Source organism: Bactrocera oleae, chromosome 2 (assembly GCF_042242935.1).
Source record: "Bactrocera oleae isolate idBacOlea1 chromosome 2, idBacOlea1, whole genome shotgun sequence".
NCBI lineage: Eukaryota > Metazoa > Arthropoda > Insecta > Diptera > Tephritidae > Bactrocera > Bactrocera oleae.
The window spans coordinates 95,468,763-95,725,297 of NC_091536.1; the positions used below are offsets into that span (position 1 = coordinate 95,468,763).

Genomic DNA, 256,535 nt, shown 5'->3' on the forward strand with positions numbered 1-256,535 from the left:
GGAGTCAGTCAGTCCGTGCCGTAGAGGAGACTTAAATGTCCTTTTCTCTCCCATGAAGTAATACTTAATCCGGTGGTTCCGTGGGAGAGAAATAAGATGGGAGTTGGTTAGGTTTAGCGGATTAAAGTTCCGCACTTCGGCTTTTGATGCTTCCCCCTACTATAAAAAAAAAAAAAAAAAAAAAAAAAAGGGGGCGTACGTAAGCGGATCCTAAAATAAGGTAATTTTTAGGAATTAAAAAACAACACTGCATAAAACGTTTTACAATTTTGAGGATATGTTTATACGCTATAAATAGCGCTCTAATGAAAAACCATCCATAAAAATAGCTTCAAGTATGAATTTTGGTTATCTTTGCTCCCCAACAAACTAAAAGACCGATGCGGGATGCCTACAACTGATGTAAAGGTGCACAGCTCTATTAGACAAAAACCGAGGGCTATCCCTATTCTGAGAACCTTCGAACGTATTTAAAATTTTGTAGGTCTCAGCATTTGTCAAATGAAATTGTAATCAGCACTGTTCTTAGCTGATTACTCAACTGATAATCGAATTCTTTTTATGAGGAGTTTTTGCATATACAATTTAATTAGATATATATATATATATACATATATTTTCGGAGATAGCGCGTTAATAACAAACTTATAAATAAAATTTAACTGGCAAACACCACAAGGATTCTCATTCAAAATTTTAATCTAGATATAACTAGAGTTAAGAACATTTTTTATTTTTGAATATATTTTGCTCAGAACAAGATCTTCAAATTTCTTTGCACTGTAGAAGTTAAATTCGTATGTAGATTAGGAAGTGCTTACTTTATTTCAAACGACTGACCAAACTAATATCCCTTATCGATGTAGTATTGTACCTCATAAACATTTATTCAGAATTTTTCATATGTTTTATAATGTCTGTAAGGAGTAATTTACGACAAACAGATAGCATAAATATTGATACTAAAACAATTTTATTGTTTATTAATGAAAGGATTTCGCAAACTCTAAAAAAACGAAATATGGGGATCATACTGTAAATAAACACTTATTTAGAAAGCATTAAATAAAAACTATTTAACAACTATTTTTATTACGGCCGTAATCCCTTTGGCAAACCTTTTCAAACACACGCTTATGGGAGACCATTTATGTCCAGTTGAAAGCGTATGGAATTATATTCTAAGGTTTCTCAGTTATGTTTAATAAGAGAAGTGCTGTTTTGTTTTTACAAAATAAAGTATTTAAAACAACTCAGAGGTGTGTTTATGTATATATATTAGTATACGCCTAGGTTAATTATTATTCTTATATTTTTTTTAAACAATTACTTCGTAACTTTTATGGTGCTTTAAATATTTTATGATTTGCTTAGTTAGCAGCAACAGAAATCATTAAGTTAATAGTACCTAGCCATGTCATTTACCGGTATTTAATACGAGAAGAAGCGAACGCAACCCGAAGAAACCAAAAAGTGCGTGAGTTGGTTTTAAATTCTTACTTGGTTTACTTATTCTTACTTGTGTATACATTACATATCAAAAATGTATTAATTTTATTAAATAGGATTGCCACAGTTTGAAAAATAAATAATTTTTAGAAAAAATTATCGTGACTAAGTTTAATTATCTCGAACTATATTATATTTCTATTCAATATCTACTGATCTCCAACTGACATATCTTAATATTTCAACCTTTGAGTCGACAACTAGTAACGCTATTCTTAAAAAATGTATAGAATAAATTTTAAGGTTATGTCAAAAACTTCATAGTTAAGATACAAATATGATTTTCTATTTACAAAGTAATTTTTTCAACTTCAAGAAATAGTTTTGGAAAATTTAATAATGCGGCGGCAGAAACTGAATATAATTAAATACCTAATTCTCATAATTAATCATTTCATAGCTCTTAGATAAACCAAACCAAAAGGTCGTAACACTCACTTCCCAATTTTCATACTGTTTTTGAGCCAGTAAAATAAGTGTTTCAACAAAATGAATTATTTGAACTAAACGGTTTCGGAAAAATTTTGTTTAACTCTTAATCTGGACCTAATTTAATCTATTTAAAGCTCTCATTGAAGTAAGGAATGTGTTTAAAAATATTCAGACCTAACTTAGAACAATAGTAAAGTGGATAGCGAAGCGCAATATACACGATGCCAACCAATCACCAAATATTGGTATATTGGCGAGTAAGCTAAGAACCAAACGTAGTTTATCGAAAATTATGTTAAAATATTTACTGAAATCATTTAACTATTTTGAACTCGAATTATTTTACCACCAACTTCATCGTGGCCTTGAGTCTCACAAATAATAAATGTTACGATGTTTAAGGGAAACTGAAATAAATCTAAATTTTCACTGTATCTAATAAAAGCTGGCATCATTGTACCATATCTTGTGGTTAGTATATTTCTACCATTTTTATTTCAAGATTAAATACTTTTCGCAAGTATTCGGTAAGTGCAGCAGATTCCTCTTTCTCAAAATCTGTATTGAAATAATCAGATGAAATAACAGACATTCCCGAGTATATTTCTTAAGAAAATGTAAGCTAAGTGAAAACCTAAAAATACCTTAAATATTTAAATTTTCGCAATTATACGTATAAGTTTTCTGTTATAATGTAAAAGCTCAAAATTGAAATCCAACTTTTAATAAAATAATAAAAATAGTCTAATAAATGTATTCGACTGTAATTTCAAGTAATTTTAGGAATATTTCAAATATATTCAAGTTTACAATACAAATACTGCATTACAATAGATTGATCTCTCACTCTCAGCTTACTTGTTTCTGTGGGAAAAATCCAATTTTCGCGGATATCCTACCGTACGGCCTATAGAAGCGGACGTTAGAAGCGGCGGTAAGTGCTCATTTACAATGCGCTCTCATAAGATAGGTCGTAACAGCTGATTCGGTCCACGGTTTTGCGTCGGTGACTGTTTGAAGCATTAGTTATGCTTACGAGCTAATACGAAAGATGTATTTTAGCCCACATATGTACATACATATGCACATAAATAAGGTTAATAGCGTCGCAAAAAAAAAACGCACACAGACTTCAAAAACATTTACGACTAGAAATTACGTCCCTTGATGCTTAATTGTTTCTTTTAGCCTACAATTTAATCAACCGTAAGAGCCCTTCCACTACAAACATCGCTCTAAGGCATCAATTGACATCGACAGTAGAAGCCGTAGCACAATTACACTAGGCGCAACATCAACGGCAAAGAACAACAATGATTAAGACAAAGAAATATGAAATGAAGATTATTCAAAGCAATTCAAAAACAAATACAGCTAAACGTATGTGAGTGTCCTTGAGAAGTACGCCTGTAGACACCGGACGCGCCAGAAATTATTTGAACTTTGCATGCAGACTTTACAGCTTCTGCAGTAACAGCAGCTGCCATCTGCCCCATCACCAACATCATTAGCAACACGCTGCGTCACTGAGCTGACCTGAACTCAGTCCAGCCGAATCGAGCCGAGCCCACAGAGCGCTGAGCGCTATTCACATGCGGGAATTGGGCTGCCGTGGCATGGCACTTGTTCAATCGACAGAATAGCTTAACCATCTTCATTAGCTGGATCCATGGTATTGCCAGGCATTGAACGGTGGGGCTGTGATGCTGTGCCTCCATTAAAAGTCATACTAGATACTAACCAGCACGTACACACCCATAATGGTTTTAAAGTCACTTTTATGAGCAGCATTACAGCCGATTGTAAAGCGAGAACAAAACGACAAGAATTCAGTTTTGTCTTATAAAAATCGCATTATGGCATGCAATACATTGACTATTTCTTGGAAATGACAGCGTGCAGAGAAAACGCCAAATGCGAAATGTTGAGGAAAAAATCAGCAAATAATCTCGACATTTGCTGACTTAATACCGAAAGAGAGTTGTTAAACTGCCGCAGTCAAATTATGTGTACGCGTATGTGTGGCCTTCGTAATGAACGGAAAAACCTGCCTCAAGTCATTAACCGTTGGCAAAGCGTTTCCTGCCCGCAATTGCATAGAAACCGAAGAACTTTGTGTTGCACAATAAAATGCAATAAAATACGCAGAAATCAAATAAATCGCCAAGGCGCCCAACCTAATCTCAAGGAGTTACACATACAAACATTTGCAAGTGTTGGCTGGCCGTTCAGCATGCTTTTAAGTTTTAATTTAATGACTCTAAACTCGATAGTGCCACTGTTATGAGCGCTGGCCGGCAGCCAATAACACTGACACCGGACACCGACATTAAAGGATCACTCTGTTGCTTTTTTATGCTCGCCAGATATGCGTGTGTGTTGAGTTCAGAACATTTTTACAACCACCTTTGGAATTTCAGCAGTGCATTGTAAATCATCCAGTCATCTAAGTGGCTACACTTCTAAAAAACTTGTGAACTTATGCAGCACTTAAGTTCTTAAGTTATTAGCGTAAATTAAATTCACTCATTTGGCGTTATCACTAATAGCTAAGTCTAAAGAATGTAGAAGTTAATAGTAATATTATCAAAATGGATAAAGCATTTGAAAATAATATATTGAAATATCCATGAGACGAGAGAAGAAATGAGTAAATTGCGCTTATGAATTTTCGACAAAAAAGTTAGTTTCAATCAGCAATCTTGGTGTAGTTAAAGCTCGTCGATAGCACGTATCTACTTAAATTTTTTCATGCCACTTTGCAGTAATATTAGTTAGTATACTACTTATGACTTTTTATTATTTTTGTAACTTCTTTGTAAACGATATACTCTTTCAATTGCCAAAAAAAATCTTTCGGTAAAACATTTACCTTTTTTTACAAGATCGGCATTTAGTCAAAAATTAATGTAAAAAGAAAAACGTACGTGCTTTACTAGTATGTTATATAAAGATGAAGATTACGTTGTTCAACTAGCACGAGTGAAGCAATTCCTAGTAACCGCCATTTTGCATCAAAATATACATATACAAATTTTTTATCCACTCAAATCTATGCTAGGATCAAGCCTAAAAGAAAGTAATTCGATACGTTCTCCTTACTTCCAGCTTAAAAAAAAAAGAAAAGAATGTGAAAAATTTAAAAAGTTTAAATTATTGATCTTCCTTCTCGGACGTAGCTTTTTCGTGTTCTTCTTCAATTGGGACGATTTATATACTAAATCCAAAACGAAGATCGATGGACTGAATTTTCTTCGGATAATCGCTGCTAAATCACAACAAAATCGATCATTTTTGAAGCGGCCGGTTACTGGTTACTGTTAATGAAAAGTAGGTCACTTACGACAATGTCCAGCGAAAGCCAACTATGCCAGAGTTGACCGTCAGGAAAATTTTACTATGTATTTAGTTGGATTGCCAAGGAATCATCAACTATGAGCTGATCTCCTACGACTAAATTCTTAGTTCGATGCTGTACTTTCAACAATTAGACCAACTGAAGGAAGCAATAACCCAGGAGCGACTAGCTGTGGCCTATAGGAAGGAATTGTGTTCCATTAGGACAACGTCAGACAGCACAAATCGATAATGATGCGCCAGAAGTTCTGGAAGCTTGATTAGGAAAATCTCAATTCCAATAATATATAATCCAGATAATTCAAAATGACAAGTTATGGAGCAAAACGGTATATATTTGTCCTAAACTGGATCATTCTAACTATGCTAAATAAAACTTTTATTTTAAGGGAAAATTAATGCATTTCTTTTTACTAGACCTTATATATAATATATCTCCTCCTTTTGGGGAAATAGCATAAGTAATCTCTTACAAAGTTTTTTAACTATTTTTTATTTTCTTAAGACTTTTTTTTCTGAGAAAAAAACATTTTATATGAGATTTTGCCCTTTATGTGATATATTTTGAAATTGGTCCAAATTTTAAATAAAAAAGTTATTATTTCAACATATACATGTGTTAAAACGTCAATAAGTTTTTTGCAACGCATTTTTTGAAGCATTTTAAAGATTAATTTCTAACAAAGATTTTAATATTTTTACCATTTCCCTTTCTATTGCATTTACATTTTACACATAGCAAAAATGATATTCTGAAAGAAAACAAAAACTCAGTGTCAAGTTTGTTTCTTAAGTCTTTTGTATAACTCAAATATCTCAAAATAATATTTTCTTTTATTAATTTCTTTTTTCACCATAATTTATTCTTTGAATAAATATTTTTGTGAAAAAACTTCCACTACGTCTCATTAAAATTAAAAATCTAATTAATAATAATTGTTTCCACAAAATCGAAAATCGGCTTATCTTCTTTATCATTCATTTCCACGAATAGTAAACAATGCAATTATTAGAAGCTATATTGTCTCTGCATGCTTCCCCAATTTTATTGTGGTTTTATATCGAATTCTTTAGCAATATAATGCTTTTAATTATCACTTTTACTATTTTCTTTTTTGTTGTCTTTGGCACAACTGTTTATCAACCAATGAAACGAAAAAGTGGACATTCAAATTTGAAACGCTTATATGAAGTTGTCACGCTCATCCCCGGCTCGTGATTTATTTCGTGCGTTGCGCACTTGAACCCGGAATTAGAATCGCAAAACCTATGCGATTAGTCATATAAAAATAACAATGGAAATAAAACTAAAAGACAAACCATCGATACGAAAGGCAAATGTAACAGTAAACAGAAGAAAATTAGCCAATTACCAAAACGCACAACACACTACCCAAAGAAGTAGGTAAGTAATATGTTTACTGTTTTTTGTGAATTTACAATTGTATTCTTCTTTTCCAATTTTACATTGCGTCGAAGACTTGAACTACACCACGCAGTTTTTGATAAATTGAAGCATAAATAATCGTACAATGCTTGGCGGCCGAGGAATTGGCAAAAATAGCAATGAATGCCAAATAAGTCAAATACGTGCATACATATACAAATGGATATGCGTAATTTGTGGGAACATGCGTGTAAATATATGTAAACACATTTGTCAGTATGAAGTGTTGATGGCAGAGGGTAAAGGGCAACAGCAACAACGCCCACAAACAATAGAATTTGGCCACGCCACGCCACATATTGTCTACATAGTATGTAGTATGTATGTATGTATGTCCGTATGTATGCTCACAATTGACAAGACATAAATTAAAACAGAAAACCAGTATGTATTTTGTTATTACTACTCACATAATTTATATGTGCAGGCTTAATAAATTAATATGTGCAAAGAATAAACTTTGATGGATCTATGTTAAGTGAATTGTGATGTTAAAGATCAAAGACAATGAACTCTGCAAAAGTAATAGCAAAAACAACATGCCACATTAATTCAATGAAATTGAAAGGTAAACAAACCGTTGGGCAAATTTTTGATTTTAAAAACAATTATGACCGTTTTCAGTCTTCATATTTATTTATCTCATCAAGTATGGATTTGAACAGCTTACGTAATTGATGTGGAGATGTTCGACTGCAGATTAGTTGAGATTTACTAAACTTTAAACATTACTGACCACATACAAACAATGACGAAAAATATATTAAGTGTCCGCGATTTGTCCCAAGTTTACTTGTAAAACATTTTTTTCCCGAGAGTTTTCAATTACTCTAATCAATTTCAAATTAGCCAACAAGGGTTTATTTACTTTACAGTAGAGCTAAAATATCTGCGTTAAATGCAGGTAATATTGAAAATATTAATTTGCGACCGAAAACTTAATAAAATCCTATTGTATTTGTGTTTGTAGAGCATCTCTGACAACGCCTTTAAAAACAGGAAACTCAAATGAAACTATCATTGACACCCCGGACTAAAACTTCAGTTTGAAGTTCGATAACATACCTTTTCCTTTAATTTTTGATTAACATCTAATTTTACACAAAGCACCGAGTTTTGCAAATCGGTAAACCACGCAAAAAATAAATAATTTTCACAAAACGGAAGTTGGATCTTACAAAATAAAAGATAAGATTTAAATTGTTATTTAACTTTTTTAGCTTTTCTAAGATTTTCATTTTTGTACACGTTCAAAGCACCGCGCAACAGCTTAAAAACTATACAACCAATTGCGATAATTCTGTGCGGTGTGGTGACAATAATTACTTAGCCTACAAAAATAAGCGAAAATTTTGGAAAAATTATTAATTTTACAATTTAGTATCCTTTTAGCTCGACACATTTGACTCAACGATGCTCTAATTTCTTTAGACCGTCTTAAAAATATGTTTTCTGGAGGTCTTCAAAGTAGGTCTCCGTGGCGCTGATAATCTACTCATTGAAAACAAAAATAAGTCTCACAAGGCCAAAGGTGAAGAAAGAAGCAATCAATTTAGCAGAGACGACGGCAAAGGACCACAACACAGTTGCGCTTGTTGACCGGAGTCAGCAACGCGGCACCTATTTTAGACGGTATTCATCGAAGGAGAAGAGCTATCCGGCATTGCTCTTTTTCCATTGAATACTCAATAATGAATACTCAAACATCAAAATGTTACATTTTAGGAGACCCACCCGCAAAATTTCAAAGAAATTATTTTTTACATATTTCATTAGTCTATACTTTTAAAAATAACATACTAAAATTTTAATGAATATTCCAAAGTTTTTTAAATACAGCTTTAGCCGCTGAGTACAATCAGCTCCAATAGTTTATCTTTAAACGCGTTTATCTCAAAACTATTTTTTAAATAGCTTATAGTTGTAACTCGAAGACAAACCTTTTGCTCGCTTTGATTTTTTCTGCCTGATTTGTATATGTTTCTCTATACAATGATCTTTTAGTTTTTGGATTGTATGAAAAATTTTAATTTGTTGGGCCGACCATCTCATTTTTGAACAAAACTCAACTTTTTTTTCAAAGTTTATTTTTTTTTTTATTATTATATTTATTTTTAGCAAACCCTTGAAGTTTTCATCATTCACTTAATAACTTGCATAACTTATCAGCTGATGATCAACGCACTTGAAATCTCCTCAATCGCTAACGCATATCACAGAGTCTGCCGTTGTTGAAGAATTAGTCACAATTCCATTCAATATATGCAAATTACTAGCAGATAGGTTTTTATGTAAATATGTCTGAATATACCATATAACAATATGTCTAAGAACATAATACCATCGCTTCGACCTTTAGTTCCTTATGAATTACGGCGATGACGTTATACTCAGTTTGATTGGAATTGTTTTTTTGCGAGATTTTAATTTAAATTGAATAAAAAAAATTAAAAACAAAAATAGTAAAATAAATAAATATAATAAAAATAAATAAGTACTATACGTAAACTTGAAAAAACATAATAAAATTGCAAAACAGAAACGGCAAATCAAAGGAAATTTAAATAATTTGTATTGAGAAGAAACGTGATATCGTTGTAACAGACGGCGCAAAAGAGCAAAAAAAAAAAAACAAAAGTACAAACGTACATAAATAAAACAAATTGAAGGCAGTAATAAAGTAGCGCTGGCGCGATTTTATAAAATCAACAATAGCAACACCAGCCGACACTGGCGGCATTTCACACCTGGCGCAATTTTTTCCATTTTTTCTTAAAATACATACAGACAGATTTTTATATTTATTATACATGTATATATGTATATATATTTGTATATAATATTGGCTATGTTTTTCGTCAGCAGCTGCAGCACACCGCAACTTCAAATCCGCAACACACGACCGCAACGGTCCCAGCCATGCTTAGCAACAAAAACATCGGCGCGTCATCAGCACATCAGCAGTCAAGGACGTTGAAGGCCATTCATCGACATTTTACATTTGTTATTGCGGTAGCTATTGGCGTTGTGATGATGAGCTTGTGCGCTTCTTAGGTGTTATTATTTTTGTTGTAAAACTTTTGTGTTCCCTCTTTACAAAAAACATTTTGTTTTTTGCTGCCAACCACATTCGTTTTCATTATTTCCACATATTCGTTGGCGAACAAGCATATATGTGTGTGTGTATATATATGCGTCGGGAGGTTTGTGCGGAAGTACACATCTAATTTTTCACACCTGACTTCGAAGGAGGCGTAACGTCTATTTTATGCTGGTTCCACAGCTTCGAGTCAGCCAACGCGAAAATGCTGATCGGTGTGTCTGGCTGCGAGTAGTTAAGTCATTAATTCTAAAGGAAGACTATTTTTCTTTTCTTCGGATAATTTACCAATCAACTGAACAAAAAGTAGTAATTATTTTGCTTAGAGTATTTTTATTAATTGTAAAGTTGTTTTCACAAACAACTTGCTTACGAATCTTCACTCAAAAATTAACAGATTTTTAAACCTTTACGTCTTGTTGTGATCCAAATGGAGTAATTTCATTGTTATCAGATTCCAAAAAAAGAAGGAAATATCAGTTTGAAAAATTCTTTTTGTTACTCAATATCAATGTGTTTGATTACCAAATTAACATTGATAGTGTTGACTTAGTTGAAAAATGTTCAGTTTTTAATTTTCTTACTTTTTCTTTTTTAATAGGTAACAGTATATTGCTACAACTTCTTTCCGTTTTACCTTTATTCAAACAAAATCGATCAATCCAAATTCAATTTGAAACTACCACAGTATGTCGCGACTACCCATTTCTTGCAAAGAAATTTCATAGAAACTAATATATGAATCAAACCACGTCAAGTGGACCCTGAAAATGTCGCTAAAATGCCGGGTGTTGAATTTTAGAGCATAAAAATTTTTTTAAATTATTTTCTCATAAGCTACTGCAGTTGAATCGATAAAAATTTTGTGAACTCAATCAATTTTACTGTGCTCTAAAATTCAACTTTGAATAATATTAATAAAGTTATGCATTTTGACGAAATGTGATGATGAAGTGCTAATTTTCAAAATCGGTGACTTAGCGAAATTTTCAGGGTCCACTTGACGCGGTTTGACTCACATACAAGCATTGCAAAAGGCTTAAGGGGCACGCCTAGTGCGACACCATTAAAACTGCAATTTTTTCATAATTTTAAAAAAAGTATATATCAAATGTTTTAAAATTTTAAGGGTATATTTTTACAAGAAAAATGTTTGAAGATTTTACGAGCTACACGCGTTACTAAAAAATATTGTCCGTACAGTGATTTACGACCGAAAAAAAATTAATAAAATGGCAGATCAAATAACTAAATATAGAACATGCAAAAAAAAATTTATAGTGATAGATCTGATTGAACTGGAACTAAATTTGACACTAGGTGTATCCTTAACCGGTCGTAGGAAAATCATAGAATGTTTAAGATAAGTCTCTGGTCAGGTTATCTTGTAATTAAGGTACGATTGAACCGATCTATATTTTAGCTTTATTTCTAAAAATTCAATAAAATATTCAACGTGTTCGAAATAGCATTCTGTTAACCAATATTTTGAGACCTTAGTAATGGTTTCTGGCTTAAGAGTTTGTGAATCGTTTATGGATTATTTGCATCACATCAGTTGAGTAATATTCAACTAAACATTGCAAAGGTCTAATATGACGACTCGGTTAAGATGTAGAATTTTTGATTTTTGTTATGTGTAACTAACACCGTTTATTTTCAGATGGAGTTATTTAAAAAATGTGATTGATATCCGATAATTTTTGAATTAAATATAATATTTATATTTTTTTAGAAGCTACCGCTATAACGCTGTCGATACATAAGCCTCCGAAAGCGACATAAGACGCCGCTGAACAATTCTTACAATTTCATTCCAACGAAGATAACCCAATTAATGCTGCCTACATTCCCGCGCAAATAAATAATATAATACGATCATTGCTACAAAAATTAAAAAAATATATTAAATAATAAAGAGAAGATGTCATGCTTATAAATATTTAATGTTTCTGAGTTTTGGCAATATCTTTTGTCATATTAAAGAAACATGTTGCCTCGTATCGGAATAGATCATGAATACTAAATATATTCAAATATGTGGAAATTATAGTCGCTGCCGCACCGAAAAGCATCACCGACAGCGACAACGTCAAATCGCATTTCAGACGATGCCAATATTTTGAAATTTGTAACCAGCATTTATGGAATCTTAATCGCCAAGAAAGCGACACACCACGACGCTGTTGCTGTTCCAGCATCAATAGCTGCTCCATATCCGTATGCACGGGCTCGAAATTCAAATCGAGTGGTATACTGCCATATGCCGACTCGGTTGCAACGCGCTGATGTATGCTTTTCATTTGGCTTATGCGTCTATATAGTAACGGCGGTAGTATAAAAACCAATGGTGCAATAATCGTGCCGCCTACGATATCCATGAGTACATCAAAACTGGGTACAAATTCGGCTATGAGCACTTCAAGACCGACCACGGTGGAACGGAGTGCAATGCGTTTCCATGAGAAAGCTTTAAAAATATGAATATGAATAATATTTAGATGAAGATTTTCAATAGATCAGTATTTAATACCTTCATTGATACGCAGATAATTTTCAATTTGTAAAAACATGGCAGAACTGCCGACAATAATTGAAAAACACAACTGCAATGCCATAAGTATAAGCAGAATATATAACGCCACACTCTTCGGCAATGTCTCCAAAAGATTATCCGCAATCATTGTACCGAATTTATATACCGCAATAATGGAACCGAAGATGGCTATGCTGCATGTTACTGAAACAATAATAAATAAAAATTAAATGAATATATAATTTTACTTAGTATTTATACTTAGTCTTGCTATAAGGCCTGTTACAAGTTTAGGCCGTTATAAAAATGAAATTACAAAAACTTTTTAATAAAGTTAATTTTATTTAATAATACGTATATGTACTCGTGTATATTAAGTGAACGATATACAAAATTTTATTTGAAATGGTCTCCTTTCGCTGTCACACCAGCCCTCAAGCGATCCGGCATGCACAGTTTCTATTGGTATTGCCGACGCTGCTCGAATCAAAGACTTTTTGAGATTCACCAAAATTCATGGATTTTGTAGTTTGTTTATTAAACACTTTTTCAACAGCGAAAATGTTTTCATATGTAAAAACCGCGTGCCACTGAAGAAGCCGCTACCATCTGTTGAGCCTAATTTACTTCCAATGCCTTGTCAGAAGATAAATATTATAGTTGGCCAATGGTAGGCTTACATGTGGAGATCATCTCGAATAGGTCTCGACATTGATCTGGTCGATATATCCATTTCTCTTAACATAATTTTTTGATTTCTAAGAGAGTTTCTGCAAATGCGTTCGTGAATAGTTTTTATGGCTGAATTGGTTCGAAACAAGCGAGGAGAACCATTTCACTTGCGCTTTTTTCACACTTATGTTAAGTAATTACCGCAATACGATGTTCTTTAGCTCCCCACTCTATTGTTAATAAGCGAAAGCAAACACTGAACTAATTTTTATATAATATGTGAATAGGCACGCATACAAATTAATATAAAAAATAATTTTGTTCCCGCTTCGAATCATATCATGGACGATAATTTTGGAAAGCGGAAATTTTTTTTCAACGTAATTTCCATTTAGCTCGATTCATTTGGCCTAACGATGCTCCAACTCAACCCATCTGAAATCTCTACACTGCGAGTGACTCTTTTAAATTTGGAAATGAAAATGCGTGAGACCAAATCGGAGAATACCGCGGATTTAGGGTGACGGCTGAAATGTGTGCCGTTACGTTACCATGCCGTTTTTTCTACAATGTGGCTTCAAATCGGGTAAATGATTCGTTATAGTAAATCCCTATGATCCATCACCGACAGCTTTTGTATACTCCTCGATCTTGTAAGAGATTTCTTTCTTCAATCGGCGGTCGTGGGCGTGTATCAAGTTATGCTCAGTAAACGTTTTCGAGGCATCTTGTAACTCATTAAAATCCACGCAACCACGTTGAAAGTCCTTGAACCAATTTTTGACGAAGAAGACAAATGTATTGTCGTCAAACGCTCTTTGAGTCAACGTATAAAGAAGCCAAGCCCACTTTAATTTCACTGCGCAATTTTCCTTTCAAAACCAAGATACCGATATTTAGAGGAAAGTGGAACCTAAAATACGTAAACAACCGCGATCTAAACAGAACTACGAGCCCGATTTTACCAGTGGCCGTCTACAAGAATGTGCTACACGTTAATAAATGTCTCCTGCAATTAAATGAATGTATAGCAAACTCACTTGTGATGCCACTGAAGGCGGCCCAGTAAACTTGAGATCTCTGCTGCATATCGATTTGCAAGGTAAGTAACATGGGGTGGATGTCAAACTGGAAAGCCAAAATGCTATAACCATTCAGCAAAGCCAATAACGATGGCAAGTCTAAGAAGGAAAATAAGCAAAGAAACATAAAAGAATTATATATATAATCAAATCTAGGTGATTAGATGTGAGTATACCTAAGCTGACACCTTCGAAGGGTTTGCCCAGCGGTGCGGATGTGAAAAGGCAAAACCACAAAAGAAGCACAATTACAACGAGTACAACAAGCGAGAAAATCGTCAGTCCCCTACAAACAGAAGCAATAACAAACATAGTTCATACATGTAGATGTATGAATGTGAAGTATATAATACGAAGTTATTTATCAGAACCGAGTATGTACGCCCGATGTTATGCCATCGAATATTGTGATTTGTTCACACATTATTGCTTCTTACCGCATATGTTTGGGACTGCGTAGCCACATCAGCGGACAGCAAAATACTCCTATTACAATAACCCAGTAGCAAAAGGAGAAGGAGAACTCATTATCCGTTATGCGCTTGCCGACAAGTTCCAGATTTTGCGCTGCTAACAGTAGACTTGGTATGGCCGTCGCAAATATGCTTATATCGAGCAAGATTCGCACGAACAAGCTCAGGCAGGGTCCATAAGCTAAATCGGCAATAGCGGCATAGGGATATCTGTAAAAAAAATGTAATAATAAATGTAAAAGTCCATTTAAAATAGGTGTTACTATGAGTTTATACAATTTTCAACATTGGAAATGATCTCCGCAGTCATTCAAAACTGTAAATTATATTAGAACATAAACAAAGTTACTATATAGTGTTGTCATCAGAGAGGATCGCCTGAAGAATTTGGTTCTATCGGAAGATCATCAGTTACAAATTTAATAGAAGGTCCGCCGTCCGACCTATTCTAACCAGGTCTAAATTGGACTAAAACTCCAATAATCTCTGGGGACTTTATTAACAGCTACTCTTTTTCAACTATTGGAAAGTTTATTTAGTTGATATAACTGTATTTTCTTATCTTTCCGGTTCCTGCCTTGAGGCTGAAATTTATGTCCCCCTTTCTAACAGTGGCCCTCACACATCAGTAAATGGTAAACTTGCGAAGAAATTTCTTGTCAAATTCATTATCAGAAATAATGATCGAAGGTCGAACCTTTAGTGAATGCATAAACTTGATCAAGCATCAATTAATCACGGCCGTTTTTATGTACCAATGCCACGTTTTCTTAACTACCCCATTCACTGCCTGTTATCAACTTGAACAGAGAGATCAATACATTGCTCTGATCTCTTTGATAAGTATGTATACCTATAGTTTATTTATAAATATCAATATATATATATATATTATATATATCAATATTAATCATCAATATCAATATATACGTACATATACCATATATGTATACATATACACACTATATACCTCTCTCATTTAGTTTTAGGTGTTAGAACAAAAATGTTATCAACATTTCCGAGATTATACAAATGATTTCGAGGTTTCCGGCAATAGAACAGATATTTCAGTTTGCGCGTTTTACTTAATTAGATAACATAATTCGATTACTTCTCATTCTAAAACTTCAATTCTTAACAACTTACCTTATTCAAAACTGAAGAGCTCTACTTCTACTTCTGCTACTCTCATTGACAAATTTTTTGCATTCTTCGAGAAATGAGATCAATCAAATATGAGTACTGTGCATTATCTGTCTCCTTTACTCAACGAAACTTTTTTAAGGTTATTACTAAGTTACTAAGCCTATTCATCTATCCCAAACTTAGCGAAGTACTAATACAAAAAAATCCAATCCGTGTTTTAGACATTTGGTTAAAACCGCTTAAATTCTTCTTGTTTTCAAACTCACCTGCTCTTTTGTGATATCGATGGATCGAAGGACTCAGCCATAATCCAGCACTGACTGAGTAAAAACGAAGTGTATATTTGTAGCACTATAACGGACAAGACAATAGGTATGCCAAGGACACCTAATTGCACCAGCAGTGCCGGGAGCGTTATTAATGGGAGCACACCGAATAAATCGACGACATAAAGGATTGCAATGAAGAGTGTTAAATTCTCTTTTTCCTCGATTTTGTGTAAATGTGGCAGGGCACTGAAGCGCGCACGTGACAAAAACGGCCGCTGATCATTATGGGACTGAATGGAAGGCGGCTCATTGGAGTGGTAGTATGCTCTCGACGGTCGCAATGCAGACTTCTGACGACGCTTGAAAAACATGGTGCACGACGGTATGTGTGTGTGTGTGTATATTGTAAACAAAAATACCGTTTATTTTGGAATTTGCATCTCAGCCAATAAAATTTCTTATCGTGAATACCCGATATGTGGCGATTCGGAGCGATGCAACTGCACAGTTTCAGTTAAGGCGAGCAACTGATGTATAGTTTGCATTAGAAAATTGCTCTCAGTCTACAAACTCTATGCAACGCATTACCGTTAAACATAAATACTTATCTATGTGTCCGTATACATACCAACAATTTGTTCATTTGTGGTGAATTCGCTCAACCCAGTGACGAGTCATTACTTAGTGACGTGTGCTTAAAACTGTTGCAAGTAATTTGATCCTCCAGCAGTAGTGAGCGCAATTTAAAAGCCATGTTTTCATATACTTGTGCACATGTGCATATATGTACGATTACATACATATGTATTTATTTGTACTACCACAAGATTACAGATTGACATGGAACAGAACCAATGGAAAGGTCAATAACACTCTTAGAATTGTTATACTTTACATATATATTTGTATGTATTATATAGAGGGAATTAGTAGTTGTATTTTCGACATGCCACAGATTCTAATTGCCCGATTTTCAATAATGACCCACTATTGCAAAAAAAAATTTCTATTGCATCGTACACATATTCTCCTAGTCAATACTTCAGATGAACCGGACTCTCAATTTTGTTTTGATTGCGATTGGTAGCGAGTTCATCGTCTTGGTTAGAAAAATGGAAAATTTAACAATACCGGACACTGCTTAGACTGACCCCTCTCCTTCGATTGCGACCTTCAAGAATTGTTTCAACGTGATCACATGTCGGTTTTTGATGCCCCAGTGGCGCCGAAAAAGGCTACCACCAAGAATTATGTGACAAAAGTTCAGGATCTCTTGTTGTCAAACTGCTGTTCAAAGGTACCTTTGAACGTTAAAACAAAAGGTATTTCTAAAGACAGCGTTGGCCATAGTCTGCAGAAAATATTGGCTAAGAGAAAGTTGTCGATGAGATGAGGACCGTCAACAAAATATATATCAACTGGTACACACCAGACACCATCTAACCGTCGAAACAGTGGGCTTAACCCAGCGAAACAGCTTCGAAGAAGGAGAAGACTATACTTTCGGCCGAAAAAATGATGACCACCATTTCCTAGGCTTCACAAAGTGCGATATAAATTAACTGGGTAAAGGCAAAACGATAATAGGGCTCACTTGTCTGCCGTCGCCATAGCCAATTTCGTCGAATGAAGCTACAGCCCGATCCAACGTTTTCTTGAGATTTGGCCATGTGCTATTTCCTTATGTTTTCAAATTTAAAAGAGTCACTCAACGAGGAGAAATTTGAGTTGAATAAGAAAGCTCTCGTGGTCATGGAGGCTTTTTATTACAGAACTCCACAAAATGTATTTTTCAGACGGGTTAGAGAATTTAGAGCTTTTCTGGGTACAAGTGTATCAAGTTAAAAATACGGTTTCTGGAACTACATTACTACAACAACAACTACTAATATATTATTATAATTTGAATAATTTTCACTAATACTCGTACATACAAAAGTGTGTATATACCTCTATATTGAGATGAAGCTATGGGGAGCACCTTATTGTCGCAAATAAACATACATACTCGTACATGCTCACATCAATACCGGGAAGCCCTTGATAAACCAATTCTATTCAATGCTCTGCCATTTGCCATTCTTTCCGCTTAAAGTTTGCAATGTCATTGCACTCTCACCCGATGACAAACGAGAAACACTCATAATCACATTACAGATTATTATTTTCTATTGTAGCATTTTACTTTTGGTGACATTTCATATTGAATAAAACATTGAAATGTTCTACTTTGTTGGCGACCTTCAGAAACTTTCGCCAACTTCTTCCGAAGTAAGACACTCAGCAGAAGTTTATGCATTTCCTAAATGGCTTAAAAACTAGGTTATCGCTTTACCTTTTCATTTTTGTTTATTTGCGATATTTGTGTATATTACATACATACATCTAGTAGATATGTGTTTATATTTTGCAAATCTTTTATCGGTAAATGCGAAAAGCTCATAGCAGTATCGATTTATTGCTACCAAGTGGAACAAATCGCAAAATGCAAAGTCGTCCAACATTAAAAGGAGCAGAAAATCGATTTGTTACCACACTGACTGCTGTGCCCACACTTCACAGCCACAATAGCGTTTGAACATCGCTCAAAAGTAATGCGTTGTGCTATCATTGTTAAAAAGCAATTAAACAGCAATTGTTTAATTATTTGTTCTGGCAATTTTCACTGTGCTTAGATCTGCGCACCGAAGCAGCCATCGACGATATGCTTTGCGCTAAATACCGGAGCGTCACAAAATTTTTTTGGAATTTTGGGTTTCGATTTTTTTTCTATATATTTCGCCAATGACTTGTTTTAGCTTAGCAAAGTATTTTATTTTACAAATTTTAAGCGTGTATTTTATGTTTTAATAAATACTCGTATATAGGATTGAAAATAATGCATTACAAATAATTTGATCAACATTTAAGGGGGTATTCTGGTTTAGAAATTTAAAAAATAAATCCCTTTTTTTTATTATTGTAGAATAACCCTTTAAGTATGTCTTCAAAAAGATTTTTTTGAGTTACAGCTCATTTTGTGATGCGCCGACAAAGTCGACTGGCAGCTCTGCGTGAGCTTTAAAGCAGTGCTTCTCTTAACTACTATTTAGAAACGGTGTGCATGATACCTCAAGTTCTACTCAAGCGATTTACTTGAAATTTTATACAGCGCTTCTTTATACATTAACTATCGCACTACGAGAGGGTTTTTGGGAATTTTTTTTATATTTAACGGGAAATAACGAAACATATTTTTCAAACAGCCGCCATTTTGTTAAAAAAAAAATTTCAAAATACTCTCGTAGCGCTATAACTACATCCTTCGTCTTTAAGGATTACTCAAGAATTTCGGGTTACTGGAGTCCTGATAGCCTGCACACCAGGACACGCCATTTCATCATTTCATCAGTCGCTACTTTGCCGGCCTGGAATATTTTAAATTTGTTTTTTTTTTTAATATTTTAAATTTGTTTTTTTTTTTAATATTTTAAATTTGTTTTTTTTTTTAATATTTTAAATTTGTTTTTTTTTAATATTTTAAATTTGTTTTTTTTTTTAATATTTTAAATTTGTTTTTTTTTAAATATTTTAAATTTGTTTTTTTTTAATATTTTAAATTTGTTTTTTTTTTTTAATATTTTAAATTTGTTTTTTTTTTTAATATTTTAAATTTGTTTTTTTTTTTTAATATTTTAAATTTGTTTTTCTTTTTAATATTTAAATTTTTTTTTTTTTAATATTATAATTGATTTGTAATCTTTAAATATCAATAAAAAAATGTATGGTAAAATATTTCTTGTTTTTTTATCGGGTCCGAAAAATAGCCTAAAATTCGGGCTTCCAAACCAGAATACCCCCTTAAGTTTTAATTTTGTAATCCACAATACCGACAGATTAAAAATAAATTTTTAAATCCCAAAATCGGAAAAAAAATTAAAAATTTAAATTTTTAACCTAAACGGCGGATTGAAAAATAACAAAAAATGTTCATCGTAAGTTTACTTAAAAAAGTTTAATTAAAATATTTAAAAAAAATTATGTTTTTGAATTTACATATTCTTGCGCTTGCGTACTTTCATAACACATTCAAACGATTTATATTTCATCAATTTTTAATTCCGATTTTGCAATTGAAAATTTAGTTTTGGAAATTCATATTAAATATCTTTAACTAAATTATTTAATTATTAAGTTCACAATCCTGCTCGTATATTTATACAAACATTATTTTATTGAGTTTAGCTCGAAATAGAAATAAATTTTCGGTATTGTGATATGCTGTGCACATTAAAATATAAACTATTTTATGCCTAAGAAAATAAGCGTTTTGAAACTCACAAAATGCTAAAATATCATTTTGCTTTGCACTAATAATATTAATATTTATATGTTTTACCACACCAATCTGCATTAGTAACAACAAAAGTTTCCAGACAAACGTAACACATACACATATTAAAAGTTTCGTTTCAGTTAAGCGTAAGCAAGTATAAATTATTTGAATATTTTTCACTTTCAGCAAGCACTCTAAATTTACAACATCCTTTTTACAGCCTTGTTTGGTTGCATCAACATTCATATGTTTTTTAGGCGCTATTAGGAACTCTCCACTAATGAGTTTATACATTCACAGCATCTGTCTTTTTCTTTTTGGCATCGGACTGCAAGAAGCAGAAAGTAATAAGAAAAATATATATTTTTTTTTAATTATTATATTCACCTCATCCCAGCGACTGCCAGCGTGCTGGATCTCCGTTGCAACTTTTGTACCCTTCTCGGACGTCACCACCTGCACAACTTGTCCTGGCCCATTACGACTTGGTAACAACTTCTTGGCAGAGGCAATATTCTCATTGTCACCACAACAAAAAACATTCATGCTTGACGGCTTACGATTATCTAAATTAAAACTATTCAGAAAATTTTTTATTGAATAATCGCTCTGATCCATATGCACAGCTTTTTCCGGCTCATTGGCGTCATCTTCGTCATCAGATGGCGAATTATTGACGGATGAGCTGGGATTAGTATTAACACGGTTTAAATAAAAGTTATTATATTTTTGTGGATATGTGGTTAAACGGTTTAGTCCAATCATATACTTACTAACCACACAAAGAGTAAAGTAGCATAAGTAAAACAAAATAAATTAACAGTATTTTAGGTTATTATAAAAAGGCTTGTGATTATTTAAAAACTAGTATTCATAAAAAAATGTTATGAAAAGTGTAATTAATTTTTTATTTGGACTATGTAAATAGAAGTAGTAAAGATCTATTTGACTACCTATACTTAGGGTTGCAAATGAAGCATTAAAAAAATAACTGAATTAAAATTAAAAATTTTATGTTATTTTATAATACCAAAAATTTTGATGAAAAATAATTTTCGAATTTTTAATCGTAAATACCGTATGGAAAGATTAAAAATAAATCCGCTTCCACGACAGTCTAACTCGGCTGTGAACTCGGCATCATTCCTCGGAGCTACTTTAGGCATGTTTGCTGCCGCTAACAACAACATCAATAATAAAGATTAAAAATAAATTTTAACCCCAAATACCGGATTGGAGAATTGAAATTATTTTCGAATTTACTTCTTTTCGCGCTTGCGTACATACGTGTTCAACCATTTCGTCGGATTTCGTTCCGTTCAATCGGATTTCGTCGGAATGTGATGTACATGCTTGTCCACACTTAAAATCGGTCAGCCGCTCGAGTGTAAAGGGTTAACCATTTTCAATTTGTCAATTTTGGAAAATTGAAAATTTCAATTTTCAATACCAATTTTTGAAAATTTATAGGAATTAAAAACTGATTTTCTTATTTTTAATCCAAAATTTTTTAATTAACATATTCGCAACCCTACCTATACTATATGTAACTAATTTTATATATTTCGTCTTTATATACATACAACATCATATATGTAACCTCGAAAGTAGATACATTAAATGATGCATGGTTGTATACATTTGGATGCGCACAATGATTTTACTCATAAACTCTGATATATACATAGCATACAAGCATTTATATGTGCTGACAAGGCAAGGAAAGTAGTCAAAAATTAATTTTAAGACTTTGAGAACAGAAAAGTTTCATATAATAACGCATTCAACTTCGATGCATTGTCGGTACATAGAAGTGTACTATGTATGCATGTATGTGAACATGTATGTATATATATTTATACGAATAATATGGAAACACTCAACATTTCATTAGCATGCGGTTACATTAGTAAATTATATTATTACAAATACTAATACAAACAAATTCTCAATCATTTTAAAGGCAACTCACTCTCCATTAATAGTTTCCACTTAATTGTGACAGGTTGTCGGATTGTTTCTGCAATTTTTAATCGTATGAAACTGCTTTTTAAACTTGGATTTTTATAAGGCGGAGTTAGGTTGTTAGGAAGAGCAATATTTACGGATGAATTATGTCACCTAAAGCTCAGTTGACCCAAGAAAAGTTAAAATAGACAAAACGCAATGTAATGTATTGAGTAGCTGTTCAAAATTCAAACCTCTATTAATAAATTTTAAATTTGTTGATGTAATAATGAATTATGATAAAGCTCTGAAGAGCGAAAGGGACCAGCTAATAAAATCACCGTACGTATCCTCAGGAATCATGCAACATGTTATATTAGCCAAAAAATGTATAAGTGAGATGTTTAAGGTTATCTACGTATGTGCAGATATAGCGAAACATAATTTTGAACGACTTCACAGAAATTTTAATTAATTTTCGCCAAGGATTAGAAGTTTTTTTGCAAAAGTTTTAAACTTTTAAGATCGGAATTTCGTCAAAATGAATTCTATACTGAACAATATTCTAACGCTTTTATGTATATATCAATAAATATCATGAACCACTTGAATAATCAGGTAAATATACATGCAGAAAATAATTATAAATGAGCGTAACTTACGTTTTACAGTTAAATAGTCCTTGCATTTGAATATAGTCAATGACCCTGTCATCGAGCAAGTATTTCACAGACTGATCGCGCGAAATAAGACGTCGGATCATTGTTGAACTAACTTCATTCGGTACCCAATTCGTTATTAACGTAATATGTTTCTTTGTTAAGCAAAAAATATACATAACAATACATTTTTGTGACCATTACTGACAAATTTCTGATAATGCCTTACCTGATATTTTGTCAACATATCCGACTCGAAAATGAATTTTTCAGGATTAGCGCCGTAACGTGAAATTACCACCAAACCATGACTGCCAACAATATCTTCAATCTAAAAAAAAATATATAAACAAATAAATGAAATTGCATATCAAATCTCTGAAATATATTTGCGCTAACGCATACATCCTTATCTGCCCATAATCCAGGCACTGCAAATGATTCTAGTAAATCAGCTCCACACAGCAATTTCAATTGCACACTATCCTGCCGCTCACGCAAACCGGGAGGCAGCCAACCAGGTAGAGTGCCGTTCATGTCACTTTCTAGTGGTGAGTTAATATAGTTATTCATATAGTTTTGATGGTACTGTAGAACGGAGATAGTGCGTGACCATTCCGATTGTAGTATTTCCCAGTCTGAGGGCTTAAAAGTAAAATTAATAAAAACTCGAAGCCTGTAAAGGTAGTATAACCAAAAATATATTACTTTTATCCATGTTGAGGATTGCAGCGCTAATTTCAACATAGCAAATCGATGTGTACCAGCAACGAGTCCTTTCTTCTGATAGGAATCGTGTGTGGGTGAAACGATACCGCCAATAACGTGATGTGTTCCTTGTGTTTTGAAATAATCACGTGCAATTTCTAATTATAAAGGAAAAATTAAATAAATATATATATTCACATACGTATATAATCAGAAATCGACTTATAGTATTTCACAATCTTACCAAACATACGAAAGTGCATTGGCGTCGGTGGACTAAAGGAGCCACAGGCTATCAGAACAATCCGAGGCAACATCCGCTGATTATTCATTTGCTCATCTTCAATTATTGTCGACATTGTAATTGTTTATATAATTCTTGTCTTGAACAATAAAGAAAGAAATGCACAAGTGTATTTTGAAAATACGGCTAGTTGACCTTCGAAGCAATGAACTAATGAAACCGTAGCAAAAAATAAAAGTCGTATAATGAAGGTGTACATTGTTAAAGCCACTTTATTATATTATTATAAATAGTACTCACGTTTATTTAATTTAAAAATGTATTTTATACATACAATTAATATAAAACTGTATTAACTTGTGTAAGATTTTGCAATTTTATAAGAAAACTTAAAATCATATGTTTGTGTGTTTACTTTATTCAATATTTACGAAACATGTGTAAAGGGCAGAATAAAATAAATCTAGCGCTATCTGCTGGCCTAAGTTGTAAGAATAATAAAAAAACGAATAACTACCAAGATGCCACCCCTTAAATTGCTAATTTCTTGACACGATGATAGTTTCATTTTTAATTATGTAAGATTATAGAATATCTAAAAATAAAATCTGAGTTTTTAACAATGATTTATTTATAAACTGGAATACAAAATATTATAATAAAATGTTTGTTATTATTTAAGTAGCAATTATTTATAACTATTATTTAGATGTAGCAAAGTTATGTTCTCTTTCGGTTTCTTGTAAATCGATAACTTTAACAAGTACTACCAACCTGACAACGTTCACTTACAACTGACAGCAAACTGACAGCTTAATTTTTTTGTATATTTGTAGTCAGCCGTAATTATTGCAATTGTCGTTCGTTGTGCAAATAGTTATAGTGATCATAAGTATTTAAAAATGAATTTATGAAAAGTTCTAGTGGCGAAAAACGTAGGAAACTCCGCCAAATGAGCATGGCATTGGTGACCGTGCAGCGATCGCCGAGTGTTACTGGTTCGCCGCCACAATGTGGCTCGGTGAGTTTGTGTGTCCCACAAAGGGAGCGACTCTAAAAAGATGGAAAACATTTTTCCACTCCCTTTTATTTGTTAAAATTCAGTGAATTCCGTAAAGAGCTATTGTTTAGTGATATAATATGTATTTTATTCAATTTTTTTTATATTTTCCATAAATATGTACAATACATAAGTGATGTGCAGTAACTAAAATAATTTTCTTCTGTATATATTGAAGGGGAGGAGACGTAATATCACATCTACTCCCTATTCAGGAGAAAGATATTACGATAATACCACCTCCCTAAATCCACTAGAAATGGAATACGTAAAAATAATAATAGTAAGAGGCAATTATGTGTATGGCAGCAGAAAAAATAAATAGCCTAGTGCTTTTATGTATGTTATTCCATCGTAGGCTTGTCGTTTTTTTTTTCTTTGCATGGTGCCTATGTTAGTTGTTTGCTGATGTTTCTTTTCTTACATATTTCCTCGTTGCCATTTTATTGTCGCTACAATCATACCGAAATGTGCAAAAAAAGAAAAGTGCGTTGCACAAATGCCAAATTATTTAATTTTTTTCATATGTGGCCAATAGTGTAGTAGTTGGCGATGACTTCGACGTAGTGATCATCCGTGCAAACATTAGTGTTTCTTCTTTAGTATATGTTTATATCGGCTTTTGTTTTGCTTTTATTTCTTTACATTTGTTTTGTATTTAGTATGTTTGAAATGCTGATCTAAGCTTGATAATGTATGCGGCCTGTTGCGATTTCTTGTTTTGAACACATGATTATCAACAGAACATAAAAATTTGTAACTTTTATGTTGCTGGTACTTCCGGTCGATGTTTACTTAATTGAATGACAATTAAGGTATTAACTAAACCTTCAAAAAAATTAACTTACAATAAAAGTGTTATAATTAAGTATTTCGTAATTTCGCAAACTGTACACATATATGTACATGTACTATGTATATTCTGCCTGCATATAAACATTTGTGTATATTTAACATGATATTCGAAGAAAATATATTTTCAGCCCACAATTTTCTTGACCTTGTTCTGAACAGACGCAGACGCGCACATCAATGCTATTATGAATATATGTACATATGTATGTATGCCAGAAGTTTATATGTAAAATATGCATATACATACATATAAACATATATGCATATTTTAGATTGACAACAATTATTAGCATTGCTGTGAATATTTGGGTATATTCCATGAATGGTCTCTTTGTTTTTCCTCATATCAAATATTTTGTTTGTATGTATATTTAATTGTCAGAATGTTTACGCGCTTTTATTTTACATTGCTAAATAAGTTTCCTTGTTTGGTTGCAATTATTTGGTTGTTATGGCATCACTGATTGTTATCAATGCTGGTAGTTTTAAGTCTTGCTTATCATAGGGGTTTGTTATGACTCACACGTTTTACTGCCCAACAATTCTAAGAAGATTATCTATTGATAGTGTTTTTAATTATACAAATAGTTAGAATATTAAAGTGCTTGAATGGAAAAAGTCGCATTTGATTATTAATAAGAGTATTGTGCAGCTTTTGATCCATGATACTTTTCACTTTTTACAAAAACTGTTTACTACAAATATTTTATAAATTGCTGTTATATTTACAGGAGGGAGAAACTGAAGATGATGAAGGCAATAGATCTGAAAAGAGGTACTACAAAAATTGTCATCATATATTCTATAGTAATATCTCTTTTCACATTTGTTATAGCGAATGTTTTTTTGCTGTTAAGGATACTGTATTGGGGCTTGCCCTTAAAGATGTTCCAGCAAAAACCAATGAACGTCGCCCAAGTACAGATTCGGCAAAATCTACGAATAGCACACAAAGTAATAATTCTGATATACAACAACACTTACAATCAATGATTGACCTACTTTACCCAGAGGAAACGTTGAAGATGGTAAAGTACTCAACTAGTACATATCGCAGTATTATAAATAAAAAAATATTTTTTTTTTTCATATAGGCTGTCAAATTAGAATCCCAACGACCGAATCGCACAAGGTATCTAGTGATTGTATCACGTTGTTGTTACCGCTCCACAACCACCGATCGAAAAAATAGAATAATGCGACATAATTCGACTAAAGCGAACAATGCCATAGCATCGGCAAATATCGTTACTATGCGTCAGTCGTCAACGGATAGTATTAAACGAACGCCACAACAGCAGCAGTCACAAACAGAGTCAAGTAGTGGCGGTGAGGAGTCAACGGATGCTCAAGAGAAACATTACTCCGGCGGATCTCTATCTGCGAAAGCAACTCAACGGCAGTCCATTAAAAGTGATACAGAAAAAATCAGTGCCTCAGGCGATAGTAAAGTTTGCGAGGATGGTATCGAAGAATCCTGTCTACTGGGCATTGACTGTAATGAACGTACCACAATTGGACTTGTATTGCCTATACTTGCCGATACGACAATACATCTCGATGGCGATGGGTAAGGCTACAAAATGTATGCCTATAGTTTTTATATTAATTGAGTAATTTTTGTTTGACTAGTGGCTTTAGCGTTTCGGTTTATGGTAAAACACATATTTTTAAGCCTGTTTCTGTGCAAGCTATGTGGTAAGTTTATGCTTATAAGTATATAATGTAAAAATCAAGTTATCTTTAATTATTTAACTTTTCAAGGTCTGCATTACAAACATTACATAAAGTATCGCAAAAGGCTCGTGACAATAATTTCTATCCCCGTGGTCCATCGCACGATTGGACATCATTTTATGATAGCCATATCGAATCTGAACAGTCTTGCCTGAATGAGTGGAATGCAATGGACTCAATAGAAAGCCGACGCCCCCCTTCGCCAGATGCCATAAGAAACAAGTATACTAAGAAAAAAACTTTGCAAATTTATATAAGCGTACAGTATTAATTCTATGCTAATGTATTTATTATAGACCAACCGCAAAGGAGGAAACGGAAAGTGTTATAAAAATGAAGTTAAAAGAAATAATGATGTCAGTGGATTTAGATGAGGTTACCTCAAAATATATACGTGGTCGTCTTGAAGAACTACTTGATATGGATTTAGGCGAGTTCAAGTCCTTCATCGATGCAGAAATGCTAACCATACTGGGTCAAATGGATGCCCCAACAGAAATTTTCGATCATGTCTATCTTGGCTCGGAATGGAATGCCAGCAACTTGGAAGAGTTGCAAAAAAATGGGTATTTTATTTTGTTTTATTTTTATAGTTCATTATATTGTTTACATAAGTACACCCTGTTAAAATATATAATTTTGTTTTTTCAGTATACGCCATATACTTAATGTAACTCGCGAGATCGACAATTTCTTCCCAGGTGTATTTGATTACTTTAATGTAAGGGTATACGATGACGAAAAAACGAATTTGTTGAAACACTGGGACAATACATTTCGTTACATAACTCGTGCCAAGTCGGAAGGTTCCAAGGTACTGGTACACTGTAAAATGGGTGTCAGCCGCTCGGCATCGGTTGTAATCGCTTACGCCATGAAAGCATACAACTGGGAATTTAAGCATGCACTGCAACATGTAAAAGAACGTCGTAGCTGTATAAAGCCGAATAAGAATTTCCTTAATCAATTGGAAACTTACCGCGGCATGTTGGATGCAATGAAAAATAAAGAAAAACTACAGCGCAGTAAAAGTGAGACAAATTTGAAAAGCACAAAAGACGCACGTCTTCTGCCTGGCAGTGAGCCCACGCCACTCATACAAGCGCTAAATCAATCCAAATCGAAGTCAACCGGAGGTCATGACGATGTAAGCTGTGGTGATAACGTTGTGACATGTGCCGATGGAAACATTTTGAGTGGAAAAAGTGTTGGACGATCAAAAGTTTCAGCCGCCATTAATAGTGGCGGCACAAATGAAGCCAAACAACGTCGCCTGGTGCGCCGGTCCAGTAGCACATCACCGCAGGCGGTGCCACACGTGCCACATATGACAGTAGTAATTAAACAGCAGAGTCAATCGTTGGAAAATCTAACGCCGGAACGAAGTGTGGCAGAGGAGCCGAAGAATATGCGCTTTCCCGGAAGTAATGGCGAAAATTATAGTGTTACACAAAATCAAGTGCGCCACATACAAAAGAATGTACAACCGCCGCCACCTCCACCACCGCCGCCTCCAACAACCATTTCACAACATCAGTTACAACAAAAGAAACAGAAACAACAAATAGCATCTGTACGTACTCGTGTACAGGATCTGGAGACGCATACAAATACACGCAAGACGGCAGACGATCGTAGATCTCTTAACTTGCAATTTGGTCGGTCAGTATCGCACGATACTGGCACAATAGTAACACGTGTGGAAATGTTACCATGCTATGGCGGAGAAGGTGCAGTGCAAACTGAGCACAGTCCCGTTTGGACATCGTCTGCAAAACTCATTACACAGACGTCCAACCTGAAATCTGCCGCCGAGATTGGCGGTGGCGACGAGGCAGTTGTTCACAATAGATCGAGTATGGGTGCCGACACCACAAATGTATCGGATGATCTTACAAATAGTGCAATGGATGCATCTCCAATTGAGCCTAAAAAAGATCAGCAATTCAAAGTGGACGGCAGACGTCATAGCCGCAAAACTCAGTCCTGGACTGCGATCAGTGGTACAAGTGATTTGAGCGGTGGAGGCAGAAGCGGTGGTATAGTTTTAGATCGTCTCAATGTTCTGGGTGCGGGAACGAGTGCCAGCAGTTGTGGTACCAGCAAATTGGGCTCTAATAGCAGTATTGATTCGATCTCATCGAGCGTCGCATCTTCGACGAATACCACATTTGAAGAGCGAGTGGTAACTCGCACCCATAGGCATCGAGATTTGCCCTCACGGCATGCCTCTTGGGGTTCAGGCGATACGAGAAGCACTGTACCAGTACGAAATAGTTCCTGGTCAGCATACGACAGCAATCGCAACTCCTGCCAATATGGCGGTGGGGCAATACTCGAGGGGCAAATACATGAACTTAACATCAATAAGAGCAATAAGACTGCCACACCAATTTACCAGAGTGGATCGATGCAATATCAGCATCAACACCATGTGGGCACGGTGAAGCGCACTAAACAGAAATTGGAACAATGCGGTAGCACTGGCAACAGTCACACGCTGAAGAAATTGTGTTCAGAAAATGGTGAGCGTTCGACTGAGGAAACCACAGTAGCCAACAGTGCAAAGCGCATCGCCAAAGGTGCAATTAATTTGTTTCGAAGCGCTTCAGCTACCGGTTCAACACGTACACGTTGTCCACCAAATCGCTGCAATAGCGTCGAAATTGTACCCGGGGTTACAACTAGTTCAACTGGCGGTAGCAATGCTGGTGCAGACGTTTTGGCATGTCAGATGGTTATGCGTCGGAGCGACGGCAGCCGGCCGCTCCACAATCACTTATTTTCAGCTTCCTCTGCACCCGAATCGTACACAATATCCGATCTAGAGAATAAAAATCTGTTACCACCTGAATCTGACACAGTCACAACTGTAATATCCGGCGTAGATGATGATGAGGAGACCGTGTTAATGCGGGGCAATGTTGGCAGTGGTGCTAACATTACTGATCAACGTATCTCCGGTACAGTGCAAATACTCAAAAAAAGTTTTGAGGCCAAAGCGGGTAGTGGTAATAGTGGCTGCGGCGCCGCTAGTGGAAACGTATTACAAATACAAACTGCAGTCCTGCCCGCGAAGAAAGGTCATCACTCATTGCCTTCTTCACCAGTAGCGCAGCATGTGGATCCACATCATTCCCGCCAACACAATCCGCAAATTGCAACATTGACCACAGCAATTACGTCAACAGCTTCTACAGCTACAACACACAGTCTTGCCGCAGCACCACTCTGTGAGACTGAAATAACTGCTGAAATGATTGATACGGCCACTAACAGCTCAAGCACTATAAACACAACAACGCAGTCTATATTCACGCCCGCCTCTACTGCATTCACGACAATGTCCGTAGCATCGTCGTCTTCGTCTACATCGTCGACATCATCGAGCATGTCTGACCCATATGTTGACCGCAACGTTAAGGTGCTGGTGCATAAATACCAAACGCCAACTGCGATCGTGTCTACAAACAAGAATGACTGCCTTGTGGGCTCTAACCCAATATCTTCAAATATGTCCTCATCATCTCCTTCATCCTCCTCCTCATGTTCAGTACCAACAACACTAGCGTCCGTTGCTAGTTCCATCAGTCATTCTAAGCCCCGCCGTCATTCCTATTATGAAAGTGGTGGTCATGCGTCGCACAAAACTATGTCTATGGGTAGTAGTAGAACAGGCGGCGCTATTGGCGGTCGTTTGTCACGCCACGAATATATTGATAGTAGGCCGCCTCCTGCGCCAGCTAAAGCCCCACAATCATTGCATGGCAACAATTCTCAGACACCATTGGGGGACAATACGCAACAGCAACAACAACAACAGCAGCAACAACACCAACATCAGCGCCGTTTGCAACAACATGGCCGCACGCATCCACTCAGCAGGCTAACGTTACCAAAACAGAGCTTCAACGCAGCCGCTTACAATACAATGTAGATTATAACAGCGTTGTCGCACCGTCCCCTTTACCAAAATTCTGTGTTTGTTGTACTCATTTGTATAATGTTGTAAAAGCACTTCTTCACAACCACACCCCGAAAAGCGAAAAACTCATACACACGCACAATTTTTTTTAGTGCACTCTTGAACTTGCCCGGTATTTTTTCATTTCAAAACTACAACATTAATGAGTCTTTTAGATTTGAGCATAATTTATATGCTCATTTAAACATCAGTTATTCTTTATTAGTGTCGTTTCCCGCGCAACCGGTTCTTTGCATTTCTAAGCATTTTCTAACCAATCCCTAAACTATGTAAGTGTTTTTCTAAGGGTAAAAAAGTTTGTTGCTGCTTGCATTTCTAAAATAATTGTTTATTTTGATATAGTCCACTGCCAGCGCGACAAAAAAAATTGTCTTCTGATTAATGAAGAGTTTAACTTTAATCGGCATGCAAATAAACTCAATCACAAATATGATATTGAAGTTCAAGTGCACTTCATTCTTTATAACTTAGAAATATAAAAAATTATAATTTTAATAATTAGTAATCTAAATATTTTGCATTTCGCCGCTATCCAACTATACTTTTTTTTTAATGAACTTTTTTATTAAGTATTTTCTACGCGTGTGTGTGTGTGTCTGGGTATTTCACGCTATTTTACATTATATCTCGCGCTCACAATATCACTAAGCACGCTAATTTGTTTTCACAGTTCACAGCTTGATCATAAAACTTTATTATAACTTAAAAATGTTAGCGATGCAATGTACTGATATCGTTAAATATACATATATTCATTGCAAATTTCTATTTTTATTCATATCCAATCTATACCTAAATATCTCATGCCATTATCTTTTCCATGTACCGACTTATTTTATTTGTATTATTATTATATGCTGATTTTAACTAAATCGTAATTATTTATAAACTTAAAGATCGCATTAGAAAATGTAAGGAGCAGTTTTTATGTATGTACTACTACGTAGCGCTTTTTACCATTGCCGTACTGTATTTGTATTTTAATTATAAGCATTTGCAAAAAATTCGGCACGACTCACCAATAAAACCATACAAATAACTTTATCCTACACTTACACATACACAGGAACAACCCCAACCACTAAAATAAATTGAAGAAAGTACATTGCAAAAAAACATGCATATTTAAATTTTTAACGAAACAAAATTCAGCATAAGGCATACGAAATATTTAAAAATAAAAAACCATTGTCAAATCATAACATTAACTAATTAGCCAGCAACAAAAAAGCAAATATTTTGTAAATATTGTAAGATTTTTCTATTTTTATGTTTGTATGAACAAATGGTTTTTAAAATACCTATTAAAGCTCATATTAAATACGAAAAACCTTTGGATTTGTTATTTTTTATTGTTTAATTGAATCGAGTGTTTTGCCGCAATATTCATCCATATTGCTGAAAAAACTGCAAAACTTTCTGTAGAGTCGAATGGAACGTATTATAATAATATATATATATACTAATTGCAACCTAAGTCGTGTCAAAACCGGAAATAAATACAATAACAATCGGAAATAACCGAATTGATATCCGGTCAAGTCTCTGACCTTAGTAACATTTCTCATCATTGTTTGGGAATATTTCATCAAAGATTTCAAGAAATTTAGAATTGGTATAGTATTATTTGTTAGTTATATTTGTTATTGTGGCAACGGCCCGTGCCGCCCAAAATGTCCGCCAGGGTCGGTACCATTAAATATGTAAAATGGCATACGTATTCTCGACAGCAATATTTGCCAACGTCAAATACTATCCCGAAGTGAAGATGAACAAGGAATCGTATGATTATTGGTATTAAATCAGTTGTTTTTATTAATTTATATTTAAAACATATTATAATATTATAATAATTTTTCAAATTCTAGGTTTAGCTGTTTTTAATTCAAAAATTGTTTTTTGTTTTGGAAATGCATAAAATAAATTATTTATTTAATTAATCTTTACCTGTTATTGTTACCTGTGTAAATATAAAGCATTTGCTTATAACTTTCACACATTTTATAAGTTTTGCGTAATACTTTTGAGCCACTATTGGTAATTTCGCTGGCAACACAGATATTCGCCGATGAAAAGGCATCACTGACTCACTTCAATTCTACGTCAATATTTGTCAAATTCTAGTTTTCATCTGTTCCTTTGGTAAGGTTTTCCAATTTTTGCATAGAAAAGTTGAAAATTTGTGCACTTTTGTAGCGTATAAACGCTGATCGCGAAGTTGTAATGCAAAAAGCAAGTAAATAAATTAACATCGGAAACGGGGTAATTTAAGTTCATTGTGTAAAAACATTGAAAAAGTTCTGTAATACGTGGCGTTAAATGATGTGCTAATTACTTTTTTCTTTCTTACTGATTTTCTTAATTTTACACCGTGTGTACAATTGATTGTGCGACGAACTTTATACATTGGTTGTTTGTTGGTTGTGTTGTGTTGGTGGTGCTGGTGGTGGTGCTGTTGGTGGTGCTGGCGGCGGTGGCAACGGTATTTGTTCAATTAACAACTTGTCATATAGAAAAAAAAAAGGTCCAAGAGCAGCTGTAAAACTGGGAAAGGTTAGGAGATCATCAGCTGAAATTATGTCGGACATGCTTCTTAATAAACCGACTCCTGAACGGAGTGTCGCAGGAAGTAAAGATCCGGAAATGAAAGGTTGGCTTATGAAGTGGACCAACTACATTAAAGGTTATCAACGGCGTTGGTTTGTTTTATCAAGAGGTGTTTTGAGTTATTATCGCAGCCAAGCTGAAATGAATCACACATGTCGCGGTACTATATCGCTTCACGGTGCTCTTATACACACAGTGGATTCGTGCACTTTTGTTATCTCAAATGGTGGTACACAAACGTTTCATATAAAGGCTGCCAATGAGGTAGAACGACAATCTTGGGTTACAGCTTTGGAGTTAGCCAAGGCAAAAGCCATACGTACTATGGAAACGGAGGAAGAGGAGGAAGTTGAGACGTCACATGTGGTACCTAGCCAAGAAATCAACACAGTAATGGCAGAACTAACAGGTCGTCTGGAGAGTTTGCGCACCTGTTACGATTTAATCACTAAACATGGTATTGCTTTACAGAGAGCACTAAGTGAGTTAGAGTCGAATGACGAAGAGTCTCTTGCCAGTCGCACAAAAATTGTTAATGAGCGGGCTACGCTTTTTCGTATAACATGCAATGCAATGATTAATGCATGTAACGATTACCTACGCAGTGCTGAGTCGCAAGGCTATAAGTGGTCGAAAATGGTTGAGCACGAAAGAGAACAACGACAACGACTTGAAGAAATGGTTGAAATGTTAGCCAAACAGCAAACTCGCCTCGAACAGGCCGCTCACACAGCCGCGCAACACAACAAACCGCTAGCAATAGCAAACGAAAGTGCATCCTCACCAAATGCAGTTACATCTGACGACGAAAACGAATTTTTTGACGCAGAAGAGAACAACGGGGTATTCGGCGAAAATTCACCGAATGAAGCTAGTGGATTTGTAATGACAATGCCTTCAAAAAGTAGTACTCATAAAGGGCAGGGTGTTGAAGATAGATCTTTCGTTATGAAACTACAAAAAATACGCTCTAACTCAGAGGAGCAAACACACCATAGCAGTTCTTCCGAAAATGAAGAACTTAAACTAACAGAATCCGAGCCTCAGCAAGTTGTTGTTATAAGCAAAAAAAATAGCATCATATCTGAACAAAGTAATTCCAAACACAATTATGGAAACCAGCAAAATCAAAAGGTCGCACAACTACCTAAAACAAATCGGCAACGACGCACACGCGTACCAGATAAACCGAATCACCCACTTAATCTATGGTCAGTAATGAAAAATTGCATCGGCAAAGAACTTTCGAAAATTCCAATGCCAGTTAATTTCAATGAGCCTTTGTCGATGCTTCAACGACTTACGGAAGATTACGAATATGCCAATTTATTAGATGCAGCTGCACGTTGTACAGATGAATGTGAACAATTGGCTTATGTGGCGGCGTTCACTATTACTAGCTATGCAACAACGACAAATCGGACTGGCAAACCTTTCAATCCGCTTTTAGGTGAGACGTATGAATGTGATCGCATGGATGACCTTGGATGGCGTGTTCTCGCTGAACAGGTGTCACATCATCCACCAATGGCTGCTTTACATTGCGAGGGGCACGAATGGACCTGCTGGCAGGAATTCACAATGACTAGCAAATTTCGCGGAAAATATTTGCAGGTAAGTCAATGCTAAAAATTAGACATTGACGAAAATATTTCAATATGGTATATTTTGCTTTATTACGACCCAGCAATAATTTAGCCAATTGCTTGCCTTCTGATTTAATAAGTACACACATACATACATTTTCCTACAGTTTGCGAAATAGCTTTAATTAAATAACGATGTCATTTACAACACGCAATTTAAATAATATGTGCCCATATGTTTAAATTGCATGTTATGTACCATATACATATTTGTTTATGTATCTAGACATGTGTGTATGCTCAAAAATACCCAAAAGATAAATTATTCGTATAGGGATTTTATAATTGGCAAAGAAATAACACTTAAATTTATTTTCGCCAAAAACGTCAAAGTTAATTAAAATATAGAATTTTTCCAATATTTTAAACTTGCTTTTTTAAACTAAGAAATTTATTTTCTACATATTCCAAACATACTGGTTCCACTCCTTACGAAATAGTTCAGAAATAAAATTAATACACTTGGCTTCTTATAATAGTAAACTCAAATTGTTCATATACATACATATGTACACAAGTGTGTAAGACCATTGTGTTTAAGTTCAATTACTTCCTAATAAAAATATAGAAAATTGAAATGATCTTTCAATCGCTTTCAGGTCATACCTCTTGGGAACGCTTACGTAAATTTCCCCGCAACTGGGCATAAATACACATGGCGTAAAGTAACGACGACTATTAATAATATTATCGTTGGAAAATTGTGGGTCGATCAACATGGCGACATGGAAATCAGAGGTCTCAATACAGCATCAGGTCTCACATGTCATCTTAAGTACATTGCCTATTCATACTTTTCACGCGAGCAACAGCGTCGCGTAAAGGGCGTGATCATGGATCGAAATAAAGAAGTTAAATGGGTGTTGCGTGGTACTTGGGATTCTTCTATCGAAATTGCGCCTGTGCTTTCAACGTCCGGTTCGGCTGATAGTCCAGTTTACCAAACTGGTGGTTACAAAACAGTGTGGACACGTCGATTGCCAGCATCGGATAGTGACAAATTTTACAACTTTACAACGTTGGCAGCACAGTTAAATGAACCCGAAGAAGGCGTAGCACCTACCGACTCACGTCTTCGTCCCGATCAGCGTTTGATGGAAGATGGAAAATGGGATGAGAGTAATCGTGAAAAGCTGCGACTGGAGGAGAAACAGCGTCGAAAGCGGCGAGAACGCGAATCGGAAGCAGAAGCTGCAGCAAACGAGGGTCGTCCATATCAGCCATATGAACCGTTATGGTTTAGACGCGAAAAGGAAGAGGGTAGTGATAATTTGGTGCATGTTTTTAATGAAACCTATTGGAAGCACAAGCAAGATCAAGACTGGTCTCAATGTCCTGACATATTCTAAATGTAATAACACGTTTTTACCAAAAGCTTAACAGTGAAACACACTAATATAATACTTGAAAATTTAAAAGTTTAATTGCGAAAGTTAAATTATGTAATATTAAACTAAAAGTGAAGTAAAACTTAAAAAAATACCCCCATACATAGATACTTAGAAAATTATAGAAAGACGAAAATGCACTCAAACGAATAATTTTACATAAAAAACAACAACACAATATGGCAAAATGAAATACACTAAAAATCCTTTAGACACAGTGAAAGTATGTCATTTTACATTAAAAACAAAAACAAAAAAAAAACTTTTAAAAAGTTGAGCAAATGTAATGAATATTAAAATAAAACCAAAAACAGAAAAAGTTTCTTTATAATAAACATCAGCATTTTTGTATGAGTTAATATGAGCAAAGCGTTTAAAAATATTGGCTGAAAGAACACAAACTGCAAAGAGAATCTGAACTATTACACGCTTGTATATACATACATATACACGCAATAGAAGGCAAATAATTAAAGAATACCGTACAATAAACAATATCGCTGTTTGTTAGTTTAAGTAAATATCTGCGAATTGCTGCTGGTATTTTGCAGTTTATTGCCTCGAACAAAACGCGTTTAATCGACGGCCACGCATCATTCACCGTCATTAATACGAGCCGAAACCAGCATACCTACATACTTAAATCGTATGTAAATAGATATGGATGTACAGCAGAAAACAAAACGCATACTTGGAATATGCTTTATACTAAACATCTACGTTACACACTCTACTCTACTTAACTTCCCACTCGTATTATATTGCTTAGTTTGTAATGTAAATGTTTTCTTCCCTTTTTAATGTAAATAAATGCAAATTGCAAGCTAAGAAAAACACATATGTTACATGTTAAAATCGAAAACAATTATTATTATTATTATTATTAAAAGTTATAATATAGTATTATTGAATTTAAAAAAAAATAGAAATTCATGGTTAAATAAACACACATACACACACAAACACAGGTTTTTCTTCAAAAGCATTTGCAAAGCGGACGACAACTGCTTTTATTACCCTATTTATTACTAATGCTACTTAGTACTGCGATTCAAGTGACTACGAATGCTGATTAGTAAAATACATTTTATTTAAGAAAAAAATGTAAGAACCAAGTATTATATTCGTCTTGTGACTCATTGTCAGGTGCAGATATATGTATGTACATGCTATTGTTTTTTTTTACGGCCTGCGTATTTCGTAGAGCGATTGACCACTAATTCTGTTATTAGAGTTGTAAACCGATAAAAGTTCAAGACCAATTCATAATAAACCTTTATGTATAAATATATGTATACCCAGCAGACAAATTGATTCATTTGTGCATAATATGATCTCTACTAGTTATAGCCAGCGTCAGGCCGATGTTCGGGAGGATGCTTGATTAATTGCAATAATTGTAGTATATTGTTGGAGAAAAAGATCTGCAGAAAATTGTTTAGAGCACTGAGACGCCTGAGAACTCCGGGTCCCAGATGAATTGTTCCTGATTTCCCCCCTCTCCCCTACACTGGTTATTGCAAACATTAGCAGTAATATTACTAATAATGGTTAAGGCAAAACGGAATAGGTATACTCGGACTCAACACACAAATAATTAAGCGATTATGCAACCAATAACTCTGATTTCAGAATGCACATATGTATAATCAATTCTTGTATCGTGCTTTAAGTCCTTAAGTTTTAAGTGCGCGTCTATGGAAGTCATTTATATTATTTCAAATATTGCGATTTATTTCATATTAACTCATTGTCACGACTGCACAATGTTTGAAATTTATTTCTGTAGGTCGTGACAGAGCTTTTATTCAATTTTTAATTTTTTTATGTATTAAAAAAATTGTAATGCCTAAATAAAAAAAATATATATTACTTATAATTGTTACTTACTTTTGACTTTAGTTTAAAACAAGAAAAAAAGTGCACAAAAGGTTGCACTGAAGTTATAATACCTGTCACAAAAAATAGTTTACATACAAGTACTTGATTTTGATCGGTCAGTTTGTTTGCCAGCTATATGCTATTGTGGTCCAATCTGAAAAAAAATGCCTTAAAAAGTAATCCATGTCAAATATCATGTTAAATAAAATAGTTTTCCATACAAAAACTTGATTTTGATCCGTTGGTTTGTATGGCCATATGCTAAAGCGGTTCCGACCAAATGAGCAGCTTCTTGGGAAAAGGACGTGTGCAAAATTTCAGACCGATATCTCAAAAACTGTTCGCGTATACACTTGTACAGACAGACATAACTAAATCGACTCAGCCCATCATCATATGTTATAGCGTCTCCGACGTTAATTTCTGGGTGTTACAAACTTTGTGGCAAACTAAATATAGTACATTGTTCAGGGTATAATAATGTTCTACTCCATAAGTATAAAGCCAGCTAATTATGTGGGCATTAAACACTTTTCGGTAGCATCAATCCTCAATTCCTGACATTGCATCAGAAATACATAAATCTGAAATGTCGAACGCATTGAATTTGCTCTGTCGAAGTCTGATTTAAAACAAAAATAACAATAATGCTTCCTCGAGTTTTGTTTTTATTCGTATATATTTTCATCACAGTGAACACAAACATAATTTCACCATCATTTCTTTTCAATATTATTACTTTATATGTAATGCGGAAAGTGCAACAAATGGTTTCTACAACTATTCAGCTGTTTTCTTGCAGAACATTTTTCACCACTTGCTTTTATCTATCCAACAAATTATCATGTTATGAATTGGCGTTTTTATGTGAAGTGTGTGATTATTAATAAAAATTAACAACAATCCTATTACGCAGACAATTAAAAAAGAAGATATATACATACAGTCATACATATGTATATAAACATAGTAGAAGTGATTGTGTTACTATACTTATAACGTGTATAGTGTCACCTATAAATCGCCAGTAGTCTGTGTTTTGTTCAATATGTTTAAGGACTTGAGGAGCGCTTCCACTGACGGATCACGACCGCGAAAACGGCGAAATACTTCTGCTGTAGGCACGGTACCACCTAGTGCTAGGAAAGTCTCCTTAAAGCGTTGCCCCGTCGTCGATATTTCAGCTTGAGACTTGTCTGCAAATTCGGAACTAATGTCAGCAGCTATCACTTTCGAATACAGGTGACTGAATTGTGCAGCACCCCAGTCACCAGAGAATATTTCTGTCAAAGAACAAGGGTGCGCGTCTTTTTTGTCTAGAGGCATACACTGATAGACAGGCCACAGCTTTTTAACTACATCCAACCAAAATGCATCGGATTGATGTAATTCAATATCCAAATCTGCCATATAAAGCTCTTGACACAAATTGTATCCAGCTAGGCTAGTTTTTAGCAAATGTATTTTTTGTAGGACCTCATCCGATATGGCCTCATTAGTTGTGTAGTGTTTTGAAAGTTCTTTTAATATGGCTGGGTTATCAAGAAAATTGCACATCACATTTCCCGCCACTTGCGAAGCATCCCATTCGATGTTTGAAAGGCCGGCGAGGTCTGTGTATGGAGCTTTCGTCAGCAGGTGTTGCAAAGCTGAACCGAAGGTCTTGAATACCATATTTAAATCGTCAAAATTCAGTAAATATGGTGTGCCTTGTAAAGGTTCCGTAAAATTAAAGATTAACGCACACAAAGGAGTCAGCTGAGCAGAGGGATTTCGATTACGTATGCTCACCATCCAACCATTATTTTTACCGAACTTATTCTCCTTAGAGTAGCAGTCTATGTAAAAGCCAGCGATTGGTGATACACCGCCACCGGCGCTATTATCGAATACATCATAGTACTTTACAGCCGGCTGCCAAATCTCAACATTTTGGCGTTCAACAATGCGTATATTAAACAAGTTCTCACTTAATTTAAAAAGTCCACTGAATACGTTTGGTAGTGGGAAATATTCTCGTAGCTGTTCCTCATTCAACTTATGGTTTGCTATTAGATGTTTGCGTTGCCAGTAGGCGACATCGTATACATCCAATTTGTTCTGAAATCCGCTTTCAATTGCAAAATTTTGCAACTGCTCAATTTCTGTTGACTGAGCAGGTCCAGCAAACTTCAAAAGATTTGCAAATATCTGTTTTAAATTGTCTACACTTTTAATCATCTTGGTCTGCATCGACATTGCTGCGTAGTTAGGATAACCTAAAATTAATATATAAGGTAAATAATATCAATTGATATAAGTAGTGGTTATTTATAGGATATCGGATTTTTTTTGTTTTTAACCAACCTAACAAGTTTGCCTGTCGCTTTCTAAGAGCTCTTATACCCTGCAGATGCGTACTGTTCTCAAGACTTCGCTCTTGTTGACCAGACGCTTTACGCACATTCGCTTGCCACACGTTCCAACGTTGCATACGGTCTGGGCAGTATTTTAAAAATCCTTCCACAATTTGTGGTTGTAAAGTTATTTTCCAGGGACCTTGAGTTAGCGTGGTTGAATCCTTAGCTATAGCTTCTAATAGCGTCACGGGAAAATCACGAACAAGATTATAATCCTTTATGGTATGTCCAAACGTATGTACAGCCATGTTAACTTTATTTTTAAAGCTGGCACGTTCTTTACCTAATTGTACGAGAATATCTCTGAGGTTCTCTCTTTTATCCTCTGCGTGTGTGAGACCATTTAATTTTCCCTCCAATAAGAAACGTTGTAACAATCGCGCCTCTACGCCTTGAGCATTGCCTTCTTGTTGAGATAGTGCATCATATAATACTTTACTATTGTACTTGGAAGCTCGTGCAATACGTGCACGTTCATGGATATTCATGTAGGATTTGGTAGGTATCAGTGTACTATTGCCTAGATAAAGTGCTTTAGCAATACCCCACGTGGTGTCCAGCGGTCCAGCCACTTTATCTAATTCTTCGAAGATGCCTCGTAGATCGCTGACATTCATTTTATTCTCCTGAATATCATTTTCAAAGTTTTTAACAGTTTTCTCCACCAATCCTGCCTGTTGTCCTATGGCTCCCAAACAATTTTCAATAGTTATATCATTAAATGCTGGCAATCCATCCGTATTCAATACACCGTCAGCAGCATGCGTATCTTCTCCGATCTCAGGAACTCTATTTTAAATTAAACAATCACGTTAAAGTAATTTTTAAACAAATTATATCAATTTTTTGCTCACAAGACAATATAACCGGCATTTCGATTACTGATGTATTGACTTTGTTTCACACTATTTATTAGTCCACTTCGACGGAACACCGTATACATATTGGAAAAATTTCTCTAAATTGTTTAATTGTGAAATGCTTTCAATGAAATTCAAGAAATTGCAATTTGTTAAAATGCGTTTACACAATCAGCATTGAATAAAAGTGAAGTGTCAACGACTGCAAAACAGCTGACTAGAACATGCCAAATATGAAACTTCTACGGCTTCAAAATAGTCGCAATGGAAATTTTTAAAAAAAATTTAAATTTGACAACTCAGTTAAATGTTATGTTGTATTTTTGTCAAATAACGATAGTTACACTGTATTTGTAAGCTAATATACATTAACAAAAAAGTGAAGAAATAGTTAATGTGTTAATATTGCAAATTAGTAAAACTTTTAGAGCCACTTTACACATTTACATTTGGGAGCCCCTGTCCTGTGTTCAGCTGTTTGAAAATGAACATTTGCCGGCTATTATGGCGTAACGACAGAATACATATATTTATGATAACAGAAAAAATATATAACTAAAAAAATGACTAGAACCAGTGGTTTCGCACAAAGAATAATAAATTTACGGCTTCCTGGGGAACGTCGTTTTTACTCCACTGTAACCAATCAACCATCACGTAGACGAGTTGTGATAACCGGCACTGGCGCGGTTAGCCCTCTAGCGCATAATGTGCCGGAAGCTTGGTCACGTATCTTAGCTGGCGAATCTGCCATCTCAAAGCTAAGTGACCAATTCAAAGGTTTACCATGTCAAGTGGCAGCGCAAGTACAACGGGATCGGTTACCGACCGAAGAGTATTTTAGTAAAAGTGATTTAAAATTAATGAGCACGGCAACACAATTCGCAATAATTGCATCTGAAGAAGCGCTATCTAGTGCCAAAATGCAACCTAAAGAATTAACAGAAGAACAACGTGAACGATTTGGTGTCTGTGTTGGCATGGGTATGTTTGATCTGACAGAAGTGTATGGAGCTTGGCAACAATTGCAACGAGGTTATAATCGTGTTAGTCCATTTTTTGTACCTCGTCTTCTTCCCAATATGGCATGTGGTCATATAAGTATGCGATATGGCTTGCGTGGTCCAAATCACTCGGTATCGACGGCATGCGCAACAGGGGCGCATGCAATTGGTGATGCACTACGTTTTATACGCAACGGAGATGCTGATATGATATTGGCAGGAAGTGGTGAAGCCTGCATAGATCCTCTTGCTATAGCTGGATTTTGTCGTTTACGTGCGCTCAGTACAACACATAATGATACACCTACGACGTCATCGCGTCCATTTGATAAAAAACGTGATGGTTTTGTAATGGGTGAAGGTGCAGCTATACTCGTACTCGAAGAATTGGAACATGCACGTAAGCGTGGTGCACCAATATTAGCTGAGCTACTGGGTTATGGCTTGTCGGGTGATGCTTACCATATTACATCGCCTAGTGAAGATGGCACAGGTGCTACTTTGGCAATGCAACATGCTATAACGGATGCAAGAATCCTGCCTACGGATATAACCTATGTCAATGCACACGCCACGTCAACCCCAACAGGTGACCGTATTGAATCACATGCTATAGAAAGAGTCTTCGGTGAACATGTATCACAAGTGCGTGTGTCATCAACAAAAGGTGCCCATGGTCATTTGCTTGGTGCATCAGGAAATTTAGAGACTGTCTTTGTTGTGCAAGCATGTGTGGACAACAAACTACCGCCTTCTATTAATATTGAGAACTTGGATGAAGATATCAAAGTGTCAATAGTGCAAAATAAATCTGAGCAATGGTGCAATAACACTGAGGTGTTGCGCATAGCTTTAAAGAATTCCTTTGGTTTCGGTGGAACAAATGCGTCACTTTGCATTGGGGAATATCGTGAATAAATCGAATAATGCATTTTATATATTATTTTCTTCTGTAAAATAAAAATTTCTACTTCTACATGCAATATATATAGGAATAAATTTTTCAAAAATAAAAACTTAATAAATATTTATATTTTAAATAAGAATTTACTGTTATAGAAAATTGTTTAAATCAAGTTAATAAAGCTACAAAATTTTTTTTAGGAAAACTTTCACTTCTTACAATTTATTTGGAAAACTTCAGTAAAAATATGTACATGTATGTTTGTTTGCGGTGAAGTAAATTAATTAAAGATGTGTCTATATTTTATATATATATTATTTATTAGACATCGTTCTGCAATGCTCTTCCTTTTGCTTAAATTATAATAGTTATTACTTTAAATTTGTTTATGGGTACCTCAATTTATATGTTTACCCATTTTCTCTTACTTAATTAGTTGTAGTAATCGCTTCATGTGTGCCAATTTGAGGGAATGCTTTTATATGCATAATAGGTTTTTCTGCATATTTATGGCTCTGTATTAGAAGGTTTGAGTTTTTCAGCAAAGGAATAAAGACATACCAAAAACATACACACATATATTCCTATATTATTGTATTAAAATGTAATTATCTTGTTGTATTTTTTAATCAACAGCGAGTGTTGTAGTTCTAAGTGGGATGTTTTCTGCAGTCTATTGTAATAGTGTGTAATTACAGATGTACATATGTTTGTATACGTATGTATGTACATACATAATTATGTGTCGGCGATGTCGCACAAAACAAATCCTTCATCAAATGTATGTGCATAAATAAATATATGCAGGTGTACATATTATTTTACTATTACTGCCACTGTGATCACTATATAAGTTATATAAAAACTCAAAACTGCATAACTTTCATCTCTAATATAATATTATTTGGCTTTATATTAAGTGACCTTACTAGTTTGTATCTTAATATGAATTCACACTACAACATCACTTCGATGCGTTGGCTTTTTACACAGGCATTTTCCAAGACCCATTAGTAAAAAGATATAGTTCAAATAAGTTATTGCACTACCCATTATTGAAGTCAAAATTTTTCTATAAATATCAGCAAAAAGCATAAATAGAGAATAAACAGTAATCAATATCAAGTCAAATAATCACGTTATTGGCTTAAAGTAAAATATGTAATTTGATTGTAATATAATTTGCTACTATAAGATAAATGACTTCTTAATCTTATTTGAATGTGCAAAGCCATTCATCAAAACCCAAGCTTTAACTCAAATGTAGAAACTTTTCATGAAATCGTGGAGCTTTGTACTCAACTAATTGAACGACAATTAGAAATGATAATTGGCGATGATTGACTTTTAAATGGATGTTCCTTTTGACAATCATACTTTCATAATAAAAAAAAAGAATTTGCTAATATCGCTTTTGTTGATGTAACAGCAATTAAACATTCCGCAAGTAGTACTATTATTCCTTAACTGGATTAAACCGTTTTTAATTCCGGTTATGAAAACCCAACGGTCGCTTTTGATATTAATTTTTTTTTTTGTTTTATGGACAAAAGATAAATGAATAATGACAAAAAAAAAAAAAATTTCATTACAAATGTGAAACGCAACTACAATATATCAAATAAAGCTAAATAAAAAGATGTGCCTAGCATTAGTTTAACTGTATATTAGTCGTAATTGTTCGAAATGGAAATTAAAACAAGCATTTTTATAAACGAAGTCTCTGAGATAGGACGAAATTTCAACATATTTGTATTAACCGTTAGGTTTGTTTCGATTTTCCAGCACAATCTCAAATATATGGCTATTGCTGTCTTCACTGCCCTATGATTACAATTTATTGGGGGTTTCTCTGCATTTTTCCAATAAATCAATTAAATTTTTTACACGCTTAATGACATAATATATATATATTATTTTTATTATTATTATAATAATTAAACCGTTAATTAATTCATTAAAAAATGCTTACACTTAGAAATATATGTATATTACTTTAAGTTTCGAACTACACTAAAATTTTTTCGGTTTTTCTTGACATCATTCTCTAGCGCAACATTTGCGCTTAACTGTTCTTGTTAATTTTATTGTAAAGTAAATTTTTATAGTAAAATATATATGTATATATATATATATATTTACATATATTATGCATATATATGTAAACTACGAATTACAAATACGACTACATAAATATGTATATATGTATTTTATTTTTAGATTTTTATTTTTTTTATTTCATATTCATATTATTTTTTATTTTTGTTGTATAAAATTTTAAATGAAATTTGCAATGCCGCTCTTTGAAATGCTCTTTTCTACTTAAGCCTTTTGCAAATATGAATTTCGTGCTAAAGCCTAAGCAAACAAAAACGCCTCAACCTTGTGAGATATAGTGGAGGAAAAAAATAATTTTTTTTTCTTTACTCTGCTCGTTTTATGTGTTAAGTTTGAGTTTTTATGCGATTTGTTTTTATAATTTTCAACATCTTTAATTTAATTTTTTTTTTTTTTGTTTTCAAAAAGTGTAATTAACAATTTTGAGGCTTAAGGCATTTAACCGCCTCTGGTTTAGCAGTATATTAAATTGGTTAAATCGCCTTAAAGTACGTATTTTCGGTCAATCGCATAGTTAGGTTGTGTAGTGGAGTGTCATAAATAGGTTATTTTTAGTTATTTTTTTTGGGGTTTGGCTCTGTGTATTACTATGTTATGTTCATGTAAATTAACTTCATTCAGTTCAGCGCGTTTTACAACACAAAAAGCACATAAAAGCAAAAAGTCAAAATGTAATTACAATTTCAAATACCGAATGGCAAAACAACACAAAACAAAACATAGAAATTAAAATAATGATGTGTTTAAACATGTTTCACTGCTACGTACGAAAATGTACACAACATTTAGAGCTTGAAAGCTGTCTGTAACAAAATAGTCAAAGCAGTTAAAATTATGCAGCACTGTGTGTGGTGCGAAACGACAGGACACGATAATAGGCAAATTGTTGAGAATATTTACTTAACATACATTTGATGCGAATTGTTGGAAATATGGTAATTTTACACATATTTATGTATATGAAATAAAATAAAAAAAGTTTTATGTTTTGTTTTTATAATTGACGAATTGTACATATATATCTATGACATAAGTTTTAGCAGTGGAAAACAATTCAGCATTTCCTCTTATTTCTTTCAAAATCTTTTTAATTAAAAAACGATAAATCAATTCGTGACACTTGTAGTTTCACATTGCAGTTATACAGTAAGCCCTATGGCATAACATGAAATTAACATTGAACACTTATTGAACTAAGCAAAATGAGTGAAATTGAAAATAGTAAAAGAATCTATACTTCATGAAATATAAACTTAAACTAAAAGCAGATGTAAATCAAAGGCATACGTTTGAGAAGACAGACTATTTTACGCAGCAAAATATGAGATGGCAAATGACAACATAGGCAATTAGAATACTAACTAAAATTATTTCAAGTTGGAATCAACAAATGCGACCAAAATAATGTTTAGAGTTTGATGGAACAATTTTTTTTTTTTTCCTAAATAGTTTTATAACTGTAACTGTTGTGTAGTTACGGTTTTAATTTTATACTGAGGTTTAGCCACATTCTGTATAGACATATGTAACATATCAACACATATTCAATACATGCATGCCATGCATAAATATATATGTTGTGATGAATTAGCTTATGTGATAATTTTCTATATGTATATATATTTTTGTTTTTTGTGTTTGCATTTTCATTTTATAGTTTTAATTACACACTATTAATGTTGTAAATATGTATGTAACTGTATCGTTGTCCATAACTTTCTTGTCGCCGTTGCCAACTACTTTCTCACCAATCAGACTATTTTCGCCTGATCATTAGTCGATCATTTCCACTGCTTTCTCTTTATATACACATGCTATCACCAATACAACCTACGCAAGCGTACATTGGTGCAAAAGCTACACGTTGGCCGTTCCGCTCTACCTTTTCTCACGCGTACATAGATCTATATAGATATAGCATAGGGGGAGGGTCCATGTATGATTGGAAGCTTAAATCACACAAATATTTAATTCAGCAACGCATCCATTGTGTATGGAAAAGGAGGTGGGGTACGTTGTGGTGGTGTAGTTTTGCTTTGTTGTTGTAGTTGTAGCTGTTGCTTTTGTATTTGCTGCTGTTGCTGTTGCTGCTGCTGCTGCTGCAGAAATTTCTCATTGCGGCTTAATGACGTTGTTACTGTTGTGGCTGTTTCAGTAGCTGTTACTGCGGTTGTTGTTACTACTCCAGTTGTTGTTGTGCTTGTTTTTATTGCTGCCACTGACGACGGTCAGTCGAGTATTACAACTTGCGGTTCGATTTGTCTGCTCACCGTCACAGCTGGTGTCGCTACAACATGTGCCATCTGTGCAATTTGTTGTGCTTTGATTGGTAGTTCTCGCCAAGGTTTGCGTGCAACTCGTCGAAGATCGGCAGGTGAAAGTGTTTTGCGCCATTTTCTATCAATTCGATCATTTATATTACATATAATTATAAACAAAGGCAAATCCAGCTATGCTTACTTGCTGCCATCTGTGGCTCTAAAATAATAATCATCTGGTGCGTCTACCCAACTTATAACCTGCTTACGCCCATTACCGGTGCGTCCCATTTGTGCTAGCTTCGGTTTGCCATTTAGCTATAAAAACAAATTTAAAACCAGCTCAAAATTAAAGATATATATTATTTACATGATGCCTCGTTAAGGTATGACCCGCCGCAGCCATCATTGCAGCAAATTGCTCATTGCTTGGACGATGCGAAGGCATGGGATCTTTATTAGGGCGCTTAGTAGGCGGATATACTGGATAAAGCATGCCTATAATTATATTGAAATTCAAAAATAGATTAATAACATGCACACGTTTTTGTGTGGACCATCATGTGTTCTGTAGTGTAATTTCCCGTTACACAACACACACTCATTACCATCGGCAGCTTCCTCGTTCCGATCGCGACCACGCTTTCGCCAACAATCAGTACGTCGCGCTGCTGCAGATCCACCGCTACTATTCGATGCCGCAGCTGGGGGCAAATCTTTAACTGTTCTGGAACGCTCTGCTGTCACTTTGGGTGCTGGTGTCCCCGCATTGATTGTTGCCACCTTTGTAACTGGCACTGACGCAGGCGAAATTGCAGGTACTACCGCAGGTAATACTGCAGCAGCTATTGGAGCTGTAACTACCGGCGCTGGAGCTGGTATAATGGTTAAATCCTTGTCGAGCTCTAAAACCTTATTGGGCACGCGATCATACAATAAACTGCCATCGGCGGCCTTTGGCGGTTTGGGAAATGAGACCACATCGGGTTTTGGTATTTTGTCCTTTGGTGTCAACACTAACCATTCATGCGGTCCAATGCCAGGGCAGCCCAAACGATTTGCGATTTTAGTAACACTGCCGCGTTCTCGCTTTTTTCTTTTCATCAATAAAATTTTCTTTATATCGGCTGCAGTTTTGTCATTTATTCGATTCGTAACTATAAGGAAATAAGCAATTATTTATGATATTAGCATGTAATAACACATTCAGCGAATTTGTGGAAACTCACATTCTTGCTTCACCAGCTGCGTATTAATCGCAAACGATGTTTGACGCGCTGCCTTTTTGGGTTTTATGTAATTTCGACAGAGAACGCGTGCCAGACGCGTCATTGCGTTCGTGTGCAGATAGAAGGCGGTGCGAGTTTTCATAATGGGCCGTGGCGAACCCGACATAAGAGCGATGCCATGCGTCTGATCGAAGTGACGCGCTAAATGAGTTTTTAATTTGAATTCTTTATCACAATTAACCATAGGGCATCTGAAAGCAAACGTATAAATTAGTCATATTAGATATTGTATTTAATTATTTCAGTTTAAAGCTTACTTGTGCATTTGGCGATTAGACAAATCGCTCACTTTCTCGGTATCAATCACTTCCACAACGACTGGAGCTACTTTCTTTTTGGGTTCGTGATCGATTTCGTGTTTGCCGGCATTTTTCAAACCGCCGTACTTTTTCCAATAGTCAAAACAGTTTTGACAAAGACGACTGTTACCGTGGCCACTGCCAGTCCATGGATACCACTAATAATAAATTATGCTTATTTTACTTATACTTCAATATAAATTACAAATAGATATTTGTTACCTGTGAAGATTTAACAGTTGAGCAAGATTCACATGGTTTGCCATTGTTGGAAAGATCCGCACCACCATTTGTTGTACCGTTATATATATTGGCACCTCCTTTTATTGAGACACTGCCACTTCCGCTCTTATTCACTTGATTATATTGCGGAACGTACACTTGTTTCAGTTTAAGCTCCGCCTCCACGGCCTTCACGCGTTTCTGTTGGACATAACGGTCGGTCGTCTTCCACATGTAATAGTATTCAATTATCTGTTTCAGAGTTTTCCAAGGAAGCTGTAAATAAATGAGTATCGAGAAAATATATCAATATATGTATAATGAATTATTATTATAGAATTTTTGCTAAGCAAATACATACAAATAGATATTCATCTGCTGAATACTTACAAAGTCTTGTCGAATGTCATTAAAATCTTTGCCATATTTGTCCAAAGCCTCTTCGAATAAATTCGCCTCCGAGGCACTCCAATCTTCAATTTCGTCGCGGCAGAGTACTGGCCCAGTGGAAGGAACTAACGAACACATCGCCTCTTCAATAGAGTATTTGTGCTTATGCAGCGTATCCATGGCATGAAACTGTTATACACAAAGTATGAATCAAACAATTAAATGTGACAAAGAATCATATAAAATATGGAAAATACTTACCAGTGTTATGTCACGACTGGCTGCTGCGGCCGACATATGCAACGACGGCTGTTTCACCGAACTGCTACAGTCTAGCGCGCGTGCGAATGTCCCTATCGAACGCGACACCACCAAAAACTGATCGATTTTACGATCGTTTAGGCTATGCTGTGGCGTCCATACCAATGTTTCGAGATCCTCTAACTTACGCTCATCACTCGTAACATCTTTAAGCTTCGCAGGTATTTCGCTCTGATAGCGACTACCTACACGAATTTCGCCTTTGTCGGCGAGTAGCGTCTTCTGGTTAGGATCGAACACCAAACAATAAAAGAATGTATCCTATTTGAATGAAGAAATTAAATCGGTTAATGTAACAGTAAAATATATATTCAAAGGAAATGGTGAAGTAATAACAAGTCTAAGAAAGTACATATGTAGCTAGCGTACGATGCGAAATTTACGACTCACGTCTTTACTGAGATAGCTTTGCAGGGACTCCGTCTCGTTCAGTAATGTAACCGAACATTTGCCACGTATCTGTGTGGCGGGCAGTGCCTCGACTTGGCGTGACAAGAACAATTCACGATGTTTGATCTGATAGCGTTGTTTGGCCGTTAGTGATTCACCTTTTTCCGAGTTTGCCCCACCAACACCACCGGGGCCGTGGTGTATAGGACTATTAAGCCCCTCATCCAAAGCTGCTATAATGATAAAGTAAAAAAAGAAAAGTCAGTTCAGTGTGTTGAAATTACACGTTTATCTATACAACTCAGATACATACATACATACATACAAATGTATATTCATAACGTGTTTTCTATATACGAGTACACAGGAAAATAATATTCAAAAAAATAGTATCGAATACGTATTTGAAAATAACTTTACATTATCCAATCAGTAGAAGAAATACATTCAAGCTTACTTATGTATGTATATCAAAATCAAGACGTAACCGAAAACATAGCACTACCAGCATATCGAAAAAATGCCAATTTGAGAGACTCTAATTTAATCTAAATTACAAAGAACCACAAATTTATCTACGAAACTGAAAAATATAATCCATACATACAAACACATTGTATTTCAACATATTTAATAGTAGTTTGATAGTTTTGTTAAAAATTCTATGATACACTACAGTGATGTTGAGTGATTGAATTTAATCGGTACCTATCGAAGGGTCTAATACTGCTTGTGCGGCTTGCTCTTCGCCTACTGGAGTTCTAAGCCATGTTTTCTTCAGCTTCGTAGCCAGTGGAGAATCTTCAGCGGTCGCCACTATGTTCGATGGGGATAAGTATGTGGATTTAGTGAAAAATTCATAACAGATTTTATGTGCAAGCTAATAGATATATATACGTACTATGTGTATAAAAATTTAATTTCAAATTTCAACTACTTGTATACTGTGAAAATTAAGAAAAATATACATATAAAATATGTGAAATTATAATAATAATTGTATTAACAAAATGAAATATTATAGTTTTCCAGAGATAATTATTTATTTTAACAACTTGAAGGAATTTAATATATTTTTGTTTATTTTATATACCAACAAAAGTTTGCTTTAAATTTGGTAGTTTAATAGTGCATCTAGATAATGGCACGGACGAATTCTATAACAGCCATCAAGTTCTTGCTTCATTTGCAAAAATACTAATTGTGGCTGTTTTTCTAAAAACGTTTGTACCATCTGAAGATATTTCAACCGGACTGGGGTATTTCGGATCGATAAAAAAAATTTCCTAAATTGGTACAACGTTTTTAAAATTCGTGTGAAGTTTAATCTCCATTCTTCAAGTATTGTATTTCGGCAGCTGTTTGTTTACGACGCAAAAAGTATGTATACCAATTTTTACCATGGATTAAAAATTTAACGAGTTTGCTTGAAATTTTGTGTTTTCAAAGGAACCACGCCTACGGAGTGTTTTGAAAAGCCCACTTTATCACGAACATAAGTATTTGGGTGACACAAAGCATTCATTGAAAGCCGTGAAATCGCCGTATTGGCATCAGAACGATAGCAGATGATCTCGATATCTCTTATGGATCGACTCAACATATTTTGAGCCTGAATCTTTTGCAAAAACGACGTCGAGTAGAGGTCACAAAAGTGATTGACAACGTCTGAGGGCCTGAGGACTGTACATTCATCAAACACATCACTACTGGTGACGAGATAAGGGTTCATAAATATGATGTCGAAACTGTCCCAACAATCTAGCGATTGACGACCCAAAATTCGCTGAAGTCACTAAAGACTACCTTAACCGAGGCATATAACAACAAAAACAAATGTATTGAAAATTGGATTAAGCGTTGGCTTGCTTGTATTTTTTTTATAGCCTATTTTGAAGGCGATAATAAAGATTAATATTAATATGCGTGTAAATCCAATTTTTTTTTAGTTTTTTTTTTTGCAGTCCGGGTCAAATTTGATCAGATGGTATCATAAAATGAAGAAGAAAAAGCTTGACTAAGGTTCTAGCGAATGAGTATCGGAGAGTAAAACTTAGTTAATAATTTAAACTAAAAACGAATTTAAACCATATACTTCAATATAAGCCATAATTATTAATCATTATATATATTATATTCTTAAAGATATTCAATAAATATGTATATACTATAATGATAGACTTAAAAATATTTATATTGTATGTATATAACTTTAAAAGCTGAATAAACAAACAAACAGAAACGAATATGTAGAACGGAAATGGATTACCACCAACAGAACCTACGAGTGTACGAACGATAGCCGAAAAAAGAGGAAGCACAATATGATGCAATGGCTTTAAATTGAATGGGGTGGAAAGAAAAAGTTGTTATGGGCTGAGTTAGAGTGGTATTTCGTTCAGCAAAGATGTCTGGAATTGTCGGTTAGCACAGTGCGAATGGGTAACGTTAGGTTGGGTGGGGTGGAGGTAAACACACACACACAAGCAAACGCGATGGAGCCGCCGCGTACAGTAGAACGGTGTAGACCACTGAGTAGGCGGCCAAAACGCCTTTTGTGGTATCTGCCACCCCCTCACGCGGACGTCGTTCAAGCAGGCCTGGTGTGACGCTTTTTTGCACAGGCAAACGATTGAAAAGAAAAATATATGCACGTGTGCATGTATTGCGGTCGTAAGGTTAGGAAGACGCATGAGATATGTACATACATATTTATGTACGTCATTACTGGTTGTAGTAAACTTTGATTAGTTTGAAGTCAAAACTTCCGGCAAACTAATAAAAATACTGCATATATAACACATCCAAATATGGTAGTTGTGGTTATCAGTTTTATGAATTATTCTTTCTTGTAATTTATCTTAATAATGTATAATTTGGATATAGTACATTGGTTGGATGTGCTTATGATATGAAGTCAAATCGAAATTTTACTTTAACAAAAATTTGACATGCGGATGCGGTGTGTACCAGGTGGATACATTAGATCCCGCGATATTCTACATTTGGGACATGCACAGGCAGCCTTTGAAACATTGAAATCCTATCTGTATGTGTAGGTGTGTGGGTGTGTATATTGGTATGGTTAGCGCACACTCGTATGAACTGTGGTGGTTGGAGTGGACAACGTGTAGTCGGTGTTTTGTGTTCTCTGCTGTTATTGTTGCCAGAATTTAGTTACGCACACATACGTAATACATATAGAAATATACATTTGTATGTTTGAACATATGCTTGCAACTCTAGCGAAGAGTGAAGGTGCCGTTGCAGCCTTTAGCCTGATTTTCGTACGCTCATACACGCCCACCCACAATTGAAAACCGACCAACTGACAGTACACACCTAGCCATTGACGCACGCATTTACCATAGGTATGGGTATGGTATGTATGTATATTTATATATTTTATATATATACGTAGATATATACATTATTTCGCACAAATGTTGGTATATTGTATATTTCCATGTATCTATGTACACCCAAAAACATAGCAGCATTCAACATAGATTTTCACCCACCCACCATTTTGCCAACAAACGCAGACCACCACTTTTCCCTACCGATATCCGAAAATTATTCTATTTAGTGCCTAACGGTATCTAGGTACCAGGAGCGGGTAGTTTAGACAAAGTTACGCGAAGCAACGACTGAGCAAATATATGCATACATTTTTGAAGTTATGTATGTATGTATGTATGGGCATAAGTATATAACGTATAAATGCAAGTGGTGAAGTCCTCTCAACCCTTGTCTTTAGCATCAGTTTCGGTCTCAGTCACAGCCTCTGCAGCTGTTATTGCTACTACTTGCTGCCGTTGTGGTTATTGCACTTGTTTTTGTATGTTACTCGTTGCTCTGCTGTACACTGTAGTTTCGGATGGTTGACTGGCTGACTGAGTGACTGTTTGGCTGGGCTGGTTAGCTGAGAAATCATGTCTTGTGTATTAGGCATCGATACAGATGCGAATATTTAAAACACTGTTGCTGGCCCTATATATTCGGCTTGTTGTGTTTAAAACTGTTGCCGATTATTTGCTCTTGGTAATACGCTGGATATCGTAGACGATACCACTTGTTTCTGGTTGAAAAATATAAATGCACATATTTGTGTGATAACGAATGGCCGAACATATATGGATAGGCATTTGTGCGTAATGATCTACATTACCAGTTCATACCGGCATGAACTATATTTATGATTTCATTAATTTTCTTTACAAATTTAGTTACAACCAAGGTATTTTCACCATAAAAAAAGTGTGAAGATCTTTATTTGATTTCCTAAATCAATAGTAATACTAAATCTATAGTAACAAACAAAAGCCCATCGATAAAAATAGTAATTAAAATACTTAAAACCGCATATATTTTTTACAATGGACTTTTATTTAAACTATCTGAGATTTAGTTTTATGAAAGGAAATTTTACATATATAGTATTAGTGAAACGCCAATAAATTTAAATATCCATTAGAATAAAGTTGTTAACATATAGTGTAATATGAAAATATTTAATACAAATTATTTTTAAAAAAATCAATTAAATGCACACACATGAAAAAAAAATTAAAATAATGTGTTGTAATGTTAATTGACTTACGCTGATGTTTATCGGCCAGTTGCACCAGTGGATTCGGCAGATCGCGCCTTCTATAAAAGCACATAACTTTCGCTTCCACATTCCCGGATTGATTTTTATTTAACTCTTCTATGCGACGTATTAAAAATGGGCTATTCTGATTTGTCTCGACATAGACATAATCTGAAACACAAAATATATATTTATATGTATATAAGGTTTCATCTAATAATCCTCTTATATTATTATTTTTATAAAGCCTTGTGTGAATAAAACATAATGTAATAGAACTCATAGAAAAGCGAACGTCAGTTCTTAGCTGCTGCTGACAGTGTCGGAGAAATAGATCGGAAAGTATATTAGATTTCTGATTATAGATCAGAGTACTAATACTTTATTTCGAATAGCCAAGCAATAGAGTCACTAAGCTACAACGTTCGGCTATGTGTGTGCATAGTCTACTGATCCAATTTGTATCAATACTTACGCAATATAGCGTCTGAAAGAAGTATGCCTATTTGCTGAATATTCTAATTAACCCACCTGCCAAACATACGCGTAAACATATTCGATCTTCACCAATGCGGTGAGCAGTGAAAATAATTATCAATGCAGAGTTCACGCAAAAGCAGAAACTCTTAAGAGTATAACGAATACAAAAACTCACATAAGTTGCATCTACTTGTACAGACTAGACACTGAACAAGTGAGAAAATATAAATTAGTCTTCCTGCTGTGCTTATTACTACACGTAACTTGAGTGAACTGTTGTATGTATGTATAAATGTAGGAAAAACGTATACATATGCACAGATGCCACATGGCATAATGACATCAAGAGAAACGCGGCATTAACCAGCATACTAACCATTCGACGATGATCAGAAACACGCATCCTAAGAAAAGCATTATAACTACCTACTTTACCAAAGCTCAAAAATCTTAGAAAAAATGTAATTACCAAACACAAACATACGATTTTAAATAAATTGTTTGTTTTAGCTAATTATTAATTTGGTGTATTTAAGATTTTGGTAGAGAAAGACTTCGTGTAAGCTTAGAAATGGAAACCTGTTCTTTTGCTTTTTCTGCCGTATAAAACACATACACATGTGTACCTACTTATGTTTATATAAGCATGTCTACATGTTAAATCCTTCAATGCTTTAAACGCTCTATGAAGTTTAAAACTTCGCTTATATTTGTCTGCAACTAAATAATATCAAATTTACTATCACAATTGTATGTATCTACATTAGTGCGAATGTGTGTATATACCTAATAAACTTTCTCTATTTATCTATGTTGCAATACACGTAATGATAAGATCGGTAGCAAGTGAGCAAGCGGCTCAAAGCACTTTTATGTATACTATACAAATACAAAGATGATCTGCATTAATTTCTACATTATAAAAATTTATAAAAAGTATCAATTTCATTAAATGGAATAAATAACCAATAGCTAATTAAGGGCAGATTCAGTAAATGAAATTTTAATGTGATGCAAAAAGTATACTACATATTATTTGCCTAGTCATTTAGGACGTCGTATTCCAAAATTATCGACAGTTACTTAAAGCTGATACATGGACTCAGCTAGATTAATTTTTTTTATCACAGTTGACACAACTTTTAATATTCCATTTTCTTGCACATTTCTTATTTAATCTTATATACAGAATACAAGTGCAAGCCATAAGTGCAAAATGCAGTTTTGGACGACGCAGACGAAACATAAGCTGCGACGTGACAGCAATGGCAATAGCTTTGATAGCTGCGATACCAGCATAGGCCATAGCACACGCAGTGCACCATAGCAGCAGCAACGGCACCAGCAAGCAATTGCGGCAGTAACGACAGCAACAGCAGCAGCAAATGCGGCGGCGACGACAGCGGCAAAAACGCCAGCGCCGAAAGACACGAATAAGGTACAAAACGTAGAAGAGAAAATGGAAAATTTTTACCTCCAACCCGATACATATTTGTGGCCATTTTCACTTAATTTTTGCACACTATTTCACACACAAAGTGTTTAGCACTTTTTTAAGGATGGTTTTTCACTATTTGCATGCAATTTTTTTCACATTTAATCGCGTTAATTTTAATTTGTTGTGATTACATTCACAAAAGACGCGTTTTTTTCGTCGCCATCTTAGAAAACACAAAACGTCAAATGTCAAAAAAGTTTCGTGGTGGAATTTTAAGAGTTCGTCCCCTTCTGGCAGATTCAACAGCTATCGTCAAATATTGGCGACATCTAAGGTGAATATGTAGATATATCTAAATTTCTGGGGATCATGAATTGGCTACAAATGTTGCCAGAAAACGGTTTTAACTCATTGCAAATGCTCACCCATTATCGGTTCAGCTCTACAAAACCATTTATATACCTAAAATATTTTATATACAAATTTTTAATGCTTCTGATTAATTTGTACCAAATGTAACTGAATATTTTACTGTTAAAGTAAATATATATATGTTTTTAAATATTTCATATTACAGTTTAAATGTTTATATAGGCATGATTGACAGATGATTCCCTCAAAGACAAACTACGTAAAACGTTAAAAATTGACATCATTGCTATGTGTCAATGTGTAAGGTGGCATCTCGATTTAATGTGACGTGGACGTGGAAAAAATTTAGAAAATAATTCCAATTTGATCGTTGAGTATTTTATTAAAGAATTTTGGAATAAACCGCGCCCTATTAAGATGACAACCTACGAAGAATTCATTCAACAGAATGAAGATCGTGACGGAGTCCGTTTAACTTGGAATGTATGGCCATCAAGCCGCATAGACGCAGGGCGTCTAGTTGTGCCACTTGCCTGTCTTTATCAACCATTGAAAGAACGACCTGACTTGCCATCTATACAATATGAGCCAGTTTTGTGTACCCGTGCCAACTGTCGTGCAATACTTAATCCTCTATGTCAAGTGGACTATCGTGCTAAGTTATGGGTGTGCAACTTTTGTTTCCAAAGAAATCCAGTGAGTTGAAAGTTCCAACAAATAAATGTACATTTTTATACCTGATTATTAAATGTCACTATATATTCTTTTTTTAAGTTTCCACCACAATATGCAGCTATTTCGGAACAACATCAGCCTGCCGAATTGATTCCTGGCTTCAGTACAATTGAATATACAATAACTCGTGCCCCATGCATGCCACCGGTTTTCATATTTCTTGTTGATACCTGCATGGATGAAGAAGAGTTGGATGCTTTAAAAGATTCTTTGCAAATGTCGCTAAGTTTGTTACCTCCAAATGCGCTTGTCGGCCTTATTACATTTGGAAAAATGATTCAGGTACACGAATTGGGAGCAGAGGGATGTTCGAAGAGTTACGTCTTTCGTGGTACCAAAGACCTTACTGCAAAGCAAGTGCAAGATATGTTGGGTATTGGTAGGTCAACAAGTGCGGCTCCTGGGCAACCTGGTCAACAAATGCCAGGTCCTGGTCAACCACGTCCGGCTACTGCGGCTGCGCCTCCAGCAAATCGTTTTCTCCAGCCCATAAGTAAATGTGATAGTGCACTGGGTGACTTGTTGAGTGAATTACAGCGCGACCCTTGGCCGGTACCTCAGGGAAAGCGGTATTTACGCTCAACGGGCACTGCATTGTCTATTGCAGTTGGCCTACTTGAGTGTACTTATCCAAATACTGGTGCTCGCATAATGAGCTTTGTTGGTGGACCTTGTTCCCAGGGTCCCGGCCAAGTGGTTGACGATGAGCTGAAGCATCCTATTCGTTCACATCATGACATACAGAAAGATAATGCACGCTACATGAAAAAAGCTATCAAACATTATGATGCGTTAGCTTTACGTGCCGCTACTAATGGACATTGTATCGACATTTATTCTTGTGCACTTGATCAGTGCGGACTTATGGAAATGAAACAGTGTTGTAATTCAACAGGCGGGCATATGGTTTTGGGAGACTCATTCAATTCATCACTTTTTAAGCAAACATTCCAACGGGTGTTTGCACGTGATGCTCGCGGCGATTTAAAAATGGCATTCAATGGCACACTGGAAGTGAAGTGCTCGCGCGAGCTGAAAATCTCGGGCGGCATCGGTTCGTGTGTGTCGCTGAATGTGAAGAACTCGTCGGTGTCTGATGTGGAGATCGGCATGGGTAACACGGTGCAATGGAAGATGTGTACACTGAATCCGAGCTCAACAATGGCATTTTTCTTCGAAGTGGTCAACCAACATGCAGCGCCAATGCCGCAAGGCGGACGTGGCTGTATTCAGTTCATAACTCAATATCAGCATGCAAGTGGACAGCGGAGAATACGTGTAACCACGCTGGCCAGAAAGTAATACAATTGTATTTGAATATGGAAATATTTATATATATAAATATATATTCGTTCTTTTAAATTTAGCTGGGCAGATGCAACAACCAATTTACCATACATAAGTGCTGGCTTTGATCAAGAAGCGGCAGCAGTCATTATGGCACGCATGGTTGTGTATCGCGCTGAAACAGATGAAGGTCCCGATATATTGCGTTGGGTCGATCGACAACTTATTCGCTTGGTAAATATATAAATGAAGTCTACCAAATCCTTAGTAATAACTTAAAAAATTTGTTTCCTATAGTGTCAGAAATTCGGTGAGTACAGCAAGGATGATCCAAACAGCTTCCGCTTGGCCCAGAATTTCAGCCTTTTCCCGCAATTCATGTACCATCTTCGCCGTTCACAATTCCTGCAAGTCTTCAACAACTCACCAGACGAGACCACATTCTACCGGCACATGCTAATGCGCGAGGACCTTACACAGTCGCTAATTATGATACAGCCAATTCTTTACAGCTATTCGTTTAATGGTCCTCCAGAACCAGTGCTGCTCGATACATCGTCTATTCAACCCGATCGTATATTATTAATGGACACATTTTTCCAAATTCTCATATACCACGGTGAAACCATTGCCCAATGGCGGGCGCTCAAGTACCAAGATATGCCCGAGTATGAGAATTTTAAACAGCTACTGCAAGCGCCTGTAGACGATGCTCAGGAGATTTTACAGACACGTTTTCCGATGCCGCGTTACATCGATACTGAGCATGGCGGCTCACAAGCACGTTTCTTGCTATCTAAAGTAAATCCTTCGCAAACGCATAACAACATGTACGCGTATGGACAGGTGAGTTTTGTGAATACAATTAGCATATATGTTAAGGGAATTTTATGATGCGTTTTTGTATTACACCAAAGTTTATACGCATTGCTTTTTTTTTGTTGCTGTTTTAATATTTTACTTAACTTTTGTTTTTTAATTCTTTTTTTGCGTTGCTCGTTCGTGTCTGTTAAATAATTGTCATGTTCAATGGATTGTATGATTTGCTAAACTGCAAAAAACGTAGCCAACAATTGGCCAGTCTACGGTATTTATAATTTTTCTATAGTATTGCCATATTTGGTTTATCAACAACCAAATATATAAAATAAAGAAATTTTATTTTATGGTGTGCTGCTTAATGGTGCTTCTATTTGTATGCTTTTAAAACGCTTTACTTTGCTTTCTCACTCTGTTGCTTTTATTCAACTACATTTTTATTATTTATTTTTAATGTACAATATCAGTAACACATACTATTTTTTTATTAAAACACAATTTCATACAGGATGGTGGAGCCCCCGTTTTAACCGATGATGTATCGCTGCAACTATTCATGGAGCATCTGAAAAAATTGGCAGTTTCATCAACCACATGAATTGAAAAATGTTGGATGCGTATTAAGTTATGGTACTGCAGATATAAGACGCTCTGGTGGAAGTGCTGGAGAACCGTTTTATTTATAAATAAGTGAATTGATAAAATTTTAAATAAAAAAACTACGATTATAGTTATTAGAACTCTAAAATAACGAAATGTCAAATTCAATTATATGCATATACAAATAAATAGCAAATTAAATAAAAATTAATTGTTTCAAAACAGTAGGCCCGAAAAAGATGGAGTTATCAAAATCTTGAAAGTACTTCCATGTTCCAGTGCGAAAAGCCATATTACTATTAGATTCACTCCAAGTTTTAATATTGAATACTATTTTAATGTTTATAATTTTTTATTTTCATAGAAGAAATACGTCTTAAGTTCATATTTTTTATGGTAATTTAATAAGCTATATTTTCTAATTAACAAATGTGATCCACTCAAATAAATTTAATACTTTATCGGAAACCATATGTAAAAATCAATATATTTTTGAAAACTATATTTGTAAGACCTTCGAATTTAATAATTCCACAATAGAGCAAACATTGCGTGACTTCTTAGGCATATTTTTACATAATGTCAGACAAGCTCTTAATAAAAACTGGGAATCGCTCGTTCAATTGAGAAATCGAATTGACATTTTCTGTTCAACGTCAGTGCGCTCCAGTGCTTTACAAAAGTCTTCAAAGGAAATTTTTCCTTGACAACATAAATCTGCTTCCAAAATAGTGCGTTCGGCTATACTTGTCAGCTGGTCTTGACTTATATTTGCTCCGACCATCATGTGAAGGATGCTCAATAGCTCATCGCGACTTATAACACCGTCATCATCCAAGTCATACATTTTGAATGCAACTGAAAGTGGAATAAAATGGGTATTAATTTCTACATAAATGCATAACAATCGATGTTTGTTTGCTTATAATTACACTTTAGCTTTTCTTCGCGACTGTTTAAGCCATTTTCCTTTTTGGAGTTAATTGGTCGGAAATGAGCCAGAACATTCATAAATTGTCGAAAATTAACACGGTCATCAGTACTATCTTCGAAAAAAGCATGTACGATGCGTTCACAGAGGGGGTTAATTGCCAATTCAGGAATTCGCAGGAAGTCTTCACGAGATAACGTGCCGCAATCTCCGCGATCCAATGAAGTAAAACGGGAATATAGTCGTTCAATTTGATTAGGAGTGACTATAAATAAAAGTATTTTTTAAATTATAGTTGGATAACTTTTAGACGGTATAAATTTCAACAATTTGTATTATGGTTAATTAGTTTTATCTAATCTTGATTTCTTTAAATTGGTCAATTCAAACTTTGATCCAACGCCGTTTAACTCATACAGCTCACTTTGTATATATACCGTTGTGCGTACAAGTATACTCATTTTCGATATCAGTGTTACGAAAGTGCGTTGTTTATCAACCAACTATGATAATTACCACCACTTATATGTTATAATTAAATCGCATTACCTTGTAAATTTCTTAAGAAAATATGCCGATAATAATATCGTGTCAGCAAGTGAACAATACTATATAACACTGCGTGACGTCAACTTTTTTTTGGAAATTGTAAATTATATACAAATTTGTTTACATCACATGATGTGGAATGTCCAGCATGAAGATTCCCAAACGTATTAAAGTCTAGCAGATATGCTATGAGAGGCATAATGCGACCACAATTAACTATAATTATAATAATATATAATATTAATTATATTTTTATTTCACGGTTCTTACTTATTAATCAACATAAAACGTATGAACACATAATTTACAAGACCCTGTGCTTTTACATATTGTTTGAATGTGTAATTACTTACATCCCGTCTCTTCTTGAATTTGAGCGATTTCCTCCGCACGAAGTAACAATGAAGATTTATTACCCATTCCGAAAAAGTTCCAAAACTAATTTGATTCTGTAGAAAACAACTACACTTTAAGTTGCAACGAAATAATAATATAAATTGACAACAACTTTGCTGATATTGTCGTTTCTACGTCAGTTCTTTTGTCAGAGATCGTATATTATGATATACGTTCTCTGTTGTCCGCTTGTAGCGACATCTTATGGCAAGTTAACGCTAACATCTATATCGTGCCACTATTATTAAATTATTATAAACGTTTTATAAGAATTATTTGTAATACAACATCTTTTTCTACTCTTTTAATAGTTTTTTTTTTATAATAATTTTAAATTTTTAAGCTGAACACTATTTCCAAAACATATAAGATTTTGTAGTACACCGCCACCCTGTTTGGTTGTTTTGTCAGAGAACGTATATCATGATATCATGATATACGTTCTCTGGTTTTATTTTTTATGTATGGCTCATTTGTGATTTGACATCTGAAATAAATTTGACAAGTACACCATTCTTTATTAGTAAACTATAATAAAACAAAGTTAAGCTTAACCAAGAAAAACAATTTAACTAAAAAAATCAGTGTATAATAAGCCTAAACCTGGATAGAATGGAGAAACTAAATTCCACGCTGGGCGCAGTGAGATCACTGCGTTCAAGCGTACGCCAATGCTTTGAGCAATTGGCTGATGGTACCAACGCCGAACTGGCTGAAGACAGCCGAACAAAGTTTCTCCTAAAGTTCCAGGAGAACTTCAATAACATGAATGCTCAACTGAGGTAAAATGAGAAGAATTAATATCCAATTAACTGAGTTGCCCATTCTTATAATTTATGCCTAATTCAACAGGGAAGTTGAAAGTCTAATTAATGGCTTACAAGCTCCACAAACACCGTACTGCCTTGGTCAAACTACTTATCTTGCGCAAGAAACAGCTCCTGAACGACAGGCATTATATTCACAACTGGTAAACAGTTACAAATGGATTGACAAAGTGCATGACCATAGTTTTCTTGCTTTTAACAATTTGAATCAAAACAATCTTAGACGTTCATATGTATATTGTTCCCAAAAACGTGTACGTATACCATTCACATCGTGCAATAATTTCGATCCAGAGTAAGTATGCATAATAATATTATACCTAATGAAGACTGAGGAAAATGAACTTTTTGCATTAGTCATACGGACAAGCTACTTAGCGAAATAAACCTACCACTTACAAGCTATCAAGTGTGTCGACCTTTTGGTTCTAATGTTGTTGTCATTGTAAGTAATCTCTGTAAGTTTTTGGGAATGGAAACTTTATTTTGAATGTCATTTCATTACAGGTTACAATAAGCCGAGTGCTCAAAGCAGCGATTGTCTGCAAGGGTGTGCTTATTGAATGGGTTACAGTTAAGGGATTTGACGAAACTCTTGACCCAGATGATTTATGGGCCGAATCACGTTACGAAGTCTTCCGAAAAGTTCAAGAGCATACGCATATTGCAATGTTGCACTTCTTCTCGCCTACACTACCCGACTTGGCCATAAAGAGTTATATGGTAATATATTTCAATATACTAGTTTCAAAGATTTATTCGATTAATGTTTGGAATTTGTTTTCAGACTTGGCTACATAGTTACAGTAAGTTGTTTTTGGAGGCTTGCAAAAGGTGTGGAAAATTCGTATCGAATGGGTTGCCGCCAACATGGCGTGATTTGCGTACACTTGAACCATTTCACGAGGAGTGCCGTAACTGTTAAATTTCTATATACTAAGTCCAAGAATGAATGAAAAACTAATATATCTTCATAGGTTTAAATAATTTCAATATATATTTGCAGAAACAATAATAATCATGCAAAAATGTACGTAGTCATTCAAGAGTTACAATACACTATGCATTATTAAGCACTGCTATGCAGTTATAAGACTGCTTTAGGTTCCGTGACTAATCACCACAATAATTAGATGCAAGCTGGGCCTGATGTGCTTCTCTGGGCAGAGTTAATGTTCCGTTGCTTGCTATTTTTAAGTTGTTTACATAAACGCGCGAAATTTTCCTTTAATGTTTCGCGCAACTCCCGGCGTTGCTGCTCCACTTTTTCTCGCTGACATTGATACTCTAGAACCACTTCTTGAGGAATGTAACAGTTCTCTTCATCATCGTCATATTCATCGAAATTATCCTGCAAGGATAAGAACACATTAAAGATCAAATATAAAAACAGAATAAAAACATAATTGAAGAAGAAATAGGTATTAAATTGTCTGAAATTTAACATGCTCTAATGAAATTAAAAAAAAAAAAAATTCACTTGAAAAATTATATAAGTGCATAAAGTTGAAATTATTTCTTCTAAAAATTATTTATTTGAATGCATGTTCTTTAGAAGTTTGTTCTAAATTTTAGTAATACGTACCAGCATTTGCTGCAAGCTAAGCCAGTTGGTAGAACCGTATTTTTGGTTTAAGGAACTGTCTCCCCACATATAGCTATTTCCCAAATCGTACATGTGGTGATCATGATCCTCTTCCAAAGCCATGTCCTGTCCATTTTCATGGTTACAAAAACCCTCGGAGCAAGATACTTCTGAACCCTCTGGTGTGCTGGCAACACTATTAATTGGCGAGTTATCAGGTGTTAATAACTCACTGCCATAACCCGAGTCTCGTACATCGTTCTCGCATGGACAATGGTCCTGCGGAGTTAAACAAACATCACATTTCTCCACAGACACATTGGTATCGAGGTCGCAGCAGCTACCGAAATGACTGCCATTTGCTGATAGCGATTGTTCTACCGTAGGCACTCTTTGCTGTTGTTGTTGCGGTATTTCTTTCTTTTTGCTACCACTCGATTGCTGTATTGGTTGTTTGTGCTTTTTCTGCTTCTTTTGCTTACGTTTCTTTTGAGCGGGCGACTTAGATACCACAGCCGTTGCAAGATGAGGTTTGTCAGATATTGAGAATTCACCTTTTTCATCGGTGCGCAAGTTTTTATCCATAATATCTACTAATTTATTTAATTCTTCGTCTAATTCGTCGCATAAATCCACCGCCTCATCGACCATCTCCAAGTCTACTTCATCTCTGTCTTCTTCTTCTTCCCCATCTGCTTCCGCTGCATCAGAATCAGCATTATCAGCAGCTGCATTGACAGATTTTCGACATAACTTTTCCTTCTTTTCAATTTTCTTTAACTTCTTTTTCAGTTTCTTCTGCTCCCGTCTCAATTCTTTTGCTCTTTCAGCGCGACTAATTTCCTGATAGAGCAATTCCAAATTACTGATACCTTGCTTTTGTTCCACCGCCATGTCAAAACTTCGGCTTAACGCATGGACAGCCACTGCCGCCAGCACTTGACAGGCCCGCTCTTCTTCGCGCAGACTAACATAAATACGACGAAGCCGCTCATACATTATCATACCAACGCAGGTTAACACTTCCTCTTGGGCAATTTCAAGTGTTTTTGCATGACGTTCTCGCTGCTTTGAATAACTACAAGAAAGGAAAGGTAATTAATTGCTAGATTTTCAGTATTATTTACATAAACTCATGCCAATACACCGATTCATCTTATGTATAGTTTAAACATTGTGTTTGCGTATCTTTACTTTAGATGAGCATCAGCTATCGGAAAACTTTACACCTCAATTATTTGTAATCGCAAAGATTTACCTGCCATTAACTTCGGGTTCGGCGCGTCTTATTAGAGCGTCGAGGAAATCAACTTTTTTCGTAATTATTTTAATGTGCTTCTCGGATTGGGGTTTCCTAATATTCGCATACAAAGCCGCGTCGAATCCTTCTTTACAAGTCGTTTCGTTTACGAGTATTTGGTATGCCTTTTCGATCTGTACAATTAAGAAAAATAAGGTTAAAATTATACAAAAAACAAATCAAAAAATAATTAATTCAAATTAAAATATTTTATTACATACCTTATTACGACATCCCTGACAAAATTTGTGTTTTTTCAAATAGTTCTCAAGTACTTCGTGCAGTTCTGTTGTTTCGATGGTAGCCAATCTGTCTCGACAATTATACTTCATTGAGAACCACATTTCCCGCCAAACTTCCGAAAAAGGTCTGGTGCGAAATGCATCCAATGAATGTAGGGCACAACGAGTTTTATTTCGTAATTTATTATCTAGCAGATCACTGAGTACTTCATGATGCCGATAGAGTAATGTCCCTAAAGCTTGCGGTGACCACATAAGTTCTTCACGCACTGTAAGAACGCACGTATCCCTTAGTATCAATGGATCTAGAGTAGGATATCCTGAAAGCGTTAGCTGATAGAATAAACGTTCAACGCGACGGCGACAGCCCACACATGGCACACATTGATTTAATAAGGACACGAATGTGACACTATCGATTTCAAGCGATAATTTTAGTTCATCAGCCGATAAAAGTTTAAACTTTCGCGTGAATATTTCAAGCTCTCTCCCACGAATTTGCGGACTATCTATGCAGAGGCCTTTGTTACTCAAATCCATTAACATCTAAAAATATTGGCATATTGTAAGTTTTATGTTATACAGTTATTATGGTTTGATTGAGTATTTATACAATTTTTACTAAGTAGATAATTCCTAATTCACACAAAAGAAAATTTGTTTACTTCGTTTGTACCGAAACTTTAACGCCCTTTGATTAGTTGGTTGAGTGTGTATTGCAGCTATATGCTATAGTGATACGATCTAAACAATTTTTTCGGAAAATGTACCATTGCCTTGGACAATAATCCATGCCAAATTTTGTGAAGATACAAAAAAGTTTTCAACACAAGAATATGATTTTGATCGTTCAGTTTGTATGGCACGGTTTGTATGTGCTATAATGGGCCGATATCGGCGTTTTCGATAAATGAACAGCTTTTTCGGAAGAATGTAAACAAAATTTCAAAAATTGTGGAATTAGTTGGCGAATATACAGATAGACGGACATATTTATGTTTTATAGGGTTTCCGACGTTTACTTCTGGAAAAAACATACGTAGTTATACATTTGGCTTAAGAGTTTGGATAAAATATTTTACTGAATTTTCATTTATAGGTTTTTAGTTTAGGATGCACCTACACACCTGAACTCACAAATATAAAATGTGTGGAGCTATTTTCATATCTCATCTAAGATTATAGTGATAAGAGCAGAACATATTAAAAAAGATAAATAAATCAGTTATGCTTATGCACGCTTTTCTGTGAATTAGGTTAGAAATTAAGTACTTATGTTACCATTAACAAAAGTATTAAAATTATAATACCAATATCAGAGAAAACTGTACATATACATATATGCATCAAATATCTCGATAACTCTACGGGGACGTGAGTGTGGAATGCGTCCAAAGCTACCATTCACTAAGCAAGTTATGCATGATAAACTAATCGAGCCCCTGTTGTGTTGTTAGCAGCTAGTACGACTGCATCGAGATGTTGTTGAAATATATATATTTTCGTTGAACCTGTTTTCACAGTCCAACTACCGCTCATTCCAACACACATATGTATGTACATATATGTACATGCATCTATAAAAATCAAATAATACATAAGTGATGGTAGGCATCAAGCTAAAGAAACCAAATTTTACCATAGTTTGGAGATATTGCTGCTGTGAAGTTAATACGTATAGAAAAAGTTTGAAAATTCTTAAAACTTGTATATCGTTAGACGATTTTTAAAAATATTTAAAAAAAACATCACTATGTAATTTTATAATACACTTTGTCAATTAACTTCTATCAGTGCTAATCAACATCGGATGTATCAACAGGTTCAATGGTTAGCAATCAGCTGGTTAATGTGTGTACACACTTTTACTATATGATTACATACACTTTCTCCACATTTCTCGCTCCACGGTCATTTAAACTACATATATTATAGAAATGTAGTCGATGTGTTCCTTTGGAGAAGTATTTAAATAATGTATTTAGCGAAATCTCTACCTCTCATTAAAATCCAAACCTACTTTACGTCAAATATTTGTGGTTGCATGTAAATTAATTTATCAATGTTGACAATTGCCATAACTTACCATTAAGGAGGAATCATCGGCAGAGCCTGTAACCACTGGGATTTGTCTGTAACCAACGTCGATCACATCCTCTGCACGGTATACATCCGTCAGCTTAGCCATATTTCTAGCCTTCAGACCACCACTACACGCAAAATAAGCCTCAACAATACTAATTTACCCAAGCAAAAACGCTTATAATATTTTTATTGCTTAATTGTTGTACAATTATCAGCACTTTAGAATAATATATAAGGATTTATTTAATATCTTTGATGAACAATAATAAATTCTTCGTAACGACGAGACAACGAGAAATTATATGAGAAATTGTCAAACACGTAGTACCACACTGGAATGGTTCCACCAGCACTGTTGCACAACTTAGTAGTTTTGAGAAGTGAGCCCTACTCTCATATATGTACATGTAGAACTGAAATATATTACTTTCATATAAGTCTCACTCTGTTCGATATACATATTACAGAAAAATATATTGTATCTATACATAAATTAAAGAAATATATGCATTTGTTTAAAGAAATCAACTAAAAATTTACCAAAAGTAGTATACTAATGTCAGTACAATTTTTAAGCAGAGTTAAATTTAGGAGTAGCTGAATTCCAATATAATGAGATTCGTTACAACACTGACTTCCATTGTGAGCTTTGGAACAAGTCAGAATCGAAACATAAATAAAATTATTTTTATAATTATAATTAATACATATGTTTAGATAAATTATCATTATCTATTTGGTTACAAAATATATGATACAATGAAACATACATTTTGTATGTTATGCATAGATCTAAATTACTAGCTCATAACTTTTACAATGTAATATATTATTTCTAAGCCTTTGTGTGTTAAATTCTTAAAAAAAAATTATTTTGTAAAATGTTTGCATATACATCATTAAATAAAAATTGTTGTTGTTAAGAGCAGTTTTTAACTATTTGTCGATTTAAGTCATTGTTGATTTTAATTGACATACGTGGACTTGGTAACACTGCTGTCTGCTGAATCTTTAGAAGACAGAGTTGTAATCAGCATATCCAAAAAAAGGCGAAAAGTGAGATTTGACGGTTTGCTGGGGTAAAATCGTCCTTAATAGAGGAAAATTATAATTTTTTAGTTTTTGAAACGATTTAAAGAAAACATTAATATATAGCAGAAGAAATGTCACATCATTATGTGGTTACGGCACAAAAGCCAACAGCAGTTGTTAGCTGCGTGACCGGTAAGTTCTATTCTGGACAAATTTCATGAGTATCGGCGAGGTATTTGCCGCGGTGCGTCTCCGGGAAACTAAAGAATTTATGACCTCAAATTTTATTTATTGCTATAAACAACTTATCACCAATTTAAGAAAGTCATTAAGTTGCTTAACACAATTATATTTTACTTGCTTGCCATGCATTTTGTGCGGTGATGGTTAACCGGCGTGTTTTGAAAACAACAACACATTTCTTTTTGTCTAAGGTTAATTATAAAGATTTTATATTTTTCAGGTAATTTTACATCGCCAACTGATTTAAATTTAATCATTGCCCGAAACAGCCAGTTAGAAATTGATTTAGTTACGCCCGAAGGACTGCGACCATTAAAAGAAGTAAATATTAATGGCCAAATATCTGTCATGCGTCACTTCCGTCCGCAGGTTTGTTATATTAATTGAAACTTAACTTAATTATATATAAATCCATTAATCTTATAGGATAGTAAAAAGGATCTACTTTTTATACTTACATTGCGATACAATGTTATGATACTGGAATGCCGGATGGTCGGGGACCAAATTAGTGTTGTTACAAAAGCGCATGGTAATGTATCCGATCAAGTAAGCATACCCACTGAGGGCGGTGTTATCGCTGTTATTGATCCAAAGGCGAGAGTTATTGGTATGTGCCTTTACATGGGTCTGTTCACTATTATACCCTTGGATAAAGAGACAAGCGAATTGAAGGCGACTAATTTACGGTTTGTATATTGTTATACTTAATGTATTTTTTTACAAAAGATTTTATGCTGTTTTAAATATATTTTAGTATGGACGAATTAAATGTTTACGATGTGGAGTTTCTATACGGCTGCATTAATCCCACAATTATTGTTATACATAAGGATGTAGATGGACGGCATGTGAAGACGCATGAGATTAATTTACGTGACAAAGAGTTTATGAAAATTGCCTGGAAACAAGACAATGTCGAGACAGAAGCCACAATGTTGATACCAGTACCAACACCATTGGGTAAGCTTTTGACTTTGAAATTATCCGTAGAATTAATAAAAAAAAAACAAAAATTGTAGGTGGCGCTATTGTTATTGGCCGTGAATCGATCGTATACCATGATGGAAATAGTTACCATGCTGTAGCGCCTTCTACATTTAAGGTAAGCTATATGTATAGTATTTAATATAGTTATTGCTCTTAAATCTTAATTTATTTGCTAGCAAAGCACCATTAACTGCTATGCGCGCGTAGATAGCAAAGGTCAACGTTATTTGCTGGGAAACATGTATGGACAATTGTTTATGCTATTCTTGGAGACCATAGACAATGGCAAAGGCGGCGTATCAGTCAAAGAAATTAAGGTAGAATTACTAGGTAAGTGAAATGAAAAGTCAAAGCTTAAGGTGAATTATTTTATAACAATATATTGATTTCAGGTGAAATTTCCATACCTGAATGCATAACGTATTTGGACAACGGCTTTCTCTTCATTGGTTCAAAACATGGCGACTCTCAGCTAGTTCGTTTAAGTACAACGCCCAACGAGAATGGCTCCTACGTTATACCCATGGAGAACTTTACCAGTTTGGCACCTATACTTGATTTAGGTGTTGTAGATTTGGATCGACAAGGTCAAGGACAAATAATAACATGCTCCGGCAGCTTTAAAGATGGCTCACTACGAATTATACGGTTAGTTTATGCTACTTTGCACTCGAAGTAACTGATAAATATTGTTATATTTTTTGGTAGGATTGGTATTGGTATTCAGGAGCATGCCTGCATTGATTTGCCTGGCATAAAAGGTATGTGGTCACTTAAAGTGGGTATAGACGAAAGTGCCTTTGAGAACACATTAGTACTGGCATTTGTGGGTCATACTCGAATTTTGACTCTAACTGGTGAGGAGGTTGAAGAAACTGATATACCAGGCTTTATTAGTGATCAACAGACTTTCCATTGCTCAAATGTTGATTATGACCAGGTGAATAAGAAAATATAAGAAACAATACAAAAACTATTTAATGATTTTTTTTCCTTTAAAGATTATACAAGTGACTCCACTTACTGTTCGTCTGGTTAAAAGTAGCACTAAATCTTTAGTAGGTGAATGGCAACCGCCAGATGGTAAACGTATTGGAGTAGTGTCGTGTAATTCATCACAAATTGTTGTTGCTTCGGCATGCAATGTATACTACATTGAAATCGAGAATTGCGTTTTGGCGGAAAAATCACACAGGGCTTTAGAATATGAAGTTGCTTGTTTGGATATTACCCCATTAGAAGAGGGTAAAAATAAAGCAGACCTTGTCGCAATTGGATTGTGGACAGATATATCTGTTGTGATTCTATCACTGCCAAAACTGGAAACGATGTACACTGAAAAATTGTTTGGTGGTAAATATTAATTGTCAGTTTATACATATCCAGCTTGTGTATACCAATATATTCCTACATTTAGAAATCATACCACGTTCCATTCTGATGACTACATTTGAAGGCATACATTATTTGCTCTGTGCGCTTGGTGATGGTTCGATGTTCTATTTCATATTAAATAGATTGGATGGGCGTCTAAGTGAGAAGAAAAAAGTTACATTGGGTACACAACCAACTACTTTGCGTACTTTTAAATCATTTGCCACAACTAATGTATTTGCCTGCTCGGATCGTCCCACTGTTATTTATTCGTCAAATCATAAATTGGTATTTTCAAATGTCAATTTGAAGGAAGTAAATCATATGTGCTCACTGAATGCGCAGTCATACCCAGACAGTTTGGCTTTAGCCACAAAGAATTCGGTGATTTTAGGCACCATCGACGAGATACAAAAGCTGCATATTCGCACTGTGCCACTGGGTGAGGGTCCACGACGCATTGCGTATCAAGAGAGTTCACAAACATTTGGTGTGGCAACGCTACGTGTTGATGTACAAGGTCGTGGTGGTCCCAAACCCACAAGACCGAGTGCCTCGACTCAAGCACAGAATATAACCTACGCATCGAACATTATACCTAAACCGGGTGGCGGTAGTGCAGCAACTACAAATGCTGAAGTTGGCCAAGAATTGGAAATAAACAATTTACTTATAATCGACCAGAATACTTTCGAGGTTTTACATGCGCATCAATTTATGCCATCGGAAAGCATAATTTCGCTGATGTCCGCTAAACTTGGTGATGATCCTAATACGTATTATGTTGTATCCACCGCGCTAATCTATGCAGATGATCCAGAACCTAAAATTGGTCGTATAATTATCTTTCACTACAACGAAGGCAAGCTAACCCAAGTGGCCGAAACGAAAATCGATGGTTCATGTAACTCCCTGGTGGAGTTTAACGGCAAAGTGTTGGCGGGCATAAACAGTTTTGTGCGGCTTTATGAATGGACTAATGAAAAGGAGTTGCGCATGGAATGTAATATTCAGAATAACATTTCTGTATTGTACCTAAAGGCCAAAGGTGAGAAAAGATTAGCTTAACACAGTTATGCAAAAAAGATTTCAATTTTATCACACACATAGGTGACTTTATTTTGGTTGGTGATCTGATGCGTTCGATGACGTTGCTGCAGCATAAACAGATGGAAGGTATTTTCGTTGAGATTTCACGTGATTGCGACCCTAAGTGGATGAGGGCTGTCGAAATCTTGGATGATGACACATTTTTGGGTTCGGAGACCTATGGCAATCTATTTGTTTGTCAAAAAGATAGGTAATTTTCATGACAAAACATTTATGAGCAGACTGAAAAATTATAATTGTAACTATATTTTAGCGCCGCCACGACGGATGAAGAACGACAGTTATTGCCAGAAGTTGCACGCTTTCATTTGGGCGATGTTGTAAATGTGTTCCGTCACGGTTCCTTGGTAATGCAAAACGTTGGTGAACGTACAACACCCAATATGGGTTGTGTGCTCTATGGTTCCGTGAATGGCGCCATTGGTATTGTTACGCAAATACCGCAAGATTTCTATGATTTCTTACATAGCCTTGAGGAACGTTTAACAAATACGATTAAATCGGTAGGAAAAATAGATCATTCTTATTATAGAAGTTATCAAACGACACAGAAGACCGAGCCGTGTGAAAATTTCATTGATGGCGATTTAATTGAAAGTTTCCTCGATTTGGGTAGGGATAAAATGAAGGAAACTGTTATGGGCTTGGAGGTAATGTGAATTTGTATTATTCATGTTTCAACATAATTTGTTTGCGATTTTTCAACAGCTTACACTAAACGGTGAAAAGAAGGAGGCTGATGTCGATGATGTAATTAAAATTGTCGAGGACCTCACGAGAATGCACTGAAGTGCGCCTTTTAATTTTAGTTTGATCTTTCTGCTATGTAATGTCACAATATCTATATCGTTGCAAATAGATTTCGATGAAGTGATTAATTGATTAATTTGTTTAACCAATATGAAAGAGAAATAAATATTAGGCTTACTTCGAAAACGTACCACCGCAAAGTATCGATACAGTATGACTACAGGATTTATACATCATCGGTACACAACGTCAAACCACATTGCAAAGTGTTGCGTTGCATAATTTAACGTTATAGACACCTTTTACGGCAAAAGCTTACTCTCACAATAAGTTATTTTGTTTTTGCGAGCGTAAAGGAAATTAAAATAAATGCTGAATATAAGCAAATTTAGTATAAATTAATAACACGATTAATAAGACAGCTTATCAATCTGACTCCGCCATCGTTGCATCCGTAAAAGTAAAAAAGCAACTTTATTTGTGATGCGCGATGTTCTCTGTCACTGCGCATCAACTAACGGGTTAATGTGTTTACATGATGCACTTTCAGAAATATTCGAATGCATTACAGAACATTATACTTTGTTTATTTATTGTTATGCATTGCAATTGACGTTTTCGAAGTCAGCCTTACTTGTAAACGATCGTTAAAATTAATACTTAAACTATTACATTTAATTTATTTGCCTACCGTTATTTAATATTTTTGTATCTAAATTGCAAACATTTGGTATAGTAGAGTAAAAGTAAATAAAAATACAAAAATTACAATCATATTAAATAAGAATTATTTTAAACGTTACATTACGAGTGTGTGATACTTAATTAATGGTGAGAAAAGTACTAGTCCTTAACTACATCAAGTAAAACTATCTTCTAATAACAACAACTCAATAACAACGAGCTATATAGTTAAAGGGTCTTCACAATAAACGCACACTAATATCCGAGATGCGTGAATTACGGTAACAACCCCCACCGCCAGCGTCAACGCAAACAGCAAAGCGTTCACCGCGTGTACTTCCAGCGCGATATTTTCCTATGATTTCGTTCCAAACATCCAACAGTTGCAGCAGCAGCAGCAGCAGCAGCAGCAGCGTCACTGTTCGCCACCCTCAAGCATTTCTGTAGGTGTGTGCACGCACACATCGCAGTGCGGCTATGCACACGTACACTTCTCTGCAATTGTATTGCTTGTTGGTGTGTGTTTTATGGGTCGACGCTTTGCCCGGCTGCCATTGTGAGCACGCACCAATCCCACCGCGATGCTTCGCCTCCTTCGTGCTTGATCTTCCTGCATGCTATTGGAATATTTACATATGTATGTATTGCTATTGTTATCACTGCTCACTGTTTTTACTGCTGTTCTGCTTACGTTTGAGTTTGCTGCTGTTAACCAATTCGGTTTACTGTAACTCTCTGCCGCGCATTGCTTACTCTTCGGCACGTTTCCGTCGCCTGTCTGACCGTTTAGGCTGTGCTGCCTACTGCCTGCTGTTTGCTGCTTGCTGTGGGCTCTGATTATTTGGATGAGGTCCATTTGTGGTGAAGTTCAGTCTCAGCTTTCATTCATTCCGATTCCAGCATCCAAGCGTGTTTCGCCACTCCAGTCGCACACTCACTAACCGTTAAGCTTTTCTTATCTTATCCGTCTTGTGAATTTTTTCTTCTTGTTGTGCAAGTGTAGTAGTAGTTAAGTTATGAAACGCGTTTGCCGATCAACAAAATGTGCGATTCGATTTGTTAATGAAAAGCGGTGATTGTTCAACAAATACATATGCACATATGTTAAATATATCAAAAAAAAAGCATACGCAAAACAAAAGTATCGCCTGCAGACCAGCAATTGCAAATCTTCAAAGTTTGCACAACAATAAATAAGAGTGTAACAATGCATATTTAATGATTTTTTTGCTATACTCAAGTAAATATATACTCATGCATAAATATATAAATCCATGTATACTCGTTGGTATATTGGCAGCCAATCAAATGCCCGGTAGCTATTTTGACGTTTTGATAAGTTAACTCTGCAATTGTGTTTGTGTACTCTTTTGCAAATTATTGAAAAAAATTCAATTAATTAATAAAAATAATAATTCTTAAGTTTTCAACTTTTACTCTTAAAACTTCTTTGCACCAGTGCTTCGTTGTGTTTGTGAAAGTTTTGAAATTAAAATAATTAAATAAAATTTCTAAGTGTAAACGTGTTTAAGCGTTATGTACGGCTATATCCACCGATTTGTTGTGAACTGATTGAATTGTTGGATTTTTTTTACCACGTTCGGGAATATACTTCTACATTTCAAGGGAACACGACAAATTTCAAGTAGAAAACTGCCTAGTTAGCGGCGGCAAAACGGATATTTCACGAAGGTGAGTGCTAAGTGTGTCAACTGCGTGGGCGTTCTAAGTAACTCTACTAGCCGACGGGAACGGGAAATGAGAACGCAGATGAAGCACCACAAACAGTTTGCGGATTCCTTTGGTTTATATTACTTCGAAAGGGTAGTTGAGATTTAAGATTGACAAAGGTCTTCAGTTAACCAATCGCTAGAAACGACATAAAACTTTCTAACAGTACAACATACGGTTGCTAACAGAATGTTGAGAAATGTGTATAAAAAAATCGATTAAGGCTATGCAAATTATTATCTTAATATTTTTTTTTAAACTTTTATAGTTATTAAAAATATTACAAAATTTTCAATTTTATTTAAATAACAATATTTTTTTCTTATATATGTATACTTGTAAGTCAGAAAAATGTAAATTTACCGAATTTATTATATTTATTGCAGAATTTATTATTTATATGAAAAATTTTTGATTTCCTTGATCCCATAGCCGATCTCCAGTTGGACCTTCGAAAAACGGCGTCTAGCGGTTAGGAAGATATTTCTACTCAAAAACACTCAAACACAAAAACCAAAAAATTTTGTTATTAATATAGATGAATACCGGCAAAGATCGCAGAATTAGTCAAAATTTTTTATGAGGAAATGACGATCTCCAAAAAAAAAAGTAGTTTTTTGTAAAAAAATTTACACTTCCAAGTGGTTTAAAATATCAAAAATATTATCAAAAATCTTATTCCTTCGATCATTATCTGACAAATATATCTATGAAGGTCGCGTTTAAAAGTTCAAGTCGGTCCAGCTGTTTTGGAGAAACTTCTCACACCGACTCTGAAAACAGCGTTTCAAGAAAACGTGTTTAAAGTTTTGGTTGCCGATTACACTAAGTTGAACAATTCTTACAAATACGCTCATAACTCAGAAACGCGTTTTCAAAGTTTTAACAAATTTTTGCTATAATGCTATATAAATATTATAATTATATAATGTATTCAATTGAATATCCCCTATATAGAATAACATTGTGAACCAAACTAAGAATTAAGGAATTAGCTTTTTTGAATGAGTCTCCAAAATGTAAAAATGAAAAAGACAGACAAATAAGTCTTATAAATCTTCTTTATACGACGTTTTTAATAAAGTGCTATGTTTATTTAATACAAGCAAATCTTTAAGAAAATTCAATTTCCCATACGTGATATCTCATCATCAACAAATTTATTTGTTTATATCTTGACGCGAGCATCTTATGCGGCCGGTTTAGAGATAATTCACATGTCAAAACTCCTGCCGATCACTTTCTTACCCCCTTTTCTTCAGATTGTTGCAAATAAAGGCAGCTATAACGACTGAACAATGACTGATGTTGTAATACAAATAATTTGATACACGCCTAAGACAGTGAAAAGGACATATGGGCATAGCAACAACAATTTACAAGAACATTCAAGCATACCACAATGCGGGTCAGTTGAGTGATTCATGTGTGTGTTGATATGTGATAGTTCATAGATGGTCTGCTATGTGCCGCGATTGAGGAAAGTGCAGCGCGTGATCATACATACATACATCCATATGCATGTGTGTGTGTGTCTTTAGATCGCACGAGGCAGTATAAAATAGTAAATACTCTTCGAACTGATGTTGAGCAACTATTTGAGATATTTCTTATAGTTGGTTACAACTTCACCAACGAATTGTTTGTATGTGTGTGAGTGTTTCTATTTTGTGGTTGTTTTCATTTATCCTGAAGAAGTGATATGTTATGTCCTTGCTACTGACGTGCATGCCACATAGTTGCTGGTAAGTTTCCACGCTGTTGATCGAAGTGATTCGATACTGTCGTTGGACGTGATCCAGACAAAGAATGCCATGACGATTTGTTGTTTGAAATTGTTTTTCTGATTTCGGTGCGAATATAAAAGAATTATGTAGTGTGAACTGACACAAGTGATGTGGCCGTACGCGTTTTAGGCAAATAGTTACGAGTTAAAGAACTACAAATACATACGGATACCAATATATGCATAAAACCGCCTAAACTTAAGTATGGCACGTTCGATTCGCCACAGGATAACATCTTTTTTCCTTTGCGACAATTCACATTCATATCTCTCTTTTATTTTTTTTTTTTGCGATCGAAACTGGCTGATACCGAATTTTCTTTTGCAAATATTTTTCAATTTTGTATTTTATAATTTTCTTTTGGCTCGTTGACGACTCGACGAGACCGCTGAGTACTATTTGAGAGGCGTGAAGAAGTGTAAAAAGGCTAAAAAATATACAAAAAGTGCATTTAACGCGTAGAACGCGCCTGCGCATAAATTAAATGTCACTGACACGAATGATGAGCCTAAGTAGTGATGGGCGGCGAAAAGAAGCTGGAGAAGCAGGCGGCATAGTTTGAGGGAGCAATGGTATCTTATAAAGGCTGCTATGCTATACATATAGACATTTGTATGTTGGTATTAAGGTGCTTTAGGTGTGCATAAATTCAATGGAGGCATCAAATTAGTACACTTTTGAGTATTAAGAGGGGGTGTTTGAAAAATAATATATACATACATAAGTATATGGATGCATACAAAAAATATAGGCAAATATATATTTATATTATATGACGCAGCAATTTTATTGACAGCAGCAGTAACGACACTTAAGAATTTATCCAAACATAAATATATTGTATATTTCCCCAATAAGAAGTTCAAATGCATACTCACTTACCTACATATACATATACATACATGCATACAAATAAAGATATTCAAATCTTCAGTAGCATTTCCCATTCGTCTATGTTTTGTCTGTAAAGTATTTTTTTTTCTATATTCCTGACTTAATGCTTGACTGCCCACTAAATATATTAGGAACGGAAGTTTTACTTTTGAACCCTACGCGATATATGTAAATCTGTGCACATTTTCTTTTCGTCCTGTTTATCGTAAGCTGCGACAACGGTTGCCTTTGCGGCTCAATTGCCTCTCTGATTGAGCGTGAAATTTCTGATGTACCAATGCGCGTGTAACCTTTAAACACAATGCTATGCAAGTATAACTGCAGTAAGATGTATTAGCACCTACAAAAATATATCGAACTACATATATACGCATGGATATGCATGTATTTAAGTATGTGTATTTGTGCTCATCATGTACGGTCCGGCACGATTACACATGCGTTACAACAACTGGAACAATATCCTGTTGGCGCACAGTGGGTTTGTTCTCGCAATGGCTATTTTTAGAAATCATGGAGCGGTGTGTTGGGTTTAAATATATTTTGTGCGAGATCCTTTATTCATGTCTATGCATACTAGATAACCATATTAGCATATTAGATAACTTTTTGACTTTTGATCACTTTTTGTTTTGGAAAGAAATTACTATAATATATTACAAAGGAACCAAATCCGATTCGAGGTTTTGAGTTTTTAGCAACTTTATTGCAATGATAGTAGTCTATCGGAGGCTAAAGGCGAGTCTTCGAGTGGATTTCTGAGTTTCTGATACATTTTATAAAGCAAAAATAAGTCAAAATATTTGAATTATTGATTTAAAATTTTGTATGTTATTTCGAAAGGTATATACCAACGAAATATGCAAAATTAAAAAAAATATTGTTTCGAAGATTTAGACTATGCTTGAGTACTTGAGATGGATGACTGAAGAATACAACACTTTTCTAGAAAAAAATTACGTCTATTAATAGCTGTGATTTCATAGATTTATAAAAAAATGTTTAGAAAATACTAATGATACCATTCTCCAGCTGATAGATGATGATTATTTATTCCAGTAGTGAGTTGAGCATTTAGGGCGCTTTAAGTCGGCGAATAGCGTTTCTTATAAACTTCTCCATAGCCGGTCCAATTGAGACTCTAGATGATGGTTTATTAGACATAACATACTATAACTGAAATAGTTTTTATATTTATTTTAATAATAATTTTTTAATAATAGCAATAATACCCCTTTCGGCGATACGTTGAAGGCGCTGAGCGTAAAGCCTTCTGAAAATTAATTAATATAAACTTACATGTATGATTATATTATAATATCCATTATTAATATAAATAGGATGAAATATATATAAATATTTCATCTACCAAATCACTGTAGCATGCCCCCAAACCGCACTCACACATACGAAACTTCTTCGTCGACAGCTGTCAAGTTTTAATTTGACTTTCCTAGCTTGCATTAATGCTTCTTTTCGATGCAGTTGTATGGCTCGTTAATCGCGCTTGTTGTTGTACTTGTTGTCGTTGTAGTTACCAATCAATTTGTCATACATGCTAATTTTGCGCTAGTTTTTAGAATAACTAAACTCAGCGACCAGTTTCCGTCAACGGAAATCACGAGGATGATCGCGAGCGGCAACGCGTGTGCCGTGGTCGTGGCGTTGTGTATTGGTAATCGACGCTGGTGCGGGTGCGGCAGTCGGTTTGTGAAACAGTTGGCTAACCAGTTGATCGTTTTTATTTTCATTTTTCTTGGAGCGCTGGAGTCTGCATGCAGCATTCGTTGCGCTAATAAGCGAACATATGCGGATAATTTCACGAAAGTGTGCGGTTTGTTGGAAATGTATGTATGGGGGTGTGTGTGCGTTGTAAATTGTCGTAAGTTGCAGAAATGTTTTTGTTTTCGGTTGAAATGTGAATTTGATGAGTTTTACTGATGTCACAGTTGTTGTTATTGTTATTACAGTTGTCGCCTCTCTAGTATAACGTCATTTAGCAGTGCGACCAGCCGTATTAAATACCTCATGTGGCATGTACGACAGTATGTGTGTGTGTATGTATGTAGGTGCTGGAGCTGCTTTGCTCCATTGCCCACAATAGTTCGTGGAAGCATAATAGTAAATAATCGCTTGTGCCCTTGGACTCGTGGAGCTGCTCCTATGTACATATGGATGTCTGTAGACTTTATAGCATTTTTACATGCATATCAACTAATATATGTATGTATGTACATACACGCACACATCTGCCCCTTCATATCAACTGCAATATACATATGTATGGATGTATGTATGTATGTATGTATGTGGGCTCTTGCTTTAGTTTGTTTGGCGTAAATTATTTACAGATACTTAATTTTATTATGTACGAGAGTAGTATATTTTCCCTCTTTGTACATAAATTTAAAATATGCAAATTAGGTATGCGCAATTTGCATTTTGAAAAACGTCAGCTACAGCCCATTAACGCCCCCAGTGACAATTACCCAAATGCATGCATACAAACATGCATATTTTGTGAAACGTGTGTGTGTTTCTGCGCCAATATGTGTATTTACTTAGATTTACAAAAAAAACATATTAGCTGCATTTAACTGATTTACTTGTGCGTATAATAGTTTTTTATTACTCTGCGCACTCGTACCATGAAGCATTGCGTCTGCAATTTTGTTGCAGTCGCTTTTTTCTTTTCTTTGTGTATACGTTTCTTTGAAAACCTGGCATGTATCTACACGACTGCGCACTTGCGCCGTTGACAAGCTTCGTATTTCAATTTCGAACGCGCTGCAGTTTTAATTTTTATTTTATTTTTATTTTCTTCTTCATGTTTAATGTGTCAGCTATTGTTGTACTGGTTTTTTTTTTCTTGCCACATTGTCGAAACTTCAATAGAATTTGCCATGACATATCGCCCACTGGATTTGGGACCCGCATAGAATTTCACACATTCTCCCCGCAAAACAAGTTATCAACATGACAATGATGCAGTCTCTTCGCTGTTAATGAATACAAATAACTAAATAAGAGGGCTTACATCGTAGTGGAACAAGTGAACATATATGTATGCATGTACATAGATATGCTTCATCAATGGTATCGGTTGCAGGAGTTTCTTTTCTTCAAAATTTGAAACCTTTGTGTTGGCTTATTTGTAATTGTGTTGTTTTTGTGTATTACCTCATCGAGATGCAAGTTGATATTTTAATTTAAAATCTATAGTATTTGCTCATGCATATTTACATACAATACAGGCATATGTATGCATTACTATATATAATAATATTGAAAATGCTGGTGGCATTATTGAGCCTGGTGATCAGCAGCCGCTCTCCGGCTTATGCATGTATAGTATGTTGGAAACTCAGTAGTGGCAAAATTCAAAATTATATTGCATGCATTTTTTTTACGTCGGGGCATGGGTTTGGTTGCGTCAAGAAAACCCATCGAAAAATAAGTTGTCCAAAAAAAATAGCGAAAGGGCTTAGTTTTAAAAAAATATTCAAATCAAATCATAATCAAAGTTGCTACAAGCTATCACAAAACTGTCTGTCTGTCACTTATACAACGTGCGGTATAGAATACTAAAACCATCTATTTAAAAGAATGATTTACTAGACCTAACATATTTTATATTAGCTCTTTATTATTTCACAAACAATATTTTGTTCGACGAGATCGGTTACAAACTGACATCTTTAATGTTAACGTCACAAGATCTAAATTTGACCCATACTTCTATCAAACAATTTTTATTCAACGTTGATTTATATACCATATAAAACAAGAAAAAACGTTAACTTCGGTTGCACTGAAGCTATAGTTCTCTTCACAAATACAAAAGATTCCTTACAAGAACTTTGATCGGTCAATTTGTATGGCAGCTATATGCTATAGTGATTCGATCTCCATCTTTTCCATTTTTCGGAGATTGTAACATTGTCTGAGGGTGCAAAATTTCTGATCGATATCTCAAAAACTGAGGGATCGTCACACTGATCATTTATATATATTCTTTATAGGGTCTCTGACGTTTTATTTTTGGTGTGACAAACATCGTGGCAAACTTAATATACCCTGTTCAGGATATACACATCAGACTTTACCCATAACCAATTCACTTTCCCGATCAACCCATATTGATAGTAACTTCTATTAATATTACTTAGTTAATATTATATTTATGTGGTGTATTCGAATTGTGACCATAAAACAAAGTGATTGCAAAGTAAAGGGGTTTCTAATAGGAGTCATATGATTTAAAAAAAAAACACACACTAATTGTTAAGGAAATTCAAATGATTTTTATTTAATGTGAAGTACAGTCGATGCAATTAAGTTCTGAATATAAGATCATTTGACCTCCACGACTTCGTTTGCAGGAACGAATTCGATGAACCCAATTTTCGAATACTTTTTGCATTAAATCAAGTCGTATGTTGAATAGCACGTTCAATAATGACTTCTGAAGCTTGAAAAGAATTTGGTTTATTGCTAAAGACCAATGGTTTCAAATAACCCCACAAAAAGTAGTATAATGGTGTTAAATCACAACTTCTTGGAGGCTATTCAATGTCACAATTTCTTGAAATTATGGAATCTCCAAATTTTTCTCGCAATAATTCGGTTGTTGTGCGTGCTGTGTGGCACGTAGCCCCGTCTTGTGGGAACCAGATGTTGTCAAGATCAACCTCTTCCAATTGCGGCCATAAAAAGTTGGTTTTCATCGATCTATACCGCTCTCCATTGACAGTAACGGTGTCACCAGCTTCATTTCGAAAGAAGTACAGACCGATGATTCCACCAGACCAAAAACCAGACCAGACTGTCAATTTAGGTGAATATAATGGTTGGTACTGAATAATTTGTAGATTTTCTTGTTTACTGCACCACTCAGATGAAAGTGAACCATATCTAAAAAGGCAAAAGCGCACGAAAAGTTGCAATTGGAAAACGATTACTTTGATAATAAAATTTAATATATTGTAAACGTTATTCTTGCATATATCTTTTCATAATTAAACTGTAAATATTACTAAATACCATGAAAAAAAAATTATAAATCATGACATATTAAAAATGACCGAAACGACATTTAGAAATCATATCATCCCTATTGAAAAACCCGATAGTACCATCAGTACCACTTCTCCGTTTTCCTTTTCATAAAACTTTAAAAATATAATATAATATTATCCGCAAACTCATATTTGTTGAATAACAGCAAATTGCATAACGGAAATGCGAAGAGAAATGTCTAAAAGTATTAATACAAAAATTAAAAACAAAAAAGATTTTAATTATGAATACAATATTGTCAATTTGATGACTAATGCCTAAATGACTGTAATAATTTTAACTGTAAAGTTAAATAGACACAACCTAATCGAGCAAAGTTCAATTACAAGCTAAGTATGCAAAATGTTAGTTTTGTGAGTATAAGTCAAAGCTCGGCAAAATTACTCAATGAACTAGTCACGTGATTCGTACGTTTCATTAAACGTCATGTTGTATATTTTTGGACATAATACCCTCTATAAAACAAAGTATGTGTGCAGGCAGAATATTTACAACCGTATCTCTATTTTAAATGAATGTGTGTATAGACATAAGTACTTATATATATAACTCGTATAATATAAATACGAGTAATGATATGAAGAATAAAAGAAAAAATTTTAAAAAGTAATATTGTTTGTCGGCTGACCTGTTTCTAATCAATATTTTACTATTTTTAACAATTTTTCACAACTATAACTATAAAACATAGACTATTATGAATAAGAAGGAGTGCATGCATTAAGACCAGAAAGTTTCCGGAAATTGTTGGCCCACAATTCCGGCCGTTTACGACGGATGTTTTCGCGCAAACGCCTCAAAACGCTCAAATAATACTCTTTATTGATCGTCTGTCCCGTTGGAAAGTTCATGATGAACCAAACCGCGAATATCGAAAAACAATTTCCGGAATCTTTCTGGTTTCATGGTACAACATATTGCTACAGAGTATAATGAACGATTTTAAGACCAAAAACTCGTTAAATACCATCGATCAACCACCTTATTCACCGAATTTGTCGCCATACGACTTTTTTTTTTGTTTCCATAACTCAAGTTACCACTCTAAGAAACCCGTTTCGACTCGATTGAGGCCAGAGAAGGGCACACATCGAACAATTACTGTAGGAACGGGGTTATAAAGTGTAAAAAAATCAGCAAAAACCATTTGTATTCCACTTCTTCTTTGACGATGAAAACCCCGAAGTCGTTGAAATTTTTCTTGGAAGCAGTATTCATATCGAACGTCGTATACTATAAGTTTTGAAGGCTCTTAAGGGTTCAGTCGACAATCAAAATGTTTTAACGAACCATAATTATACTTCGTAATATCTCATAATGATCCACTTAATAGAAATTACAAAATAAGGTCGTTAACAATATCCGATGAAGCGGTTCATGCCAGAAAAATCCTGCAAAAAAGTATAAGGAATTTTAAGTTAGTTGGGGTTAGTTGCATTATACTATTGCTAGATCGGTCGCAATCGCCTAGACGTTTGCTAAGAGAAGGAGATGATGCATTTGAAAGGTGTCAAAATGACTGCGAGTTAGAAATTGTTTTTACATAATACTCAAAGAATGGCAACACTAAAAGTAGTAAAGCAGCAGAATTCTTTTGCACTGGGTGATTGCAATTCAATATCTCGCAGTATCGTATTTACTTGCATTTTCACAACCTATATACACTCGTACTCGTACAAATGTATCCCCTTGGCATTGAAGCATTTATATTGCTATAAGTGAAAAGCGAGCAACAACTAAAGCAATAAAAATAAAAACAGATAACAATAAGACAATACAATTTGAAATATAAATAAAGCAACAGCAACAATGACCAGTACACACTTACACACATACCAACATACCTGTTATATAATACCCCATGAATATTGGCTAAGGTCTGGACTGTGTCAAAGGCAAACCATTGAGTAGTTGTAAACATATGAGAATATGTAAATATATGAATATAGTTCTGCATCAGCATAATTTGGGAGCGTTACGAAGAAAGTCATCAGCTGTACATACATACATACATACATATGTACATGTGTATGTGTCTATGCAAAATGCACTTGTACTTGAAATAAGAACTTTAGTAAGCGTTAAATTAAAACGCTGATGAAAGTAATGTGAAAAGCTAGCTTTTGGCGGGGGACAGTAAACAAAAACAAAAACAAAATAATATCGAGAAAAGAAAATAGAAAGAAAGATGAAGTGAACCAAACCAGCGGAAAGTCGAACAATTAAATAGTGGTCGCGCTGGGTAAAAGTGCAGCGTGTAAAGTGAAATTTTCATATGAAATGCAAAATTTTGCAACGTCAACATAAGTCGCGGAGTGCAAATTGTGAAAATTATTTATTTTGATTCGGCTGACATTGGGGAAGTGCTGTCGACGTTGGTCACACCGTGCGCATACAAACATATACAGATGTACATATGTATGCATGTATGTGTGTAGGTAGATTTTAGTACGCTAAGAAAGTATGGTAAGTCGGCGAGACCGTTGGCGATAAAGCGATAAAGCTCGCTTTGCGCATGGGACGTCAGCTGGCCAGAGTTTCGTTCGAGTTTACAGCAGCAAGAGTAGTTAGCGTTGTTGGCGGCGTCGCTAACGATATGGCGCCCGTTCGAGCTTAATGATCGCTACATACATACATTCGACTATGCGATCAACACAGCACTTGGGGCGTTCGCTCCAATTGCGACTTGGCGACATTTCACTGTTTAGTTGCATCGCGTCCATTGCTCGTGAGTTTAGGGTTGTTGCCGTTAACAGCGCCAAGAAGAAATCAAGAAATACTAAAACTCGAACACGGTGTTTTCGAATGCACACATAATTGTTTTTTAAACTTTTCCAAGCTGTTGTTTTGGTTTAAACTTTTGTGGCATTACAAAACGCGTATACCGTTGTGTTCCCTTTTTTAGCGTTCGGTGCGCGCTTTGTACTGCTCGTCGCGCTTTGTTTATGGAGCATAATTTACGATTTTTAATTCACATTTACCTCCAGTGAACGTTTGTGGTTGTTGCTTTTGTTGTTGTCAGTGTCGCCAACATCCGCCGCGCGCCTCTAACATTTTCGAGTTTTGAATTACCGAGACAGCTGAGAATTTTGTATAAAGCATAATTGCAACTGTGTGCCGGGCATCAAGCCTTACGTCCATATTCGTGTGGCTGACATATTTCGAGCGCCTGGCTGGTGCTGTGTGCGCACACGTGATACACCCGCGCTGCCGCAACTTTACCGTTATTATCATCGTCGTTTATTTGCCAAGCAGAACCGCCGCACCATGCCCTCCAAAAGTTAGTATGTCGGACGGCGACAGCGCTCCTTCAATTCCAGCAGCACTTTGAGATGGATCAAAAGAGTAATAATTGTGCACATTAGTTTAACATTTCATTTGTTTTTTTTTTGCTTATTTTTGGTTCATTCTGTTTATGGCGAAGTGAAAAAAGGAGATTTGTTTGTTTTTAATTTCGATGTTTTTATTGCTGTACAAGCATACCAAGTATGTACATAAGTATGTAAATTATATATGCTCCGCTATGTTTGTATATATGTATGTGTGCGCATTTATGAACTGTGCTGTGCGCTTGTGCACTGGAGATGCGAGCTTTCAGCATTAAATTCCTCCTCTATCCATGCCCGTTGTTCGGTAGCTTGTAATTTGTTTCGTCTGGAGCATGCAAATGGCATGGCATGGTGTTGTTGCGCCCCATGCTTGCCAGCAATGGAATTGTTGCTGCAAAATGCATTTTGCCATTAGCTACGAAACACTGCTCGCTGCAGCTGGACATTGGCGTATCGTATGACGCAGCTATCGTTGCAGCTTCAGTGAATTTAATGACAGCAAAGCAAAGCAAGCCGAAAAAAGAAACGAGTACATTCAGAAAGTGCTTAAAACAATTGCAATCACAAAAAATTAAGTCAACAGAAAATTTTTAAAGAGCAAGACAAATGGCAATGCGTCACAGCACTTTAAGCTTTATGTGCTTTGCTCCAATGAATTAATATACATTGGAATATGTTGGTCTTTAAACATAAATTTTTTAATATTTATTAACATTCAAAATGGATATTCAGCTTAAGAGATTAACTATCTCCGAAATCCCAAAGTAATTTCTGCCTTTTTTCATTCATATTACTACAAAAAAAGTTTAAGTGAACTATAAAAATATGAAAACTGACGAAAATAGTGAACGAAGAAGCTAAAAAAAAGGAAATTGTTGAAATCATATTTTTGATAGATTCAACATTATTTATTGCCAATAGCAGAATATTTAAATAATTCACTTGTCATACATACATACATACAGTTAGCTTGTCTAACAAGCAATCGTATTTATATGTACTTATGTACATATGTATATACCCAATTGAATAATAGAATTGCTGCAAAAATACTTATATGGTCCTGTACTATGCAATATTGCAACTATTATATAAATATTGATTTAAAATTATTTTTCTAACTTTTTTCATAATTACAAAAAGAAAACGTTAGCTCGACCGAAAATATTACACTCTTCACAGACTCTACTACTCTTAGAATATTATATCCGAAATACTAATGAATACTTAATAATACCCACGAAAATTTCTCAGCTTTTTGAGTGTAGTCGAGAGCCGACTGGCGCTTAAACTGGAGAAATTTATGGAAACTTACTATATTAAGACATCTATGTTAGTGACCGATATTACCGCAAAAAAAATTGGGAGAATTTGTTTTATGGAAGTTTTGTTTTGTAGGGATCCGAATTAGTTTTTTTTTAAACAAGTAGCTGCGAGCAGTGAACCATAACTAAGCATATTTAGGTCGGTTGAGTCCTTTGATGAATATGAATTTACATCCGAAAGTAGGGTGGCCCACGATCTCTGATCCGGTATATATCCAAGACTGTTTCGGCTACGGAGGAACGGTACGCCTAACATATTTTGATCACCCCTTAGTGGTTTATATCCACTTGCAAGTCAGAAAAAGTTTTTTTCTGCATTTTGTCGAAAATGAATTATTGAATAAATAAATAAAAAATTACATTTACAGAAGGGGAAGATAAAGGTCTTCCATATTCCTAAAATTCTCTCATATTCAAAAACTAAAAAGTTTTTATTACTACTTAAGATGAATAGAGGTATGATCGAAAGACTTTGGAAAATTTTGACTTTTGATGAAATGATGGCGGAAAAAATCAAAATTATTTTCAAAAATCTTACTGCTTCTATTATTACCTGTCAAATGTGGTGTGTCTAAGAAGGTTGTGTGAACATATCAAGATGATCGCTTTAGCCGTGTCGGAGATATTTTGCTAACCGACTCTGCAAACAGAGTTTCGAGAAAAACGCGTTTAAAGTTTTGGGAGCTGATTACACTAAGTTAAAAAATTCTCGAATCAACTAAATACATATATCCGATTTTTTGAAATTCACAAGTGGAACAAACTATATACATATTTCGTCTCTCTAAATGGATTCATATACAAATTTAAGTGTTCTAGCTTATTATATACTTTATTATTACATTGACACTGTTTTCGTATTTTTATAATACTAACCTCTTTTAGTAATGTTTCGTAAAGACACCATTACGTCTACTAAAATTATCAGTTTCACGAACAAATGGACGAATGAACATACTATGTTCATGCATGCATTGTGCAGTTATTTATAATTATATACATAAACTTGTAAATAGAAATTAAAGATTGTCGAAAATTCGAATTTGTATATTTTTTAGTAAAAAAGTACGAACTGTTAATGTTGGTGAATGAAAATATACCTTAAACATGTAGATATGTGTGGGTTATTTCAGGACTACCTAAATGTTGCTATTTACAGAAATGTATTGATTTTTTGCTGAACCTATTATATATATACATATATACATAATAAAATACATATCCACAAGCGTATGTACATACATATGTATGTATATGTATACTTTAAGGAACTACGCTCCAAAAATATATCTAATAATAAACAAAGTAATGTAAAATTTAAATATTTTTTGTAGCATACAATTTTCCGAAATCCTCAGCTGCTTGAGCAAGAAAGTGTTATTTGTCGATCAGCATACAGTTTCATAAGCTTTAACGCCCTAAAGTATGCGTCAAATGCTTAATAAAACATAATTTATGTGTGTGCAGTAAATTTTCAATAAAGTGTTGGGATTGACATTGAATTTTGACAGGCGCATTCAGCTGCTGCAGACATGACTTATGCTGTTTGCTTTCCAGCCACATACATACGTATACATTTGTACAAATAGTATATACCTACAAGAAATCAAAAGTTTATTTTTATACAATTATCTATGTATATATATATATATATGTATGTTTTTATATGTAGGTATGTATACATATGTATGTACAAACTTACAGAATTAAAGTTACAGCTCAGTGAGAATTAGAGACAAATTGAAATGACAGTAAAACGGATATGTTACGAGACATTGTGTGGCACATGCCGCTTGTGGCATGCCACAGGCATGTTGCTGGCATGAAAGAGAAAGCAAATACAAAATGCAATGCGGAATGGCAATGAGGGGTGAAATAAACACATCGATACATAGTCGAACAGCCAAATACGCACACACACATTCAAACACTGTTCAAATAACAATAGAAAAGGCGTTGCCAGACAAGCATATACATATTAACGCGTCCACACACATGCATACAGAGGCAGGCGCAATGACAGCGACAGCGGCAGGCGTTGACAAGCGCCCGTCCAAACCCGACATGCTGTACAAATACTAGCATACCAACAGTAACAACGACAACAATGGACAAAAACAAAAACACTAACACAGCAAGCAACTTCAATACAAACGTCAAATGCATGCGAATGTGAAAGTGAAACGAAACAAAACATTCCAAACAATTCCAGTTTGACTTTCCAGCTAGTAGCTGCGCGACTGCAATGCCTTTGCGGTGCTTGTGTTGCGCTGTGTGCGTTTGTGTGTGTGTGTTTGGAACTCAGCGCCCGACAGCCAATGAGAGGTTCGTTGACGCATTTGTATTGAAGTTGATGATAGTATTCATGGTGGAATTGTGGAATGGTGGTGTGGTCGTGGTCGATTGTGCTATATATGTTGGTGTTGTTTTATTGCCGCCGCAACGCGACAATGTTGTTTATTCGCTGCCCTGTTATTTTCAGCGCACATGCACTAGCCAGCACTCTCCGCTTGGAAACCAGTTTTTTCCTTAAGTAGCCGGTGAATGAACCGACCGTTTGGCGAGCAGACTATAAGATGTTCACATCCAAACATATATACATGCATATGTATATACAAACATTGTATTAACATACTCACTTCACTACGCAATGGACTACTTTATGTTTTGTATAATGTTTTTTTTTGTTGTTGTTTGTTTTGTGTTGTGACCAAAATGGACGCAGCACCTGAGAGTCCTTTTCGAGTGCAATCGACTTTCAGGCATTTTTATTCTAACTGGTTTCTCAAGCACTACTTCCGCACTAAAGCTTAATAGGTACTTATATATGTATGTATATATTATATATTATACAAGTATATACATGTACGTATGTACAAAAGTATGTAGGGAAATGGCTTTATCTAAGTATGAAAGTATTTGTATGCTGAAAGTTGACAGTAAAATGTCTTGTCCAGCGACTAGTACGAAACTCATCTATTGCAGAGCACTACTTGACTATATACTATTTGCATTTATTATATTCTATAATATATATAATGTATATTATACATTATAATATAAAAATATTTAATTTATGATAAAATAATATATGTTTTCTGGGGTCTGCAAAGTTGACCTCCCCGGCTACAATAATCTCCCCATTCGACTCTAATTTCTATTTTCTTTTCTTAGTTGGGAAGCAAAAAATAAGTCATACAAGGCCAAATCTAGAGATGCGGTTGTTAGGGCAAGATATCGTAGCCTAATTCCTCCAATTTAGTCGTAGAAACGGCTAAGCTTTGCGCCGGTGCCTTCTTATCGTGGAAGATCAATTTTTTCGTCACCAAATGGGGTCATAGTTCTCCCTTTTACAGGTAGTCTCAGGTACCACCTTCTCGGCCGATGTAAAAGTGTGCCGGATCAGGTTCGCGATGTGAAGACCACTGCTTCGCCTCTTCCCTCGTCTCTGGTGTGTACCAGTGGTTAAATGTTTCGTCGACAGTTACTAAACGGCGCAGAAATTTCTTCGGATTGTGCAGCGTCAAAAATGTTGTGAAGTATTCTAGCCGCAGTGCTTGCTGAACGGAGTGAACAAACGCTGATAATTTTCTTATGCCCAATATTCAATGCAGGATATGACCCACAAGTGTTTAATACACCGCAACTGCAATCAGGGGTCTACTAATAAGAGATCGTGCAGTTATGTCAGGTCAGGTGACCGGTATGATGTCCTCGATTTTATTTATATATGAAGTTTTATTTAAAATGTCGACGTTTTTAAAAATTTTCCAATTATGTTTTTAAAATTATGGGATTATACGAAATAGAAATGTCTTTAAAAAATTCTTTAATATATTAAAGTATCCCCCTAATATTTACAAAATCTTCTGAATAGTACCATAAATGCATCAATTTGATTGAAGTTGTGACTTTCTCAGAAAAATTTATGGAAACTGCGTTGATTCATTAGTAGTGAGATATTTCAGATAAAAGACATTTTTGATACCGACCTTTGTTTATAAAATACACGTTATCTGAAAATATCTCGGCAGAGAAAATTTTGGGTATATTTAGACTCAGTGTTCAATTTTATATCTGATGAAAAAAAAGGTTATTATAGATATAAATTATACAACTCATTTGTGTATAACATCTACAAACTTCAATTAGACTACCCTCTCTGACATATCAGACTCTCTCATTTATCAGATCTTCAGCAGAAAAAAGAGTGCACTGATGCCTAAATGCAAATAACCATACGAAAATATTTCAAGGTGATCGTTGGCTAATAAAATAGTTAGTTTCCTTAAAAATACTATACTTGACCTTAATTCTAGAATTATAAATACACATACGTACATTTTTCTTTATTTACTCTTGTATATCATTACACATAGTTTCACATATGTATTTATACAGATGTATGTATATCGTTATGGCATTATTTTAAATGCTGCTATAATTCTTGTAATTGTTGTGAAATTTTTGTTTTAATATTCGTATAATTCTTGTAAATGTTTTTGTTTTCATTGACTTGTTATTTGGCACTGTTGCAATGTCATAGTGAGCCTCAGAAAATATCTATCGAACGTGATGTTTCGAAAAACGTGACTTTTATTGAGTTTTTTCTTTCTCATTCTGCTAGCGCAAACAGCGCAGCGACAATCGTTGTGGCTGGCTCCGGCTTTAGAGTCGGCTCTTCTATGGCGGCTGTTAAATAGCACAACAACTTTGTATGCGATGATTACGAAAACCTGTACATAGTAGACTTAAATACATAACACATATGTATGTATGTATGAATGTATACTCGTATATAATTAGTGTTTAGGTGATTGAATGAAATTGATACCAAGAAATATATATATACATACATACATATCTATATTTGTAATAGTTATTCTGCCACCTTAATGTGGAAGGTGTGATTTGAAGCTGTAAAATAAATATCAACTATTGATAAATATATAAGAAAATTTTTCAAAAATCTGATTTTGTCATAATTCAAATCTAAGCTATTCATCTGCTTGTAAATTTTAATATGCTTTGATTGACACTGAAGTAACTCTCTCGCATTGAAATACTTGTAGTAATATTATTAATGTTGCTGCATACTACAAGCAGCCGATCTTGTTGCAATCTAACTGTGTAAAGAATTTTAATTTAACCTATTACATTTAATTTTCATTCCATTTCATCAAACTCTCTCTCTCTCTCTCTCTCTCTAATTTTATACAGTCACCATAAATTTGTTGTTGCTTTTGATTTGTGCTCAAATACAACAACGAATTGAGATTTATGTAAACATCACGTAGAAATCATTGGTTCACGGTAGCAACTAAAACAACAACGTCAACAAAGCTTAAAATAACAAATAGTCGTAAATGCCCACACTCACACATACATATAAACATGTATATCTACCAATAGAAGCTCTAAGCAAACAATGAGAAGAAGAAAAAAATCGATGCGTTAGGGACTTTGTAATGATGTAAGTATTTAGCTGTTTCTTTTTGTTTGAGATAGGTTGAGCTATTTGCATTGGTTGGGGGTGAACAGTGAAGGGTTCGGAGTATGTGAGAGTGTGGCGGAGAAAATAGTTCTACCGTTGCTGTTCATTTTAACGCTGGAATATCTTTGTTTATGTGTCGTTTAATGCTAATTTGAGTTAACCTACGCCTGCCCAGTAGGAAAAATTTTAAAATAATTATATCAATAACAGCAAAAATCAAGGTAGTAAAATGCTCCAATTGAAAAATCAACTGAACCGGGGCTGGTTCGCTGGCGATTTTTTAAATATTACTGCATGTAGTTGTATAAAGAAATAGGCGCAATTTCAAAATTTATAAGTTAAGTACATATGTAGGTGAATTGTTAGTCATTGTCATTAGAGATTTCCTCTTATTGCGATATTTTGTTTTACGAAATTAACTAATATACATATGTAAAAGCTAGACTAGGTTAAATCTGGTCTACCTAAGTTCAAAAAACGTATTTAGTATGCCACATGTCTAAGGAATCCATACACCTACTTTTTTACGAGAAAGAGGCATCCTAACATATGAATATGCATGTATTGTCACTATGGGACTTTATGTGTGAACTGTAACCGAGCAAGCAATTTCTTAAAGATAAAATTGTACAAATTGCTATTTTGCCATAAAGAGCCAAAAGCCAAATTAAGCGATATCGATTTTAAGTATACTTAATGAAATTATTTTACACAGTTCTTGTCCGAGTTCAATCTAGACAAAAATTGTGCCCACTCAGGAAATTATTTTTAAAAACAAAACAAAACATGGCAAATTCTCGTTAAATGTTCTATTTGAATAGGATATTAATATTTTATCATATACATATGTATGTATGTAGATCATCCACCTAGGAACTTTGTGAAAAGTGGTTACGGGGGATACATATGTACATATGTATATCTTCAGACTACATATTGGGCGAAGCCATATCTTGTGTTAACTTAATAATTGAATCGGAAAAAGCGTTAACTTCAGCGGTACCGAAGCTATAATACTCCTTACAGCTGCATTTCTCATACCATAAAAGGATATAAAAAGATCTTTAACTTGGTTTTGATTGATAGGTTTGTAAAGCAGTTATATGCTATAGTGATCCGATCGAAAAAAAAAAATAAAAACTCCACTCGGGTAGTCAAGAGCCTTCCAGGTGTGGTAACAGTCATTACTTTGTAAATTATAGTCATTATCGAAAATACATATATACATATATACATACATAATACATATGTATATATTCACATAGTGGCATTATTTTCATAGTCAATTCTGTATATGGTAAGTACGAACCTATACAAGTATAGTTACATATGTTTGTACATCCATCAGATTTTTCTTCCTCTCGCTCAAAAGCCTTATGCAACATCATTACCAGTTCCATTTTCTATTTTCTTCTCGATTTGTTCCGCTGTTACTTCTTTTCGCTGTTCTTGTTGTTAAAGGCATTACTGCATTTTGTTGGTACTGCTGCTATTGTTGTTGTTGCTACTAAACAAATTGTAGCTACATTGTTGAACAATTTGGTTTTTGTTGCTGATCGATTTTACGTGATATTTTCGAGATTTTTGGTATTTATGATGCATATTTGTCGATGCCGTTTGCACTTACGCACATATACGAGTACCTACAAGTAATGACGCACATACATACACATGCGCACACCCTCTCGGTCTGGAATAGCTTTGCAGGCATGGCCGTTTCCCTCTGTATATTCATATGTTGGTATATGTGTGTGTGTGTGTATGTGTGCTTCTACATTACAAATTAAAGTTTACATTTGAATTGTTGACGAATTATTGTTAGTGGAAATTTCATAAACAGTAGTTTGTATTTATTTGGCAAACGCAAATACAGCAAGCATAATTATTTGGGAAAATACTCTCGTATTACTTGCCAAGTGTAGCTTGGCTAACAGCCTTAAACCTATAGAACAGCATAAATATGCTTTTTCGACTATTGGGGATAGCCGAGAGAAAGGAATATGCGAGTATGCGTGAGTGGCCATGCAAACGAAACTGTTGTTTTGTTTACAGTTTTAATTTGGTTGGAAATTAGTTTGCATTGCTTTATTGTAAGTTGCTGCAAGTTTTTGAGTAGCTAACATTTATAAAATGGAGAATGTATTTTTGTATGTAAATATTCGTTTATTTATAAGTATGTATGTATGTCTGAACTCACAGTTTTTTGTTGAATTTGTTTTCGAACATTTTTGCTATTAAAATTTTTTTTTGAAAATATTAAAAACCACAAGGTTGTATTGTACTATAATTCATGCTCTAATAAATAATAGTGTATAAGTAGGTAGGTAGAATGGATGTCTGACGGCGCTCCTAGGCATTTAGGAAAACCATTGTAAAACTACAAGGACTAAAATCCACTCACTCCACTATATCCTCTCTTAACCGCCCTATGATTCTGATGAAGTTCATCAATACGATTTTTTTTTAAAATAATAAATAATACTTTTATTAATTGAACGAAATGAATTTCAAAATTTTGAAAATTATTCATTATTACAACTATATCTGCTACCTCTAATCTCTTGTTGTTGCTGTTGTAGCAAGCTCTGTTTTGGGGGATAGTGCAGAAATCAATCGTCATCGAAATCACTTAGAGGTAGGTCCAGGAAAGGGGCTTCCCCAAAGGCAGAGGGATTTTAAGTGAGTGGCCATAGTGGAGCATGCAAAGAGGTGGTTAGGGCCAAGCGGGGACTCTTTGCACGAAGGACATACATACATACAGACATCTGCTTTGTATGTCGGGGTCTATTCTGGATAAGCCACTCCCAAAATGCTTATGTTGTCCATTGCAGGGATTTTACGTCGTTTACAAAAATGTTGAGGTCTAGTCTATATTCCTTCAATATCAATATCAATTCCAATTTGTGAGTAGGGTCGCTGTGGAGTTTTAGGCTCCTTATAATGAAGAAGCGATAAAGGCTCAGAAAGAGGCCTGCACTACAACTACTTTACCACGATACATCAAACTCCCAACAAGCCCTATAATTGCCTAAGTGTTAGAAGAAGAATATGAACCCTAGGAAAGCTTAACACCGATTTGAGACTGGTAACAGGGAAATGTTGAGAACATTAATCCCATTTTTGGGTCTCTGCACCTTTGCTGAAGATATTAATGTATTTAAAAAAAATTCTTTAAACTAACTTGTTTAAAGAAGTTTACCGATTAACAGCAGAAAGAGATATACTAATTGAATTGTTCTAAGCACACATCACCGAAAGCTGAAGAGGGAAGAGAGATATGAGTAGAGATCTTAAAGTGATCACAAATAGAAAAAAGTGTCCCGAAGTTCTAGTGGTGGAATTTTTCGTTATTATCTAATATATATACTTCCAAAAGTCAGAAGATTTCAGAAACACATATATGTTTATTAATATGTAATAATAATTTCTTCCGAATGCCTCCTCTTCCACTTATTTGTTCGAAACTCTTTAATTGCTCTTTTTATATTTGCTTTGATTGTTAATCTTATTGCTTGCTTAAGTACACAATTAATTCGTAGCACAAAAACTTAACTTTAATACCATTTTAGTGTTCTTACAGCAATAAAAATAAAGAACAAGCTAATGCCATTGAATATCGCACATTAGCATTGTAATTGGGTTAATGAATGGGAAGCGAACCGACCAAGGGATGTTCCTTAACAGTTTCACCCGCAAAAGCTAATTTGGTGGGCTGCCACCAGATCCGATTTTGCTGGTGTTTACTTTAAGGGCTTTAATCCAGCAAATTAAGCAAAAGTGGGTGGGGGCAGCTCGGGCGTGCCACGGCCGATAAAAGGAAGCAGAAGCGATAAGCCGCTAGGGGTGCGCAAGAGGCTGGTGGTGGCAATAAGGATATTAAACACTTGGCAGAGTTGTTGTTTTTTTTTTTTGCCTCGTCTTCACTTGCCGAATCACACAGAAGTTTCCACACCGAGTGCGATCGTACGAAAGGTGTAAGAGGCAGGTTGCGCACGTTTTCGCCACATATGTTACGCACATTTGAGAATGCTTGCGCACATATTTACATGCGCTCGTATGTTCTCCTGTGTGCGCATATGTCAGCAATCAGCGCGTTACCATAATTTCTTCACTTGTTTGCACATACTGTGCGGCGAAAGGACAGTGGGAGCGCCTTAATCTTAGATAGTGCACCCGGGTGCCTCGTTGCCTCGGTGTCTCGGTTGCAGAGTCTTGAAGTTACTCGCAATGCGTGGGAATTTGACTTTTGCATTGGGCCACGCAGTGTTTACAGGTAAATGTGTGAGTGACGTGTTCACACTTTAATGCTTCCGCATGGTGTTGAGGAAGGACATTCCCACACTAGCGCGCAGCAACGCTAGCAGCGGCACATATGTACTAACAGTATAAATGTGTTTGTGTGTGTTTGCACATGTCCTTCCGTGTTTTGAAATGCTGTGCATATGAATATTTCCAAAAAGTGACGAGCACTACTCGTTCACACGTGAATTTCGCACAATATGTGCGCCATTTTCGGAAAATTCCCATTTGACTGCCGGGCCAGGAAAGTTAGTTTCCCGTGAGAAAATTTTCAAAAAATTCAAAAATTTTAGAAAACAGATTTTCTAGTTAGTCAGTCGTTGCATTAAGTGCATAGTAATGTAAACAGTTATGATTTTTGTTAGGCTGCTAGGTAGTGTCGAGCATTTCGACAGCATCATTCTTATTTGATTAAAAATGGCTCATGCGGTGTTTGCGCTTTGTTGGCATCATTGAGCGCGGTCGATTCGCTTCTTCAGTCATGTGTTGGCACTTAGTAGCAATCTTTGTGATGGCTCTGCCAAACTGATTGGCAAGTGCTCACAGCAAAGTGTTTGACCTCAATCGAGGATCATTTGCAAGTGTTGACTTTACCATTGGCGTGGGAAAGTCGAAGCGTGAATTTTACTATTAACTAAATATATAATACTAGCGAAGACTAGGTATTTGTATGTATGTTTTTTGTTGGTTCATTGGTGCTCTCACATGAAAGACTTCCCAGGGCGACGAGCGTAATTTAGCCGCTAGTCATTGCTCATTTTGGTTCTTCTTTTTCTTTAATTCGGTGACTGCTCTATTGATTTCTGCTGTTTCATGGGCGCTGTTTCGCGGAAAATATACATATGTATTGTATAATTTAATTGTGATTTTATTATGTTTTTGCTATGATTTCGAGTAATTGAGAAATCGAAATCAATTTATCGCTATTAAGATGCTATAAAATTTTGGTTGGTCAAAGCAATAATTTTCTTTTTCAAAATAGGATTCCGCATTCTATATGTAGTACTAGGGAGATTCGAACAAATTAAAAAAAAACAATTTTTTCGACTCTTACCCTCTGAAATTTTTTGAATCCTGACAGCTAATGCTTGGTGAAGATTTTTTTAAATCAAATGGAAAGATTTAAAATGTTCAGAAGAAAAATTAAAAAGCTTTTGAAGCACCCTAATACATACAAATGTACCATATAGTGTATTTGTAAATATGAATAAATATAGTTTATATATAATATATGTTAAAATTTCTAAGTTTATTAATTCCTAACAAAAATTCCGGATGTTTTATAGCAATAACGCTATAATGCTTAAATTTTGTCTATGGAATTTATTTAAGGAGATTTGACCACCCAATTATTCAACGTACCTGTAGCCTAGTTGATGGGAATCATCTCGAAATACATATGTACCCGTGACCTGAGTCTATGCAGACCTAAAACCGGTTACATCTTTTAATTTCGAAATTTCGTAATTCGATTTAGAACAGAAATATATGTTGTATTAGTTATTAAATTAAAAATGTGCACCCTAGTTTAAAAAAGAAACCATAAATAACGGTGTAAGGAATCGATAAATGAGACTTGGAATTTGAGAAACATTAGTAAAGCTTTCGAAATGTTTCGTATCCGCGGAAAACGTGTTAGCCATCACGAGACGTAAGAACTTTTCCAAAGTTTTGCAATTAAAAGATAACATAAGTGTACTTTCGGACCATCTCTCTCTCTCTCTCTCTCTCATGTATCAAAGTTATAGACTTGCGCTCTTATTATATAAGCGAATATGTCTTAGGTGCGTCTTTTCTTTTTTCGATCCTAAAGAAAAGTAAAGATCCTTTGAGTTTGATTTTTAATAAATCACCGTTATTATTGTTAACATTTCTTCCAAATATACGTAAATGAAGAAAACAGAGAATGGGAGACTTAAAGTTTGAATACATTGTATTAATATTAGACTAGATACCTTATTTGCAATTTTTGAAAGCTAAGGCCAAGCTGCTCGTTTTAATCCGTTTTGCTTACCTTGCCTATTCAGGATTGCTACATGCTCAAAGGAACATTTTTGTACACCCCAAGTAACATTTAATCGTTAATTAACACAGTTCACGATTATCATGCCTTCTTTGACCTCGCCTCATCAGGAGCTTTCAAAACTTTCGCACCCAAGAAGCCTTTTCTTCCGCTAAGAATGTAATTGCAAGTAACTAAAAACTGAAACTCCGTTACATCCAACAGCCAATAGAGAAGAGAGAAAGAGAATTGTTCCTGCTCATTCAAAGATCAAACGCTAAATGAATTGCTCGTAAAATTTGTGAGTCGAATAACGCCAGCAAGTCTGGCATGTCAACAGCTAATGATGATGGAGGAAGCGCCGAAAAAACCACTGCGGCAAAAGCGACGCGATGAGCGATGTGTGCTATTAAAAGACTACCACAGCCACACTGATATATACTGCTGGGCCTGCTTGCTTTTTGTCGCCTGATTGTGGTGGAGGTGATATCGACGTTGCCGCGCACATGTCGCCGCATTCGAGTGGCGGATTAGTGCGCGACGGCTCTTTAGGATTAAAACCATTGAGGAAATCTGTTGCTCCTGATACCCGTACGAGTACAATATGCTTCTTCCGGTAACACTCAAATATTGTTGTTGTGCATTTTGCTACTGTTGTTGTTCGTAGTAAAAGTGCGCCGGTTACTGTATTTCATGCCGCACTTTATGTATGTTTATTTAATCGCTTTAAGGTTATGTGCGAACATGTGTGTGTGTGTGCGTATGCCAGTACGGAATTCGCACATTAACTTTTGCCAACTGGCCTATTTTTGCCGTATCATAGACATTTATTTATTTGTGAAAGCTTGATGCGATTTGTGATGCCCTTCCCTAAGGTCGTTTGGCTGGTACTTTGATTCTATTATTGTGTGGAACACATACATACATACAGACATACTTTTAGATATGTTGTGTTCTGTAAAAAAGGATCTCGGGAAAAGTGGAAGGGACATTAAGGCTAACAAATTGCCAGACTTGTTCAAATCGTATGGAAATGCAAATGCCATTCCGGTACAGGGCAGCCATAATGCAGTGTTCAATAACTTAGCGAATTAGTATTATTTTTATGGGAAGTTATGGACATATGTGAATTAGATTGGAGTTTTTTTTTTGTGTATAATTTGTAGGTACATATATCGCATGTGTATGTATGTACATTAATTATTTTCATAATAATTTTATGGATTTGTTAGTGGTATTTATTAATTCTCTTATATGGTATTAGCATTAATATATATATTAATTTGTATGCATGTAATCCATATCTATTGAATTAAGATAATATCATTCTTTATGGCATTTAATTCTAATATCTATGTAAGTATATTTTGGAATACGTAATTGTGTGCTAAAATCTTTGCAAAATAAAAACATTAAATAATTATATATTTCTTTCACAACTAGAGCAAATTAATTAAATAATATAATAATGAAACTCTTTGAAGCGGCAAAAATCAGAAATCAAAGTCTTTAGATAAGTTTAATTCTTTTTTCGATTGAAATTAATTATGGGACTCGTTCACGTTTTCTATCAATTATCCATGTTAAAAGTTTCAATTTATCAACCGAAGGGTGTTGAGGGCTTGTGGATAAATTGTTTCTATACTCTGGGTTTATAGATTGATTGGGTTCCATTCCGGACGGTTTCATGACATTCATTATTCGATCAAATCGATGAACGGAAATGGGTTTTATTAAGTTAAATTATAGCTTATAGCACCGAGTTTTATTACTATATTTTACTTCGTGTCAGCTATAATTATCGGAATTAATTATTTTAGGGATATGAGCTGTGGACAAAGGTCTTGAACATACCATATACTTTTTAGGAAAACTAGTCCACTAAATTTCATTAAAATATCACACATTTTTAACAATCTGTACGGTTTAAAGCCGTTATTCACTATATAAGGTATATTAGTGGCAGAAGAAGTCTCTGCTGATTGCAATAACTTTTGACTTTGCCCAGGTGTTTTCGAGAATATATTTCCAAGCATTTTATAAATATATAACTCACACACTGACCGACATATTCGGCATATGGTTTGTTAAAATAACGAAAATGTCTATACGTAGTATATGGGAGTTGGAATAATTCTTAGACTAATTTCACATATTGTCTAATGGAAATTCTAAAACCTTATATCAGGTATATGGAAGATACTTGTAGTTTTGAACCGATTATACCTATTTTTGACATTACCACACATTATTAACAGGAAAAGATGCTCTCTGAGTTTCATTAAGGTACCGCACATACTCGTACCATTACCAATATTTGCGGTATAAAGTCAATCGAATGTTTTAAAAACCTGATATTAGTTAGTTATACGGCGGCTAGAGCAATTAGCCGATTTTATCCATTTTATGCACAAAAATATATTGCTATTAGAAAATTACTTAATTTAATTTCCTTTAAATAACTCACATATTTACCGATTTATGCGGTATAAAGTCAGCTGGAAGTTCTAAAAGGTATATGAGGAATAATTGATGCCATTCAACCTATTTTTGGTTTACAGGCACACTATTCACATAGAAGTATTCTGTTTTGGAGGTGTTTGAACAAAATGTTATATTTTTATATAATTTTTTTTCAACTTTCTTACATAAAAAAATATATTTTACTTAACAATATCATTCCAAAGTTTGGTTCATATTTTTTGGACTTGAATAAAGGATATTCACCCAAATTTTCAAATCGATTTACCAATAAATTTTCGAGCTAGGATTCCCGCAAGTTGAAAAAAAGTCGTTTCGAGAAAAACCCATTTGAAAAAAAGTGCGCTTCGGCACTGAATCGACCGGTGTTTACCTTAGTGCTCATATGAACGGAACTAATTGGAATTTCGTTTTGAAACATAAACAACATATTTTTGAATAGTTGTACTAACCTTTTTTGCAATAAAAAAATTGATTTTTTTGAATGATCTAAACTGGTTTCCCCCCTTAATCAACATTCGTGGTACCAGTAAGATAGTTCAACATATTTAACTTCCAAGAATAGACTTCAAGCTGCATATGCCGCTACAGTAGCAAACTGTTTTCAATACGCTACTATTTTTAATATATTTAGTTTAACAATAATTATTTCATACAAAACCAAATAATAAACTCTTTACCTTTTAAAGTCATATTTATTGAACAATATCTTAGTTCAGTTATGATCTAATTATTTACAAAGAATTATTCATTGACTAAATTCCTTTAAAAACTCCTAAGTATGTACATATATTAGAATAAATATGACTTTAACAGCAATTCTTGGGAATTTAATGGCATTTCGGCCCACATTATTAATCATACCTACAATGTATGTGGAGTATATGTACCGTAAACGCTAAGCCAAGCGCACATTGAACATCTGCTACTTTAAGAAAAATAGAAATCGGAGGCATATCAAGAATTTTGCAAATTTTACTAAAATCACGTACGACCAGTGAAGTCAATCAATAGAGAAAAATGCATGCAAATGCAACAACAATGTTACTCTATGAAATTCATTGGGAAATTTCTGGGAAATTCACATATTTATGCCAACTTATTCGAGGTTAGTTGTCAATACTCATTGGTGGTCTTTTGGAAAAATAGAAAAGATGCACATACTATATACAAATGTATGTATTTGCATGTATATATAATGTGTGTGTGTATGTTCAACTGCAACTGCATGTGGCTAAATGAGATTCTCAGGAGCTCAAACATCACAAAGTATATATACATATGTATGTATATAATAGGTGCATATGTATTACTGATTGTGCGATTAATTTGAATGCATAACAAAAAACATACAGTAAAGCCAATTATCCGCACCTTGTTATTATTGTTCCACATCTAAGCAGAAACTGCACAAAAATAACAAAAACAAATATTTATATACATAGATATTTGCCAAATCATATAGTTTCTATACTGCACATACATAGACACATATGTGCACGCTTACATATAGCGAACAACCTGTTGCCCACAAGCAATTTGCTTGAGGTAGAAAAAAGAAAAATTTTGCAGACAACAAGACGCCCACAAAAGCAGATAAAGCCAGGCAAGCGCAACGGAGCCACGCGCACCTTTCATGCCATGCAAGACAAGATGTATCTGTATCTAATATTATATCTATGCGTACAGGCGTGTGTGTGTGTATTGTGTGCAGAATTCATTCATAAAATTTTACGTTCGACTTGCAATCGCTGCTGCTGCTGCTAATGCCAATCAATAACGAGCGCAGGTATGCATGGTGCGGCGAGTGCGGATGCATGAATGGGCGAATGTCGGTGATATGAATTGCTTTGAGATTGGACATAATGCGCACCATTATGTTGCACAGAAGTCAATTGGCTTGACTTTGAGAATTAACCAAAAATTACATATGTACGAATGTGAGTACAAATCTGAGCATTTGGCTGGCAAAAACAATTTCACTTGCTTGCTTGTGAATTATGTTATTGTTACTTATAGTAAATACAGGTAGTTGTTGTCAGGCGACCAATAGCCGACGCAATGATGGCCAGGTAAATGCACTTGTTTTGGAGTGGAATATCCAAAAACTCAAAGTGCAAGTGTGTGACTTCTTAAAAGTCTGGCACATTTTCTAATCCCAAACAGTTACAAATTAGTTTTAAGACAGTCAAGAACGTTCCGAGGAATTAGTAAAGTGGCAGACAATAAATTTGCTAGTGATATATAGTAATAAGAGTTATATATAGTAGTGTCCATGTGAAAATGATATTCCAGCGAAAAATTTTAACCGAGCGAAATCGACCCAGTTTAACAAGTGCGTGTTGCTATATCTACAATATATAATATTTCTATATGTATATGTTTATTTTATATATAATATATGTTCATATTATTTTTAAGAAAATTATGAGCACCGATAATAACTTGGATTTCCAACGCTTCTATTTGCAGGCTTAGCTAAATCCTGTGCCATGAAGGAGAAGAGTAAAAATGCCGCTCGTACTAGACGTGAAAAGGAAAATGCGGAATTCTTCGAATTGGCCAAATTACTACCACTACCAAGTGCAATTACATCACAGTTGGACAAAGCGTCCATTATAAGATTAACAACATCGTATCTAAAAATGCGTCAAGTCTTTCCCGATGGTGAGTATACGGCTCTCAACAAAGTAAAAGCATTATTCATAATATTGGGAAGAGAAGTAACTGGAACAAATACATTCATATTTATATATTTGCATCGTTTATTAAAAAGTATGGATTGAGTAACTAATTTCTTTTGTAATCGAGGAATAGAGAGAACTAGGGCGCATATATTTTAGAATATATTGTAAAAGCTTAAATATTTCTACTTATGCTGGCCTGACCCCTTTATGCTCATGGTAGGAAGATCCACTGCTTAATACCAACGATCTGCTCACGTCTTATGTGTAATTCACTCTTCAAATCTCTCTATCTCTCTCCCTCTCTCTTTCTCTTAGCTCAAAAAAGTTGTTCAACGCTTAGGTTTAGAGTCTAAACTTTTGCTGACCAAATTGCAGTACCTAAAACATAACCTATAAAGATTTGTAGTTCATATTGTAACACTCACAACAGTTAAGAGCGATTTTCGACTGGTATGTTCCGCATTTCAAACTATGTGTTCAAACCAAATTTTAACTTAAATGCAATTTTCCAAAAAAGATAGGACAATGTGTTTTAAAATGGCTTTTAAATTAAAGAAGCTCAGAAATGGGAGCAATCAAATAAAATAATAGATTTTTTCTGACCCCAACATAAGCTTTCGGGCAGAGATAAAGATATGCCCAACTCATCTCTCACTGGAAAGAGAGAGAGCAATTGCTAAACGTCAAAAATTCCTGAACTCAGGCAACGGTCAAAGTTCAGAATGTTTAACGTTTAGCAATTGGAAAAAAAGAAACGGCCAGATTGAAATCCAACCAAAAAAAAATGTGAATAGAGAGATTTGTTGCCGCTGTTGAAGATCACTAACAAAAATTGGAAAACATGAGCATTTAAGAAAACGCGAAATTGAAAGGTATGTGAAGAAATTTTTTGAGATGCCATGCTTAGTAGTATTAATTTTCAATTGAAAATTATATAAAACATATATTAATGAGCTAATACATTAACTTTTTCGATTAAGTATTGAAAGTTCAAAAATCAATTGATTTAATGTATTACAAAGTCACAAAAAAGGACTTAAATATTTTCTTTATGTATTAAAAGGATATATATATAATAATTATTAATCTTAATAAGTATTGGGTGTTTTAATTTAAATGCCCAACAATTTTTATTTTGACTGATCAGGCTACAATGACAAATGTTATAAAAACTGCTGATTTTGAGGCACTCTCACACTGGAATAACTTGGGCATCCCTTTATCCCTGTTTTCGGGTATTTGAGAGTCGTTTGTAATTGGGAGCTTGTTGGTCCTTCCCCACCTGCCCTTCGATGAGGATCTCAGCAGTTAATACCGCTCTAGTCTCAATAATCTTATTTATTTAGTTTGATTTTTACAGCCACTGGAAGCTTTCAGCTCGCCGTTTTCGAAGAACAAACTATAAGCAACTCAAAACTTATTTTTCTGTTTAATTGAACGAAAACTTTTGCATAAATTTAGGTAAGCAGTCAACGAAAGCTTTTTCACACACGTCTAACCGATCGGTTTACTCTGCTCTATTTGTTGCACGCTTAAAAAGTATGCTGTTTTGAACCCCCAATTAAGTTCGCACAAAGAAAGTTTGGCCTCTTTAATGTACCAATCACGATTATTATTATTACTACGTATATTTTGTTTTGCCTCTACCAACAATAGGAAGTGTGTTGTTGTTTTCATTAAACTATAATTGGAACAATTGGCGTGCGACTGTTATACAGCATTGTACTACCTTATAACGAAAAAAAAATCTGTCAAAGCTCAATGACGTCTCGCTTTGTACTCGTTTTCACTGACCGTTTGACAGCGACACACGTCAGGATCATAGGTGGTGGGCGACGACGCGTACGACGCGTACTCATGCACCATGCGGCACGAGCCGCGCTAAGCGGGCGAATTCCTGCCGACTATGCTAAATGAAGTGTTAATGCCGTGATGAGAGAGTATGTGTATATGTGAGACATATTTTTGTTGGTATGTACAAATATGCATTCCCAAGTTAATACGGTTGTAATTGTTACAAGGCGCAGCAGGACGTCTCATTTTTGGGAGTGTAAAAGTCGCATAGCGGATATTTTACGGAGGGAAATTGGGCGGAAGACTTGGTTAGCTAAAGTAATACTTGAGTATGTTCTTTGTAGATTTATAATTATGGTAGGATTGCTTTCACAAGCGCCAGCTCAGTGTGAAAGAAATCAATGAAGTGCAAACCATTGCATTTTCCTGTTTACTTACTTGAACTTAATGAAGCTGTTGGGGTTATAAACTTCAAGCTTTGCGTAAAAATACCAAAAAGTATCTGACGTTTCGAGGTTAGGTTTAAAGTTTTTATGTTATAAAACGGAGCTGAAATTTTCCAAGGAGATATCTCACATCTGCAGGGCGGGCATTCGACTGAAAACTATTTGATCGCTAAGCAAATTTTAGAAAATTAAATTGTAAATCTATGAAAAGTAAAATATTAAATATTTAAAAAAATATAATAAAATCTGTTTATATACCCTGGAATATACTTTTGGGTATAAAAATCGAGAAACTTTAAGTTTGCCACGAAGCTTGTAACACCCAAAAGGAATCGTCATCGTTATCCTTGTATAGTGTATATATAAATGAACAGCGTGCCGAGTAGCCATGTTCGTCTGTCTGTTTGTCCGTTCTTCTAACTGTCTGTATATACTATTCCTTCAGATTTAGAGTTAACGATCTGAAATTTCGTTCACACTCTTTTCACCTGAATAAGCGACGCAGCTGTTGAAACCACCAATATCGGGCCACTATAGCATAAAGCTGTCATACAAGCTGACCGATCGTTCTTGTATGCAAGACTTTTTTATTTGACAAGATATCTTCACGCATTACGGCATGATTTATTGTTCAAAGTAAAGCTACAATCTTCGAAGAATGATTTTAAGTTAAATAAAAAATACGTCTATTTAAGAACGAACGGAAGTAAAGGAGTGAGAATATGCCCTCAATCGTATAATACACGCCCACATAATCGCACAATTGCAAGTCACACACACCAACACAGTTTTTCATAATCCAACTTTTAGTGCACATACACACACACATTCTTATATTGGGGAAGAATTCTGCTGAGCTAAAGTCTACGCGTTAACAAAGCACAAGATCTTCAAACATACATACATATGTAACACATTTGCAACACTTATTCAATACCCGTCTTCTTCTTATTCTTCAAGTATACATATGTGTATGTATGTATACGAGTATATATCAAAAGGGCGGAAGCTAAAGCCAAGTGGGGGTGGATATGCAACTTGAAGACATTTTTTATCTTACTTTTTCTTTCGTCCTCCTTTGTGCCTTTTTATTGTAATAATTATTTCAATAATGCTTGAGAAGAAATACTCGTGGAAATAAAAGAAACACTACAACAACAAAAATAACATAGCAGAAAATGACTCAAATCAGGCGAAACAAGCAAATAGGCGTACGGAGCATTAGCTTTAACTATAAGAACCGCATACATACTACAACAGCTACAAAAAGCCAGCTTTCGCAACAACAACAACAACAGCGTTGTCGTAAAAAACAAGGCATAACACTTTTATTTTTTCTACCTTGATTGTGTTTTTTGCGTCCTTCTTCGTTTTCTGCCACATTCCCACTTGGTATGGGTTCGTATCTGCCCCTTTCCCCTTTATAGCAAAGTTGTGTGTGTCCTGTGAGAACCAGTTGTCGCGTATGAGCTCAGTCTGCCTTTGAGTATCAGCTCACATCTTGACGGTGGGTGGTTGGTTTGCTGTGATTTTGTTCCTCTCCCACTGTCGGTAGCTATCACCGCAATGTCGCGTGTACTCTGGGAACACCCGTTGTATTGTGACACAAAAGCCTGCCGCTGTATCCTACTGTGCTGATGACTTTAATTGGGAATAATATTTATACGTCAGCATGGGTTGTTAAATTGTAAGAGCAAAGTTTCGCAGAATTGCATTTGTGTGTGTGTGTGTGTGAGAGAAGTGGGGCGTTTGCCGGTGGTGGGCGACGCATATGGCTTTGAGCTTGTGGCATACGTTTTACGTCGCACCTTTTTGTACTCATTAAAAGTGACTTTTTCGCTTTGTTGTCGTTGTTGTATGTATTTTACCTTATTTTGTAGTCTTCTCTTTTGTCATCATCACTATTATATAAATTTTATACTTTGTCGTTGTATTCTTTTTCATTTAGGTTTGGGTGAGGCGTGGGGCACTTCACCGGCAATGCAACGCGGCGCTATCAAAGAGCTTGGCTCACATTTGCTGCAAACATTGGACGGTTTTATATTCGTTGTGGCACCGGATGGCAAAATTATGTACATCTCCGAAACGGCATCCGTACAGCTAGGCCTCAGTCAGGTGAGTTTGTAGCGATAAATTAAACTTAAAACTTTACAAATCGGAAAGGCCTCAGAAAGACTCATTTCAAATTAGAAATTCGTATTTTTAAACGAGTACATTGAATACTCAAACCATTTAATATACTTTAGTCTAAGTCTCGCCCTAGGAAAAGCTAAAAAAAAAATTGAAGAAAATTAAATAGCGCAAGTCATTAAGCTAACGTTTGTATTTATATAAATATTTACTAATTTGAAGACAATACTTTAGCCAAGGGATGTAAGTTGTTCGACACACTGTGTAGGGAATAAGTAAAAGAAACCGTTGGAAAGCTTTATTTATGCACATAATTTTATTTCATAACCTCTTATCTGCTCCAAGTATGCAAATTTTGTGTTCTGAAGATGCTCCTTTACAGTTTCCGCAAATTTGCATTTCTGAGCAACGCGAAAAAAAAACAAAAAAAAACCAGAAAAACCTCAACTTCGGCTGTAGCGAATAATAATAATACCATTCACAGGTGCATTCGTATAGCATAAAGGGCATACAAAGATTTGATTTTAATCGGTCAGTTTGTTTAGCAGCTATATGCTATAATGGTCCGATCTGAACAATTTCTTAGTAGCATTGTCTGAGACAATAATCTATGCTAAAATTTGTGATGATATTTTGTCAAATAAAAAAGTTTTCCATACAGGGAGTTGATTTTGCTCAGGCCGATATCGAAGATTCCGACAAATTAGCAGCTTTTTGGATGAGAAAAGGATGTGTGCAAAATTTCAGACCGATATCTCTAAAAATGACGAAGAGGTTCGCGTATATACAGACAGTCGTACAGACATACGGACATAGCTGAATCGACTCAGCTGATCATTAATATATAAGTGCATACAAATATACTTTATAGAGAATCCAACGTCTCCTTCCGGGTGTTACATACTTCGAGGCAAACTTAATATACCGTTTTCAGGGTATAATTTTATTCATATGTATGTATGTTATATTATATTTCAAAAGTTAATTTTTATAGCACCAACTTCAGAAGTTTTAGTATGATTTCAATTATTGTGTTAAAATGTTATACTCAATTTTTATTCTCTCCCACTCTTTCTCTGTCCACAGGTTGAACTTACTGGCAATTCCATATTTGAGTATATACATAACCATGATCACGATGAGATGAACGCTATACTCTCAATGCATCCTTATATGTACCAAAATCCGGTAAGTTATTTAGTTTTCGCCATTTTTCAGTATATATATGCATAAATGTATGTATGTATGCTTGTGTACTGATTCTCGGCTTCTCTTCTTTCCATTCTGTTGTCATTTGGCATTTTAGGATGCATTTATTAATTCATTACATCTACCACAGAGCGGAAATCCACCCACCGGCCATGCGAACGTCATCGGCAGTCCGAATGGCAGCTACGGCAATGATCGTGGTTCGCATACCATCGAATTGCAAAAATCCTTCTTCCTGCGCATGAAGTGTGTGTTGGCGAAACGGAACGCTGGACTCACAACATCTGGTTATAAGGTAAGTAGGATTTTCGTATTGTTCTTATTTATTTTTCTATAGAATTTTTATTAAAAATTTGTAAATTTTAGGTTATCCACTGCTCTGGCTACTTGAAAGCGCGCATATTTCCTGATTATGGCGATGGTCATGGCGGTTATATACAAAATTTGGGTCTTGTAGCTGTGGGCCATTCTCTGCCTTCGTCTGCGATAACGGAAATTAAACTACACACAAACATGTTTATGTTTCGGGCGTGTATGGATCTGAAACTGATATTTTTAGATGCGAGGTTAGTGCGCGAATTTTTGAAATTAATAATATTTGTAAGTTGGTGGAAGCGCATTGTATCAACTTGTGTTAAGTTGAATCATGTGTACCAACAATAATATCAAAAACGATGGTGTCTTTCTAATATGAAACACTGATCGAAAAACGAAAACCACTTATTGGCTTATGTCACCGTGTAACACAATATTTTCTACCAAAAACCTAAGCGTAAGAGAATTTTAGGTTAGGGCGAATAGCGAGATATTTGAATTTTTTTTCATGAATGTTGCTTCCTAATTGGAAATAAAATTATAAGAAAAGCGTTATATATAAGATATCTTGTCAAATAAAAAAGTTTACCTTACAAGAACTTCATTTAGATCGTGCTGTTTGCATGACAGCTTTATCTTATGATGGTCCGATATCGGTGGCTTCGACAAATGAGCAGCTTCTTGTTGAGAAAAGGACGTGTACGAAATTTCAGATCGATATATGTATCAACAACCGAAGGACTAGTTCGGGTATGTACAGACGGAGAGACAAACAGAGCGATCCTGTTTAGGCTATGTAAACATCAAAAGCAATTTTTTCCACTACTGTTAACTGCTCCACTATAATTTACATTATAAGAATGAATTCGTAAGCATCTCTTTTAATCAACCTAACCTTTCTTCAAGCTAACATAAAAGATGTTTTGAAATCACCATATAGAATCATTATTAACTGAAAACCGCCAGGAAGAATGCTGATTAAAAGTTTTGACATAGTGTTTTTGCTTCGCCTATACGCTGCTTATGAACTAAATGGAAACAATTTTTAGGATATAAATTTTTTGTAAACAGACAGCTGCTGCATCTCAAAAACATTTTTTGTGAAAACAAAGATTTTTTCCAATTTTTACCAAACACAAATAAATGTGTGTACATGTAATGTAATCATTAGTGAAAAAATATTAAATTACAGTGCAATATAAAGAGGCAATTATGCGTATTAATATTGTGTGTCCACCATTTCATTAAAGCTCGCACTAGAAATATAAAACCGAACAAATATTAAAATATTAAACAGCGACACTTTCCATTGTCATTGTGACAATAGACGTGGAATCAAAGATAAAAAATAACTGTATACATATATGTTGTTATAATAAGAGACAATGTCTATAAAAAAGCCCTGCCTTCCAATCAACCACTTGCCACTCATCCACCCACTTTGACTGAGCAAACAAAACGGCAAAACAAACCATTTCCCTCTTAACTATGGTAAGTGCTGCAATATTGTTATGCTCAGCAGTATCAGAAGTAACGTAACGGCTGGAGTTGTTGGGAATTGTGATTTTGTTTCTTTCACGGCAACCAGATGATAAAAATGTAGAAAATTTCGTTGGAATGGATAAGCTTGGGGGAGTTTTTGGCATCTACCAGTCGTCGCTTGCCGTCGTCTGGTTATTACCAACACTCAATTACCCTCATGATGATGTTTTAGGTCCTGTCTGTCAAAAAATGACAATGGCGTTTTCTCTCAAATTGTGTGAGTAGGTATGTAGTAGTTATCGCTCGGAATCGCATTTTAGTATGTAGGAAAACTCTTTGAAAATTACTTTTTACCAGTAGGAAATTGTTGCCATTATATTTATGTTGTATTTTTGACTGTGTTATGTGGAATTATTCTATTCCTACTTTACGATAAACCTGCAATGGGTTGCAAAACACAGTGATAATCCAGGTAACTCCAAGTAGATGAACAGGCTAGATCAGGCATTACCCTACAATTTGTCTCAGATAAAGAGGGATCTGGCTGCTTGTAGATATTTAATCGACAAACATGGTATATATATAGCTGGGTGTCGGTGGCAACAATACCTAACTTGTTCAACAAGCAGACAAACGTGGCATGAATGGAATATGTGCCGCACATGCCGACTGTTAAAATACAAAAACAATGCCATAAGATCCCTAGTAGGAGTGCTAATAGGTCATTCCTATTGGAATACACGTCAGCAGACTGGGGGTAGCATACACCGATTACTGTAGCAACTGCCAAGAAAATAGATAATAGAGAAGAGATAGATATTGTAAAACATGTTCTATGCGGATGCAAGGTTTTCTATGGGAAAAGAATCGCAACTATCGGTCGTTGTGGGACTAATATACAAGTATTCTTTAGATAGCTTAATTGAAAATATATTAAAGAAGGTTTGGTGGGTCTTCTTATCTACAGCTTCGATGTACATACATATGTAGATTGATCTACTTTAAAGCTTCTCATAAAAATCTGAAACTTTTCGCGGGTTTCATGGAATTGTGATCATGAAAAAATGGTAGAACAAGTTGGGTTTAAAAAATTATGAAGCACGCGTAATTAAGTAGCCATCGCATATTATATAATTTGTATATCTAACTCATTCTGAACCGCTTGAGCCAATGCAAAGGGAAATATTATATTATATTATGAAGTTGACCTACTTTCAGTTAATTGATTTCTAGACATTTTTTACTGATATATCAGCTATGGAAAGTCTCCTGACAAATATTATATAGTACAAGTCATTCGTCAGACCGATTTTGACACTGAATATTGGCTATTCAGTTGCCGATGATGTCATGCATATTGTAAATTTTGGCATACGGTTGACTAGCGACTACTAGGTATACTTGCGCTAGTCTCCACACATAAGAAGTTATCGATAACCTGCTACATATGAAGATACGACGAAAAAAAATGCGTACGTCATGTGAGCTGCAATCGTCATATGGCTGGGCGGGTGTGGTCAATCTTTACAATTTTATTTTAAAATTATTTTAATTTTAAAGTATTTTCTGAAACTTAAAAGTGAACTGTTAACTTACTAAAAATGTACGTATGCATTTAAATTTTCCAGAGTATCCCAACTCACCGGCTATGAACCGCAAGACCTCATAGAGAAAACCCTCTATCAGTACATACACGTTGCGGACATTGGAGCCATGAACTGCGCACACCAAACACGTAAGTATTCAATTTGGGAAGCGTGTGTTATGACTGCCGTACAATGTTTTTATTTAAAATAATAATACAAATCAAATAAAAAAGCGAATCACACTATAACCAGGAACAATCGTTTAATTCCCAGCAAATTATATTGAAATCTTTTCAATTCATTTTCAACGCATTTACAATATTTATTTATTTATTTATTTTTCTACAACACGCTTTTGTTGTTTCAACTAATTTGCATTGTATTTTACATGTACCGTTATTGCAGTGGTATACAAGGGACAAGTCACCACCAAATACTACCGCTTCCTGACGAAGGGCGGCGGCTGGGTCTGGGTGCAGTCGTACGCGACAGTGGTGCACAACACACGCTCCTCGCGCACTCACTGCATCGTCAGCGTAAATTATGTGCTTAGGTGAGTTCAATGCTGGTATATAGTAAATGTTTGCATGTGTATGTGTGTTACGGAAATAGTGTTGAGTAATACGGATAAGTCCAACCAATAACGGGTGGATTACGAAACGTTGGCGCTGGAAAAATATTGGCCATGCTGAAGTGTTTTAATAGGATTGTTTTGTTATGAAGGGATTTTGTGATTGCGCCGAGTAGTTTTGCAGCAGGAAAATATTTTTCATATCGTGTGGCATATTGCTATTGTCATATATAGTGCTTTATTACTACGCTTTATATGTGCTAGTAAATGATGGACGAGGATTTTATATATATGTATGTAGGGAATATGTTTTTTTGTAATTGAATAGAGTGAATAGTCATTAGGGTGGAGCGAAAAAAATTTTTTTTTTGCTTAGCCTGAAAGTAAAATTTGTAGCTTATAAAAAAATTTTTTTAACATCTAGGGACCCACACACTTTTAAAGTAAATTTCGAGTTACAATTTTTTTTAAGAGTTAAGAGTCCTTTTTCTGTCCAATTAAAAGTTATTAACTTAAAAAAATTTTTTGTGATCATTATTGGAGTTTTAAAAGAAAGTCTTAAACGACAACATGTTTTCCTTAAGCGTTAAAATAAATTTTGAGTCAAAAACCTTCGAATTCGGTAATTTTTATATAAATGTGAAGAGTTTAAACCAAAAAAATTTTAACTCGAAATTTAAATGTTAAAAATTTTTTTTCCAAAAATTTTCATTTTTAATAATCAACAAATTAAGATTAAAAAAATTTTTTTTCGCTCCACCCTAACAGTCATATACCCAGCGATATTTAAAAGCAATGCACATATATACATATATATATATTTATATATACATATTTCTTAGAAGTATAATCGATTAATTTTGAGATTTCCATGTCCGATATATGTATTGTATATGGTATATTCATTATATACTACGGTCGAATGAAGAATTTTTTGGGAGTTTAGTTTATGAGTTTATACTTAGTAGTAAGTCTAAAAATTTGTTTTATCCGGAATTTTGTGCGAAGATTTTGATACATAAATATACCAAAAATACCATATGTAGATTTAGAAAATTTAACGTACTTTAAGACCCCGCAATTTGTATACCCTAAACAAGGTTTATATATACCCTAAAGGCGCAGTTTGTAACACCCAGAAGGAAACATTGGAGATCCTACAAAGCATATACTATACATACATATGTATATGAAAGATCAGCGTGAGAAGATGCGTCAATTTAGCCATGTTGGTCCGAGTGTCTGTAAATATGCAAATTAGCCCTTCAGTTTTTTAGATATCGATCTGAAAATTTGCACAAGTGGTTTTTTCCTCAAGAAGCCTCTCATTTGTTGGAAAATGCGATATCGGACCACTATTATTACAAACTGATCGAATAAAATCAAGATAAAGATCTTTTTATACCCTATTATGCTATAAAAAGGATTTATTGTATAACTAAATACAGCTAATGAATGAAAAAATAGTCAACTTTTCGACTATTCGCAAAAAGGCGGCTAACCCAAAAAATTGTTTTTGCTTCAAAAATAATATTTCCTTGTTCATAACCTGGACAATTTATCTAAGAAAATTATGTATAAATTTCAAATCGTTTGGTCCAGCCGTTTTGGAAAATTATGCTCACGGAATTTTGAAGAGACGTACTGTGTGCGTGGGTACAAAAACGTTCGTATCTCCGAAAATATTTATCGGATCAACAGCATATGTATGTATATTGGCGAAAATCGATTTTGTGAAAATTCTAACTAGGCATAACCGCTTCTAATATAGAAAGCGTATGCGTAATAATTTTTATACCTCTTGTACATGGCCTGGTTACCAGTGGTGCGGGTTTTTCTATTTAAAGTACTTTTTTTCAATATACAAAAGTCGCAGTACGGCAAAAGCAAATCCGCAAGCCTAACAAAGAGAAAATGGTTTCTTTAAATATGATCATTCGTTCGGTTTTTGCTTAAAACTTGTAGAACCCTTCCCTTATATATGAATATATTTATGTAAATAACATTAACTAAATATAGTTTTAATTCCATTTTAAGATATGTCCCAGCGTAAGGATAATCATGAGAGGAAATAATTCAAAATCCCCTACTTCAACTCCAAATGTTCATGGATTAGCTTTTCCTCGATTCCTTCAAGATTACTTTTTTTTTTACAAAACTTTTAAAAGTTTGGAAACGAGCACTTTTGATGCAGTTAAAATCGAATATTTTTCATTTCTCTCATTGGTGATTCGGATATCCACTGAGAGCTTAGTATTTATAAATATAATATTTTATAATATTGCATATTTTTTTAAATTACAACCTTTATTACCTTTCAAAATTTTCTAATTATTCCTTCATTAATTGTTGTTTTTTGTTTCCAACCACCTTTTCAGTGAACAAGAGGCCAAAGACTTGATTCTCAATGAAATACAAACGGGTGTGGTTAAGAGCGAGCCAATCACCGCTTCGACTGTGTTGACGCCATCTTTGCATGCGGCACACGCAGCTGCCGCCGTCACACACCCGGCGTTAAGCAATGGCATTGCAGTTGGCAGTTCACCGAGTTGCGCGGCGCTCAGCGTGAGTCCCAAATTGGACTCGTGTTATGAGAGTGCTGGCGTACACCTACCACCTAACGTGCTTACACCGGTATTGACTGGCGGCAGCAGCAGCAGTGGTGGCGGCGGCGGCGGCAACGGCGTAGCGCACAATAATAACAACAATAATGCCTATATGACGGGACATATAATGCACACGCAACTGCCGCATCATCAGCACGGGCATCTGCATGCACATCCGAATGCGCATGTGCACACGCATCAACTACATCACGTGCATCCACACGCGCATGCACACGAAGTGCCGCTACCACCGCAAACGCAACACGAAAACCTCAACTATACAACACTCTTCCCGCCGATCAATGATCTCGTGGTCACTTCATCGACACTCGGTCACGAAATGCAATACCCGGACACAACCACCGGCCCGTACTACGGTAGTAGTGTCGGCGCGTCCAATAGCAATAACAACTCTGGCAGTGAACACTACTACTACGAGGCGGCGCCGTCAGCCACCTCACTCAATCGACCGTATTCGGCGAACTCCAACAGCTGTTCGAGCAGCGCGGAGAGCGAGCGCCAAATGTCCACCGGAAATGCATCGATTATAACGGGCAATTCGCCGCAGACGACGTACAGCGAGTTGAGTCACACATTTGAATTGCACTACCTGTCGGACAGCAGCTCGCATCAACAGGCCGCTTTGGCAGGACCACCGACCACACAACAGCAGCAACCACAACAACATCACCTACAATCTATGGAGCATCATCAACATACGCATCATCACCAAACACATCAGTTGCAGCAGCAAACCTTGGCGTCCAGTCACATTGCCACGTTGCAACAGCCAGCGACGTCACAGACGCAGCCGCAACAACAACAAATGGAGCACCAACAAATGCATCAGCATCATCAAACAACGCTGGTTGCTCATCAACTGCAGCAACACGATCATGAACAACTACAACAGCAGCAACAACAACAGCAACAGCATGAGCATATTGCACGCTCTTTTGCCGTCGCCGTGGAGAAGGGCGTAAGCGTGCAGCCGCAATACACCAGCGTCATTGTTGACCCCCATCATCACTATATACCCAACGATTTTGTACATTAGCATTTGCTAGCTGGTACGATCCGCTGGATCGGTGGCAGTCAAGCACGTATGGTGCTCTTATTGGTGGCGCCTTGGGTGTCGTCATGTTGCTATGACTTTTTACGGGGTCACAGCGCATTGTTGTTGTTAATTTTAATAGTTCTAATTACTACAAATTAAATTGGACTGAGTCACAAAAATATATGTATACATGCATATATACCTACATATAAATTTCGTTTAAACGCTATTGCCCGTTACTTTCACTCGAATATGGTCTGCGCTAGCTGCGGAAAACGCCGCATATACAGTTTTCCGAGTATTAAAAACAAGAATTTTCATGTATGTACATATACATATATGTACATATGTATTTGTATACACCAGAATACCTATGAGAACTGTGAAAGCATTATAACGCGATAACTTGTTAAAAATGTTTTATTTAAGGCAAATATTTTTAATTTTTTTTAAAGAAAGTTATTGCCTTGACTTCTGCTGGTTAAATAGTTAAAAAGATATTAAATATATATAAAATATAACAAAAAGTTATAAACTTATTTAAAATAATTTGTTTTGAATTTGTTTGCTTGCCGCTCTAATCTAAATTTCGAACTGAATAACAATTTTATTTTTGCCTTAAAATATTTTTATAAAACTTATTTTGATGCAGTATAAAAAAATTCTGTTTTTTAACAATTTTGAAATGATTACTCCTCTGGCAATATATGAAAAAGTGGACTTGGCATTCTTACTCGATTATATGCAGGTAGATTTTCAATTTATATTTCTGATTTTGGTATTAGAAACTGAAAATTTGATTTATAAATTCTTGAATGTGTAAGTTTGCCGACCACTGCTCTAGAGTACTGAAGATGATGGCTCTGCGAGCTTTATTTAAAAATGTATTGTACGCAAGCGCGAAAATATGTAAATTTAAAAACAATTTTTTTTATTACAAACTTGGAATAAACAGTTTTGTTTTATTTTCCAATCAGGTAATTGGGATTAAAATTTAATTTTTAATTTTCGATCCGATATTTGGATTGAAAAATTTATTTTTATTTTTCGATTCGGTATTTGGTATTAAAATTTTGAAGATTATTTTCAATTACGATTTTAAATTGTTGCTTTAATTGTTAGTTCAGTTATTTTTTAACATATATATATATATACTTTGGGAGGTTCGTGTAAAACTTCACTTTTTATGGCATTTTGCTTAAAAAAAATTGTAACTTTTCCAAAAATTCTTTAAAGTTCTTTAAATAACTATTTATATAGTTTACATACATATATTATATAAATATATATTCAGATCTCATAACAGTTATGCGGTGTTTTTTTCACGGGTTAGTGTGACCACATTTACTTCAAATTAATTTAATAATAAACAAAAATATATAAATAATTTTGTTTCAACTTAGAATGCCTTCACTTAGTTTCTAATAATTTATTTAGCAACTTTTTCTTAATGGGCAAATTAATTTTACTTAATAATATATTCAAATACATGTGCTTAAAAGAATATTTTATTTATTACCCAAAGTTGCGCAATTGTCAAGCCAAATTGTTTGTGTATTTTCTTTAATATTAAGTAATAAGAATATGTAAATAAATGTATTGCTAAATTAATAAAACAAGCGATAAAACTAACTGTACAAAAATTGTGAGTTTTTCCAGTTATTCGCCTAATTCCGCTATGGTTTATCCATGGCGAATATACATATGTAAATGTTGTATGTTGAGAACAGTATAAACAATTTATTTAAAAAGTGTACGTAAAATCAAAATTATATATAAAAACTAAATAATAGTGAGAGTTCTAAGCCATTTTATGCTTGGCCATGATCGTCCACGCGATCAAGAGAAGATAATACTTTGATTTTTTCTAAATATAGACATTAAAGTCGATTGACAGACTAATATAAGGTATAACTAAAGAAACATATAAATAAAGTGATAATTATTTATACAAATTGTGTTTTATTTAATTATTAACATTTAATTAAAATGCTAATACTTTATTAAGTTTGTTAGTTAGTTAACAACAGGGTTGTGAATCTTTAATTAAAAAAATTGGGATTAAAAGTAAAATTTATTTGAAAATATCACTCTTGATTTGAATGAACTCGAAAAAATGTTAATTGTAAATTTTTATTTTAATTTTCAATCCGGTAGTTGCGATAAAAATTTTCATATAAATTTATTTTTTAATATGGTATGTGGAATCAAAATTTTTTTTTTATTTATTTTTAATCCTGTATTTGCGATCACAATATAAAATAAAAAATTTAATTCAAATGTTTATTCAATAATTGTTTTAATACGTTATTTGCGACCCTGGTTAACAACAAATGTTTAAATAAAAAAATTTGAAATAATAATGTAGACATATGATATTTTAAATAGATTATTATAATATTTTTATTAGCAAAAAACCATTTAAATTTTTTATATATATAAGAAATAAGTAGAAATTATTTAAGTTTTAATTTATAATTAATCAATTAGTGTGTTTTTTGTTATTATAAACACGGCCTTCTCACACCAAAATTTCAATAAGTCGATAAGTTTGGATTCGCCCCTAGGCGTTAACGAGTTGAAGTCATGCACTGCGAACTAAGAACAAAACTTTTCCTTTTTTATACATAGACAATATATGTTAAACAAAATAAAATCTATCAAGTAATAATTTTTTAGTTCAAACCCAAAAAAGTTTATTTGCATTTTTTATTTACGTAAATTAATTTTTTTAAACTTCGTATATGTTGATCCAATAGGTTTGAAAATACGAACTGCTAGCAACATTGCTAAAATACGTGAAAACATACGGAATGGAAGTGTGCACTGAACACACTCAGTTTCTCGCTACAGGGTTGTATTGGTGGATACTTGTTCTAAATGCTAATGTGTTATGAAATCTGTATATATTTCTTCGATATCAAGTCGTAGCTGATACAAATATGGGGTCGGCTTTAGAATAACGTCCCACGCTTTCGGGGATAAAACGGGTATGGGCGGATAGAGGAGATCCTTCAGATCAAGAATTTATATATTATTTATATTTACGTTTAAAGTTGAAAATTTCAACTATTTAAAGTACGTATTTTTGCGAGTTAAAATGAATTATACACTTATATTTTTCACTTTTATATCCACTAACACTTGACTAATTCGTTTTTAGAAATTTTTTTTATATTAGATGCTGCAAAAATAGCTTTATTTCAATATTTAAATCATTCTTTAATTTTATTAATTTTGACAATAACAAAATGGTTGTGAATGTCAAAACATCAGTGTTGCCATACTAATATATTTTGCAAACGAAGAAAAATAAAATTAACAGAGAGATTGTATCCTAGATACAGGAAACAACGCAAAAAGAATTTCTGCGCGTAAAAACTTTGGTACACTCCGGTGTTGGATCGACCAGAGTTATTTTTTTTTGAAGCGCGGCCAAAGGCCGCCAACACAAAGAGAAGTTATACAAGAAAAAAGTAATATTGTCATAGAGGGTATAACATAATACTTAACATCAATGCTTTGTAATAGTTTATTTCTCTAGGTTTTGGATACCTGTATTTGGGGTATTATCTGTTTTAATTTCTTTCAGTTCAATTACAAAAGATGTCGATAAGGTAACACTGGTTATTTGAAATTTTGCAAAACTTTTGTTATTGTCAGAATTAATAGAATTTAACGATAATTTAATTATTGAATTAAACTATTTTTGCACTATATAATGTAAAATAAATGTGTACAAACGAATTAGTGAAGTGTTAGTGGATATAAAAGTGGAAAATATAAGTGTATAACTCATTCGAAATGGGAAAAATGCGTACTTTAAATAGTCGAAATTTTGAACTTTAAACCCAAATATCTCGAAAACTATAAGTTTCCCACGGCTATATATATATATATCCTCTATCCGCCCATACCCATTTTATCCCCGAAAGCGTGGAACGTTATACTAAAGTTTTCCCCAAATATGTATTATATAAATTAAATATTATTATAAATAATATTAAATAAATTTGTCGAAATGATTAATCGCGTTAATAAGGAAAAAATTTTCTGGGTTAATTCCAAACTGTCAATGCAACTCTGTTGGTATGAAATATTTGTTTTTTCTTATTCGAAACTCTGTTGACATGTTCGAAACTCAGCCATCTTTCTTTTTACGCGAATCCATCGCTAGTGTGAAGGTGAGAATTTTGTTTCAATAGATTTTTCTATTTAAATACGAATAAATATACTTAATTTGATTCAAAATTATGTAAATAACTCGTAAAAATACGATGATAATGAAATTTGATCAGAAGTTTTGCGCAATTGCATATAAAATGACATTACTGTTTGCACACGTGTTCTTTTTTACTGTCAATCTATATGGAAGTGGTGAAATGTAATACAGATTTTTTGTTTTACTTGCAGTTAAAAACACAAAATGCAATTGTTCGTACGTGGTTTTGATACCGTAGAGCCCGTTGAGGTGCTGCCTACTGCTACTATTGCCGAAGTTAAGGTGTGTAACAAAATTGCTTAATCGATGGTGACAGGTGAACAATGGCAACTGCCATTATTTCTAACCCTACTTTTCGTGTTTTATTCGTATACGCTAATTTTGTATATTTCCTTATAGGCACAAATCGCTCAAGCCCATGGTTTGAACACTGAGGAAATCACATTGAATTGTGAAGGCAATGCCTTGTGCAATGATGCCGCCGTGACATCCTTGGCTTCCTTCGAGTTGGATATCACTGTACCAATGTTGGGTGGTAAAGTGCACGGTTCTTTGGCGCGTGCCGGTAAGGTCAAGGGACAGACACCTAAGGTGGAGAAACAAGAAAAGAAGAAGAAGAAGACTGGCCGTGCAAAGAGGAGAATCCAATACAACCGTCGTTTTGTCAACATTGTGCAAGGTTTCGGTCGTCGTCGTGGCCCCAACGCCAACTCGAACTAAGCTTATCAACAATTGATATGTTTTGTGGGTTTGGTTTTTTACGTGTAAAATGAAATTGATTTTTACCAACAAATTATATTAAAGTAATATAAATAAGAATGTGAGCTTCGGAATTTTATTATTAAAAACCAAAGGATTGTTAAAACGTAAATAGTTTGCATATATTTCAAGTGTTTTTGAAAAATATTTATTAAGAGAAATTTCGTTTGCTGTATATATTCTTGGTTGTATCACTTCAAGATGCAAAAACGCTTTTCTTTTTTTCAACGAAGTACCATCTATACCAATACTCGATAAAGAGTATGAACAAAGCTATAATAAAACCTGTAATAAATTACATTTTTAAACTAATGAAATAACGCGTTAATGTGCATGGTATCATACCAAACAAAAGTACCATAAAGCAGCCTTGCATATCATCCAAATTCACTTTATGGTTCATAATTTGCCGCATACCACCATGACCGCTACACTTGTCCATTGATGGTAAATTTATTTGATGCCAACGCTCAATGAAACCCATTTGAAACAAACGTGTTATTTGATCATTAATTAGTTGTAGGTATGGACTATCTCTCGGTACAATCAAACCAATTTGTTCGGCAACGAAATTGTCACGTCCCAATGAGAACTTACACTCTTTGTACTTTTCGAATTGCTTTTGTATAATTAATTGTAGATTAATGCGCCAATCGACGTTAATGCGTTTACCATCCTGCACTGCGCCAATATCCTCGCCTTGAATATTATTGTAAATAGTGGCTCGTTGCACATAGTCACGGAAATCATCGCGCGTTGTTATTTGCTATTTGAAATATTTTAATGTTAATGAAAAATCGCATACGATATTCACTTACCGTTGCATACTTTTCAAAGTAAGAGCCATTTCGCAAGCCAAATTGTTGCCCAGAGCTAGATGAAAATATTTGAAAAAAGTAATCTATGCCAGGTTGAAATTGCGGAAACGTAAGAAACGCAACCAAATTTCCACTGTATGTCGTCACAAGCACTATTACAACAATCCACCAGACACCGATCACAAGACGACCACTATCCGCTTTGGGTAAGTACATGCCGCCTGGTAAAATATATACGGTCAGTTAAAAGATGGTTGCTGTATTCATGGTATTTATTACCTTGTTGTAGTAGAGCACCATAGATATACCAAAAACAACTGTTGAGTGTGCTGAGACCGGTTATGCGCAAATGGTCCATAGGCACCAAACGATTTATGAAGTACAGCACCGGTGCAGTGATTATAATAATGGCCACCAGGCAGCCCCAAATCTGTTAGCAGTAAATGTTAAAATATTTTCTTCTTACTTATTTTGCATTGTTTACCTCTGTCGTAAAAGGCGCAGCAAACAGGTAAATTCGACTCACTTCATCCGGCTGGCGGGAGATAAAAGTATACATCTGTACGCTTATTGGCACGGTGTAGTTAAATGACTTCTTATCTGGTTCATCGATAGTGGCAGCCAGGGCAGCCATAAAGTACTGTTAGAGTGAGGCCTTAGTTGTAGAATTTTTAAGTTCAAGGCATTTATACTTACACGGCTCGACTGCATTGTTTCTATGACTTGGTATGGTATATTAAATGTAAGCGAGCCGAAAAGGTCGTCCTACAAATCAAAAAATTAAACGAAAATAATACGATTTGTATGTTGTAATACTATGTAAACATTACTGTTATATTGCTCGTGTGTTGCATGTCCTCTGAAGCCAAATCTGCTGCGTTTACTTTGACTTCATGAAGAATATACGAGAAATTTAACATACGGCTCATTTCTTTGAGAATCTCCATAGTAATACCGCTATGACGTACGATGTCGCCATGGCTGTTACGTTCCAAAATTTGCCATGGAGGGCTCTATTTAGATAATCAAAAACAATAAATTATAAATAACGCAAACATATAGAGAGAACAAGATAAAACGTCAACTACGACTGCACCGATGCCCATCACAGGTGTATTTGTTATAGTAACTAATGCTATAGGCAGAACAGAATAGAATATGTATGAGGTTTGCACCGCGACCTAGGGTCTATTGTGCCCTCTTCTCCATCACATGTTTTCCCAAAGGCCCAGCACTCCGATGATTTTCAGGAACTTGCTGGGCGCTATTGAGGAAATGTGATCCCTGTCCACATAAGTGGAACAGAGGGCCTTGAGCCTGCGCGTATAAATTGATGTGCAATCTAGAACCAGGAAGTCTTTCGGGAGGTTGGTCATTACTTTGAACCTAGCTAGGTTCTACCCGCCCAATAGCCGCTTAGCGTGGTGCATACCTGTTGCTTGCTGCCAGCGACTTTTTCTACCTGCTCTCTCCTCCGTGCGGAGCAGCTTCTTTACTGTTTGGAACCCCACCACGATGCATGGTTCTGGCTCCATCATGTTAGAAGCTGCAGCAGAACAGGCGTTGCGTAGTTGCGTTGGAGATTGATTGTTGAAAAATAATTCATGCCAAATTTCGTGAAGATTTCTTGTCAAATAAAATAGTTTTCCATACAAGAACTTGATTTTGATCGGTTTGTTGTCCGATATCGGCGATTCCGAAAAATGCGCAGTTTATTGTGGAGAAAAAAACGTGCACGAAATTTCAGATCGATATCTCAAAAACTGAGGGTCTGGTTCGCGTATATACAGACAGTCAGACGGGCAGAAAGATAGACGGACATGTGTAAATTGACACAGCTCGTCACGCTAATCATTTATATATACACATTATAGGGTTTCGGACGTCTCCTTCTGGGTGTTACACACTTTGTGGCAAGCTTTTCAGGGCATAGATAAATGGAGATATAGCTATAACTTACGTGCGCCGTTAGAATGTCCAAGGTGATATTGCGAAAGAAGTGCGTTATGTGTGGAAACATGACTTCATGTGTATTGAAACCCAAAGTAGGTGTCCAATAGCCAACATCAATGAATTCGAAATTTCTATTGCGTGTGTCACGAAGTTCTGAAGACGTATTTAATGGTAAAAGTTAAATGAGGTAGAAATGACAGAGGGTGATTTACAAAATAATTTCGACAACTTACCTAAATTTGATTGATATCTACGATGCTCCTCGCTTTTGCCCCACGTTAGTGCGGTCTCAATTTTCCAATGGGAACAGCTGGTGCACTTACTGTATTCTCTAAGATATTCCTATAGAAAATAGATTACATACATACATATGTGCATCCTTATCTACGTCACTATCATTCCAATAATTAGTTACCTTCATGTAACCCAACATTTCATCCTGCTTCTCCTGTTTGGTATATCTGATAGCTTCCCATTCCTCATCGGAAATTTCGCCATAGATCGATTGTTCCTCAACGATCATACGTGAAATGGATGTAACAAATGCCAATGACAACTCAGTTATGGTACAGTTAATGGAACTGCTGCAAGTCGGGTTGGTCGTGTTCAACGCGAACACAATATTCGCACCCTCCTCCAAGTTCTGTGTCACTGACATGGGATCATGATTGCGTTGATCTTCGTTCAACACAAAAAAAACCCATTGATTGTAAACGTGAAATAATTTCATGCTCGCAGCGATTTCCACAATATCCTCACAGAATTTGGACAACACAATAAATTGCCGTGGCGTTTGTGCTCCGGCCTGAAAAGCGTTCAGCATTTGCCGTATAGCAGTGCGTTTCTTTTGACTGCGCAGCGTGTCGTCGATCTGGTACAATAGTAGCGAAAAAGGTGTAATGTGATTTTTAGCGCTCTCGTGTACCACCGACTCTACCAATGTGGGATTGTCGTTCACTTAATGGAAAAGAACGGTGTGTGTGAATTTGTAGGTAGTTCAAAATTTTTATGGACTCACATATAGTCTGATCGAGTAGCACAGCAGCTGTCTTCCAACGCAATAAACGCTGCACCTTAATGTCTAAAATAATCTGCGACAATTCCTGACCCTCATCGACTATGGGAATCTGGAAACAAAATTTCAGAATTTATTTTACATTTGACATGCCTAAAACCTCGTATATTTGATGCCTGTACCATAATAGCACGATTTAAAGGCAACCGCGGACAATTGGCGTCTGTTATAGCAATCAGTAGTATATAATTCTGCTGCGTCGAGTCAAACAGTTGCCAAGTACTCTTGCAGTCCGTCACTGTCATGGCAGCGAGGAAGTCTGGAATTAGTCGATCATTAAGCACATATAGAATAAGTTTAGCATGTTAAGTTATAAAGTTAGGTATATGCATGCTTATAATTTAGGTAATGTTTTTAAAAAGATCTTTAAAAAATATGGAGGAGCCAAATCTAGAGGATGGAGCAACAGTGCGAAGCATGATAAATTGGCCCTGTTATTAAGGGAAGAGTGTGATCCGGTGCTTTTCGGAAAACTTGAAAGCTTAAAGAAAACTTAATTCTTCCTTTCATCGGTTGGCTTTTTCTAGAAACCACCAAATAATTCTGCGTAGTAGAGCCCTATGACGATTTTGTCCTCTACGGGTAGTCGATGTAGATACGCATTTTAATAATTCCAAAAAAAGGTGGCCATCTTCTTTCTTAGGAGAATGTTCGCCGCTGAAATCATTTGTCTTCTTGACCTCTGGTGTATACCAGTCTATTCATGCTTCGTCCATGCTTACGAAACGCTACATTTTTCATCCGGAGTGAGTAAACATGTTCAATACTTCATGCTAAATATGACCCATGCGATTTTTTTGAGTCTTGATATCTCCCATATGTTTAATCGGTGGTCTTTTGATAGGAAATCACGGACTTTTCTGACGTTATTCTTCGTGCTAGACGTTTTTGAGGCACCTGGGAGTGGCTTATCATAAACCGACTGTTAAAACTCATACACAGTATTCAAATGTTCTTTGGTTTTACTGTGTGATCTTCTTTCTAATAATAAGAATCAAATTACCCACTGATATCGTTTTTTTTAATTTAATGAGGAACTAAATGCATTATTCGATGTATATTGTTGACAGACAAAAGAGAAACTCGCAGGATCTTTGTGAGCCACTCAAACAGCCATTTTAAAAGATTTAAAAACTGTCGGATACATTCAAAAGAATGGAATTCGGGTGCCATATGAATTGAAGCGAAGAGACGTTTTTGCATCAGATTGTGACTTGTGAGGACAAATGAATCCATCAATTGGAAACGCTAAAGACAACAACTCATTAAACTGAAGCGAGCGATTGCCGAAAAACGCCCGAAATTTCAGACAGACGCGAGGTAATAATTTTTCATCATGACAACGCTCGGCCTCATGTTCCAAGACTGGTTAAAAACTATTTGGAAAACAGTATATGGGAAGTTCTGCCTTATAGCCCAAACCTTGCCCCTTTTGACTACCATATCTCCTGGTCGAATTAGATCGACCTTACTGGAATAAGGTTCATATCAGAACAGGCTATTAAAAATAAAAGTTAAAATTTGCGATAATCGCATGAATATATTGTAGTTATTGACTCAATATACCACCATCCCAAATATGTGTGTTTTAGTAATATTTTGTTCCCTCAGATGAAAAATAAGAAAGGTGGTTCCTGATGAGAAAAGAACTAATCTCGCAGTGTTTGCACTCAATGAAAAAGGTCTTTGAAGGTTACTGAAAATAAATGCACTAAATCTATTTTGCTTCGCCAATGTTTATATCTCTAGGTTAGAAATATACCATAATTATCAACACTAGTATTTTAATTAGAAATTTCAATTTCAGTTTGTTTGTTAAATAAAATAATTATTTGAATTTTTTAAAATACTTTAACAAAACAGTCGACAAAGTTCGATGTTCATAGGGAGAAATGTGTTCCACTTCTTTCAAACAACGCTAAACATAAGGTTAGTACTCGTATATCTTAAGCCATAAGGAAACAAAATTGCCCACCTTTTTTCAATCGAATTTGACTCCATGAGTAATACTTCACTTCGATGCCACCGTTCTTTAAATTTTCACGTATCACGTCGCTTAGAATTCTTTGAAAATTCGCTAAAATGTTTTCACCACGCCTTTGCATATATTCCCGATCCACTACAACCGCTAAAATTTGTAGAGGAAAAAATCACATACTCAGTATTAAAACAGATCAAAATAGAAGCTAACATTTCCTCACCTAAAGATGCATTTGCAGTTAAAAACGAAGAGAAGTCATTGGCTTCAGCGTTTTGTGGCAACAGCGTGAGGCAGAGGGGCAGCCAAAATGGCCAAAGAAAAGCGTGAAGGCGCATCGCTCACATTCGTTGAAAAAGTAAAACTTAACTGAATACCTCAGTGCCTAAGCATTGTATTTTAACTCGTAAAATCATTCACAAAACGATTGAATGTTATAACGGGATTGGCAGTTATAAAAAGGATAGCACAAAAATATTTATTAATTTCTGATTGCATTTTGCGTGCATCGAAACAACACTTCAAATTAGCCGGTAAGGATAGTATTGCCCACACACAGACAATACATACATATGTACATGCGGTGTGTGTATATGGTGTCCCGCCGCGGTCGAGAGCAAAGGCCAGATTGTTATGGTTAATATTTAACGAGTGAAATCGAAAGCACGGCCATTGCACTGCAACGGTTTTTATGCTTTAAAATAACCCTCTTGGAATACGCGCAGATTTAAGGGGTGTTCTAAAGTATTTTGGAATGCCACTAGGTTTGAAATATATTTTTATTTTAACCAAAATAAGTTAGAAAATCATGTTCGAAATATTATTATGACCATTTGGAGATAGAGAAACAAACTGAGTCTTCATACTTAGTAGCAAAATTCAAAAAAAAAAAAAACAATTACGATTTAATAATAATTGTGAGATTCGACTTAAGTTTTAAATTATAGTATAGTTTTTGATTAAAAAAATATATTTTTTTTACTTTTTTGAGGAAATGCCTGAAAAGCAAAATATTGTACAATACAAAATATTTTTGCAATAAAATAACTTTTTTTAATAATATATTTTTTGCTTACTTAATTATCCTCTCCTTTACAGCAATTCAGTTTTGTATGTACGTATGTATGTTGGCATGTCTTTTGAGTGGCATTTTCTCGCCACACGCTTCTCTACCTCACCTCGCACGGAGTATACATATTTACATACATACACATCACATACTTACTTTTGGCGGGCGCGCTACAGCAGGTGTTCGCAGCCAGTGGACGTATGAATTGTGGGCGTGTAACTGTTTATTGCCGATTGTCGTAAATACAAAGTAGCTGTGAAATTGTGTGAGCTTGCATACCCAGCAGGAAAAATCAAAGGTTTCAAAATTATATTTTACTACAAATGTGAATGTGATATTCGCTTGTTGGGAGAAAAATATCTAAGAAGTCTAATTGGTGGAAAATTCAGATTCAAGCATACTAACTGAAATACTTACTGGCAGCATATAAATATAATATGCAAATATTTTTTCCTCTATATTGCAGTCAATTTCGTGTTGTAATATTTTAGTAAGCAGTATTCAAAAACTGTTCTTTACTAATAAGTTTCTCTAGCAAAAATTTAAATTTTTAATTCCTTTGTAGTTTATTTAACTGTTTTTATTATTACCGGACAGGTAGACAAGTTAGTAGCTTCTTCACCATATTAAAGCTACATGTTTTGTAATTAACCCCCTAGTTCAAAAGACTCGCATATAAATTTCAAAGCATTGGCACAATTGGTTCGAATCAAGAGTACAAACTTGTTTTGGATGAGCATAAGATAATGTTGTTCGATATACAAGTATGTATCTGACAGTCTGAAGTTATTAAATGAATCTGTTCACATACTTTTAATGACACAAGACATGCCATCTCAAATTAATGGAATCGCTGCCAAAGCTGTTTTGAATTGCTTTCACAACCATCGTATTTTCTAGATCAAATCCTCAGTGGCTTTTTCCTTTGCTCAGACTTTAAGCCAATGCTCACTGGTACGCAATTTGCGAAATGTTGAACAAATAAATTTTTTAATATTTGCATATTTCGATAGAGAATACCTTTAAAAATACCATACTATAATTTTAAATGATAATTTTAAATACTTTTGAGTTATATGCCTCTAAAGTGCAGCCACTCAGTTAAGTCAGCTCCATAAGTTTATCTTTCAAAGCATTTTTTCTCGAAACGGTATTAATTGGAGACAAATGTTCCGTTCACTATTAAGTTGTACTATAACCCACCATATTTTTGATCCATCAAATCTTGACAGACCAAAAACTAACAAAATTTTTGGTCAAACTTTTTTTAAATGCCGAATTTTGTAAATTTTTATTTTTTTTTATCGACCGTAGTTCAGTGTACGGACAATATCTTTTAGAGAGAATGTTGCTTTTGGCTACCATCCTCGGAGAAGGCCGGATTCACTGCAGCAGTGGTGGACGTTTGTTTTAGCGCCGTAGAAGATCGTATGTAACTCGAAAAATGTTTAATTTTTTTCTTTAAAAATTATATTGTGTATTCGTAAAATATGTATAAAAAACCCATTAAAATTTGAAAATTATTGATAGATTAGCTTTTTGTAGTTCCTAAGTTCTTTCGGCTGTCATGCTAGATGTGCGCCCTAAGCTTTTCTCTTGGATATACTTGTAACTTAATGTCCTACCGCGAACATATAGATTGTGTTCGCCTAAGCTCAATAAATTTTTAAATTTAAAGCGTAATGAAAATCAAAACTGAAAATCAAACTCAGGCGCTTAAAACACTACATTTATAGGACTATAGGGATTGTACACTAAAAGCAAAATCATTTACTTACTTTTTATATTTCATATGAAATTATTTTCGAGGGCTGATAAGTGATTTATGAGATCTCGTACTAATTGTATTTGTAAAAGTGACTTTCGAAGTTTTTAAGGTATTAAAAAATCTAAATTTTGGTAAAAACATTAGAACTTAGTGATCCTCATAGAAACTACCATTTTGTCCGCACTAGTGCAAGTTTTTCCTACATGAGTTGCCCATTTTTCTTGTAGAAGCTTTGGGCGTGTTTATATACATACGAGTATATGTATATATGTATGTACATAGATATAGGAAAGTCCTGCTTAATTGAAAATGTGAAATTAATCGAATTTATCTCCACTGTTGTAATTATCATGATATGTTTTTCTAAATTTGGTTTTATTTTTCTGCATGGTATTTTATTTGTGTTAAGAAATACGTACACGTTCACTTGTACAGATGCATTTGTGCAGTCGTCGGAGCATTGCCTTTCGTGTCAATGCAACTGTATGTACAAATGTACAATATATGTATATATAACGGTATGGATGTACGAGTATGTGGTCTGTATGTATGTTTGTAAGGTTTTTTCATTTCGTTTATTATTTATTACTAATTTCTATGTGGTTACATTGTTATAATTAAATCGCTTACGACTAATAATTCGTGTGTACGAGTAATTCGCTAAATTGGTTCGATGAAGGAAAAACGTACATATGTATAAACTATATACTCGTGTGTGTATGTATGTATGTATATAGTCAGTATTGTATATATTATATATAGGGTTCATTACAGTTATAAGCATAGTTTTTAGTGTTTTAGGAGGTTGTAAAGCCTTGTTAGTGTAGATTTATGACGCTTATTAGATCTAGATATGAGGATTATAAGTAGATTATGGGTTTAGGATAATTTTGTGCGTATTTAATAGAGTGTTTGATGCGCTTTGGCTAGTTACAGCTAATTAATATAATATATAACTGTAGTAATTAAATTAGCATATGGTAAGTGTACAAGATTGGCGTTTTGTTTATGATACAGCACAATTCGAATATGTTTATTTTTTTTTTACTATTAAATGCATATTAACTTATCGCTATAAATAATATCTATGTATTGTATATGTAAATACATTTTGCGCTGTGTATGTATGTATACAGCATATGTGTGTGTGTGTATGTTACGATGACTCTAGCACTAATACTAAATACTCATATGGTACGCGCATATAAAATAGTTGACATTTTTTAAATTTTATATGTGTATATATGTTAGGCATATATGTTTTACTAAGCTATAAACTAACCTCAATTAAATTAATGTTAATTTGTTTGAAGAAAACTTAAAGTTCAAATAATATCTAGTCGTGCTACACAACTCAAACATCGATTCTGATTAATTCTTCCATTCTTCGCTGAATTTTTACTGACTCAAACCTTTTCTAATGCCATGATATCCTCCCCTCTCTCTCTCTCTTCATTGCTACTTTAAACCCACACATCCTGCATTTAATCTCATTCGTGCAAAATCGCACTTAGCCGCTCTTCGACGGCGACCTTTCGCGATTTCCACACAAATTCACACACGGCAATAACACAGGCCACACCCATACCGCCCATTAGCACGACGAACACCCCGCCCACATTCGCCAGACCCAACTCATTTGCCGCCGATGATGATTTCGATGTCTCTACGCGACAACTGCCACCGCCACGTTTCTCCTTCCACCACTTGGTTTTCAGTATGTGTAATTTGCCTTCCTCCTGCAGTTTGAGTATTACGCCATTGATGGCGGTACGGTAAGGGGAATCTGTAAATCAGCAGATAACGCATTAATTTCGTCACTAATGATATATATATATAATGTATATGTATTTGTAGATATGTATTTTTAGTAAAGAAATGAATATTCGTCCACTTACTCGGTGGAGCTGCTATACCATAACCTTTGGTGTCCAACATGCCGCCGACTTGTGTCAGCTCACAATTACGTTCAGTCACATATTCGATGGATGTAGATTCCATGAGGAAAGCATATGAACCTGCAAGACGATATTTTGTAAAGTAATTATTCTAAAATATACGGTTCCCCTTTATAAACATACCTTTGCCTTTGGCCACGCGCTCCACACCCTCGGCGTTGGTCGAGGTGAATACAGACGGCCGGGCGGACTCCATGAATGACCACATACGTTGATAGGTTGATATTTTCGATTCCTGTTGTGAAAAATTAGTAAATTGGGTTTATAAAACTGAAGGATTTGGTAAAAATTGAGACGCAAACTTTATAGTATATTCCCATTACGCCACAAACTCCAGTTTACCAGCAGTTTTGGTGTTAAGTAGTTTAAACTTCTCTTGAGCTGAGCTTATTATCACAAAAAGTTGCTTTAGCTCGATAATACTTTTGGTGTTAATGTTAATAAAGTTACATTTCGAGTTTTTTAAATTCCCCATAGCAAAACTTTAAACTAGTGGCGCATATAACTCGGTGTCATTGAACGAACAAACCGCATGGTATTGAATGAAAACTTACCATTTATGGGAGTGCTAGGAAAGTAGGATCGTAGAGAAGGTCAACTAAATCACACTAAATCACAGGTTTATAGTTCAACAAAGTTACGGCTTACTGCTATATAAACTAACTCGAACCTGCGCTCTTTAAGACGATTTTTAACCCGATATCCCTCTTTTTTCCTCATACTATGTTGTTTTGAAAATCATTTAGAAGAAGTTACCATTCATAATTTTACAGTTATCCTTCTATTTCAAGCTCGACTCCTGTTTTGTGAAGACCCTTTAATTACATTAGTTTACAGTCATTTTCCGACTGTGATTTTCGAAGCTGTTTCTCGCTAAGTTTGGGTTACTAAAACCAAATATAATAATAAAAATTTCTTAACACGTACGATGTTTTGTATTGTAGTCAAAGGGTGTAGGGGTCAAACCACCACAATGTACTAAAATAAAAAAAAAAAACGTGGGTAATGGAAAATTTTTGAAATTAAATTCGTATTCAGTCTCCTCAAATACCCCCACAGATCTCTTAGCATATCAGACGCAAATTTTTCCTTCAGATTTGTTGAGTAGTGTTACTAAAAGTAACAACGTGTTACTTTACACTTAATCATTTAACAGTCCACCATCCCTACAGAGATGTTTTAGAACTATAAAGGTTTAGGTTACGGAACAGATAAAACGTCAGTGTGATGCTCAGAACTTCTTATTTGAATTAATAGACCCTCACGTATTTACAAAGCTCTTTGAGGCTGTCACATATTGATAGCTAAAATACATATGTACATACTATAACGTTTCTATCCTCCTCAAGATAACGACCGTCTTTATGTTCAGTAAGAAAAAAACTAGAAAACAGCGCTCACAGCTTAATACATTTCTCTGCGAGATTTATTAAATAAACAACCTGATTTACTTACTCTGAAAAACGCTGCCGTGCTGCCACCTTTTAATGCACCATACTTTATACGCGTCTGTTTTGCCAAATCCTCAGCGCTTTCGATAGGCGAATCCATGCGCTCTACAGTGAGAAAGGCTGCCAAATTAGCTGTGTATGATGAAATCATGATCAATGTAAAGAACCACCATATGCCAGCTACCATTCGCGTTGATAAAGCTCTGTGTTAAAGAAAATAATTTTAGAAAACTTTGAGGAAATATATGTAATTATTAAACATACTTTGGCAAGAAATCGCATCCTTGCTGCATTAATGAACCGATGGCGAACCACATGCAATTCATAAGTGTGAACTGACTTTCTATTTTCTCGCCATGAGCATCAGAATATGCGGGCCATTCGTAGGGTGTAAAGCTATAAAAGAAAACAAAATTTGTTTATCACAATCGAGAATTAATATAAAGTTCATCCAAAAATCACCGCGCTAAAATGAACAGCAGCACCGAAACGCCCAAGTATGCCGTAGCCATGTAAATCCAAACGTCGAGAGAAAGCGGTGAGAGAAATGAAAATAAATTAGGCGGTTGTTTAACGGGTTTGCGATAAAGCACCGAGACGCCCAGGTTCATGAAAGGCATGGTGAAGTCCACCGCCTGTTCGCGCTCAAAGGTGATGGTGAGATCAGCGACCGCAAGATCGGCACGTTGCTCCAACAGCTCGCGTATCATGCCGTTCCATTCGCTAAGGCAAGAAATATGTTGATTTGTATGAGTGTCTAAACTCTTAGTTCCTGCATGGTTTACTTACAGAGTTTGTTTGTTGAAACTGCCATAGCTGCCATCTGGCACTAGCTGTATTTTGTAATGGAAACCCAAAGCCTTTGAGATTTCATGTATTAGATCAACAACATAACCTTCAAACTGATCATTGCCTGTGAGTGGCACTGCTGACTCTTTGCGCATGCAATACGGATTGCTCTGCAAAGTTGAAAAATTAATAAAATTGTATACAGTATCCATAATTTGCTTTAATTTTTGTTGTACTAACCAATAATGTTGTGATCGTCAGCGTTTTGTTCTTCAAGTTCGCTTCAATTTCGCGCTGTTTTTGGCTGTAGGTACGCGTAAAGTTGATACCGTCCGGCAGTGTTGAATTCCATGTGCCAATTTTGCGTATACCCATCGGCCCTAATTCGATAATGTCCAACACGAAATCGGTGCGAAAGCCTTGATGATCAAATTTTATCACATTTGTTAGACCTTTCATTTCGACGATCTTCATATAGTTGATTAAACTAAAACCATGCTGCCACGTATTTTGACCATCACAACTAATAGGATGTATATCGATTTGTTGTGAGGTGTCCAAATCATGTAATGCTTTTGCGAAAAGATGTACCGCATCGTACATCAGCGCAGTTTCCGCCCTCACCGTACTCAAATTGGCTGAACGCTGTAGGCCCTTATCGTCGAAACTCCACTGACGCACCACATCCGAGACGACTTTTTCGTTAATCAGACGAAAGCCGGTTATATTCGTACCACCATAACGGAACTCGTCTAGGTTGATGGTATGCAGATCAAGTGAGGTAATCAAGTAACTGTGGTAGTCGCTCATCATGCCAATTTGTTGTGCCTGCTTGAGTACTTCGTAAATTTTATCGCTGGAACAGTCGAGTACGATGTGCGCTTCGGCGGAGTTTTTGATTTGTTTCAGCAGTGGTCTGAGGTGAAAGAAAGTATTATTAATGTGTTAATATTTTAACGCTTCAATTAAATAAATTAATATCTGAAAGAATCAGAAGTTCACCAATTAGGTTTAAAGAAAAGCTAAACGTTAACAGCGGAACTCTGGGAACTGCAAGGGTGATGCGTTTCAAAGAAAAGCACGACTAGCACCCATGCCGTAGGGCCAAAAATCGTTTTAGACACCACTGTCGAAGTTGTCTTTAGACACTCGGCACTTCTTTCTTGGCTTTTTCGCATTAGCGGGATTAAAGCTAAAACACCTTGACTCTTAACCCTCCAGCCGTCTAGGTGAACTAATTGAATAATGAGCCTTAATTTCATCTTTAAGGGTTTTTTGCATCGCAAAGGGTTTGTTGGTAATTGTTCAAATATGGTCTCCCGGTCGGGGATGAACCTACCTCATCTATCCGGTCGGAAAAATATCGTGGATTTAACAACAATGTTTTCTTAGAGATTCCCATGGAAAGTTTATTTAATGGCAGTTTAAAGAACGCTGCAGTGATCTGAAATTTTGACACTAGAGGTGATGGAGAGCTTACTTCAATAATTACTTTAACCGTTATTCCCCCTGAGCTTCAAACCGCCCTGAGAGCTCGCTGTAGACCGAAAACCATGTGAAATTGCTACGGGACGGAGAGGTCTAAATTACGGGGAATGGAGTAGAATTTTCGATGTATTTAAAATGATCCTATCGATACCAGCAATAAGCTTTAATGAATAGAGTAGCAATCACATAAAACTTGAAGCTGTGTATTTTACATAAATTTAGTTTCAAACTGCTTTGTAGCTTTACCGACTTAAATTTGTTGCCGAATTATTATTTTAGTATGAGGAAAAAAATAAAATTTTAATATTATATTTATGTAGTGCAAAACTATAAAAATACAAATTAACCAACTTATTCGAGTGTTCAATAAAAAATGCGGTCGCTTACCTATAATCCCCCGATAAACTCAATTGTCGCACTGTAATCGGATACGGCGAGTTATCATGTGCCTTGATTAACTCCTGTAGCCGTACAATGCCGTCATTGTTCTCATAGATAATTGTGAAAGTTTTCCATTCCCACTGCTTGACGATATCCACATAAGCCTGAAGAGCAAACAATGGGATAATATGCATAAGTATAGCGCTGAAGCCGTTTAACGGCAAGTTAAGCTCTCATAATTATTTTAAGTGGCTCAAATGTGTGTGGCTATGTGTGTGAGTGCGAGTGTATGTAAATCTGTAGATATACCTTGGCCAGTGTATTTGGATGTGGATACAAGTTCACCAGGCAGCTTTCACGTCGCAAACGGTAATCCCAACGGTTCTCCAAGTGAGGTATCTACAGCGACGAATTAAAAAAATAACCTGTTTTAAAACTAACGGAAGTGCTGCAATGATGCAAGCAAATCTAATGTTGGTATTTGCATTGGATTTGTTAGCACATAAGCTCTGGCTTGCTTGTCTTTAGCCTTAGCAGTTACGATAACTGTTAATCCTTACGTTGTTACATACATACCTCCATATTGTCGCAGATGCTTTGCACATGGCTCGCGGTGTTGGAGGATTGTGGCCCGAATATGGCTGCCACGCCAATGTTCAACAAGCCGCAAACTGTAAATAGTGGCAAGCAAAATAAAAGAGAAAAAAAAAAACGGAATAATGAAAATAAAAACACAAACCGAATCAGTATGCTCGGTGCTCATACAACAACAAACCGCAAATTTATTCAAAAGTCTACAAACACATGCACGAACACGAGAGTATTTGTATGCCCGAATAATGAAAACAAAAAATACGACGGCCAAACTGGTGATAATAACCGTTATTCGCTTGCTTTTATAGCTTTCTTTACGAGTTTGAATAACTCCCCTGCGTCGTGGATCCCCAGTCCTCAACTACTTCAGTTGCCATACGTTTCGTTGTCGTCGCTGTCACAAATGCACTACGTAAACATTAATAAACGGGTATGCCTCTGAATTTCCCAGGCGTGCTGTAGTTCTACACTGTTGCCCGTACTGATTTCGTCTTCACCACGCCACCATTTTAGCATTCTACCAAGGATTTTCCAACTATTGTGCCGTTCTCATTCTTATTTTCAATTATACGTTTACTGTTGTCTTTATGTGCTTGCGGATAAAAAGCGGAAGCCATTCGTAAGCGAGTAGTATTTGTTGGCTGAGTCTTATCGCGACCTAACCCACTCGTGCTGCGAGTGGGGGAGCAACATTTTCTAAACCGATTATCTACTATGTGTGTAAGCATAGGGAAGATAATATGAAATTTCAGCAAACCGAAACCGTGTGATAATAATTTAGAAAAATTGTGAAACAACGCTTTGAATACACATTGTTTCCTTTATATCGGTCATGGCTTTATATATTTTAAAATATGTGGAAATTGAATTTCGCTCAGGCAGTGAAAGTGATCGGGTAAGCTGATTGAGAAAACAAAATAATATTATAACTTCGGCTAAATCGAAGCTATAATACCCTTCACAGGTACATTTCTTATAGCTTAAAACAGTATAGAAAGATCTTTATTTAGATTTTAATAGGTCAGTTTCTATAGCAGCTATATGCTATAATGGTTTGATCTGAACAATATGTTAAGGATTATAGTGTTGGGCGATAACCTTTGCCAAATTGCGGGGCAATATCTTGCCAAATAAAAAATTTTTCCATACAAGAACATTATTTTGATCGATATAGAGTATCCAACGGTTTCTTTATCGTTTACAAACTTTAGTGTATTTCGGCCATGAAATTTGTTATTTATTCATAAGTGCTGGACATTTTTTTTTATAACTTTGAAGCTCGTGTGTACAAAAGACAGATTATGTGTTTAATTGTTACTTAAATACGATCACTGTCTTGAAATGGCTAGAGGTTCGCACTATCAAGGTTACAAGTTTCTTAAAAAGGAAATCTTTCTTTAATAGCCCTCGGTAGGTCACAGCAAGCCTCAGAACATCTTTATATCGTAAAAAACGTCTCTTAAACCTTGGTGTCTGATTTAAGCCGTTTACAAGAATATTAACAAAAAGCTCTGTTAAAAATGTTATATGTTTGGTTTGTTTTGATACGAAAATATATGCAAAAGCTGTTTGCCACACCGAAAACCTTTGCGACCTTTGTTATTTCAGTGGTTGCTCTAGTACCAATGTTTTTTTACTGTAGCCCAGCATAGGTGCCTTTTGGACGGTATCTATAATAGCTGAGTTCCCTTTTTTTTTTGCAAGTTCGTAATTCTAAACATCTTCTCCATTCGTTGAAACCTAGCATATACCTCTCTTACTCTGTAACCCCCTACTAGTCACCACTAAGTGAGATAAGGACAGACTACTTACTCGAAGGAGCTTTTGTGGACTTGATACCTATTGTATATTTAGTCAATTAATATATTATATTCACTTTGAGCTATTTATAAAGTTGTATAGTATTTTTACGGAATCTTAAATGTTACTAAGGACTCCTGCAGGTCTACATACTAAAATTGCGCGCCCTCCGACTAAGAATAACATTTCGAAATATCAGTAAAAACCCTAAAATGTATTAGTCCTTTTTAAGTTATAAATATTTTGAAAAACTTGTAAATAATCCTTCGCTTATTCTACTTAAAAATAAAGAATTATGCTTTCATTATACGCCAGCAAATCTCCCTTTAACTACGTCAGCCATAAAATTCAATCAACTTGTTGTCGGAAACTATAAATAACTACTACATTTGTTAAGCCCACAATAGCCACTTGATAAATGTTTATAAATAAACCAATGTAATCTTCAGAGTACTCACCCCTTTTGCCCGCATGGAAGCTATCAAACGGCGAGATGCGCTCAATTTGCGCCACCAACTTGGAGCGCGGCAATATTAATCGATCCGAGTTGATGTGCTCGACAGCCTGACGAAAGGCCAACTCCTGTGTATCGTCGGTTGGATGAAATAGGCCACCTGAGGGGCAAATGCGAAAATAAATAAATGCACATGCAATAAAAGCGCCAGCGGCAAGCAGGATTATGTGGTGCGTACAATCAGCAACTCATTACGCGGGGTTATGAATGAAATGGGGGAGCGCAGGAGACCGTAAGTGATGAGAAAAAGAAACAAATGTTAAAGCGAAATGGCAAAAATGAAAGGTAAACAAAAATGACTGACGTGTATTTTTAATTTCATTTAATTGAATTCATGTGAATGCAAGTAAGCTCGTAATTTCCGCTCATCCGTACACTCGAGCTTATTAGCCTTTCAGAAGCTTCTGTGCATGAAACCCCACTCGTACACTGTGCGTACACTGCTGCTGTTCTTCCCACTACATACATACATAATTTTAAAGTAATAAATTTAATACAAACAAAAAATCAATAAATCAAAGTGGAAGCAGGCGAAAATAGACTTCATGAGGCTGATAGATAATCGAGCGTTGGCGTAGCCGAGTGCGTCTGATAAGCCCACTTGGCAATGTAACTATTTTTAAATTCATCTTATTTTTTTTACCGATTTTGATGACATCGGGCAGCGCCAGCGTGTGCTGCAGCAGCGCACTGAGCACGGCGAGGCAACAACTCAGACGCAGATAGCGCCAGCACCATCGCGGGGATCCCGGAGATTGCATCTTAACACTGTAGCTGTGACTGTGTATTATTTTAATATATTTTCTTAACTTTTAGCATACAATTTGCTGCAATTTTTTTGGTTTTTTGTTTATTTTCTGCGCTTCTTCGCTCTTTGCTTTTTTTCTCATATACATACACTTACGCGTATCCGCGCTTCACACTTGCAGATACAATTTTTTTGGCACGCATGTTTCGCTCGCTTTGACAGTTGGAATGTTACTGAACGCTTTTTGACGCATGGAAAAGCGTTTGACTGGATGCTGCGCTGTTGCAAATATTATCATTTGGAGTTGTTGTTTCATCTTATGATTTGTTGCGATTTGGTGGTTGTAATGTGACAGAGTTTACGATTCCAAATGACAGTTTCAGCAGCTGCGCAGTGGATGCTGCGGAGCGTGTGGTGTGGAACCCAGCTTGAGCAGGTGTTTGTGAGAGCTTTTTATGAGGAAAGCTATTAAGGAGTTTGAGTATAAAATTAGCTTAATAAAAGGCTTTTAAAAACTACTATACTAACTGTTTGCAGTTAGTTCGAACACAAACCATTTTTTCGTAAGTTCTTCAGCTTGGAAAGAGGACATTGAACCTAAATAATATTAAATATAATATTAATATATAACAAAGTTCCCTAATTAAAAAAAAAAAAATAACACAAAATATTCATGTTTGATGGGGAATGTTTATTATCATGGGAAAGCGCATTCTGTGGCATTTATTTTTTGTAGATCATCTCTTTCAAATGTTGACGGCGGCTACGTCTCAGATGGTCTCTCCTTTGAGTCCAATTTTCGATGACTCATTCGAGCATTTGAACTGGTAATTGGTGAATGACACGCGTGATGTTTTGCTCCAAGGACTGAATCGAAGTGGGATTGCCCGCATAGACTTTAAACTTTACATATGCATTGAGTTCTTGCACAAGCTGTATTTTGTACGCTTTTAATTTAAGATCTCGACGTAAAATGCGCCAAGTCGCTTCATACGTCAGCCAGTTGCTGCGAACGGTGCCGAATCGACTCTCCAAGGTCTTCGTATACACTCTCATCTACGCCCGCTATATTTTCTTCATTGCGTGCTGGACGTTGGCTATTGGTCAAATACGCGTATTATCCAATAATGGGTCTCAAGATAGGTGATGGTGTTACGAATAGTACGCTCAGTAGGCTGATTATGTTGACCGAAGCGCGCGAAACACATTCTGTACAGATCGTGAATTTTCGCAATAAAGTTGACCAATTTGTAAACGTTGTTCAGGCGTAAGTCTTTCCGCAATGAAATGCCATACAATACTAAACAAAAATATCATAACGGCTTGACACGATAAAGCGTGATCTGTCAAAGAAAGGCTCCATCCCAAAAAAACTCTTTTTTCCGAAAAAGTTTGTACATAGGAGTGGAGAGATTATAACCTCACAAATATTATATATCTAAAAAACGTGACATATTTATATTCTATTAAGTCAACCTTTTCCCAACGATAAGTAATTTAAAATTGAAAACTCCTCATTTGTCACTTGCTTAAGATATCGTTTATGCAACGCATTAATGTAGCTTATACACTTTGAGCCAGCTGAGCAAATTTTAAGTAAATGCGAAATTTGTGTATGTAAGTGTATGCGTAAATATTTGATTGAAGTAAACAGCTCATGGAAACCGCAACTGACAGTCGGAACGACCCGAAAACCGACAGGAAACCACAAAAACTACAAAGGAGAAAATGTGGTCCAGCAGCGTTTAAATCGTTTCATATTTGTGTTTGCACGCTTAAGGCATGTGTGTGTTCGTGTCTGTGATGAGAGTGTGTTTACGTATGTGACATTAAAAGTGCAAGTAACTGTCGGTGAACTAGAGGGTGGTGCAATAAATGAGGGACGAAGGGATGTAGAAATGACGTGAAATCGGAGAATGTAACATATTGTTGGCAGGAAGCAGCGTTTCCATATGCATGACTGTACGAAGTGTTATGATTCCAAGAAAACGGGTATAAACTGATAAGCAAAGTGCGGACAATGTGTGATGTATTAAGCTGTTAAAGCTTTGATTATTTTCTTTGACACTACAGATACTAGCATATTTTAGATTTTTGTATGAAAATATTTTTCTCGAATATTTCAGAAATAACCTGGTAAAAGAACCTTAAAGATTTTGCATAGACATTTTCTTTTTTCAAATGTCGATATATTTCTTAGAATTTAATAAAACAGTTCAAAAGTTCACAAGCTGTTTTCTGCCAAAGAAACTACTCATATGTCGGAACCGCCGATATCGGACAACTACACAATATAGCTGTCATACAAACTGTCCGAACGAAAACAAGTTCTTGCAGGGAAAACTTGTTTATTTGAGAAGTTATCTTTCTGAAATTTAGCTTAGATTATTATTCAAGGCAACGCTACAATTTTCGCACAGATGGTTCAGATCGGATCACTATAGCATATAGCTAACATTCACACTGACCAATCCAAATCAAGGCAATGATCTAAAGTAATAGTATAATAGTTGCTATAGTAGTGCACCTGTGAAGGGTATTATAGCATTGGTGCAGCCAAACTTAACGATTTTTCTTTTTTTGTATTAATCTCACTGAATGTAAAAAAGAACTCACTCTGTTCTTAGCCTTATACCAAAGTCCACTGTATGTTACGTATACGCCAAGGTGTCCACATAATCATAATAATCTTTATAAATTATAACACTTCGTAATATTAGCAGCACTTCAATTTTCTAATGATATTGAGCGCAAGTATACGCTTCACTGCTTCAACAATTATAAATTTTGGCATCTCAGAAATGTGCTTTACCATAATCGCTTACGGCTTAAGAGGCGGGTTTAAGGTTTTTAATTTCAGAGCACTGACTCCGTCAACTGCGATACTGTACTATAATTTGTTGGGCATAAAGTTGTTGTTAATACACACGCAACCTGCTTACGCGCCAGAAAGTATGCTACGCATTATTGGCACCTGTGCACAAATATTTGCCATTTTCTTGGCTGGCACGCGGCCAATGGTATCGGCGGTGAGTAAAACCGCGTACAGTAAACACATACACAATCACATATATTTTTTGTTGTCCTTCCGTTTGTTTGTATTTGTTGAGCATGACAGTTGATGTGAATTCAACAACACAACCCGAGAATTTGCCAAGAAATGTGGAAGAGCAAAAATGCTTTCAAATATCAAAGAAAGGCGACCGCTTAAGCGCTTTAAGCATTTTTATGTGGTTTGGTTCAAGTATGAGCGCATATTTGCTGGAAACCGAAACAAAATGTAGAAGAAAAGGCAAGCAAAAAAAACAATGGTTGGATACTTACGTTTTGCTGGTTGAACGCGCTAGCACCATATATTTTGGCTTTGTACATAAAGTAGCAGCCAACAAGTGACCAACCAATGATTGTGCCTAGAACGACAGCAAGAGGGTCAGTATAAATGACTATCTGTAGCAAGAGCTTTCATATTTTTCTGCTCACTTCAACTTGCCGCCTCTCATCTCGCCACACCGAACGACTGTGGCATACAATAAGCGTCGTAATAATATAAACATCATCACAATAAGGTCAAATTAGGTCAATGGCAGCAAAGACACTGAGTAGTCATATGAAATCAACAGTTACGCTATACTTTCCTTTGCTACGCTTTTAGCGGCTTTCCGCTATGCTCTAAAGCATATTATTTATTTTCATTTCGAAGTTAAGGAATAAATATTAATGAAATTTTAGCGAAACCAAATAATAGGCTTAAAAGAGAACCTTGCAAAAGTTGGCTGTGGCTATAAGAATATGTTGAAAGTCGTTTATTTAGGGGAAACCGGTATTGACTTCGAATGCTCTTCGCTTAAAGATAATGTTAAGTCAATGATCTTAATTTTTTATTTTATATTTCATTGTTCTTGAAATCGGCCAAACCCGTAAATGTGAGCGAGATTGATCGATATCAAGTTTATCGAGCTCAGGTATCATTTATATGTGCCGTTTACACTTACACATTATTTTAGGTTAAGCCTTAAATTTTATTTTGAACGATTTCGAAAGTTCAGGTTACCTTGTTACAAATCTGCTCAGCACACACCAATGCAAATATTTCAGTACATGGAGACAAAGAAAATATCTAAACATTATTTAATGTACTCAGATATCCATATAGCAGAAAATGTGGTTTTAATTGGGGATCAAAACTTCTAAAGCGTTCGAACACGTTTATAAGATTACAGAAAATTTTAAGTAAGGGAAATCACGAAGTAAAATCACAAAGCGCATATGCTCCGAAATGGCGACCATGAACAATCGCCCCAAAGGTCCAAAATCTATTATGGGAAGCTTCCGTGAAATATGAGGCACGCGAAAGAGACAAGAGACTAAACAAGATAAAGCATTCACTTCACGTGCACCGCAACTATAGTACTCTACACAAATAAAAAAGTTTCCATACAAGAACTTGATTTTGACATGGCTAACTATACTCAGCTCGTTACGCTAATAATTTATATATATTGTATAATGTATATTTTATTGGGTCTATGACATTTCCATTTTCCAAACTTCGTGACAAAATTAATATACGCTGTTCGGGGTATATAACAGTAGAAACAGTGGACTCTGCGCGACGAATCTGTTCCGAAGAAGCCGAAGACTGTCCCAGTGTTCAGAAAAGGGCTGGCTAGGGCTTTCAGCGATTCTTAAGGTGTAATATACATTGACTATCTTTAGAAGGGCGAAACATGAGTCGATTATATGTCGACTAGCAGAAAAAACGGTGCCATTGGCGAAGCAAAACGTGCTCTGCTTCATCCACCGTATTAAAATTAAAAAAGTTGAGGCATCGCTACACCTAAAAAGGGACCATGTTGAAAATGAAGCGCTACTTCTTCAAATTACCTTTATTAACCAAGTATTTAGCGACCAAAAATAGCGTGATTCCAGTTCCATCTAGCGGGTTTCAACTTTAAACTTCAAAAGTGTTTTTCAGGTTGCCACAAAGCAGACTCAACCATTTTATTTCTTCTATAGACTTGTTTAGGGAATTTAAGAAAATGTGGATAGACGAATATTACAAAGATTGCTTATAAGAGTGTCTAGCCGGTGGCAGTAATTAGATAATTTTGTTACGGAACTTATTTCACTTATTCTTATACAATTTAGATTAAAAACTAAGTTTTTAATTTTACCAAACTCGTTTACGACGAGAGTCTGAGCCTAATATCAGTGTAATTAAGAAAGCTGAGCGCGACTGTGAACATCTGCTGCCAAAATTTCGGTATAACATATAACTGATGATATGTCTTGTAATTTTAGCAAAACTATTAGGATATTGTAATTTTATCTTGTATCTAAAGTACTGGTATTAGAATATATATTTTTATTTTGATTAGTAATATTTTTCTAGGCAGTGGACGTGGTTTTTGACCGATTTGATTTTAACGTTGACAGTATACTTGGTTAAAAAACTAATTTTGGAGTTCACAATTCTTGTTTGGCCATTCAATTTTAATTCCCGTGATAGCTTTATGCAATAAAGTAATAGAAAATAATAAAATTTGTGTAATTATACGCAATGCAAGTTATAAAAAAAATTACGGAAATTAAATTTTTCACCATTTGATGGCAAGCACGGGAAAATGTGCATTAAAACAATTTATGACCTGGTAATTTAATTAAAAAATCTAAGCGCACTACCTACGTTGAATAGCCACAGCGTTTGGTGGAAAGAATTTTAATTAAATTTACAAGCAAAGTAAACCTAACGCGGCGAATGCCAACGAAACTTTCAAACACACATACAATCAAAAGTTTGCCCTGATGTGAGTTAACCAAATGCGGGCACTTTGACATAAGCACACACACACACACATACACGCATATTGACACATTTCTGAAGGCTTCCATCGCCTTCAACTGTCGAAATTTCATAGGGGCTAGTGAATGGGCTTCGAGCAGGCTTTCAACAATACATATGCAACACACATATATATTGATGGGTGTATGTGTATATGTGTGTGCAAATGTTAAGTACAAAAGGCTCGCAGCTCCTCGGCGGTTGTGCACGTCCTACCAACTTCTGATGCTTGTTGAATGATGGCATTGACATTGGCTCTGGCGTCCGAAACTGAATGAATTTGCATCTCATTAGAGCATGCGACGTGCTCGACGTCCGTTTAGCGGTGTTATTTTTGCTTTCGTTGGTGCCTCTTGTTATTGTTGCCGTCTTTCATGCTCAATTTTCGCAATTTCCGCACGAGCATTCTTGAACGATTTGTTCGGCGGCGCGACAGTGTGAGCAACTCACACTAACACCCACACATACGCACACACATGTCCATGTATTTGAATTCCATTTCTATTACTAAACCAATAGCACAGTCTCTGTGTGGATGCAGGCCTTTTATGCACATACATACATACTACATATGTTAGTTGGTTTTGTTGCCGTTGAAAGGTATTATTTTTGGCGATCATTAAATGGCAGCGAGACAAAATCGTAAAAATTTTATTTGAAATCTTTGAGCGTAGCAAAAAGCTTGCTATCACTAGGACCAAGGTGAATGCTGAGTGCTTATGTAATATGCATTTCATACAACGACGGCGGCGGCTCGGTGTAAATGGTGTGACGCGGTCGTAGCGCGTGAACACTGCAGGCCTAGACCTAAGTGCTCGATAATATTGGCTACTAAAAGTTGAGTGCTTGTCGAACAGTGCGCAATGAATGGTTTTTCTATAGATGACACGATTGGTAGAGGGTAGGAGTTGACGTCGGCTTTCATTGCTTCTTGAGAGTCTTTTGCGGCGTCTTTTTATTTTCTAACACGGCGGTTTTGGTTTTTTGGGACTGCAATATTTTTGTATATATGAACTACATGGAGGACTTGACTAAGAATTGGAGTTTTGTCCGACCAAGTACTGTGGCAAGTATTAATCAAAATTATAACAAAACTATTACAATATTTGTGACTAAAACAACCAAAATTATTAATTGAAAAAGAATAGCAGTTTTCATCTGGCATATTTTTCCATTTTAATTGCTTATTAATTTAGTAAATTTACTTTACTTAACCTTAAATTTTGAATAATTTACTAGATGTTTGAAACAGAATGCTTAAAGAGTGCCCTGTTATATACAACGATTTGGAGTGTGAGAAGAACGTCCAAAAATCGAAATTTCTAAATATTCAGTAGGCAACAGAAAAATGACAAAAAGCACTTATATACACTCGAGCATACAAAGGGCGGAAATAAAATGCTTGGCGAGCCGATTTCAATGGCTTCGAGTTACTAGCTATATACAGCAATAGAACGGAAGCATGAAAATGTATATATATATATATATATAGAATATTTAGTAAAAGTTGAATGTATGAACAGGCACAAATAGGTATTCTCGGCGGGCAAAATCACAAAAGCATGAAATTATTCTCTTCAAAATTTGTTGAGTACCAAAGGGATTGATATCACAAATATGAGAGATTGTATTAAACCATAATCCAAGCTTAGGCATCCGCTTTAATTATTATTAACTTCCCGCTAAGAAAATTGAAAATTTTCTAAAAATCGGGAAGATATTGGTTTCACCCCATTTTGCAAAAATCGAGTTCTCAACAGATCTCGACGTTTTGAGGGTCGAGGAAGCTTCCCCGAACATTTCTACGATGATGTCCGTATGTCTGTATGTATGTGTGGATGTATATGTGTGTATGCGGATGTATGTGACCCTCTTATAACTTTTAAACGGCTCAACCGATTTGAATAAACTAAACGGCATTCCAAAGGGTTTCATTGCACTTGAATTTCGTGTGAGTTTGGACCCAATCGGACCAGTAGATTTTGAGAAATCTCAAAAATAAAAATTTTGAAAAATCGTTTTTTTCGAATTTCTTCCAAACGACTTGACCGATCGACACCAAAAACTAATCAGTTCTAAACCATGAAGAAACACATCGTTTGCCGCAAACCGGGTCAAAATTGATTGGTTGATTTACTTGCGAGATATTGAAAACGAAAAATTTCGAAGAGCTCAAAAGCAGTGAAAAAAGCGAAATTTGAACGTTAGCGTATGAAATTAGCGGGAAGTTGCAGGGATGGCCCTTGAGGCCAACCGTTTTCCACATTTTTATTTATGTAAACATGCCAATAAATTTCACAAATACAAAGTTAAAAAATTCTGACTTTTCATATAATTTGGTTATACATATTTTATTAATTAAATATGTAATGTTTTAGAAATAGTAATCGATTAAATATATAGTAGAACTAGTAGTATATATTAAATTTAAATATTTTTAATATGTTCTAATAGTATACAAGATTTACTTGTATCTACCATCTGATCAAAACTCGTAATGACAACAAAAGTTTCTAGTATTTTATTTCAGATATTTCTTTTTACGCAAGCCAACGCTTAATTCAATTATCCAAACACTTGTTATAAGCCTCGACTGGGATAGTCTTCAAAGCCTTTAGTGAATTTTGTTTTTTCGGACAGTTTCGACGTTATATTCATAAACTCATATCTCCTCACCAGTAATGATGCGAATGATGAATGTAGCGTCCTCAGTTACGTTGCCAAGCATCTCTTTCATACCCAAAACTTTAACCAAAATATGTTGAATTGATCAATAAGAGATCTTGAGATACTCCGATGCCGACATGCCGATTTCCAAGCGCTGTTTCTTTAACTTGTTCAATGTTATAAATATTAATTAACTGCGGTGCATGGACCGCTCACATGAGGCAAGTTTTCGATGACTTTATGACCTTCATTGAATACTACTCAAATACTTGTGTTCGTGATAAAGAGGACTAACCAAAACACACATTTTCAACGATTCCGTAGCCGTGATTCCATGGAATTTACAAAATTTTTCTTAAACTCATTATTGCATTTTTTTCATGGTAAAACTCGCCAGAAAAACTTTTCGCGACGTAAACAAACAGCTTCCAAACACACACTATTTGAAATATGGCGATCAAACATCACACGAATAAAAAAATGTTGTGCGAGTCTAGGAAAACAAATTTTATCGATTCGGTTTGAGCGCGCAGTAAAATGGACGCATCCGATTCAAATTTCATCAGTTGTTGCTATAAGCAGTATAAATATTTATTTTATAACTTTATGTACATATCGTGTTATTTTAAGCTTATGTAAAGTTGCCTAACCAATATTCGATTGATATCCAATCAGCCGTTTCGAGTATAAAATTTATTAAAATATTTTTAGCTGCTTTCTCATAATATTTGTCATAAATCTTCTTTAATTTTTTTCCGAACAAGCCCTCACTTGATTTATAAATACTAAATAAGCCAAAGACTGCTTCATACGCCCAATTATTTCTTGTTTCTTTCTTACGCCGTTTTCTGATCGTAAATATTTCGTTTTTTGTTTTTTTTTCGGGTACTTCGCATTTTCGTTTGCGCCTCTACATTTGCATTAAAAAGTTGTGCATTAAAAATGCAATGAAATTCGCACGACTAAACAAAAGTTGGGCGTTAAGTGAAGCGGACAGACGCGTCTATCGATGAGCGCTTCTTTGGTTTAGTGAGCGGTTAAATGACCGAAATGCCGTGTTTGTTTCAGTGAACTTCTTTGTTTCTACGCGCTTTGCATTTAGAGCGCTTGAAGTTTAAGGCGCAACCTCTCTATCCGCTTGCCCCAAACTTTTTGATTAATGCGAAAATTTGCTAGTTCTTTTTTTCACACTGAGATTGCATTGATGTGGCTGTTGGACCTGTTTCCTTTTGAATTTATTTTCAGTCACTTTCGTTTGAATACTTAATGAAAATATACATTTTTTACCTGTGATTGCGAAGGCCCGCACTTGGTTTTTGTACGTTTTGTGTATTCGGCTGGCTGACCTTCGATGGGCTCCTTTTGTTTGCTGGTGTCCTTTTTTGAATTAATAAAAATTTAGAAAGGAAAATCAAGATAAATTGCTGTATGATTTTTTGCATGCTTGTGTAATTTTCTTAATGGAATATAAGAGTACTAGATTCATGGGGGAGATTTTTAAATTATTAAATGTTGAAAATAAAAAATATTCAGTTGGAAATAGTATTAATGTATTACAATGAAACTGGTTGGCCGAATCATGTAATAAATATTAAGCAAAATAAATAAGTGGCATGGTTTATTGTGCCAGCACATTCTCCCAAAAAATGTTTCAGTTCGAACTACTGTATCATATAGAAAAAGAAGAAAAAAAGAACTGCACTTGTGAAAGGTATTACAATTTCGGTGCAGTCGAAGTTGAAGTTTTTTCTTGTTTGACTTATTTTGCATACAGCTTGGTTGAAAAGTTTCTACTCTCAACAAGAAATAGCACTACTTGCTCCAAATCTCTCAAGTTGGTACATCTGTCACAGAACACATGCAAATTTTCAAGTCATTTTGTCAATTAATTCTGTGTCTACAAGCCATTTGAAGTTGACGTGTCAGAGTATTTTTCTAATACGGAAATTATTTAATATCGCGCAGTGATTGGATGCTTTGCTTGCTTGAAAGGTTTAAAAGCAAACAAAATTTATGAACAATTTTACGAAGTGTATAAACAGTTCTCAACATAGTCGTACAAGGCTTGAAGACGATCCACGCGACGGAGAGCAAAAATCGCAACCACACCAGAAATCATTGAGCAAGTTATAATATTGTTAGTGAAGATCTAAGTTTGATTAAGCGTAAAATTGGTAATGCCATAGGCATCGCAGACGAACGAGTACTTCATATTTTACATAGAGAATTAAATATGAAAAAGCGGTTTGGAAAGTTAGTGCCGCACACGTTAATAATTCAACAAAAACTGTATCGAAAACAAATTTCTCAGCATAATTTGGAGCGTTTTAAGCAGAATATAAACCGACTTGGATCTACCACCTATATTGAAACAAGAACGTTTACAGTGGACTGAAGCTGGTTGTTTAGCTCAAAAGTAGCAAAGAAGTTTTTTGGGATACAAAAGGAAATGTTGTTGATTGTTTATCTGCTGAAAGGTAACACAATCAACTCTGAATATAATTACAGCCTTTGGAACAGCTGGATGAAAAAATTCGTGAGAAAATACCTGGTTTGCGGCACAAAAAAATGATTTTACAATAAGATAATGCACCTGCTCACCAAGGTATTTTAACAATGAAAAACTTCAACCAATTAAAGTACGAATTGCTTGAGCATGCACCGTATTCACCAGATTTGGCTCCCAGCGACTACTACCTCTTCGGAAATCTGAAGCAATACCTTCTTAGAAAGCGTTTTTCGTTGAATAAAGAAGCTATTACAGCCGTAGACGCGTATTTCATTATAGCGATGAAGTTAAGGGAGATTACATTGAATAATAAAATATATTTCGTACCAGAAACAGTATTTTCATTTCGAGCGCCTGTATATGGGCGGAAAATATGTTTGGCTGCTTATATATATGTATATGTTGAAATAATATGATATAATATAAATATTGTGAGCGAAATATACACATAATTTCAATTTCTTCAAACCATCTAATATAAAATTCTTGGAATACATATTTATACATATACATATAAATATATTGCGGTAAATTCATACGGCGTTGTAAGGAAGCCATCAGTAAAGCGAAACACATATCATGCCGATTATGACTACATAATGCCAGTTTGTATGAGATGCCATAAACAAAAAATTCTGCACATAACTTATTTAAGCGTTGTGTGAAACTCAAAGAATTAAATTGAACTTTTGCTGCTTACACGTGCATTAATGCTGTGCAATTTTGCAACATTAAAAGTTTTTAAATTTTTTATGTGGTATTGTTTTTGAGGAAATTTTAAATTTTACGTGAATTGAGGTAATTGTGAAAGTAGTTGTAAGACTATATTGAATTCTTATGAATTTTTAAACTGATGTTTCGAAAAATTATTAGCAATAGAACATTTTTTTTTTAAATTAACGGAAAAAAGGAACTTTTAAAATCAGGAAAATAAAGTAATTAAAAATTTTTTTTTCAAAAAAAATATTTTATTTTAAAAGTTTTTTCTCTCAAAATGTGCAGGATTACTTTTTGAATTCAAGTCTTTCATAAAGCTTAACAAGTTTGTACATTAACGATTGAAGTAAATAAGTTATAGTCACACAAGCGAAAGAGATTTAGCCCTGATGGCTTTAATATGTAGAATGACCCTCACCGGTCGGCGGTTAACTCTATTCTAAGTACTTGTATTCTTATTAAGTTTACTGCAGATTCATCCACATCTGAGCGAAAACAAGCATACAAAATGAAAAGCATACATAACAGTTTGTTTTCGTTCCTTCTTCATTGCTTTTCCCCAAGCCAAACAAAAATGCTGCTGTTTAATACTAATAACGATAGTGACTTTCCAAATTAGTTAAAACTTTGCTTGCAGTTTGGCTGTATCCCAGTTGATAATTTTACTGGTGCATCATTTTTATGACTTCTTTTCATCGCTCTCATATTTTCAAGAATATCATATTAAGATCGTGAGTTTTTTATATTTCTATGGAGACAATTTTTGTTATTTGGAAGGAAACCGTTTTAGGTTCAATTATCTTAGCATACCACAACTAAAGTCTCCAAAATTCTTACAAATCGAACTACTCCGTAAACTAGTTTAATTCCGCTCAAAAAGGTACAAATTCTCAAATATATTTGGTTTAACATAGAGCTTGCGTATCAAAACAACATATTGTAGACATATTTATCCTATTTGGAGGTTATATATTTGTTTACCATGAGTTTGTGACTTCTACTTTGACGCTTCCGCTTGGCGTACCCCGTGCCATCACTACTTTCTGTCTTGTTTCCGGCACACACTCGTTGTTGCCTGACGCTACTTCAGCTGCAATTCCCATTGGCATCGAGAGCTATTACAGAATTTTTGAGAATTTATTTGTTTCATTTAGCATTCATCTGTTTGCCACACATATGTACTTTCAATTTTCTTGCTTCATTTAAAGTTTTCAAAAAATTCGCGAATTATTTTAATACCTGAAGGAACTTGTACATCCATTCTGTTTGGTCTTACTTTAGAATGAGCTATTTAAAATATATTTAAAAAAATATTTAAAACAAAAAGTTTTGGGGGTATATTAAAATTGGGGTGGAAGTTAAACAAAAAGTATATGAAATATGTATCCTGTATACATGATACACTATACTACATATATTGTAGTATAGTCACAGAATTTTGAATTATTTTTATACCTTAAACAGCGCATATTAAGTTAACCAGGAGGTTTTGTAACACCTCAAAGGAAGCCCTATGAAGCATATATACATACGAGGTGTGTTCAAAGGTGAAATTTGATTTTTCGCGGGCTGTGTAAATTCGACTACCGATATTTTATTTTTGTTATAATCGGACACATATGTTTATCATGTGCTTGCATTAGGAGCCAATTTTGATTATTAGTTTGTTTTTAACAACAAACAAGGTTAGTCACGTTTTTATGTGCTCTTTGATTTTTGACTTTTGAAAGAAATGCATCAAAGAATATGTATTAAGTTTTACGTTAAAAATGTAGTAAAGTGCTCCAAGGCACTTGAATTGTTGACTGTGGCATTCGGTGTGTCCACTTTGTCTCAAAAAATTGTTTATACGTTGTACAAGCGCTTTACAGAAGGCCGAGAAGATGTTGATGACGATGAGCATCCTGGAGGTGCGACCACGTCAATAAAAATCGTCGAGTAACTATTAGGGAAGTTGCAGTGGATGTTAGCATATCAATCGGCTCATGCCATTAATTTTTCTCGAATGTTTTCTATATGAAACGTGTGCAAGCGTTGGCACACGTGTATTATATTCGAGGGTGTAGCCGAAGTAAACCTTTAATCTCAAAATGAATCAAATATGCTTCTATTTCTGCATTCCATTACCTTTTCAAGTATTTCTTGTGATATAGCCATGATTCCTGCCTCCTTCTTTTACGATAAGCTAAAGCATCTACTTTATATCAAGTATAATTTGTGAGTATGATAAGATCTTTTCAACTGACTACACAAAAATGGCGTTCTATAAACTTTACTTTTAAACCCAAAACTTTGTATAAACTATTCGAAATGAGACGTTATATTTGACGCTCTTTCAAGATTACAGCAATAAGCTTATCCTAGATAATACATTCTTTTGATATTTAGTCCATAGTATCTAGAAAGGTCTTGATTTAATACAAAAAATATATCAGAATTCGAAAACAATCTTTTAAAAATAGTTCCTGCCCTCAAAATGAGAACTTCCTGAATATTTGTTTGTCAAAAGTTCATTAATTAATTAAAAATATCGATCTAATTTGTTATAGAAAGTCTGTCATTTCACGCCACTTCTTCACGTTTTTTTTCATTGCAAATTATAATCCATTTTGAGTTATTAAGTATTTCAAAAGAATAATAATGCGGGAGCTCAGATAAAGATTTGGCAGATTTTCTCTATATATACTAGCTAGGTAGTATCCAACAAATTGTGGCTAGATGAGTTACGCCTCCCCCCTCCATACGCGCCACTGAGCGCCAACACACCACATTAACACGATCCACAAGAAGACTCCACCCACTAACACACACGAACACACACCACCCCTGCAGACATCACACCACGCAGACATCACACCACACAGACCACCCACACACACACATCACATCCTACCACAACTCTACACTACCCAACACTCAAAAGGAGTAACAATAGACCAGAATTCCTCTTTTCTCATCAGCGAATCGCCCCGATCAGACGTCCGCAAGTTTCCGCCCGTGTTCCCCTTTCATACGCCGTATCATTTTACGTTAAAGTGAAAAAAGGTGAGTGTATAAGTGAAACGAATAAATAAATTGGTATACATCCCTTAAATTTTTAAGTATCTTCCGAATGGCTGGTGAATTCTTAGAGGAGCTTCATATTAATATACAATACTAATAGGAATCCAATTGGAGGTGAATCATTGAAGGCCTCAAGAGGTTGACTTAAAGTCTTCTTTATTTATTGTCATGGCTTAAAATTCATACACATTCAACATATCCACGAACAACGCCATCCCGGCAACGCTTCCCGGCGTTAACAAACATAAATACAATAGTATGCATATGCAGACGCATTAATACAACAAACACACACAACATTTCATAAATGTATGATTGCCTTAATTGAAATGACGTGCATTAGCGTTTTAGTTTTATTGTGTGTTAAAAGTCAGTAGAATAAATACGTCAGTAAATAGCTGTTCAGAGCTTAACAAATAAATATTGACTGCAGCATAAACATCGGCAGCTGTGACTAACAACAACAATTGTACAAAATGATCGTTGTTCTGAATACACAATACAACGCCATATAAGTACATACGTGCCACACGTTAATACACAATAATGGCAATACCATAAAACAACGACAATACAATTGGCGGCAGCACAAGGATGCTGTGGCCAGCGCAAATATTTTCATTTGCCGCTTTTTTGTTTGCTGCCTGTCGTAATGCCTCAATTCCCACTTTAGTATTACCATTAATGTTGGCAATGCAGTCGTTATCATTTTTTGCCACGCCTAAATGCCACACATGGCGTATACGCAACATCAATCGCTTAACAGGGTGCGCACACACACACACATCGGTGGCACTGGCACATGCCGTACAAACGCTCGTATGTTGAGGACTTGCGAATTGCGGAACCGAAACGGCTTGGCATTCAGCATTCAGAGCGTGGCTGTGCAATCAGCTGAATTTAATTGTTATGCTCTGACTTTGGAAATTAATATTGCCTGTGGCTGTTTTGAAATCCACACGCGGTGGCGCATGTGCAAGTATGTGTTTGGGACAAATATTTGTTTCTGGTTCAGTTGGCGTGCAGTAAAACTTGTGGAGGCGAGTATGATTCTATATATGTACATACGTAGATGTACATTCAGTGTTTTGCTAGCGATTAGCATGCGAACAACAATTTTTCATCTGCTTTTGTGGGAATGATACTCACGGCATGCTAAAAAGAAGAATGGGGAACAGCGCTGTTACAATGAATGCAAAATTTATTGTTGGTTGTTTGGATTTTTTTATATCAGTATTGAAATGTTGAATTGTTCATCTTTATTTGTAGAAGCAAATACTCTGAAAGAAAGCGTAAAAACACATGCTGATACCAAATACGCTCTCCTGTAGAAGACCAATCGTCGAAAATATCGTTGAAATAATGGCAATTGTTGAGTCTGATCGTCATTTCAGCACTGTTTCACAGAAAAACTGTTAAATTTTTGTGGTTGAATCGTGGTAAGTCGGCTCAAACAGCGGTCAAGTTAGTATTGACGTTCAGGAAAGTTTTGCAATGTGTTTGATTGACTCGTCAAGAAATCATCTACTATGAGCTGCTCCCAGACTACTCTTATTCGGATCTGTGGTGTTAACAATTGGACCTCTGAAGGAAGCAATTAATCAGAACAACACATTGATAGTGACTCGCCAGAAACTCCGCGAGATAGGTTGCGAGGTTCTTGTGACAGACTGCTAATTAAAATGGGTGAGACCGATACGATTAATTTAGTGAATATTTGTAAATTTGAGATATTTTAATAAAGTGAAGTGAAGCGGTTACACTTGGTACACTGTGAAATTATTATATTGTAGTAAAAAGAAATCCATTATTTTTGCATGAAATTGAATGCTTAAATATAGCTTTTCGTATCCAGCCCAATTCAAATGGTTCCAAATGGTTTTTTGTGCAATGTTTAGGTAATCGATAATAAAAATAAGCTCTTTTCGCTTTGCTACAATGTGTCTATATTTGACGCGCGCTGAAACAAAATTGAATCAACCAATCACAAAACTGTCAGAAAAGTCTTTTCAGTACGAAATCATCTTTCTAACGCCATTTAGCCAATCCCGATCGGACTTATACAACACGAGATACAGATAAATAACGTCATCTATTGGAAAAATAATGGATTTCCTTTATATTATATGAAATCGAACCATTCTCCTAATCTTCATACAACGAGACTTTTTACCATAAATATCGGTCGAAATGTGGTTAATTTTGATAAAATCGGTATATTACGCCTACAATCATTCATGTATTTGTCTCCTCTCCATATAACGATTATATTTGACAGCTTGTATATATCTGTGCGATAACTTGATCATTAGTACCTATTAATATTTTCCGATGAAAATTCAGAGGCCTGGTCCATACCACTAAATGACTTAAAAACGAAATTGGATATAAGTGATTAACACCTTTATCCAAAGACCTTTGTTTTGTAAATGTTGTTACAGCCACACTTTGAAATTGTTACATAATTTAACAAGTATAAACATTTCCACAAGTTGCACTTATACTTACCACACAATTACCAAAAATTGCCATTGCTTTAAATAATAAATTCTGCTCGTTACATTCCAATGCAAGAGAGGCAGCTACTCGACGTTAAAGTAAATATTCTTTTTCCAAAATATCCCAGCGGGCAGCAGTTCGTGCTTGACTTGCACCCGCAAACCACTTGAAGTGGCAACGCTCGCCAGTGTATTTACATCCGTTTCGACAATAAATATTTGCTTGCGTAGAAATTTTAATGCATATGGTAGCTATACGAGTACATAACAAATAACAGGAAATTGCTTGACTATTTCTGACTACACATACACACACAGACACTCATAGAATGAGCACATGTTTCGATATAAATTTGTATTAAGATTGGTATGAGCGCTGCTGAAACGAGGAGAAAAATACTTTCGAATAGAAAATGCCCACCAGGCTCACCGAAATTTCCTATTTCACCGAAATTTCCATTTTCATCGAAATTTCCATTTTCACCGAAATTTCCATTTTCACATCCCAAATCAAGGGGTCACAGCTGTTGAAAATAACAGACGAAGAACTGTGCTCTGCTCATATTTTTGTATTTGTGGCAATACAAAAACACTTCAATTTCAAAACGACTTAATAGCTTAAGTATAAACGTAAGTATTATTGAGATATTAAGGCACGTCGTATTTTGTGTGGTAAACACATATTTTCTATGCATCTAGATTACACTTATTACTTATATCTGTATGTGTTTATGTGTGTGTATGGTAATTATTTTTAAGTTGCTTTGTTCGGCAATTAAGTGTGCACCATTTTGTGCTGGGAATTTTCAAATTGGTAGAGAACCCTATGAGATTGGTTGCAATTAATTTTAAATTAAAACATTTAGCTCTGAAAGTATGAAAGTTGAGCAAGAAGAGAACTAAAGGTGCGATCCTAATTAATTTTTGTAATTTTAAAGATCCGGAAGGTTGACTCAGTTCAAATGACAGTGATTGTGGAATATTAATATTTTTGAAAATGGTGTCATGTATCTTGACACTTAAAGATTGTAGTAAAAATAGTTTTCTCGTGATAATATATATAAGTATTCTGATAATATTTTAAATATTGGACAGTAGAAATCCTATAAATTAGTGATTTGGGTTCAATATAAATTTGTAAGTTTTTATGAGCTCCGTCATTTTACTTCTGGTTGAAGTACGATGTAACCCTAAACTCAGCTCCTTTTTATTTAAGAATAAGCATGTGCTTCCCAAAATGAGTCGTGTAGTCAATGAAACCCCAAACTGTTCGCTACTAAATAATTCTTTTTAGTGCGAGTCGCCTAACTTTAGAGGGCTTATTAAGCATATCATGTATGCCTTGTGCCGCAAATTGGAGCGCTTTAAAAATGAGTGCTTAAGAAATTCAGAGTTTAATTTGACATTTTCGTATGTAAGATATAGGTACCTATGTGTATACGAAGGAAACTATCAAAAACGGTTTTAGGTAGGAACCCGTTTTGATAATTAAGTTAAAATTTTATCTGAGCAGTAGTGAAATTTTACTTTAACCGGTCTTGCAACATGAGGCCTAGGTTATCATGATGGAAAATTATTGCCTCGTGTCTGATCGCGAATTCTGGCCGTTTTCCGGCAAGCGCTCGTTCGAGCTCTTCTTGTGTTTAGCAACAATCTTTATCTTCATTGCAGTTAATCATCTGCAATATTTTGTGGCGCAGGACGATCTTCGTCTTTCAAGTCAAAATCACAATTTTTAAAACGTGCAAACCTAGCATAGAATAATAAGCAAGCTACGGCGGCTCTTGGCAAACCGCACGAATAACGTTATAAAATTACTAGGTAAACATTTTTCTTACAGTGATAATTGTCTTTGAGCTACCTCAATCTTGAACTCTTATTTAATTACATTTTATGATGACAGGCTTATATTGAAGAAGAGTATTTTGTGCATCTTTGCATTTGGTTTTCTGGTATCTGGAGGTCTTTAAACTAAAAAGATTATGATAAAACCCTACAATTGCTCAATAAATATATTTTTTAAATGACTTAGTTTATAATATATAATATATAATATATAATATATAAGAATTTTGTATTTAATATTCCCCACTTTTTTGTTTATAATTCAAAGTTTATACGACTTTGCATGGCACTTTTCTATTCAGTTGGCTGCAATTGCACTTGCAACTTGCGTCGTGAACATTTTTCCATTGCACTCCACATGCGATTTTCCAATCGAAGAGCTTTGAAGAGGTCACTTAAAGAAATTTTCCAACTCGTCAATTCACTTAATTCTTTCACAAAGTAACAGCGCTACACTTGCAACGTTCAATGTGCCGCATGCCCTCATGCTACCTTCAACAAGTGCTGCTAATGTGGCCTGCAGACTTTGCGCTAATTAATTGTATACCACTGTCGCATATGACACATCGACAGCAGGTCACGTGCTCAAAGTTAAAGCAGTTTGACGCTTAAAAGTTGTACATTCATAAAAGTTCACTAGAGTTCGGGTGTGTGAGTGTGTCTTCATTGCTGCTTAGAGGAAGTGGTGCTTCGAATACAAGGCAACACCTGGATATATTGAACATGGTAATGAAAGCATGAATATGAATGAGAGTGTCCATACTTGTACTTCAATGCAATTATTGAGTGTTTGAGTAATGACGCTAAGTCCCGGTGACAGCTGTGTGCCGATTTATCATTTTTAATCGCTTTAGAAATGTGTTAATAATGTATATATGTACATACATATTATGTGAGCACATTATATATTTAGTGGTCTTATTAAACGTGCACTAACTATGTACATTAGGGAGAAGCGAATAAAGAATCTTTTTTACATCTAGAGGCGGCCCACTCATTTTTAAAGTAAATTTAGAGTTTGGTTTAAACTCTTCCCATTTATATAAAACTTACCGAATTTTACGGTTTTTGACTCAAAATTTATTTTAACGCTTTAGGAAAACATGTTGTTGTTTAAGACTTTTTTTAAAACTCCAATAATGACCACACACATTTTTTTTAAGTTAATAACTTTTAATTGGCCAGAAAGAAGATTCTCCACAGCTTCTAGAACACTTATCAAACATTTTTTACGAAATTACGCACGGGGTCCGTAGATCTAACTATAAAACGCAAGAGGATAACAGAGTACCGACTCGTACCCAATCTGCTGATATTGGGGCAAGGGTGCTCTCTCTAGCAAGCTCATTTTCTTTGCAGTTTGCGGCGATTCTGCTGTGATCAGGTACCCAAACAAGTCGAATAACAAACTAGCTTGACTTGGTATGAAACTCACTAAATTAACATAATTTTTGATAAAATAAAAGCATTATATTCATTACCTTCCGACAACAAAAATTATCTTATGGGTTTGTGTGGAGCAAAAAAAGAATTCTACCTAAATCACCTCAAAGAGCTTCCATTATAACAACACTTATGGTTCGGTTAAGCACGTGGAAGATTTGCCACATTTACCTTTTCCAAAAAGAAACACAAAAACAAAAGCAAAACAAAAAACTCAAAGTGACATCTCCGACCATAATTGCTGCCAAGTGGCTTTCTTTTGTCGCAGCTAACCTTTGGGCTGACTAACTAACACACATATTTTTTCATTATAAAGCACCACAACAAAACAAACATAGGCTACATGTGCTTGCACAGCGGTAATCTGGAAGGGCTGTTTTACGGACGCCACGAGGGAGTGAGAAATGGTTGGATAAGTGTGGGGGCTGCGGATGTGACGCGACTGACACGTTCTTTTTCACGCCGGCAATGAATTTCAATTACTCCCTTTTGGGAAGAGTTAGGACAATGATGACACAAGACTGGTGTAAGAAATGCGCGTGAAATGTTGTGTGTACCTAAACGGGTATATAAAAGTGAGGTTAGGTAGTTGTAAATTGCTATAAAATTACAAATATCAATTTTTGTGTTAGTCTACTTTTCTGTGTGTATCTGTGTTCACTTTAGTTTGTATGTGTGTGCAAGAGAAAATTGATTTTCTTTTAACCCCTTTAACCTCTTATATGCACCGCAAATCCAGGCTGATAACAACGAAGCAACGCGAGCGCACTTGTCGACGGACCGAGATTTGGGCTGCGTGAAGCTGAAGTGACAGCACCGAATGAGCAGTCGAAAAAAGTTGTTTACTGAGATTGAAAGTTTGTGAGTAAGGAAAATCGAAGGAATATTATCACCAAAAGGCTCATTGTCTGTGGAAGTAGCCTTATCCCTTTACGTTTTGGTCATTTGCATTTGTTTTTGGTGAGTTGCTGTTGTTATTGTAATAGCTTGTAAGTTTTCGTCACCTTTTCCTTAAAGTGGGGTTAGTTTCTGGTTTTGCAAATTTTTTTAAATATTTTTATTCCCTGAACGTAAAGTATGCCACGAAGTTTGTAACACCCAGAAAGAAACGTCGGAGACCCTATAAAATATGATGACGAGCTGAGTCGATTTAGCTATGTCCGTCTGTCTGTAAATACGCGAACTAGTCCCTCAGTTATTGAGGTATCGATCTGAAATTTTACACACCTTCCTTTCCCCCCAAAAAGCTGCTCATTTGCCGGAACTGCCGATATCGGACTACTATATCATATAGCTGCGATACAAACTGAACGCTCGAAATCAAGTTCTTGGATCAAAATAAAGTATTTGTATGCAAGCTTTTTAATATATGAAAGGTATTCTAGCTTCGATGCGAACGAAGTTAAAAAAGGTTTAAAAATACGAAATTATAATACCCTACACAAGTCCAATATAGCATAAAATCTTGTTTTAATTAGTCAGTTTGTATGGCAGCTTTATGCTATAGTAGTTCGATATCGATGATTCGGACAAATGAGGTGCTTTTTGAGGAGAAAAGAACGTATGCGATCGATATCTCAAAAACTATGAGACTCGTTCACGTATATACAGACAAACGGACAGACGGATATGGCTAAATGGACTCAGGGTATACGAGTGAATATTAATTATTGAAAAATTTTAAAAAGTTATTAGTAACTTCCGTTTTTAAGCAAAACCTGTTAAAATGAGTTGTATAGTTTTTGCAGTTAATCGTAGTTTTAATTTTATCAGAAAGCCTGCTCGTGTCACTTAATACGCTTAACAAACTCTTTTAGTTATAAGGCATGCAGGTGAACAGTTGCCTGTGTGCGTGCGTGCCTTTGGCAATATCCATGTCGGCCAAAGTTGTACAGCAGATTTTTGCTCACTTGCGGTTCAATCGCAAGGATCGGCTTGTCATGTGTCCTTAAGCCTGGGAATGTGCGTGTTGTCGCAAACTTATATTGACACTTTTGTTGTTCGCCAGAAATTTTTTGGCTCATCTCATTTGTTTTTTGCTTCCTTACCGACTTTTCTGATTAATGCTCACTACTTACTCTTTTTGCACTTTCGTTGCTCTTTTCTTCGATCTCCTCGCCACTTTGCATTTGTTTGGCTTGTGCGTAATAATTCCTTGACATTAGTTGCTTTCAGCCTTTTTATAAGTATTTATTGGCTCTGCTCTGCGTGTTGTGCTATTAGTGCTGCTGTTGTTTTCTTTCGCAATGAATTTTTGCACAAATTTACTTAGAAAAGTTGGCCGTCTTGGCAAATACATTTAGTTGAGATACATATGCATGTGTGTTGATGCATAAATATATGTGTAACTAAGCAAGCTTGTCATTTATGTATGCCTCTTTTTATGTGGTATACTTGTGGAGTGTATGTATGTGTCCTATTTGTTTACAACAGACATCTTCTTTGCGACGCACGTATATATTAATTTACCCAAACTTTTAAGGATTAAGTACTTGAGTAAACGTTAGACACTCATTGAATACTTCTGAAAACGTTTATAGATTTCTATGAGAAAATCGGTAAAGTATTTTTGTTGAAATTATAGTTAATATAAGGAAATAAACACAGTAGAACAATTTAATTTAGGCAAATTGAAAAACGAGTTAGTTATAATACTTATAAAAACTGAATAGTTTGTAACATCCAGAAGGAAACGTAGGAGATATTATAAATTATATATATATAAATAATCAGCGAGATAAGCTAAGTCGATTGAGCCATGTCCTTCTTTTTGTATGTCTGCATATACGCGAACTAGTCTGAAAATTAAAATTTTATGTTTGTTATTCCACTTTATATTCCCAACAGCTTGAATCTTTTTTATGTTTAGCCAGCCAACTATTGTTGGTTTCATTTGCAATTTCAAAAAAGTAGTCTACGGCATAAATACCCCATTGTGAGTAAAAATTACAGTTACACACACCACAAGAGTCATACTTTTATCCAAAACATCGAACAAAAAGTGATTATTTCGGTATGCATGGGTACATTTAGAGTAATTTCAGGATTGGTTCAACAGAATACAGCAGTTTTATTCACCGGGTGCATATTTCGTTAAGACAAAAATTCATTTTAGCGCTGAAGATGATTTGACAAAAACGAAAGATTTTTTACAAGAACGTGATTTTTATAGGTCAGTTTATATGGCAGCTATATAATATAGTGGTACGATATCGGCGGTTCCAACACATGAGGAGCTTCTTTAGGAGAAAAGAACGTGTGCAAAATTTAAAATAAATAAATAAAATTTCGCGTATATACAAGCAGATGGATGGATGGACAGATCAAATCAGCTCGTCATGCTGATCATTTATATATATATTTTACATATACGGTTTCCAAAATTTCATTTTGGGTGTTACAAAACATCGTGGCAAACTTAGTATACCCTGTGTACATACAAAAAGTGGGCTTTGGAAATAATTTAATCAATTTTTAAACGTTTTACCGTTATGTACATAAATGTCAAACATCTATGTATATTTACTTTGTGAGCTGGTTTCCCAGCAATCCCATCAGGAAATTGTAAATTTCGAAAAACTTTCTATATTTCATAAAATGTTCGAAAAAGCGTTTTAGAATTTAAGCACGTTTTTGAAAATCGGAATATATAAATATTAATGCACTTTTTTAAATAACTAGTAAGGAAGGGCTAAGTTTTTCAGTACTCTTGCAACTTGTAAGGAACTCATCCGATTCCGCCCATTTTTCAAGTCTAATAGCAATGTTTGGGTAACCTCACACACCAAATTTGGTCAAAATCGGTCGAGTAGTACCTTAGATATAGTATTTCAACTAAAGGTGAGCGGTGCCACGCCCCTTGTCCAATTTTCACACCAGATCCTACCATTTGAGTAGTTTTCAACATAACCGTTATATGGCAAGTGGGCGTTTTTATTATCCGATTTTACCCATTTTCATAGAGTTTGAAGAGGTGATAGAATTACTTCTTCTCAGAAAGTTAGGTTGATCTTAAGCGGTTTGGAAGATAAGTACATTAAACCATTTAGGGAGCCACATCGGCTTTAAAAAATCTATAGTCCACAGGTGTCCCTAGGTACTGCGATCTCCTGTTGTAACTCAATTTGCGGCTGAGCTATGGCGCTTTAAAAGCTTTCATTTATTGGCGTTTTGTGGACATTCACTCGGATTTCAACTCGTCTTATCATCCTGATCATTTATGTTATGCATATATGGTATATATAATATAACTCGATATCTATTTCGATTATTTTTAGGTGATACAAACAACCGTTGGATTAACAAAACTGTTATACACTGGGGCAACATGTTGCAAGGTTATAACAACCCTAAAGGGCAGAGTGTAAAGTGTGAGTGTAAATATGAAAGGCCAAGTGAAAAATTAAAATTCATGGATGTTCGCTGCTTAAAGTGTATGACATTATTATATTCTATATTATCCAACCGCAGCATGTTGGGAAAGCATGACGAAAGAATTTGTCCATATTTTAATATATTATATAACCCACAGAATTGAATATTATGCTAATCCACCCTTCCACCGTTTTATTATATTCTTGCAACATGTTGCTATAGAGTATACTAGTTTTGTTCGCCGAATGGTTGTTAGATAGATATAGGGTTATATATATAACTGATCAGGATGACGAGACGATTTAAAATCCGGGTGACTGTCTGTGGTTTGAAAATTGTTAAAGAGTGGGCGTGGCCCCGCCCTTTAATAAATTAAATGTATATATTTTCCAAAGCAATAAAGCTAATATCACCAAAATTTGCACAGGACACACTTTTTCAACCCAACTTACGAGAGTGAATGTAGGTGAAATCGGATCATAATTCAGCCCACTCCCCATAAACTACTAAAAGTATGAAAAATCATGTATAAAGTTTTTTTTTTAAATAATTAACCGCTGAATTAGAATAGATTTGGTCTAGACCTTGGTCTAAACCTCATATCCCTAATAAAATGAATAACGATCCTCTGGTTAACGTTTTCATTTCAACTCAACATATTATATATTAAATTTAGCCTCTTCGGTTGAGTTGATATTACACACATATATACGAGTATATCTCATTTGAAAATATTTTTAATATAGTTTTAGCTGACGTGAACTAAACTATAGCAATAAATTTAAGTCAAAATTAATAATCTTCAATATAAATCAAGAATATATTAATTTGAGTGTAATTTGCTTAGATTTTTTCGAATAATGAATGCTAAATTCTTTCGCGAAATGAGGTTTAGGGCATTTAATTCTGCAAGTTGCAAAAGTATAAAATGTTCGGTTACACCCGAACTTAGCCCCTCCTTACTTGTAAGCTAAAGATACCACAACAAAGTTTCGCTTTGATCATTTTGAATTTTGAATTTCAGTTACCGCACGCAAATACCTTCAGCTGAAGTGGTGATTTTATAATAAAAAAATTGTTTGTCTGTGAATAAATTATTTTTCAAAGTTTGATATGCTTGTGCATTTGACAGCAGTCTCATATTTCTATATGTATGTGTGTATATAAAATATTGGTCATAAAGCGAGGTCAAATAGGTATATACACATACGCACACATAGAACCATACCCATGCGCAGCTTAATCGCTGTTTGCTACTTAGACCCCGATTGATGTGTTGATGAACATGTCACATGCTATTTAATATTTATTCCAGTCAATATGCGCATATATCGGTATGTTAAATTAGTAGCTCTAGTAACCGCAAAAACTCATGAATTTCAATTTGTCTCGTGGTTATGTCAATTATGATAAAGTGATTGACTTCTAATTATGGTGATGGCGTTGTTCGAAAAATGTACCGTTATTCATTGTTTATGATTATACAAAAATGCTTAAGTAAAATCTGCAAAGTGTGACAACAAAAACTATGGAAGTTCGGGGAAATTTTATGCGTAACGGTATTGAAAATATAAAGTCTTAATGATACACTAGTGAAAGCGGTTGAAATTTTAATATACGTATATGAACTTTAGTATAATACTAAAACTTACTTTTATAACAAAAGCGTAACCAAAGTAGAACACCCTCAACTCATTAGCAACTTTAACGAACGAGAAAAGAACTTTTTTACCTTTGTGCTACTTACTTAAATTTTTTCAAGAAATAAGTTTTACAGCTTTTTGCAGCATATGCCAGGAGCTGGTTAAAGCCAAAAGCGCTGTGTAGCTGCTGTACAGGGCGTATGATGAACATGACTCTATGAAGGATGAGACTTTTATTTACAGGGAAGAATTAGCGAAATTTGATGCTATGCTTTGTTGTAAGTTTAAATTTACTTACATTATTTTATATTTTAAGAAATTTGGCTTTTTTTAATTTTATAAGCCAAATTTACTTGACTTTTTCATAGTTATTAAATTATTAATCGCGGAAAGTTGTAAAAAAGAAGAAGTTATGAGAATTCAAAGATATTTCTGTAGTTTTGTACATTTATTTTTTAAAAATGTATACATTATCTTTGAGAAAAGCAAAATAGTTAAAATATGAAAGTCTACCTCAATTAGACAGATTTTAAATAGGCCCAGAGGAATACACGTTCTTATTGAAATATATTTGGAATATAATATGAAATAATACTATAATATACATACAGAAACTTTTCCAACAATTACATATTTTCGCATTGATTTTTGTCTAGTGAATATCAGGCATCCACTTCACTGTTCATTCTTAATTAAAAAAGTTAAAAGTTTTGCTAATGACACATAGTTTGCAATCGCAGTGATATAACAACAAAATACGCAAAAAGACTACGAGTCTAACTTGATAAAAAGTTGTGGAGGAAAATTTTAATGCAACTTTTTCACTGCCTTGCACTCACTTTTTATAACGCTTTTTTTGCTACGCAGTTTAACGGCAAGCAGGAAAAATTAAAATTGCTATGAAATGTAGCTTACTTCGAAATCACTTCTTTAAAACTAAAATAATAAATATATACTTTATATATGTTTAATTAGATTTCTTAAAGGAAGGAAAATTATATAAATAATGGAGGAATACGTAGAGATTGTAATGTGAGATGAAGTAATTATCTCTCCTGCCATAGTTTATATTTCTCCACTAGAGCATGAAAAGATCATTTTTTAAGCTATTGCATAGCTTTTATCGCGGGCTTTGAGCGCGGGGACTGAATCAAGAAATTCCGTAACGAAAATAAACCTAACACGATCACAAAGTACGCGCAAAATGTTTGCATACTTTTAGGCGTATTTTCGGATATCTCAAGCGGAACAAATCAATTGAAGAGACAGCAGGGTGAGTCAAAAATAATAATATTTAAGATACAATTTTTTTAATAGCAAACAAAAATATGGAATTTAATAAAAATTTAATTAATAAAAATAAATTATTCAATATTCGGAGTTATAATATTAGTAACATAATTATTATTTTGGTAAATAGCTACGCCAACTTTTGAAAAATAAAAAAGTGTAACTTTAATTAATATTGAAGAAAAAAATACTGCATAAAAAATAAATAAATAATTATAATGACACAAGTTAATAAAAGATGCTATGCTTACCCGCGGCAGTTGCCGAGTGCCACACGTATCTTTTTTTTATATATCGGAGTTAATAAAAATATTTATTTCACGAGGAGAACAAATCCAAAGTGAAGTTCTTGGGGTCGATGAATGAGACTTCGCTACTTGAAACAGCTTGCAAGACAGTTAGGTCATATTTAAAACTCATCTATAAGTCTAAAAAGTCGACTTTTGTTACAATCGAAAATGCTTCTCTCAAAACTATTTCACAAATACACTCTGTAAGAAGGATGAAAGCGTAAATTTCTTCCAATTAATATAACTCATGCCGAACAACATTTGTAGATCTTAAATAAATGTTTATTTCACATTATTTGGTATGTGTGTGTGCCTATGCGGGTATGAATGTCACATGTGTTAATTGAAATTCAACAAAGAACAATACTTTCCCCAGGCAAACCACAAATATGTTGCTTCGTATGTGTGTGTGTCGGTCGCTAACTCTGTCGGCTAGAGTAAAATCACTTTATTTAAATAGCATCACTTTTTGTTTGGTCACGTGCATTTAGCTTTCGACAAGTCAGAGCTAATTGGATGCAAAACACTTATTAAGCAGGCAAGCGAGCGTGGCCGCTAGCAAATTAGGTTTGCCGAGAAAAGCGGAGATGGCAGGAAATGATTGTGCGTTGCTCTTTATTGGAGATAAAATAGTTGGGTGCACTCCAAAATGATTTTCTAACTTTATTTGGTAATATATTTATATTTAATTGTGTACATTTTTGCAAAATAAGGTTAAAATAGCTTAAGTCGACATAGGTCGAGTGGAGGTAAGTATTTTGATTTTTACTAAAACTTTGATTATATTATCTATCTCTATATTAACGGTATTTGAAGCTGTTAATGCGAATGTATTCAGTACATGTAGAAAAATACCACGTTGAGTTCCGAATAAGTTGTTTAATATAATAAGATAACACGGGTGAGGAATACCTTACCAGCCGCAGTTTTGCAAATAGTTTTTAACTGGTCTTACAACATGAGGTCAAGCATTGTCATGATGGAAAGTTATAGCCTTCTGTCTAGTCGCGAATTCCGACTTTTATTTGATGAGCTGTTGTCGGTACTTTCACCTGGTTTTAGAAGCACATGATACAGCACACCCTTGATTCTATCAAATACTGAACATTATTTTGGCTCATAGATAATCGGTTTCAGATATGATTTTTAACATTTAGGCTTATCGTAATGGATCCATTTTTCCATCACCGACCACAATCCGATGCAATATTGACTTCTGTTTGTACCTTTGAAGCAGAATTTCTGACATGCAAAATCATCTTTCAATCTCTTTAATTTAATTCATATTCCGCCCTTCTTTTGAATACATCCGGCCACTTTTAAACGTTTTGAAATGGCTGCTTGAGAGACTACCATAGATTCTGCGAGTTCTTCTTGTATTTGTCAACAATATGCATCGAGTAATGTTTCCAGCTTTTTATAATCAAACTTGTTTGACCGCCCAGAACGTTCTTTGTCTTCCAAGCTCAAACCACCACTTTTAAAGCGTGCAAGCCACTCTTGCCATATTTGCTCAGCTAGACCATGTTCACCATAAACGTTCATGATAATGGCATGACTTTCAGCTGAGGTTTTCTTCATATTAAAGTAGAAATGAAGAACTTTCTAAAAATACACCTTTTCAAGCACAAAGTTCGACATATTTGAATAAAAAAACAAGTTTTTGTTTACACTTCAAATCAATAACATGTACTTAAAAACCGGACAAGGACAGTAGCTCTTCAACACATGTTCGGAATATTGGAATAATGGAATAATAATCAAGTTACGCCAACTCTGAGCAAATCGCACAAATATAGTTATAGATCCAATAGAAAAAAGTCAGACATAGCAAACCCTGTTCTTAAATTTAAATTTTGTCTTAAATGTCTCAGAGGTTTTGCTTCTACAACAACAATTATATCCACTTGTTGCAGTATCTTGTATAAATATACATAGGTATGTACATACAAAGACATGCCGCATTTTTGAGTGTCAATCGCAGCTCCACTTGCCATTCACAGTTTATTAAACGAAAAGATAATAGAAATAACCTGCAGCTCTGAAGTGTTATGAAGCAGCAGTTGCTTCTTCCACTTGGTACTTTCTCTGGATACCAACACTCGTTGTTCGGTAATAAGCAATAATGTTGCTGTTTTTGACATGGAATTTGCCATTGTTGCTGTTGCTATTCTTGTGCTCCGCTCTTGTTATGTCTCTGCTACTCACTGCTTATGTGTTATGTAGATGTACTGTGGCTTTGTTGTCAGTAGCTTTACTGCATCTTGCCTTTTCGTCATTTCCTTGTTGTCAGCGTTGTTGCTAATATCTCGTCAACTTCAATATCATTAATAATATTTCGCTTGCTTTGTATAATATGTTACATTGTGACATTATTGGCAACAAACCAAGCGAAAGAAAATCCTACGTTTTTTAGTAGTATTGGTGGATTGGAGAGCGTAAGTAACTGTTGCTCAGACCTGGTAGGAAATTGAAAGCTGAAAAGGGATTCCGTTGGGTTTTATTTATCTTTTAACCGGATTAGGAAATTATAATAAACAATTTAAATCCATTTATAAATATTCTTCGTTACATATTTCACTACATTTTTATGGTTGTGAAAAAAAAAATGTGTAAAAATGTTAATTTCGGTTGCACTGAAATTATAATACCCTGCACAAATACTAAATATGCCATATAAGAAATTGATGTTGATCATTCAATTTGTATGACGGATAATTGGTCTGATCGGAAGAATTTGTTTTGAGATTGTACCGTTGCCTTGAACAATAACCCATGCTTAATTTCCTGAAGATATCTTGTGAAACACAAAAGTTTCTCATACAAGGACATGATTTTGATCGTTCTGTTTGTATAGAGGCTACATGCTACTGTGATCCGATATCAGCGGTTCCTACAAATGAGCAGCATCTTGAGGATAAAATGGCGTTTGCACAATTACAGATCGATATCTCATAAGCTGAGGTCTATTCGGTCGAATATTATCTAATAATGATTGCTGGTTTTCAAGATGGGTGATGGTGTTGCGAATAGTACGCTTAACAGCCCGATTATGTTGATCATAAGTAGAGCGAAGCGCGCGAAACACATTCTTTACAAAACGTCAATTTTCGTAATAAAGTTTAACGATTTTTAAACGTTGTTCAGGTATAAGTCTTTCTATGATGAAATGCCAAATAATACTGAACAAAAATAACATGATAGCTTGACACAACTCACGCGTGATGGTTAAAAAAGACTACTGAAAAAAGTAACTCTACTTGGGTCTCCGCCGTTTAAATTTTCGCGGAAAATTTTAGTAATCCTTTTCAGGGTATAAATATAGCGATCATCGAAGGCAGTAAACTGTTTTAAGAATTGCCAATAACTTGATAGTCATTCAACAAATATAAAGCGAGGTCAGTTTTGGATAGGAGACCCGTCTTTCCTCGATAAAGATCTACATTACAAGTCGATTTAAATTGGCTGACAAATTAAATATACAAATACTATTTAAGAATTGTTTTGTTTGGGAATGTTATTTTTTCTAACGTTTCTCGTGTCGTTCTCTAATTTTCGAGTTTTAAGTCGTTAATTAATTTATGTATAATACTAGATAAGTCTATAATTATTCTCCAGAAGACAACTTCATTTTGTATTTGCTGGATAGGCATGAGTATTTGATTTCCTTTCTTTATTAAGAGCTGTCATCAGTTGCCTACTCTTCAATGCGCCTAACTTCTGTAAAGAATTAGAATAACTAAATCTCACAGGGTTCATTAAAGCGTGTTTATTTTTATTGATGCTTATATCGCTCTTTAAAGAAGAGGATAATGGGGAAATACATGAAATATGTCAGCACGAAATCGTCAGACTGCAGCGATGCCGTTTGAGAATTTTAAATAGATTTAATACAAATTTTTGAACGTTTTATAAATGTTCTTTCTTATTGACGAATTTATGTCGCCTTAGATTTATATACGTACATGTACACGTACAGTAAACATTAAAGCTCTGAACCTTGTGCACTTATGGTTAAATTAAATAATTTTTGGAAGTATTAAAAAAAAGTTTCAGAAACAACTTATTTAGAATCTCCAAAAAAAAAAAAAAAATTAAACAAAATAGAGAGAACGGACTTTAACTTCCGGTTATAAAAAATGCGAAACCATTTAATTTTTTTTGTTTTCTTTTTGCATCCCCTTTATCGCTTCCTTATCACATTCTAGAGTTTAAAATTCTTTTACATGCTTCGTATCCGTTCTCTATTTGAATGCTTTCAAGCAGAAACTTATTCATAAGCGATAAAATTCGCCATTGCCGACTCGCTTAGCTAACTTAGCAAGCGCTTTCTTTTTTGTTTTCTTTGATTTGTTGTTTCTGTGTTTGATTTCTTCTTTTGCAGTACAAAAAGCACTGAGATTGATTTTATTCATTGTTTGCATTGCATTGTTTTTTATTGTTTCACATTATTTTAACTGTTACTCTCACGCCCCAGCGATTGCGCGCTCGTTGACCGGAAACTCCACCGACAATTTCGCAGTTGAATTGACAAGGGAATTAAAGCTTCAGCCGGAAGTGTGTTGAGAGAGAGGAGTGTGTGCTGCGCTGAGGTGGTGTAATTTCATACAACAATATACAACTATAAGCCTCACCAGTTATGTGTGGTTTATATACAGTTATTTGTGTATGTATGTCAAAATAATTAATTTATAGTCACTTATTGATTTTCTGCCCTTTCATTTGCTTTGATTGAAGCAAAGCTTAATATAAAGCACACTGACGAATTAAATGTAGCTAACTGGAGACCACATTAATAACATATGTTATATACACATATATCTACCTGGGAACAATATGCGATATAAAGTAGTGTGTGTTTGTAATTAAAGGGAAGAAGCCACAAAGCCACTAATGCCAACATCTGTTGATGAGGTAAGCCTAACAAAGTTAATTTCAATTTTAAAAAATTGTAGGTGTTTTATTAGTAGCAAATTGATATTACTGTACTTTTATTTTAGTTATTATATCAAAAAGTGTAAATTGACTTAGGTAAATGTAGATAATATTTGATTTTAAGTATAAGTATAGGCATATCGTTCATCTATATAACTAACTTGAAGCTTTCGTCTTGAAGAGATTGTTTAAGACAAACTAGAGCGTTGAATTTCGAACCGCTTGGTTTGAGTGGCTCGCATTATTTGTATTCAAAAAAATATACTTAATATATTGAGTTTATAACTATATTCGTGCGGTTTGCCAAGAGATGGCGTAACTTGATTATGTTGCTTGAAAAAGTTAAGGTTAAACATGTAAATAAATATCTAAATTGCTTGGGCCTTCTATATGCTTTGAAGTTGTCGTACTATAATAACCGGAAGTCCGAAGTAAATAAGGTGTATCTTTCAAAAAGACAGGTGAAAAATTTCACAGCCGTCAAAAATTGGATTTTTTGTTCGAATAAATATTTCGAATACATAAAAGGGCGTCATGTACATATGTCTTCTGGGCTCTACATCAAGCGAAGCCATTACTCATAAGAAGATTGCTAAATTTATTATAGCTCATTAGACCACTGAAAACATCGAATCCGATGGACGTAGATATGAGTAACACGACAAATAATTTTCGATAGCCGAAATATATAGTAGAACGAGACATTTGACCCTGTAAAGATAATAATAGATTTTTGGAACAAATCGTTAAGGAACATTTAGGTATGCAAACCTAGACTAAACTAGATTTCTTCCTATTCACAAACCTCAAACGAATGGTCGCTGAAGAGAAATCGCAGAGAATGAGACCTATTTTAAAGCACAACTCCAATCATACTACAAAAATTGTTTCGAAAAATGGGAAGATTTCTAGTTGAAACGTTTCAATAGAGGATCATGACGGTCTGGGGAAAATTTTTCAATCATTTCAAATTTTGCATAACTTTATTAATGTATGTTTATTCAACGTCAACCATGTTTAAAATTATGTATATACATATACCTATACTTGATTAATTGATCTGTGTTATGCTTTTATTTCAAGCAAAAACTTCTATGACATTTCATATATTTTTATATAAAAAAAATATATATATTTGATAAACACAATCAATGTCAAAGCAAAAATGCTTGTTACCGCGTTTAATACTGATTGCTTGTGGTTCGTTCAATCCACCAACTTTGATGCACTTGCGCATGTTTGGTGAGCCAACATATTGTAACATAACAGTAAATGCGGTGCGATAACATTTTATTAACTCAATAGAGATAGCAAAAAATCACTTAATGGAGCGTGGGGCCTTTCAGGTAATCGGTGGCATAATGTCACCAGTACATGATGCGCAACGGAAGCAAGGATTAGTGGCAGGCAAACACAGATTGGCTATGCTGAGATTGGCGCTGCGCTCTTCTAAATGGATACAAGTGAGTTGATTTGCAACAGACACGCGTGATAGTGGCGGTGTTGTAATACAATAAAGTTTCTGATGCAAATTTAGGCCTCCGACTGGGAGTTGCAACAGCCGCAATGGACACCAACGGTGGACGTGCTGAAATATCACAAGCTCTGCATAAGCAATGTGATGAAAGATAAAGTGGAAGATAAGAGAGAGATGCTGCCGGCAGAAGTGACTGAGTACACAGGGGAAGTACATTTGAGATTTTTGGCGGGCGCCGATTTGCTGGCGACATTAGCCGATCCGCAGTTGTGGACAAATGAGGAGGTGTATAAAAGATTTTAATTTTTTTTTGTAATTATAGTAAATTTATTTGTGCAGGTTGAAACTATGTGCAGTTATGGCTTGGTGGTAATTTCCCGCCTTGGTTCGAAATCAGAAAAGTTTATTTTTGAATCCGACATGCTCTCGAAGCATAGTGTAGGTAGTCGTATATGTATATATTTTTTTCTAAAAAATGGCATTTAAGCTTCATTTGCTATCTTCTTTAGCGTAATATTGAGTTGGTGACAAATTGGTCGACAAATAATTTGAGTTCTACTTTGGTGCGTCGTTTACTAAAACGTGGTCAGTCTGTGAAATATCTAATTGACGATGACGTCATTGAATATATAAGGAAATATAATTTATACAACAGTTAAACTAGATCAGTGCATTTAATTTTTTGCGAATTATAATTGATTATCGATAAATCCAATTGTTCGTACACATATTATCGGCCTCATTTTCCTTCATTGTCTCATTCGAACTATAATGCGTTCCATGAAGGTCATATTTGAGTTTTGGAAAAAGAAAAAGGTCTTCGGCGGTCCAATCAGCCAAATGAATTTGTCATTAGATGACATTCTATTCGTTAAAGCTCGGAGCTTTTGACTTTAGTTGGTGTCGAAGCACTTAGTACCAAAAACAGCAAAGAAAATGTATTGAATTGAGCCATAAGAGCTGTTGAGAGCATATAATTCAATGGCGGACCCTCCTTCCTAATAAATTTTGCTTGTGAATTTCCCGACAGTAGTGCGATAATGCTTATTTTGGAATGCACTTAAAGTTACAGTGTTATACCCGAGACTTACTCATACGCCCACGTTCGGCTACTATGGGTAACTTAACCAACAAAAACTAAATACGCATATATTTATGTATCTTAAAATTTCCAGCGTTACATTCTCCGATCAAATTGTTTAAATCGGACAACTATAGCATATAGCTGCCAAACAAACAGACCGATCAAACTTAAGTCCTTGTATGTAAAACTTTTTTATTTGACAATTTACCTTCACGAAATTTGGTGCTCTCTCCGAACAAATTGCTCAGATCCGATCACAATAGCATATAGCTGTGATTAAAACTGATCGATTAAAATGATGATAAAGATATATTTATACTCTTTTATGCTATGCACACAGACATTAAGGTGAACTAGCTAGGTCGAGTGAATTTTTGTCAATACATGAGATCTAATTTCAGGAGATTTCCAGCTCAACAAAATACTTGGCTTTAGCTATGCAAGTGCAATCTCCATGATTCGGGAATAGGTTTAGCACCTAACCTAACTAAATATGGGCAATTAAATTTTGAAAGAAAATATGTTGGACTAGGAAAAAATTAAAGCTTTTTGTCAGGGCAATTAACTAGTCAAAATATATGTTGTTAATAAAGGAAAACTGCTGATGAACTTCTTAGATATACGAGTGACACTTAAAATTTTTAGTACTTTTCTCTATGACAGTTTGGAAAATCATGTCATTAAAAGTCGTCTGTAAAAATCTTTTTTAAAGTTTTACTTTTGGGCGGCTGGAAAATTAGTTACGCACTTAACTCATTCAGTTTCCGTGATTGCTGAATAGTAAATTCTTTCAAATACTCGTCTCTATTTATATGCCGTACGCTGTACGCAGCTGTTGTACGTTTACCCTTGACTCATAAAGGCCATGCAGTCAACAGCGGCCAGCAGCCTGCGTACGAGTACATGGCTGTTGTGGGAGTGTCTGTTGTTGGTGTTGATATTTATGTGCTTAACTGTAGCTCGGAAGTGGACGCTGTTCCTTTATTTTACACACACATATTCATACACAAACTGATCTGGTGTAAATGCCTGCAAGTGCAGTTATGTGCCTCTGCCGCTACAAAGCGCATCCACATGCGAGGATTTTGCATAAATCATAAATATTTACTTTCACATGCATATGCAAATGAAAAAGGTAAATTATAGACACGTAAATAAAAAAATGTGTGAATATTTATTAACTGGGTGCAGAATTATAGTGACAGCAACAATTTTTTAATCAGACAACAGCTGCAAGCTGTTTTTATTTTAACTATAATTCAACAGCGCTTTATTTAAATAACAGGGTGACACACTTTGTACGTCGCTTTCACTGTTATGTTCGTGGAATTGGCAATTAAATTGAAATGACTTTCAAAGAAGTTGTTGCGCTGCAGAAAAAACAAACTTTTCATTATATTAATATATGCGCGCCCACTTAAAAAGCGATGAAGTCGCCAAGGCTGCGACCGTTATATGCCATTTTTTTTACCTACCTACATACACTTACACTAAAAAATATACTTCTGGTGTATGTAAAAAAAGCTGTTATGTGTGGCCTCTATGCATCAGCTATGGTTTGCAGCATTGACGTCAGCAGCAACGGGATAATAGCGCTGGCATTTGCAACATCCGTCATTCAAAATTTGCATACCGTTATAGGAACGTGTGCATAAATTCAATGGAACTCTGTTGGCGACTCAATGTGACTCAACAGTATGTCTTAATTAATTAAAGAACGAGTGCGCTTTCTATACCAGATCTGATTTGACAAGCTGGCAACAAGTTGCTGCAGCACGTATATAACCTTGCTTGTTTGGCTTCTTGATATACAGGTTGGTTAAAAAGTTTCTGCGCTCGAAATAAAAAAAAATACTGTTATATTATTTTATTCAATATAATCTCATTTAACTTCAATACACCTATTCCAATGGCTCTCCAATAATTTTATGCCATCGCTATAAGGACTTTCCGGAAGCTCTGCAAACTACCCGTCTACTGCTGTAGTAGCTTCTTCATTCAGCGAAACCTTTCTGCAGATAATCAGTCAACAAAAGTTCTTTTGCATCCCAAAGACTGATGCAATAACCTTCTGTGCTGATCGTTGTGACTTTACCTGTTTTGGAGCTGAACAACCAGCTTCGGTCCACTGTAAACGTTCTTGTTTCAATTTAGAATCATAGTGGTAGATCCAAGTCGCATCCATAGTTATAAAACGACGCCAGAAATCGGTTTAATACTGCTTAAAACGCTCCAAATTATGCTGAGCAATTTGTTTTCGATGCAGTTTTTGTTGAATTGTTAACGTGTGTGGCACTAGCTTTCCAAACGGCCTTTTTATATGTAATTCTCCATGTAAAAGTGTAAAGTACTCGTTTGTCTGAGTTGAATAAGGCAATAGCAATTTCACGCTTAGTCAAACTTGGATCTTCACTAACAATATTAAGAACTTGCTCAATGATTTCTGTTGTGGTTGCGATTTTTGGTCGTTCCACGCGTGGATCGCCTTCAAGCCCAGTACGACCACGTTTAAATTCACCAGCCCAATATTCAACGGTTCATTTTGAAGGTGAGGACTTCTTATACACTTCTAAAAGTTATTCGTACATTTCGTTTGTTTTTAAAGCTTTTAAAACATCCAGTCACTGCGCGACATTAAATGTTTTCCATATTAAAAAATACTCTAACACATCAACTTAAAACAGTTTGTAAATAAAGAATTAGTTGACAGAATGATTCGATCAGATGTATCAACTTGAGCCAAAAAATTTGGAGCTAGTAGTGCTATTTCTTGGTGAGACCAACCAACCTGAACACATGTATCATACAAGTAAGAATGTGTTGCCGTTTGCTTCTATTATTGTGTTGTATGATATTGACAGCGAAAAGGATGCAGCCTTGAAAAATTGTGGGTAAGTTGCGAAACTCAGTTTGCGCGCAAAATATGCGTTGATAGTCACGATCTATCGCAAACTCTCTAGATGCATAGGTAGCATAAATGGATTAATCCTTGTATCCTTATAACTACAATATATAAAAAGGAAATTAATAAAAACAGAAAAACAAACTCTAATTTTGGTTGCACCGAAGCTATACTACCCTTCACAACTAAACAAGTTTGGCGTTTAAGAACTTGATTCTGATTGTTCAGTTTGTAGGGCAGGTATATGCTATAGTGAACTGGTATCGGAGATTTTGACAAATGAGCAGTTTCGGGACAATAAAGAGGCGTGTGAAAATTTTCAGATCGATATGGAGACAGCAGACAGACGAAATGGCTAAATCGACTCAGCTTGTCACGATAATCATTTATATATACTCTTTATAAGGTCTCCGACGTTTTTTTCTTGGTGTAACTTGAGCCGGATAGACCTTAACCTTGGAAATTGTATAACATTATATTTATTTCGAATATTTGGTTTCTCCTGCTTGCTTCAACCAGCCGACCGGGCAAAAGATCTATCATAGTTCAATTTGGTAAATTGATTTTGTCACAAATATTTATAAAATATGCTTCTAACGAATTTCGTTTCTTATTTATCTTAGTTTAGTTAATAAAAGTATACGGAAAAATCGACTTTTTCCTGGGTATTAGACCGAACCAATTTTTTTTTACAGATTGTGTCATAATTGAAAAGCAATTTCCCAGTTTTTCAACAATAGCTTCCAAACTCAATATATTTGGCTTCAAGTTTCGAAATTGAGCTTATTGAAAGAATCATTAGTAATTGTATTAATGGGCGAATGTTCTATTCACCGATCTAACTCTCCTCGCCCCAATAGCGTTATCGTTGGAAACTCATTATAATGTACCATAACCTAATCGGTAGATTTAGTTGACATTTTTAGTATCATAGTTGATGTTCTTTACCCTAATAATATGTATATTTTAAAATGTTTACTTGCTGTTAATGTGATTGCAATTCGATCGAATGTTCATCGCTTTAAAAATACACATACAATAAAATTTAATTCTAAATTAATGCTGTTCCATTGGATTTAGTTTATTATAGCCACAAAGTTATATATATTTGATCATTATATAATTATTTTGTGCTCAGTGTGAGTGTGTGAGTCACTAAGCTAGTTGTGCTAACGAAATCTCTCCACTTTTCTAATTAATGATCATTCCGTGTGTTTTAAATTCTGCAGACATTAAGATAATAAGCAAAAGCGTAAAATACATAAATCTTTTATTGCGAGTATACGCATTTCATGAGATAAACACGCACACCGATCCACAAATACAATCATGCAAACATATATTCAACGTTTACACATCTTTAATTTGACCGCTGTTTTATGTTTGGTGGTAAAGTTTACAAGCTCAGTGCCAAACGAGCGTGATAACACTTACACACATTTGTATATACATATATGTACAAACATTCTCACATAAATATAATATATATGCACATTCGTGGTCAATTAAAAATAAATGAAAATTGTTTATAATCGGTATAAAAATGTGCAAATCCATGAGAGTTTGTCTATATAGTTCTTACGTAATCACAAATACAAACATGTGTGCGGGTGAATTAGTATGCGAGAGCGTTTAGCTTAGTGCCGCTTATGCTAGGACACATCGTTAAAAACTGCCAAACACTGCTGCTGACAGATGACAGCACAGTTGGACTAACTAAATTATGGCGCAAAGCAAAAACGAATGTACATTGTACCCAGCGAATACTAAATATTTATTATTTGAAATGATAACCAAGTTAATGCAAATAATATTCTACCGTCGAAAGTCGCGTGTAATTCGAAAAATATTAAATTTTTTTCTTCAAAAATGTGACTGCGTATTCTTAAACGATATAACCATAAAATTAAAAATAATTGATACAGTAGCTTGATCTAATTCACAAAATTCGCCTTTTTTAGCTGTCTCACTAGGTGTGTCCCTTAATTGCGAAACTCGAAAATACATTTTTTCCTTTTATATTTTGGTGAAGAGCTGCCACCTGTTGGAAAAATTTAATGAAAGTAGATAATAAAATAAATTAAGTTTTATAATAAATCAAATTTGATTCGCATACATACATACGTTCAGAAAATAACAGGAACTTTAAATTGTCAACATTTTTTTATTATGTTGGTATACATATTTATATGCCCCTGAAGTACGATACAATTTTCAGCTGTATTTATTGCTACTTTGTCTGTAGCAGCCGCGCAGGTTAGACGTGATGATATAACCAAAAAGCGATTTTCGTTTATTAATACTGTAACTATGCCCCAGCCTCCATATTTGCCAGACATGGCACCGTGTGACTTTTTCCCATTTCCAAAAAAAAAGAAACCTTAAAAGGCCGCTGTTTTACAATACATGGTAGATGAAAATCTATGAAAGAGTTAAAGGCTATCCCAAAAATCGAGTTTGAGAAGGTTTTGACGATTGAAAGAAGCGCTGGCAGAAGTGCACAGTATTGAATGGGGCTATTTGAAAGGCAACAATATTAATGTACACGAATGAATAAATATATTTTTTACAAAAAAAGAAAATTCACGTTGTATACTTAAGCTCCCTATAGAAATCAAAAACTTGTTTCACTCTCTCAAGCTTAGTTCTATTGGGAAAGACCATAGAAGCTTGGAAAAAGTACCTAATTGCCAACATGTGATCTAATTCAACTTAGATGCTTATTGGGATGTTTTCATAATTACGCACACATACATATAGAACTGTAAAAGCTAATGTAACAAATTGTGTATGGAATGCCAAATAACGGTGTTTTTCTGTGTTATCAAATCTTTTTTGTTGAAAAATCTGTGTAATAAATTCTGAAACTCTATTAAAGCGAATAAGTGAAGAAAAAACGAAAAATGAACATATAATTATTAAAACCACACGGTTTTAATGGGCAACCACAAAACGACCAACAGCGTTAATGATTATGAAAATAAATTATTTGCGTAAATTTGAAACCACCAACTAATGGCCTTAGGACTCCTGCCGCTAAGTATTTTACATTAAAAAGCGCATTAAATCATTTAAATCGAAAAAAGAATTATATTTTTATAAAAGATATGGGTTTTTTTTTTTAATATGCTATGGAAGCAGTTATTTAGGGAAACTCCAAACTATGTCACCAACAAGCAGAATGAATTTTGGCAAACAAATTTTATATACATTTTTTGAAAAAAAAAGATTTTTGTTTAAGAAAGAAAATCGAACAAATATCTTCACGGCATGAGTGTATTTTATTATTGTAAAAATATATTTAACAATATTTAAAAAAGCATGCCTCTACGAATATTTGTTTTTAATGTAAAATATTTTTAATATTTTTCAATGAAATTTTATTAAAATTTCTTTATTTTTTTATTTTTGTTTTAACATTTTTAAGTAAAATATTATTAAATATGTCTGACTATTTATTATTTCAATAAATAAAAATTAGATATCACTGGCAAAAGAACAATACAAATAGCTTTTTTCGTCAAAATTCCATAAAAAGCACCAACTCAGTTTTTATATAATATATGATTGCCTTCAGCAATCATCAAATTTAATGAATATTCCTTGTTTTTGTAACAAATGCTTAAGTACAGTTACTAGGAAACATTGTTTTCTTCACTCACGCTCACTTCAATTCAGTGTCAGGGGCAGTGTAACAAAGATTCTTTAGCGTTGTGCAAGCAACCTTATAACCTGACAAATGCAGGCAAGTAACAGCGTTTGAAGTTTCTTCTGTGGCTTCCTTTGCCTCTTCTTACATACATGCCTTGTGTGCTGGAAATACTTTGTCTAAAAATCGAATAATTCGACGGCTAAGTCGCTTAAGGATGCCTGGCAGCAGCTTGTCCTGTGACAGCTTAGATGTAAATATGCCATCATCAGAGTAACGATTGCTGCACGCACGTTGCCTCGTCTGCTTTGTGCGTTAAGTATATAAGTTTTAATGGCTGTTGTGCCGCGTATTGTCATGCTTACACACAAACACTCACTCACTTACCTATGTACAAACATTCATACACTTGGATGGCGCATATAAAACGATAAATCGCTCGTGGTCTACTCCCTGCTGGCAGAGGCGAACGCAGTTGCTGTAACTGCTGGAGGGATTACGTAGCAGGCGTGATGTGTTTCTATGTATTTAGGTGTGTGTGTGTACTGTATTGACTCTGGATGAGATTATTGTGTGAAACTTTTTAATTTGTTCATCAGTCTTACAAAATGAATTATCAGTGTCTCAAGATTGTAGAGTTTGTGCTAAAAGCAATTTTTTTGTACAGTGATTGAGTGTACGAAAATTGCGGCATTTTTTATAAATAAAAATTGAGAAAAAAAAAAGAAATAATAAAAAAAATTTAATAGTATATAATATTTATAAATGTTATTTTTATATTTTTTGATTGTAATAAATAGGTTTTTGTTTTATAAAAAAAAATGTAGTATTTGTATTTAAATTTTTCAACAATTACAAAAAAATAATTTTAAGTTAAGTTGTTGCACAGTGGGGTAAGCTTTAATTGAGCGAAAACTTTAATTGAAAAGAAAATTTAAAAACGTTAAAATAATTATTTTGTTTTATGAATACATTTAATACTTGTATACACAAATTTGTTTATAAAATAATTATATAATAATTTTTATATATAATTTCTATTTATTATATAATAATTTCGAATTATGTAATAATGTTTATTTATACAAAAATGGTTTGTCTTCAAAATAAAAAAAGAGATTGGTATTTTAACAACGAAATTTAATATACTCGTACAAAACTTTTTTTATACACATTTTTTTTCTGTAATTTTTAATAAAGTCTACTTATTTTCGGGAACTGAAAGCCATTACGATATTTATTCTATTATGTATGTATTTATAGACAGTGAGTAAAATTTTGTTATTTAGTGACCAGCAACATTCTTAAAGAAATATATTATATAATTATATAAAATCCCTGATCTCAGCTTTTAACGAAAACCGCATTTGGTAGGAGCAAGATTTAAAAAAATTTTAAAGAGTTCGTTGCACTGTGCACAGCAACAGGGGACACTTGCTGCCGAAAGTAGTACTACAGTTGACAAATATACACACTTAACAGCTGAAGTCAGTCACTTCCACGTGTTGCATGCAATGTGTGCGGTAGCGCGTTGTTGCCTCGTTTCGCAAAGCTCATTAAATTGTCTTTAAATTCAATTTAAACTTTCTACCAAGAGCAATAGAATAGAGCGAAGCATAACTGCCGTTCAGCCGGCGACGGCAGCGACGAATCAGTTGCGCACGACGTCAAGAAATTGCAAGATCATTTCCTCTCCGAGTGACAAATGCCACGCAAAACATTTTACAAGTCAATGATTTTTTAAAAAACTTACAACTAACAAATTTCACGCTTAAACTCATCGAATGAATTACGACAAGCAAATGCTCTTGCTCTCTGCCATTTACGACTAAGCGCAGTTTGTTGTCTTAGCTCCTCATCATGCCACTTCATATACATCAAGTGCGCTGTTGTATGCCACATGAAAGAAAATCGGTCGTATATTTAAAAGTTAACCGTAAATCTTAGTGTGTCTGAAGTGTACAGTTCAACCTATAAATTCTCTAAGTCACCAAGTCACCAAGTCTTTGTCGTGGTTGGCGTGAGCGGCGTATTCGTGAGGGGCGTGGGTAGAGGCGGCAATTGAGGCGACAAGCTAAGCGCTGATAATCTTCAAGCACTCGACAGTAAAATGACTAACTCATTAACGCAAAAAGCAGGTAATATTCCCCTGGTCTGGTATGTCATGTGTAATTGGATATAAGCGAGTTAATTAATGTGTTCATAAACAATAGTATAAATATATGAAGAGGTAGTGTTTAACAATTTAGTTGAGCTGTTGTGTTGGTCGGTATATAGTTGCAGGAAACGGATTGAGTGAATTATAAAGTCGAATAATTGGTGATTAAGCCTTTGCGAGATATGTAAGACTTTCTTGAAGTATATTCGACTTGTTTGGCCTGATCAACTTGTTATTAATCTATAGGACAAGTTGAAGATCTCACAGGTTGGAGTCCGCCTCCAAATGACTGTTGGATTTAAGGAAAAGCGTTTATGTGACTCATTGATGAAAAATTTTATTTTTAAATTTATTTTTTGAGTCCAAATATTGGAAGCATTTTTCTTAAATGTTAGCACTTTAATGAGTGATCAAATTCAAGGATGGTCATTTAGGTAATTTATTTTCCGAAAAATCTACCTTCAGATCCATATATCGCCACTTACCCCAAGATACTACCATCATGTGGTTCGTAAAAAGTTACTGCCGAATTGGACTTGTATTTTTTTTATCGCGTGTGAAACCAGGTACAAGTATGTTTACGGATGTTAGAATAATGGAAAGGAAGCTTGGTTTATGTATATATCCGGTGACTCTTCTTTTTCGATGGTGACTGTCAAAAGTTCATGATCTCGTATTGACATAAATATGTACAACCGCTTGAAGCTGTAAGAGATATCTGAGGTAGTAGATATCTGAAAAGATCGGGTGGCTCATATCCTGGATGAGAATTTTGACATGAGAAAGCTGTTGTTGCGATTGGTGTCGACTTTGCTTACACCGGAAAACAAGCACAGCAGTTTTTAATGCGTAGGTCGCAATCCCTAAGGGTCTTTTCGTGACCTTTGACGATTCGTGGATACACTGGTACACACCAGAGACAAAGCAATAATCGAAACGGCCTTCTTCTTTTAGCGAATCTGCTCCGAAGAATAAAAAGATTGTTTTATCGGCCGAATGGTCACCGTTTTCTGGAATTCGCAAGTTGTATTCAATGTCGATTACTTGGAGAAAAGTGAAACGGTCACGTGGCTCTACTGTGACGAATTCTTTGCTAGAATATGATTCGCAACACCTGAAGTTTTTTCCTCTATCTACCGGAATGCTGTGCGCGCATGTATGTAATATTTTTGGTGTAACTTGCCGTTTGTATTGTATTAGCTATACACTGAAATACTTAAAGTTTCGTCGAATAAGTGTCTTTAAACCGAATTCTGTCAATTCAATGTTTTCACACTTTAAGCACTAGTCGCCACTAGGGCTAGGAAAACCTGTTCTGCACTGTCGCAAGAGAATTTCAATAAAATGAAGTCAAGTGAACGAATGCCTTTCAATATCAACTTAATATTTAGTTTTCATTACAAATTCAAGCCCACAATTTTGCAGCGCCTTCTGTGGTTGTGCGTTCGCCGGATAGCAAAATAGACAATTTCTTATTTTCAAGTACTTAGACTTAGCGTTTGCCAGCGTTACTGTAATTAACACCCACTCATTTACACACATCGACGTGCTCCAGTTATCAGATGCCAGTGCAGAAACTTTTGCAACTAATTCGTTTTCGTGGCACTTCTTTTGACAGCCGAAAATTCTTCATTAAAATTTTGGTAAATTTATTTCTCAACAGAAGTGCGAAATGAATTTATAAATTCCAATTAAAACTTTCGTAGGCGAAAATTGTAACGCTATGGCGTATACTTAACGGCGAATGTAATTATGTATTATTATAAGACCAAGTTTCACACCTGTCACCTTGAGGTGGTTAGCGCTTGTCTATTTCAGTTAGTGTGGCTGTGCTTTTGTGCGTTTTTTTTGATATTTTTACTATCTTATTTAACTAAAAATATTGCCTCTCCCACGTTCCCGTTAAGCGAAAAACTATAAAAGGCCATATGACAAATAGCTAAGCCCTATACCAAGATACGACATTGTTATTTGGTACATGAGGTGGCAATAAATAGGAGCATTTGTGGTTTTACCAACTTAGTTTCGTGTACATATATCACAAACCACTAAAAAGATAAATCAATAAAAAACTGATTAGGACAAATCTTTTTGGAATCTCTACTGATTGTGAAAATGGCCGAAATCTATATTAATGCCTACTTTCCAATTATTACAATTTTAAAGATTTTTAAAGCCTTTTCACGTCTAAACATTGTCGATATCGGACCATAAGTCTCACAGTTTTTCTTCAAGAAATTTGGCATGGATTATGATCAAGACAATGCTGCAATTTGTAAAGAAGTTGCTTAGATCGGTTCACTATAGCATATAGCTGCCATACAAACGCTTGTATTGTAAGCTATATTCTACGAGATATATTCAAGAAATTTGGCATGGGTTGTTGTCTAAGGCAATGGTATAATCTCCGAAGAAATTATTTCGATCGGATCACTACAGCATATAGCTGGCATACAAACTGCACCATTACAGTTCTTGCAAAAAATATTTTGTATGTGTGGAGGGTATTATAGCTTTGGTGCAACCGAAGTTAATGTTTTTTCTTTTATTTTTATGATTTGCATGAGTAATAAATGCCCAACTGAATTTCGCATTCTAACTGTAGACTGGCGGAACTATAAGCCCCAATTAAACTTTTGTAATAATAAAAGAGTCTTTAGAAATTATTTTTTGATAAACTAAACATTATTTTGTTCACTTGAAACTGCATATCGGTTAAGGTATCAAGGCGCAATCTGTTATAAAATATGAGAGAAAAGCCAAATGATTTTAATCTACAATATATTTTCAAACGTTTTTCTCAATCATTTGTCTTCCACAAAGGCTTTAAACTTTCCTTATCCATTCAAAATCATATGTTAAATATTATTATAACAACACTACAAATAATTTGTAATACTTCACATGAGCGCGTTGCATAAACCGTTAAGGGTATTACGCATTTATTGCTGGCCATATGTTAAGCGCCCTCATTTTCAATTTAAACTTTAACTTCAACTTCAACCTGTTCATTCATAAAACGTTCAAGTTGAGTTGGTTTTATATGCTTATAAATATTCGCATATCTAGCGCTTCGCATGGTTGACAGGGCACATGGCCGTTGCACATTTCAGATTAAAAACGAGGAAATGCTGGTCTACCTTGAAGCTTGCGGAAGGCGGGGCAGCTGCAGCTACTTGGAAATTTGTACCTCATACTCGGGCTATAAAGACGAGCAGTTTATGCGTTCCGGCAGCGTTATTATATAAGCACAGCACAGGCTTCCCCTTTCGCAAGGTTGCATCGGTGATTGCCTACCGTTGTGACCTGCACTTTCTTCGACTACTCCTTCCGTCTGCTGTTTTTGTTGCACGGCGAAAAAATGCACTTTGCTTGTGTGTTTCCTTCCGACAACGTTTGCAATAATTTTCTGGCTTTATTTCTTCTATGCTCATTGTGTAGCTAAGAGTGCCCAGAGCTAAAAGTTGTTTTTCTTTCAAAAATATGTATGGCTTTTGATTTTGCTTGCTTTGCTCGTTTGAAGGTGCCTAGTTAAGACATTTCATTCATTTATTTTGCTGTTTATGCATTTTTGGTGGAAGGTTGGCAACGCGAGCGGTTTTAGACAAGTGAAGTAAAGTACTGAAGTTGTTTAACTAATAAAAGTAAAATATTGTGGCAAATAATCAGCATTTTATTGCGTGCATAAAAGTTTACATAATCTTTGAACATCAGATAATGAGTGTGTTTAATGATTGATGTTAAAATATGTATATTGAGATCATCGCTTACGAATTTGTTTACAGTTTTTCTCAGTGAGTAATGTTCGCGAGGAAGAGTTGATAGTATGTTATGAGTCTCTTAGTCATTTTTTTTCATCAATCATATTCCAAAATATCCCAAAAGTCTCTAAATTTCATTTCGTTCCCGAAACATTTCGGTTAACGCAAATAGTTAATTTTAGTCATTCAAAGAATTATTCAGAACTAGTCAGAATTAGAAATTTCGGAAAAGTTCTTATAATAATAAATACATAGTATGTATAAAAAAATATTTCACAATTGCTTAAATTACGTATTCATTTCATAATGTAATGAAATAAAAATCAAAAAAATATTTATTTCGGCTGGATGGAAACTAGAATACATTTGCAATGTTTGATAAAAAAATTTTAAAGTCGAGACTTGAAGAAGAGAAATAAATTCGATTCCATTTTCCTTACTCCAAGAATGAACTGCCAAATTTAAGCCATTGGGATCTAAAAAAAAAAAATATAGCTTACAGCTAAAAATAGTTCAAATATCTTATTGCTCAGGCGAGTTTTTATAAATAGTTTAGATACATTTTCAAACATCAGTAAGACATGTTCATTGAGATGGGTTGATTTAGCTGTTAAAATATTATCGTTAAGATGCAGGTATAAATACAAATTGTTATTCAGTCACTGGTATCAAAACAGTCTATTTTTAATTATACTGCAATGTAAGATAAGAGAGGTTTTGGTTATACATTATATACCAGCAAACTTAGCTAATTACGGGTTTCAGCAGTGCATCAGAAAGAGAAGGCTTTGATTACTTATGCAGAAAGTGCACATATAGGAATATTTCTTGCTCGATTGAGCAACGCAGGCCACCAAGGATATATATGGCTGAGCTTTGGTGTATACATTCCTATTTCGTAGATCTACTGCAAAGTTCAAATGACCAAACAATGTTTATCAAATCTTGTGTATTTATTTATAGTACTTTTTAGATATCCGAGAGCCAGATAATATATTTCCTGATTAGTTTATATATTTCTATCATGAAATGAACCCGTTTAAATAAAAGGTTTCAGTAAAATAATTAATATTTCTTGTACAAGCGCTTTAGATAACGTATGAATTATGTTGACCACATTGCATTAAGTTGATATTAATAAAATCAAGGCTATTCCGGAAACTTCTGAATGGTTATGTACATTTATTTAATATATTTCTATTAATAAATATGTAATACATAATTAAAACGTATAAAAACATATTTGGCAGCGGTGGGATTCGAACCCACGCCCCCGAAGAGACTGGTGCCTTAAACCAGCGCCTTAGACCGCTCGGCCACGCTACCCACATCATCCCTTGGTGGCCAAGCGCTAAGCGCTGCGATTGCTAGCTTTTTGTCATTGGATATAAATACATTTCTGTTTAATGATTAAATTTACTTACATTAACTAATTCAATACTCATAAATTGAAAAATTAAGTGTTTATAGATTGCATATATAAATGCTGTTCTAGGTAAAGTACAAATGAATGTAGAAATCTTACAAAAATAGTTTAAACAATAATTTTGGTTTCCACTCTTTGTGTAATATATGAAAAGAAGCATTAATTGGCCGGCATGTACACCAGACAATGATTAGCTAGAGGTTATTTCGGCACCGAACACGCATAAAGTGAAGTTGATCGATTGCACAATTTTCTATGCCAGCTATGACGTAGTGTACTTTGCATGTTTTTTTTTTAAACTATTTGTTTTTGGTTTTGGAAAAAATTTATTATAATTTATTTATTTATAGTAATTTTTTGATACCTCGATTATTTTTTTTCACATATATATAGGAACGATAAAAAGTTTTAGTATATTCTTTTTTATGTTTTAAACATATTCACCAGCTTTCAGCTTGTTGTAAGTTTATGTATCCTTAATTGTCTATTTTAACCGGATTGGAATTGCAAAATGTCTGTGAAAAATGATTATGGTAATGGTAATGTTTTCATTACTAAGTAAATTCTAAAACTGTATTAAGAAATATTGTTTCAATATAAACTTTTTAATCTAACTCGACTCAAGCCAGTTTCCAATATAACAGTATAATTGTGAATATGTATATTCTCCGGTATTTGTGCATATATACATATTCAGACACTATGTTTGCCATATTCATTTGCATTCGGAAATCGCAATCGTAAACAAGAATGACGAACAAATCATTCAATCCATTTAAATGATAAAATTTAAAGCATGAGCCATTAGACATCGCCTAGGGGCGTGTGCTATAATTTATTGTGGTCAAGCACTGACAGGGTTGAGGCTTGATGGCGCAGCAAGCCAATATTACTAAAATTCATGTGGAAGGGAAGATGCTAACTGAAAGCTGATAGCTCGAGGAAATGACTGTCATAAATATCGCGCGAAGCTACGCGGATATAGAATGCGCACAAAGCGAGAAGCGCACAAAGTCATCAAGTGAAGTTAAGCGATGGGGATGTGGAGGTAAAGTAAGACCGTAAAAAGAGTTAGATGGCTTGAACTAAATGCCCTTATTTTTGCAGCCAGATATAAAAGGGGTGTTATGTGGTGACCTTCTTAAGGCTATATTTTTAATGGGAGGTAAATTAATCTCATTTCCGTCACAGATATTTTTGCCATAAAAATTATATTTAGAAAACGCACATGAAAGTCAAAGCTTTTACGATATTTTTATACCTTGAAGAGGGTATATTAAGTTTGCCATGGCGGAGACCATATAAAACTGAAAAATCGGACGAGATATATATTTACGAAATTCGGCGTGGGTTAGTGCCTAAGGCAATGGTGCAATCTCCGTGCGAGGCACTACAGCATATAGCTGCCATACAAACGGACCGATCAAAATCAAGTTTTTGTAAGCACTCGTTTTTATTTGTAAAGGGTATTACAGTTTCGGTGCAAACGTTTTTCTTGTTTTTACTTTTATTTACCAAACCTACGTACCTACATACCTATATGTGTATGTACATACAAACGTTTCTGTGACCCAACAAACGCAGCGTGAGGCCCTTAACGTGTGTTTATGTTGTTGTTGTTGTTGTACATGTGTCCATATTAAATATTTATATACCCGAGAAATGTCATCAACAGCACGTCAAGGCAATGACACACCACACAACAACAAATATATATACTCGCCCATACAATAAATACCGAAAGTATGCGGCATGCACCACATAAAGTTTGCGATCAAATACTCGTATGCTCGCAACCTCCATCAACTGTCGGCATCACCAGCAATGGCCATTGGTTGCATGGCAGCAGAAATTCTGAAAATCACAGGAATAAACCTATTAAATTTTATATTTAATACGATTGCCTCTTAAAAAATATGACGCGCTGCCGCTTAGGGACGTCATTGTGCAGTTGCGATACCGTTGTCCGTGGACCCTCATTTCCTGTGCGCCTTTGTTGTGCGTTTTCCGGACGCTCTTGTTTTCAGTTATATGCACATTTTTAAGTATGGCTGTATAAAAGTGCCTTTAATATTATATTTCTCGTGCAATAAATTTGTAAAAAATACACTTACATGCAAGTGAAATAATTTGTATGTGTGAGGTTTTTTGTGTGTTAGCGATAGTATATAAAATATTTTATAAAATGATGGGAGCTTGCTGATGTACAGGAAATTTAGTTACAGCGGTTTAGTTGCTAAAAAACTCTTGTATTTGTGGAGGAAATCTACTTTTGTATTTAAGGGGAGAGGTTTCGAGAAAGTAGATATTTAAACCGACTTGGAAACGTATCCCACAATTCACACTATTTACTGCACAAATATATATTATATATGGTGAGAAATAAGCGAAATATTTGGAAGTGTCAATTTAATAAATACTCAAGCTTTCAGAGCAATCATAAACAAAACAATCTAATTTGTTCGGTATTTTTTAGATTAATATATATATATTTCTGAACAATATGTATGGTATTTGTAAAGCATAACATATTTATTATAAATAAATGTAATTAAAAAGATAATCATCGAATAATAGAAAGTGGAAGTAAAGGATATTCAACAACAATAATTCTTCTTCTTAACTTAATTATTGTTAACTCATTTTATTTTAATTACATAAGAGAGAGAATCGGAAATACCTCGAAATTTGCTGCCGTTTTTGGATCAATTGTCAAAATCTGCCGAAAGGTGATTCTCAATAACACGCTGTATCCCTCATTCAACTAGTTTGTTAGACCCGATTTTCAACTTCTCCGAAACGACTTATCAAACATATATTAAATGAGCGTGTAAAAAAATTTATTCGAAACGGTTACCTTTTACATTGATTGATCAATAGCAGCATGCGCAGTTTCTACAAGTATTGGTATTGACGACGTTTCTCTAACCAAAGAGCAAATTTCTATGGCCACACTTTATAGTGAAATAAATTTAAATATGGTTATCCAGACGGCCAGGAATGATGCGTTTAGGCCACTGCTGGGTGGTTTTTGCATTGTGTGTTGGAGCAAAATCTTGCTGGAAGATCCAATGATCTCCATCGAAGAGTATAACGCTTAAGTGTTTTACCACGACTTCTAAAACATCCTGCTAATACACTTTTGCCCCAGTTTTAATTCCTTTTTCACAGAAGGGAAGAGATGTAACGCCTTCACAGGTGATCCCCCACCAAACCATTACAGTAGCTGGATGGTGAATACTTTGAAAAACATTTTTTGCTTCTTTGTAAGTTTTTGCGTAGATTTTTTCATATTGCATTTTCAACAGTGACCATTGCTTTATCTGTAAAAAGGATACTTGGAATGCCACTTCGCACACAATACGATTGTATTTAGCTCCAAACCCTATTGTTAATAAGCGAAAGCAATCACTGCACTGATTATTATATTATATATGAGTAGACACTGCATACCAATTATAATTAAAAATATGAAAAAACATTAACTTTGGTTGCACCGAAGCTATAATACCTTTCACAAAAACAAAATATTCCGTATAACTCCGTCATTTCCTTCTGGGTGTTACAAACTTCGTGGCAAACTTTTTTCTGCAAATTTGTCTTCACTGTATGCATTGTAAGCTTTGTAATAGAATTTTTGGCAAGATTGAGTACATATTTAGTATATTTTTAGGTAAAAGTTGGTGGATTAAGAATAGATGATATTTTGCTGGACAATGTGAATCCTCGTTGCGTTTCAAGCGTCAAGCTGATGTTGTCACTATTTCGCTAAGAAAACGTAAGCCAATTATTTCAGTAGTACTCAATCAATATCGCAACTAGCTGAAACTATTTTTGGATAAAAGAAACCTAATCCCTTATCGTGTTTTTACAAACGATAACAAAATTCTTTGCCTTACATTCATTGCTTTTATTATCGTACCGAGAACAACGAGGTCGTAGCTTTTATGAAAGTTGAATGACATCAACTAATGTCATTGTTTGTTACTGTTTAAATTTATTGAACTCTGAGCTCTTCGTTAAATACCGGTTATTTTTATATTTATTTATGTTACTTATATTATAAATCTTGAAAGTTTACGGATGTGTGTCAAGTTCTAATACATTCTAATTTTTTTTTACCCAGCATTTTCCACCAAATTACAACGAATAAAAGGAAAACATTGGCATTCAAAGTCTTTGTTATGGTAAACGCCATTAAAACTTTTTAGCCATCTTAAGCAATTAATGTGGGCTGTTAACCGCCAAAGACAATTAACAGATTGGCTAATTTATTTAATGGCGTAATTAAAATTAAATCGCGCCAACATAAATTACTAAGCGAAGATACCATATAAGTAAATGGTAAATGAATAAGAAAGAAACATATATGTTTGGTACATTTGTAATTTAATGTCATTTTGAGGTAGAATTCAGCAAATATAAGAAGAAAATGAAAAAAGTATTGAAATCGCGTGGAAAATGAATTAAATGTCACAACAAACACCCTCGACATTGACATTGGTTGGCAACGTGCTGTTAGTCAATTACTTTGTTATTTTAGCCATTTCAATATTCAAAGGCACAGTGATGCCCATTAAGGTGCCAATGAACGGTATTGTGATTAAACACCGGAGCGTCAATAGGAAAGTAGAAAGAATCTCTACATAAAAATAACATTTGTATATATCATATGTATACCTTATATATGTATGCAGTGCACACTGATTACGCTACAAATGAGGCGCGATGTCTGCGGTAAGGCACGTCCATAGCAGAAAGCAATAAACTGATGACAGCAAATAATTAATTTAATTGTGAGCAAATAACTATAATTGCCAACACGAGTAGGAAATTTTAATGCTGTTATTGAGTCACACATATACCATAAATAGAAGTGCTGAGTTGAAGGATATTCTATTTTAAGTAAACTAATGAAAAATGTATTGACTGTAGCTGCATTATAGTTCTCGAACGGGATAAACTGAATACATATATGGTTCCTTCCGGAGCAAATATGAAATGATATGAGTGGCTTGAAAAATTTTAAATATTATTAAAAATCGTACTACTTCGACCATTATCTGACAAAAATATCTAAGAAGGTCGTGTGAAAAGTTCAAGTCAGACTAGCTGTTTTGTAGAAATTTTCCACACCAAGTTTGAAAACAGCGTTTCAACAAAACGTGTTTAAAGTTTTGGCACCCGGTTACACAATGTTAAAAAATCTTTACAAATACGCACATTTCTTCGAAATTATTTACCAAATCAACTTGACCTCCCTAATGTGTGTACTTGTACTTATGTATGCAATAGTATTAAAGCCATATGCTTTCAAATAGTTTTGCTATTTGAAACTTCGGATATAATGGTCACAAACTGGGCTTTCTTTATCTGGAAAAAGATATATTATACTACATTTGCCAGAAGGAAAATTTCATCTGTCCGTTTGTATATAAGCGAGCCCGTACTTAAATTTTTGAGATAGCGAACTGAAATTTTGTGCATCTATTTCCACTAAGAAGCTGCCCTTTTGTAGGAACTGTCGATATCGGATCACTATAGGGCATAGCTGCCATACAAACATATCGACCAAACTCGGTTCCATGTATGAAAAAATATGTTAATTGACAACAATACAATTTTCAGATCGGACCACTATAACCTATAATAACTGCTTAAAATTGACCGATTAAAATCAATATAAAGATTTTTTTATACAATTTTATGTCATAGAAAATGCACTTTTTAAAGGTATTATAGCTTCGGTGCAACCGAAGTTAACTTTTTTTCCGGTTTTACTTGCACATTTCTATTTATGGAATATAACTGTGCTTTCAGAGGTACCAAGTTTATAAGTAAAATCATTCACTATAAAAATAACAAAGGCTTATTTTCTGACTACGAACACCTCTTGTCTCGTTCTATTATCTATCACCATCGAATTGCAACACTTTCATACACTTCTCTTCGTCACTGCTCGTAGTAATTCGATCGTTTTCGAGTGATTATCTGTGTAATGATATCACGCCGGTCACTAAGGAATTGTTGATTCATTTATGGTGGTTAGGCGACCAGCAAAACTCATGATGTATTGGGTAATCGCCACAAAGTAAGAACAACAAACAAACGCTGGCGAGTACGCTATGCAAGTCGCTAGGAAGCCAATTAGGCGCAAATACTAAAAAAAGGGAAATTGTAAAACGCTAAAAGCAACAGGCTTTGTAACCAGCTAACGGGTGGGCCGATTGCCAGCAGTCATTAGTGTGGTTGTTGCCATTTGATGGTTGATGAGCGCCGACAGACAACTCATGGTTGATGGTAACCGCTGGCCCACAGTCATCACTGGCTGTCCGCGCCGTGGGTGACAGCGGCGAGTTGGACCAGGTAGCAATTTAATTTGCACTTTTGGCATGTTGTTAGTGTTGCTTTTTCCTGCTGTGAATCCTTTCTAAAAACAAAAAAAATAACTGCGCGTTTTAACTTTCTGCATGCAAAAAGGATTTTGTTTCGACTGAGTGATTGACAAGCGAGAGCTATCTCAATTTTTCCATCAACGCTATTCGCATTGTTCCGCATTTTCCGTGGCATGTACCACATCTATAGAGTATGCATATATATTATAGTGGATACAAACTGTTTTTGATGTACTGTGGGTGTGGTAGCTGGTAGTCGAATTCCGCTTAAACTGTCACTAGCCATAATACGCGAAATTCAATGGAAAAATGGCTTTGTCTCGCCAACTCATTTAGCAGATAAATTGCCTTTTCATTTTGGCCGCTAAATTCACAACTGATGAGCTTAATTTGGCAATTTATTGGCCAACAAACGCAATGAAATGTTATTACAAGCGAAAATCGTGCCAATAACTCTTCTCGAATGCGGTTATTAGAAGTAATCAAAGAGCATGAATGAATCGCTATTGTAGCGAAGAGAGACGCGAGCGTGGGTGTGTCGTTCCCATAGGAGCAGCCGTTCATGTAAAAGTACAAGGTGACAGGAGTGGTCGCGCAGAGGAATGTTGGAGAACTGTTTGTTTACATTAGACCGGATTTCATGGTTGATAGCATCAAGTAATTGGCAAGGCAGTCAATGTCGCTAGCTTATTATACCAATAAGTGTATGAGTGCATTGTGTATGTATGTAATAAAGTAGACATTAAGTTGTGTTAGTAAAATATATGTTTTTAAACTTGAATTTTACATTATACAAGTGAAATATCTGACAGTTCCATTAAATGTAGCGGAAATTAAAGTTTTTACAATTGCCTCAGGGTAAATATAAAATAATTGGAATTAATATTAAACACAAGTTTGCAGAAAGTTAATTTTATAAAATGAAATGACTTTCTAATGAGATAAAGGTCTCATCTCCTCTGAAAGGTTATAACTACAAGGTTTTCTTTAGTGGTAATGAGTATTTGTGAGTGCCCAAGGAAATATGCTGAATATACAACTCAAAAGTTGAACTAAGTTCTCGGAAAAATAATTTAAATACTCTTACTTCTTGCTACATATGAATGTGTTGCAAATTCTTTCAACCGAGTAAATGAATGGCAGTATATGTGTTTATTTATGGTTGCATGAAAGTGTAACTTCGTTCAAGTTAACAAGGAAATAAAGTAATAGGATTTTCATACACTAAAGTTATCCAAGCATAAGGCAGATTTTGAAATATATTTTTTGCTGGGCAGTTCTTTTTCAAGTTAAATTTAAAAATGTTGAATAAAATATTTTATATCCTCAAGCGAACGTAGATATATTTCATAAACATAGATTTCTTTGAAAGTTAAATATTGTCGTAGAAATAGGTTTTTTTTATTTTTGGGAAACCGCCAATTTTTCCAAAATCAACATTTTGACTATTTCTGCGATCATTACCTGTATTCACCTATGTTATTGTAATAATATAATTTTTTTTTGTAATTTTAGGGTTATAATAATAATAGTTTTAATCACCGCTAGACACCTTGTTTTGGAGGTTCTCCTGTTGACCGGCTACGGGACCAAAGATATCCAAAATTTTTAAAAATGTATCACCGATTATTAAAATAAATTACAATAAATACTGTGAATGTATTTTAGTCTTATATATTTATCAAATACAATGCCATGTCAAAAGAAAATTTACAAAAAGTGGTTGTTGTTGTTGTAGCGGCAAAATTCTGCCGAGTTGAAAAAACTGTTTTTTTTTCTGGCTTGCAAGTAGATATAACCTCTTAAGTATATACTTATCACTAATTTCTTCCAAGTGAAGCTCGTTAATATGTTGCGTATACGCTCCGTCAACCATATGTTAAAACAGAATACCGTATATATTATATTAAAATGTATAATTAATATTTGGTTAATATCGTGAAAATAAATCCTTTGGAAGGGATATTTTTAAATTAACTTATGATTCGTATTTATAGCGATTATGGAATTAACTTATTGTGATACCAAAATGGACTAAAGATTCGGTCAAACATCCTCATCTGATTCATTAAGCTTATAACAAAATGTATTAAAAAAAATGTCAAAAGTTGTTTATGAAACAAAAGTTAGATTTATATCTTTATAACAACATATAATTTCTTAATGTGTGTTTTTCTTTAGAAAGCAATATTTGACAAGCAAACAAATACATGTCCTCCAAGTTGTAGTCACTCACATGTGTAATAACTTTTATTAAGCGCTCATAAGTCAACTCATATAAACAACAACATTCAAATAACTGTTTGTGTATTATCATTCAGTTTGCATCACTACAGCAAAATCAAGCTGTCAGTAAAAAAGAGTTAAAAAAAGTAATTTCACAGCAAATATTTTTCTTTCATTTTAATCATGTCTCTTGCACGCAATATTCAAGCAATTCATGTTGATTTTATTTGTGTCACGTACAAGCACATAAATCCAATTTGAGACGCTGCAATAAAGTCGGCTACTAAACGAAATAAGTGAGCGCTTGTAAATTTTAAAATGTGAATGGCTTTGAGAAAAAAAAAACAAGAAAATGCTAACAAGAAGCAAAATTCCTCTAGCAGGAAATAAATGGCTTTCACAGTCTATACTTATGAGTGTATAATCCCGCATTATTTCTTTGGAACTGACGAGAAAATAAAAGCCAGCGGAATGCATGGTGTCTGCCGTTATATGAAAGAATTGCAAGAATAATAAATCTTGTCGCATAGCATATTTGTATATAATTGACTGCAAATATAGCACACACTTTGCTAAATTCTCATATATATAAGCATTTGTTTCTGTTATGCCAACGTTAAATTCATTTTGTATATAAGTGAAAATTTATTGCATTTTTATTTACGCAAATTGCTCATTGTAGACCCGAGGCCAAATTAATACAAACTTATTTGAATTTTTATTAACTCTTTAAGGGGTTATATACACTTGTTAATTAAAAAAGGGTTTGTTTTGTATTAGATACAAATAGAATGTACATACAAGTATATTTAAGAGTATTCTTCGAAATTTGAAGTTGATTTGGAAAATATTTTCGAAGAAATGAGTGTACTTCTAGGAATTTGTTAATTTAGTGTAATTGGCTACCAAAATCTTAAAAGCGTTTTTCTCGAAACGCTGGTTTCAGAGTAGGTGAAGAAAATTATTTGAAGTGGCTGTACCGATCAAGTAAAAATTTTCGCACGACCTTCTTAGATATTTTGGTCAGGTATTAATAGAAGAAATGAGATTTTTGATAAAAATAAATAAAAATAAATTCTGTAAATTAAAAAAAAAAAAACGCTTTTTATGAGAAGTCGCTATTTCGCCAAAATCCAAATTTTGACTAGTCCTTCGATCTTTACTTCTATTCTTCAGTAGTAAAAATATTTTAATACTATTTTTGAATTTTAGATAAAATGACTTAGGAAAAAGCTTCCCCTCCACCTAACGTGTTTTTTTCGGAGGTCGTCTAAAATTTTTGAAACGAATCGCAGATTATAAATGTAGAACAAATTCTGTAGATGTACATTTTGTTGTTATTTATTTATTGAAGAAAACGCCTCTTCAAAAAAAATTTATCAAAATCGTCATGGGACCCATTATATTGTTTGTTGTTATGGAGGATTTAATAAATAAAAATAACAGGAAAACGGTGCTGTTATTGAAAAGCTAACTGAAACCCTGGTTTTCTAAATCGTCTTGATGAGCGAAGACCTTATATACTGAGCTCACTAAAGAACATAATGAACAATAATAAAAAAATTAAATAAAAATAAAAGAATTAGTAGCATATGCATTGGTACGTCTATCTTTAATAGAACTTTAAATCTATCCAGAGCTTATACTTTCTATCTGAACCTCAAAATTAGAGGCATATGATTACATTATCTTAACGCACAGATTGACGTAAGGGAATGTATGACTTGGGCCACTTCACCTATACTTTATCAAACTCAACATATTGTAATATAAAACGAAATATTACAGAAATATGCCTTTCTAAAAATTATAAATTGCAAAGTTGATATCGATTTTACGCGCTTTTCACAACTTAAACAAAAGCTAAAAACTATGAAATGTCATGGTATAAATTTTAAATTTGTCAAAGTTATAATAAGCAAAAGAAAACCAAAAAATGATCCACCTTTCATTTCTATGAGACCCATGACAGCGGCCGTATTGTGATTGGAGAGTTCAATAAAATTTCACCTCATCGATTTCAACTTCTATCTCTCCGCACCTCCTTTTGCATATGGATTTTAAATTAATGTTTTCTGCGACTTGTTTCAACGCGATTTATACGAGTGCAAAACGAAACTTAAGGTGCTCTGCTCGAACAATTACATAACAGCAAGTAAAAATTTGTGTAGGAAATTTTTTCACATAAGTGCGAGAATTTGTCAGACATGCAAGTACTACAAAAAATCATAATAATATATATTATTTAGGGAGTATTTGCTAAATTAAATCAAATGGAATTTAAAAGTTGTTTATATGGGAAATAGGCGTGGTTATCATCCGACTTCGTGGATAACCTCGCGCACCAAATTTGGTTTAAATTTGTAAAGTAGTTTCTGAGGTACATGATTTCATCTAACTTTCAGTGAGTTACCACACTTTTAGTAGTTTTCAACATAACTTTTATTTGCGCTGTGAACGTGGTTGATATCTGATTTTATACTGTATGAAAAAGTGGTAAAAAGACTTCGTCTCTGAAGTTTTGGTTAATATAGCGGTTTGGAAGATATGTATATTATATAACTTAGGAGGAGGGACCACGCCCACTTTTAAAAACTTTTGTCCCATATATATACATAGACAAGTATATTAGGCTAGTTCAAAAAAATATGGAGAAATATGGAGATGTAAAAATACGCCTGTGAAAATCAGAGCCCTTAATATTAATATTAAGAGGTCGCGTATCGTAGATTTCTATTTCCCATTTAAATAACACGGAAAAAATGTTTATTTAATTTTGGAATTTTGTAACTCTGAACCGGTTTAACGGATTGTTAAACCAAATAATATTCTTATAGAAAATTTGACGCTCTACAAAAAAGTCTTTAGAAAATTTTTGATTATCTTAACCACATAAGAGATATTTGATATTTATTTTTGAATCAGCCTAATATATACATATTATAGGGTCCACGACGTTTTTTTCAATTTGTTACAAAGTTCATGTTAAACTTAGTATGCCCCGTTCAGGAATAAAATAAGAGATTTAAAATATCTAGCCTGTTAAACAGCATAGTCAATGCTCAATAGTGTATCACATATATTTATATATGTATGTATGTATAATATCATTTTCCACAAAATTTCTGAAACAGTTTTTTGTGCGCTTTATATTCCATTAAATTTTATACCACCAATAACAGTTACAGTGAATGAGAATGCATTCGATAAAGTATGTTTTGTGTATATGTAAGTACTTCTGTGCGCGTGATATTCGAGAATGAATTTTGCGAAAAACGAAAATCAATAAATTCAATTTACTCCAATTGACTTCCTCGAAGCTGCCGCGGCTTCTACAACTAGCGGTGCTTCCTTGCAATAGTCGGGTGATGCCGTACATTTTTGATACGCTTTTACCACGAAAATGCGCTCTTTAAGTGAAAGTGCAAAAAAAAAAATATGCAATGAAGTTACTTGGAAGACAAACTTTTGTTAGGAAATCTTTTTTGATAATTATTTTTTGTTGATATGTTAGAATGGTAGGAGTTAATAGCACCTTTGGATTATTTGATTGAGTTAATATGACTTGGATGTGTAAATATATTTCAATAGTTTGATATAATTTACATTTTTTAGTTATACGCTTTAAAATTTGTTAAAAAGTTTGCGTCAAAACATATGGGTATATTGATTATTAGAATTATGGACATTAACGTTAGCCAGGTACTTCTGTTCTAGTGCAGTTAAGCGCCCTCTATCATTTTAATTGAAAAGTTCGAGTCGTCATTTTCAAAAGTAGTTTTAATTTAGGAATTCTCACATACTATGAACAGCAATCAACCTAGAACATGTGGGACTTAGGTATCACAGAAATGTGTCTGTCTCATTAAAACTAAATTAAGAATGAAGAAAAAAACCCAAATGAGAGTTAACCTATTCGCTGAAATTTATTAATAATTTTATTATCATTGAGACCAAACAACCGCTACCAAACTGAAGCGAGCCCCATTAACTTCTCTTCGTTTGCAATATTAAGAGTAACCCATAAGGATATAAGGAGAATGTTCTATAAAGTCGAGTTTGATAACTGTTGCATCTGAAACAAAATATTATAAAAAAAATATGGTTGAATGTATTGCATTGATAATATATTTCACTGCTTTTTATGAATAGTGTTACCAAAGATTTAACCTCTACATGGTAATAATAATATTAAGATTGCTATATACTAGCTAAAGTCTAATATATTTTCCAGCTGTTCTATCAATTCAAAACTAAATTCAAATTCCATGCATTTCGAAATTTTACACCACCTATATCCGACATTATTTGTATCAAAGCTATTTCTACAGGGTGTTTTCCTGTGATCACCACCTTGCTGGCAATGCGCGGTAGTTTTGTGCCAGCAACTCACTGCACTTCAGCAATTTTTTACAGTTGATTTCACTTATTGCGCTAGCAGTTTCTTTATTTTTGGTGCAAGGCAATAAATTGGAAAGCTATTAAAAGAGAAACAAAGAGCATAAATATAGTTTGCAGGTAAGTACTTTTATAGCCCGATGGGTTACAAAATAAAATTATAAAATTAGATGTGCACTCGCCTGCCAATACTCAAATAATATGCTCGTGACACATGAGGGCGGGTTCACTGAGCATTTGGATAAATATAAAAGTGGTAATATGGCACATTTTTTGTTCGGATTCAGTTTGCACACGTTGCTAGGTCGCCATGGGTACGCACACACACTGGCTTTGTTTTATAAGCGCGAAATCTTAAACTTGATAATAAATGCAGCTGAAGGACCACAGAAGTGTTAATAAAAACTTTCGCCGCATGCTGAACAAGTCACTTTGTGTCAATAGTGAAAGAAAAGAAAAAGCTCATATTGCACGTACGAGCATACTTTAAGGCACTTAAGCTCGCGCACACAGTAGTTGCAGCAAGAACAATTGCCACCGCAACAGCGGAAAGTTATGCGAACAAAATACATGTAAGCGGACGTATATGTAAATATATGTATGTGTGAGTGTGTGTAGAAGCGAACTGCACTGCACGCTGCAGCATGCTGAAGGCAAACTAACAACTTTTGCTTATAAAAGCGTCAGCTGGCAGTGCAAAAATATGCTTAAAATCACTGAAAATAAGAAGAAGCAGTAGCAACAGCATCAGTGTTGGCAACAGCTTGCACGACGGCAACAAGTTGTAAACCTTTTAGTGCCGGTGTTGTGTTGGACACCACCTGTCGCGTTGAGTACTCGTTGCATATTCTATAGAATTAAAAACACAGAAGAGTTTTACGCCTGAAAATATGCTTTATTAACACTGACACATGCGGTAAAGGCAAAAAATATGAAAATTTATTAATTGTGTGGATGCGCGTCAAGGTAAAAATTCAGATATGCGCATATAATATTCTGAATATGCTCGGCTTTCAGCAATATATATGGTATCTAGATGCGGTGGAGGTAGAGTTTGAGTCAGTAAGAATTAGCTATATCACATACATAGACATAAAGTTTAATTGTTGCTCCTTGAAACATTGAAAAAAATTTTTCCAAATTGATGGACTTGTAAAAATAGGTAAATTTTTTCCACAAAAATATGAGGTATAAATTATGTACAATAGAAACAAAAGTTAGAATAATTATATATACATTTCCATCTGAATGTTGCGACATAACAACGAATTGAATAGGATAAAGATTTTTTTTGCTATTCTACCAATTGAATAATTTTTGTCTACAAAATGTACTTTAAGCTAAAAAAGTAGATTTTTTTTTTTAAATCTAGACTCCTTAACCTGGTCACCTGGCTATTGCTAATTCTTTTTTAATTCGTTTATTAAAGATTTTAGCCTTTAATTAACTAAAAGAGAGCATATTATCGGAAAAGTAGATAACGACCGGTGCGTAAATACAGTACGATACAGAATACAATAAATCTAAATTCTGCGTCGGAAAGAAAACAGCATGATATAATATAGCTAAAGAAAAAACCCTAAAATGACATTCTTAACTCGTTCAATATGCTTTTATCAAGAAAATGCAGAACATTCTTCAGTAGCGCAGAAAATTCTTTTAAATTCAAAAAACAACAATACTCAAAGATGTATTTTGATATTAGAAATTAGTATAAATGTTTATATATGTATTTGGGAGTTTAAGGGTTAAGAATTTGGGAATGTACATAAAAATTATGTGTACTCAAAAACTGTTCGGTTTTAGAATTCCTAAGCAGTTAGTGATACTAAATTTGTAAATTATTTATATTATCGATATATTTATTATATATATACCTATATATATGAGTGAAAGCAATGAAATTATTCATAATTTTCAAAGTTTTAGGTTTGACAGAGTACCTACCTCACTTTACCTTACCCTATTATTTCAAATTAAGGGAAATTACTTGATAAATGTGCAATATCTAGAAGCAACACATTGCTTGGTTTTGAAAGTTTACCAAAAACCTCTCGAAATGATTGCCCGTTATTGTCTTGCCCACAGAATGTCAATAAGCTTAATTTGCCAAAGCGAACTTTGATAAGTTAATACAATTTTATTTTCACTGGAATTATTGATGTTTACCTAACTTGAATACCGCGAAATTTTCGAGACAACACGCAAAGCAGCCATCCAAAGTAATACGCACACACACACATACCCATATAAAAACGCCAGCGCTCAGAGTAAACAAGCTTCAGAATTTAATCTAATTTGGGCGAAACACATTTCTAAACAAATATTTGAAGTTGCCCGAAATGAGTTTAGCGAACACAAAGCTCGAAAGAGGTAGAATAGTTAGAAAGTAGAAGAAGAAGACCGCTGATTTGATTATTATGATTTTCTTCAGCATCGCCACCTCGCCGTTTGTTCATTGCTTTTCCCCTTTGGTTATCAGCTATAAAAGCTCGCACAATCCACGATTGATAAATGAACTATTCCATTCAAGTTATTTGATAAATTATTACATATGTATATACTGTTATGTAATACAATAAACAATACACATTCGTTAGCGTTTGGCGTGTCACCTTTGCTGTCACAATAACAATAGCACATTAGTTTATTTGCCATTTATCTAACCGACTAGTGACAAGTCAGTCAATCAAGCTGACTGCTATCAAACTTTATACTTGTTGAGTTGTGTGTGCATGTGTGCATGTATGTGTGTATACATGTTTGAGTCCATACGTTGTGGGTGCACGCTAGCTGGGTTGGCGCTTAGACAGCTATTTAATTTACTACCACTTTGAAGTGCTTCATAATTATGGGTAAATAATAGCGCTATCATACTCATACACCCGTACACTTACACAAAAGATAGATACATATGTATTTATACATATTACTTACAAACTTCGCCTTTTCTACATTTTCTATTTTGGTTCTTACTTTCTTTTGTCGCTTCTAATTGCCGCTTGTTATAACCATCTTTTACATAGTAGTTATATTATATACAAGTACATAATAATATACGTATATGGCTATAAAAATAGTTGCTCGTTCCAAATGACCTTGATTCCGCGTGGCTATGACAAACATGGTAATTTGAGCGTCTGAGAAACGAATAGCTTAAGTGGCCGTACTTACTAATTAGTGTTGAGTAAGAAAGGAATAACGGGTATGTGAATAGAAATGATCACCATGACGAGCTAAGTCAATTTAGCCATATCCACCTATCTGTCCGTCTGTTTATACCATATATACGCGAACTAGTCCTTAGTTTTAGAGACATCGATCTGAGATTTTGCACACGTTCTTTTCTCTCTTAGACGCTGTTCATTTGTCGAAACCGCCGATATCGACTATAGCATATAGCTGCCTTACAAACTGACCGATCAATCAAGTTCGTATATGTATGTATTTGTTCAGAGCAGTCAACGTTTTCTCTTGTTTTATCTTAATTTATTTTAGAATAAAACATTGGGAGCTGTGAAAGATATCCCATCTCAACTTCTGCACTAACCAAGTCTCTGAGGTTGTATGTAAGTGCCGTGTGAATACATCTACCTTTTTCCAGAAGCTGAAGACTTTTGTCTGTTCAATATCCACACTACTCTCAAGTATTTGTACGATAAGCCTTTAATCGGCCATATTATAAGATCTAGCGTACTCCTCTCGAACCATAGCTTCTATCAGCCTTTGAAGCTGAGCGGTCTTATACAGTTTTTTTTTTGTTGGTGTCTGATTATCCATGAGGAAGGTTATGAACTTGCTGGATTAAGCATAATTTCATTTGGAATTTCAAATACTCCCACTATCTGGGTCTATCTGTGCCTGTTTCTTATTACCGCAGTGTTAGTTCCTGCTACTATAGATGAGATAAAGAATAAAGGCGCATTAATTTGAGAGAAAAGAAGAGTGTTATGATGAAGATCGGAAAATGTTTAATGTAAATGAAAAGCAGAAAAGGATTGTGTATAAAGACTGAAAATAATATTTTAATTCGAAATAGTGTTATACTAATCAACAATTGCTACAGTCCAGGTAGGTAATACTGAAGTAAAGTCTATTCTAGAAAAAATATTAAAATTTTATTATATTAAAAGTTTTATTATTATGTTCCTAACAAATATATGGTATAGAAATTCGTTTAATAGCGGTATTTTCTGAGAATTTGAGAAATATGTATAGATAATTGTTGGTACTTGGTGGTACTTGAAATAACGCAATTTGGCGAAGTGAGTTCGTCTATCTGTCTCTCATATTAAGCGATATCTAAATTATCGTACCTCTATTTTACCAGAGACGGTCTGGTCAGATAATCCAAATTCTGTTTTGTTGATTGCATAGAAAATATTATTTTTTGTGCTGTTTTAGTGTTAGAGAAATTTCGCTAGTTGATAGGGCTCGTTCACAATTTAATTAATATGATAATTCGTGGTATTTTCAGTTCCGCAAATCCAGCTGTCTTTGGGACGGAATATTCTCTCAATAATCTCAAGGTGAAATTTTTTTAAAATTATTAAGTAAAAATTGTTGAATTGTAATAGATATTAAGAAAAATATTTGTTTTTGGATTTTGACTTTTGACTGGTGTGAACGTGATGCATTGCACTTTACTAATACATGCATATATTTTGGCAACTCACGCATAACATTTCGAATTTTAAAAACAAAGTTGAAAACTTTAAAAATAAAACTCACGAAAATGTACAAATATGCTTAAATGCAGTGTAACGAGGGATAAAAAACTAAAATCAATAGAATGCAATAAAAAAAACAAAAACTGTAAAGTTCTATTTGCTTTGTGGGCAATGCGATTACAATGGAGTATTTGTCAAAGTTCACGAGATGGGATGCCATTAAAATGCGAAATGGCAAGTACACATGTTTCGCTCTTAATACCACTCACACTCATCTATACAAAAATATATGTGTCTATATGCACACTTGAATACAGATCTACTTGAAAATAGCAATATGCCATGGCAGCAAACGCGTCCGCCTATTTATTCGCTAGCAATTTCGCATATAATGCATACTTTCGCCAGAGACACAAAAGAATCCCAATAAAACTATTTGACGAGCAAAAAGTGTGCGCACAAGCGTTTACACACACACGCAGCCACATGTATGTTTGTGCATAGCGAATCGATTGCGCAAAGAAGAGTTCAATAAACACGTGTGGGAATTTAATTTTTCGCCTTTGTTTTGTTCGCTGCTGCTTCGTACTTTTATGAATATAGCCGGAATTACATATACGCCCTGTGGGACCAACGAATTCCAAGCACATATGGTACATCTGCGTGTATTTAAGTTTGGCGTATGTGAGTATTATTTCACAACCAATATTAAGTAGTTGAGAAAAAGAAAAAATAACAGACTATCATGATGCGAGGCAGGGAAGAAATCTTTGCACTGAAATCCCCTGTGAGCGCCAGTATACCGTAGGCAACAACATTCCGCGGGTTTCTTTGGAACAATAAGTGGAACAATGAAAAGTATTAATAATAAATTATAATATATCAAAGGGGATTTTCGGAACTTTGTAAACTTATTAGAAATTGGCTTAAGAAGTGCGTGTGATGTATGTAGCAACGATTGAATCTCCGAAGAAAAAAAATAATAACCGATTAAGAAAGTTGTATTTTGTGTTGATTTAAAATTTTTTTATTTAATTTTTAAACATATTTTAAAATATACACAGAGATCGCACTTGAAGGCAAGTTTTTTGCAATTATAAAAACCCTTGTGGGGGATTCTAAACCCTCATATACATATTCAGCTAAGTCGTTAAGTTAGATAAGGTCAATTGATTCAAGGTATTTTAACTTTAGTCTAGCAATAACTGGATAGTGGAGAAGAAAATGCTTAGATTATTCTATTTTGCATTCTTCCGCAGTCGGCAATTTTCTTAATAAATATGAGGTGTTTTATTTGATCTCTGTAAAAAATTTCTTTCCTTTACAATATTACATATAATAATATACAATTGCTAACTCTGTGGCAGTATCGAATCCAATCGACATATTTCACGCGTATATCTTGCTTTCAGCTATGATGACTTGTACACTGTAGCTGCAGTTATACCTCTGAAAAACTGAATATCATCTGTGAATCCTATTAATACCCTCCGGCGTCTTATAGTGCTGGAATAGTGCTGATAATTGGAGTTTCTTTAGCTCTTCTTTTGCAATGGAAATTTTATAAGAGGAGAATTGATTTTTAGAAACCGCCGTGAATCAGTAAAAAAAAATGATTCACATTTTTGATCTTCTTTAACATTTTTGAAACATTCCAGTCAATCATACCCTACAATACCACATTTTCTTATATAATACATATTTCTAAAAGAAGAATGTAAAATGTAATGATATTCGTGAGCAAAGAGCAGTGTAAAACCAAAATGATTGAGGTAATCTTATTACACATACTTACCTATATGTATACATATTATATATGTACCATATACCACAAGGAGCTTGTAATATCGTTACGCCTGCAGAAATTTCAATTCATATGCTTGAGAGGGAAAGGATTTAGTGTTTATTAAAATTTAATGTGAACACAAATGCCGCGGTAAGAAAAACAACTTGAATTCAAGTCAAAATTGAACACCTGTATATGTAAGTTTACTTGCTTATATATATACTAACATACATATAATTATGTAAATTTATGTGCTCATAAGATAGCAGCAAATAAGCTTGTGCTTCGCACAATTACGTTTATATGTGCGTGTGTCGCTGAAAGTGTTGGCGCGCTCGCATAATTCTTATAGTTTAAGCGTAAATATTTACAAAAGTAATCGCTTGCCTGCAGCCATACATACAAGTATGTACTTATGTACGTAAAGTAGTAATTTTAAGATATACTTGTAATATACCCAGTAACATTTGGAACAATGTTTTTTGCTGCATTAAGTTCTGTAAGCTAGATTATTAATTTCAATAATTAAAAACAAGCTTTGTATTCACTGTTTTAAAACTTTGAAGTAGACATACTGGTAAATATGTATTATATGAATACACAGTAAAAGTTTTGAAAAAAAATTCAATATTGTTGGAACGAGAAAAAACTAGTTTTGAAGATATTGTAAAATCTTCCAACACAGCCACAACAAACAAATATTTTTGGCAACTGAGAAAGCTTGCCAGTGTTGCTAAACTTCTACATAAAAATTTATACGAGTTGAGTGTTCTTTTCCCACTGTCTGCAAATAAGTTTTTACCGAGAAAACTAGAGAAGTGAGTCAAGTTTAGCTTCAATATGCATACACCTGCATCTACATAAAAGTATCGCCTACATAAGTACTCAAGTGTGCTGTAATATCATAAAGTGTCTTATTAGTGACCTTGTAAAGCTATTATTATTGCTTTTACAATGCCTGTGGCTAAAACATTTAATTATTGTTAAGTTCTTTACATTGAAATTGGTTTCCACCTTCGCTACCTTGTGGCATTTGTTAATTTGCTCGAAAGGCGAATGAAAATACACTTTGCTTTATTTAACATAATTTAAATGGGTTAGCAAATATTAATTGGAATTCAATTCAAGGACTAAAAGTCAACGATAAATTCATTAAATTCATTGTGCTGAAAATAACTAACTAGAAAATTAATAATTCCTTGAGTATATAAATGAAATAGAGGAGAATATATTTTAACTAAATAATCCATACAATTTTTTGAAAAACTTTTGCGTCGTTAATTGAACTGACCTTAAATAGAGCGTAAGTTCAGTTATATTACAACTATTCAGCTGTTCAACCTTGTCTGGCTTGATATAATTTAAAATTTGTTTTTTTGTTTACGATTAAGGAAGTACCAAGAATAGCTTAGAATTGTATCGATGGATTTTAGCACTAAAATTTGTATAAGCGCGCTTGTTGTTGTTCTCATACTCTGAACAGGTTATACCAAGTTTGCCCCGAAGTTTGTAACACCCAGAGGATATGTCGCAAGTCCTATTACGACATTAATCTTTTAAATGAACAATGTGACGAGCTGTGTTGATTTAGTCATGTCTGTCTGTCTGTATTTACGCGTACTAGTCCTTCAGTTTTCAGATATGGATGCACAATTTTGCGCACGACCTTTTCTCTCTTAGAAGCTGTTCAATTGTCAGAACCGCAGATATCGAGCCATTATAGCATATAACTGTCATACAAACTGGCCGATCAAAATAAAGTTCTTGTAGGTTAAATCTTTTATTTGACAAAATTTCTTCACGAAATTTGACATGGATTATTGCCCAAGACAATATTATAAGTTTCGAAATTGTTCAGATCACACCATTATAAGATATAGCAGCAACTCAAACTGATAGGTCAAATTGAAAAAAAATATATATATCTTAAAATATTTTTTCTTTATTAAGGCTTAATTCGACCTGAAAGTTATTTGTATAAAACAACGTGGCTAAAAAGAGCTAGAAAAACTTTTTCCCTTTCTCACTTCTGCCGTGTGTCTGTATACCTATATATGATCTAGTCCTTCAGTTTTTGAGATATCGATCCGAAATTTTATGCCTGCAAATATCTCCCCGCCAAACTGAATGATCGGTATCAAGTTCTTATAAAGAACCTTTTGTATTTATGAAGGATACAAGTATTTTAGCAACCGAAGTAACCGTTTTTTCTTGTTGTTCTTTGTTTCTGGATAGAAAATAACCAGCTGCGTGGTTGTTAGCCCAACAACGACAATTCTGCGACTGTATAATTATATTCTCTAAATGATCTGCTACTCTTATTGCTTTTTCCAATTACGTTAAACAAATTGCACGACTGCGAGTTGCCCTCTCTTAAACCACGCTTAATTTGGTATAGCTCGTAATTAGTATTTTCAATTCTGGTCGAAGTAGTGGCTTTAACAAATTTAACTGAATACCCAATCTTTATACTTATGAGAATGAGGGAAAGGAACAACACTAAAATACGAATCAATAACAAAAGCAATTGCACCGATAAAAATTATAATATACAAGTACTTGTATATACAGATTCAAGAAAGGAGAAAAGAGAAGAAGAAGAAAAAAATTGAAAAGGATTTGCAGCTTTGACAATTAAATTATGCAAAATTTCAGTCAGCTGAAATAGATGGCAATTTGAAAGCGCGAATAAAAAGGGTTTAAATTGAGCAGATACAAGCGAAGAGTCATACGAAGTGAGGCGAGGAAGAGAAATCACAGCTAACTGGTTGCGCATTAATGACATGACGTTCAAGTTTGAATAAGCATGAAAATGGAAAGGATTGTACTGAGATGTGTCGTGGGTGCGTCGAGCTATTTTACGATTAATTAAAGGTGTTTATGGCGTATTAAATTTTCATAGTCTGTGAGTTGATGAAATTAAATAATAGTTGAAACGAGTAAAGAAAAGGAGAGGCTTTATGATGGTGTCGCCATATTGAAGTGGCTTGGTTTTTGTCATATTGCTTCAATGAGTACAAAAGGATTATCCATCGCTGTAGGAGTGCTCACTATTTGTTTTAAGCAAATGGTACTCAAGTGTGTATGTATGTGTACGCATTAATTTGATAAAGGCGCTTTGGTTGTAAGATTATTAATACTGAAATTTATGCCTGTTTGTATGTGGAATTTTATTTGTACCGGGGTCTAATTCAGCAACGCTGCTTGAAAGCTTCGAAGTTCAAACCAAACATGTGATGTGATGTGATCTTAAACCCTTAGACATTAATATACTAAAAGTAGGCATCTCATTTTTAGGTTTTCAACTGCAGAATTCATTGAAAAATAGTACGTTTTCTCTCTTATATCAAATATTTGCGTAGGAATTGAGGAGTAGCTTAAATCATTATAACTTAAAATGTAGCAAGATTTATTTTTGAGCTACAAAAGACCTTCCCATAATAAAGTGTTGCCTACAATTAGGCACTCTACAAAAAATATGTATCTTCTTTCGGTGCATGTGATGAAATATCAATTCAATTTTTAGGGAAAACGAAAACAACATATTACTACTTGAAATTATCTGATGAATTGATAACGATACTATTTCAATTATTTCTGTTCATATATTTTTTATCAAACATTTACGTATAAAACAATTATATGAAGTGCTGTGTAAGCACTCTGGGGCCATTTGTAGTCATGTATACACACTCATTCACTCTTTGATTTATTAACAACAACAAACTTATGAACAAACACAAAAACTGATTTAGCAGATAGACAACACAAAATATTTGTGCATGCAAATTTTTTCTGCGCATTGTTGTTAACATGCGGTTTCATCTGAATTTTTATTTTGCTTACAATGCTTGCTGTTGTGGTATGTGGAAATTAAAAGAATATATAATTAAATAAAAGGTAGTTGGATTCTAATTTCACAAGAACTTAGAAGTGGAAAATTGGTGTATTCATTTTTGTGGGCTATGCTGGTTGAAAGCAATGAACAATTGTCGGTTTGCTTTCGGAGGAAATTGTAGTTTTAATATTTTTTTTTTACCAATTTTCAAATATTTATCCTTTTAGTCAATACAAGTATTCTAAAGTCTAAGATATGTTTTCTTACGCGTGGTATTAGGCTTGGCTAGGATGACCTTTAGTTTCGTATCTCTTATTATGATTTTTTTCGACTCATAGCACACTCATGATAACAGATATTTTAAAATTACATAAAGTGGTATACTACTCTTGTATATAATAATGATGAATAAATGTCCACTTCAGAGTGACGTAAAAAATTTAAGTTGTTATCAAAAATCATATCTCTTCGATCATTTCTTGAAAAATACGTCTAAGAAAATTGTGTGAGAATTTCAAGTCGATCGGTTCAGAATTTTCGAAACGTTTTGGGAACCGATTACACCAATTTAATTTTTTTTTAAAAATACGCTTGACATTTTAAACGATTTTCCGGATCAATAAAAAAATTTCGAAAAACATTTTCAGTTACATATATGTATATATGTACATTCGATATATTAGCAAAAAAAAAAAAATTGTGTCTTTTTAATTCACAAGTGGATAGCAGTCAGGCAGAAAATGTCTCAACAAAAAACTGAGGATTTAGAAAAATAGTTGCAAATAAATTGTTTTCGATTTATCTTATACTAAATTAATTACGTGATCAATAAATATTCTGAACGGTATAAATACACATGTATATGTTGCGAACATACTCGTATTTAGCCACAGTTCAACCCACTTTTCGTCAAATGAACGCTACAATGATTTCGCACACTGGAGACAAATTTCAACACAAATTCCATTTTTGCGCCAGGACACACCCAGCGGAATCAATAAATCGTTCAGTCGGAATATGTTCTCAACGCATGAAACACCCATACGAGTACTTACCTACATACAGATACTAATACAGATAATACATATTCATATGGATATATGTATTGTATGTGTGAAGAGAGATGGGCGCACAGCACTATAGGTAGTTGCGCAAGTATTGGTAATCTGTATGTATGGTATGTGTAAGTTGTGGGAATATAGCATATGAGTTTCTGTGCAGGTGTATATATATTTCCCGCTACACATATACATACATGCACACCTACAAGTGTAACTCGGCACGACAACATTGATTATGATGTGTTGATAACGCTGCTGACTTGTAGTAGCAGTGGAAAGCGTTGCTTTTCAGTTTCTGTGATTCAATTTTTTTGCGAGTATCAATTTCCATTTCATTTACTGTTTGTCTATATTTGAGTTTTTTGCCTTACCATGCTCTGACACTAATGGTTTGTTGTAATTCCTAGAGTTGCATGTCTGATGATTCAGTTACTACTCGCTGCATGTTGAAAAAAAAGTGTTGAATAAATTGCTGAAACATTTTAAGGTTTTTGGAACAGCAAATAATCACAGTTGCATGTAAATTATATTGAATTTAAAGTAGGGAGTGTCTGTTTGATTGAGTCAACTTGTTTCATGGCGGTGTTCTTCATATTTTACTTATAAATTCACACTTCAATAATTGACTGAATATGAGGCGACGTCATTTTACAAAAAACGTTGCTACGGTTACGGTTATTCTCTGATGTCAACACGGCGATTTTCGAGCACTGTTTCTTTACTTTTTTCCATGTCATCGTATAGTATAAGGCAACTTTTCGATGGCTTCTCGACTTCCACTGAAATCTTTGTGCCACTTAAATTCCTTTCCAAACTAGACTCATCAAAGTACTTCTGCAATATTTTCAACGGTTCCAAGTTCGTCATTCGATTGGACACACAAAATTTCTAGCAAACTCATTGTCAATTATGATAAAAATTGTCAGACAAACTTTTCGTCAACTGCCAAGTACATTTAATTTGACCTATGGGGAGATCAAACTTCACACGAACAATAAAAAAAAGTGCATCAATCTTGGAAAAGATGTTTATTTATATAACAAACAGCGTTGCGTTTCAAAAAAAGCTTCTTCATGACAAAAGTTCGCTCGAACATTTGCCATTGCCTACTGAGGACGACGGTTATGCACGAACTTGTGCTGTCAACTAATATATTATTATCGTGAAAAATTAGTATTACTACATATAGTATTATTGTTTATTTAATTTTTTTTTTAAGTGTTTGGTTCGAAATAAGGTTGAGAATTTTTTTCCCAGTGTTTTTTTTCCAAAGATAATAGGCTGGGCAAATCGCTAGAATTCTTTCGGCACCTTAATAATAATATTCAGCGAGTAAAACAAAATCATCCAATACAGCCCTCTCTTTTTTTCTTTTATTCTAAAAATTTATTTTTAAATATTTTCAAACCTAAATATAAAAATATATTTTCATTATCCCATCTTCTCTCTTCTTGCACACATTTTATGCACTTCTGATTCCGACGAGAAAAAATAACGAGTTTCTACTTGTTACCTTAAACGGCTCACCGCAAAATGGTTGCCAACAAAATTTAAGAATTTTTTCAGAGAAATAAAAATAAAAAATAATTATTGATTTCCCGGCAGGATTTAAATTTCTCATAAATATTCGAAGGTATTTGCTTACAACGCCGGTTGCTCATTCGAAGTGTGTGTGTGTATGTGCCTGTGTGTGCAGGGACTGAGCGAGTATGTGTGCCGTTGCGTGTGTTGGCTATATGAGAGCAAACAAAACAAGAAATTAATATAAAAGTATAATAAATAACGGCTGACTTTGAAACTTATCACAAGAGGCAAGACAAGGGTGGGCATGGCCATCAAGTGAAATCTGGGTAATTTAGCAAAGTGAAGCTGTGTTAGTGTTGCTCTGCGCTCATGTCGTGGGAAATGTTGCGCTTCACGTGCTCCAGTTAGCTGCTGCACAGATAATATGGGAGTACGACGCCCCGCTCGACGTTGAAGCGGGCGTATTAGTAGGTGTGTTTGTATTGGTGTGTGACAACTGTAAAATTGCACGTTAAAAAAGAATAATTTGTTGATGGTTGATAATAATATGGAATATGATGTGTGCATGGGTGTACATTTACTTATATATGCATATATATATTTATATGTATATGCACATATGCCGATATTTTGTTTCGCTGTTGCCATTTTTGTACACCGCTGCGCTTAAGGCTGCCCGCCTATGAATTAAGTTGGAATTTATGGTAGAGAACTGTACGAGGTGTGCTCAAAATAATAACGAGAACTTTCGTTTTTGTGAATGATAATTATTCACATGTCTACTTAAACGTTGTCGCCTTCTAAATAGTCCCTATTCGATATTATGCAGTTATATCAGCGCTTCTTCCAATCGTCGAAATACGATTTTTGGGCTAGCTTTTTTTTTTATCGATTTTCATCTATTTTGTAAAACGAAAGTTTCTCTTTAATTCTGGAAATAGGAAAAATATCACCCGGACTCATGTCTGTCGATTAGGGAGGCTAAGGCATCGTTACAGTATTGTTTTTGGCCAAGAATTCACGAACGAGCAATGAAATGTGAGCTTTTAACTAATGAAAGTCGAAAAGCTGACAAAAGATCTAACCTTCGCGCCTGCTACAGACAATATTAGCAATGTATACAGCTGATTTTTTTATTGTATTTCAGGGGCATGTATATCAACATAATAAAAAAAGATTGACAGTTTGACTCGCCAAATCCACAAAATATAAAATTTTAAAATTCCCGTTATTTTCTGAACACACCTCGTATGTGTATGTGCATGTGAATATGATGGTTCCGGTTTAAACTGCAATACAAGCTTTAACTGACGCTGGTATTTGCACATACATAAGTACACCACTTACGTATATTAAGTGTTTATAAGTATTGGAGAGTTGAAACGCCCTCAGAAATTTTTACATTTTTTATTTTTGTATAATTATATTTTTAAAGTGATGACTACTTTGTACATATTCCACATTTTGTATATAAAAAAACTGACGCAAGCACATTTAAAGATTTAACATACATTCACGGAATATAAAGCGATATTGGTCACACCCGTTCTTAATGAAATAAAAAATGTATTGATTTGTATACTGCTTTTAACATTGGTGCAGATAACAAGAAGGTATGAAATGAAGTTAATCCGTTAACCTTTTTTATGACAGTACCAGAATACTCCGGGCAAATCAGATGCCGCTAAGGGCTGTCATATAAATGAAAATTGTAAAGCTACTCAAGTATTTGGATCGAATTTAATTGATCGATACAATCAAACTTCTTACCGTTTAAGCTTTTGTCATATGGAATAATCAATAAACTAAAAAATTCGCTTTCGCTTCTTTCTTCGATTCTCGCGACCTCCTAGGGGGCTATCAGCGCCATAATCTAAACAATTCTAATTCAATGTAAAAATTCATATTCAGTAATATTATTACATATTATAAAGTACGAAAATGAGTTTAACAGAGTGAAGAGAACATATACGCACACTTAGACTGAAATCACACACGATTGCTTCTCTCGCTCAAACAGGTTTTTTGAGGAAAGAGAAAGGAAAATAAATTCTTTCCATAATTGCAAATATTTTAAAGGAGGGGGAATAAGAATTTGTGAATGTGATGTGAAAGGGAATGAAGAAAATTGTCCAACTTGAGTTGCCGGACTCGTGTCGCCTCTATAAATACAATTGGCAACATCAAAAAAGAATTCTCCGATAATGAGTAACAAAAGTCTCTGCGTGTAATCTTGGTCTTCGGTATTAGGTATTAGGCTCTCTCACGTGATGTTATGCCCTCTCTCTTTTTATGGGTTAGATCTAATTGCTAGAAACGATTGAAGGTTCAGTTATATGTGATTTTTTCGACAGCCAGCTATCAACATCTTCTTTCGCCATAGAACTTTTATTTTCCCAGTATTCATATTAATAATATTATTTGTTAATTAACGGAATGTGTGTGTAATTGAAAAAAAAAAATCAGCAGATTTTGGGGACATAATCGTTTTTTTCGCGACTGATTGGGCTTTGAAAAGCATTAAAGAAGTACCATCTTTTTTTAGATACTCATAAACTTTTAATAACATACTCATGAAACAAACTATTTTATTCTTATTTTCAAACTTTCTCCATACACTAATGAGTTATTTATATCCTCTGCAGTATATCTTTTGAAAATTTTAATTTTATGCACCAAGTCTTTTTTGATCGTAGTATTCGAAACATATTATGTTGAATTGTGTCATCCTAATTTACCTGAAATATTTTAATCTAACCTGATATACCAAAAATTAAAATTTAAACCAAATAAGAAGAATATTTATGTATATACCTTAAACTGCCGACTCATCCAAGGCGTGCACTAAACCCAATACTTCCAATGTAATAAAATTGCATATGCCTTTATTTTGTATAAAAGTTTTAAAATGTAGAATGTATATTGCTTTAAAAGCACTTCCACCAATAACGAAAATGGGCTGTGTGCTCGTTTAATGGCATTTCAAATATTCTTTTTTTTCGCGCCAGCCGTGGATGGCTCGCCATTAACGACCGGAGCGTGTGCAAGTCATATTTTGATACTGTTATTGCAACTCTGCTGCTTCACTGACTGGCGAAAGCATTTCTCGTTTGAAAAGTCATACAATATATTTCGGCGGTCGTATATATAAATATGTATATGTAGTGCCTTAAATGGTTAAAAATTCAAGTTGAAATAAAAATTATTTCAGAACGTGTTTTAGAATATTGTGTTGACAAATAACTGGCACTCGGCTGCGTGCTGTGTCTGCCAGGCGCACACTCACAACGAAATGTGTGAAAACTGAAAGCATGCCAGAGGCGCTGTAGCAGCATGCCTACGAAGTTTTAAGTAAATTGAAGTAAAATATTACGCAAAAAAACGCAAATTGTTAGAAAATGGTGTAAATTTGTTTGTCATATGCATTTGATAGTGGCAACGACAGCATTGAAAGTCAGCAGAGGCGTCTGCCACGAAATAGAAAAAGAGCAATTAACACTAGAACTACGAAGATTTACCATACACCTATTACAAATTCTGTGATTCAATTTTTTTGCGAGTATCAATTTCCATTTCATTTACTGTTTGTCTATATTTGAGTTTTTTGCCTTACCATGCTCTGACACTAATGGTTTGTTGTAATTCCTAGAGTTGCATGTCTGATGATTCAGTTACTACTCGCTGCATGTTGAAAAAAAAGTGTTGAATAAATTGCTGAAACATTTTAAGGTTTTTGGAACAGCAAATAATCACAGTTGCATGTAAATTATATTGAATTTAAAGTAGGGAGTGTCTGTTTGATTGAGTCAACTTGTTTCATGGCGGTGTTCTTCATATTTTACTTATAAATTCACACTTCAATAATTGAATGTATATGAAGCGACGTCATTTTACAAAAAACGTTACTATGGTTACGGTTATTCTCTGATGCCAACACGACGATTTTCGAGCACTGTTTCTTTACTTTTTTCCATGTCATCGTATAGTATAAGGCAACTTTTCGATGGCTTCTCGACTTCCACTGAAATCTTTGTGCCACTTAAATTCCTTTCCAAACTAGACTCATCAAAGTACTTCTGCAATATTTTCAACGGTTCCAAGTTCGTCATTCGATTGGACACACAAAATTTCTAGCAAACTCATTGTCAATTATGATAAAAATTGTCAGACAAACTTTTCGTCAACTGCCAAGTACATTTAATTTGACCTATGGGGAGATCAAACTTCACACGAACAATAAAAAAAAGTGCATCAATCTTGGAAAAGATGTTTATTTATATAACAAACAGCGTTGCGTTTCAAAAAAAGCTTCTTCATGACAAAAGTTCGCTCGAACATTTGCCATTGCCTACTGAGGACGACGGTTATGCACGAACTTGTGCTGTCAACTAATATATTATTATCGTGAAAAATTAGTATTACTACATATAGTATTATTGTTTATTTAATTTTTTTTTAAGTGTTTGGTTCGAAATAAGGTTGAGAATTTTTTTCCCAGTGTTTTTTTTCCAAAGATAATAGGCTGGGCAAATCGCTAGAATTCTTTCGGCACCTTAATAATAATATTCAGCGAGTAAAACAAAATCATCCAATACAGCCCTCTCTTTTTTTCTTTTATTCTAAAAATTTATTTTTAAATATTTTCAAACCTAAATATAAAAATATATTTTCATTATCCCATCTTCTCTCTTCTTGCACACATTTTATGCACTTCTGATTCCGACGAGAAAAAATAACGAGTTTCTACTTGTTACCTTAAACGGCTCACCGCAAAATGGTTGCCAACAAAATTTAAGAATTTTTTCAGAGAAATAAAAATAAAAAATAATTATTGATTTCCCGGCAGGATTTAAATTTCTCATAAATATTCGAAGGTATTTGCTTACAACGCCGGTTGCTCATTCGAAGTGTGTGTGTGTATGTGCCTGTGTGTGCAGGGACTGAGCGAGTATGTGTGCCGTTGCGTGTGTTGGCTATATGAGAGCAAACAAAACAAGAAATTAATATAAAAGTATAATAAATAACGGCTGACTTTGAAACTTATCACAAGAGGCAAGAGAAGGGTGGGCATGGCCATCAAGTGAAATCTGGGTAATTTAGCAAAGTGAAGCTGTATTAGTGTTGCTCTGCGCTCATGTCGTGGGAAATGTTGCGCTTCACGTGCTCCAGTTAGCTGCTGCACAGATAATATGGGAGTACGACGCCCCGCTCGACGTTGAAGCGGGCGTATTAGTAGGTGTGTTTGTATTGGTGTGTGACAACTGTAAAATTGCACGTTAAAAAAGAATAATTTGTTGATGGTTGATAATAATATGGAATATGATGTGTGCATGGGTGTACATTTACTTATATATGCATATATATATTTATATGTATATGCACATATGCCGGTATTTTGTTTCGCTGTTGCCATTTTTGTACACCGCTGCGCTTAAGGCTGCCCGCCTATGAATTAAGTTGGAATTTATGGTAGAGAACTGTACGAGGTGTGCTCAAAATAATAACGAGAACTTTCGTTTTTGTGAATGATAATTATTCACATGTCTACTTAAACGTTGTCGCCTTCTAAATAGTCCCTATTCGATATTATGCAGTTATATCAGCGCTTCTTCCAATCGTCGAAATACGATTTTTGGGCTAGCTTTTTTTTTTTTATCGATTTTCATCTATTTTGTAAAACGAAAGTTTCTCTTTAATTCTGGAAATAGGAAAAATATCACCCGGACTCATGTCTGTCGATTAGGGAGGCTAAGGCATCGTTACAGTATTGTTTTTGGCCAAGAATTCACGAACGAGCAATGAAATGTGAGCTTTTAACTAATGAAAGTCGAAAAGCTGACAAAAGATCTAACCTTCGCGCCTGCTACAGACAATATTAGCAATGTATACAGCTGATTTTTTTATTGTATTTCAGGGGCATGTATATCAACATAATAAAAAAAGATTGACAGTTTGACTCGCCAAATCCACAAAATATAAAATTTTAAAATTCCCGTTATTTTCTGAACACACCTCGTATGTGTATGTGCATGTGAATATGATGGTTCCGGTTTAAACTGCAATACAAGCTTTAACTGACGCTGGTATTTGCACATACATAAGTACACCACTTACGTATATTAAGTGTTTATAAGTATTGGAGAGTTGAAACGCCCTCAGAAATTTTTACATTTTTTATTTTTGTATAATTATATTTTTAAAGTGATGACTACTTTGTACATATTCCACATTTTGTATATAAAAAAACTGACGCAAGCACATTTAAAGATTTAACATACATTCACGGAATATAAAGCGATATTGGTCACACCCGTTCTTAATGAAATAAAAAATGTATTGATTTGTATACTGCTTTTAACATTGGTGCAGATAACAAGAAGGTATGAAATGAAGTTAATCCGTTAACCTTTTTTATGACAGTACCAGAATACTCCGGGCAAATCAGATGCCGCTAAGGGCTGTCATATAAATGAAAATTGTAAAGCTACTCAAGTATTTGGATCGAATTTAATTGATCGATACAATCAAACTTCTTACCGTTTAAGCTTTTGTCATATGGAATAATCAATAAACTAAAAAATTCGCTTTCGCTTCTTTCTTAGATTCTCGCGACCTCCTAGGGGGCTATCAGCGCCATAATCTAAACAATTCTAATTCAATGTAAAAATTCATATTCAGTAATATTATTACATATTATAAAGTACGAAAATGAGTTTAACAGAGTGAAGAGAACATATACGCACACTTAGACTGAAATCACACACGATTACTTCTCTCGCTCAAACAGGTTTTTTGAGGAAAGAGAAAGGAAAATAAATTCTTTCCATAATTGCAAATATTTTAAAGGAGGGGGAATAAGAATTTGTGAATGTGATGTGAAAGGGAATGAAGAAAATTGTCCAACTTGAGTTGCCGGACTCGTGTCGCCTCTATAAATACAATTGGCAACATCAAAAAAGAATTCTCCGATAATGAGTAACAAAAGTCTCTGCGTGTAATCTTGGTCTTCGGTATTAGGTATTAGGCTCTCTCACGTGATGTTATGCCCTCTCTCTTTTTATGGGTTAGATCTAATTGCTAGAAACGATTGAAGGTTCAGTTATATGTGATTTTTTCGACAGCCAGCTATCAACATCTTCTTTCGCCATAGAACTTTTATTTTCCCAGTATTCATATTAATAATATTATTTGTTAATTAACGGAATGTGTGTGTAATTGAAAAAAAAAAATCAGCAGATTTTGGGGACATAATCGTTTTTTTCGCGACTGATTGGGCTTTGAAAAGCATTAAAGAAGTACCATCTTTTTTTAGATACTCATAAACTTTTAATAACATACTCATGAAACAAACTATTTTATTCTTATTTTCAAACTTTCTCCATACACTAATGAGTTATTTATATCCTCTGCAGTATATCTTTTGAAAATTTTAATTTTATGCACCAAGTCTTTTTTGATCGTAGTATTCGAAACATATTATGTTGAATTGTGTCATCCTAATTTACCTGAAATATTTTAATCTAACCTGATATACCAAAAATTAAAATTTAAACCAAATAAGAAGAATATTTATGTATATACCTTAAACTGCCGACTCATCCAAGGCGTGCACTAAACCCAATACTTCCAATGTAATAAAATTGCATATGCCTTTATTTTGTATAAAAGTTTTAAAATGTAGAATGTATATTGCTTTAAAAGCACTTCCACCAATAACGAAAATGGGCTGTGTGCTCGTTTAATGGCATTTCAAATATTCTTTTTTTTCGCGCCAGCCGTGGATGGCTCGCCATTAACGACCGGAGCGTGTGCAAGTCATATTTTGATACTGTTATTGCAACTCTGCTGCTTCACTGACTGGCGAAAGCATTTCTCGTTTGAAAAGTCATACAATATATTTCGGCGGTCGTATATATAAATATGTATATGTAGTGCCTTAAATGGTTAAAAATTCAAGTTGAAATAAAAATTATTTCAGAACGTGTTTTAGAATATTGTGTTGACAAATAACTGGCACTCGGCTGCGTGCTGTGTCTGCCAGGTGCACACTCACAACGAAATGTGTGAAAACTGAAAGCATGCCAGAGGCGCTGTAGCAGCATGCCTACGAAGTTTTAAGTAAATTGAAGTAAAATATTACGCAAAAAAACGCAAATTGTTGGAAAATGGTGTAAATTTGTTTGTCATATGCATTTGATAGTGGCAACGACAGCACTGAAAGTCAGCAGAGGCGTCTGCCACGAAATAGAAAAAGAGCAATTAACACTAGAACTACGAAGATTTACCATACACCTATTACAAATACGTCTCTCTCTCTCTCTGAAAATTAGAAGCGTAAGAAGAAAATAGTTTATAATATAAATTACACACACACAAATATAATAAAAATCATGACATTATCGTAAAATATTAAATAGGAATAAAGAGGAAATTGTATAAATAAATGATGTAACCGGTCATTTTGACCGCTTCGTAGTTCTAGTGTTAGTAAACATATAACAAGAAAAAGAGAAATTGGAAAAAGTTATTAAAAAACATTGTTTTTGAATATTTTGCTGTACATAAATTTTGACTGCTATTGAAATAGTGTAAAATAATGGAAATAAATTGCAGAATGCAAAAAGGTGAAAACTCTATAGCAACGATGTCCAAATTTCAATTTAAATATTTCGCACCGAATTAATGAAATTTTAATTTACCTGCATGCAACTGAATTGTTGATGGCAGTGCACATACAACAATGTTCACATATAAAAGCAGCTGCATAGAAGTTGTTCATTGCCCACTTTCAGGCGCCCAACCAGCATACCCACACAATAACGCACTGAAAGTAAATTAATTTAAAACAATTTAACCCGTTGCTTTTGTCTCGCCTTTTTGTGTCTCCTATTCTTCGTCGCTTTCCCCTTTTTGCGTGTGCATTTCATTTCTTTTACTTGTATGTGCGGGGGTGTTTACACCACCTTCGCACTTTTGCCGTTGGTGGTTTCGGAATATTTCTTCTTTATTATGTGTGTGCTTTATTTAATTGCATTTGTATTTACACACGTGCAGGTGTATGTGTGTGTGCATTTTGCTGCTCTTTTCTTTATTTTCCTTGTTTGTTTTACATTTTTATTGTTTTCTTTGTTGTGATGCGGTTATAAATTTGTTGCTATAATTATGCCCTGAACAGGGTATATTAAGTTTGCCACGAAATTCGTAACTTCGGAGACCCTAAAAGGATATGTATAAATAATCAGCATGATGAGTTGAGTTGATTTAGCAATCTGTCCGTCCGTCTGTCTGTATATGTATGAAATAGTCACTCAGTGTTTGAGATATCCAGCTGAAATTTTGCATCTGTCCTGTTCTCACTAAGAAGCAAATCTTTTGCCGGAACGGCCGATATCGGACCACTATAGCTTATAGCTGCCATACAAACTGAATAATTATTATCAAGTGCTTGCAAGGAGAACTTTTTCATTTGACGAGATAACTTCACGAAATTTGCTATGGATCATTATCTAAGGCAATAATAAAACCTTTGAAGGAATTATTCAGATCGCATACAGCATATATGAAGCTGCCATATAAACAAGAACGGAATCCAATTTTTGTATTTGTGAAGGGTATTTTAGCTTCGGTGCAGCCGAAGTTAACTTTTTTTTTGATTTTTGGATTTTTTTTTTTTTGTAGTTTTTTCATTGTGTTTACGTAAAAATTGTAATGAGTTTGCGTCATTCAGCACGTTTTCTGCAATTAATTTGTTTCAAATTAGTATTTTTATTTCAATTAATAGTTTTCTGTTTAATTAAATTTCGAATTAGCTTCCTTTGGCGATATAAAACACACATACTTGTATGTATATTGATTTAAAAAAAGAGCAAAGAATTAAATTATTTATATGATATAAACTAGTTAGGTTCTCTTTCAATGTAGGATACAGGGACCAGGGCTGTGAGTTTTAAAATACCAAATCGGAATTAAAAATTTAGAAAATATTTCTTTAATTTAAAAGTTGTAGCAATAAATATAATTTTAGTTTTATTATTAAAAGCTGGATTGAAAAGGGATAAACGGCAAAGATTTACATATTTCTAATAATATACTTAAAACTAATTAAATGTACAATACATAAGATTAATAGTGCAAAACTAAATGGATATTTGATTAAAAAAAAGCTTTTCTGTTCAAAAGATAGTCAAGCTGGTAGAACACTGAGTACACAAACGCGAATATAAATAAGTTCTAAAAGAGTTTCCTGTTTGAATTTTTAATTAATGACAAGGAATTTTTTAAAGTGGCTTTTAAAATTAAACTTTTACTCAGAATTTTGGGATAAAAAGTTTGAAAATTACGTTAATTAAAATTTTTGGCACTAAAAAATAAACAAAAATTGATTCAAATGTAAATTCTATTTTATTTTGAATGTATTATTTGCAACCCTGTCAAGGACATACTTAATTACATAGTGTTTCTTATTCAAATCATTTTTTTTTTTTGCAAATCGGAGCTAAGCATCTTTTATATATTTTGTAGTTGATATTTCATTGAATTAGCTGAGCTGTCTCGTCTTATACCAATAAAAATCAAATATTTGTTTTAATGATCAGAAAACATGGCTGGCTATCTCAGAGATGACATAACTTATTCTTTAAAGTGGAGTGTGGAGTCTGCTGAACCCGGAAAATACCCAAGACAGCAACACATTTTATTTAATTAAAAAAATTTGGACCACACTAGTTTAATCCGAAAAAAGTACAGACATAAAGCTGAACCATTTCATTAATTACCCTGAACAGGGAATATTAAATTTTGCGACGAAGTTTGTAACAGATAAGCGTGACGAGCTGAGTATATTTAGCCATGTCTAGATGTCTGTATACAAGCGAACTCAGGTTTTGAGATATCGACCTGAAATATTTCACATGTTCTCTTCTCTCCAAAAATCCCCGATATCAGACCTCTACAGGATATAGCTGATATACAAGCTGATAAATCAATATCAAACCTTTGTATGACCAAGGGCAACGCTACAACCTTCGAACACATTTTGCAGATCGAACCACAGATATAATGAGAATATTTTGATATTCTCACGGAAAAGACCCTGCAGCATGTGCCGTTAATTTTCTAAATTTGTATGTACGAGTATATATGCTTAAGTACAAAGTTAGAAAAGGTAAAGATTTTTTCATCAAAGTTAATTAAGAAAATCTTAAGAAAATTAACTTGTGAAAGCTAATTTCGTAGATGGGGATTTCAATCTATTTTATGAAAAAAGAAAATCCAACAAAAGGTCGCGCATTTTCTCGCTAAACACACAATAATCTACACATACAAAATGCAGTAAATGGCATCCCGCTGCTGAAAGCAAACATTATTAAAAATGCATTAAAAGCACAAAAGCATAGCAAAAGGAGCGAAGCTGGAGGAAAACAAACGAGGCAGAGGCGCGACCGCAAATGACGACATGGCGCACCAGCTCCTTCTAAGCACACTCCGCTCGACATCTGGTGCATTCACACATATATATGTATATATACAATGGCACATAAATAGCTGTGCATGCGACCCCAAGTGCGTCGAGCAGTAACAACTGCCGGTAGGAGTGCATGCCGCGAGCGCCAGAGGAAAGTCACAAGTGAGCAACAATGCCAGTAATGTGGCCAACAGCGGGAGCACAAAACAAACAACAGCAACAATAGAAAAGTGCAATAACTCAAAGAAACAACAACAATGGAACACTAAATAAATAGAGAAATATAATAGTTAAAGAAAATGGCAAAAACAAATTAAAACGCAATGAAAACAAACACACACCCAGAGGCGCCTGCAGGCTTATTTAAACAAATATCTATATGTATATATTATATATATAAAGAAGTATATGTGTGCATGCATGAGTGCATAGAATTGCCAAAACTTTACAGTTGCAAATGTCACATTGTTGATGCAAGTGGAATTTTCACATTTAAACTGCAAATACTCGCTGAAATATTTCTGCAATTTTGCAGCGATTTCGGAATGAGAGGAGTGTTTGCAAGCGTTAGCTTGAAACTCTTGTGCTTTGTTACTGTTGGCATATACTACAAACAACAAGAAAATAACGTAAAATTGCAAGACTAAAGCAATAACTTAGTGGACTTAAAGCTTTTAAAACTTCATCGTGTTTTTAGCGAAATATATTGTACCGGAATCAAAACACTTACTTGCAGCTGAAATATAAATTTTATTGTCACAAAATGTCAGAAACATCGAATGGGCTTAGAAATATTTATATATATTAAGAACCATAATAAAATGCTTCAAATTTCAGGGTATATGTTTAGGAATTTAAGCTTAGGTTATGGCTGACATGGCTAGATATTTCTTTAATTATTATTTTGCCAAGGAATTAATTTTTTTTGCGTTGCCAGAATACTACCGAGTGAACGAAGTACCTTAAGCGCAGCAACATTATGCCAAATCGATTAATTATTTTGAATTATTAAACTTTTGATGCTTGGGCTGAGCTGTGTGCTCTTCAATTCTTAGAACTTGATAAAATTAGATACCAGCCAGATATTGCTTATTTCTAGATACCTTCTATAAGGTACCTCAACATCGTGAGCAACTGAGTGGCTAAAACTGACACTGCCTTCAATCCGACTTTATTGGAATGAAGCAATTCCGTAGTTTGTTTTCACTTAATATTGATACTTACCTTCATATAGCGGAGAAGGGAAATACTTGCGGTATATTCCAGATCGATATTTGAATCCAAATATTGACGGGGGAAAAGTATCCTACCGATCTTGTACTTTGGTTAAATATTCTCTCCACTGGCATTGTTGGAGCAATGATCTGTTTCTCTGGTGATTCCAAATGCTATGAAAAAGCGATTACAAAGACTATTTTTTTTAACCCTTCATCGTACTTTCTGGCTTCGAGAATACTTTTTAACAGAACAGAATTTTTATGGACGTCTAAGTAACTTCTTTTGGTGTGAAAGTCATACCAGTCTCTAGTAATATAGATACTGATTGTGTGAGTCCTTAATGATTTTTGAAATTTTAACTTTAGGAGTTAGACCAGTCTATAAATAAATTTAAATCGAAACATTTTTTTGGCTTTTGAATTAATAAAATTATAAAAGCATTGTTTGTTAAATCGCGTGTTTCTCGAAACTGTATTTTTCAAACCGGAGACTAACACACTTATCCACCTGATATGTTATCTGTAGCTTCACAAAGAAATTATATATGTATTTGACTAGCAAAGTTTTATATAGATTAATATTATATTTATATAATATTTATATAATATTAATAAATAACACGAGCTCCTTGAGTCATCGTCACCTTAAGGGGCCTTCTTGGAAATGTCGATTCTTAAGATAGGCCATACATAGTGGGATTTTTGCGTATCCTCAAATACACAGAAATTGACTTACACTCGCACACACACAGAAATGACTTACACTCGCAGTACTTACTATACGATATTCAAATAAACCTTATTTATTTATATACAGTATTGCCTTTATAAATATACTTTTTTGATTTTAAGTTTTCTCCTTTTATTTATATTTTTATCAATTTTCTTAATATTTTATTTGACATCTCCCAAGAATTAGTTTACATTTTGTAGTTTGACTTTGAAGTTACAGTAAACATAAATAAATATCTAAATATCTGCTTTGTGGATATTTTGTAGCTTCGTTTAAACACATTTCTTTGTTTACATCGTTCGTTATATTGTTCACGAAAATATACTTGAAATTCTTACTAAGCGCTTGTCGTCTCTTCCCTTACCCATACAATAACAATATTTGTCGTCGTTCCATAGTTGTTTGTTTGGTTTGGTTTACTTTTTTTATACTTTTTTAGCATAGTTTTGTTTAAGTATGTTTTGTATTTTGAATTTTGTTTCCTTTATTTTTATACTTCTTGTGTGTTACTATTAGTTTGTACGTGTGTGGTATTTTAATCAGTAAAACTACTTTTTAGTTCGGAAACTAGGTACGAAACTATATATAGGTGTTCTTGTTTGTGTACTTTTAATTTTTGTTTGTAAAATAAATGAAAGTGTTTATATGTAAGTAGTTTTGCAAAATTATTCAGTGAACAATTTTTTGTCTTAACTTTTTTGGTTATTTCGGGAAGCACAAGTTTCCTGTATACTTTTCTATATAAATTGTGAATTTGGCATCATTTTGAATATTTTTTTACAGTTTTGTTTTGAATCATTTTGTAAAAGTACAGCAATATATAATATAATATCGGACAGTTGAAAAAAGTGTCGAAAAGCTTAAAATAATGGATTCCTCAACTCATATTCTATTATTTTCCAATAATATTATCGATTTTGATGCGAATTGTTGCGATATTACTTGCGAGTTACGATTGCTCGTACTCGACGAATTCATAGTATTTGATGCAAATACTCACAGAAGCATAGAGTGGTTTTTATAAGTCCTCAAATAAATTAATTTGATATCAAAACTGCATTTACACAATATCCAAAGAGTGTAAGATGTTGTCTTAGAACTTTCAAATCGCAAATGCTGAATAAATCAATTGGTTGCTTGAACTTCAATGTATGATAAGTATTAGAAGGTTGCTATAATCTCTTTCTACTCGCGATGTCTTGAGCTCAAGCTGATATTTAGGGTTCACAAATATGTCGAAAATTACAAAACATTAAAGCTTTGCGCAATCATTATTTTTAGAACCGGTAAATAAATTGCCTAAAGTTTCAAATTGTTTTCTATAAGAAAGCAATGACATAAGTATTCAAAACTGCTTATTAGAAAATATTTAAACAGAAAATAACATTAAAGGCAATTTCACAAATCTAACATTATAAATTTTGATTTTGGGCTTTGAATTTCCTTTAAAACTCTGTGGATTGTTGAAATTAGAATTCATTAGTTAGTGAAGGTAACGCATATGTTAGTCATACGCAGTGTCACACATTTAAATTGCTAGCATAAGAAAAGTGCCGCAAATAGAAAAGTGCTACGTAGCATTGGCCACAAAATCAGTTCTCAATCATTCTAATCACATATATTTTCTAGTATCTTACCGGTTGTTGTTGCCACCACTCATTCGAGTGTAAACTAAAAACTGTCACTCATACAATACAAACGGCAACGGCCAAGCAGTGATTAGAATTGTTGAAGAGCATATGAGCAAATTTATGATTGATGAGCATTTACACAACGCATAACTAACGGTCACAAATCAAAAATATGTCTGTATTTCGTATGTGCTTTGCTGTTTTGCGCTTCACCTTGTGGTGCCCGCGCGCAACGGAAGTGTTTGATATAAAAAGTCAACGAAAAAGTGCGTGACTTATGGGGGTAGTTGCCATAGGGAGTTGGGAACAGCCATCAATCATGAAATATTTTTTCTTGCAATTCCCAAAATTGTGAGCAACGCATCAAATATTTTTGGTCACTTTTTTCACTAACTCTTTTTGGGAAAGTGAACTTTTTTAGTTTTTGTACGCCCTCTGACATTTCATTTTACTTAGCTAAACACAAATGCGCTTTGCTATTCCCCAACACACATACAATTGTCATAACAACTTGTGTCGGAATACTTCGGCAACCATTTAATAAATGTGAAAAGTTGCCACATTCGAAATGATGCTTTCAAAAATGTATTACACAACTTGCTGCTTGTTTTTTTTTTATTTTGGTATTTACGTTTTTTTGTTGTTTTAGTTTTTTTGGTGGTATTTGTACTTGCTGTGCACAGACTGGCCGCAAGCAAAACCAACATTTCATTACAATTCGGTGTGATAGTCGGGCATTAAGTTCTTACATAAATAACAACGAGTAGTAATTGGAGAGTGAATAGAACGCGTTGAATTGAAGGTGGGTGTTTGTTGTAGTTGTTACATTTGTTTTTTAATTATTTCTTATTTTTTTATTTTGCTTCACTAGTGCTGCTTTGTTGGTGGTCTTGTTAGAGTTCCATTATCTAGTGGTGATTGTTTGTTGGCTATTTTGTGGCCTTAACGATTTTCTCGACTGTCAGCAGCGCGCCTCTCACAAAATACGCTTGTTACATTTTATTTCAATTAATCACACATTTCTATTACCAATTTTTCTTTCATTTGCAAATTGCCTCGCTTTTTCTGCTGCCTGCCAGCAGCTCGTTTGCTTTCGTTCGCAATCGCTTTTTATCATTAGCGTGGATTTTAATTATTTGCTTTGCATTACATACCTACATAGTCGTATTTTTTACCAGATATATTTCCCCAAATATTTGCTTATTATTTCTTTCCTAGTTTCTACTGTACTTTGTTGCTTTACTGTTTGTTGTTTGTGTTCATCGTTTTATCAATTACGCTACTAATAATGATAAGTATAATATATTACATGAGCGAATTCATTTGCCATTGCAAATTTCAATGCGCACAAATATTTACGCCAGTTAATATCGCTTTGTGTTTACTCAGATTTTTTGTTTGTTGTTGCATTATGCACATTGAAATTAATAGTGTTTTGTTTCTGTTTTGCATTTTAATTTGAATTCTCCTTAAATACTTATGCCACTTTTGTATTTGCATTACATAAATTTAATCTACTCTATTTTCATTCGCCTTATATTTTCCCAAATCGGCGACAAGCGCAAATTTATGTCGATAAATTTTAGTTCACTTGGCAGCGTTGCCATATATTTGCATAAATTTGCTGCAGCTCCAATTAAATTTAAAATCATTGTTACTTAATTTTAGTTATGTAAGTAGTATTTTTTTAGTTTTTGGTTTTCTTTATTTAAATGCTAAGACCCGTACTAATATTAGTTCAATACTTGTAGTTCATTTATTTTATATCAACATAGTTTTATTTGCACAAGTTTTCTTCCAATATTATTTTCTACCCTCCTATAAATGATATAATTTGCTACTTTCATTTCGTTTTAAATATTTGGCATTCGTTTACAAAGTGTCGCAAACAGTTGTATTACTTCGTCAAATACGCTTAGTTTTTTGACAAGTAAGGTTCGTGACAAATGCATACATATGTACATACATTTATCTTAATGCTAGCAATCTAGATTTTTTTCTTACAAAAAGTTGAAATGTACTTTTTAAATCATTTTGAAAAAATTAAATTAGTTCTTAAAAATATATCGGGATAATCAATGTGAGAATCCCGTCGGACAATCTTAACTTTATCGGCTTGAGAGCCCGACATTCAACATTCGTTAAAGAAAACATCAAAGATGCCTCTCACGTGAGTGAGAGCGTAATTAAACTTAAGTAATAATTAAATTAATAGTTACATAAGTGAAAGCGTAATAAAATTTAATAAATGGTATTAAATTGTTCGAACAGCTTTGGTTGCGATTTTGCACCTTTCGTTAGATTTCTAAATAGTTGAGTTCTCTGCTCAGTTTTGCAACTTGTTGTAGAGGTATAAGGATACTGGAAATTGATATACACTTTTATATTAGGTTTTCTGTTATGTCTCAAGTTGATTTTTAATTTTGCTGACGTACCCTGAAGTTTCAGTTTTTGTCTTAAAAAAAATTACTCAATGTAAACAAGCTCTTTATTTTCAATTTAAACCCTGTCTAAAATATAGTTATCTAAAATAAAGTTATTTCCCGTGTATATAACATGCTATTATTAATCTTTTGTATTAAGCAAACGGAAAGAAATATTTTCTAATAAAAAATAAAGATCTTAATGCATGATTGAAAATAATGCATTATAAATACACTAAACATAATTGAATTAATATTTGAATTAAATTTTTTTATTTTGTTATCCCAAAAAGCGGACTGAGAAGAAAATTATTGTAAATATGGGATTATAATATAAAAAAAATAATAATTTCAAAAAAGAAATTGAAAAATAAAAAATAAAAATGTTAATCTCATGCATATAATTAAGAATTGAAATAGGAAAGTGTTTTAGAATTAAGAATTAAAACAATAAATTGATTCAGAATTAACATCTTTTTGCGTTTGCATACTTCGTGATCTATTGTACTATTTTCAACTAGAGTTCGCACAGAGCTATCATCTTCAACACTCTGGACCATTTCTTTGCCGAACAGTACAAACTGACACATTCAAATTAAAAATAGAATTTTAAAGTTTTAATTTTAACATCAGGAGCCAATTAAAAATTGGCATTCCTGAATAATTTTTTACATAAAAACACTCCTTTAAAAGTTATACATGAAGTATACTGAGCATTCATATAAGTGCGTTATGAATTCTGTGTTGTTCATACCTACAATATGGTGTGCTGTTGAAGGGTTTTTTTAATGCAAAATATCAAACAAAGTCCGTGTTAAATTTTCCTTTTTTTTAAGGCAAAAACTGAAGCATCAGGGGGAGGAGTATATATATATAATATAAAGAATATTAAGTGATACGTTACTCCGTCAGTCAAGAACTCATTGAATGAATTTTGTTTGTACGAAAAAGTGATATTGAAATGACTGACTACCGCGTAGGCCCGATTGAGTGCACTTTCTGCTTTTGATTGTTAGCAATCGTCAATTAACTCATAATAAGTGAAAATATGTCAGTACTTTTTCTTAAAATAAGCAATTTTATATTTTTTATTCTTGTTTTCACATAGTTAAAATCTTTAATTTTATTTCCATCACATACGTTATTTCCTACCTCGTAAAAGTAGGAGTAATAAGTTCACTGAAGACTTCATATATTCACTTCAGGTTAATTACTTTGCAATCTCCTGCGTAAAACCAACACGCAATACCAATCATGTGTTCATTGATTTAAACGGATCTTTTGAAAGTGTTTAAAAAAAATGTATCTCGCGTTAAAAATAATATAACTGTCTTTTGGGAATTACTAGAGATATAAACTTTCCATAAATTTTTGTTCTGAAAAATTTTCATTATTTGACCTCCGTGATTTAGATAGTTGTATGGTTTAACATATTAAAAGCTTACCACAACAACAAAAATATCTCAAGTGCACTCAAGCCTACTTTAGTGTTTACTTGTTGTAAGCATAGGCAGATATTCTAAACTTTACTTGTATCTCTTCGTCATAGCTTTAGTTATAAATAAGCCATCCATTGAAATGCTAGCTTTGTACATTGAGTACTTGGTGGTTTATAGAGTCTGTCAGCTAATTACTTGCATGCGCGGCATAAAGTGAAAAACTTTATAACACTTTTATCTACAAGTACATGCAAGCACACTTTTCTTATACGAATTTTATATTTTATTTTAATTGCCACACGTTTCGGTGCTTAAAATAAATATAAGCAAATGCTAAGCTATTTACAACTATATATGCACGTATGTATGTATGCATTTTCCTACTTTACGCAGTTTGCTGCTTTTCTTTTCTTTCGCACATTTCATGGAGTAAATACATTTCAAATGTTGCACGTGTGTGTGTTTAACTATTTAAGTGTATATAGTGAAATACTTTGCGTCTTGACATGCATTAACTGTATTTTTCTCTTTACAAAATACAAAATGTATGCTTTGACCTTACCGTGGCACTAAAGGCGGTAGAAACTAGTTGCCGCAGGCTGAGTGTTATTTCGCACGAGTGTGGCACGTTGCAAGTTGTAATAAAAAATGAAAAAAATGCGACTGTAAATATGGCTAATGGCACACACGCGCTCATTTGTATGTGGCAGAGCTGAGAATTGTTTGCAATGACATGTTGCTTCGCATTGTGGTAAAGTTGTGTTGAAGAAGACTAGCTGGCTGAGTGGTTTGGGGAATAAGTTGCTTGCGGCTATGAAAAATGTACGCTGCTTTCTCACTACTTTCTTACAGCTTTGTGTTTTATTTTCTGTAAGCATGCTCTGCTTTGTTACATATCTTTTAAATATACCCGTGCAACATACCAAGTAAACGCCTCTGCTACTTATAATGTAAAAACGTATAGTTACAATCGACGACTGTTGCTCAATCGCCACAACAACAACTGTTTGCCAACATCACCTGCTTATTCGCGTACAAAAACAAATTCATTATAGTGATTCCATCGATTCTCCTCTGTGTCCACACCCGGCTTAGGATCCGCTACCGAGCCCGCCGTACCCGAACCACAACTGCCTGCCATGCGGAAGCCACGCTCGTGCAGCATATCGAAAGCCTGCTCGATGAAACAATGCTTGAGGAAGAAGCGTGATGTGTAACGATCGGGACCACCATGATCGGGATCGCGTGACTCATTCAACGTATCACCGAAAATTTCGCGACACAACGCCACACGCCCGCAAACGAGTATACGTGAGAGCTTGCGAAACTTCACATCGGCCAGCCCATCTTTGCCAAACTGGAAACTGCCGCGATAGCCGATAGTGATGCAGCCGGGGGCACGCATATCGCTGCCGCTGCGTAGGCACTCCAACATGCCGCTTAATTTGAAATGTTCCGCTTCGCGCTGTAGGCGCTGCTTCTCGCGGAAGCCCTCCGGCAGGCTGAGCTGCTTATCGCGCAAGTAATCCAGTATGTAGCGGAAGAGTACGCCATCGCGATCCAGAAAGTAGCGTCCTTTGTTGTCCTTCACCAGTGCATCGGTGTTGCTGAAGAGTTCGTGCAGATGTGAAGACTTCTCCTGGAGCAGTGTGTTCAGCACGGTGGTGTAGTGGACGCCGCCTACATTCAGTTCAATCACTTCGGTCATATTGCAAGCGGTTGTTTAGTAGCAATCTGGTCAGCTCTTAGTTGTTGATATTCATATATTTTGGAAAACAAGTTTTGATGAGTTTTCACGACACTTTTGGAAGCGAGGTATAGACTTGTGTTTTCGTTTTTTCAGAAAAATATTTTTTATTTTAAACAAAATAATTTTTTGTTGTTTTTATTATTTTTATTTTTTTTTTTGGAAATTCTTATCACTTCTTCACGTTTGAGTTCGCATATGTTAGTCACGATTTTATCAATTTATATACGTGTAGATTCTAGGCCAGCAATGCGCTCAGCATCCTTCATCTGCAGGTGTGCACCGTTCAACGCTGACTGTTCGCTTTTGTATCTACACTCTTGCTTTAAACTACAGTCAATGGCGCTGGCTGCTCTTCTCAATACTTTGGTTATCACTGCACTTCAGCTGACTTTTACTTATACGCCTGTTTTTCGTTATTTCTTTATACGCCGATTTTGTATATTGGGCCACAATAAACTCTATTTAAACTCTCAGCTCATCCTCATGTAGTAGAGTTTATTTACATACAAATGTATCTTTTTTATTTCAATACAAACTTTTTCCTAACGCCCGTTGGTCAGTAGCGCCTGTTTAACTGGAACGTCTACTGACGTTGAACTCTCGAGCTGAACTGAATGGAAACTGGACCGTCTGGTGGCTCCGCTGGCATGTAATCACATTCATATAGCATTCACACACACTTATATATTTAAGACGCAATCATACATACTCATATTTCACATGAATTACATTCATTTCTTCAAAATATGCCTGTTCTGTTTGTCAGCCACTGCGTATACGCAACGTCCATGAACAGCAAGCATGTGGCGAATTTGTTTACCGCGCTCTCTCTCATTCACTCTTTTGATGCTTACAATTGTGAGCGCATTGCTGAATGCGTTTGCTGAGTGTCTCGCTGTGAGTTTCTCTCTACAGCGTTGTTTTGTTTGTTGCTTTTCAACTTCTTCCCTTTTTCTACTTTTCTGTTTTTGCTATTTTAATCTGGTTCCCGCCCCGCTAGTTAACAAGTGGTCAAGTGTTTACAAAGTCAAGGATGTCCCATTGCACTGACATGACTGGCTCTGCTACTGAACGCTTAGTGCTCTTACGGAGCCACTCAGAACAGATGTGTTCAGTGTTTTCATTGACAAAAAGAAAACAAATCACAGATGCTTATTAAATGCTCATATTTGTGCTGAAGCATTGGCGGAGATGTAGCACTGACAATGCGCTAGTAATAATCCGACCACATTTTTCACTGCAGATTATGGTGTGTGGATCTTCGTTATTTTAACGAGTGTAATTATTTCTGAGGAAATCACATATAATTGGTTGTATGGCGGTTAAAGCTCTTGATAGTTTTAAGTGTTATACTATATAGCTTTCATACAAGTTATTTAATAAAAAATGATACGAGTTTGGTTCACCCGTTTCTTTCGAAAATTTTGAAAAATTTAATAACTGCGCGCCAAAAACTCTTATTAAGCCAAAGCTAATTTCAAGTTTCTTACTTATAATGTAATACCTTAAATGTGAACAATTTTGGTACGTCTGTGATACACTAAAAATTTATTCCAGTAAGCTTGGTTCCTATAATGGTGAGTTTATAATAGGTTTTCTATTAAACCTTGATACTCTAACTATTGTTCTGATGTTTGAAATTATTTATTCTAGAGCAGACACCCTAAGCAACAGAGCGAAAAACAGAGCTGTTAATATTTTTTAAACATAATTCTAAATTAAATTTAAAATAAATATAACAGTGAATGGAAAACGGCTATTCTCTCAAGCTAAATTGGAAATAGAGTACTAAAAGAGGTTATATTCAAATATAGGTGAACCCTTACCGATTTTTATAATTTTAATTTCCATCATCGATTTGCCATTATTTCTCTGCTTGCTATCTCTAAATTTAAAAGCAAAAACAGATATGAAATCGAATTCAACTCGCCTACTTTTTATTTTGATTTTACGTGTAGGTTGTTTGCGTTTAACTATTACAATCCAAAAGACGGTTGTATTGATGGAGAAAGATTATTTAAGATAATTAGTTTTGATGCATATGGAAGCCAGGCGGTGCTTAAAGGGGTACATCTAATGTAAAAGTAAAAAAAAATTTTTTTTCGTTTTTCTATAGGTTACACCTTTAATAATAACTAACTAAAATTCTAAATTGATATATCAAAAAGTTTACTTGTTACATCCCTCTAAAATGTAAGCGCTCATATTACATTTAAACGCATTTTTTTCAAAATTACATTTTTCGAAATTGCTTAAGTGATTATTTGAAGACAAACGATCCGATCACTATCAAATTTTTTCTCCATACATTGACCTCCCAGCTGTTTTATTTGAATAAACTCGAATTTGCCAGGCCTAAACGACCAAAATTTTGAGTAAAACACATCCTTTTTGTCAATATTGGATTTTTTTCCACAGTATGATATTGAACTTACAATAATTTCTAGTAGAGAATTTATATATTTTTTAGGTTTCATCCACGTGTAAGGCCAGAATCACAGGAGTGGTGGGAAAATTTAGCGTGTCCGAGTTCGCGTATATCTTAAAAAATATTTAAATTTTACTGTGTGTTTTTAACATATGGTTAAATATACCCTTAAGTTTTTCAAACAATTTATATAGTTTTTTTGTAAATTCCCAAAAATTGTCATTGTTTCAGGCTTCCACACTAGGTGTGCCTCTTAATTAAGCATGTGAACGGGTATGATACAAAGTTCGTTAAATGCTAAAACTCTGATCTTTTTCAGGAAGTATGTCTCTTTTTTAAATTAAGATATGCTGTCTCTATGTACGTATGTTTTTTAAGACTCAATCCCATATCTCTATTCTAGCATATTGGCAGTAAAAAAATATATCAAAAGGACACATAGACCTGAGCATTGGGGGGTTAAAATGTTCTAGAAAAATGTTCCTGGGAAAAGTTTAGTATAGGATTATAATTCTTTTGTTATTTCAACTTCTTTTTATGTGAAACCGCATAACGAGAAAAAATGGTGTGATTTGTTTTTGCCACTCACAACTGTCTTTAATATTTCACAATGTCTCTTCACTCACTAGTTTTCTTAATTTCATTCGAAAATAGTATAGTAAATAACAGGCTTTAGTTTAGCAAAAACATTCTAGCTCTGTTAGAAAATATCTATAAAGTTAAAACTTTGCCCCAGCTGCTCTTCCAACTTAACACGTACACTAAAGTAGCGATTGACAGTGAAGCGAGTGGATCAAGGTTTACATTCTAACATTTTTCGCATTCCTTTCAAGCATATACATATGTATATCATGAAATAAACCTTATCAAAAGAATTATCTCAACTACCCAATGAAAATGCAAATGTAAACACAATTTCCAACTTCAATAATGCTTAGCAATATCATTCTTGCTTAATGCAAACAGCGCTCCGTTTACCTACTCCATTAAATTCACCATAAATCTTCTTCAAGCAGTGCATAAATCAATCTTATGCATTTAGCATATAAAAGCGGAATGCGAATGCAAACGTAAAAGTAAATATGATAAAAACAAATTCCGGCAGACGTGTGGCTGTGGGGGAGGAAGATGTCAGAAGTGCTTACACTTGAGCGCTTCAAATCGCTGCACTGTGAGTAGAATAAACACTAGCAATGCAATGCTTAAGTATGTGTACCCACATGTACATATGTATGAGTGTACGAATTTGCGTCTGTTCATACCTAATGATGTTTATATGTACATAAGTGCCTTAACATGCGCAAATTGCCCTGTCTTCAACATCAATGTAGCGCTCATATGCAACTGTTGTCCAACTAATCCTTGGCATTATTTGATGCTCAAGTTTGACCTCGGACTTGCACAATTTCTGTGTAGCTGATTAACCTTAACATTTTCGGACATTCAGCTGAACACTTTAGTACATCAGCTGCAGATTGATGTTGTTCTCATGCAGCTATTATTGTTGTTGTTGTGAAATTGTTGAATATTTGGCTTGCAATTTAAATTTATTTTCAAAGTGGATAAATTCTTAGTAATAAGCAACCACTTGTTAAGCGTTCTTCTTTTATGAATTCTATAGAAATTGTGTTGTGTATGGTGCATACATGAATAAAGCTGTTAAACGTGGTAGACAGATCAAGAGCTTATAAATTACTTCGCAACTAGTTTGAGCCACAAACATAACTAGTCAGCCAAATATCTTATATGTTGCACATGGATGTGCTATGAAATATTATATAATGCCCATAACTAAACTATAATGCCCCGCAACTTAATGCTAAGTAAATCTGAAAAGATAACTGGCAAATGCTTTGCATCCAAGGAAAAACGTATTGCTAGTTTTTTCTAGTCTTCAAGTCAAAATAAGATCAGTTTATAAGCAAATAAGATCTTTTCTGAAGATCTTTATTTTGATTTTGATCACTCGGTTTACTTTGCAACTATGTGCTTATCTCGGATATTAAGACATGCCAAATTCCGTAAAGATGTCTTGTTAAATAAAAAAGTTTTTCCTCCAAGGATTTGATTTTGATCGACCAGTTTGTATGACAGCTGGACAGATTCCGATAAATGAGCAGCTTCTGAGGGAGAAAAAGACGGTTGCAAAATTTAAGGTCGATATCTCAATAACTGATGGACTACTTCACGTATATACTGACAGACAGGCATACCGTCAGACGGATATAGATAAACCGACTTAGCCCATCATCTGTGATCACTTATACCATATACATACTTCTTGAGTCTTCGACGTTTTCTTTTGGATATTATAAGCTCTTGAAAGTTTTTAGCCCCTTTTTAGTTGAAAAAGTTGACAAAAAATTACTCACCCTAATATACATATATATATATAGTGCTATAATTGTTAGTGCCGACAATGCACCGATTATTCCCGAGTCAAGTTATGGACTAATTTGTCTTATATTGAAAATACATCAGTACATCATTTCACTGTCAGCTGATGTTGAATTCAAATTAGTATCAAAAGTCTAATTTTATATAAGATTTAAATATTCATATACTTATGATAATTGTTTAGACATTATTATTATTACCATAGTCGATATTATAAGCAAAATAAAATAAAACATATATGTATATAAATAAAAAAAATTTTATTCGGTGTTGGAAAAATTCAGGAAGATAGCTGTACTCTAAAGTATAACAGCCATGTTGGCTTGAGTCAGTTAGTACTCTTAGGAGAAGTTATAACAAATACAATACATTTGAACGCTATAGTCTGAAAAGAATTTACTTACTCATTCCAGTACACAAAAACATTAAATACTCCAAGTCACCCTGTAGTGCCGTTATACTTTCCAAATAAGCAAACTTTTTATGGCAATTGTGAAGATATTATTGTAGCAAATAGTACATCTGCTTACTGCTGGCAATTAATTATGCTCTTGTTTGTATTCGTTTAAAAGCGCATAGAAATACTGGAAAGCACATAAATTATGTTTTTCCATTTGCTTTATATCTTCATTGTTGAACAAGTAATAAATAAATGCTCATAAAAGTAAGAACAGACTAAAAGATGAACAAACAACATTTAACATATGCTACAATTCAACAAACAACATCCGATATACTCTATAGCATACTATATACCTCTATAGCATGCTATATGCATCCTAAAAGATTTGTTGTTATTGAGTGCTGTGAGTTTAATATAAACTTAATGTGCGCTAATTGAATAATATATGTATATGTGTTGTTTGCTGATTTATGGTTATTGTTTTTATTTTCAGTTTTGTTGTTTATTTGGTAAGCATTGCGAATATGTATTAAGTCACCTTTAATTGGTTTCCCAAAACTTTGTAATTACCACGTAAAACTAATGTTTATTGTTTCATTAGTCTTTCTTTTAGTTAAAAATAAATAAATATATGTTAGTAAGAATAATATTTCAATAAAAAAAATGTTTGAAATAAGTTTGTTCTCAAAAAACTTTTTTTGTTTTTTTGTTATTCTAAATACACATATACTTTTGATCTAAAGCTAGTAATTTAAGCGACGAACAAAAAAGAAGGCGATTTTGAGTTTAAATAATAAAAAGTAAAGTTATATTTAAAGAGTATATTTACCTATGTTTAGGAATACACGGTAGAGTTTTTGAGGAAAACATTGTATATTTTTCGAATTATACATGCTCATCGACGGCGCTAACAAAAGAGGTCTTCTACTGCGGCATTGACTACGGCCTTATACGTGGATGAAACTTAAAAAAATTTTCTATTAGAAGATATTGTTCGACGATCGCAAAAAAATGATAACTTGCGGTTGTGGTGTATTAAAAAAAATTATAGAAAAATATTTTTTGATCAGATGGAAAACTATATGCAGAAAATGCGAAAGAAATGTAAAGTAATCGGGTCCTTTCCTTACGAGTAATCTCTCGAGCAAATTTAAATTATATGGTTTTTAAAAATTTAAGTAATTATTATTTTTATATTTTTGACTCACTTGTATGTATGTGTATTTATACTTACATATATATATATATATCTTTATCTAATATGTAGTGTGTAAAAATAGAGCGATGTTTATAAAGGTGCTATTATTTTTGTAAGCATAAGCCATACCTGTATTGCACTTAACAGCAGCTAATCGAGCTACCACCGCGACCGCAGCACGCAAACCGGGCACAAGGTGTTGAACGCTGAAGCATTTACATGTGTAAACGTATGAGTATGTGCTTGTATGTGTGGTGCATAGGTGTTAGCCAAAATAACCGCTGCATATGCTAGTGGTTGTTGTAACCTCTCCTGTTGGCCATTGAATTAAGACAGCAACAGCGAATTTGTTTGCTTTGTGTGGCCGACAGCACAGCTGGTTAGTTTTGTTAATTTTATGTTGTTGTTGCTATGGTTGTTTGTGCTGAATGATACTAAGTTTTGACTGGTCACTAAAGTCATGCAACGGCCACACGCATGCAAATGTAATTTGGTGAATATTTAGTGGTAAGTGGTCACCTGTATTTGATAACAAATTCATTTTGGTTTCCTTTGGTGTTCTGTAATTGAAAAGATGATTAAAAGACCGCTCAGTAACAGTAAGGAAGTAGTTAAATTTTGAGTTGCTAATACTACTGAGTAGTGGAGTATTAGGGAAACTAGAACTTTTCGGCAGTAAAAGTAAAAATACTTTATTTGGGTTGTGAACAAAAGGCCTTAAGCCAACAAAATTAAAACAAGCGAAGGTTAAAAGGCTTGTATAAATAAATTTTGATTAAAAAAAAAAAAACATAATGAACATTCGATAGATTTTGAGGAAATGCTTTAGCCGTTTTAGTACTATGGACCACCAGAGCGCATAAGTAGTATTCACATGTTTCCTATTCTATGTAATAAAGATGAATACTAATTTACTTTTACATTTCTTAACAAACGTCAACCAATTGTTTGTCAGATATATTTTGAACGAGCGCTTTGGCCCGTTCACTAGTATGGCCCACCGCGGTGTATAAGTAACATTTATAATTTTTCTCTTCGGTTAAGGCAAAACATACGCATACATGTATATAAACAAACGTAATTATGGTGTATATATACATACATATATATTTCCACATAAATTGAATGAGTTAAACTTTTCTCTACACTTTGAGTGCACTGCCATTCATGTCACAGTGGCGCTACAATTCTTTTCATATGCCTTTGTCATTTTTGTGCCTTACATTTAATTGCATTGAGCAGCTTAAGTTGTCGTGAGAGGAAGAATAAAGCTGCTTCAAAAAAAAAACAAAAAACAGGAAAACTGGAGCAGTAGGTTATTTCCGTTAATGTGCTCTCAGCATATGGTGCTCTCCGCATATGGTGCTCTCAGCGTATTCAGCGGCTGAGCTTATTAGCTCACCCATATATATAAAGTTTGGTTAAATATTTTTACGTCTCGAGTTGGTAAATAGTTTGTGTGTTTTTCTTTTATAGAGATAAACTGTTGAAGCACAAAAGGCCATTCAGCATTTCATTGTCGTTGAGAACTGGGTTGTCGATACTAAATATTATTTATCATTTTACTTTCTTATTTACTTTTTATTACTGATGGTATTGAAATTTGATAATAATTCCAATTTTTTTTAGTTGCTTCGAAATGCAAATTTTGTAACAAAAACGAGTTTTTTTTGGTAAAAAATCATCTATCATTATGTATATTTATGTAGAGTAATGATATTTTTTTTTGGATTTAGGATTTGAGATAATTTTAAGCAGAGAACTCTTCATCACCGCCAGATACTTTCTTTCGGTGGTCCTCCTCTAAATCGGCAAGGGAATTAAGGGATCCAAAAATGTTTCAAAATGTATCGCTAATTATTGAATTGCAATAATTTTTGTAAATGTAAATTTTTTTTATTTATTTATCTCACTATCAAAAATAATTTTTACACACAAATAAACCAATAGTCTTCCTTTTTGAGAAACCATAACATAAATTCTGCAAATTCGGCATTTATCTCAATTACTGGTTTACAAAATATCAAGTTCACTTTTTTTCTTATAAAATGATATACCACTAACTACAATATCTTATTTGCTAATGATATTAATAGTTCATGGCAACTATGTATTCTTACTCTCAAGAGCACACAAGAGAGCTTTCAATTTGCTGAAGAGCGTATAAAGCACACTGGTTGCGCTTGTACAGCAAAACTAACTCTCTCTTCCGCTTTCACTCGCCTACCTTATTAAAATATAAGAGTTATGCTCAACAGTTTGCAAGTTTCTAACTTCTCTCCTGCATCCAAGACCATCACTTTCTCATACCAAACTGAGTTTCTGAAACAAATTACAACAGTTTTATCTTGGCGATTTAGGCTTGCTTCCCCTCGGCATTGCTACCGTAATCTACAACCCGCAACAGCCACTTGCTACTTACAGCGTTATATATAATATTTAAAACAAAATGAATTTGTTGTTTTAAAGAAATTACACCAGCGTATATGCGGGAACCTGGCAATGTGTATGTGGAGCCCATGTTGGTCTATGAAATATGGGCATAACAAGGAAATGAGTATTTAACTTGCGCTTGCTCAACTGTAATTGCATTGTAACGTATCCTTCCTGCACGTAAGCAGCGGCGAAAACATTTCAAAAAGCAACAACGACAATAGCTACGGCCGTACAACAGGCTGCGTAGAAAATCTGATTATGGTGACCGTCAAAAGCAGCCGCTGGCTTCAGTGAGCAAAACTAATAAAGTGCGCACTAGGCGCGGGGAGGTTGTGGTGTAAGTGCTGCTACAAAGCTTCTGTGCAATGCTTGCCCACTTATCACTTGGTTGGCATGTTGTGGCCATTGTGTTTATATACACTCTAGCTTGTACTTTGTTTACCGCGTTTCTCATTTTTCACACTCACCCATCCGGCTGTGGCCATTTTTCATGGCGTGTCAAGCGTGAAACAAACATTTAGCCCCCGCCGAGCCTCTACCCAACACCCAACTATGCTACGCTGTGGCAGATATTGCAATCCTTCGAAGCGTGGGCTAGCGAAAGCCACCGACTGAAAGTCTGACAGACTCCGTTGCAGGCGAATCTTCCGCTTTGCACAGCTGCTCCAGCGCTTTTCGGGCTTCCTGTCAATGTTGATTTGTGGGAAATACCCATTGCGCGGCAGCACTGGCCTGCTAAGTGCAACATGCCACGCGGGGCAGATACCGTAAGAGACAACAGTAATACAAATCGCGGGCTGTGCGAGTCGTGGTTAGTTGGTGGCGGGAAGGAAGAAATCATATGAATGAATTTGCAACTTTTTTGCTTTGCCTTCAACTGAAGAGTTCCACCGACAACAGCAGCTACAGTGTACATTGCATAGTGACAGCGCACAATAATAGAGCGTGGCAATACAAAATGAGAATTTTCTAAAGCGACGGTGTATTCCCCGCACGTCCGCTAGAATTACACGGCTGTAGCAGCCACTACGCCGGCCTGTCAGTCCACGCGCAGCTACATGCTGCTCGTTTACGGTGTCGCTGTGTCGACGGGAGGATTTGTGGCTTGTTCGTGCATATGTTGTATTCGCCTACTGCGTATACCCACCCAAATTATTGGAGAAAGTCGGGATATCCAAAATAATCAATACTTGCGTGTTTTTCTTTCTCAGTTTTGTTACTTCATTCTCCTCTTTTGGGTCTTGGTTTTGTCTACCTAACTTGTTTTAGTTTCGAAGTTCTTACGCGTAGCACAGTTTTTTATGCTTCTTGTGTTCTTTTAATATTTGCTTTGACTTCTCAGCTGTAGATTTGGCGTTGCAACTCAAATCAGAAGGATGAAAGTAAATCGTGTTTGGATTGAAAGATTGCAGAAGAAGATTATTTGAAGTAGCATACATGTTTGTGTCTTGTTTATTTGTAAATATTTGCGAGAAAAAACTCCAAAAAGTACAATGATGAGGTTGTATAGCTGCCATTGCTTCTAGAAATTTGAAAAATAAACGATTTCAAAGCAAACAAAATGATGAAAATGTTCACGCTTTCTAAACGCTGGTGGATAACCAACGGAAAATCTTATTGTTATTGTGAGAAATTCCTATACTTTAATCCGAAAAGTGCGTGATTTGTTCCTTTTAATAATTAATAGAACCTCCTAGTTTTGAGCTGCCTCCTAGTGATTATCTGCACATAACCTCAAAAATATAAAATATAATTAATATGATGATATGTTGGTCGATTATCAAATTTAAAATATCTTTGTAGTAATTTTATGAAAAGCTGTTATATGTTTTCAGAGAGTAACTTTCTCTTCTTGTAGCGTTGTCTTTTTCAATAATCTATGCCAAGGCAGATATATCCTATAGTGGTCCAATAATTAATGACTATACCAGGAAACTGGTACAAATTTTGAAAGTGCTCCACAAACTTGAAACATTTTTGTGCCGTGAAAATATTATAATATTATATTTCTAAATAAAAATATTATTCTTAAATAAACATCAATATTTTTATTAAAAAAAAAAATGAAATATTTCCTTAAAATGTGAATGTATATGTACGTATGTACTTCTTTTTAGGTCTGAATTGGGCTCGATTACTTACACATGTTAACGAATTGAAATTTTGAATCATTTTGCATATCTCCTCAGTTCCCAAAACATTTTCGATGTACAAAAATTATGACTTATTAATTACTATAAAATACATGCAATTATTCAACATTGGCAAGCGAAAATTATGCTGCATCCAGAATATGAATGCATGATTATTCAGCGAAGCTAATGAATCAAACGTTTAATAAACAGATAATACAAATAAACTTATTTAAAACGCACGCACACGCAAAATCAACGACACATACACATGCATATGTTACCGCAAATGAATACATAAATCAATGCTGAGCCTTTAAAATTCACGAAAGCCAAAGTTGCTTGGCTGCCGAAGTTGGCTTTGATCCAATGAGCAAACACAGGCGCCAACAGACGCAGCTTCATCTTCCAGCAAGTGCAAAGTGTAAATGTGTTGCAAATATTGAGCAGCTGCCACACACACACGCACACATGCAAGCGAATGGAATTTGTTAATTGAGTGCATTGTTTACCTTTCAATACAGAAACTTAAGGCTACAGCACTTGTGCGTGTGTGTGTGTACGAATTTTGTGAGCTCATGCTTTGGCGAAGACTTATTAAAGTATTAAAGCAGCTCGTCAGCAATGTTGGTAAGTGAATTTGTTAAGTAAATTCGTCAAATACTAGTCAAGTTTGACTTATACTACAAACGATTGCATGCAACTGAGTTTGGTTGATGTTATATTTGTGTGTAGTATGCTTGCGTATGTGCAAATTACAGTTATAATTTGTGTGCTGAAAGTTAAATTTTGAACTACTAAAATATTTTGTGAAACCTAGTCAACTTTTGGGCTTATCCTGTATGCATGTGTGCTTACAGTTGTTTGAAAACATTTTAGGCCAATTAAAATTGTTGCTGAAAGTTTGAAATTTCTCTGAAATTATGCTTGAAGTTTAATGTATACACACGCATTTGGTGCAGTTTATCAACGACAAAGAGTAATGTAAGCTGAAAGAAATTTTTTTCAAGAAGTGGCAGGTGTGATATTGTTGCCACGCTTCGCATTTTAACGTCAGTGGTATTAATTTCTGGCTTATTTTGATTTTTTGTCACTTTAGAGAAAAGCTAAAATAAATAAATTTGTCGACAAACCGTCTAAGTCTGTCAGAAACGACCAAAGAGTAGATTAAGTGGGTAACATCGAATCTGATTTCTAGAAGCAAAGCAACGAAGTTCACTATTTCAATATTTTTTTGAATAGAACTATATAAAGACCTTTCTATATTCCGATACCATTTTTGTAGAACAAATGAACTAATGCACCGCCTCTGCGACTTTGGACATCGCTTGCGACATGGGTTGAACGCATACAGTACCGCTAATGTATATAATCTAAATTGTTTTCCGTGCCGTTAGGATATAACCATGGTTGTCTAAATCTAAACGTGATGAGAGAAAGCATGAAATTTTACAGTTATTTAATATCCGATGACAAAAACAGAATTGCGCTTAAAGACGCTTGGTCATGCTTCTATTCATGCTGACCGATATTGTCCGCTTGTCAAGTAAAGATTTTTCACTGACTCTCACTGTGCCACAGCGTGATTGCCGTTGGTAATCTTTTTATTTTGTCGTCACATGGCACATACTTGATGCCGCCTTTGCAATGGCTAGTGTTTTCATAAACATATATGTATATGTATGTAGAAGTATGTTTACACACATACTTGCAAGCATTTATTATTCAACAGTTTTTACTTTCACAAGCAACTACTGAAAGCGCCGACGTGTTTAGTACACTCCCTTTATAAATGGAAGCTGAAATGCATGCATGTGAATACACTCACATTTATATGTAAGCATGTTGCACAGCTTACCGTTACTAGCGTTAAGCGCGTTGCATGTCGTCCGGCTATTTGCGACCGTTTGCAATTTCACACAGAACAAGCGAGAGTGAATGGTACAACGCCTGTGGCAAGATGCGCCATTGTTGCAACATATTCATGCAACACTCGCAGAATAGTCTTTGCCAGAGGCGCGATTAGAAAAAAGCAGAAGGAAAAAATAAAAGTGAGAAATAAAAGAGTGACACGCTAAAGCCAGCAGCGATAAATGTATGCATGTATGTAGTTAATACCTTTTTGGGCTGGTACGAACACTACTTCATAAGCGACTGTAGGAAGAACTGAAGTATAGTGGCAAGCTCATACGAAACTTAAAACCGTTAGAATTTCCTATAAGGTTCATATATATACACACATTTACGATAGTTTTCTGTATGCAAGAAAAGCAACAACAAAAAGACATGCAAGTGCAACGTCTCTTTGGTGCAGAAATGTGGCAAGGTAACAGCAGAGCGTGCAGTGTGTGGGACAAGGTTACCGAAGACTTTGTCGGTGTGCTTTCAGAGCAAGTAACAAGGAATTTTGTTTTAAAGCTTACTATGCGCATATTACAGCGTTGCTACTCCCCTCTTGCATTTAGTTTATGAAAATGGGTTTGTTGACTTCGTAGGGTGTTACTAGAGCTCGTCGATAAATACTGTGCTCGTATCAAAAATGTTATCAAATATTACTGTTATTGCAAATGCTTAAATTTATAGTTCAATTTAGAAGAATTGTAACGCTGTGCGATAAGTATGATAAGTTTGCGTTTAAAATGAACTCAATTTCAGACAAAGCCAAAATTGAAGTTGCAAGGAGGAAGAAGAGACTACGTAGGTACTTTTACAGAAACAAGAGAAAGTATAGTAGCAATCTTCGATTCACCAAACATTACACAATCGTGAATTGAACTAACTACCATATACCAGCTGTTCTAACAGACGGGTTTGGTTTGGAGAACCTTGATGCTTTATGGTTTCCTCGAAAAATTGTATTTTAAATCAAAACTCCAGTTATTAATATACCTATATCTGATATTTGAGCCAACTATAATTATAATAATAATAAAATTTATCTAAAATCTGTAGAGCAAAACTTGATAGTAATGGATATCGCGGTAATATTAATTTAAGGGTCACAGCAAGTGTGACAGAACACAAAATGGCAACTTTTATGCTTTAAAAAAAAGGGGCTAAGTTCGGATGTAACCGAACATTTTATACTCTCGCAAAGTACAGCATATGCTAAAAATGCTGTTTCGAGAAAAACGCGTTTGAAGATTCACTGAAAGAGCTTATCCCCTTAATGTTATATCAAATTCAACTCGCCAACATTGTTATTGCTTTTAGGTGTGCACTTTTTAACATAAAAGCAGTGTTCAAATATGGCATGCTGAGAAATGGCGAATCGAAGACGACTAAAAATATAATTCTTAAAACTCTTATGAGCATATGGAGGTCAAAACTACTGAGGGAACCTTTAAAAGATTAAAGGATAGTAAAACAATTATATATAGTGATATCTATTTAGTTTAAAATTATATAAAAAATAAAACCAAATTTATTATCTAATTTGACAGAATTACAAAAAGTCTCTTAAGTCAAGAATTTGTTGATTATGTAATATTATTTATACTCATAACGCTAACTTTGCTTCCTATTTGGCGGCAAATCTTGAACACTTGCTCATGCTTCATCCATTTTACAACAACAACCATTTTACAATGGGTAATTATTTCTGCTTATCTCTTGGTTTGGAGTTATAACTCGATGCATATATCAATTACACATAAGCAATGCAGCTGCGGAAATGTGCATGCGACACTAAACATTAATAATCACTTATGCGTAAACTAATCATCGGTTTAGATGCACGCAACCAGGCGTCCATAAAGCTACATTACGCACATACTCATATCCATTCATATACGGTATACATGTCCTTAATATATTATACTTATTACTTAAATTAAAGTAATCAGGCGAAAATTCAATAAACAGCATCTACATGCAAAATGTAGCAATATCATGTGCATACGAATTTATATTTGAATATAATTTTTAGTGTTCAAATATTTCGAATTTTAACTTTTGGATTTGTGTTTATATATATAAATAATTATCATATATTTAAGAAATTTGAGAAGCACATAATCATACGACCCCTTTTGAATTGACATAAGCCTTTCAAGCTAAAGTTAAGTGATGCGAATGATGATTCTGAGCCCGGTTAGAGCCAAATTTTTCATTAATTAAAAAAATTCAGATTAAGGACATTACTTCTAAGTAATTACTTAGCAACAATTTATAAACTTCTGTTTGCTTTAAGGCAGTTCGACCTTATAACTGTTCTTCCGTCGCCAACACTTCTAGAGTGGTGAGTCGAACAAGCAACTCGCTTAAGCCAAAACAAAATCGCATTATGAAGTACTGATAGAAGAAATAGCGGTTTACCACACCAGTTAGGTAACCTTAAACTCTTCTATAATTATTGAAATATTAAGAAATGTCTCACTGGAAATTATTTATAATCATTAACTTTTAATTTATAGTTTATTTGAAATTTTGTGTTTCCAGTGAAGTCACGACCGTGAAGTCATCGAGAACTTGCCTAATGCCTCTGTTAATGACGATAACATCGAACAAGTTAAAGAAACTGTGCTTTAAAATCGTCATGTTGGCATCAGAGAAATTGCAATGGATCTCAACATCTTTAATGAATCAACTCAGTCATTTCGGTTAGTGTTTTGGGTATAAAGACATAAATGCGGCGTCACATACTAGCATGGTTGTAACTGACTGTAACGCGATGAGTCTTTTGACCCAATGTATAAAAATCACTCAACCAACTTTTGCCGTTGTAAATAAACAGCTCCCAAACACACATTAATTGACATATACATATGTATATGTATATGACATATATATGTATATATGTAAAGATCAAACGAGCATAAAAAGGCTGTACCAATTGAAAAAAACTTCTATTGATGCGGTTTGCGCACAGTTTATGCGGACCTGTTCGGATCATATTTGATCGAGTGCATACTTTTCTATACTTTCTAAATGGCAAATGATTACCTCATGAAAAATCAAATTTTGATTAATAGTTTTCTGCGTGCAATAATATGCTCATAGTTTTGCCTAAGGTGCCCTATATAAGAAATTTTGTGTTTCTACTCGTTCATAAGCTTACTGAGTGTTGTAAGCATCAATTTTTGTTGCGCTTCTGCTTGGATATTCACTGTGATTAAAGTGAAATATTGCCATTTCCTCGCTGTCATGAGACGTGCAGCTCGTAGGATTCAGTGTTGCAATTAAGCTGAGCTGTCAAGTTATGCGCTTTAGTGAAGCACCACAAATGTTCATTTGGCAATTTGCAATTTTGCAACTCTATGGCTTTTTAGCCTCCACTAATAGAAGTTTTTCCATTGTACAGTGCTGACTTTCATTACCGTTATACTTTACAATACAGTTATATACTGAAATAACGGTATGCGTTTCTGAGTTATAACTACTCATAGGGTTATAGTTGTTGCAGTGTTGTTGTGGCCAGCGTTGTCTTTTTGTATACTGGATACTGGTTTTGCTAAGCGCTACCAATAGCGACTTTGATGGAATTAAATTGCCAATTACGAAGCATGACTGCTTCAGTGGTGGCGGCTGTCATCTCTTTTAATGCTTGGAAAATATGAGCTCGGCACGTAAAGCTTCTATTGATAGCAGTAATTTCATGTCAGTTGGCTTAAATGATGGCTCAAAGGAGCTCAAATGCATCGCACTTAATTAATATTGACACTTTTGCCATCCAATGTCCTTGTGGCGTATGTGTGCGCGTAATGAGTGGATTAAACTCAGAACGGTGTGTGGAGAAAATAACAGAAAAAAAAGTTTGGCTGTTTTCACCAAATAATTGGGAAACTACTGCCTTGTTGACAATATTCCCCGC

The 256,535-nt window shown here is 34.5% G+C and overlaps 18 protein-coding genes and 1 non-coding gene across 31 annotated transcripts; 9 read left to right on the top strand and 10 right to left on the bottom strand.

Moving 5' to 3' along the window:
- Window positions 1–11,726: 11,726 nt before the first annotated feature.
- mah (mahogany) lies at window positions 11,727–16,564 on the bottom strand. The gene is made up of 6 exons (XM_014238606.3): window positions 16,021–16,564; window positions 14,573–14,818; window positions 14,312–14,421; window positions 14,094–14,234; window positions 12,379–12,585; window positions 11,727–12,315 (listed from the first exon to the last, which is right to left on the bottom strand). Exons 1-6 carry the CDS (start codon window positions 16,392–16,394, stop codon window positions 11,789–11,791), a joined length of 1,605 nt encoding a protein of 534 aa, XP_014094081.2. The 5' UTR covers window positions 16,395–16,564; the 3' UTR covers window positions 11,727–11,788.
- Window positions 16,565–20,213: 3,649 nt separating this feature from the next.
- On the bottom strand, window positions 20,214–24,334 carry Nmnat (nicotinamide mononucleotide adenylyltransferase). 5 transcript variants are annotated; one of them, XM_014242674.3, is made up of 8 exons: window positions 24,197–24,332; window positions 23,897–24,106; window positions 23,653–23,810; window positions 23,350–23,589; window positions 23,174–23,275; window positions 22,948–23,099; window positions 20,726–20,915; window positions 20,214–20,666 (listed from the first exon to the last, which is right to left on the bottom strand). In XM_014242674.3, exons 2-8 carry the CDS (start codon window positions 24,009–24,011, stop codon window positions 20,625–20,627), a joined length of 999 nt encoding a protein of 332 aa, XP_014098149.1. In that variant the 5' UTR covers window positions 24,012–24,106; window positions 24,197–24,332; the 3' UTR covers window positions 20,214–20,624. The 5 variants fall into 5 exon arrangements, with proteins under 5 accessions (XP_014098149.1, XP_036213055.1, XP_069962171.1 ...); XM_036357162.2 differs by having other exon boundaries at window positions 23,897–24,035; window positions 24,197–24,330; XM_070106070.1 differs by lacking the exon at window positions 20,214–20,666 and adding an exon at window positions 22,311–22,358 and having other exon boundaries at window positions 20,758–20,915; window positions 24,197–24,334.
- A 371-nt stretch (window positions 24,335–24,705) lies between these two features.
- ssh (Protein phosphatase Slingshot) lies at window positions 24,706–32,863 on the top strand. Of its 2 annotated transcripts, none has more exons than XM_014242682.3 (8): window positions 24,706–24,917; window positions 26,543–26,586; window positions 26,647–26,839; window positions 26,906–27,381; window positions 27,444–27,509; window positions 27,576–27,770; window positions 27,845–28,114; window positions 28,200–32,863. In XM_014242682.3, the coding sequence occupies exons 1-8, from the start codon at window positions 24,807–24,809 to the stop codon at window positions 31,483–31,485; spliced, it is 4,641 nt and encodes a 1,546-aa protein (XP_014098157.2). In that variant the 5' UTR covers window positions 24,706–24,806; the 3' UTR covers window positions 31,486–32,863. The 2 variants fall into 2 exon arrangements, with proteins under 2 accessions (XP_014098157.2, XP_069962175.1); XM_070106074.1 differs by lacking the exon at window positions 24,706–24,917 and adding an exon at window positions 25,745–25,771.
- Window positions 32,864–33,633: 770 nt separating this feature from the next.
- Window positions 33,634–38,488, top strand: Osbp (oxysterol binding protein). The gene is made up of 3 exons (XM_014242688.3): window positions 33,634–33,795; window positions 34,047–35,754; window positions 36,386–38,488. Exons 2-3 carry the CDS (start codon window positions 34,111–34,113, stop codon window positions 37,133–37,135), a joined length of 2,394 nt encoding a protein of 797 aa, XP_014098163.1. The 5' UTR covers window positions 33,634–33,795; window positions 34,047–34,110; the 3' UTR covers window positions 37,136–38,488.
- Window positions 38,489–39,700: 1,212 nt separating this feature from the next.
- Window positions 39,701–42,512, bottom strand: LOC106623242 (uncharacterized). Its single transcript, XM_014242689.3, has 3 exons — window positions 42,309–42,512; window positions 41,402–42,243; window positions 39,701–41,313 (listed from the first exon to the last, which is right to left on the bottom strand). The coding sequence occupies exons 1-3, from the start codon at window positions 42,395–42,397 to the stop codon at window positions 40,070–40,072; spliced, it is 2,175 nt and encodes a 724-aa protein (XP_014098164.2). The 5' UTR covers window positions 42,398–42,512; the 3' UTR covers window positions 39,701–40,069.
- A 245-nt stretch (window positions 42,513–42,757) lies between these two features.
- LOC106623232 (3-oxoacyl-[acyl-carrier-protein] synthase, mitochondrial) lies at window positions 42,758–44,427 on the top strand. Its single transcript, XM_014242675.3, has one exon. It carries the CDS (start codon window positions 42,878–42,880, stop codon window positions 44,234–44,236), a length of 1,359 nt encoding a protein of 452 aa, XP_014098150.3. The 5' UTR covers window positions 42,758–42,877; the 3' UTR covers window positions 44,237–44,427.
- A 1,763-nt stretch (window positions 44,428–46,190) lies between these two features.
- On the bottom strand, window positions 46,191–58,271 carry MTA1-like (metastasis associated 1-like). Of its 4 annotated transcripts, none has more exons than XM_070106075.1 (13): window positions 58,058–58,271; window positions 56,113–56,274; window positions 52,218–52,325; window positions 51,510–51,739; window positions 51,060–51,380; window positions 50,799–50,987; window positions 50,409–50,684; window positions 50,145–50,344; window positions 49,828–50,078; window positions 49,207–49,755; window positions 48,969–49,096; window positions 48,801–48,916; window positions 46,191–48,737 (listed from the first exon to the last, which is right to left on the bottom strand). In XM_070106075.1, the coding sequence occupies exons 1-13, from the start codon at window positions 58,083–58,085 to the stop codon at window positions 48,569–48,571; spliced, it is 2,727 nt and encodes a 908-aa protein (XP_069962176.1). In that variant the 5' UTR covers window positions 58,086–58,271; the 3' UTR covers window positions 46,191–48,568. The 4 variants fall into 4 exon arrangements, with proteins under 4 accessions (XP_069962176.1, XP_014098151.1, XP_069962177.1 ...); XM_014242676.3 differs by having other exon boundaries at window positions 51,510–51,742; XM_070106076.1 differs by lacking the exon at window positions 52,218–52,325.
- Window positions 58,272–58,677: 406 nt separating this feature from the next.
- Sec23 (transport protein Sec23) lies at window positions 58,678–62,041 on the top strand. 2 transcript variants are annotated; one of them, XM_014242679.3, is made up of 6 exons: window positions 58,678–59,089; window positions 59,168–60,426; window positions 60,496–60,649; window positions 60,713–61,261; window positions 61,482–61,502; window positions 61,743–62,041. In XM_014242679.3, the coding sequence occupies exons 1-6, from the start codon at window positions 58,811–58,813 to the stop codon at window positions 61,830–61,832; spliced, it is 2,352 nt and encodes a 783-aa protein (XP_014098154.2). In that variant the 5' UTR covers window positions 58,678–58,810; the 3' UTR covers window positions 61,833–62,041. The 2 variants fall into 2 exon arrangements, with proteins under 2 accessions (XP_014098154.2, XP_014098155.2); XM_014242680.3 differs by lacking the exon at window positions 61,482–61,502 and having other exon boundaries at window positions 58,679–59,089.
- A 280-nt stretch (window positions 62,042–62,321) lies between these two features.
- elm (calcineurin like EF-hand protein 1 elm) lies at window positions 62,322–63,863 on the bottom strand. The gene is made up of 3 exons (XM_014242681.3): window positions 63,668–63,863; window positions 62,767–63,030; window positions 62,322–62,692 (listed from the first exon to the last, which is right to left on the bottom strand). The coding sequence occupies exons 1-3, from the start codon at window positions 63,732–63,734 to the stop codon at window positions 62,454–62,456; spliced, it is 570 nt and encodes a 189-aa protein (XP_014098156.1). The 5' UTR covers window positions 63,735–63,863; the 3' UTR covers window positions 62,322–62,453.
- A 309-nt stretch (window positions 63,864–64,172) lies between these two features.
- MED27 (mediator complex subunit 27) lies at window positions 64,173–65,578 on the top strand. The gene is made up of 5 exons (XM_014242685.3): window positions 64,173–64,492; window positions 64,563–64,832; window positions 64,895–64,982; window positions 65,045–65,260; window positions 65,325–65,578. The coding sequence occupies exons 1-5, from the start codon at window positions 64,323–64,325 to the stop codon at window positions 65,460–65,462; spliced, it is 882 nt and encodes a 293-aa protein (XP_014098160.1). The 5' UTR covers window positions 64,173–64,322; the 3' UTR covers window positions 65,463–65,578.
- LOC106623238 (gametogenetin-binding protein 2-like) lies at window positions 65,508–70,078 on the bottom strand. The gene is made up of 5 exons (XM_014242684.3): window positions 69,751–70,078; window positions 67,644–68,210; window positions 67,381–67,556; window positions 66,123–67,200; window positions 65,508–65,888 (listed from the first exon to the last, which is right to left on the bottom strand). Exons 1-5 carry the CDS (start codon window positions 69,850–69,852, stop codon window positions 65,667–65,669), a joined length of 2,145 nt encoding a protein of 714 aa, XP_014098159.2. The 5' UTR covers window positions 69,853–70,078; the 3' UTR covers window positions 65,508–65,666.
- A 683-nt stretch (window positions 70,079–70,761) lies between these two features.
- pic (DNA damage-binding protein pic) lies at window positions 70,762–75,380 on the top strand. The gene is made up of 13 exons (XM_014242686.3): window positions 70,762–70,973; window positions 71,245–71,393; window positions 71,451–71,713; window positions 71,782–71,987; window positions 72,047–72,129; window positions 72,191–72,344; window positions 72,407–72,662; window positions 72,723–72,954; window positions 73,016–73,367; window positions 73,432–74,436; window positions 74,499–74,688; window positions 74,752–75,148; window positions 75,207–75,380. Exons 1-13 carry the CDS (start codon window positions 70,913–70,915, stop codon window positions 75,285–75,287), a joined length of 3,429 nt encoding a protein of 1,142 aa, XP_014098161.2. The 5' UTR covers window positions 70,762–70,912; the 3' UTR covers window positions 75,288–75,380.
- A 1,375-nt stretch (window positions 75,381–76,755) lies between these two features.
- Window positions 76,756–120,528, top strand: sim (single-minded). 2 transcript variants are annotated; one of them, XM_036357167.2, is made up of 9 exons: window positions 76,756–77,624; window positions 106,826–107,020; window positions 111,229–111,395; window positions 112,497–112,598; window positions 112,717–112,914; window positions 112,986–113,185; window positions 116,045–116,151; window positions 116,408–116,555; window positions 118,952–120,528. In XM_036357167.2, the coding sequence occupies exons 2-9, from the start codon at window positions 106,846–106,848 to the stop codon at window positions 120,234–120,236; spliced, it is 2,382 nt and encodes a 793-aa protein (XP_036213060.2). In that variant the 5' UTR covers window positions 76,756–77,624; window positions 106,826–106,845; the 3' UTR covers window positions 120,237–120,528. The 2 variants fall into 2 exon arrangements, with proteins under 2 accessions (XP_036213060.2, XP_036213061.2); XM_036357168.2 differs by having other exon boundaries at window positions 112,750–112,914.
- A 3,743-nt stretch (window positions 120,529–124,271) lies between these two features.
- Window positions 124,272–125,282, top strand: RpS30 (ribosomal protein S30). The gene is made up of 3 exons (XM_014240503.3): window positions 124,272–124,420; window positions 124,650–124,740; window positions 124,858–125,282. The coding sequence occupies exons 2-3, from the start codon at window positions 124,663–124,665 to the stop codon at window positions 125,176–125,178; spliced, it is 399 nt and encodes a 132-aa protein (XP_014095978.1). The 5' UTR covers window positions 124,272–124,420; window positions 124,650–124,662; the 3' UTR covers window positions 125,179–125,282.
- On the bottom strand, window positions 124,992–134,137 carry Ir93a (Ionotropic receptor 93a). Of its 2 annotated transcripts, none has more exons than XM_036357164.2 (14): window positions 132,267–134,137; window positions 131,039–131,191; window positions 129,186–129,322; window positions 129,007–129,115; window positions 128,404–128,945; window positions 128,222–128,330; window positions 127,996–128,141; window positions 126,866–127,048; window positions 126,732–126,800; window positions 126,520–126,675; window positions 126,315–126,465; window positions 126,036–126,256; window positions 125,563–125,983; window positions 124,992–125,502 (listed from the first exon to the last, which is right to left on the bottom strand). In XM_036357164.2, exons 2-14 carry the CDS (start codon window positions 131,166–131,168, stop codon window positions 125,414–125,416), a joined length of 2,463 nt encoding a protein of 820 aa, XP_036213057.2. In that variant the 5' UTR covers window positions 131,169–131,191; window positions 132,267–134,137; the 3' UTR covers window positions 124,992–125,413. The 2 variants fall into 2 exon arrangements, with proteins under 2 accessions (XP_036213057.2, XP_014095980.3); XM_014240505.3 differs by having other exon boundaries at window positions 131,265–134,137.
- Window positions 134,138–134,236: 99 nt separating this feature from the next.
- Window positions 134,237–143,821, bottom strand: KaiR1D (Kainate-type ionotropic glutamate receptor subunit 1D). Its single transcript, XM_036357165.2, has 13 exons — window positions 143,497–143,821; window positions 142,798–142,953; window positions 140,522–140,616; window positions 140,255–140,344; window positions 139,952–140,109; window positions 138,317–138,992; window positions 138,077–138,246; window positions 137,750–138,010; window positions 137,552–137,683; window positions 137,292–137,490; window positions 135,960–136,071; window positions 135,777–135,896; window positions 134,237–135,664 (listed from the first exon to the last, which is right to left on the bottom strand). The coding sequence occupies exons 1-13, from the start codon at window positions 143,612–143,614 to the stop codon at window positions 135,369–135,371; spliced, it is 2,583 nt and encodes an 860-aa protein (XP_036213058.1). The 5' UTR covers window positions 143,615–143,821; the 3' UTR covers window positions 134,237–135,368.
- Window positions 143,822–177,810: 33,989 nt separating this feature from the next.
- LOC106621571 (nicotinamide/nicotinic acid mononucleotide adenylyltransferase 1) lies at window positions 177,811–178,859 on the top strand. 2 transcript variants are annotated; one of them, XM_036357172.2, is made up of 5 exons: window positions 177,811–177,959; window positions 178,023–178,180; window positions 178,255–178,479; window positions 178,534–178,636; window positions 178,704–178,859. In XM_036357172.2, the coding sequence occupies exons 1-5, from the start codon at window positions 177,869–177,871 to the stop codon at window positions 178,706–178,708; spliced, it is 582 nt and encodes a 193-aa protein (XP_036213065.1). In that variant the 5' UTR covers window positions 177,811–177,868; the 3' UTR covers window positions 178,709–178,859. The 2 variants fall into 2 exon arrangements, with proteins under 2 accessions (XP_036213065.1, XP_014095975.2); XM_014240500.3 differs by having other exon boundaries at window positions 178,534–178,632.
- Window positions 178,860–192,992: 14,133 nt separating this feature from the next.
- TRNAL-AAG (transfer RNA leucine (anticodon AAG)) lies at window positions 192,993–193,074 on the bottom strand. The gene has a single exon. It is a non-coding gene; the product is annotated as a tRNA-Leu (tRNA).
- Window positions 193,075–232,585: 39,511 nt separating this feature from the next.
- Ktl (BTB/POZ domain-containing protein Ktl) lies at window positions 232,586–240,345 on the bottom strand. The gene has a single exon (XM_036357173.2). It carries the CDS (start codon window positions 239,685–239,687, stop codon window positions 239,004–239,006), a length of 684 nt encoding a protein of 227 aa, XP_036213066.2. The 5' UTR covers window positions 239,688–240,345; the 3' UTR covers window positions 232,586–239,003.
- Window positions 240,346–256,535: the final 16,190 nt, after the last annotated feature.

Excerpts from the sequence above, each read along its gene's own strand:
- mah (XM_014238606.3), bottom strand. The coding sequence starts at position 16,394 with ATGTTTTTCAAGCGTCGTCAGAAGTCTGCATTGCGACCGTCGAGAGCA. Across the intron at positions 14,422-14,572 it reads CGCAGTCCCAAACATATGCG|GGGACTGACGATTTTCTCGC; the intron begins GTAAGAAGCAAT and ends TTCTGTTTGTAG. Across the intron at positions 12,586-14,093 it reads CGCCTTCAGTGGCATCACAA|TAACATGCAGCATAGCCATC; the intron begins GTGAGTTTGCTA and ends TTATTGTTTCAG.
- Nmnat (XM_014242674.3), bottom strand. The coding sequence starts at position 24,011 with ATGTCGACAATAATTGAAGATGAGCAAATGAATAATCAGCGGATGTTG. Across the intron at positions 23,100-23,173 it reads ATATGTTGACAAAATATCAG|AAACATATTACGTTAATAAC; the intron begins GTAAGGCATTAT and ends TGCTTAACAAAG. Across the intron at positions 20,667-20,725 it reads CTGGCAGTCGCTGGGATGAG|TCCGATGCCAAAAAGAAAAA; the intron begins GTGAATATAATA and ends TGCTTCTTGCAG.
- ssh (XM_014242682.3), top strand. The coding sequence starts at position 24,807 with ATGAAAAGTTCTAGTGGCGAAAAACGTAGGAAACTCCGCCAAATGAGC. Across the intron at positions 27,382-27,443 it reads ATACATCTCGATGGCGATGG|TGGCTTTAGCGTTTCGGTTT; the intron begins GTAAGGCTACAA and ends TTGTTTGACTAG. Across the intron at positions 27,771-27,844 it reads CCAGATGCCATAAGAAACAA|ACCAACCGCAAAGGAGGAAA; the intron begins GTATACTAAGAA and ends TATTTATTATAG.
- Osbp (XM_014242688.3), top strand. The coding sequence starts at position 34,111 with ATGTCGGACATGCTTCTTAATAAACCGACTCCTGAACGGAGTGTCGCA. Across the intron at positions 35,755-36,385 it reads TTCGCGGAAAATATTTGCAG|GTCATACCTCTTGGGAACGC; the intron begins GTAAGTCAATGC and ends AATCGCTTTCAG.
- LOC106623242 (XM_014242689.3), bottom strand. The coding sequence starts at position 42,397 with ATGTATACGGTGTTCCGTCGAAGTGGACTAATAAATAGTGTGAAACAA. Across the intron at positions 42,244-42,308 it reads AATGCCGGTTATATTGTCTT|AGTTCCTGAGATCGGAGAAG; the intron begins GTGAGCAAAAAA and ends AATTTAAAATAG. Across the intron at positions 41,314-41,401 it reads GCGACAGGCAAACTTGTTAG|GTTATCCTAACTACGCAGCA; the intron begins GTTGGTTAAAAA and ends TATTAATTTTAG.
- LOC106623232 (XM_014242675.3), top strand. The coding sequence starts at position 42,878 with ATGACTAGAACCAGTGGTTTCGCACAAAGAATAATAAATTTACGGCTT.
- MTA1-like (XM_014242676.3), bottom strand. The coding sequence starts at position 58,085 with ATGGCCACAAATATGTATCGGGTTGGAG. Across the intron at positions 51,381-51,509 it reads AAAGCTATCTCAGTAAAGAC|GATACATTCTTTTATTGTTT; the intron begins GTGAGTCGTAAA and ends TCATTCAAATAG. Across the intron at positions 49,756-49,827 it reads GCAGCTGGTGAAGCAAGAAT|TTACGAATCGAATAAATGAC; the intron begins GTGAGTTTCCAC and ends ATTTCCTTATAG.
- Sec23 (XM_014242679.3), top strand. The coding sequence starts at position 58,811 with ATGACAACCTACGAAGAATTCATTCAACAGAATGAAGATCGTGACGGA. Across the intron at positions 60,427-60,495 it reads GTAACCACGCTGGCCAGAAA|CTGGGCAGATGCAACAACCA; the intron begins GTAATACAATTG and ends TTTTAAATTTAG. Across the intron at positions 60,650-60,712 it reads ATCGACAACTTATTCGCTTG|TGTCAGAAATTCGGTGAGTA; the intron begins GTAAATATATAA and ends TGTTTCCTATAG.
- elm (XM_014242681.3), bottom strand. The coding sequence starts at position 63,734 with ATGGGTAATAAATCTTCATTGTTACTTCGTGCGGAGGAAATCGCTCAA. Across the intron at positions 63,031-63,667 it reads AATTCAAGAAGAGACGGGAT|TCACTCCTAATCAAATTGAA; the intron begins GTAAGTAATTAC and ends TTTTATTTATAG. Across the intron at positions 62,693-62,766 it reads TCGCGAAGAAAAGCTAAAGT|TTGCATTCAAAATGTATGAC; the intron begins GTAATTATAAGC and ends TTCCACTTTCAG.
- MED27 (XM_014242685.3), top strand. The coding sequence starts at position 64,323 with ATGGAGAAACTAAATTCCACGCTGGGCGCAGTGAGATCACTGCGTTCA. Across the intron at positions 64,983-65,044 it reads GTTCTAATGTTGTTGTCATT|GTTACAATAAGCCGAGTGCT; the intron begins GTAAGTAATCTC and ends ATTTCATTACAG. Across the intron at positions 65,261-65,324 it reads TGGCCATAAAGAGTTATATG|ACTTGGCTACATAGTTACAG; the intron begins GTAATATATTTC and ends ATTTGTTTTCAG.
- LOC106623238 (XM_014242684.3), bottom strand. The coding sequence starts at position 69,852 with ATGGCTAAGCTGACGGATGTATACCGTGCAGAGGATGTGATCGACGTT. Across the intron at positions 67,201-67,380 it reads GAACCCGAAGTTAATGGCAG|TTATTCAAAGCAGCGAGAAC; the intron begins GTAAATCTTTGC and ends CCTTTCTTGTAG. Across the intron at positions 65,889-66,122 it reads TTAGCTTGCAGCAAATGCTG|GATAATTTCGATGAATATGA; the intron begins GTACGTATTACT and ends TTATCCTTGCAG.
- pic (XM_014242686.3), top strand. The coding sequence starts at position 70,913 with ATGTCACATCATTATGTGGTTACGGCACAAAAGCCAACAGCAGTTGTT. Across the intron at positions 72,130-72,190 it reads TAGCGCCTTCTACATTTAAG|CAAAGCACCATTAACTGCTA; the intron begins GTAAGCTATATG and ends TTTATTTGCTAG. Across the intron at positions 73,368-73,431 it reads CACTGAAAAATTGTTTGGTG|AAATCATACCACGTTCCATT; the intron begins GTAAATATTAAT and ends TCCTACATTTAG.
- sim (XM_036357167.2), top strand. The coding sequence starts at position 106,846 with ATGAAGGAGAAGAGTAAAAATGCCGCTCGTACTAGACGTGAAAAGGAA. Across the intron at positions 113,186-116,044 it reads CTGATATTTTTAGATGCGAG|AGTATCCCAACTCACCGGCT; the intron begins GTTAGTGCGCGA and ends TAAATTTTCCAG. Across the intron at positions 116,152-116,407 it reads GAACTGCGCACACCAAACAC|TGGTATACAAGGGACAAGTC; the intron begins GTAAGTATTCAA and ends CCGTTATTGCAG.
- RpS30 (XM_014240503.3), top strand. The coding sequence starts at position 124,663 with ATGCAATTGTTCGTACGTGGTTTTGATACCGTAGAGCCCGTTGAGGTG. Across the intron at positions 124,741-124,857 it reads CTACTATTGCCGAAGTTAAG|GCACAAATCGCTCAAGCCCA; the intron begins GTGTGTAACAAA and ends ATTTCCTTATAG.
- Ir93a (XM_014240505.3), bottom strand. The coding sequence starts at position 131,379 with ATGCGCCTTCACGCTTTTCTTTGGCCATTTTGGCTGCCCCTCTGCCTC. Across the intron at positions 131,192-131,264 it reads AACTGCAAATGCATCTTTAG|CGGTTGTAGTGGATCGGGAA; the intron begins GTGAGGAAATGT and ends TACAAATTTTAG. Across the intron at positions 125,984-126,035 it reads ACTTTGAAAAGTATGCAACG|CAAATAACAACGCGCGATGA; the intron begins GTAAGTGAATAT and ends TATTTCAAATAG.
- KaiR1D (XM_036357165.2), bottom strand. The coding sequence starts at position 143,614 with ATGCAATCTCCGGGATCCCCGCGATGGTGCTGGCGCTATCTGCGTCTG. Across the intron at positions 137,491-137,551 it reads GGATGCGATTTCTTGCCAAA|AGCTTTATCAACGCGAATGG; the intron begins GTATGTTTAATA and ends TCTTTAACACAG. Across the intron at positions 136,072-137,291 it reads GCACGGCAGCGTTTTTCAGA|GAATCGAAAATATCAACCTA; the intron begins GTAAGTAAATCA and ends TTTTCACAACAG.
- LOC106621571 (XM_014240500.3), top strand. The coding sequence starts at position 177,869 with ATGTCAAAGCAAAAATGCTTGTTACCGCGTTTAATACTGATTGCTTGT. Across the intron at positions 177,960-178,022 it reads GATGCACTTGCGCATGTTTG|AGATAGCAAAAAATCACTTA; the intron begins GTGAGCCAACAT and ends TTAACTCAATAG. Across the intron at positions 178,480-178,533 it reads AGTTGTGGACAAATGAGGAG|GTTGAAACTATGTGCAGTTA; the intron begins GTGTATAAAAGA and ends TTATTTGTGCAG.
- Ktl (XM_036357173.2), bottom strand. The coding sequence starts at position 239,687 with ATGACCGAAGTGATTGAACTGAATGTAGGCGGCGTCCACTACACCACC.